The sequence below is a fragment of the Zootoca vivipara genome, chromosome 6 (assembly GCF_963506605.1).
Source record: "Zootoca vivipara chromosome 6, rZooViv1.1, whole genome shotgun sequence".
NCBI lineage: Eukaryota > Metazoa > Chordata > Lepidosauria > Squamata > Lacertidae > Zootoca > Zootoca vivipara.
Window position 1 is genome coordinate 25554233 of NC_083281.1, and position 231720 is coordinate 25785952.

Here is a 231720-nt window from a genome sequence, read left to right on the forward strand (position 1 = left end):
GTCCCTGCTCCTGCGAACCTAGCAGTTAGAAAGCACATCAAAGTGCAAGTAGATAATAGATACCGTTCCGGCGGGAAGGTAAACGGCATTTCCGTGTGCTGCTCTGGTTTGCCAGAAGCAGCTTTGTCATGCTGGCCACATGACCTAAAAGCTGTACACCGGCTCCCTCGGCCAGTAAAGTGAGATGAGTGCCGCAACTCCAGAGTCGTCCGTGACTGGACCTAATGGTCAGGGGTCCCTTTACCTTTAAAGACTGCATTGTGCCTACGATACGACTCGTTTCTGGTTTATTTAATTTTTACTTCCCCCTAGCCTTTTGTCTTTTCCAGCTACATGCATAAACATACACTATCTTTAACTGCATTGTTGGCACGATTCCTATTAAAAGGTGTGTTCTCCTTTTGTAATCAGTGCTTTATTTCTAGAAAAATAGGGGCAGGTACTCACCATGAAGTTGTAACAGCAAATATCACACTTTTTAACAACAGCAAAATGAGGTGCCGGTATTGCGTACCTTTGAGTACCCCTGGAGAGAGAGAGAGAGAGAGAGAGAAGGAAATAAGCACTGATTATAGTCCCGCTGGGTTTTTTTCTTTTAAAAAACAACAACTGCAAAACAAAGCAGACAAAAATGATGCCAGCGATGACTCAGAAATTGCAGGATATGGAGAGGACAAAATGAATGAAGGAGAAATATCTTGCCCTGCCTTCTTTGGAAGAAAAGTGAGAGGTGGGGAGAGAGTAATAAAACCTTCTCTCCACCTGTCAATGTGTATTTGAATGCTTTGCGACGGTGCAGCCTGTGTGACGAGACCAATGGCCCTTCCACCGCCTGCCGCCCGGCACAAAGCAAGCTGCTAAATCCTCTGGCCCTAAGAATGAGACCGTTGCCTCCTCTATAAATAAATAGCCGCTCACTGTCGAACCTGCTGGCTGTGCGATGTCATGGTGCCAGTGCCATTGCAAGATCCGCAGAGAGGAGCTTTCTTTGTTGGAAAGGTGTGAGGAGGATGAGTCAGTGCGAGAAATCGCACGGCAACAGTGACATCAGCTGGCCGGAAAGGGACAGGGATGACACTGTCCAAGGATAAAAGCAGCACAAATGACGCAGCCTAAGCAAACCTGGATATTTATTTCTTTTGGAAGCAGGTCATGGGTCCATCTATTAGAACCGGCAGCAACTTTCTAGGGACTCAGGCAGAGTCGTCTCCCATCACTAGGATGGCTAGGATCACTGGGGCTCACCCATGAGACAGGCTGAGGCAGCCACCTCGGGCTGCAGAACCCCAGGACACAGCACAGCCCCCTCCAACATTTCTCCAAGGAAAATAGGGATATCCTATATAATAATAATAATAATAATAATAATAATAATAATAATAATAATAATACCCTGCTTATCTGACTGGGTTGTCCCAGCCACTCTGAGCAGCTTCAAACATATATAAAGGTAAAGGTAATGGGACCCCTGACCATTAGGTCCAGTCGTGACCGACTCTGGGGTCAAACACACACACACACACACACACACACACACACACACAACATATATAGAAACAAAAAAAATTAAACATGTAAAAAGTTCCTTATTCAGGGCTTCCTTCAGGTGTCTTCTAAAGGTTGTCTAGTTACTTATCTCCCTGGTTCGGGGGGGGGGGTCGCATAACTCCATACCCTCCACCATTTCTCCAATCAAAACAGGGGCGTCCTTAAGGAAAAGTGGGACATTCCAGGGTCAAATCAGAAACCGGGATGGCTTCTGTAAATCCAAGACCGCCCTTGGAAAATAGGGACACTTGAATGGTTGGCACCCAACCAAGGTTGGACTTGGATGGTGGACACCCAACAGGCCCTGCCACCTCTGCCAATGGTGCAGAAGTTCCCAGCAAGAACTCTCAAGATCTCACTGAAATCTCAAGAGGGCTTGTGCACTTGCAGGTTCTTGACAGAGCCCCCAGCCGCTGTTTTGCGGGTGCCGCCGAAACACAAGTAAGGGAGACTTTGGTGGCAGGGCAATGAAACAGGGCGGGCCACTTCAGTGCTCTACCATTTACTAGGGACCTTCCATGTCTCTGTTATGGATGTGTGGTCATTTTTTCCAGAGGCTCTCTCTGCGGTGCTTCAGGAGAACACAAGGGGTCATTGCACTGCAAAGGGAAAGGTGTCTGTGTGAATGCTCGTTGCCCAGAACTTCATTCAAGCCAGGGCTGTTTCACAGGGTTACCAGCTGCACACAGGGACGCAGCAAATGTATAGCTTACATTCTTAAACCTGCGGCACTTCAGATGCTCCCTCTCTGTGAACTCAGGGGCATCCAAGGGAATGTTGGGAGAGTCAGGACAGATACAATACTTTTTCATGCAGCACATTGTTGAACTATGGAACTCCCTCCCACTGGAAGCAGTGGTGGCCACCAATTAGGATGGCTTGAAAAGAAAATTCATGGAGGGAAAAAGCTACCAGTGGCTACTAACCTTGATGGCTATGCTCTGCCTCCACGGTTGGAGTCAGAAATGCTTCTGAATACCAGTTCCTGGAAACCACAAAAGGGGAATAGTTTCTTGCACTCGGGTTCTTCTTGCGAGTTTCCCACAGGCATCTGGTTGGCCTTGGTGAGAACAGGATGCTGACCTAGGTGGGCCACTGGGTGCAACTGGGACAGAAGTATTGCCCTTAGCTAGGACTAAGACTGACAGACTGTTGTTGCCACAACACCAGAGCTCCATTTGCCTTTAATAGCCTAGCCTACAGGATGTCAGAGAATTTTAATGGAAATGGGAGCAGAAATTGCTGAAGTCTACTTATCAGCCCTATGTCCGGAATGGCAATCAATCTTCTGACTGCGACTGGCATTTGCTGCTGTTGCTTCCAGTCCGAAATTGATACTTAATAGATTGCATCCTTTCCCGATCACATTGTGTTTCCTTTATATGGAAATGCATGGGGGGAAATAATGCAACAACAACATATGTTACGTGATTATGTCACAGTGGACTGCAAAATGAATAGGGTAGCTTTTGAGCAAAAGATGAACTGCAGTGGAACGGAAGTGGCACAGCATGCAAAGAACACAGAGCAGACAAAAAAACAATACACCCCTACTTACAAGTGGCAAGAGTTTTACCAGTGGATAGGAAGAGGTGTGGGGAAGAAAGTTAAACCACATCACCTGTAGTCGGCACTCGGTAGGCAAGCTGCTTGCTTGCACAGCGAAAACATTTGCAAACTCCTATTTTAGACATGCATATAAAATATTTAACAAACGTAAGGTGTAACGGCAACTCTTGGAGAGCACCAGTAAAACATTTAATCCACTTTTCTTGCCGAGAGTTGGTAATAAAATGATGGCACCTTCAATTGCACCAGCTTTTCAAGTGAATAACTTGTATGTTCAAAGCATTTATCTCTTCCTGCAGCCCTGGGTGCTACAACCCGAGATCTTTTTGCAGCAGGATGTGCTTAATTAAGAGCAAGCTGAAAGTCTATACCTACTTACCTGGGGATCAGGGAGTGTTTGATTTGGTTCACATTTAAAGGTGAATCTATCTCATTTGCACTTCCTGAAACAATATTTCCTGAAAGAAAGCCTTCCTTTGATATTCACACTTCTCTGAATTTTGCAATGCAGTTCTCCAGCCAAGTGATATGTGCCAAAAGTGTGCCTAGCGCTGCATATATTGGGGAGAATAACATACAGAAATGCCTTAGATTAAGGAAAATATAAATATCAGAGCAGACATATATCGGATTGCACGCTAACAGTGCAAACCCGTTCTTCTTTGCTCAGAAGTTAAGTCTCCCTGTGCTTACTCCCAGGTAATTGTGTTGAGTGTTGCTGCCTTAGGCTTAGGGTTGCCAGACTCAATAGTGGACAGGACTTCTGTGCCTTTAATTGCCCTGCTCTCTTTTGAGTCTGGAAACCTTAAAGAGAAACCAGCAGACCCTTTGTTTAATTTCCAAGCAAAGGGTCTGCTGGTTTCTCTTTAAGGTTTCCAGACTCAAAAGAGAGCAGGGCAATTAAAGGCACAGAAGTCCTGTCCTCTATTGAGTCTGGCAACCCTACTTAGGCTTCAGTCCTAAGTACACTTCCCTGGGAGGAAGCCTCATTGTACACAGCAAAGCTTCCTTCAGAACAAACATGCACGGGATTGTCCTGCACAGAAGCCCCTTCACTCCATTTTAAGAACGTCACAAACTGCAGATTGGCTTCTCTCTCCACACTATCATACCCATTTTCACACTTCATTGATGCAAGGCCAGGAGGCCCCAGCAGGTGGCACTATTCACCAGCCTATGATGCCTTGAGCTCAGCTGTAGTGGCTGCTGCCAGATCTCTCTCTCTCTCTCTCTCTCTCTCTCTCTCTCTCTCTCTCTCTCTCTCTCTCTCTCTCTCTCTGTGTGCCTCAAGCATGTCTGCCAATGCATGAATCTTTCATACAGAGAGCATGTGGGAGAACATTCTGTAGCAGGGGTCAGGAATTGCCTGGGGATCTGTGCTCCAGACACAAAGCATGCTTCAGGGCTTGACTTCTGTCTAGGTATTTATTTATGTTAAGGCCAGGGACACTTAACTGCATTTTTCTGCTAATGTGCGTTCAGTTTGCTGAACCAGTTTGGTACGTCGGCACTCAGCCATTCCCTGAAACATGGAAAGTGCTAATGGACAAGAGTGCCTCTGGTCATCTGCAAAGTGTGATTCTGTAATCACAAATGGCCTGTGCATCTGCTTATTATTATTACTATTAGTTTAATAGTTTAATAGTTTTTAACTGTTCCTGTGCTTTTAACAGTGGCTTGACACACAGAAGCCCACCTACTGTACTGAAGAATCTCCTAGGATGGAAAGGCAACCGTCTAATCAGACCCAAGTGCCCCTATTTTCCAGGGACGTCCCTGATTTAGAGAAGCCATCCTAGTTTCTGATTTGATCTCGGAATGTCCCACTTTTCCTTAGGACGTCCCTATTTTCATTGGAGAAATGTTGGAGGTTATGGCGTTATCTGACCCCCCAACCATCCTGTATGTTGTTGTTGTTTAGTCGTTTAGTCATGTCCGACTCTTCGTGACCCCATGGACCAGAGCACGCCAGGCACTCCTGTCTTCCACTGCCTCCCGCAGGTTGGTCAAACTCATGTTCGTAGCTTCGAGAACACTGTCCAACCATCTCATCCTCTGTCATCCCCTTCTCCTAGTGCCCTCAATCTTTCCCAACATCAGGGTCTTTTCCAGGGAGTCTTCTCTTCTCATGAGGTGGCCAAAGTATTGGAGCCTCAGCTTCATGATCTGTCTTTCCAGTGAGCACTCAGGGCTGATCCTGTATAGGGAAGTTTTATTTAATGTTTGATGTTTTATTATGTTTTTATATATGTTGGAAGCTGCCCAGAGTAGCTGGGGCAACCCAGTAAGATGTGTTGGGTATAAACAGTAAAATTATCATTATGGAATGGGGCGTCCCTATTTTTACCAGAGAAATGTTGGAGGGTATGTGTAATGGGTTTCTGCTAGTTGGAAGGAGACCTCTTGTTGAGGTGTGGACCTTATCAGGTACCCAACATTGCCAACTTCAGCATCAGCCTGGGTCTTAGTTCTGGCCCTACGGCGGCCTGCAGAGGGGTGAGGGGGTGGGTGGGTGAGGAGCTGCTGCACCTGCTCAAAGAGCCGCCTGTATAGCTGTCGCTCACTGATTCTCCAATGAAAGTTTCAACTTCCTCCATTGAAGATCAAAGGGGGAATTTGTTTGGCTTGTGCATTCTTGGCATTGAGCAATCGGAACAGATGAGAGATTCTGCTGGTTTACCGACCGCTTCGCTGCCCAGCAGTCTCCCTGCCTGAACTGACAGAGCTGGTCTCAGAGGCTGTGTTGAGGGCTGCTGGTTCAAATCCCTACTCGGCTATGAAGCTCACTTGGGTGGGTAACCTTGGGCCAACCTCTGCCTCTCAACCTAACCTACCTCGCAGGGTTGTTGTGTGGATTAAATGAGGAGATGAAAAACCATGCATGCTACCTTGAGTTTCTTGGAAGAACAGGTGGGATATGTTCCAAAAACACATGAATGAACTTCTGGCTCCATTTCCATGTGTGTGTGTGTGTGTGTATGTGTCTGCACAGATATCCATACACATTTTTTTCATGCATTTATCCCGATGTACACAACTTTTCAAAGTCTATGCATTTTTCTGCAAGCGGCAGAGATTTCTGTATGTTATTTTGCAGCCACTTTTTACCAGTATACATATTTTATATGTCCTTTGGTCGAAGAACTGCATTACGCAAGTGGGATAAGTGGAAATTTCCTAGTAGAGCTGCATTTAGGTTTCATCTGTTGTTTTGGGGGAAGTGTGAATTTTCTAACGAATGCCTCTTCCATCCCTTAGTCTCAGGTGATGTGAGAGACAGTCCCCAAACTACCTCTGCACCATTGCCTCCAAATCCAGACTCTGCCTCTGAATTTCTCCTGCTTCTGCGTTTCAGAGAGCCTGGCACCCAGCTACCAGACGTCTTCCACTCCTATTCTTCCGTTCCCCAGTGATTTCTTCCTTCTTGTCACTCCAGGGGGAATGCCCTCTCTCTGGGGAGAAGGGAGAACAGTTTTATCCGACGGCCACTATAGTTCTCAGGGTGGTTCTTTTCTCTCCCTTTTTTTATTTGATCACTTATTCATGAAGGCATTAAAGCTGATGTACGACTCGCTCGGGATCCCCTCCTCCATTCCCCAAACAAAATCAAAAGCGCGTCACTGGCAAATTTATTAGCCCTCTGTGAAGTCCCCAGAACTAGCCTCCGGGGAGCCGTAGTCGCAGCGTGCATTTGACTGCCTCCTAACACAATAGTAAACGGGAAAATCTGTATTGGCCTGCTTTTTCCGCAGAGACAGACAACCAAAGGGGTGAATTTTAAGATCTGACGATACCAAACAATGCAGCACTCCTTTATAATATAGCAGCACCCAGCCACCAGCTCAATGACTGGTTTTAAACAGACAGAAGTACTGTTTTGGGGGGACAGGGGGTGGGCAGGTGTGTATGCCTCCTTGGTCCTGAATGGGGTAAGTGTACCCCTGAAGGACCAGGTGCGCAGCCTGGGAGTCATTTTGGATTCACAGCTGTCCATGGAGGCGCAAGTCAATTCTATGTCCAGGGCAGCTGTCTACCAGCTCCATCTGATACGCAGGCTGAGACCCTACCTGCTTGCAGACTGTCTCGCCGGAGTGGTGCATGCTCTGGTTATCTCCCGCTTGGACTACTGCAATGCGCTCTACGTGGGGCTACCTTTGAAAGTGACCTGGAAACTGCAACTAATCCAGAATGCAGCAGCTAGACTGGTGACTGGTGGGAGTGGCCACCGAGACCATATAACACTGGTCTTGAAAGATCTACATTGGCTCCGGGTATGTTTCCGAGCACACTTCAAAATGTTGGTCCTGACTTTTAAAGCCCTAAACGGCCTCAGCCCAGTATACCTGAAGGAGCGTCTCCACCCAGACACCAAGGTCTAGATCCGAGGGCCTTCTGGCGGTTCCCTCACTGCAAGAAGTGAGGTAACAGGGAACCAGGCAGAGGGCCTTCTCAGTAGTGGCCCTGTGGAACGCCCTCCTATCAGATGTCAAGGAAATAAACAACTATCTGACTTTAAGAAGACATCTGAAGGCAGCCCTAGGGGAGTTTTTAATGTTTGATGTTTTATCGTGTTTTTAATGTTCTGTTGGGAGCCGCCCAGAGTGGCTGGGGAGACCAGGCCAGATGGGTGGGGTATAAGTAATAAATTGTTGTTGTTGTTGTTAACTTTTTGCCTCCAGTTGGTTGCCAATTTGGCTGCCTTTCCCTGCTGGGTGGCCAATCTTGTGACACGGGTGTTGCAAGTGACACTAGCAGTGAGCATCTGTGCCACACCTGGACTGTGCAAATGAGCCTATAAGCTTGGAAACACAGGTGGGGAACCTTTTTTTTTTCACCCTGAGGGCCACATTCTGTTCTAGGCAAACTTCTGGGGGCTGTATGACAGTTGTGGGCGAGGCCAGAAACAAAAGTGGGCACAATAATGCTAATTTTACTTTAGTACAGTAGGCTTGCTTCTGTGTGCACCTTCTACTCCGCTCCAACAAGAAAGAGGCATTATCAGAGTTCAATAGTATTCTAGCTTCAGGCTTGGATCCAAGGTGGATCCACACACAGGAAAATCACACTATAAAGACGTCATAAATAAAATCGTTATAACAAAAGAAAAAGAAAAACGCTGTGAAAATTTACATAGAAAAGTTTTGTGCTCTACAGCACCATCTGGTGCTGCATGTTTATAACTCAGTTAAAACACTGTTTTTTGACTAATATAGCTGAGTCCCCAATGTGGCACTAAGTGACCATCCCTTCAGTACAAGGACTTACCCATGCTTTGATGACGTTTCCTGCTTGGCAGGGGGTTGGACTGGATGGCCCTTGTGGTCTCTTCCAACTCTATGATTCTACCCTTGTGCAACAGTCTCTGTTGACCTTCTGCCCAAGGAAAACAGACTCTGGGTAAGAGCTGGAACCACTGTTAGCCCTCACCGCTCAGAGACTGGGGTTTTGTGCAACATCAGTTTCAAAGGCACATCACTGGAGAACAACAACAACAACAACAACAACAACAACAACATCAACAACAATTTATTATTTGTACCCCGCCCATCCGGCTGGGTCTCCCCAGCCACTCTGGGCGGCTTCCAGCAAAGATTAAAATACAATAAAATGTCACAGATTAAAAACTTCCTTAAATAATAGCAATTCTGCCCCAGCCAGCCAGCCACTTCTGCTCTCTGCCTCCTTCTGCATGGTGAGTATCACTCCTTTGGAAGGCTTTTGAAAATGCCAGACATCCCTTGCAAAGACAGGGAGGATGATTAACAGGCCTCTTTCTTGTTGGAGCAGAGTAGAAGGTGCACACCCCCCCTCTGCTTTTCCAACCAGGTAATGAGTGCCTGACAGTGCTCTTCTTCAGCGGTGCCCACTAAAACTGGTAGGGCAAAAAGCAGGGAGCCCAGCCGTAGGTGGCGCCAGAGTCAATGACAGCAAAATTCCTGTTTTGTCCCATATCCTCCTCTCGGCCGGCATCTACAAGAGCAACACCAAGAGGAAGGAAGAGGAAGGTGACAGGCAGGGTCAACCCTCCCCCCCCCAGACTGGTTGCAAGTAGGAAGGCAGGCAGTTGGGGGCTGTGTGAGAACAGAATGAGGTTGGTGGGGCACTGCCCCGTCTGCCCCAAATGTGGACCAGCCTCCACTGATCCTCTCTCCTTCCTGCCAACCCATCAGCCAGCCTCTCTTTATTTCCCAACCTTCGACACCAATTTCACAGCAAGCTGGTTCCATCATTCCCAGACTTTCTGTGCCTGTTAATCATCCCTCTTCCACGTCAACCCCCAGCCCACCAAAAAGGCAGGAAAACCCCCCTCTCTGCTTCTTGTCTCAGTCCAGGCTGCCTTGATCACTAGGGAGACACCTAAAGCCGGTCTGCTTGTCTTCGCTATCTGCGTTTGCTAACTTTTATCAGTCTGTATCTGTTTTATCCATTGCTAGCAATCTGCAGGGCTATCATTTAGGTAGAAAAGATAAGAGCGGGGGAGTGCTGGATTAGACATGATTAGATTAGAATAGCTTCATTAGATTGAGAGACTTAGATGAGTAAAGATAGATAGACCGACTGACAAACAGACAGATGGACAGGCAGGCAGACCTTGAGGCTGTTGAACTGAAATGATGGGCTGCCAATCTCACACAATTCTTAATCTGGCGTATGGAGCAAACACCAACCGACTTAGGGTGGCCATGTGTCTTATTTTACAGAGGACAGTCCTCTGTTTGAATACATCTTCTGTCTGAAGGACTTCCTGGTCCAAGTCTGGTTTACAGATGGTGGATGGAACCCTAAGAAGTGGGTGCTGTTGTGAGTAAAGCAACAAGGCTTGCAATACATTACTTGAACCAGTTGGAGGTGATAAAGAGAAAGGCAACCTGTTCCTCCTACTCACTGGTTCCTTCTCTTCTTCCTGATAAAGTGGGATGCAGGTGGCGCTGTGGTCTAAACCACTGAGCCTCTTGGGCTTGCCTATCAAACGGTCAGCTGTTTGAATCCCCTTGACGGGATGAGCTCCTATTGCTCTGTCCGAGCTCCTGCCAACCTAGCAGTTTGAAAGTATGCCAGGGCACGTAGATGGATAGATACCACTGCAGCAGGAAGGAAAATGGCATTTCCATGTTCTCTGGCACTCTCATGGTGTCCCATTGTGCCAGAAGTGGTTTAGTCACGCTGGCCATATGACCTGGAAAGCTATCTGTGGACAAACGTCGGCTCCCTCAGCATGAAAAGCGAGATGAGCGCCGCAACCCCATAGTTGCCTTGGACTGGACTTAACCATCCAGGGGTCCTTTACCTTTACCTCCTGATAGAGGAGGTCGCTTCCTTTTAGGCTTTGCGTCCTGCTTTTTCATCAAGTTAGTTAGCTCAAGCCGGTTAAGGACCGAGTAACTGTGCGGCCGTGTTAACCCCTTGACACCATTTCTGGCCGCATATTAAGCCTGTGCTCAGAACGGCTTTGTTTGCCATGAGTCAAAGGAACAAGTTTTATTTACCCTTTCAACCAGCAGTCTTCCAAGACTCTTTCTTTCAGCACACTGCTGCAATGCATTTGCCAAACTCCATCAAAACCAACCCCTATGCAGCAGATCGATAAGACATGCAAGCCACCTAGGCAATGTGTTCCCATGATGGTGAGATGCATTATATTTCAATTGAAATGATAGAACTCCTTCCTAAATTTGCATCTACAGTGGTGCCTCGCAAGACGAATTTAATTCGTTCCGCGAGTCAATTTGTTTTGCGAAAAATTCATCTTGCGAATAGCGCTTTCCCATAGGAATGCATTGAAATTTCTTTTTTTGCCCATAGGAATACATTAATTAAATTTCAATGCATTCTTATGGGAAACCGTGATTCGCAAGATGAATTTTTTGCAAAATGAATTCGTCTTGCGAATCACCATCAGATTGCAAGACACATTCGTCTTGCAAAAAATTCATCTTGTAGGGCATTCGTCTTGCCACTGTACAGGTATACAGATGTGTTAATGTGAAAAAGCTGGTGTGATGCCCTCCAGATGTTCTTGCAGCACAACTTCCACCATCCCTTGCCAGCATGGCTAATGGCCATGGATGATGGGGCTTCTAGATCAACAACATCTGGACCGGGGCTTCCAGAAACACTCGAACCAAGGCTGTTATTTGAGACATTGCACTCAAGAGCTGAATCTCTGGATTCCCCAGACTCAGGCAGGTCAGGAATGAGAATATGGCATAATCTAGTTTACTGGCTTCTTAGATATCAATAATGGGTATTCCTGAAGAACGTGGTTTTACAGGGGCTGTAGCTCAGCAGTGGAGTGCCTGCTTTGCATTCAGAAAGTCTCTGGTTTAATCCCCAACATATCCAAGTAGGGTTGGGAATATCTACTAGACTAGAGAGTCACTATTAGTCATTGCAGACATTAATGAACTAGATGGTCCAATGGTTTTCCTTAGCTTCCTGTGTTCCTACCTGCTAGACCAGTAAAGCACTGGTATATTGGCAACCCTGCTGGAAAGAATACGGCATTATGTCTATGGAATATTCTCCTTTGAGACCTAGAGTTGACCATGCTGATTTTCTGATTCCCCTCTTTATCTCTGTGATTCCTGGGTTCATAAATCAGCCCACCAAAGCTCCATCAGTATGGGCACAGCAAGTTGATACAGCATGTCTGGAGTGAGGGTTGGAACGAAGGCAGACTCTAGAGAAAAGGTTCTCCATGGATCAGAAGAAGGTTCCAGAAAGCAGTAGGCTAGCATTGGCAAGCATTCCATTGGGTGTCTCCAACCTCTCAGCATTTTGCAGGTGGGATTCAAGCACGTTGCATAACTTTGGTTTTGCAGAACTGAAGTGGCTCAAACCCACTTGATTCACACACACACACACACACAAATGCACAACTTTTTGCTGTTTGGAAAGTGATGGGGAAATGCACTGAAAAGTGCGGGATGGGTGGATGATTAACTGGAAGACGTGTGGACACCCAGTAAAGCAAATCAGAGTGGGTGCAGGATGAATGCTGGTAGTCATAGTACCGCCCGGCAAACAAATCACAACAAAGGCTCAATAAAGACTGATCGTAGCCTAACCACCACATAAGGTTTGAGCAAGGAAATTGAGGTAGATGCTGAGTGAACAGGTTCATGGAATCATGGAATTGGAGAGTTGGAAGGGCCACCAAGGGTCATCTAGTCCAACCCCCTGCAACGCAGGAATCTCAGCTAGAGCATCCATGACAGATGGCCATCCAACCTCTGCTTAAAAACCTCCAAGGTTGTTTGGAGGAACTTAACCAAAACATCCTTTCTCTCCCCCTCCTCCGTAGCAAGAGTCAGCAGCGCAAAGACATGCACCTCTCTCTAACCACTAGACCTCACTCTCCTTCTAGAAAGCCAGGGATCTCAATTCGCATCTCTTCTCCCCCTGCTGCTGCTGCCAGCCCCCCCCCCCCGTGTGCAAGCACTTAACCACTAGACCTCACTTCTCACTTGCCAATTAAATTCTCCCGCTGCTGTGTGCATTATTGGTTCTAAATTTTTATTTTCCTTTGGAAATTGCCCTGTAATCTGCTTTGTAATCGCCACGGTGCTAATTATGCAAATGGAATGCAAATGAGGCACTAATCATTGTGAGGTTATGGGGGAATGGCAAAGCGTTTAAGGGCTGGGGAAGGGGGCATAGAGAAGCGACAGCCTGCGGCGGCGGCGGGGAGAAAGGGACGTCGGAGGCCTTGGGCACGCAAGGGTTATGGAGGGATACTCGAGAGAGCAGAACAGGCAGAGCAAGGAGAAAATGTTATATAGACTCGCTCACCCTTCTGCTCCACAACCAACTGACCCCCTAAGAAATATCACAGGCAATAAAATTGACCTTGAAACAGGAATGCTTTCCCCCTTTTTGGTATGTGTGTATAAAAGGCACGTCCAGGGCTAGTCCTAAGTCTTTGGGTGGGCCTGTAAACAGAGAAGTGGCGATGAGGCCTGAGGGGGGGGCAGGGAATAATTGTCGAGCAGGCAGAGCGTAAATACAGGTAGCCTAATGCGTTCAAAGTCGTTTAATTACTTCTCAGCGAGCTATTGGATGGAAGGCCGCATGATCGCTTTCCCTTAGATTTTTCCTCCTTATAGCTGGCAATCGAAAGGACTAAAAGGCTTACTTTAAAGAAACGGAGGCTGAGCGTTCAGGCAGTGAGGGAGTGAGATACCCCCGAGGGAGCCGGGAATTCACAGCCTCCCCTTTTTGCATCTTCACCACCGTATTTGAGGGGGCCACTCCCCACCCCCCACCCCAGTGGCTCCCTCTCCTTCAAATCTGCAGCCCACTTTCCTTTCCAAGTTGTGCATGCTATTTTAAATTGTTTATAGGTCACCTTAACCTCAGGGATAGCTGGGGCAGAAGTGTTTAAAATAACTTTCAATTTAAAACAAAAAAGCAAAACACACTCTCACACACATGCACCATTATACTATGAGAGGGAAATTGGATCCAGACAGCAGATCCTGATCTCCTCCACTGCAGTGGATCACACTGGATTGGTGGATGAGGCTTGCATTCAGAAGGGATCAATCCCTGATATTGCCAGTGAAAAGAACCAGGTAGGTGATGGGTGGTGGGGTAAATCTTTTGCCTGACACACCCTGGAGAGTGGCTACCAGTCAGAGCAGGCAACACAGCCAAGGCAGTAGTTGCCAGTGTGCCTCAGTCCTGATGTATGAACAAGGACAGGGGAGAGATTTCGTTCAGTTGACATGTAAAGGCAAATTTACATAATTTCTACTTCCCAAAGCAACATATGAACCAAAGAACTTTGAAATTCACAAATTTTTGAATATTGCAATGCGGTTCGCCAGCCAAATAATGTTTACAAACACATGTACATTGAGGAGAAGTGTGTACAAAAAATGCATATGTTCATTAAAGGCAAGGTGAAAGAATGCATTATAGTGGGGGAAGGGACTGCTTTTCAGAAATGTGTGTGTGAGGCGAGGCAGAATTGCATACAAGATGCTGATGAATTTTCATGAGGACTAAAAAAAAAAAAAAGGCATACGGATGTCTAAATGTGGATAACTAAACTTAAGTTGCCTACCCAGACATGCTGGCATGGTCTTTAATCTGGTTTAAATTTAATCTGGTTTAATTAATTTTTAACTGCTTTTAAAACTGATGGCCACCGGTCCCATTACCTCCTGGCAAATAGAAGGGGAAGAAATGGAGGCAGTGAGAGATTTTACTTTCTTGGGTTCCATGATCACTGCAGATGGTGACAGCAGCCACGAAATTAAAAGGTGCCTGTTTCTTGGGAGAAAAGCGATGACAAACCTAGACAGCATCTTAAAAAACAGAGACATCACCTTGCCTACAAAGGTCCGTATTGTTAAAGCTATGGTTTTCCCAGTAGTGATGTATGGAAGTGAGAGCTGGACTATAAAGAAGGCTGATCGCCAAAGAATTGATGCTTTTGAATTATGGTGCTGGAGGAAACTCTTCAGAGTCCCATGGACTGCAAGAAGATCAAACCTATCCATTCTGAAGGAAATCAGCCCTGAGTGCTCACTGGAAGGACAGATCCTGAAGCTGAGGCTCCAATACTTTGGCCACCTCATGAGAAGAGAAGACTCCCTGGAAAAGACCCTGATGTTGGGAAAGATGGAGGGCACAAGGAGAAAGGGACGACAGAGGATGAGATGGTTGGACAGTGTTCTCGAAGCTACGAACATGAGTTTGACCAAACTGCGGGAGGCAGTGGAAGACAGGAGTGCCTGGCGTGCTATGGTCCATGGGGTCACGAAGAGTCGGACATGACTAAACTACTAAACAACAACAACAACAAAACTGATAATTTCATGGTTCTATTTCCCACCCGACCCCATAAACAGCTTTGACGTGGTTGTTTTTGTTTCTTGTTTTAAAACCAATCATGTAGCATGGAGATTTTATGAAATCAATAAAAAGTACAATAGACAAACTCTGGAACATGGGGAAGATGAAGAGTGCCTCTGAGCATGCACAAAACGCACCCCCACTCTGAAAAACAAGCAGACCAACTTAACCCCAGAACCATAGCCAAGGGGGTGCACGTGCCTGTCTGCAGAACACGTGGTTTACAGGCAAGCCTCTGGTGTGCCCCAGAGGCACTCAGCACCTTAGAACCAAAAGCTTGGCAGCCAGTCTGTGTCTTCATCTACAGTTTCCAGGAAACACTATTGACAACAAAAGGTTTCTTCCCCGCTCCATCACTCAGTCATTGCTGGGAAGTCTCCCACAGCTGTCTGCAAGTTATCCCAGCTGCTATGGTCCAGGCAGAAGCAAAGGAGGGATGATGGAGGCAGGAAGGCGGCTGCAGAAGAGCCATTAGCACCATCACACCACCCTCATTAGTTCCACTCTCTCCCCTCCCGAGTTCTGTCTTTCCTTGGGTGCCAGACAGGAAAATTTAGTTGGGGGCCAAGTTGGCAGCAAAGCAGTAAACCAGCAGAGGTGGGCCGTCCCAGGGGCCCTCCACCCCCCAAACTCTCTCAAAACACTTTCTTTTGCATAGAAAGGAACAGCAGAGCAGCCTTTTCTCTGCTGTGCTGATTTTCTACGGATTCTTCTTCTTCTTTGGCGATCACTCGTAGCCTAGTAAGATTGTTTTCCATGAACATGGGTCCGTAAGTGGCTGCGGAGGCCAACCTGTGGATTTGCGGAGGACAATCTGTGGACGTATCTGTTTCAACAAATCTGGGCAACATTCCCAAAAACTGCAATGGGGGAGGGGGCTGACAAGCTTTTTTTTTTTGCACTGGGTACCTTGCTACGCCTCTGCTTCCATAAACACAGTTTTAACAGTGAGTCGGTAAGTGACTTTGGAGGCCAATTCTGGATCCACATGTCCTTCCACATAGGTTTCCAGACAGGAGTTGATCATGAGGGTTTGCCAAATGTGCCTTCCTCTTAGCTCATGACACCTTTGGTAAAGGCTGTTCTCCAATTGGAGCACTCGCAAGAACGTAAGGCCATTGGTCCTTCTCTTTGGGGTCTATAGGAGGTTGAGTCCAGGCAAGTGAGAGGCATTATCAGAGTTCAAGGACACATGCCGGCCAGACAAAAAACATTCAGAGTGCGGGGGAAGGGCCAGTGTGTCCTGGGGAGAATTTTGGGGGCCACAAAGAGAGTTCTAGAGGGCCACCTTTTGGACGTCAGGCCTGAGGTTCTACCTTCTTGAGCTACGGTATAGTCATGTCTGAAATATTGTAAGTGCGTTGCAAGGCAGCGTATGAAATTTTCCCAAGGAGAGAATTAATAGTTCTGCTTCTCTTTACCACCACCCCCTCTCTGTTACACCCACACACCATGGGATAATTGCACCATAAGAAAAAAAGCTCTTGTCTGCATTCATAGCCATCTTTTCAAGTGAAATGGCTCCAGGTATCTCTGAAAGCCAATTAATTAGTTGACAAATGAGTGCCTAATCCAATTAAGATCCATTTTCCAGGGTGTAATGAAAAGGGTTTCAACACAGGAAAAGGTAGCAGCGGAGTTAATTTTTTAAATGGTCAATTTGGCCTCCGAACAGGAAAAATAATCATAACATCTTAAAAGTGTTTGTACAGAAATCGGTCACCGACCACTGAGAAGCATCTGCCTCCAAAAGGGATGAGGTGGAGGCCTGGTATTTCAGCAATCCTTCGTATATGAAAAAACATGTGGCAGGTGCTTAACAGCGCCATTTCAGGGCAGATAAAATCTGTTTCATGCGTTTTTGCTGCGGCTACATCCACCAGCATCACCCAGAAGAAAAATGTTGAATATGAAGTAGAGTAGATGGGGCCGGCCCTACCATGGGACAGAATAAGATGCTGCTTCAAGCTGCAAGTGACGAAGGGTTGCTTCGTGAGCCTCAAGGACCTGCACTGCACCCCTGAGGTAGTCTGCTGCTGTTGGGTGCTGAGGAGGACTCTCTTGGATTTCATGTATTCAATGTAAGGTCACCTCTGCACCATAGGTTTAAAGCTCTATGGCACCCATATCTTCCAACATTTCTCCGATAAAAATAGGAACGTCCGATTCCATAGTAATAATAATAATTTTATTATTTATACACCACCCGGTAAACATCAAAGAACATCCCTAGACAGTGCTGCCTTCAGATATCCTCTAAAGGTTGTATCGTTACTTATTTCCTTGGCTCAGGGGTCACATAACTCTGTGCCCTACAACATTCTCCCAAATAATCCTGGGAACTGTAGTTTGCTAAGGGTGTTGAGAGTTGTTAGGAGACCCCTGTTCCCGTCATAGAACTACAATTTCACAGCATTCTCTAGGAAAATGAATTGAACTGTAGTTCTGTGTGGAAATTAGGGACCTCTTAACAGCTCTCACCACCCTTAACCAGCAACAGTTCCCAGAATTCTTTGGGGGAAGCCATGACTGTTTAAAGTGGTGTCATACTGCTTTAAATGTTTAGTGCACAGCAACACAAGAAAGCTGGCAGAAGTCCCGGGGTATGGTCAGAGGGACCGCTGTGGGGGTTTACCCCCACCCCCACCCCACCTAAGTAAACTACCTTGGGACACATGAGGGAAGAAAGGTAGCATATAAAGGTGAGAGAATACCTAATTTAAAATGTGTTTTTAGTGGCTTTACCTATGCTAGCAGATGCTGCTTTTCCATTTGAGAACCTTTTTTGGAGGGGAGGAGACTTTGTTTCAAACTAAACTGTAGCATGAAGGGCGATTGGGTGGTTACTAGAAAAATAACTGCCAGAACTCACTACAAACGCTTCCCTCGTTCTCTTATAATGGCAATGGCACCCACCTGAGAGGTGCTGGAACTGAGTTCCAGCGAGTTCCAGCTGAAAAAAGCCCCAGTGCTAGGAAGGGGAGAGTTTTGGCACACCTGTGACTCCAACTACCATTTCTCTAGTTTTGCAAACATAGGTGCCAACTCCCTGGGGTCCTGGGTGCCTGAACACCCACAAAAGTCCCCATGAGGGGGCCGGGCACCCACGAATTTTGGTGCCATGGCCATGCACAGTGCATGGCACCCACGGCCCTGGGCACCCACAGTCCCAGGGCCAAGCAAACTCCTGTTTGTGAAAATACAGTGGTACCTTGACATCCGAACGGCTCGACTTCCGAAGGTTTCGACTTCCGAAGTTGACAAACCCAGAAGTCTTTTCGCCGTGTGCGCGGTCGGCACATGTGCAGAAGCACAAACTTGCGCTTCGCGCATGCGCAAAACGGGCACTTCGACAACCGAAGACTTCAACTTCTGAAGAGCGCCGCAGAACGGATCACCTTCATAAGTTGAGGTACCACTGTACTAATACTAATACTACGGTAATTTATTATTTATACCCCACCCATCTGGCTGGGTTTCCCCAGCCACTCTAGGCAGCTTCCAACAAAAGATGAATGTGCCAACAGGCCTAAAAGGTCGACAACTGCTGTTTGACTGGCCTTACCTCTCTTCACATATGCCAGCCCAGCCCAGCCCAGGGTTGTTGAACAATCGATCCCACTTCACAGAGAACTCCGGGAACTGCAACTCTGGGTGAACAGGGGGTCTCCTAACAACTTTAACAAACTACGATTCCCAGGGTTCTTTGGGGGGAAGCCGTGGTATCGTAGTGCTTTTAATGCACAGTGTGGCAAAACTGCAGGCATGGGAAACCTTCACCTCATAGTGGTGGGATGTGCCACTCCTTGCCCAAAGGCATATTTTCTTCTTTTCTTTTAACTCCTCAGCAAAGGCAAGTGGGCAGCTGGGCTCCCAGGGCCACTGTTGCGCGTGGCTCGTTGCAAACTGAGATTGCCAGCACCAAGGCGGAAGGGGGGAGCCGACGCCGCTTCCATTTACTTTGCAAGCGATGACACCGTGCAGAAAAAAAGAGAGCCATTTCTTCTCTCTTTAAAAGGTCTATGTAAAAGAAAAGGAAGCGCAAACATTTCCTCTTCCCGGGGATATTTGTGGTTTCACTTTGTGGCGTGATAACGGCAGCAGCTCAGCTGCCAGCGCACCTTGCGGTTTAAGTAAGGAAGCCTGTTTGTTGAGCATTCAGCCTGATTTACTTGTTCAGAACTTGTGCGATAGTGAGTCTTACGGGAACTGAGCATTCATTCCTCAGATTCGTGGATACATGAGCACCCATCCCGCACCCCAGGGCCGGCTCTACGTAGACCCCCGGTGGCGCAGGGCACCATGGCGCCGGCCCGCCAGGAGGGCGCCGCAAGCTGTGCCCACCCGGTCCACTGGTTTGACAACCGCACTGTGCTTGCCCGCCCGCTAGGCGCCGCGCAGCAGCGCCTGCCCACCCACCGCGCTGGAAAACAGGGCAGGGGGGCGCCGGAGGGATCCGTCGCTCCACGGTGCCGGGGGCGCTTAAGACAGCCCTGCCGCACCCATCCTGATTTGCTCACGGGGTGTTTTCACATCTTTCCATTCATCATTTGTTCATCACACATTCCCTCCCCCCTTTATTATTAAAGCACATTTATTCAAAAGTTACCATGCAGCTTTGTCTACTGCCATAATATCACAGAATGATCCCTCCAGTCATCTACCCCTCATCACTGTCATGTTGGCACGCTAAATATCCTCAGTAGGAACCCAACTACTGATCTAGTTTACTTATATATCCCTTCCACAGGCACCTCTGCAATGAGGATGGCATTAAAAGAACCTGTTCCTCTTCAATGAAAGAGGGGGAAAAGGAGACCAAATTGTGCCAAAGGTATTTTTTTTTGAGATGCCTTTGATTAGTTGCTGGTGGTATGTGAGGCGTTCTGATAGAGCAGCACTCCAGATGTTATTAACCCAAACCTCAGTTGGTATTTTATATGTTTCCTCTCATTGTTTTTTTTTAAAAAAACAATTCATTTCCCTTGTCACGTTCCTCACTGCAAAAAGTCTGGGTTGGTTGGTTTGTTTTTAAGTGGAATTATTTTGCTAGGGTTCCAGAGTGCTTTCATTCCCTTTAATTACACAAACCTGAAGTTCTGAACATAAGAGAAGTTGTTCTAGATCAGGGTTCTGGGTCAGAAAAGCAATAGAAATAGCTTGTGTGCATGCACACTGGCCTCCTCTGACCCGGAACTGAGCTGGAAAGGATGCTTGCGCATGTGCACAAGCTATTTCCTGCGCTTTTCCGATCCGGAAGTGGGTAGCTGCGCTGCACTGCGCTGGTAAGAGCAGGCGGCAGCAGCAGCGGGCGGCGGGGGTTACCGCAGGCCGCATAAATGAGCCTCGTGGGCTGCATCCTGCCCGCGGGCCGTAGTTTTGGGAAGCCTGCTCCAAAGAAAAGCACAGTAGCTCTTCAGTTATATGGGAGAACAAAGGACCAGAAGAATAGCCTGCGGGATCAGTCCAATGGTCCATTCTGTGCTCATCCTGTTCTCGCAGAGACCAGCCAGATGCCTGTGGGAAGCCTTCTAGCAGGGCCCAAGCACAGGAGCTCTCCAGCGGTTTCCAGCAATTGGTATTCAAAAAGCTTTTAAAGCAGGGATTTGATGACCTTCTGTCATGGATGCCTTAGCTGAGATTCCTGCATTGCAGGGGGTTGGACTAGATGACCCTGGGGATCCCTTCCAGCTTTACAAGTCTGTGATTACTGTCCCCAACAATGAAGCCAGAGTAGAGCTAGTAGCATAGCTGTCAAGTTCTCCCTTTTTAAAAGGGAAATTCCCTTATGCTGATTAGGCTTCCGCGCGAGAAAAGGGAAAACGCGACAGCTATGGCTAGTAGCCATTGACAGCCCTGTCATCCATGAATTTATATAATGTTCGTTTAAAGTTATCCACGCTTTCTGACATGTTTGAATTTCTTCTGTGAGATACTGGTATTCTGGAGGTACCCTGAATTCTTTCTTTCTTCTTAAAGAAGAGATACCATTGCTGGCCATTTTATTCCACAGTAAAAAAAGTCCTCCTCCCTCCACCACCTGAAAGGAATCATGATGTGTAACTTATTTATTTTTAACTTAATTAATTAATTAAATAAATTTAATTTAATTTTTATTTTAATTTTTGAACATGTGGGATGGCAATAATTTGATGGTTAATGAATGGGGGTACCGGAAGAGAAAATGATTTTGCAGCAGGAACTGGATCATCTGGGTGGGAAATTAATTAGAGGTAATGAAGGAAAATTAATTGAACTGTTCTGAGTGATCAGGGCTGGGTGCAAATTAATTGAAAAATTTATTGGGGTATTTGATTTTGGATATGGCGTGAATTGGCTTGCCTTCCATGAAGTTCTAGTAATTATTTTTAAACCTCCATATAAATTAACATATGCAAATGTATGCAGATTTGTGCAAATAGGGCTGGGTCACAGGTAGCATGGTACTATGGTGTACTCCTTAGTTGTTGGGGAATGTGGAAAATCACCATTTTAAGGTTGGGTGCTGTGCTAGCCAGCAATCAAGAGTGTCTTTTCACCCAGTCCATAGTCTACTTCAGGGTAGGATGCTGATCATAGGGACAGGGGTGAGGGAAGAGTCACATGATCACCCCTGAGCCACATGGATACCTAGCAGCATGGGCTTGCGGAAGTACTGTTTTGGGGGGACAGGAAGCAGGCAGGTGTGGAGGACTCCCTGGTCCTGAATGGGGTAACTGTGCCCCTGAAGGACTAGGTGCTCAGCCTGGGAGTCATTTTGGACTCACAGCTGTCCATGGAGGTGCAGGTCAATTCTGTGTCCAGGGCAGCTGTCTACCAGCTCCATCAGATAATCAGGCTGAGACCCTACCTGCCTGCAGACTGTCTCGCCAGAGTGGTGCATGCTCTGGTTATCTCCCGCTTGGACTACTGCAATGTGCTCTACGTGGGGCTACCTTTGAAGTTGACCTGGAAACTACAATTAATCCAGACTGCAGCAGCCAGACTGGTGACTGGGAGTGGCTGCCGAGACCACATAACACTGGTCCTGAAAGACATACATTGGCTCCCAGTACGTTTCTGAGCACAATTCAAAGTGTTGGTGCTGACCTTTTAAGCCCTAAATGGTATTGGCAAAGTATACCTGAAGGAGTGCCTCCACCCCCATTGTTCAGCCCGGACACTGAGATCCAGCGCCGAGGGCCTTCTGGCGGTTCCCTCACTGCAAAAAGTGAGGTTACAGGGAACCAGGCAGAGGGTCTTCTCGGTAGTGGTGCCCAACCTGTGGAAAGCCCTCACAACAGAGGTCAAGAAAAGAAACAACTATCTGGATTTAGAAGACATCAGGGAAGTTTTTAATGTTTGATGTTTGATCGTGTTTTTAATTCTGTTGCGAGCTGCCCAGAGTGGCTGGGAGAACCAAGCCAGATGGGCGGAGTATAAATAAAAAAATATTATTGCAGTATTATTATTGCATCATGGGACAACAGTAACCCCATGTATGTGTAAGAAACTGGGGGTGGCGGCATTGCGATGGGGGGCAGCTTCTACCTTACAAATATCTCTTCCCTACGAGCTGCTTTTGATGCTGCTAAAGCATTGCTTTCCCACAATTAGCCAGAAATGGAATTAAAATGATGGTTCCACACTGCACTTAACGTATCGTTATATTTTCTAGTAATGCTCATCCTCTGGCCATGATCCTACTGAAACCTTTCCGCAGAAGTACTTTCTGTTTAAGCAAATGTCCTCATCATCTTTAATTGCAACCTCCCTGCAGCACCTGCCTTTAATTGTTTCCTGTTCATCGTGGCCAGGGGTCCCTAGCCAAACTTTAATTTACTTATCTCTTGCTCCCTTTGAGGGGGGAGGGTGGGAATTTAGCTACTTGTCTCCTCCCATTTTTCTTTTCTGTAGTTGCAAAATAGCCCCATTTCTCGATTTGAAAAAGGTGGAGTGGGAATGAATGAGAGCAATCGCTTAATAACACTGTCCTAATCACCACCACAATGGAGAGGAGAAAACGAGAATTAACAGTCAGTTAAGGGATTATTTCACTAGTAATCACTTACTTGTGCTGAACAGGAAGAAATTAAAGGCAGACTCCAATAGAAGAAAGCTTCTCATTTAATGCGCCGAAGCATCGAAAAGCAGCGATTTGCTAGTCCACATTAAACAGAAAAGCACGGAGTCTGAAAAGAGAGAGGTGAAGAAAGACTGAAATGCAATGGGCTGGTAATGATGCCTGGGTTCTTTGTAAAAGGCGAGTTCAAAAAAGGATGGGTGTTGCAAACGAGTGTGGAAGTAACTCAAGTGACAAGGTTTCCACCAAGAAATCCTCAGATGCTCAGTGGGGTTTTGAGATCTGCACCTACTCGCTGCCAATGAACATTCAGTTTTCACCATTTAAGCCTGTACTGCGGATATACATGTCTTTGCCCTTGCCCTTTGACCTTTGCTGTACTGCTTACACAGACATGTAAAGCTGGCATGTATTTTAAGGTGCAAGTTTATTTTATAATGCGTGTACTGCTGGTTTTATTTCTATTTTTAGTTTGCTTTTTGGAGCCAATTTGCTTTGAACTTCTGGCTTAATTTTTAATGCATATTTTGTGAAGTATACAGATTCCATTGACCATAAACAAACAAACACAGATTGGCCAGTTAGGGCCCCAGGAATGATTCTTGAATGTATGTCTGCCTTTCAATGGTTTATGTGTGTTTGGTGCTGGAAAGGTTGGTGCAGTCATGGGCATATGGAATTGGTAAATAATAATAATAATAATAATAATAATAATAATAATAATAATAAGTTGTTGTTGTAGTAGTAGTAGTAGTTTACCACCCTTCCTCCAAAGATCTTAGGGTGGTTCATAAGATAAAAATACAACAAAAAAGCACAAAAGAAATAAATAAACAAAAACAAAATAAAGCAATAACCCCCTCTCCCATAAAATTTTAGAAGGATTGGGAAAGTAGGGGTGCCCTTGAAAGCTAAGAGGTCATACCAATCAGGAAGCTAGAGAAGAACCTTAACATCTCTCCAGAAAGAAAGAAAGAAAGAAAGAAAGAAAGAAAGAAAGAAAGAAAGAAAGAAAGAAAGAAAGAAAGGAAGGAAGGAAGGAAGGAAGGAAGGAAGGAAGGAAGGAAGGAAGGAAGGAAGGAAAGAAGGAAGGAAGGAAGGAAGGCACTTCTGACTCCACCTAGAATGCAACCAAATCCTGTGCCGTGCTAAACTACATGATGTTATTTATGCACTCAGATGGATTGAGGCAAAGAGAAAACCACAATTTAAAAAGCATTTAGTAGGTGAAACATATGGGATGTCATTTGTGCACACAATGAAGTCACAAATGACGTCATAATCGGTGTTGCCTTAATCGAGAGGAGTAAACTGCAACTTAGCAGGCACTTTGCAGGTGAAATGTAAGCGATATCACTTCTCCGCAAAGTGATGCTGCTTATCCACACTTATCCATCACTTAAGTGACTGGCACCTGTCCACACAGAGGGAAGGACTAAACTACAACTTATCAGGCACTTAGAAAAGGGCATGTAAGTGACATGACCTATCCACACTTATCCATCACACAGAGGGAAGGAATAATCCACAACTTAACAGGCATTTAGCCCTCAGCTTTTGAGACCGCTGAGCTCCTTGCCAGGAAAGGCCTCACCATCCAAAGATCTCCCTGACTTACCTCTGCTAAAGGCAGTTGGGAGAGCATGAGACTCTTAATGTCAGGGTTGCGGGTTTAAGTCCCACGTTGGGCAAAAGATTCCTGCACTGCAGGAGGTTGGACTTTTTTTTAGTTGAATATAAGAACAACATATAATCAAATACAAGCAATTAAATACAGTTTTCCCCTAACCCCCCCCCCCTAAAAAAAAACAGCCCCAACCACGTCCAGGTAATTACAATTGTAATATAATCAAATAAAAAATTATTTCTACAGTTGCTGGTTTAAAAAATATCATTCCACATGCTCTATGTGTCTTAGGTGGTTTAAATGCATGTTCTTTCTTTGATACATATGTAATAAAGGAGGACCACGTTATGTAAAAGTTATGTAGTTTTTCACGTTGTTTTCTTTCACGTACCCTTTCTGTTCAATTTTCCATTAAAATTAATTCCCAGACATAAGCATACCAAACTTCATATAGGTTCACGTTTAATGTCCTCCAGTGTCTAGCAACAGCCAAATGTGCTGCAGTTATAAGATGTACAATTAAGTCTTTGTCTCTAAGATTTTATGCTTCATCTGCAAATATAGAAAGCAGTGCTATTTTGGGATCTAAATAGATTGACTGAGATGTAATTTGTTCCATTTCCTGAAATATTTTTAACCAGAAGTTTTTTAATCAATGGGCATTTCCACCACATGTGTATAAATTTTCCTTCATTCCCACAATTTCTCCAACATTGCAAATAAATATTTTTGTCTATTTTGCTTAGCAATGTGGGGTGCAAATACCACCTGAGGGTTAGCTTTAAGGTGTTTTCTCTTATTCGGGCAGAAATAGCTCAAAAGGGGACTTTTTGCCACAATGCCACATTCCTTCCTACAAACCATCATCAATCCCTTCTCCCAAGTCTCTTTCCCATCTAGTCTTCAACATGGTTGAGAAATTTACAATCGCTTTATAGATAAAAGCAATTAGACCTTTACCTCTAGGGTCTGTGGTATATACAGTAAAATATTTTCAAATGCAGTTAGTGATTTCGTCTCTTGTTTGCAGATTTCTGTGCTACTTATAAAATGGATGACTTGATGGATTACCATCCAATTGTGGGAAAAGTTTTGAACCATTTATTGTAGTATTAATCCAGACAATGGGGTGTTTTCTTTGTAAAAGTGTTTAAGCGAAAACAGGCCTACATTTTCCCATTTTTCAAAGAGGAATGTTCTGTCTCTATTGTAGAAAGTAGGGTGAAATGCCAATGGTATTACAGGAGAAGGCTTAGACGCCATCCGTGGGAACCATTTCTTCCAAACTTTTAGATTAGATAATAAAAAGGGGCTTTCTATCTCAATAAATGTTTTTTATTATTAATTTGCCAAAATGGGACCCTTCTTATTGAATTCTGTTCATTTGGGGTTTCCATATTTAGCCAAGGTATTTGTTGAGATCCTTGAATTACCAGAAAAAAAATGTTATGTACTATAGATGGGCTGCTGCATAGTACCACATGATATTAGGTACTGCCATGTCACCTCCTTTGGCTGGTTGATATAACGCTTCATATGGTAACCTTAGCCTTTTATTCTGGTGTATAAATTTTAGAAGCATGATTTGCCAATTTTGTATTTTTTTGTCTTCTGTGACTATTGGTAAGACTCTAAAGAAACAGAGGAGGCAAAGCAGCACCATCCTATTTATAGTGGAGATTCGGCCCAACCATGACAGCAAACCCTTGTGATCCCTTCCAAAGAGGAGCAGGGCTGGTATAAAAGGTGACACCCTTACCTACAGCAGGGATTGGCTGGTGGGACTTGCCCAACACATTACGCTGCCTGAAACAAAGCCTTAAATTGCCACCGCTTTAAGAAGTCCAGCTGAATCGATCAGACATAAGATCCTGCCATCATCTACCGTCTTCATCATGGTGCCCTCCCTCCTGAAGTCGGTTCCTTCTCCCCGATGCACAGCAGACCCAGGTCTGGGTAGGAGGTGCAAAAACAGCCTGCTCCTCCACCTTGAGGCAGTAGAAAGCCAAGTGTGGCTCAGTGGTTAGAGTGCTGGAGGAGGGAGGTTAGAGTGCTAGAGGAGGGAGGGCACCATCTGGGAGAGCAGGGTTCAAATACTTCAAACGCTTAGCGGTACTGAACAGGAAGCAGTTGCCGCCCTCACTATAGGTTCCCCACTCCTCCCTGTCAACCCTGTTCCAGGAGCCAGGTCTTCCTAAGGGGTCTCCTGGTGTTCTTAAAAGCCAGGGTTGAACAGATGCCAAGTCATCAAAAGGCCTTGTGGCAAGTTCCATTAACTACGATTCTTTCCTTTAGCTCAAGGGCACTGTTGTTCTGGCAAAAAGAGCAGCTATTGATTAGGAGGGGAGGAGATGGAGGCGAAGAATTTACAATCTGGCATCTCCTTGCAGCTTTCGTGTGTTTTCAGCGGGGTGGCACAGATTCTCACTCTGCCTGCAAGGACGTGTGTCCAGAGGGGTCCAGAGCCTGGATTCTGGCACGATATTCGCAGAGCGCCCTTTGCAGCAAGGATGCTTGTTGCCACACTTGCGCACCACAATTTCTCCCAAGCACAGAACATGGTGCAGGTATTGGGTGCGGAATCTCAGCTTGCGTTTCAGAAAGGTAAAATGAAAAGGCATCCTTGTGGGTGCAAAATGAGGCAAAGAGGCTGGCTTAGAAAGCGGGTGAAACAATTGTTTGTTGTTGTTTAGTAGTTTAGTCATGTCCGACTCTTCGTGACCCCATGGACCAGAGTACGCCAGGCACTCCTGTCTTCCACAGCCTGCCGCAGTTTGGTCAGACTCATGTTGGTACCTTCGAGAATGCTGTCCAACCATCTCATCCTCTGTCGTCCCCTTCTCCTTATGCCCTCAATCTTTCCCAACATCAGGGTCTTTTCCAGGAAGTCTTCTCTTCTCATGAGGTGGCCAAAGTATTGGAGCCTCAGCTTCAGGATCTGTCCTGAAGTGAAACAACCCCTATCCCAAATGCCCTTCTGCTCTTCTAGTGAGGCGGATGCCAGTAGTCTTTTGCTTGGCTCGAGTAAACAAAGCTGTTTATCTTTGTGGGGGTGATCCAGAGGGTTTTTTAATATTCTAGTTGGACACTCCCTCTGAACACAGAGGCTGTGCTCTTAGATGCTAATAGCCACTGGGAAAGACTGCTCTGTCTTGCATTTGCCTTTGATGCTTTTTAAAAAAGTAATCTAAGCTAGTGATCCTGGCTACATATGATATCAATTCGTCTTGTGTTGAATCAGCCCATCGGTCAGTCTGGCTCAGTACCACCTAATCTGATGGGCAGTGGCTCTGCAAAATCTCCGGCAGAGGTCTTCCCAGGCCTTTTATGCAGAGATACGAGAGACTGAACCCGGGGCCTATTTCAGACCCTCCAAGTGTCCCTATTTTCCAGTCCCGGATTTACAGAAGCCATCCAAGTTTCTGACTTGATTCCAGAATTTCCTGCTTTTCCTTAGGCCATCCCTATTTTCATCGGAGAAATGTTGGAGGGTATGGCCAGGTGTCCCTGTTTTCATTGGAAAACTGCCACCTGAAGGCAGCCTTGTATAGAGAAGGTTTTTTTTTTAAGTTTAATGTTTTATTATGTTTTTATATATGTTGGAAGCCACCCAGAGTGACTGGGGCAACATAGTGATATTATTATTATTATTATTATTATTATTATTATTATTATTATTAAGGATTTTCATCAGAGAACTGTTGAAGGCTATGCTATTTATGTGAGGGATATACTTTATGTCAGAGATACAGTCCTCTTTCCATTCTGTGTCAGTTTCAAACGTGTTCACTCATATGTCTATCACATCCCTTTTCCTGCATTTTATTTTTTTAAATAAACCACATTCACACAAAAACTGTATTTCCCCTCTAATCTATATTTTCTAACCATTTCCCTTTTAAAACACACACTTTTGTATGCCTTCCTATGCACTTCCCCTGAAAATACACAACTTTTCTGCAAAACGTGTGGTTTGCTCCTCATTTTATGAACCAGAAAGTGCATCGCCGAGAGCCCCTGATGGTTAACTCGGTTCTGATCTCACAAACTGCGAACTAAAATACGGATTGAAATAAATTCTCCTCCATCTCTCCCCCCCCTCCGGCATCCTTTTACGAGGGCTCAGGGGGGCTGCTCCCCTTCCAGAGCTACTGATGGTCCCCAGGAGACCTGGCTCAGAAGATCCCTGCTGTGACCATTAGAGAACGCTGCCTTTCCACGGATCAGAGAGCCCCCTTTCATGCTCTCTGCGATCTTTTTTAAAGCCCAGAATAAGTTATAGTTTAATGACGCTTCTATTCTGTGCTTTGCTTAACGGCGGGGAAAGGAACATGTCTCTTTGGAGCGGTGATGGATCATCCAATTTAGACCCAACAAAATGAAGTGTGAGTGAAGCCAACTGACAAACTAGTGGGGAATTAATTTCCATCAGGGTTAACTAGTGGAGCGCTGCAGCAAGGATATGTCTGAAAGGTGGGGGGGGAGGGGACATGCGAGAAGATCACGCAGTGCAGATTAGTTACCCCTTAACACCCTTTAAGCAGCTTGTCACGCTCCCAGCCGGGATGGGAAATATAGGGTGAATTCCCTTCCCCGCCCCCACCCCCTTTTCAATTTGCGTTCTTATGGTGATTCTCATCTACATTAGCGGTTATGTGGATTGAAGCAGAGGATGGTAGTTATTCCAGGTTAATTAACTTATAGAGTGCTACGGGTATGATCTTACATATGTATGGCTAAGGGTTGTTTATATATTTTAATGGGAATTTGCACGGGGGAAGCTCAATTGCCTTTCCTGCTGTTGCTGGTTCCTGTAATGGGATTGCGCGTGGGCTAGGGAGAATGGCTCCCGATATTTACCAGGACTGTCACCGGCTTTGTCAATTGATCCTATTAACTGATATAATTGAAACACCTCGATTAAGCTTGCAGACAGACATCCGCACTGGAGCAAAAGCAACGGTTCTGAAACGACCGTGCCTTTGTTTTTCGATGCAGGCAGATGTCACAGCACACAGAGACTGCGGCTTGGCAGGAGAGCACATGATTTGCATGAAGAAGGCCCCAGGTTCATTCGCTGGCGTCTCCAGGTAGGGTTGGGAATGACAGACACTCCAACATTTCTCTCATGAAAACAGGGATGTCCTGAGGGGAAGTGGAACCTTCCGGGATCAAGTCAGAAACCAGGACGGCTTCTGTAAATCTGGGACTGTCCCTGGAAAACGGACACTTGGAGGGTCTGGATGTAGCCCTCAGCTGCGGCTTCCCCTGTAGAGCAGCCCCACTGATATAAAACAGGCTGGTGCTATTATTATTATTAAGCATATTGCCCACCTTTCCACAGTCAAGTCACATGAAGGGTTACAGCAATTTAAAACACAGAATTAAAAAGAGTTTAAACAGGTACCGGTATTCCTGCGTATGAGACTACTTTTTAACCCAGGAAAATCTTCTCAAAAGTTGGGGGTCGTCTTATACGCCAGGTCGTATTTCTTATTACTGTATACCGGTAGCAGCCACAGGAATAGGATGGGTCCTGCAAACACACGTCTCAGGTGTCAGACGCCAGGGTAAATAGGTGCATTTTCAGCCCCGGAGAGACACAAGAGGTCATTAGCTGACATTGACCGGGAGCAGCTTCTCAGGGAATCAGATAGCAGTCCCTTCAAGCCTCCCTATTTATCAGGGACAATCTTGGATTTACAGAAGCCATTCCAGTTTCTGATTTGATCCTAGAATGTCAGGGCTTCCCCCAAAGAATTCTGGGAACTGTTGCTTGTTAAGGGCGGTGAGCGCTGTTAAGAGGACCCTAATTCCCTCACAGAACTACAATTCCTGATTGGACTAACAATCAATTCCTTTTCCTAGAGAACTCTGGGAATTTGTAGTTCTATTGATGGGAACAGGGATTTCCTAACAATTCTCAACACGCTTAACAAACTACAGCTCTCGGGATTGTTTGGGAGAAGTTGAAGTGGTATCACAGACCCTCCAAGTGCTCCTATTTTCCAGGGACAGTCCCAGATTTACAGAAGTCATTCCAGCTTTTTATTTAATATGGAATGTCCCACTTTTCCTTGGGACGTCCCTATTTTCAGTGGAGAAATGTTGGAGGGTATGGAGTTATGTGCCCCCCCCCAAGCCAAGGAAATAAGTAGCTATACAACCTTTAGAAGACATCTGAAGGCAACCCTGTGTTTATGTTTATATATTATATTATATATTATATTATTATGTACACACACACACACACACACACACACACACACACACGTTGGAGTCCGCCCAGGGTGACTGGGGCAACCCAGTCAGATGGTTGGGATATAAATAATAAAAATTTTATTATAATATAATAGGATGTCCATATTTTCATTGGGGAAATGTTGGAGGGTATGATCGATGTTAGGAGAGGGGGACCTGTTGAATCCCAGCCTTGGCATTCAAGGGCAGCAGTTCTACCACAAAAAAGTGGCGGTAAAACTCAGCCCACATGACAAAATGCAGAAGCAGAATATAAAGCAGTTCAGGGAGCACGGCTGGGCAGGGTGAGGGAAGAGAAAGAAAAAGAGCAGATTTGCTCTGGGGATCCTGAGAGCTCTTACTTTGCTTTTGGAAAAGGATCACGTACCCCCCTTCCCCTCGCACCCCCTTCATTTTGTTGCTGTAACTCCAGGCTGGCACCAAATTGGTTATATATGCCTAGCTTTGCTTCTGGCCTCGGTTCCAGTGGCAGCTGAACAGCATCTCCCTCCCTCCGCCCCATTTCCTTATCATCAGAAGCCACAAGCCTTGGATGCTGGCCAGAACCCTCCCCTTTGCCCCTCTGTCCTCGTCCTTCCCAGCAGGAGAGGGGAGCTGGCTGGCACAGAAAGCCGAACTTGAAAAGCTGGCAGCCACTAATCCTGACCTCGACATGCCTTGACGACCACGTCGCTTTCTAAAGTGGTATCTCCCCATCGCCTTATTCACATGCACACACAAAACACACCCTTCCCCCATTCCACCCCCACCCTGACTTTTTATTTGAATCTTTGCAAGTTCAGAACCTTAAATCCATATAAAGAGGATGCACGTGCGCACGTGCGCACACACACACATGCCCAAAGACCCAGTTTCCCCAGAAAGGGAAGAGGTGAATCATAGAGCTGGAAGGGACCCCAGGGTCTTCTTGTCCTACCTCCCTGCAATGCAAGAATCCTGCCCACAGCCATCCCTGAGTGGGCTCGAACCCCCAACCTTCTGGTTAACAGCAAGGCACAATGACCCATTGCGCCACAGGAGGGAGAAGTAGAATGCAGCATGTCGGAACCTGAGTTAAAATGTTAAAAAGCATAGGCTTGGGAGAGACCATTTGGATCTCTAGATTAATGATGGGAGAATCTGACATTTTCAGCTTCTCATATTTGCAGCCTGCAGTTCAGTTCTCTTGCATTTCCACATCATAAGTCAAGAGTCCTCATGGAAATTTGTAAGCATTTTAGGGCAGATTTCTCTTACTACATGCATTTTAAAATGCAATTCTGCCTACCAAACACAGCTTTGCGACGTGTCCCCCACCCCGCCCTGCCACCGTTATAAAGCATTTCCTGATATAATGCATTTTTATATAGGACTAGCTGGCCCTGCACGTGTTGCTGTGCGTTAGTCTGTGAAATGGAGGGTAATAGTCCCCCTTCAGATTCCCTGAGCCTCAGAGTCCCCAAGTCGAGGCGAGATACTGGGGAGAGGGCAGGTTTCATCCCTGTGTCTCCCCCCACCCTGTTCTGACCCATTACGTATCCCTGCCCTCTATTCGGACACCCCATCCTCCCCAGGCAGGCCCCTACCTCCACTTGGCCTAGTCTGGAAAGCAGCCTAGTCTGCTAAACCGAGGTGAGATACTGTGGAGAGGGCAGGTTTCATCCCTGTGTCTCCCCCCACACTGTTCTGACCCATTACGTATCCCTGCTTCCTATTCGCCCCCCCCCGCATCCCCTCCAGGCAGGCCCCTACCTCCACTTGGCAATGTTGGTTATTTGGTGGGGGCTAGGGGGTCTGATAATGGCCGCCTTGGTGGTTTCAGTTGCTTGGTTGATGATGTCATTTGGTTTGTGGGTGTGGCTTAGATTTCACAGGAAGGGAGGGGGTGGAGGAGGGTTTTACACCACTTGAGGGCGCTGTTTGACTTGGTGGAAAACCAGGTCTATACCTGCCCAGGTGTGTGATTTGAGGGATTTTTGTCCCCAACAACACTCGGGGAGTGGTCTGGATCGTTGTGTCAAAATTTCAGGACGATCGGTCAAGCAGTTACGGAAAACGCAGTTTCACTATTTTTACATTTTTATATATATATAGATGGATGAGGGAAAGTTAAACAGTGGAACAGCCTAGTTAAACAGTGGAACTCACTCCCACAAGAAGCAGTGATGACCTCCGACCTGGATAGTGTTAAAAGGGGCTTAAACAAATGAATGGAGAATAAGACCATCAGTGCCTTTTGGCAATGAAGAGTCTTTGCTTTTTTGCTCAACAGGATTCATATACTGTTTTAGCATCCAGACCTCTAAAGTGTTAACGTTAAAAATAATATATACATTATAACGACAAATAAAACCAGACTTAAAAGAAAAGTTAGCCTAAAGTTTTGTTGTCGGGCACCAAAAATAATATAGGAAAAAGTCCATTATCAATGGGCAGGGAGTTCCAAAGTTTAGGGGCTGCCATCCTGAAGGATTGATTCCTTCCAAGTATGGAACAGGCAGTATGTGCCGCTGGCAAAAGTGTCAGTTCTGCTGATCAAAGTGGTTGAGTGGGCATGTATAGGGAAAGGCGATCCTTCAGCTAAATTGATTCCAAGCTGTTACATGCTACCTCCAAGATCAGAGGTAATTTTTCGGGCAGGCAACTGGGAATAGAGCCTTTTCTGCTACTGTGCCTAGTTTGCTCACTTTGTTCTTCTTACTTTGGTTTGATGACAGCTGGAATGGATTTTAATGCTACATGTTTTCTTTCATGATTGTGTATTGGCATGCTTTTATTTCATCTGTTGCTCAGTGCTTTTTAAGAATGCTCTTTTTGTTAATGAAATAAGTGGAAAGGCGACGTACAGGTTTGAAATAAACAAATAAATAAGGAACAGGACAGGTTTTCGGCTCGCTGCAACTTTCCTGCTTAATGGCTGTTTTTTTAACGTACCGGTATTTTTAATCTTTTGTTGGAAGCTGTCCAGAGTGGCTGGGGAAACCCAGCCAGATGGGGCCGGGTATTATTATTATTATTATTATTATTATTATTATTATTATTATTATTATTATTATTATTTCCGCCCAAATGCAGCTCCCTTGACTTCCCCCCAAAGAAAATCACAGCAGCATTTCAGTTATATAGGAGAAACTAAGCCTGGGGGCTGCCGCTGTGGTGGGAGGTGTGTTGTTCAGAAGCCCACTCCATCTTTTCCTAACAGTTCTAAGCAGCGTTGGCTGGTGAATTTGGGCAAACGAGCTGCAGCTCTACCATTTTTAGTCTGCCTTCCTCCTTACTAGTTGCTGGAGGCCGCTGAAGGGCCTTGATTGCGCAGGGCAGGGCTCCCCACCCCCCAGGCAGGACTCAGTTCCAGCACTTCTCAGGTAAGCGCCAATGCCTTTTCTTTTACTAGAAAAATAACACTGCTGCAGGGTACTAAATTAAGTCAATATGCATGAGATGGGCAGAACCAGCAATGTACATGAGTATAAATCAGACCCTCCAAGTGTCCCTATTTTCCAGGATTGTCCCTGATTTAGAGAAGCCATCCTGGTTTCTGATTTGATCCTGGAATGTCCCGCTTTTCCTTAGGATGTCCCTATTTTCACTGGAGAAATGTGAAAATGAGGTAATCCTGTATAGGAAAGTGGAGGTTTTTTTTAATGTTTTATCACACACACACACACACAGTGGTGGGACGTGGGTGGCGCTGTGAGTTAAACCACAGAGCCTTGGGCTTGTCGATGAGAAGGTCGGCAGTTCAAATCCCCGCAATGGCATGAGCTCCCGTTGCTCGGTCCCAGCACCTGCCAACCTAGCAGTTCAAAAGCACGTCAAAGTGCAAGAAGATAAATAGGTACCGCTACAGCGGGAAGGTAAACGGCGTTTACGTGTGCTGCTCTTATTCACCAGAAGCAGCTTTGTCATGCTGGCCACATGACCTGGAAGCTGTACGCTGGCTCCCTCGGCCAATAATGTGAGATGAGCGCCGCAACCCCAGAGTCGGTCACGGCTGGACCTAATGGTCAGGAGTCCCTTTACCTTTACCTTTATGTACAGTGGTACCTCGGGTTACAAACACTTTGGGTTGCAGACTCCACTAATCCAGAAGTAGTACCTCGGGTTAAGAACTCAGGATGAGAACAGAAATCGTGCGGCGGCAGCAGCAGGAGGCCCCATTAGCTAAAATGGTACCTCAGGTTAAGAACAGTTTCAGGTTAAGAACGGACCTCCGGAACAAATTAAGTTAATAACCAGGGGTACCACTGTGTGTTGGAAGCTGCTCAGAGTGCTGGGGCAACCCAACAAGATGTGTGGGATATAAATAGTAAAATTATCATTATGGAAGGGGATGTCCCTATTTTCATCGGAGAGATGTTGGTAAGTATGATAAATGCCCAAGCAAGACTCGGATGTTGAGAGAATAGGGTGGAATTTTGGAAATTTCCCTTTGTTGTGAGAGGTCCTGTCCCATCTCCTTTGTTAGGCACATTTGCTGGTTGATTGCCCAGCATGGTCAGTTGCCCAGCATGGTCAGTTGGTTCATCAAGGTGTTATTATGAGATGGTTGCCTCACAGATGTGGAACCTCCCTGTTGCAGTTCTGTCGCCATCAGAGCTTGGAGAAGGTGACCTCCCCAGCAAAGGGAAGGAAGGGGGGGGCAGGTGTAAAACGTAAGGTGGGTGAGAGTGAGAACGGATTGGATAAAGCAACAGGTGGAGAAAGAGTTGGGAGAAAGAGGAATGGGGAAGAAATTTGGTTAGGTTCGTATTTTTATGTGAAATTAATTTGCAACAATCCAGAAAGGGAAACAGCTGTCCTGCAGACATTTGTACTTATCTGAATTTTGTGCTGCTCTGCGTCAACTATTACTTCCCTTGATCAGGACACTATACAGTACTTCTATTGATGCAGCCAAGACTAGCATTCGATTTTGTTTGTTGCTGCATCACTCTGCTGACTCATGCAATGTTTGTGGTCCACTAAGGCCCCTATTATCCTTTTCACATGCACTACTGGTAAGCTGGGTGTCTCTCATCTTGTATTTGTGCAGCTGGGTCTTCCTGATTACCGGGTTTTCAAAGCCTGAATTAATGTCGGGGAGGGAGGAGGATTCCCGAAAGGCGGCACTTTGCCCTGGATCTTAGGCAAGTCAATCGAAAAATTGCGGGTTTTGTATTTTTGTTAAAAAAAAAATAAAGTTCTACAACTTCAGGGTTTGTCTAAAAAAAAGCTGAACAACTTTGGGATATCCTGGCTTTTACTTTTTGAAATATTGCAGCCCTACCGGGTGTGGAAACCTGCTGAACTGAATTTAATATTGTAAAAATGAGACCCTGAGAGAAACTGAAATTGATGACGTATCCCGTCCCCTCCCCCCCCCCCTGGATCATCCCTGTGAGTGGCCCCACTATGTCCCGATCCATGAACTATCCCATCCCCTCCTCGCCCCACCCCAGCTCATCCCTGTGATCCCCCACCCTGTCCCGATCCATGACATATCCTGCCCCCTCCTCCCCCCAACCCCCACCCAGGTGAGTCCCCACTTCCATTCAGCCTAGCCTCTAAAGGCAAGCCGAGGTGCTGTGGAGAGAGAAAGTTTTCTAGCTGCAGTACCAGTGTGGCTGCCGCTAGAGGGCAATGTTTTGTAACCTGGTTCTTTTCCCAGCATGCTCGACAGGGTCTCCTGGCTGACTTTTTAGGTCCTAAAAATGGGGTTTTAGCTTGCGCAGATGTGACATTTGTATACCCCATGTAGCTAGGAACACTTGCATAGTGCATTTGACGTTGTGTCCAAATTTCATCGCTATCGCTCAAGCGGTTGTGGCGAAAAGTGGAAACCAATGGACACGGCCAGTTTACATTACATTGATGGGAGATGGAGCCCAACAACATCTGAAGAGCCACAGATTCCCTATCCCTGCTTTAAACAGATATTACAAAGACACTATCGGCGTTCAGTGCTTTCAACCAAAGAAACTAAGCTCACCAATTCTGGGTAGCTCTAGCTATTATCTATCATCTGTCTGTCTGTCTGTCTGTCTGTCTGTCTGTCTGTCTATCTATCTATCTATCTATCTATCTATCTATCTATCTATCTATCTAGGGGTTGGCAATGTAGTGCCCTCCAGCTGTTGTGGACCACAACTCCCATCATCCACAGCCAATGATAAGGGATTATGGGAGTTGCAATCCTCATCATCTGGAGAACATCACTTGGGCTACCCATGTTCAATATATCTGGAAGGTTTGAGGCAGGGTAGAGTGATCGCATCAATGGGCCTGGCGAAGGGGCAGCTGAGGACATGTGGTAAGCCCAGCACAATGCCACTTAAAGACCTCCCATTCCCCCATTATTAAATTAAACCAAGTATGGAAAAACATAGTTGTTGCTTTTTAATTGGGGAGGGAGGCAAGAGAAGGAACTTGCCCCAAAGAGGTGAAGCCGACAATCTCCCCTGTTAGCCAGGGGGGACAATGTGGGGGGGACTTGGTAGCAAATGAAGTTAAATACCCTATTGTCACGGGGAAATTAACACATTATAAATCACCCCGACAGGCGCTGGTTAAGGACAATTTTCTTCCTGTCAGGTCTCCTGGTGCATGATGTATTGGACAATATTTCCCAGGCTGCGCAGAGAGGTTTAGGCCTGAGGTGTTGCCATAACAACATAATTTTGGTCAGAGGTTTTATCTATATTGCTCCCCTCTCAATATGAATATAATAGAAATATTTGGGGTTAGGTTGAACCTTGAAGAGACAAAGATTCAGCTCAATGGAAACGGTGGCTGGGGCGGGGGAGCGGAACCACCACCCTGACGTGGGGAGGGCGCAGGTCACAAGCAATCGCTGGCTTGGAGGTTAATACAGTTGTGACTCTGCGTTACGGCTGCCTCCCCCCTATCATCGTGGCTTGCCCTTTGTGTCAGCCTGTGAATCCCTGACACTCTTCTCTTTCTCCTTCTCCTTCTCCATCTCCTCCTCCTCCCACAGCCCTTTGGGTGTGCAAGCGCCCCTTGTCATATTTGCCCCATTCACCTTTGTAGCAGCACATCAACTTGACATGAGTCAGCAGTGTGATGCAGCAGCTAAAAAAGCCAATGCAATTCTGGGCTGCATCAAAAGGAGTAGAGCATCTAGATCAAGGGAAGTAATAGTACCACTGTATTCCACTCTGGTCAGACCTCACTTGGAATACTGTACTGTGTCCAGTTCTGGGCACCACAGTTCAAGAAGGATACAGACAAGCTGGAACGTGTCCAGAGGAGGGCAACCAAAATGGTCAAAGGCCTGGAAACAATGCCTTATGAGGAACGACTTAGGGAGCTGGGTATGTTTAACCTGGAGAAGAGAAGGTTAAGGGGTGATATGATAGCCATGTTCAAATATATAAAAGGATGTCATATAGAGGAGGGAGAAAGGTTGTTTTCTGCTGCTCCAGAGAAGCGGACACGGAGCAATGGATTCAAACTACAAGAAAGAAGATTCCACCTAAACATTAGGAAGAACTTCCTGACAGTAAGAGCTGTTCGACAGTGGAATTTGCTGCCAAGGAGTGTGGTGGAGTCTCCTTCTTTGGAGGTCTTTAAGTGGAGGCTTGACAGCCATCTGTCAGGAATGCTTTGATGGAGTTTCCTGCTTGGCAGGGGGTTGGACTGGATGGCCCTTGTGGTCTCTTCCAATTCTATGATTCTATGATCAACATGGCTTGGCGTTGCCATTACCGTTCCACAAAGTGAAGTGACTAGATGAGGAAGAGGGGCTGTGCTTTAAAGCAGCAAACTTCCTGCCTGCCCACCAGGGATCCAAGTTGGCCCTCAAGGCCATTTCCCCCAAACCATGCTCACCCACCCTTCAGCCGACATCACTCTTGGCATCACGAGGGATGGCCTAAATGCTCCATTGTTGCATGCTGATGTTCCCAGCAAAGAAGCACAACCAAAGTGAGTAGGATTTAACCCCCACTCATCAGCTGACAGTGTGTGTGTGTGTGTGTGTGTGTGTGTGTGTTAAAATCCTGCTCCACAAGGCAGCTTTCCATGCAAACCCTTTCCTGATTCATGAAGGCCCGTGTATTTTGGATCCTCTGCTAAAACAGAAGTTCTTTCCACATTGGGCAGGGGAACTTTTTGAGCCCTAGTAATAATGCATATTATTATTATTATTATTATTATTATTATTTACTTGGCTCTGGGCAGCTTCCAAACAGGATATTAAAAACACAATAAAACATCAAACATTAAAAACTTCCCTAAACAGGGCTGCCTTCAGATGTCTTCTAAAAGTCAGAGAGTTGTTTATTTCCTTGACATCTGATGGGAGGGCTTTCCACAGGGCAGGCGCCACTACCGAGAAGGCCCTCTGCCTGGTTCCCTGTAACCTCACTTCTTGCAGTGAGGGAACCTTGTGGGTAGCCCTTCTGGGGGCTGGATCTAGTGGTGGGTGGGGCCAGAGATAATACCTGGGCATGGGCAAAGCATACATGGGTGAAGCTATAAATATGACTCTTTGCACAGTTGACTCGGTTCCAGCCAGGTTAAGGGTTTCTAAACACACACACACACACACACACACACACCCCTCCATCTTCCATCCTGGACAGCAAAAGGCATCATCACAGCTGAAACGGACAGATTCCACCCAAGCAAAAACACTTGAGAAGGGAGAGAATTGCATTTTGTTTGTGTCAAATGCATTATCAGACTTTAAAATCTTTACATATAAATCCCAGCTTTTAAATCTGTTATACGTTTCTCTTTCAACTTTGACATCCCGCCATTCCTTCCATGCTGTTCTTGATCCCAACCCATCTGCATGCTGCATTCTAACAAACATTTCACCGAATACATTTTCTTCTACGTCAAACATTATCATTTTTCTTCCACTGCTCCTGTTTCAAAAACTGCTTGTGATTTCATCGGATTACGATATTTCTTCAGATCTTCAAAAATAGAGGGGGGGCGCCTTCCATTCTATCATGAATGGTCCGCTGTGTTGGTTTCTTATTTTTGTTCTTAGTTTCTGTATGAGAAGGGAAATAATTGCACATACAGAAGTAAGGAAGGAGCAGGTATACCCAAAGCAACCGCTTTGCTCTCCTCTTCCAATCCTGCCACTTGCACTCTGCACCTCAGCATCTGACCGCGTGTGACAGGAGTTTGTATATCTAAAAGCTGTGTTTATTAACTCCAGATAATTTTCTGCTAATATTAGCTTGCAAGCTCCATAATAACTTCTTCATCACCACATCGTAAACCTCTGACCTTCTCCTGCAGCATCTTCCAAGCAATAAAAACACACACACGCCAATAAATACTTAGCACTGGGAATGGACTGACCAGCTATTACAAACAGCAGGAGGAGAAGTGCCCGAGTGGTCGTATTTCTGCAGGGTCGTTACAACCGATTCTATTTGAGTGGTCCTTCTGCAGTAACTACTCTGCTTCTGTTTTGTCCTCAGACTATCATCACTCCCGGTCATGTTAGTTCACCTGAAGGATGTAGAATCTGTTGGCTAACAAGGCAGGGGCTTTCAAATCTACATGCTTCCGGAGACTGCTTTTCCTGCAATAACATCTCTTGAGGACAGCCCTGAGCAACCACAGCTACTTGAAAAGGATTGTGGGCATATTCTAGACGCTTCTTCATTCCGAGGGCCGCATTCCCTTCTGATCAAACTCCTGGGGGCCACATGGTGGGCTATCACGGGCAGAGGAACCAACCCCCATGACAGGTTGCCAGGAATGAATAAGACAAGGAAAAGTCCTTACCATCTGCTTTTTATTCAATATTTACAGAGAGAGCTTGTGAATGCAGCCTCTTGGAATAATGGTGTTGTCCTGAGTAAATCTCCAATCCCCTTCTCTCATTTGTCAACAGCACCCTACGGTTGCTGCTTAGGGCCACCTGTCTCTGAGATCTTTGCTCTCCTACTTTCAAGGCTCTCTGGGTTCTGGGAGATGGTGGGTCTGGAATGCTTTCTAGTGATAACATGTAAGCCGAGTGCTCCGGCTCTGTCTCCTCCTCTCCCATTATTTCCCAACTTTCCCCTTCATCTTACTCTGAGCTGTGACCTTCCTCAAACCTTCCTGTTGTAATTCTGAACTGTCTTATTCTCCTCTGGAAGGCTCAGTCTCCACCATTCCTTTTGCCCAGTCCCTGACATGGGCAGGGCTAGCAGCAAAAGTGTGCGGAGCAACAAATTCAAATCATTGTACAACAGGCTAGTTTCTGTGCATACCGTTTCCTATTCTCCATTCAGACAACCAAGAGTCATCCTAGGACCTACATTTTTAGGGCCCTGAAGCTTGAACTGTTATGGGGACCCCTTCGCAACCAGCAACGAGGTCTGGTTAACCACAGTTATCTTCTTCAATGGGGTTGTTTACAACAACCTTGACCACATCTGTGCTACTGACTCTCAAACTTCGAGATTGCTGAAATGTATACGGCCGCCGGAACTAGCTGACCCTTGGAGTCCCTTCCAACTCTACAATTCTATAATTCTATGATTCAGATGCAAAGGTGGATGAAACTCATGGAAGTTTAGGAGTTTAAAAAACAAAACAAAAACCTGCATCTCCTTAAATTCCCCCTTAAATGCAATTCAGTCCTACCTTCCTTTGCACCTGGTTATCCTACACCAGAGGCATCTGCATTTTGAACCAGGTGAAAAGCAAATTAGTGTTGTTGTTTTTTTAAAAAAAAAGGAAAGAAAGAAAATGAATTGTTATCCTTCCAAGTGGCCGTTAGGGACACAGATGGAGAGGGGTATAAGGAAAGGGGAGGATTCTACAAAGGTGATCGATTTGGGTGGAGGTATATCAATTATGGAACCTGTTTGCTAAACGTCCGTTAATTAGAATTGAGGACGTCGATGGGGATTACGGCCTTGAATAAATACCCCAACCAAACATATGGCTTTGTTAGACTTAATAGGACAATTACTGCAAGTTCGATACAAATTAATAATTTATCCTTGAAATTATTTTTCCTCCAAGGTTTAAGTAATGTTGCAATCGGATCCATGCATTGATATTGATGGGCTGAAGGAGCATTTGCTCAGGACCAGAGGGAGGGAGGGAGGGAGGGAGGGAGGGAGGAGGGGCAAACAGGCACAGAATTAGTTATGGTGCGGTGGGGAGCAAAGAAAGTGTGAGGCTGGAGGAACACCAGGGATCAGTTTGTGGTTCAGCCCTGGACTCACTGTGCGAGGAGGAACTGGCTTCTCTTTGCCCTGGGTTAGAATGGGACTGCGTGAGCATTCAGGGGCAGAGGAAGGGGGGCGGTGGGGGCAGTTCAACCTGGGTGTCATAACTGAGGGGGGTGACATTCGTCACGCTGCCTGCCCACGACTCCCAAGCCTACCCCGAGCTTTCGTGGGAAGGGGCAGAGCTGCGCCGCTTTGCTGGCGGCCTTCCCCCTTCATTTTGACAGCTCAGGGGAGGCTTTGGAGTCACGGGCAGGCGGCGCACTGTTGCCCCCCACTTCCAGTCTGCTGCTTGGGGGTGGGGGGAAGCCTCCCTTGAGCTGTCAAAAGGAAGAGGGAAAGGAGGAAGGCTGCTGGCAAAGCGGCGCAGCTCCCCCCGCCTAGGAAGCAACACCACCCCTCTGGGATGCTCGCCCCACCCCCATGGCCCTGCCCCCAGGTGCACAGCATGTGCACTGCTCCGGGTGCTGGGGCATCTAGCTCTGCCTCTGTGTGCATTATCAGTTTAAAATGATAAGTGAAGTTGTGTGTCCCCTCTGCCTTGAGCTGCATTTCGAATCACATTTGCAGCTCCTTGTTCACATCAGCATTATTTACTAAATTTATATCCCGGTCTTCCAAAGGAGCCCAGGGTGGCAAACAACACACAATGAAATGGAATCAGAAAAATGATTCCAATACAGAGATGCAGGCTAGGAAAGAGCTCAACAGAAAAGGCTTGTTGGGAGAGGAAATTCTTCATAGAATCGTAGAGTTGGAGGGGACCATGCAGGATGGCTGGCTCAATCCCCTGCAATGCAGGAATATTTTGCCCTGTTTAGGGAAGTTTTTAATGTTTGATGTTTTATCATGTTTTTAATATTTTGTTGGGAGTTGCCCAGAATGGCTGGGGGAACCCAGCCAGATGGGTTAATAACAATACAGTAATAATAATAATAATAATAATAATAATAATAATAATAATAATAATAATAGTTGTTGTTGTTGTTTTCTGTTTTCAGTGTTGCCAACTACCCTGCGATCTTTGATGAAGGTTCGTAGGCACTTGTTTTAGTCTATTCTATTGTAGTTTTAACGTTCCATACGTTTTAAATTACGGTTGGACCTTTTTTAAAGTGATAATTTTATGGTTTCCTCTTTCCTGTAAACAGCTTTCAGGCTTTCTACAATCAAGGCTGCTGTTCAGCAGGTGAAGCTGACTCCTGGCCCATGACAGAGGCTCTTCTTAAATTCTTAAGAGCAAAAGCAAGAGAGGGCCATTGCCGTCATTGCTGCCTGCAGCCTTTCCAGAGGCATGTGCTTGATCAGTGTGGGAACCAAACGGTGGATTTGACGGACCCTTGGCCTGAGCCAGCAGGCCTCTTCGTATGTTCTAATGCTTGTAGACGGAACAGGCAGATCTCAGATTTGTGATAGTCAGAGGGAAAGGGGATGAGGAGAGGTGATGAGCTGTGTGCATGGCTCTAATACCCAGGATAACGACTCTCCATATTTCACCTTGGAAGTCTCCGTTTTGAGTGGGAGCAGTTCTCCTGCGGACGAGGCGGCATGAAGGATTCCTCCTGCAGCCTGTGGGTTGGCAAGTGGGAGGGAAGCATGAAAATCAATGAGAATATCAGTGCCTGTGGTTTGAGAGACAGAGAACTAGACCGCAGCAGAGATGCATCAATTTTGACAGGCACCATTCTCCCCCCCCCGCCCCTTTCCCCCTTCTTTCATGCACCAGCGGGAAGTGAGTCAAAGGGCTCCATTGTATGTTCGATATGGGCTGGGCCTACAACAGTGACTCACAAAACCCTGTCCTCTCGATTCTAGCTATTCCTTATCCATTTTTAGACTAACCCACAGGGATGAGACACGACTAGAGGGGGAGTCTGGCCTGTGAGTCTAATCTGGCCCACCGGACCCCCCAAATTTGGAGATGAATATAAAGGTATCCCCTCCAACATTTCTCCAATGAAAATAAGGATGTCCTATGGAAAAGCGGGACGTTCTGGGATCAAATCAGAAACTGGGATGGCTTCTGCAAATCCAGGACTTTCCCTGGATAATAGGGACACTTGGACGGTCTGCTATCTTAAACTACCATCTTACCTCAAGAAGATCGTTTATGACAGGGGCAGAGAGCCTCCAGTCTAATATGACTCACTTGGCTGTAAATCTGGCCCCCAGCACTCTCCCTAGAGCAGGCACCCCCAAACTTTGGCCCTCCAGATGTTTTGGACTACAATTCCCATCTTCCCCAACCACTGGTCCTCTTAGCTAGGGATCATGGGAGTTGTAGGCCAAAACATCTGGAGGGCTGAAGTTTGGGGGTGCCTGCCCTAGAGCATGGAAAGCCATCGCCCTCCTTACTTCACTGAGCTCCCTACTCACCAGGATAGAGGGGAAACGTGTCCCATCGCCATTCCTCAGCTGATCAGTGTGGATCACCTGAGAAGGGGCTGGTCTTCATTCATACTGCAGCACACTGGGAGAACATTGTGAGTGTAACTTCAACAGCTGCACTCGTCCTTTATTTCCACACTCTAAGAAAGTTAGAGTCGCAGCTAATTATTTGCAAGCAATTCAAGGTTTAGGAGAGCTTCCCAGATTCTCCAGTGCTTTTTTTTTTTGGACTGTGAAATTTTCAGTTGAAACTTCAAATTTGAATACTGGAGGTGAACAAACACCTCATAATTTGAAATGCAACTGTTTTAAGAGTAAGGCACTGGTGGACCTTGGTACCTCAAATTTCAGTGGTGTCGTGTGTGTGCCCTTGGACTTCATAGTTGCGGAGTCTTGCTGTAGCACCCCGAAGCTCCACACCCGGCGTGACCGATCTGGTCATGTTCCCCTAGATCTACCTTTGAGTAAGGTTACATTTGCCTCTTAACAAGCCGCTCGTTCCAAGCTCTTGGCTGAGCTGCCATGGTGTCACAAAGGGCAGTCAGCAATAGGATATTGATAAACAGGAAGGTTAAGCAACTTGCTGAGAAACAGTTTTATTGAGGGCAAGGCACTGGCAGGATGGTCTGTGTGCTATAGATGGACCTTTAAAGCCCCAAACAGCCTCGGCCCAGTATATCTGAAGGAGCATCTCCACCCCCATTGTCCATCCCAGACACTGAGGTCCAGCTCAGTGTTTCTGTGTGCTATAGAAGTGTGCATGCACACGAAAGCTCATACCAAAATAAAAACTTAGTTGGTCTTTAAGGTGCTACTGAAGGAATTTTTTTATTTTGCTATAGATGGAGTTTGGGATGTTGGTGTGCTGTGAAGCTGCAGTGATACCATCCATCTTTGATCCTACAATTGACAAGTAGGTGATGGTGCCACCACTAGGGGCTGCCCAGCTGGTGTTGGCCCATCACCATAATAATAATTTATTATTTATACCCCCCCCCAAAAAATGGCTGGGTTTCCCCAGCCACTCTGGGCAGTTCCCAACAGAATATTAAAGAAATGATAAAACACAAAAATTTAAAAAACTTCCCTAAAGAGGGCTGCCTTCAGATTTCTTCTAGAAGTCAGATAGTTGCTTGTTTCTTTGACATCTAATGGGAGGGCGTTCCATAGAGCGGGCACCACTACCAAGAAGGCCCTCTGCCTGGTTCCCTGTAACTTCACTTCTCGCAGTGAGGGAATTGCCAGAAGGCCCTCTGAGCTGGACCTCAGTGTCTGGGATGGACAATGGGGGTGGAGATGCTCCTTCAGATATACTGGGCCGAGGCTGTTTGGGGCTTTAAAGGTCAGCACCAACACTCTGAATTGTGCTCCGAAACGTACTGGGAAACCATGGCAGGGCCTTTTCATTGGTAGTCCCCTGGTTGTGGAATGCCCTCCTTAGTGAGGTGCACTTGTCTCCATTGTTAATTTTCAAGGACAAATTTGAAAACATTCCTGCTCGCCCAGGCATTTTAAAAGCTGTCACATAGAGGATGGAACAAGCTTGTTTTCTCCTGCTCCCAAGGGTAGGACTCGACCCAATGAATTCAAGTTACAAGAAAGGAGATTCTGCCTAAACATTGAGAAGAACTTGCTGACAGTAAGAGCTATTTGACAGTGGAATAAACTCCTGTGAGCGGTGGTGGAGGTTTTGAAGCAGAGGTTGGATGGCCACCTGCCATGGATGCTTTAGCTGAGACTCCAGCATTGCAGGGGGTTGGACTAGATGGCCCTTGGGTTCCCTTCCAACTCTACGATTTATAACTTAATTTGGAATTCTGGCATCAGTTGCCCTATTGAACTCCCCCATTAAATCCACAGATGGGCCAGGTATTAGCATCAATAATCTTGGCACAGCTATGAGGAGTGAACACTGTAAACAGGGGCTTCCCCACACCTTTATCTTCTCTGTTCGGCTCGAGGAAGGTGCTGCAAAGCGGGCCTCCCTGGTTCAGAAGTTCTCTGTGCATGGGCCGCTCAGTTCTTTCAAGGACATGAAGGTAACACTGATGGCTTCCCATTGATCTGAGAGCTGCACTGGCTGCGTCAATATGGCCCAAGTAACCTAGAAACCACTTGGGAATCGACCAGACAGTAAACTGGCCAATTGATTTCCTATGGCAGCCAGACGCGCACACACATACGCGGGCAGAGATGGAGGGAACGACTGGCACAAGGTCTAACGCAGGTGGGAATAAGCACTCCAGTTACACAAATTCCTGGGGGCTGTGCTAAAGGGTTGGGAGAAGGGGGAACTTCCATCCTCTAGTTCAACTTTGAGAAGGTCCAACCTGCGCTCAGCAGACCTCAACCTCCAACCAGTGGAGGCGAAATGGTCCTGGGTAGGGACCATGACTTAATTTGCCAGAGTGATATGGTCATGGATGGACCTTCCTTGTTTTAGCACAGTGGTGGGGAATCTGTTTTCCCCCACAAGCCAGATCCTTGCAGTGATTTTCATCCTGATCTGTCCTAATCACACACACACACACACATACACAGTGCTGTTTCCATTCTGCTGCAGTTTGCCTTTTTGTGTTTGGTGAGGGGAACTATGCTATTTTTCTTGCCGTCTGCGGCGGTGGAGTTTTTACATAATCTAATTACATTATTAACAGCGTTATTCCTACATTAGTCCACACTGTTTGCTTCAGTGCAGAGGGAACACAATGCAAATTGGGAGAAAGCAATTGATGACGAATCATATGCATAAGAGATCAACATGACGGACATTGTGTGGAAGAGTTCGAGCCTTTTTTGGATGATTTGAAAAAATATCATAATCAAATGAAATCACGGGCAGGATTTGAAATTTGACCAACGGAAAGAAATGTTAATATATGAAACAGAGGAATATATATTAAATGAAATGTGATGTAATAAAGGTAAAGGGACCCCTGACCATTAGGTCCAGTCGTGACCAACTCTGGGGTTGCAGCGCTCATCTCGCGTTATTGGCCGAGGGAGTTGGCATACAGCTTCCAGGTCGTGTGGCCAGCATGACAAAGCCGCTTCTGGTGAACCAGAGCAACGCACAGAAACGCCGTTTACCTTCCTGCTTGGAGCGGTACCTATTTATCTACTTGCACTTTGACATGCTTTCAAACTGCTAGGTTGGCAGGAGCTGGGATGGGAGCTCACCCCGTCACGGGGATTCGAACCGCTGACCTTCTGATCAGCAAGCCCTAAGCTCTGTGGTTTAACCCACAGCGCCACCCGCATCCCCTATGTGATGTAATAGAGAAATATTTATTAGGTGAAATGTGCAGTATACAAAATCGATGGGTATAAAACAGCATGGAAAGGAAGGTGGGAAGTCAAATTATAAGAGAAATGCATAACAAATTTGAAGTTTGAAATTAATTGGTTAAAGTTATGAAGATCTAATAAAAATCTTAATAAATAGAATCATTTGCAGTCTGAAGAACAACAGCAATCAACAGTCCTATTCACTGGAAGGATTTCTGTTCCAGGCCTGGGACGAAATTCTGCTCCCATTTCTCTTTCCGTTCCAATTCTCTGACTGCCCTTTTCTCCCAAATTGGGGACATAGGAAACTGAAACTGATACTGAGTCAGAATGCTGGTCCACCTTGTTGAGATTTGGGTGTTGTTTTGGGGTCCCAAGAATGCGTATCAGGAGGAAGCAGGCCTTCTAAGCGCAACTGTCCTTTATTACTGCAAAACAAAAACGGGAAACAAAAGTGCACTCTGGTGCTCTGCAATGTGCAAACTGCAGGAACTCAAGAGGCCCCAAAAGCATTAACCTGAAACACAATGCCCCCTGGCATACATTAAACCAGGGAAAGCCAAAGGCAGCTGGTCTCACAGCAGAGGTGAGCCCTGCTTTCCCTCTGCTCTGCAGCCTGACAGAATTGACACTGCCAGGTAGCAGTTGGGGAGGACCCCCCAAAACAGCATCCCCTTCCTAAATATGCTCTCCTGACACCTTTGCCATTACAGTTGTACATTGGTAGTCAAACAACTTGGAACCCAAACACTAAAAACCTGGAAGTAAGTGTTCCAGTTTACAAACTTTTTTTGGAAGCTGACTATGCTTCATTTTGAGTTTTATGCTTCTGATTTGAGTGCCACTCTTCCATTTTAAGTGTTACACTGAAGTCTATCTGTTTTTGCTATTTATTTTTTGTTTTTGTTTTGTTTTTGTGGCTCGTGTGTGTGTGTTGTGTGTGTGGAACTCAGTTCAGCGATTGATTGATTGATTGATTGTGTGACTGCAGTTCGTTGTTTATTGCTTTCATTTTATGGATCAATGGTCTCGTTAGATAGTAAAATTCATGTTAAATTGCTGTTTTAGGGGTTGTTTTAAAAAGTCTGGAATGGATTAATCTATTTTGCATTACTTTCTATGGGAAAGCGCACCTTGGTTTTGGAACACTTTGGTTTTGGAAAGAACTTCCAGAACGGATTAAGTATGAGAACCAAGGTACCACTGTATCTTTTATATACTAGAAAAAGTCCATCCGGTTCTCCTTGGCTTTTAATGGTTGCATGGTATGCTACCGTAAGAATCAATCCTAGAAAGAAGCGGCAAAGTCACAAAGGAAAGAGCATCTCTGAGCATACCTATACCTTCCAAATGCCCCAGGAAAAATGAGACATCCCATTTTTCTCATGAAATCTCAGGGGCCATCTTAGGCGCCATGCTCTCATGCACTCTCACACTGCATTTTCCGTTTGGGGCACTGTGCAAGATCTTGCCCCCCAAAAGCACTTTTTTGGGGGGTGGAGAGTGAGGCACAGATCTCACAAGTCACCTGGGAGCGCATCCCAGAACACACGCGTCCTGGTTTTGCATCAGAAATAGTTGGAAGACATGCATACCCAGACTATATTTCTGTTTTCATGGAGGTCACACCTGCAGTGAAAGAGCTGGACCTCTTAAGGTAGAAGGGAAGAGCCTTGGCTCAGTGATAGAGCAGCTACTTTTCATGCAGAAGGTCCCCGATTCAATTCCCAGCAGTGCCAAATAGGACAGGAAACAGCTCCTAACTGGAATCCTGGAGAGTTGCTGTCAGTTGCATCTCCTAGTACAGAACAGGGCCGTCTTAACCATAGGCACCGGGGGTGCAGGGCACCTGGGTGCCAGGCTCTCAGGGGCGCCAGGCTGAGAGTCCGCAGCCCGAGAGTTGGAGTCTGGGGAAGAGCCCGCCCATTGGTCGGAGCGGTGTGGCGGTTTCTTCTGCTGTGGGTGGCTCTGTGCCGCGAGTTTGGGGGCAAGTGAGCCAGCAAGGTGCTGAGGAGGCTGGCCGGCTCCACCTTCCTGCATGCCTGGGATTGGCGTAGGGCTGTGGGGAGGCCCATCCAGCATATGCTGCTTACACCACAAAGTGCCCGGCTTCACTCAGTCGCCAACGCTGGGCTCCTTATGTTTCCTGTTTTCTTTTCCTGAGCAGAGATAAGTGTGGTGTCAGCTCCCTAAAAAGGTCTACAACTCTGGGGATCCTGGGGGGAAGGGGCGATAGGCGGATCTTTGCACCCTTGCACCACATATGCTTAAGACGGCCCTGGTACAGAAAGTATTGATCTGATGTGTAGAGATATTTTCTATTCTACTTAGTTCAGGAGGGTACTGGAAGCTTCTCTTTGTGAAAGAAACAAGCAGAAGGTTCATGATGTTTGGGTTATCTCTTCAGAGAAGCTGAGTACAGCTGGCTGAAACTGGTTCTGTTATCTCTTTCTGTCAAGGTCGTGCTGACTTTAATAGTAGGGCCAGAAGGAGCCTGGGTCTCGCACTTTCTCTTTCTGTCTCTCTTTCTTTCCGGTGTGGTGTTCCGTATATAGTGTTAAGGTTTTAGTCTTATTATAAGTTTGTTAAGTTTAAGTTAAGTCTGCTGCAACTGGATTTCTTATGGACAGTGCCGATCCTGAATGTATTGGATTTGTGACCATTATGCTCATTTGTCTTCAGCAGCAGTAAAGCTCTGCTGGATGAAATGCCTCTGGTCTATTTTGGGGGGAATCCTGCAACATGTTTAAGTTTTTACTCTGCTATCAAAACTCTGGATCAAAACTGAGTAGAATTTCAATGGCAGTTGCTGCCAATCAGTGCAGACAACACTGAGGTAGATGGACCAAGGGGTCTAACTCAGGGCAAGGCAGCTTCCTGTGGCCCTATGACTTCTGCACAGATCTCAGGGCTTATCTACACTTACCTTTTGGCCCTCGGTTTCTAGACATAGGCCTGCGCTTTAAAGCTCCATATCCGAACACTTTTTCCCTGCCCCAGAGTGTGGATAAGCCCTTAGTTTTGGTGCAGTTAAAGAAGAAGAAGTTAAAGGCATGTGGTGGGCTGCAGGAGTGGGCTGGAGAATAAATAAACATTGACTTAACCTGTGCAGCTATTACCGTTTATCCTAATTCTTCATCCCCTTTGATCCCATCCACCCACCTTCCTCTCTGCTAGCCTTTAGACGGATCAAGCTAATTGATAGCACTTAATCTTACACATTAATGTGTTTAAAATGATCCTTCTAATCTAACCCTGTTAATCTCTTCATCTGTTTAATCTAGTTAAACCATTAAATTCCAATCCTTAATCTGTGCACTGGAAGATTTTGGTCTCTCCTCTCTTTTTCCTACCTGCCAGCACCATTAAACTGTGGAATTGATCAGGGCAGAAGCTCTGGACCGAGGCCTCAAGAGATGCAAATGGAGGAGAAACTCAGCTCGGTTCACCCTTTGATGGAAACTCACCGAATCTGCATTCCCTGAAACCATCCTCAAAGCAAAATGCATCTATCCTATGAAATTTGCACCTCTCTGAATTTTGCAATATATACTTTCTCACCCAGATAACGTTTACAAAGATGCATATATTATGGGATGGAATGCATTTTTAAAATAATAATAATACATGTTTTAGTGAAAGTAACCATACAAAAACAACATTCAATTAGGAGAAATTGGTTTGCACAAAAATGTGTATTAGGAGGAATGTGCACGAGCATGCTGATGAATTTTTATGAGGTATTTTTTCTTTTTTCACACACACAAAAAATGCAAACTCATGCAGAAATGTGCTGAACTGAATTTGAGATTGGAAAAATGGGAAACTGAAAGGCACACCCCAAAAAATGACAGATGCGGGCATCCTTACCTGAAAACTACATTTCTACTTTGGAGGACCAGCAGTTACCCTAGGCTCAAGATCAGATAGAAATGGCAAAATCAAAGAATCTGGTTTGTTGTGCTTTCTCGGTGAAAACCATATGGATGTTTTCAAAATAAAAAATGAGAATAATTGCCAAGCCAAAAAGCCAAAACCAAGATAAAAAGCCTCTTCCTCCCCCAACTGAGCAGGCTGGCTCCTCCCGGCGTCCCACGAGCATCATCGGGCCCCCAATCTTCTGCTCAAGCTGGTGCCTCTGCCTCTGCCCCCACCCAAACCCACCTCTGTAAGTTTTTGTGTTCCTGTCAAAGGCGGTTTGTGTGTTTACAATTGTGCTCACTTTATTTTGGACTTCAAAGTCTACCGCCATGAGATAAAACAACTTAAAATGTTGTGGGGGGTGTGGGATTAAGGGATGGGTCTGGTGGGAATAGGAGGAGCTGTCTCTCTTAGCACCAGCTTCCAAGTTTCACCTTTATTCCAACACACACACACACACACACACACACACACACACACACACACACACAGAGCTTCTTTTTCACTTTCCCGTCCCCCCTCCTTTTTACCGTCAGTATCTCTCCTCTTCCCATCTGGGCCGACTGAGTATGAGATGGCTTCTTTGTACCTGTTAACCATCTTGGGCTCACCATCCATGACGCCACTTAAGACCTTCATTACTATGTGTGGCACGAGTTTAATGAAGTGGTTGAGCTCTTGTACTGCATAATGAGGAGGACTCGGCGAGGCTCATTATATTCCCCCCTTTTTTGCAGATTCTGTTTCTATACTCCAGAATTCAAAGAAACAATAATCAGAAACTCCCCTTCAAAATAGTATTATTAATAATAATAAATAAGGGGGAGGGGGGAGCGCTCTCTCTTCTTTTGAAACTATAACCCTGATTACAAATCTTGTTGAAAGCTTTTTGCCCCTGTTGAATCGTGTTGGAAATGAGGTTTAGAAAACCTACCTCAGGGGGCAGGGAGGGAGGGGCAGTCATTTTAAATCCACACATGAAACCCAGTGATATCTTTGATGATGCTTTTAAGCTTGTCTCTTCTCTTAGTTTTTCCTCGAAGGCGCCCTTCTAATCATTCTAAAGCAGTGTGTTTAGAATCGCATAAGAACATAAGAATAGCTTGGTCACATTAGACCAAAGGACTGTTGCCAGGATGTTGAAACTTAGGCCATCGAGGCACTGCGGGGCGACAGCTTCCACTATCATCCCTGATCCAGCTGGGCTTTTCTTACGGTCTAATGCATCTCACCCTCAAAGTTTGTGGGTTGACCTGTGACCATTGCACTTGTTGGCAATGCATATGTTCAACACCACCCTTCCTCCTAGAATCATAGAATTGGAAGGGACCAACTCTAGTCCAATCTTCTGCAATGCAGGAATCGCAACTAAAGCATCCATGACAGATGGCCCTCCAACTTCTGCTTAAAAACCTCCATGGAAGGAGAACCCACCACCTTCTGAGGGGTTCTGTTTCACTGCTGAACAGCTCGTACTGTCAGAAAGTTCTTCCCGATGTTTAAAATTACTATCAGCAGTGTTAAGGCAAAACACAGCTTCTTCATAGTGTTGTACTATTGTGGGTGGTGCCGTGGTCTAAACCACTGAGCCTCTTGGGCTTGCCAATCAGAAGGTCGGTGGTTTGAATCCCCACGATGGAGTGAGCTCATGCTGCTCTGTCCCAAGTCCTGCCAACCTAGCAGTTCGAAATCACACCAGTGCAAGTAGATAAATAGGTACTGCTGTGGCGGGAAGGTAAACGGCATTTCTGTGCAATGTGGTTTCCATCAGGGTGTCCTTTTGCAGCAGAAGCAGTTTAGTCATGCTGGCCACATGGTCCAGAAAGCTGTCTGTTGTGGACAAACGCCGGCTCCCTTGACCTGAAAGCAAGATGAGTGCCCCAACCCCATAGTTGCCTTTGAATGGACTTAACCATCCAGGGGTCCTTTACCTTTACCTGTACTATTGGACAGGGCAATGGGGTATATAACCCCAAGGGCTGTCTGAACTAACATTTCCATATGGTTATGATTTCATCTTCCTTACCAAATATGAAGAGAGAAATGCACTTCCTTCCTTCCTTCCTTCCTTCCTTCCTTCCTTCCTTCCTTCCTTCCTTCCTTCCTTCCTTCCTTCCTCTCCTCCCTCCCTCCCTCCCTCCCTCCCTCCCTCCCTCCCTCCCTCCTTTTGAAGAGAGCTATGGTGCTTCTATCCCCTTCATGGATCAATGCCTTGTCGCGGCGAAGGGGCTTGAATAACTCAGAGAAGCTATGAGCTATGCCATGCAGGGCCACCCAAGATGGACAGGTCATAGTGGAGAGTTTTGACTAAACGTGATCCACCTGGAGAAGGAACTGGCAAGCCACTCCAGTATCCCTGCCAAGAAAACTCCATGGACAAAGACAACAGGCATATAAAAGTTATGACGCTGGAAGATGAGCCCCTCAGGTCGGAAGGCGTCCAACATGCTACTGAGGAAGAGCGGAGGACAAGTACAAGTAGATTCAGAGCTGATGAAGCGGCTGGGCCAAAGCCGAAAGGACGCTCAGTTGCGGACATGCCTGGAAGGGAAAGGAAAGTCCGATGCTGTAAAGAAAAATATTGCATAGGAACCTGGAATGTAAGAACCATGAGTGGAGGTAAGCTGGATGTGGTCAAAAATGAGATGACAAGAATAAATATAGACATCCTGGGCATCAGTGAACTAAAATGGAAGGGAATGGGCGAATTCAGTTCGGGTGACTATCGTATCTACTACTGTGGGCAGGAATCCTGTAGTAGAAATGGAGTGGCCCTCATAGTCAACAAAAGAGTGGCAAAAGCTGTAATGGGATGCAATCTCAAAAATGACAGAATGATCTCGATACGAATCCAAGGCAGACCTTTTAACATCACAGTAATCCAAGTTTATGCACCAACTACCGGAGCTGAAGAAAGTGAAATTGACCACTTCTATGAAGACCTACAACACCTTCTAGAAATGACACCAAAGAAGGATGTTCTTCTCATTACAGGGGATTGGAATGCTAAAGTAGGGAATCAAGAGATAAAAGGAACAACTGGCAAGTTTGGCCTTGGAGTTCAAAATGAAGCAGGGCAAAGGCTAATAGAGTTCTGTCAAGAGAACAAGCTGGTCATCACAAACACTCTCTTCCAACAACACAAGAGACGACTCTACACATGGATATCACCAAATGGGCAGCATCGAAATCAGATTGATTATATTCTCTGCAGCCAAAGATGGAGAAGCTCTATACAATCAGCAAAAACAAGACCTGGAGCTGACTGTAACTCAGATCATCAGCTTCTTATAGCAAAATTCCAGCTTAAACTGAAGAAAGTAGGAAAAACCACTGGGCCAGTAAGATACAATCTGAATCAAATCCCTTATGAATACACAGTGGAAGTGAGGAACAGGTTTAAGGATTTAGATTTGGTGGACAGAGTGCCTGAAGAACTATGGATGGAGGCTCGTAACATTATACAACAGGAGGCAGCAACGAAAACCATCCCAAGGAAAAGGAAATGCAAGAAAGCAAAATGGCTGTCCAACGAGGCCTTACAAATAGCGGAGGAGAGGAGGCAAGCAAAATGCAAGGGAGATAGGGAAAGATACAGGAAACTGAATGCAGATTTCCAAAAAACAGCAAGGAGAGACAAGAGGGTCTTCTTAAATGAGCAATGCAAAAAAATAGAGGAAAACAATAGAATGGGGAAAACCAGAGATCTGTTCAAGAAAATTGGAGATATGAAAGGAACATTTCGTACAAAGATTACCATAATCAAGGACAAAAGTGGTAAGGACCTAACAGAAGCAGAAGACATCAAGAAGAGGTGGCAAGAATACACAGAGGAATTATACCAGAAAGACATGGAGGTTTCGTACACCCCAGGTAGTGTGGTTGCTGACCTTGAGCCAGACATCTTGGAGAGTGAAGTCAAATGGGCCTTAGAAAGCACTGCTAATAACAAGGCCAGTGGAAGTGATGATATTCCAGCTGAACTATTTAAAATTTTAAAAGATGATGCTGTTAAGGTGCTACACCCAATATGCCAGCAAGTTTGGAAAACTCAGCAATGGCCAGAGGATTGGAGAAGATCAGTCTACATCCCAATTCCAAAGAAGGGCAGTGCCAAAGAATGCTCCAACTACCGCACAATTGCGCTCATTTCACACGCTAGCAAGGTTATGCTTAAAATTCTACAAGGCAGGCTTAGGCAGTATGTGGACCGAGAACTCCCAGAAGTGCAAGCTGGATTTCGAAAGGGCAGAGGAACCAGAGACCAAATAGCAAACATGCGCTGGATTATGGAGAAAGCTAGAGAGTTCCAGAAAAACGTCTACTTCTGCTTCATTGACTATGCAAAAGCCTTTGACTGTGTCGACCACAGCAAACTATGGCAAGTTCTTAAAGAAATGGGAGTGCCTGATCACCTCATCTGTCTCCTGAGAAATCTCTATGTGGGACAAGAAGCTACAGTTAGAACTGGATATGGAACAACTGATTGGTTCAAAATTGGGAAAGGAGTACGACAAGGTTGTATATTGTCTCCCTGCTTATTTAACTTATATGCAGAATTCATCATGCGAAAGGCTGGACTAGATGAATCCCAAGCCGGAATTAAGATTGCCGGAAGAAATATCAACAACCTCAGATATGCAGATGACACAACCTTGATGGCAGAAAGCGAGGAGGAATTAAAGAACCTTTTAATGAGGGTGAAAGAGGAGAGCGCAAAATATGGTCTGAAGCTCAACATCAAAAAAACCAAGATCATGGCCACTGGTCCCATCACCTCCTGGCAAATAGAAGGGGAAGAAATGGAGGCAGTGAGAGATTTTACCTTCTTGGGCTCCTTGATCACTGCAGATGGTGACAGCAGTCACGAAATTAAAAGACGCCTGCTTCTTGGGAGAAAAGCAATGACAAACCTAGACAGCATCTTAAAAAGCAGAGACATCACCTTGCCGACAAAGGTCCGTATAGTTAAAGCTATGGTTTTTCCAGTAGTGATGTATGGAAGTGAGAGCTGGACCATAAAGAAGGCTGATCGCCGAAGAATTGATGCTTTTGAATTATGGTGCTGGAGGAGACTCTTGAGAGTCCCATGGACTGCAAGAAGATCAAACCTATCCATTCTTAAGGAAATCAGCCCTGAGTGCTCCCTGGAAGGACAGATCGTGAAGCTGAGGCTCCAATACTTTGGCCACCTCATGAGAAGAGAAGAATCCTTGGAAAAGACCCTGATGTTGGGAAAGATTGAGGGCACTAGGAGAAGGGGACGTCAGAGGACAAGATGGTTGGACAGTATTCTCGAAGCTACCAACATGAGTTTGACCAAACTGCGGGAGGCAGTGCAAGACAGGAGTGCCTGGCGTGCTATGGTCCATGGGGTCACGAAGAGTCGGACACGACTAAACGACTAAACAACAACAACAATGGTGCTTCTATAGAGCATCTTCATTGTTCTCCCACTTGGCTACTGCTATGCCAGCTATGGCCATATTGGGATAGAGATCGCTTGGCCACTGTAGTCCATGCATTGGTGACATTGAGCCTGAATGACTGCAATGCGCTCTATGCCCTTGGGCCTGGCCCAGAAGCTGCAGCTGGTGCACAACACAGTGGCTAGGCTGCTGATGGGGGCAGGTGGCCGACAGCAGGAAACACCTCCGTTAGCTGGTCCATGTTCAATTATCTTGTGTTGATATGCGAAGCCCTGATCATCTTGGGCATTGGGAGACCTTAATAACCTCTTGAGTCCTTAAGCTCCATCACTCTGAGGATTATCATTTGTTGCTCCAAGTGTTACAGAGACTCAACCAACCTCAACTAGAAGGTGGTCTCATGCGGTGGAGCACTCATCCAGCAGAGATTCAACAGGCATCCTCCGTTGTCACTTTCAGATGCCTCTTGAAGATGTTTTTGTGCTGATGGACCTTTGTAAATGGCTTGATTTTTGATTAGCCAGTTGCCTTGACAATTATTTGTATTTATTTGTTTTCAAAACGATGTCTTATGTTTTAGCGGCATGCCCCACCATGATATTTCAAGATGAGGTGGTATAGAAATATTCCAATAGATAGACAGACAGATACAGTAGATAACAGTGCAAAGGCACTCTGGACATGCTTGTTAGCATGTTGCCCTTAGCCAGACCACCTTCTCTCTCTCTTTTTCTTTTTACTTGCTTAAGTGAAGAATCTAAGAAGCACAGAGGAGTAAGGCCAAAAATCATGATTACACAGCTCTCTGATAAGACATTTCCTAGGGCTGCCATACATCCTAGGGCATCCATACATTTCGAAGGCAGAATTGATGTCCGAGTGTGTGGGTGTGGGAATTTCCGAAAGGCAGCACTTTGTTCTGGATCTTAGGCAAGTCAATTGTAAAAACACCGGTTTTTTGCTCAACAACTTTGGGGTTTGTCTTAGCTTTCAGGGGGCTCTGGTTTTTACTTTTTGAAATATGGCAACCCTACATTTCCCCCTACCCCCTCAGTTGCTTGTGATAGTGCACTGAGTCGGCCAGCCGCCCCATTCACTCCAAGAAATCACCCACGTCAGCGGCACAATGAGGAAGGCATACTGACAGCAGGAAGAATCCTTATTTGTTTGTTTGTTTGAGAGCATCAAATGCCATCAGTTTGGGGTGTGCTGGCAGCAGGTGGGGTAAGTAGATCACATGGTCCAACCAGAGATGGGATACAGGATGTGATGCTTTTGTGTTTATATGTGGGAGGGGGGATCAGCCAGGACTTCTGCGGTCTCTTCCTGGAGTGTTGCTATGGATTTTCTCCTGTGGTACAATGGACTTAATGAATCCCTAATTAAATGTCTGCCGCAACCGCCACTAGTATTTACCATTTGTTTAGCAAATAAATGGCATGGGAGCAACAGGGTCCCCTACCCAGAGGGCAGTGCTGTATGGCAGGGGCAGCCAATGCCAAATGCAATCCTGGTTTGTCTGCCATGCTATAGCCTTCCCCCAACCAGGTGGTGTCCTGATGTTATTGGACTACAACGGCCATCAACCCTGACCATTGGGCACGCGGGCAGGCAGGCAGCTGCTGGCGGGATCTGGGGTCCTTGCGCAGTCTGCATAATATGACAGCCACTGTTGCCTGTTGGACGTCTACAGCAAATGGCTAGCAAGCCATACCAATGAGGTTGCCAGCCGCCACTTTCATTTTCACGCTCCCATGCCTCTAACAGGAAGCTGGCAGAAATCAATTTAGCAGGGGATGCTTTTTCCCATCACTTTATCTCCCCAAGGGACCACACATTCTGCACTTAGAAAGTCTCAGGTTCAATCCTTGGCATCACCAGTTAGAAGAATCAGGTGACATGTGAAAGACCTCACTTTGAGACCCTGGAGAATATCCGTGGATATTTCAAGAATCGTAAGTGGGGAGAGAACTTCGATTGCACTTAGGTATTGCTTGCAAGCTTCCCATACTAAGCATTTGGTCATTGTGGCTGCCTACATGCCATACATTGAAAGCACATGACTCCCCCCCAAAGAATCCTGGGAACTGTAGTTTGTTAAGGGTGCTGAAAGTCATTAGGAGGCCCCTATTTGTCTGCCAGATCTACAATTCTCAGGGTGGTTTGACAGGCAATCCCTCTTCATGGGGGAACTCTGGGAATTCGAGCTCTGTGAGACAAATCTTTTTTTTAAAGCATTCAAAAACAGCCAAAATATTATAAAAACAGAAATAAAAGCATTCATAATAATAATAATAATAATAATAATAATAATAATAATATATTATTTATACCCTGCCCATCTGGCTGGGTTTTCCCAGCCACTCTGGGTGGCTTCCAACCAAATATTAAAAACAGTACAGCATCAAACATTAAAAACTTCCCTAAACAGGGCCGCCTTCAGTTGTCTTCTAAAAGTAAAATAGTTACTTATTGCCTTGACATCTGCTGGGAGGGCGTTCCACAGGGCGGATGCCACTACCGAGAAGGCCCTCTGTCTGGTTCCCTGCAACTTGGCTTCTTGCAACGAGGGAACCGCCAGAAGGCCCTCGGTGCTGGACCTCAGTGTCCGGGCAGAATGATGGAGGTGGAGACACTCCTTCAGGTATACAGGACCGAGGCCATTTAGGGCTTTAAAGGTCAGTACCAACACTTTGAATTGTGCTCGGAAACGTACTGGGAGCCAGTGTAGATCTCTCAGGACCAGTGTTATGTGGTCCCGGCGGCCACTCCCAGTCACCAGTCTAGCTGCCGCATTCTGGATTAATTGCAGTTTCCGGGTCATCTTCAAAGGTAGCCCGACGTAGAGTGCTTTACAGTAGCCCAAGCGGGAGATAACCAGAGCATGCACCACTCTAGCGAGACAGTCTGCGGGCAGGTAGGGTCTCAGCCTTCAGGGGCACAGTTACCCCATTCAAGACCAGGGAGTCCTCCACACCTGCCCGCCTCCTGTCCCCCAAAAACAGTACTTCTGTCTTGTCAGGATTCAACCTCAATCTGTTAGCCGCCATCCATCCTCCAACCGCCTCCAGGCACTCACTCAGGACCTTCACCACCTTCACTGGTTCTGATTTAAAAGATAGGTAGAGCTGGGTGTCATCTGCATACTGAGGCTCCCAGAGACTTCATATAGATATTAAAAAGCATGGGGGGAAAGGCAGTGACCATTAAAAACATTATTTTATCCAGTGAATTTGGGGTTGCAAGGAGCAATATTCTTCAGCCATCAAATTTCTGAGTAAACAGGGACTTTTTTTAAAATAAAAAACCCCTCCTGTATGTTAATGATGAAGACAGTCATGCATTCTGCAAATGGGGGGCTACCACTGAAATGACCATGTGGCAGGCTCAGTGCCAGCCGGACAGCTGTCCGAATGTTAAGAGTCACATCCATTGCTCCACCCACTTTTGCTTCTAGTCACACCCACTTTAATCTCTGCCCTACATACCACTGGCACATGTGCCCAAAAAAGTTATGCATGCAGAGAAAGCAGGCTGGAAAAAGTTACTGTCCAAGTTACTACTCCTCAGCCTCCCACCTGCAACAAGAGTACAATACAGACCTACCTCGCAGAGTTGTTGCAAGCCAGGTTGCAAGAAGGGCTGTGGCGCAGTGGCGGAGCACCTGCTTCACATGCAGAAGGTCCCAGGTTCAATTCCTGGCATTTCCAGCCAGGACTAGGAGAGACCCCTTGCCTGAATCCCTGGAGAGAAGCTGTGTAGTCATTAATGAGTTACATGAAACAATGGTCAGTCGGTCTGTTAGGGATTCCTTAGTTACAATTTCTATTCTACAGTTCTATGATTCTGTGACTGACTATAAGGCAGTGTCCTGTATTCCTGAGGAAACAGTGAGTTGCTTTGACCCTCAAAAGCACTGTACAGTGATGCCAAGTCTTAACAATAACATTCCTCTCCTTTCTGCCAGCAGAGCCAGTGGGAGAGGCCGCTTCAGGCTCATCTTCCCGGTAGCATGGGGGGTGCAAACCTTCAGGTCACACCGAGCCCAGCTTCAAGGTCGTTCTTGCAGGGTGTCACTCCTGCCAAGGGATCAGGAAGGGCCAAGCCACCAGAGCTGGAGGTGGCTTTGCTGCTGATCAAGTATTGCCACTGTCTATTTCTGCGTTAATATCTCTGGATCTCGTGTTCCATTGTGTTTTTAGCTCGTCAGCCACTTTGAAGGCCCTTGGGTGGCGAGGCAGCCTCAAAAACATTAATATAAACAAATAATATATAAACAGCAGAGGCGACAAATTTGGCAAGACAGCGGCTGAGTTATTTCCTAAGAAGTCAACAGTTAAATTGAAATTAGGATGTGCGGGCGGGCGGTCAGGGGTGGGCAGGAGCTGGGGGAAAGAACAGAGATATGTGAATTCCAGATTGCTCCAGCGGGTAAATGATACAATTTAGCCAAAAGGCATTTATTATAGCGAGGAATAGGGAAGAGGTTTGGTGCCAAGCAAGGGAACTCGGTGGGGGCAGAGGGGGCAGGGGAGTGAGAGAAAAGTGCAGTCCAATCTTGCATGATTCCAAAGAACCCTGCGTTAAAAATAAACCCATCCATCCAGCAGATTCTGCCATCTGCACATGTGGTGTGCACACACAGAGATCTGGAACGTGGTTGTGCCAGTTATGCTGCTTTGAGCAGAAGACTCCTCACTGTAGGGCTAGTCTCCTTCGCTACAACCCCCATGGCTATGTGCCAGAGATCAGCATTAGTAGACAGCATTCATTCATGGTGCTGGCCGCTTGGATCTGTTCATGCACGTATCTGCCAAACCAATTGTCAAGGGCAGTGTTCTTGCGGAGCTGCAGGAAAAACAGAATGTAGCACTAGGCACAACTCAACTGCCTGCAAATCCCAGATCTCTCCTTCTCTCTCTTCAGAAGGCAAGCTTCTAGCCCTCATTGGCACAGGATAACCTCCTCCTCCTCCTCTCTTCTCTTTGGCGATTACTCATAGCTGAGTAAGATTATCTTCTATGAACACAGTCTTAACAGTGCGCCCATAAATTACTGTGGAGGCTAACTCTGGATCTACACGTCCTTCCACAGTGCGGACATAGGTTTCCAGGTGGGAGTTGATCACGGCGAGGATTTGCCAAACTTCATGGTGTGCTGGTGGTGTCTGCTGAAATCTTAGGGAGGTGGAAAGTGCCCTTAAGAACATAAGGAGAGCCTGCAGGGCCAGGCCAGTGGGTCACCTCCTCCTGCATCCTGTTCTCACACTGGCCACCCAGATGCATGTGGGTAGCCCTTAAGTGGGACCCGAGCACAAGAGCCCTCTCCCCTCCTGTGGTTTCCAGCAACTGGTGATTCAGAAGCATTACTGCTTCCAGCCGTGGAGGCAGAGCACAACCATTCTTGGCTATTCTGGCTGGTATATCTTCTTCCTAGCTTTTCAGCAGGCATAACTGTTACGTGAAACAGGAGACATGATGCAACTTTGGAGAGCAAATAATCAGTTGTAAGTTGTAGAAATTAGCTTTCCTTGATGCAAGATTCGGGTTGTCAGAGTGCAGATTTATTTTCTTTTTAAAGTGAAGAATATACACCGTCTTCGCCTTATTGCCCAGCAGTTTACAGCGTGCGTACAGAGGGTAGGGGAGGCTTTCAGTTCTTCCTGCATCAAGGCTGGGCTGAATGGTTGGCACCAGAGATGGGTGTTTCTGAGACCCAGGATCCGAGAAATCAGTTGATGGATTTAGATCTGAAGCCAGGAGCTTTGGTAGGAGAGGGCAATGGGCTTGTAGACCAGGCAAGAGCAAATACCGGTAGTGAGATTTCAAGGCTTACTCCCATCATGGCTAATCAGGACTCCCCCCCCCCTCCACCTGCAATTTATGCTGTGGAAAGGCCCTTAACTAATGATGAGAAGCCTTTTCTAAACCTGGGCTGCTAGTTTGCTGGCAGCTGAGTTCTTGCAAGGGCTGCTTAGCTCAGGGTTTGCCACCAAAACAGAGTAAGGAAAAGAGCAATAGCCCAAGAGCTTTAGCCCAGGTAGAGAGCTCGGCGCCACTAAACCTTTTCTTTCTGCCATTAAAGGTGAGAACAACGAGCCAGCGGCATATCTCGGAACATGCTTTCTCTCCTCGCCGTCTCGGCGGTCCTGCCGTCTCTTTCTGACTCTCTCAGATGCTGCATGCCAGACCAATGGGCCCACCTAACCTGGTCCTCCTGCCTTTGCCCCAATAGATCAGACCAATGGCCCCCATCTAGCCTCGAAGCGTGAAATTCGATTACCACGTCCCTATCATTAGCCTCATTGCTATAGCAACAGATGTTATTAGCAGTCATAAAATTCCCCAACCCCTTTATTAAATCTAACTGCGGAATTTGACTCCTTGACCCGCTGCGTCTGCTGCAGCTGTTTGGTGATTAGCGTATGGGGGATTGGAAGCTTCATCTCTGGGGCCTTTTTTTCAGCATGCGGAAAGGATGCCAAGTGGGGGCAGGATTCCTGGATGCCTACCAGCTCCAGAAGTGAGCTGGGATTTAGCAGAGGTGGGGTAGGGTAGTACTTGTCACTCGGAGTTAGTGCCTGTCTCTTTAAAGACCCCACAGCAATAAAGATGGAGCACACACCACAACAATGTACAAAGAGGATGAGGCCAATCTCCCATTTAGCCAAGTATCCTTTTAACACACTGGCCAACCAGATGCCTGTGGGCAGTGCTTGCTTTTCAGCCGGACCATGCTAGAGCGCAGTTCTGGTATCTCTCAGGTGGGCAACATTGTGGGCCGGCACCCCCTCCTGTCCACATCATCATCATCATCAAGTTTATACACCACCCTATACCCAGAGGTCTCAGGGCAGTTCACAGAAAAGATCACAACATACAGAATAAAAGCAACTCAATAACACGCCCCTCCCAGAAAAGAGCCACATTTTAAAAGGGTAAAGGTAAAGGGACCCCTGACCATTAGGTCCAGTCGTGACCAACTCTGGGCTTGCGGCGCTCATCTCGCTTTATTGGCCGAGGGAGCCGGGCATACAGCTTCCAGGTCATGTGGCCAGCATGACAAAGCCACTTCTGGTGAACCAGAGCAGTGCACGGAAACGCTGTTTACCTTCCCACCACAGCGGTACCGATTTATCTACTTGCACTTTGACGTGCTTTCGAACTGCTAGGTTGGCAGGAGCAGGGACCGAGCAATGGGAGCTCACCCCGTCGCAGGGATTCGAACTGCCAACCTTCTGATCGGCAAGCCCTAGGCTCTGTGGTTTAACAGAGGCGGGGGCGCATTTATTTGACCTGCACCAAACAAGCTAGGGAGACAGCTTGCTGTGGTTTTTAGCAGCTCCACAGGCGGTGAATGCAGCTGCTGTCAAACACGCATCTGTTCAGGGCTGCCCCGAGATGCCTGGTAATTTACTGTAACAATTTCGTGTTGCGTTCCAGCACCTATTTTTCTTGAGGGGGACGACACTGCCTGTGGGTAACCCTCAAGGAGGACCAGAGCACAAGAGCTCTACACCCTCCAGTGTTTTCCTGCAACTGACATTCAGAAGCATCACTCCAGCCGTGGAGGTAGGACACAGGCATTGTAGGTGGTAGTCTTTGGCAGCCTCCATGAATTTAGCCAGTCCTCTCTCTCTCTCTCTCTCTCTCTCTCTCTCTCTCTCTCTCTCTCTCTCTCTCTCTCTCTCTCTCTCTCTCTCTCTCCAGTATTCTTCTTGAATTTTATAATGAGACAAACACGTAAAAACTAAGGGCTTATCCACACTTACTCGAAGTGACGTTTGCTCCTACTAAGTACTAAAGAGTGGATTTTTGCAGGGAAAGGTCAGGGGCAGGGGAGCCAACTCAGGTCCCAGGTTATGGGTGTCCAGTGCATGTGACATCACATGTGGTGTGACATCATGACATCACACGTCTCCCCCGGCCTTGGAACCTGACTTCCAGTGGCACCAGAAGTCAGGTTCCGAGACCTCATGAGACCTCAGAAAGCATCTCTGAGGCCATACAAGGCCTCAGAGATGCTGTCCCTGGTCTCGAGAGACCTTGGAAGTTGTGTTGGCCCTGTGGTATGGGTGGTGCCAAGCACCCACAACATTTTTTGTGGGTGCTGAGGCACCCAAGGTCCCCTAAAATAATGCACACTCAGACATGGAACATTTAAGTGCAACCCTCTGCCTGGAAAGAGTGGGGCAAATGTTAAGTGTGTCTAAACCAAATAAAGAAATTCCTTCCAGTAGCACCTTAGAGACCAACTAACTTTGTCATTGGTATGAGCTTTCGTGTGCATGCACACTTCTTTAGATACATTGAAGCAGAAGTCACCAGACCCTTATATATAGTGAGATGGTGGGGAGGGGTATTACTCAGAAGGGTGGTGGGAATGGGTGTTTGGCTGATAGGTGTGGTAAACCTGTTGATGACTGTTAATGACTGCAATAGGTCTTACAGGAAAAAGCAAGCAGTGAGATGGCTAAAAATAGCTTTATCATGTACATAATGAGATAAGAATCCAATGTCTCTATTCAGACCAGGTCTCTCCAGGGCCGTCTTAAGCGCCCCTGGCGCCATGGAGCGACGGATGCCTCCGGCGCCCCCCCGCCCCATTTCCCAGCACGGTGGGCGGGTGCTGCATGGCGCCGCGGCGGGCGGGCAGGCACAGCGCAGTTGTCAAACCAGCGGACCGGGCGGGCGCAGCTCGCGGCGCCCTCCTGGCGGGTCGGCGCCGTGGTGCCCTGCGGCACCGGGGGTCTACCTAGAGCCGGCCCTGGGTCTCTCCATGGTTTAAAGTTCGGTTTTAAGTTGCAATTCAGCAACTTCTCTTTCCAGTCTATTTCTGAAATTCTTTTGTAATAAGACAGCTACTTTGAGATCTTGTATAGAATGTCCTGGGAGACTGAAGTGTTCTCCTACTGGTTTCTCTGTTTTGTGATTCCTGATGTCAGATTTACATATGCCTAGCCCCTAAAGGAAAGGAAATCAAGTCTGGCATGGGATGTTACATTCACAAGTAGAAATGATAAAGCCGGTTATATTTGCAATAAGGGTAAGTCCTCTTTTGAAACCACTGGTGGCCACCACTTCCTCCTGGAGAAGGATGTTCCACAGTTTATGTGCCATGTCCTAAATAGTCAAACATGTCACCACCCTCTCCTGCTATCAGGGCTGGGCAGAATGGCAAAACAGGGTTCCTGAGTAGTCATGCCCAGGGCTTATTGATTATTTAACTCTTCCCATTTTTATCCCATCTTTCAAAGCTTAGGGCAGCATACATGGCTCCCCTCCAAAACAGGGTTTATCCATACAACAACCCTTTGTGATAGGCTAGGAAGATAGTGATTACAGCTTCACAGTTGAGTGTGGAATTGAACTGAGTCTCCCAGGTCCTACTCTAGCCCTAGGCTCTCTAGCCTAACCACTACACCACACTGTCCCCCCCCCAATTTTAGTTAGTTTACCAATGGCTGATCTGTCCCTAGGGTTGCTACTTTTTATACTAACCTTGCTCCTATGCCTTTAACAGCACCCGAAGAAACATATAGAATCATAGAATTGTAGAGTTGGAAGGGACCACCAGGGTCATCCAGTCCAGCCCCCTGCAAAGAAGGAATCATTTGCCCTTGGGGCTGAAACACATGAACCTGAGATTGAGAATCTCATGCTCTACTACTGAGCATGAGTGGTTTTTTCCACCACCTCTCCAAGCCAGGAGTGGGGGAAACATTATTACCTCTATATCTTACCTCAGGCAAGTTGCTGTAGAAGACTAAAAAACAAGGCTAATAATAATAATACTTATCAATAATGAGAATAATTAATAAAGGGGAAACACACTTGGCTCTGGTCCAACCCCCTGCATGGCAGGAATATGCAGCTGTCCCATATGGGGATCTAACCTGAGACCTTGGCATCATCAGCACCATTCTTGAACTAACTGAGCTACATTATCTGTTTTGGGGTGGGGGCAATCATGTGACACTGACAAGCAGTGCAATGGGAACTGTCTCAGTGCTAAAACCTGTGGACATCCCATGAAGCTGAACACTGGAAAACTCAGGACACAGCTAAATGGTTTATTGATTACATTTTTATTAGAGATGGGTGCAACTCTCTGCTTCCATTTAGAAAAAAAAAAGGTTTGAAGGATTAGGAATTCCCATGCTGGTTTTCCAAACATTTTGAATCTATATTTTTGTTTTGTGTTTTACACATTTATTATTTGGTTTTTCAAATTAATTTTTTACAGAGATATATCAAACATAAATAATAAAAACAAGATTCTTCGGAATCTCCTGGACTTCCATCCTCCCCTTTGTGGGTCCTATTATTAATCATTTCCTCCTGCATCTTTTATGATACAGTACTTCAAATCCTTTGCCTATTCCATTGTGTCCAGAATTCAACCTTAAACTACAAGTGATATTCCAATCCTACTAATTACAATGGTCTTTAAGATAAGGTTTAAATTCTTCCCATTCCTTATTAAAATCTTCCTGATTTCTGACTCTTCCGGTCATTTTAGCATAGTCCATTAACTCTATCTGCCATTCTTCTCTGCTAGGGACTTTATCTTCTTTCCATCTCTGGGCCAGTAACATCTGCAGGAAAGCTAAATGAAAGTTCTCCTTCGTGCAGCACAAAGTCAAATTATGGAACTTGCTTCCCCAGGAGGCAGAGTTGGCCACCAGCTTGGGTGGCTTTAAAAGATAATTAGACAAATTCATGGAGAAGAGGGCAATTGGTGGCAACGATGGCTTGGCTCGACCTCCATAGTTGTGGCTTCCCAATTCCAATTGCTGGAAACCACGAGAGGGGAGAGGGCTCTGGGGCTCACGTTCTGCTCCCTGGTTTCCCAAAGGCACCTTGGAGAAGAGGATACTAGACCAAAGGAGCCATTGGCTTCATCCAGCAGGTGATTCTTATGTTCCTTTTAAAGGAATGCTCAAAGGGAAGGTGAGGGAGGGAGGAGGAGGAGGAGAAAGCTCAGACTTGGCTAAAAGAAGAACTCAAATAGGGCCTTGGGACAGGAGGGCTTTTGGTAGAAAAGGATGTGGGTAGCTGAACATAAGTATTACATCCAGCCAGCTCTTGACAGTTGATAGCTGAATGTGTGAGCCGGCTTGAGTGAGAAGCAATGCCTTTGAGGTGACACCGAGTAGGATGAAAATTCTAGCTGTGATGCTTGATCTGTGATGTCTTTTACACATGCACCGAGTCATCCCTTGATACTGCGTCCTCACTCGATTCTGCAGCTGTCGAGCGATGCTCCTAGGATTGGCAACTTTGCAACCAGCTGCTGTAGTTTGTTAAAGGTGATGGGATATGTAGCTCCATGACGGGGACGACGACAACAACTACTACAATTCCCAAGAATCTTTGGAGGGAAATGTCGTGTCTTAGGTGTGCATCAAATGCCTTCCATATGCATTGGTGTAGTTTTGCTTTCAGGGCTTCACATTTCCCTTCTTAAATTCAGTTCTTCATATTTCTGAATCAATTTTTTAAAAGTCTCTATGAAAATTCATCAGCATTTTCATGTGCCTTTCTCTAAATTGGTGCCTGAGTTTTGATTTTCCTCTTCCCTTTCCCCTTGTGTGCTGGATTTATTTTAAGATTGCAAGTCTTTGGACAAAGATGGTCTTTATATTGACTGTATGTAAGCCGCTCCGGGAGCCGTTTTGGCAGAAGAGCCGGGTACAAACGCTCTAAATAATTAAACTTGATGAGAATAATGACTGGGTAAGCATGCCTAGATTCGCATTGCATGCCTTATAACAATAATGTCGTGCAGATCTAATATGTCAATGAGAAATGTGGAGGATTCTGAGACGGAAGGATCTCCTAGGCGAAATGTTCCCTTTCCAAGACTAAACTTCCTGATCCCTGGGCTCAGATTAACTTCTGAGTTCAGGTGAAGCCTGGTTGCCAACTGATTTTCTGCCAGGGCTCCTGTGCCACTACTGTACCACAGGCAGAAACCCACCCATTCATTTTGCACCCCTGCCACTTTCTTCCAAAGAACTAAAGTAATGTGTACTGATTCTCTTCCCACTTTATCTTCACACAACCCTGTGAGGTGGGTTGGGGAGAAAGGCTATTACTAGCACAAAGCCACACAGTGAGCCTCATGGCTGAGTGGGGGATTCAAACTGAGGCCTCCCCTGTCTGACCCCATCCACCAGGACTTTAGCAAGTGAAGCATTCCTCCTCTCCCATAGCTGCTAAGATTGATTTATATTTCTTTGTTGCATTTCTATTCCACCTTTATCTCCAAGGAGCTCATTCCCCTCCTCATTTAATCTAAACAACAACCCTGTGAGGTAAGTTATGCTGAGAGGCAATGAGTGGCCCAACGTCACACCCATTCATGTGTCTGAATGGGGATTTGAACCCTGGTTTCCCATGTCCTAGTCCAATGCTCTAACCACTGCGCTTCCCTAGTGTGTGGGGGGGGGGAGTTGGCAGTGCCGCTAAAAGAACAGGAAGCACAAAATGGGCATCGTGAACACTGTAGATAGATGGACTGAATGAAGCGTAAAGATGAGAGGGGGGGGAGCTCTCCCCGCCACACTCTTTCCAACCCAGCTCCCTGGGAATCGCTCATATTAATGATCCTCTCCCTATCCCAGAAGCTGAGTGGTTCGTAGCTAATGGTGTAAAGAGGAGCAATTAAACCCCTGGTAATTAGCATCCATCACTAGCTCACCAACATCAGCATTTCTGGAACGGTGATATTGTACCGAGAGTCTCCGGCCCACTAGGGGGCGCCCTCATTACAAGCACTGCTGACCCTGTCTCCAGTGGCCTGCAGCGTTGAACTGGGAGGTCAAGGCTGCCTCTCGTCCTTAAGGAGGAGGGGGGAGGGTTGTATATGGGGGAATAGACTTGACTCTGCCCCAGTTTGGATTGTGAGCCTGCACTTGTGGCTTTCGCAGCAGACAGGCACATGCAAGTTCAGCAGGGCAAAGCGTTTACCAGTCTGGAAGGGGGCAGAGGAGGGAAAGCTTCACCTGGTAAATTTCTGGGCAGCAGAAATCTAAAGACAGGGAGTGGAGGGTTCCCCGCTCCCTCTATTTTAAGGTAGCAATCTCAAATAATCTTTGTTTGTGCCTCTGGGCTCGTGTTCCCTCCTCCCCTGGCCTGTTTCCATTGCCTCTCTGACAGCCTAGGTGGTTGCTCAGGGGCAGAGATCGCCCTGTTTAGGGAAGCTTTTAATGTTTAATAAATTATTGTATTTTAATTCTTCTGTTGGAAGCCGCCCAGAGTGGCTGGGAAATAAATAAATAAATAAATAAATATGTTGTTGTTGTTGTTGTTGTTGTTGTTGTTGTTGTTGTTGTTGTTTGCACCAAGGGTGGCTAACCTGTGGCCCTCTGGGTGCTGCTAAACTACAACTCCCATCATCCCTGAGCATTGGTGATGCTGCCTGGGTCTGATGGGAGCTGGCGCCCAATGACACCTGGAGGGCCACAATTTCCACATCCCTGCTTTGGGAGGCAGCAGTGGAGCACAGGAAAGATTTCCCCAAGAGTTTGTGTGTTATTCCTTGCTTCCAGGATTGCAACCCCACAGTTGGGGTTTCCATTTGGGAGAGGACCATGCTTATGTGTTTATGCATTTGAATGATGTTGTATGCCCTTCAGTGTTATTATACCCATATTGGAGAAGAAGAGGGTGGTGATTTAATAAATTTGTATCTCAACCTTCCCCAAAAGGAGCCCAAAGGATCTCCCTCTCTCTCTCTCTCTCTCTCTCTGTGTGTGTGTGTGTGTGTGTGTGTGTGTGTGTGTGTGTGAGAGAGAGAGAGAGAGAGAGAGAGAGAGAGAGAGAGAGAATAGAATAGAATCATATAATTGTGGAGCTGAAAGGATCCCCAGGAGTTATCTAGTCCAACCCCCTGCAATGCAGGAATGTCAACTGAAGCATCCATGGCAGATGGCCACCCAACCTCTGCTTTAAGGCCTCCAAGGAAGGAGAGTCCACAACCTCCTAAGCATAGGTGCCAATTCCCTGTGGCCCTGGGTGCCCCAGCACCCACAAGATTCCCAATGAAGAGACTGGGCACTCACAAATTTCAGTGCCAGGGCCATGCACACTGCATGGCACCCACAGTCACTGGTCCAAGTTCGCACTCCTGCTCAATTCCACTGTCAAACAGCTCTTACTGTCAAAAAAGTTTTTCCTGATGTTTAATCTCCTTTCTTGCAACTTGAAGCCATTGGTTTGAGTCCTACCCTCCAGAGGAGGAGAAAACAAACTTGTTCCCTCTTCCATGTGACAGCCCTTGAGATATTTGAATATGGCTATCATAGCTCCTCTTTTGGAGAGAGAGAGAGAGAGAGAGAGAGAGAGAGAGAGAGAGAGAGAGAGAGAGAGAGAGAGAATCCCTGAATATTTATCATCTAAAACACGGGTCCCAATCCTGGCCTGCCAGGGGGTCCAAGTTGACCCGCAGAGCTGTTTCCCTCCAAACCACACCCACCTGCCCATCAGCTGATGCCACTGCATGATGCCAATGGATGGGCAGGATTCAATCCTGCTAGGGTCTGCTTTGCCAGCGTGTTCCCCGAGGCCCCCAGGATTGCACACCCAACTCAACAGCTGGTTGAGTGGAGGGTTCAATCCTGCTGGGCGCTGCTTTTCTGGGATGATCCCTGTGGAAGACCCCACTCACCTCCATGGGCCAGCTTTGACAGGTGGGCAAGACTGCCAACTATCAGTTACCTGATGCCATTGTGACATGTTATGATTTAAAGGTGGGTGACTAGTAGGGGTGAAGAGGGATAAGGATCTATGTCCCTGCCTCTCCCCCCCTCCAAAAAAGTTCCCCAGCCCTTGTCTAAAAGACCTGACATAGAAGTCAGGGAGAGGGGGGGAATAAGGGGAAGGGAAGAAGAGAAAAAGTTCTAGGGTGGGATACATATATTCTATGGCTACACATCACTGTTTACAAACATGTTGACATATCATTAAAATGGCATCTTAAAAAGACAATGAAAACAACGACAAATTATTACACTGCAGAAGTGGGGCAGTGTACATACATTCTAGAAAACATGTTTTCAGAGTATTAAAATAGCACTTAAAACCATAATGGAAGCAGGAACAGGAATTATTACATTGCAGAAGGGGGGGGGGACAACCTGACCTAAAGTCAGTGAAATTAACCCTTTCCCTGCTGCACCGTTTTCCTGGTTAAAATCCCCACCCGCAAGCTTCTCCAGTGGGCAATACATAAGCAACTGGGAGTCTGACCATAGCTGCCAAGTTTTCCCTTTTCTCGCGAGAAAGCCTATTCAGCATAAGGGAAAATCCCTTAAAAAAGGGGATAACTTGGCAGCTATGAGTCTGACTGTCTCTCCACCTAGCCCAGCCTTGGCAACTGCCAACGCTGCTTCCTGGTCTTTGGCACCCAGAGCATGTTACACTTGTGGAGACTCCCCTTTTCCACATCTTGCTGCCTTAAAGCCCCCCCCCCCAAAAAAACACCTGTGGCTCTGTTCACACTTCTGTTTACTGTGTTCTTCAGTGCTGGCTTTTTAATCCTCATTCACAGGATGTTATCCAAAATGCATATGCGTCCTGCACTACATTACTGCTTGATGCCTCGCTTGTTTCTCAAACTGGCTTCACACTGACTGGAGTCCTTAAGCTGCCCCCAATTCACCTCTAACCAAAGTGTGAACATCTTTGCACAGGGCAAAGGCAACCTCGCCTTGCCAACACCCACTAGTGAGTGCACAAACAGAAATGAATTCGACAGTAATGAAGCCGTGCTGATGTGAACTACTGTGGGTGGGGCAGAGTTGTGGCATGAACTGGAAATAACTTCACTGTCCTCTAAGGGGGTGATGTGAATGCACCCTGTGTTCATTTCCTCTTCACATTTCTGCCACAATCTTCCTCTAAGACTGTGGGGTGAGAAACTTGTGACTCTCCAGTCATACCTGGACTATAGTTCCCATGAGCCCCAGGCAGCATGGCCAATAAGAACACAAGAAGAGCCTGCTGGATCAGGCCAAGGTCTCATCTAGTCCAGGATCCTGTTCTCACACTGGCCAGCCAGAAGCTTGTGGGGAGCCTTCAAACAAGACCTGTGCACAAGAGATCTCTCTTCTGCAGTTTCCAGCTACTGGTGTTCAGAAGCATTGCTGGGTCTGACCCTGGAGAGAGACCACAGCCATTGTAGCTGGTAATCCTGGCTAGTGGCCACTGAAGGCCTTATCATCCATGAATTTGTCCAATCCTCTTTTAAAGCCATCCCTGCCTCCTGCGAAATCGAGTTCCATAGTTTAATAATATGCTGAATGAAGAGGTGTCTTCTTTTGTCTGCCCCAAAACTTCCAACATTCATCTTCATTGGATGTCTGTGAGTTCTAGAATTATGAGATGGGAAGGAAAACTTATTTTGATCCACTTTCTCCATGCCAGGCAAAAATTCTATGGGTGGATCTACACACAGGGGGAAACCCCCCACTATAAATAAGTCAGAAATTAAAACGTTAAATTAAACAAAGGGGGGGGGAACGCTATGGGAAATCACTTAGATTTTTTTTTTTGCTCTCTGATGTCATCTGGTGTTGCATGTTTATAATGCATTCAAAACACTGTTTCTTGACTAAGTCCTATGTTCGTATGGACAGGGCTGATGGCAGCTGTCATCCAATGACCATAGCTGTCAAGTCTTCCCTTTTCTCGCAAGGAAACCTATTCAGCATAAGGGAATTTCCCTTAAAAAAGGGAGAACTTGACAGCTATGCCAATGACACCTGGGGGGCCTAAGGTAAGCAGCCCTTAGTCTAAGTCAAAGGTTTTCAACCTTTTTGAGTCCACGACTCCATTGACCAACTACATTCTTTCTGTGACATCCCTGTGGGACTCAGGAGCCCAGTTATGTCACCCCTTGCTTGCAGAGCCAGCACCCTCTCACCATTTTTGGAACACCCTCCCTTGTGGAGTGTTCCCTCAGCCTCCTCTCCTCTCCCCTCTCCTTGAGAGTCCTCTGGGCAGCCACAGCTGCTGCCCCTGGTCTTTGAGCTGCCCCCCCCACCCCAAAGAGAGATGCCTCCTCACACTGCCCCACGGGGCCTGGGAAGCACCCCGTCCTGCCCCAGAGGCACCATTCACCTGGGGAGCTTTTAGCCAGGGCTGCTGCAACAAACAGCTGTGCAAGCCTTTGGGGGGCGGAGACACAAGAGGGCATCAGAGGAAGGAGCAAAGGAAAGAGGGACAGGGGCCAATATTGCCCGGGTCACCCCTGTCCAGTGCGCTAACCACTACATATCACTGCCTTTCTAGCACAGAGTCTAGGTAAGGTGCAAAAAGATGAGGAAAACATCTTGGATCTATGGGGTTGGCTAACTTAGCTGAAGGTGATCCAGGACTGCAGGGACTCAGGAAGGGGAAGCCTGCAGGGCCAAGAGGTTGTCGCGCTTGGAAAGTGCTGAGGACAGCTTTGAGGCAAGCCGTGGGGCGGAGGAAGTGGTGGAAAGACTTGGGGGGGGGGGTTAACTAGAGACAGTCGTGAGAGAGCTGAGAAATGGGCTACAAGAGTTAATTCCCTTCCTCCGTTCCATCCCCAGGAGGTACCCACAGAAGATGCTCCTCTATGGGGGAAGCCGGAGGAAGGGGGCTGGGTGAGGGAGGGAAGAGGGGGCTTGACAGCCTAGCCGGGATCTCTCTGGGTTTCCCTGGCTCTGTGTGCGGGGGGGGGGGGTTGCTCTCTTTCCTCCCCACTCTCCTCATCCCCAGCATTGCTGCAGTAACAAAGAGCCCCTCATAAATCAGCCCCCCCCACCTTCCTCGGCCCGTCCCACCAGCCTCCTTTCCCTCCCTCCCATTGGCGGCCCCCCTCCCTCCTAATTTGCATGCCCGGCCCCTTTCCCAGCCACCCGGACTCCGGATTGGCCCTGCCAGGCGCGTCCCTCATCTCTGCCCAGCTGTCTGTCAGAATTCTCACCCCCTTCAGTAGCTCCCTCTCTCTCCCCTCCTCCTCCTCCTCCTCCCTCCTCTCTTCCCTCCACAATACACCCCCCCTCTCATGAGATGCAGCAAGGCTGGCGGTGGGTTGAATGCGAGAGCCAGCCTGTATCTCTCTCCATCGCTGCCTGTGTCTCGCTCTCCTCCTCCTCTTCTGCCTCCTCCTCCTCCTCCGGCAGCTGCTGCAGCATCGCCCCCCAGCCGGCACCCAGGACCAGCCAGAGACATGCACTGCGCACTCCTGGTCACGCTCCTCTACAGGATGGGGATGCTGTTCCTCTATCAAGGTGCTGCATTCCGGCTGCGCGGGGTGGCGGTGGCGGGGTGTGCGTGGTGGTGCTGGTGGTGGTTTGCGGGGGGCTGGGCTGGGAGAGCAGGAGTGCGCGGACGGAATACCCAATGCGTACCTGTGTGCGCGCCACGGGGAGACACGGCTGTGTGGCGTGCCACGGCGGTAGCGCAGTTGCACCGATGCGCTGGGAGCGTCTCTGTAGCACAGTTGCGCTGTGCTCTGTCCCTGGGTCTGCAGACCAACCGAGCGCCACAGATGTGTGTGGCTGTGCGCACGATTGGGGTCTTTTTTTGGGGGGGGCGGCGCATTTCGCCGAGGTACCTTGGAGTTGTCCCAAGTATAAGCGTGGGGTTCCCCACCCCCAACCGCGTTGCAAATATCCGTGCGGCCCCTTAGGGATACGTCGTTCTTGGTCGCAGATGCATGCCACGGAAACCCAGTTCTCTCTCGCCACCCCCACCCCTCCCAATGAGGTGTCACAACAACTGCATGTGTGCTTTGTGAATGCACAATTTTGGCACCTCCTTTCCAACATCCGGCTCACTCTCTCCGCCGGACCGTTCGGTCTGCGTATCTGGATGCTTACTGTACATTTCCTGCCACGGATAGCTAACGTCGGAGATGCCGGTCGTTAATTAAGTGCGCCGCTTGCCTCTTTGCACGACTTGTTTGCCACGGGGTAGTTGTGGGCAGAGAGGGAGCAAGCCGCCTAAAGATCTGCAAAGGGTTCTGGCGGGTGGAGGGAAGAGAGGGGTTCCTGGGCGCAGGGTGCAGATCTGGGGAGAAACAGGAGGGGATTTGTGTGTTCCTAATATGTTGGAGAGATGACCATACAGGAGAGAGATGGAGAGGGATGGAGACACCCTGGTCTATGAATGAACGGCTTGTATGGATGCTAATCACCAGATGGATACATTTGTGTGGGAATAAACAAAGAGCAAAAGGGGGACTTGTGTAATGCGTGTGTGAGAGAGGGAGGGAGAGGGAGATGGGATTGGGGAAAGGAAGAGAAGTGATGATGATAGGTGATGGTGATGCTGATGATGACCAGAATATTTATAGAGGCATAGATGAACCCAGAGGATAGATGTTGGGATGGACGCTGTGGAAGGTAAGAGATGCAGAGAGAGAGAGAGAGAGAGAGACCATGCCATGGTGCTCACTTTGGGACAGTGAGACTGCAACACTATGTACAGCACTTACTTGGGAATGGGTCCCATTGAACTCAGGGGGACTCCTTTCCAAGTAAACATGCAGAGGATCTGTCTGCTTGGGTTTCGATGCTTGGTTCTCATCCTTGGCCTGCTGTCTCCCTTTGCCGCCCTTCCAAAGCCCATCGCTCCATCACCTGGTGAGAATTTGATGCCACCGATCCTGGCCTTGTGTGGAGACCTAATCTTGTCATTGGGTGGTGGTGGTAAGGTGGACAGGCATCATTGCAACGGCTTGACCAATGGTCCTGATCTCAGCGCAGGTGCCAACATTGGCATTTTGGTGCGGTTGCTGGCACTGACCATGGGGTGGTTAGGTGAGGAGTTGTATGAGTGGTTGCTTGGAGCTGTGGCACTGCAGGTCAGGTTAATGCCAAGCTAGTGCTTTGGAACATTGTGGATGGCTTTATCATTTAAAATGGGATTGTGAAAACCCTGATGGGTCTGCCCAAAGGTCTACCTACTCCAGTGTTTCCAGTCATGACAGGAAAGCCATCTCCCAGATTTCCCCTGTACCTGGCATGCAGAGACACACAATCCCTGAAAGAGGAGGTCCCACATTCTATCCTGGGAAGCTGTCCTGGGTATCCGCCATCAACAGATCTATCTTTCATGAATTTGCCTAATCCATCTAAAGCTAGCGGACATCATCATCATATCCTGTGGTCGTGAATGCCATAAATTAATTATATGTTACTTCTCTCTCATCTCTCCTGAATGTACTGCCAAAGAATTTAACTGAGTACTCCTGAGCCTTCAAACCTTATGAGAAAGAAAGAGGAAAGTGGGGAGGGAAGGAGAAGAACTTCCTCACCCCCCCCCCAATTTGCAGAGGTTGGTGTGACAGGAAACACTAGTATTAATGGTAGTAAAATCAAATCAAATCACAAGGGTCATTTGGGTTATCATGACATCTGCATCCCCTTGTTGGCAATGAGGTTCTGGTGTGGGTATTGTTCAGCTGGTGGAATTGGAAGACATCTGGTCAGCATGAACAACCCAGAGTCCCAAACTACCTTAGAGACCATCAAATCTGTAGCTTCATGACCTTCTGTGGACCACTGCCTATGTACCCAATAATGAGTTTGTTCATATTCTGGTGCTGAAGGCCTCTTCTGTTATTTTTGCTACAGCAAACTAACCCGGCTACCTTTCTGTGGGCTCTGAATAAGTAGTTGGATCAGCCTTTTACGGAAAGGCCTTTTCCATAAGTTCAACACACTCTCTGTCTCTGCCTGTCTGCCTGCCTGCCTGCCTGCCTTAAAAAGTAGTGCCCATGCTCAAACCATGGGTCGGGTCTGTGGACAGCAGGTGCTCTGATTCTGGCCTATTTTGAGAGCAGCGTTCTCACTGGCTGCCGGGGTGATATTCATTTCCAGCCAGCCACTGTTGGTTGGTGCCACACAGTGGTGGCATCATCAGAATGAGCAGTTTCATTGGCAGAGCCTGATGAAGCTCAGAGGTTCGGGTATCTGGGGTTTGCGCCAGCGTGGCTGGTAGGATTGGGATCTATGTGATGGGGGCAGGATGATGGAAGGCAGTTCAGTGGGCCCATCCAGCCCAACAGGACTACTTGCTGTGACCGCAGAGGACACTTGAGGTTCCAGGAGCTGTCCCCCTCCTCCCCAAACCCATCTACTGTACCTAAAACCCTTTACAATTTAGGTGAGCAAGACCGTAGCTTAATGGTAGAACAGATGCTTTGAATGGGGTAAAATTCTTCGACATTTCCACTTAAGAGGATCAGGTATTGTGGCATTGTGGAAGCCCACTTCTACCCAAGATCCTAGAGGGCTGCTGGTGGTCAGAGTGGACAATATTGGGCTAGATGGGCAAACAGATGGCCGTGGTATGGGACCTGTGTTCCTATGAGTTCCTATAACTGAAAATATAAGACTGAACTGCAAGCATCTCATGCAAGCAAAGTGTGGCCCTATCACTTGAATTCCTGATCCATGCCAGATTCTAAATCTTTTCTGCCCAGTTTCAACATCATTCTGCAATAATGTTTTCTTAAAAAAAAAAACCTTGCAGGAAAAGGCATTTTTGTGCACCTTCAAAGGTAAAATACATATTTTGCACACATTCCATTCTAAAAAGATGTATGTCTGCATGTTTCTGTATATGTTTCATTCTAAAATAAGCAATCCCCCCTCCCAGATTTGGAACTAAAATATGCATCTAATGCACATGCTTATGTGCATGTGAGGGGTTTTATTTTAGATGAGAACCGTCTCACAAAATGCGGAAGTGTGAAAGCCAAAGAGCAACTCCACGCCAATCTGTGTATCAGACTGGGAAGTGAAAGTGTAAATCAGGCTGATTGGCTTTAAGGTGTGGTGGCTTGTGGACCCCCCTGCCAACACCCCCATCCTGCCCTGCTGCCAATGGTGGGGAAATGGTTCAGTTGTCCCCGCGCAGGGAGCTTGTCTGCTTCTCCCACTTCGAACGTTAATCTGAGGCATGTAACGTCAGGCTCAGGACACATAAAGTACAACTCCTTGAAATTTCTGCTTATTTGCATGCATGATTGACATCTACTCCCCGCTGATATGATTGGGATTACTTTGTTCAGCAGTATTGGCAGTGGCGTGGAAGGCTGCAGAGGTATTTCTGTTGTATGGCTGGGAGTGTCAGGATGAGGTTGTCTGAGTTTGTGCTACTTGCACTGGCTGTTACTGACCATGTGCCTACTGGCTTTGATTATAGGAACGCTGTGATTTTATAGACAGTTGGAAGGGACCCCGAGAGCCATCTAGTCCAACCCCCCGCAATGCAGGAATTTCAACTGAAGCATCCATGACAGGTGGCCATCCAAGCTCTGCTTAAAAATCTTCATGGAAGGAGAGCTCGCCACCTCCACTGTCGAAAAGCTCTTAATGTCAGAAAGTTCTTTCTGATGTTTAGTCAGATCTCCTTTCTTGCAACCTGAAGCCGTTGGTTTGGGCCCCAACCTCCAGAGCAGGAGAAAACAAGCATGCTCCATGTTACAGCCCATGAGATACTTGAAGATGGTTATCATATCTCTTGTCAGTCTCCTTTTCCAGGCCAAACATGCCCAACTCCCTCAACCGTTCCTCATGAAGCTTGGTTTCCAGACCCTTGATCATCTTGGTTGCCCTCCTCTGCATACATTCCAGCTTCTAATTCTTCTTCTTTTTTTGTGGGGTTGGAGGGGCTGCAACTCAGTGCCTCTGCTTTGAGTATAGAAGTTCCCTGGCTCAATCCCTGGAGGCATCTCCAAGCTGTGCTGGGGAAACTCAGGAAAGCTGCTGCCAGTGAGTGTGCACAATACTGGCCTAGATGGACCATTAGTCTGACTTGTCTAAAAGCTAATGAGCAAGACATGAAAGCTACCTGGTACTCAGAGGTAGGCTATCACTGGACCTGAAGGTTCCATTCAGCTGCTGTGGCTAATAGTCTGTCAATAGCCCAACCTCCGTGAATTTGTCGAAAAGGTCAGGTTTGCATCTTCTCCAAAAGTTCAGGAAATAAGAAAAAGCATATCTGTGCACACCCCTGGGCAAGACCGAAGCCCCATGTAGCCTAGCATCCTGTTTCCCACACTAGCCAGTCAAATGCCTTTTGGAACTCTGTGAGGTAAGTTAGGCTGAAAGACTGTGACTCACCCAAGGTCAGCAAGTGAGCAACATGGTGGAGTGGGGATTTGAACTCTGGTCTCCCAGGCCCTAGTCTTATGCTCTAACCACAACACAATTCTGGCTTGTCTCCAGCACTTGGCATGGAGACATACACTATCACACACCATACATTCACATGGCTTCCTGCAAAGATTGCTGGGAACTGTACCTTCTCATACAGCTACAATTCCCAGCACCCGGAACAAACTATGGTTCCTGGGATTCTTGGGCAAGTCACGTGCTTTAAAAGTATGCTGTGTGTGCAGTCGCTGAACTTGCTAATAGGTCCAAGAATCATAGAGTTGCTCAGTTAAGAGGAACTGGGTGGCTTTAAAAGAGGATTCGTGGAAGAAATAATGCTTCTGAATACCAGTTGCTGGAAGCCACAGGAGGGGAGAACGTTCTCGTGTTCAGGTCCTGATTGCAGGTTTACCATAAGCATCTGGTTGGCCACCGTGGGAAGAGGATGCTGGACTAGATGGGCCATGGGCCTGATCCAGCAGGTTCTTCTTGTGTTCTTATGAATCCAGAGCTAGACCACCCTAAACAGATGGCTGCCCAGCTTCTGCCTGAAGACTTCCAGTGAGGGAGAGCTCATCCACTGCCCTAGGTAATTGGTTCCTTTATCAAAGAGATCGTACCATCAATAAGTTTCTGCTAATGTTCAGCTGCTATCTGCCCTCCTGCAGCTTAAGTCAGTTTGGTCTTTTCTTGCCTGCCTTGGGAGTGCAAAAGCAAACCAGCCTTGTTGGAAGGATGCTACTGTGCTGCTCCTCAGTTGTCTCTTACACAGGCTAAACATACCTGGTAGGTCTACCTTAGGTGACCAAGGAAAGGCAAAAGCAGAGGAACACAGGCTTTAAGCTTTCCAGGCAGGCCTCTACCATTCCATGTGCGTATTTTTGCTTGAGGGCCCTTCCAAGCTGCCCTAGCCATCTGCCTGAATCTAAGAGAATGAGGGAGATGGAAGCACATTTATTTCACTTGCACCAGAACCAGGGGCGACCCCTAAAACTAGCTAGGAAGAAAGCTTGCCATAGTTTTAAACACCTCCATGGGTGGTGAACGCAGTTGCTGGCAAACTGGCATCTGTTCAGGGTTCTCAGAGTCACCTGGTGACTTATTGTAACAACTTTGTGGTGAGTTGAGGCACCTATTTTTCTTGGGGGGAAAGCACTGAGTTAAACCATTGATCCATATAGCTCAGTGCTGTCAGCACCAACTGGCAGCAGCTCTCCATGGTTTCTCCATGAGTCTCTTCCAGTGCCACACAGAGATGCCGAGGATTGAACCTGGGAGCTTCTGCAAGCAAAGCATGTGCTCTGCCACTGAGCCACAGCACTTCCCCACATCTACAGATCTATCCAGAGTGGCATTTTGTTGGCTGCATCTCAGCTGCCTGGCCCAAGACCATGTGCTGCCTCGTTGCAAATGCACCATTGCCCCAAGTCAAGGTGCATGCTATACAAGGCCAACTGGGTTATTTTGTCACCTAAGGCATAGAATAAGCATCTCTCCAGTGCTCTGGCAATGGAAATGCAGTAACCAGCAATTTGCTGCCCTTTCATGACATTCAAGATCAAACCGCCTGAGGTGGGTGCCTCATACTGCCTAATGGCAGAGCCAGCCTTCTGCATGCAAAGGAGAAGCTGGGCCAAAACAAAACCTTTCTGACTCCCATGAAGCTTGAGAAAAGTAATTGCCAGTTGATCCCCTCTAAATTTATCCAACTTCTCTGTGATCACAAGGGTCTTTCCGCTCAAATCGCCATTCCGGGGAGACTGCCCCATAATTTTACACCTCTTAATATTAACTGCCTTCTGATTTCCAGTCTAAATCTGTTAATGTCCAATTTGTACCTGTCGGTTTTGATGGCACGGGCTGCCAGCTACTTGCAGAGTTTCCACAACAGTGGCACTAAACCATACTGTACATACCGAGTGGTCAGACACTGAAGATTGCTTTGATCCTGATTGTTGAGTACATGGCAGAGATGCCACACCATTGGCCTTGCTATAGGTTAGATATGGTTGGCACTCTCAACTTTGTCAATGGCAGAATAGTCGGTTGTGATTTCTCCGAGTTAGCTTCGGTGGAAGTGGCACCTGGAAAACCTGTGCCTAGTAGTGAGGTTGACATGATTTACCTGAGTGCATGTGCTATCATGGCATCCATCAGAAAGAACCCTACTGTGTCCCAGACCAAAGGCCCATCTAGTCCAACACCCTGATCTCATGGTGGCCAATGGGGAGCCCACAAGCAGGAGCTGGCCAGCAACTGGCTGTTGCCTCCGACACCGTCCGACAGTGAAGGTAGAATATAGCCAACATGGCTAGTAACCATTGGTAGCCTGATCTTGCTATCTAAAAGCCATTCGGGGAATGGTCCCTCTCAGTAGGTTGTGGACTCTCCTTCCTTGGAGGCTTTTAAGCCATCTGCCATGCTTTAGTTGAGATTGGGGTCCCTTCCAACTCTACGATTCTATGATTCTGTGATGCTAGGTTGGTGGCTATCGCTACCTCTTGCAGCAGTGAGTTCCATAGTTTTGCTCTACTTGAAGAAATGCATTCCTTTGTCCATCCTGCATATTCTAACATTCAGCTTCATTGGATGTGCCTGACTTCCAGAATTGTGGTGTGTGTGTGTGTGTGTGTGTGTGTGTGTGTGTGTGTGTGTCTCACAATTTTTAAAATATTTCCCTTTGTAAAATAAAATAATAAAATAAAAGGGGGAGTGGGTAAAGATCTTGAGTTATGGGGAGATTGTTCCCTCCCTCTCCCTTGCAGAAGCATTCAAAACTGGAGCCTCAACCTTTGGTTTGAAGTGGCACGGTCCACTCACTGCTCCTTACCTTGGGATTGCACCATCTCATTCTGCTGCATGTGTCAGCCTTAGTCAGCACCAGGCAAAGGTGTTGTTTGCTGATTGGCTAGCTGCAGGCTCTGGTGATGTCCAGATTTTGTGCCAGGAGCTGATCATCAGCGAACAGTTATGTTCTTAGTACATCAAGGATGGTGATCTCAGGTTCAGGGACCAAATGTATCTCTTTCAGGCTTCTTTTCCTGGCACTTGGGACATTCTCCAGGCTAGCCCTGCCTCTTCTTCCAGTACAGTGGTACCTCTGGTTACGAACTTAATTTGTTCCAGAGGTGCGTTCTTAACCTGAAACTGTTCTTAGCCTGAGGTACCACTTTTGCTAACGGGGCCTCCCACTGCCGCTGTGCTGCCGCTGCACAATTTCTGTTCTCATCCTGAGGTAAAGTTCTTAACCCGAGGTACTACGGTACTTCTGAGTTAGCGGAGTCTGTAACCCGAAGCGTTTGTAACCCGAGGTACCACTGTATTTGTGAACCAGCCTGTGATCCTTGGATGAAAGGCAGTATTTAATAATAATAATAATAATAATAATAATAATAATAATAATAATAATACTTTGCTTGGCTGAAATGTATCAAACTGTAATAACACCTATTGCCTGAATGGAGAGAGAAACCTCTGACTTTTGCATGCTTGGACTGTCACCTATTGGCCAGCCTTCAGAAAGCTGCCCAATAAGAAATGTGGCCCTCGGGTGGAAAAGGGTTTTCCGCTCCTGGCTTATGTGATGATGGCTAACTTTGCATCTACACTGTACCTTTAAAGCAGCAGCATACTACTTTAAAGAGTCATGGCTTTCCGTGAAGAATCCTGGGAATTGTAGTGTGTATAAAGGGTGCTAAGGGTTGTTAGGGGAGCCCTCACAGAGCAGTGGTTCCCCAGCACCCTTAACAACTGCAGGTCCCAGGCAGGAGTGCCAACTTGGTCCTGCAACTGTGGGTGCAGTCTGTAGACTTGTGCAAAGTGCATATTTTCTTTTATTTCTGTATTACGGTAGCTGGCTTTGGGCCATCGCAATATCCTGCTGCAAAGAAACGGTTAAAAAAAGAAACAGGTAGGCAGGGAGACAAACTCATGGCTGGGATAAAAAGCAGCAGACAGGTTTATACGTCCGTCGGCGCAATTTGGATCATCGAGTGGAACAAATGTTCCTCCTTGCAATTAATCGGATTTACTTCTGCAAATTTCAGTCTAATTCTGGCTGCACAAATGCCAAAATTGGTCATCCTTTGTGTGACGTTTGCCTCAAAATCCACCAAGTAGTAGGACTTAATTCTGAGAGAGGGATCCTAGACCACTAACTGATGTAAAAAGTCAGCTAAGGGTCGCACTTCTCAGTTCCTTGGGGGAAAGGACATTGCAGGAGAAAGTAAAGATAACTTCTCTCTCCTCAGAACTACATAGCCCTAACAAGGGTTGTGAGTGCTCCAAAATAAATTTTAAAGAATTAAACCTGCCCCATATAATTAGTAAAATATAGTCCTGCACCCAGGTATACAAACTTTGCACAAAGAGAAACTGAATTCTGGGGCTTGTCTAAATTATGCAAATTGAGCAATGTTGCCTGATTTCTCTTCTATTGCATAATTAATTTTGTGGTCTTTACTTAAAATGTTCCATCATTTATTCTGGTTTGACTCATTACAGGGAAGGACATTTTGCTATTCAGGAATTTTGCTTCCCTTCCACGACCACTGAGAAACCGTTTTCACTCACCTCTCTGGCACCTGAGATTTCAGCAGGTATTGCCCACACTCTTTCAAGCACATCTTGGAAGTTTTTTTTAAAAAGAAAACTTGCTGTCTTAGAAATGAGAGCAAGAAGTGTCAGAAAAACCCAGATTTCTCCAGCCATTTTGTGCGTCTCCCCCCACCCCACCCCGGGCACATGATAGTTGCATGCACACAAATCTATGCATGGCTAGCCGTCCACCCTGTAGGGCTGCAATATTTAGGGTGCAATGCTAAGCGCAATTGAGAACCTAAAAACATAAAAGATGTCCTGCTGGATCAGACCAATGGCTCATCTAGTTCAGCATCCTGTTTGCACATTGGCCAGACACATGACTGAGGGAAAACCCTCAAGCACAAGAGCATTGCCCCCCCCCATGTTTTCTAGCACAGAAACATTACTGCCTCCAACTGTGGAAGCACAGCAGGAATTTGTCCTTAACCAGGGAGGAATTTCTCCTTACTAGCTTGTCGTTGGCATCTGTCTGACTCCAGAGGCAACCGAGTGTGCCTCTGGGGGTGAAGTCAAGCTGCTGGAGAATCACAGCGCCTGCCGTGGCTGCAGAGGCTGGTAACTCATAACTGCTGCCTCCTGCATTGTTTTACTGCGTTGGCAGCACTGAAGTGACCTCACTGGGGTACAAGCCTGTGTGCTGGTCCTGTCCTGCTCAGATGACAAGACCCTCTTGACCTCACCGATGGGTCCAAAGGAAAGCAGAGCAATATGTTTGGCACCAGCTTGGCTGCAGGAGTTGCCAGGAGGAGGAGGAGTACAAGGCGACATCCAACCGTCTTAGGGACTCCAATCTGGGTTTGTGTAGGGTTTACTCCTTAGCCTTTTCTTCTCCTGCGGATGTCCCACGGGTGCAGATTTTTCCTTGGGATTTCTTCCCAAAGGCATTTTCACAAATGACTATTGCCTCAAGGCAGCAGAGCTTTAGCACCAGTGTTTCCCTTCTCCTAGATGGGCTGCCTTCCCAGGTTGACAAGTCCCATCTGTCCCTTACTTCCCTCTATAGCACATGCAGTAACTGCCTTCTTGACCATTGGACCCACTATTAGTCTCATTCGCTCAGTCCACCAGAGCCTGTCGTCGCATGCAGGGGAAGTCCCTAACTCCCTGAGGGTTTGAGACCCATTGGCTACCCTCACAGTAGGGCAGGACCGGGGAACCTGTGGGCCTCTAGATGTTTCTGGGCCACAGGTCCCTCATCCCTGCCCATTGGCTACATTGACTGTGGCTGATGAGAGTTGGAGTCTAGTAACTTTTGGAGGGACTCGCGTCCCCCACTGCTGCAGTAGGAGTTATTTCCAAGTATATATGCACAGCATTGATTATTCAGTTGGATTTTTTAAAAGCTTTCTGATCAATTAAAAAGGAACCCCAACTTAAAGGGGGACAGTTTATTTTATTTTATGGAAAAGTAAATGTAAGTACTCAATTCCACTAGTTTACGTAAGTATTTTTAAATGGGAATCAGGCAGCTTCATTGTAAATAAGGCTATCAATAACTACTAATCATGGCGATTGGGTGCAGAATCAGAGGCAGCATGCAACTGCTTACTATGTCCTAGGAGATTTCACACCCTGGTGAGGGGTCTCCCAGATGGCATCTAATGGGCCACTGTGGAAAGAGGATTCTGGGCCTCAATAGTCATTTAGGATGATTGAGCGGGCGATTCTTAAATCCATGGTTGGATTGTTCCTTCTTAGTGAGGTCTACCTCCTATCTTCTGACACAGGAGGGAGTGTCTTCTCTGAGATGACACAGGCATGCATAATCTAAAAACAAAGAAAGAGTGCCCCTCCCCCTGTGTTGTATTCATATGCAAATGTATGCAGATTTAATCAGTTGATCAATCAACTAAAACTCACAGTTAATTGATTTAAGATTTCCTTAGCAGAGAGAGGGCTTTAACAGTTAAGACTCAGGCTGTGTATATTGTTTAAAGCACATTTAAAACACCCCCCCCAAAAAAAGAATCATGGGAACTGTAGTTCAGCTCTCACAAGTCCACCTTTCCAGCAGCCTTAAACCATTGTTCCCATTATTCTTTTTCAATGTGTGTGTGTGTGTGTGTGTGTGTGTGTGTGTGTGCTTTAAATGTATACTGTGTACACAGCTTTGGTAAAACAACTCTCAGTTGTCATTGAAGGCATTGATTGAAATCAGAGGCTGCCTTTGCTATTATTGTTGGGAGCGTCCTTTATTAATAATGCAAGTGGGTGGGCACTGGCCTGGACATCATTTGCAATGCTGATGTAGATTCTCGATTATCAGCACTAATGGAGAACAGCCCCAAAGATTCCAAAGAACTTGTGCAACTAGTTTGGCACACCCAAGAGAGATTTGGAGATTTGCCACATGGCAAGGGAATCCCAAATCAATTTGTGAAATGGTACTGACGGGGAGTGGGGACTGCTTTTCAAAGGAGGGGGAAAATCCCACTGGATGTACCCGAGCCCTCAGGCATGCCTGAAGTACATCTCTGGATCCCCGCCACAACATTCTTGCTGGTGTTGTTATAGTTACAGCTAGAAATGATTTGGTTGTGAGGCTGCAACAAAAGCTGGATTTTGGATTTCAAAGAAACTTTTACCTAAGCTCCCAGTAAAATTCCATTACTTCCTCAAACTGCTCCATGTTCCGGAACATGTTGACGATGCCGAACAATGAATTTCTTTGTGTGTGTCTTTTAATTGAACCATTATTAATCCACATTTGTTCCAACGTTAAGAGCCGCCTTGCTGAATCAAACCAAAGCTCTATCTAGGCCAGTCCTTGGTTTCCACTGATGGGTCATCTCAAATTATCTTCTACTCCAAGTAGACTCATTGAAATTAATGGATCTGAGTTAGTCATGTCCATTGACTTTAGTAGGATTTCTTTGAGTAGCACTAGCATTGTATACCACCCCAAGTGACCAAGCAGATTCCAGTAACACTTTCTGCTGAAACAGCAGAGTTTGGAATTGGGACCAGCTCAGGGTGAACGTGCTGAAGGCAGAGTTTCAATGAATTCCCTGTGCTACCAAATCCGATGAAGTTCCTGTTTGGGCATCCTTGGTGACCTCAGGACCAGATAGCTGAAAGTCAGCAACCACAAGCACCCTCCCTATTCCTGCTGTTCTTGCATGAGTTTAGAATATTTTCCCAATCCTGGCTGGTACTTTCAGTTTGCTGTTGGCAAAGGGGTTAGTGTAGCCAGCAACTATGGCATATGTCAAATTCGAACGGATGTAGATCACCAGGCCGTGATTGCCATAATGGTCTTCTACATCTATGCTTCCATGGGCACCTATAGTGGCTGCCCACACTGCCAACCATGCCAACACTGCCAACAGTTTAGATCTGAGATGTTGTCGGACTCAAAATCCCATTAGCCCCAGCCAGCATGGCCAAGGGCCAAGGGAAGATAGGAGCTGTAGTCCGCATGTTCCCCATCTGTGCCACTCAGCTTCTTAGGGGTAGGTTTGCGGTTGATTATTTGCGGCTATTTATTTAGCAGTTTCACATCCTGCTTTTCAACTGCAGGCCTCTAATGCAGCTTGCAGCATTTATGGACATCAAATGGATACACCAAGAACCACACACTTAAAATGAAAACGGAGCATAAACATGTTGTTCCCTGCAGGGCAATTGGTGTCCAATGGCCCCATGGTGGGAGAGGAGACAGTGCAGGTGGAAAAGAACTATGGATCTACTGCTGTTGGCAGTACCCTCTAGTGAGGGTAGGAGTACTTTGACTTGCCTTTTCCATAAGCAGAAGCATCTTCCTGGATGGTGGAGCCCCTACCATCCAGCAAGTGGTAGAGCATCTGCTTTGCACTCAGAAGGTCCAAAGCTCAATCCCCAGCATCTCCAGGTAGGGCTGGGAGAGACCCCTGCCAAAATTGATGGAGAGCAGCTGCCAATAAGTGGAGGCAATATTGAGTTAGATGGGGCTGTGGTCTGTATAAGGCAGCTTCCTACGGTATGTCCCTATGGGTCAGACCAAAGGTCTACCTCAGTGTTTCCCAAACCTGGGTCTCCAGCTTTCTTTGGACTACAACTCCCATCATCCCTAGCTAGCAGGACCAGTGGTCAGGGATGGTGGGAGTTGTAGTCCAAAAGCAGCTGCAGACCCAAGTTTGGGAAACACTGGTCTGTCTAATCAAGCATCCTGCTTCCCACAGTGGCCAAACAAGTGTCTCCAGGAAACTCACCTAAGACAAGCCTGCTCGATCATGCCAGTGGCCCATCTAATCCAGCAGCCTGTTCTGACAATGGCCAACCAAAAGCCAATGGCAAGCTGGCTGTCAGTACAGCAGCACTCTGTGATGCTTCTGACAATGGAGGTGGAGCATAGTCATCATGGCTAGTAACCATTGATAGCCTTGTCCTCCATGAATTTAAGAGCAGCTCATGAAGGCAATAGTCCTTGCTCAAAGTTGCTCTTCAGCAACTGGCATCCGGTGGCACCCAACTGCCTGAGACCTGGAGGTTCCAAATAGCGATAATGACAAATACCCATTTTAGCACCTCCTCTTTCAATCCCGTCTAAGCTGGTGGCCATCACATCTTCTGACTGTACTGTCTTCCCTTCCACTTTGGGATTTTAGACAGGACTTCCTTCCAGCCCTGCCTGGAGATGCCAGGGACCTTCTGCATGCAAAGCAGAAGCTCTAGTACTGAGGTGCAGTCCTTCTGCCCTCGTTGGAGCCAGCTGGAAGAGGAAGCAGAGGCATTTCTGCCCCTGCATCCTCCTGCCCTCTATCCAGAAGGCTTTCTGCAGGGTCACAGGCGCCAAACAAAACCATGGGCCGGATGCTGCCTGCGGGCTGCCAGTTGGCTACCCCTCATCCAAGCCACCCCTGCCAATGTCACAGAAAGTGTGAAAGCAGCGTTTCCAGGACAAAGTCATTTCTTTACCAGGCCCCCTTTGCCAGTACAAATGCTAAACTGGTGGATTGAGGCTCTCATGTTATCAGTTCTGCAGACTCAAGCGGTAAAGGTTTTCTGGGTTGAGCTGCTTCAGCCAGTGAAGAAGTGTTGCTGCATGTTTGTTTTGGTACTCCTGCATGAAAGAGGGGGGGGGGAAGTACTGTGTGCAGGAAAAATGACCTGCACATAATTTTTCTCCTAAACAGTCTGTTTCCCACCCCCTGCATCAGGCAGATGCTTCATTCCTCATTGGGGGGACATGGAAATAGCGCCAAGCAAACAAATGAAAACCTGACAACAACCCACCTAGACGGAACCCACCTAGACGGAGCCCGAAGTGGCACCGTCTGGGAGAAGCTATGCTACCCGGATCCTGCCGAATGTATAAACTGCTCTTAAACCTGTCAGGGAAGCGTAGCAAGGTGCTAGTGTATCCTTGAAATGGTTCGCAGCTGTACTGTGTAGCAGGAAACCTTCAAGGAACATGACAAGACAGACAAGGGTGCAGAAACCTCTACAGGAAACATTTGGCCGTCCTCCAGCCCGCCCTGTAGCAGAAGCTCATTCACTTTCCCAGATAGACTCCTCAGGGGGCCTCTGTGTGACAAGGAACAAGCCGGATCTGCATATGAATTGCAAGGAGACAATAAAGGTCACATCGAAAGGCCTCTCCCCTCCCTCCCCACGTGCTCCGTGTCAAAAATCAAAACCCAGATTCTGTAACTGAGTAGCCCAGTTTCTGTGATCTGAAATAACCCGTGCAAACAAGCCGAGTGACACCCGCTTACTTGGGTTTGTGGGCTTCAGCTCCTTCTCTGATTCAAGCTCTGTGCAATGTGTGAAAGTGGGAGGGAAGGTGGGGAAGTGCACTGAGATATTTCTCAATGACCATGAGATCTAGAACCTTACTTCTTGGATCAGATCAAAGCAGAGAGCCTTTTGAAGGTGCAAACCTGTAAAGAACACAGCTTTCAGCCTACCCAGGTTTGCGTGTGCCCCTCACTAAAAAATGCTGTGCACAAAATAAGTTAAGATTCACGAGAATCATTCAAATTAAACATTTTTTGCATGCGCTTTGTTCATTATGCATACTTTATTCTGCTTGCACTGGTCACGGCAAGGCCTAAAATGTTTTGAAGGGCCTTGAAACCTTGACCCCTTGACAGAAAATCAAGGTTTCCAAGATTTCATGCAAGTGTTTTTTTACTGGGACATCCTGGATTGACAGAAGCCTCCCTGGTTTCTAAGCCCAATCCTGGACATCCTATTTAGGCTCCTGTGCTCTGGCCGCAACAGAGCATGGGACCCAAAGATGGGTGTTTTTGTTTTGTTTTTTTGGTTCTGTGCTGTGGTGGAAGTCAGTTGGCTCACACCAGAGCGCAGGAACAAATAACGGAAGGAAAACGTACATTGACCTCATGCGTCACCACCCCTCCCCTTCCTTTTGCCATGGCACTTCTGGAAGTACATCTACAGTGCAGGAGGAGGAAGAGAAAGCGGGTCTGGTCCGTGTGGTATCTCCAGACCCTGTGCAGGCTGGGCCAACCTCCTGCTAGGCCATACCAGGCATTTCCCAAGGCTGCAGAGCAGGACTTGGAAGACAGCAGACCAAGGTAGGAGAGGGGGATGAGGCGAGCGAAAGGGTTGTAGCGGTGAGTGGGTGGGCAGGGAGGGGGCAAGCGACTGGGTCACGGGGTCAGGGGGTGCTCTGAATTAGCCTCCCAAAATGTTGCGGGGTATGCATTTTCTTGACATCTGGAAACCTGAATGCTCAAAAAAAGAGAGCTGAGAAATGAAGGATAACGAAGCCCAAGGTATGCCCTTGAATTCCATGGTTGCACCAAGGATAGTCAATGTGGACTATCTCCAACCTCCACATGTTGTTGGACTCCATCAGCCCCAGCCAGCTTGGCTAATTGTCAGGGATGATGGGAATTGTGGCCCAGATTTAGTGGAGTGTGACTGGTTCAGTTGCACTGAGCTCGCGGGCGCCACAGGGGACGCCAAACCTATTCTTTAGAATGTGGTGTGAGAGGCGAGGGGGTGTCGAATTTTAGCATCACAAAGGGTGCTAATGACATTTGAGACCCCACATTTCGCCACTGCCCCTGGGCTACAGAATACATGCAGGTCTAGTCATGTATTGCACAGTGGCTGGCCCTGGGTCTTGTAAGGCCCAACCCTTCTGGGCTTGAGATCATGCAGCACATAGTTAAACTATGGAACTCTCTTCCACAGGAAATAGTAATGGCCACCAACTTGGATGGCTTTAGAAGAAGACCCTGATGGACTGCAATTCTCATCATCCTTGCCCACTGGTCATAGTGACTAGGGCTGATGGGAGTTGGAGTCTAACAGTGAGAATCTAGAGGACCACCAGTTTCCTTATTCCTGCCCTAAGAAGCCTCTAAGCCCCAAACAGCCAAGCTTCTCACCTGATCAGTGGCGGTGCATCCTTTGCTGGTGCCCAGGGCATGCTTGCACATATGCACGCACCAGGCAAGACTGGTGGCAGGGCACAATACCCATTGTGCCAGCCCAGCCCTCACCATCACCAGATGGACGTGGGGCACGGAGGGTTCACAGAGCTGTGCTGCACCACCTGCCTGCCCGCCCATGCAGGGAGGAGCCTGGCCAGCCAGCATGGCCCTTGGCAGGTGCATCCCTCCAAGGTTGTTCAGGTGAGGGTGCTGGGGTCATGACAGCAAGGCAAGGCTGGGCTGTGGGGTCCAGAGACCCCTGGCGGCAGGCAGGGCAGGTGCCTGGTTTGGCCCCCGCTCCCAAATCATGCACTCAGGGATACCGTCCCCCTGGCCACCCATGCTATGCCCCTGCACCTAGCTAAGCTCTCACCCTCTGTGGTGCTTGATGGAAGCTCCAGAGAGCTGTCAAGGACCCAGATTTAAGGCAGGGCAGCTCTGGGAATGGGCGTGAGAGGCATCTGCCTTGATCGGATATGTTATAAAGACTGAGCAGGGCTAGCATTCAGCAGAGCGATGCCGCGTCTGCTTTGTCAAAAGGGAAGGTTGCAGTGGCAGGCTATGATTTGTACCTGTTGTCTTATACCGGGAGAGCCGAGGCTTAGACGCTGCTGCTAAACCTCATCCCCTCCACCTTCCCCCAGGGGCGGGGGAAACACCCACAGCCGAGAAAAATCTGAGAAGCAGGGGCTGGACACCTTTTTCTGAAGGACAAGAGAACCACCGCTCTTGCGATCTGGCAGCTCGGGGAAGGGAACCGATGTCATCATCATTTCTGCAAAGGGACGGGGAGGAAGTGACAGGTTAGGTTGCCAGCGACAGCCGCGAGGAGATCAGAGGAAAGGTCGTCCAGAAAGGATCCTTGAAGGGTGTCTTGCAGACTGTAAATGAAGCGAAGAGCCAGATGGGGAAACAAGCTGACGGGGCGGTTGAGGGTTTACCTGGCCAAGAACAGCGCAGGACAAAAGGAGCCGTGCTAAGCCTCCAAAGCCTTTGTCCGGCTCCTTCCAAGCTGCAGTCCAGGGAATTCCTTGGAAGCCTGTCTGCCTGTCTGAAAAGAGAAGATCAGTCATAACGGCTCAGCTTCCCTGGAAGGCAGAAGGGCTGCTCATGACTCCAGGTGTTTGCTAAATGTGCAAAGAGGAGGGTGATAGGCTGCGCCCTCTGGGCCCCCTCCAACCAGGGTTGGCTGTGGGTTTGCAGGGGCCTGGGGCCCCTTGTGACCTGTTTCATTGGTGCCCCTTCCCAGTTTGATGGAGGGCCCTATCCCTTTTCTTCTTGTATATCTCTCCACAAACTGCAGGGGTGGACCAGTTGGTCCAGCTGGCCAAGGAGAACATAGAAAGTTGCCTTATAATGAGTCAGACTATTGGTCCCTCTAACTCAGTATCATTCGGTGACAGTGGCTCTCTCCAGGGTTTCAGACAGGGAAGATTCCCAGCCTTTTCTGGGGAACCCTTCAGAGCAGATTTGGGGAGGGAACGAGGCAAGCACAGTGGGAGGAGAGCAGGCAAGGTGCTCTTACTCAAGTGGAAGTCCTTGTGCCCCTGGGACACAGTAGCTGCAGAAACACACACACACACACACACACACACACGGCTGCACAGGTGTGAAAGTGTGTAGGCAATGCCTGACAAAATCCCAGCAGCCAGAATCAGGGTTCATTCCAGGAGACTTTAAGCCTCAAGGGTCCAAAGTGTGACTGTTTAAAAAGTAAAAACTGAGATTTGCAGCGGGGTCGAGATTTAAGCACTTGGCAATGCTCTTTGCTTTTCTAACAGCAAACAGGCTATATTATGCAATGCAAAGTGAACCAATTTCATTTGAAAAATTTACACTGGTTGCGGAATTCTGCTTTTCCAGGCACAGAAACTGGGCTACTTTGCCGCATCACTCAAACTGAGAATCTGTCTATACAATTGGAAAAATTACGTTTTAATGGGTTTCTGGGCCTGCGTTATATATTGGCTGAATGTTGAAAACTGCATGAATGAACACTCTTGTGCTGCAGCCATTTTCACAGGATGGGAGATATTGATGCAAGAAGAACATTCAAGCGTGCAAACCACCTTCAGTCAGAAACAGTGCGGTCCCAGAAACAGTGTACCCATCTGAGTGTAGACTGGCCATATGGTGGACAATATACAATTTTAAATTCCAAAAGTCCTCCCACCAACTCTTCCTGAACTCTAAAAACATACAAGTCCACATGTGGTTGACTATTTCTTGTGAATATTAACTCTGTGTGACACGCAGAGAGATTAGTCAACTTTCAAATGAAAATCAGCAGAGGTTGATTTAGAACCTGCATACCCTCCAACATTTCTCTGATGAAAATAGGGATGTCTATTATTATTATTATTATTATTATTATTATTATTATTATTATTACCGTATTATACCCCATCCATCTGACTGGATTGCCCCAGCTACTCTGGGTGGCTTCCAACTTATATAAAAACACAATGAAACAGTAAACACTTAAAAAAAAACACCCTTCCCATACAGGGCTGCCTTCAGATGTCTTCTAAAGATTGTATAGTTACTTATCTCCTTGGCTTGGCGGGTTGCATAACTCCATACCCTCCAACATTTCTCTGATGAAAATAGGAACATCCTTAGGAAAAGCAGGACATTCCGGAATCAAATCAGAAAGTGGAATGGCTTCTGTAAATCCGGGAAAATAGGGACATGTGGAGGGTCTGTGATACCACTTTAACTTCTCCCAAAGAATCCCGGGAACTGTAATTTGTTAAACATGTTGAGAGTTGTTAGGAGATCCCTGTTCCCGTCATAGAACTACAATTTCCCAGAGTTTTCTAGGAAAAGGAATTGATTGTTGGCCCACTCAGGAATTGTAGTTCTGTGAGTTTTCCTTACAGCTCTCACCACCCTTAACAAGCAACAGTTCCCAGAATTCTTTGGGGGGAGCCATGGCATTCTGGGATCAAATCAGAAACTGGAATGCCTTCTGTAAATCCGCGACTGTCCCTGGAAAATAGGGAAACTTGGAGGGTCTGAACATGTGTGCACCTGGGACAGGGTGCATGGCTTTCTTCCTGTGAACTGATGGCACACCCAGACCTCCCCTTGAAAGATCGGAGGTGTGCAAACATACCTAGATCCCCTCCCAATGCTAACCCCAGTCTCCCTCACATCCGTGCCAATGCTAGAAATCCACTTCTAAAAGACCCCTGCTATGCTAGTCAGGCTGACCCAGCCCCTCAGCCTCATCTTTCCCTGCCAGTCTGCAGAATTTTCAAACAGGCATCGCCTTGCCTGTAGGCTGGAGACGGAAGCAGCACGGTTGCATCCATGTTAGGAGTTTTCCAGGAAGGGCTGCTGCCTCCTCTGTCAGCCTTTTTATGTCTCCTTGGAGAGACTCACCTCCTGCTCCGAGTGCCACGCTGATAAAAGAAGCAGCCAATCAGCCCTAGATAACAAGAAGCGCCTGCCAAAACCGGGCCGTCAAACTTTGTGCGAGTGTCAGGGCTCTTGCGAGAGTTTGTATTTAGTTATGTTTGTTTGCAGAAAAAGAAAAAAAGCGAGTGAGAGAGGGAAAAAAAATCTGCCTATTTATATCACACCGGAATCTTGTGGCGGAGGAATATTTTATGCGTTGGAGGAATGGAGACATAATCAGGATAAACATCAGCAGCTGGGCGCATTCCCTCTCTGCAATAAGCAATACAAATAAACAAAAGCAGCAGAGAAATTTGCAGCGGTGGTGGCTCTAGGGGTGGTGGTGGTTTTTTTTGGGGGGGGTGTCTTTGCACATGATGTAGTTTTCTTTCACCTAGAAGAGGTGGAGAAAGCAAAACTCCCCTTGGTTTCTGATGCGCTTGGCTCCTTCAAATAGAGAGCTGCCCTCTTCAAAGCAGGACACAAGGACACCCTAATGCAGGTGCGGGGAACCCTTGGCCCGCCAGATCTTTGCTGAACTACAACTCCCATCATCCCTGGGCATCGGCCATCCTTGCTGGGGCTGATGAGTGCTGTAGTTCAGCAACATCTGGAGGACCAAGGGTCCCCCCCCCATTTGCCCTAATGCTAAGCCACCATACCAGGTGAGTGGCTTGGGAGGAGCTTGGATGCAGAGATGTTTTGGAGCCTGCAGGTGTGTTGTGTGCCTTCTACCTCTCAGTAAGGATGGACAAATGTGTCCATTTTCTCCAAAATAGAATACCTTTTTGTAAGTTATTTTCACACACACAAACACATTTCCATGCAGCTTCTCCTGCAACATATGCATTTCTGCACACAGTCTTTGTACGGAGAACTGCCTCATGAAATTCCAAAACCTGCCAATTCCAAAGGACACTTGCATTTCTTTCCACCTAATGTTGCAGGAAGTACAAATTGGGCAGCTTCGCATTACAATCAAACCTCCCTGAATCCCTCCCATCCCTCTCTGTTCAGTGTGCAGATGGCGCCCTCTGTGGGACTGGCATCATTGATCAAGTGCTGGCTGCTTCATACATACATACATGTGAGCTGGGGGGCTCCTCTTCCTTCATGCTCTGGTTCCCCAGGCTACTTTCTATGGGCTGTTACACCTGTCTCCTGTTTGTTTCTTTATCCCCTGCCTCTTAAGGCAAGCCTTTGCTTGTATCAGTGAGCGAGGCGTACCTGGTCACCATTACCAAGGCCATACTCTGACCTGTTGTTAAGAGGCTTTCTTTGTGGTGTGGTTAATCATGCTACATTTCCTCCCCTTTGCCCAGAGCAGGTCAGTGGAGCCCACAGGCTGGAATGTCCTGCTTGACATCTCTTAGGTTCAGAGCAGCCTGGAGGCACAAGAGAACCAGGGTAGTGTAGTGGTTAGAGTGGTGCACACTCTAGTTATCTCCTGCTTGGACTACTGCAATGCGCTCTATGTGGGGCTACCTTTGAAGGTGACCCAGAAACTGCAACTAATCCAGAATGCGGCAGCTAGACTGGTGACTGGGAGCGGCCGCTGAGACCATATAACACTGGTCCTGAAAGACCTGCATCGGCTCCCAGTACGTTTCCGAGCACAATTCAAAGTGTTGGTGCTGACCTTTAAAGCCCTAAACTGCCTTGGCCCAGTATACCTGAAGGAGCATCTCCACCCCCATCGTCCAGCCCAGACACTGAGATCCAGCTCTGAGGGCCTTCTGGCGGTTCCCTCCCTGCGATAAGTGAGGTTACAGGGAACCAGGCAGAGGGCCTTCTCAGTAGTGGCACCTGCCCTGTGGAACGCCCTCCCATCAGAAGTCAAGGAAATAAACAACTACGGTACCTGACTTTTAGAAGACATCCGAAGGCAGCCCTGTTTAGGGAAGTTTTTAATATTTGATGTTTGATCGTGTTTTTAATATTCTGTTGGGAGCCGCCCAGAGTGGCTGGGGAAACCCAGCCAGATGGGTGGGGTATAAATAAATTATTATTATTATTATTATTATTATTATTATTATTATTATTATTAAATGGACCATGACCTGGAAGACCAGGGTTCAAATCCCTACTTGGCCATGAAGCTCAGTGGCTGACCTTGGGCCAGTGACTGCCTCTCAACCTAACCTACCTCACAGGGTTGTTCTGGGGATTAAATGAGGAGGGGGAGAACCCTGTACACTACCTTGAGCTCCTTGGAGGAAATGATGGGTTGTAAATAGGATGTATGGTGTGTTAGGGGACAGGTAGTACCTCCAACGGGGGACATGTCCTGCTCCTTCTGGGGTAGTTTGTCCAGCTTTGGTCCCCACCCTGCAGTCAGCTCTCATCTATGGCTCCTAGAAACTTAGCATGTTTCAGTGGCCACACCCCAGGAAATGGCTTTGACTGGCCGGCTAAACCAGGTGAGGGTAGCCGATGGGTCTCAAACCCTCAGTGAGTTAGGGACTCCACCTATATGTGAAGACAGGCACCAGTGGATTAACTGGACAAGACCAATAGTGGGTCCAACGGTCAAGAAGGCATTTTCTGCAGGTGCTGAAGAGGGAATTGAGGGGCAGATTGGGCTCAGCAACCTGGGAATGTAGCCCATCAAGGAGGAGGAAAAGTCTGATCCTAGCCTCCCACTGCTTTGTGGGATATCTTCCGGAGAAGAAAATACTAAGGAATAAATGCTACTCATATCCGAAGTGGAGTCCCTAAGACGCTTGTATGTTGCCTTGTACACCTGCTTCTGGCAACTCCAGCAGCCAAGCTGGTGCCAAACATATTGCTCTGCTTTCCTTTGGACCACATCGGTGAGGTCAAGTGTGGGGGTCTTGTCGTCTGGGCAGCCCAGGACCTCCATGCACACTGCCCAGGCTTGTGCCCCGGAGAAGTCACTTCAGTGCTGCAAATGCAGTGGTTTGGCTTCACCAGTGGAGGCGCACTCCATTGTCTCTTGAGGCAGACAGATGTCAACAACAATAAAAGCAGCAAATAAAATTAGTAAGTCCTGATGACAGCTAGAGCATCGTTTTTGTGTCTTTTCAGCTAGTTCACCCCCTTTATGCCAGGAATGGGGAACCTGTGGCCCTCCAGCTGTTGTTGGACTCTTGCTAGCATGGATAATGGTCCAGGATGATGGGTGTTGTAGTCCAAAAGTATCTGGTAGCATAGCTTACAGACCAGCAGTATATAGTATTTGAAGTCCACCAGCACATGTGAGGTCGCAGCTTCCCCATCCCTGCTTTGCTCACTCTCCAACTTCACCTTCATTGACCCAAGAGTTTCTTGGACTACTTCCACATCATCTTATCCTGCATCTCTGCTGCTGTCAGACTCTTGGGTCTCTTACAACTCCCTCGCCTCATTTGGCAGTCGTTGACCTTTCCCACCATCTCTGTCTCAGCCCGTCTTGTCGTTTGCAAATCCCACAGAGAAACAACCATGTCACACTTTGCTGTTGTTGTTGTTCTGTACAGCAGCTAGCACACCCGGGGACAGCTTGATTGCTCGTCTCCTACCCATCCTCCAAAGCTCTTGGGTGGTATAGCCCTTCCCGGACTGTAGAGAAAAGGTAAGAGGTGACATGATAATAAATTTGTAAAATTATGTGTGGTATGGAGACGGTGAATAGAGAAAAGGATTTGTCCCGCTTTCCTAACACAAGAACTCAGGGGCATCCATGAGTGTTGGAAGATGAGTGTTGGAAGATTCAGGACCAATAAAAGAAAGTATTTCTTCACGCAGTGCATAGTTAAACTTTGGAACTCCCTGCCTCAGGAGGCACTGATGGTCACCAACTTGAATAGCTTTAGGATAAGACTATCTACTGTCACCTTCCCTGGCGATGCTCTGCTTCTGAATACCAGTTGCTGGAAACTGCAAGAGGGAGGCGTGCTTGCAGGCTTCCCAGAGGCATCTGGCTGGCCGCTGTGAGAACAGGATGCTGGACTAGATGGGCCAATGGCCGGATCCAGCAGGCTCTTTTTATGTGCTTATGTATGGCTTCATAATGTGGGTAGGGAAATCACATGCACGTCTGCCCTCCCACAACAACAGCTCATTTCAAGTGGAAAGCTATCTGGATTAGACGCTGGATAGAAATAGGATACATAATTTCACCCTTCTAAGATTAGGCGGAGACTGACTCATCCTAGGCTACCCAGCCAGGGAGCTTGATGGCAGCTGAGGCAGGCTTGCAAACAAGGAAAGATTTGAGAAAGGGGATTTGAGATCTGTCTGCAGTTTGGAGCAGGGATGCTGTCCCATGCTTATGGGTACTTAATGTGGTGGGGTCACTTGCAGAATTCACAGACTTTCTAGGCAAAGTGAGGATGGGGAGTAAGAATTTTGCACCAAGTCCAGAAATTCCTCTTGCCAGCCTTGCTGTTAAATGATTACTGCTCTTGATATTTACAGAGTAGAAAACACAGGTCAAAATGCGTGTTAATTGTGGTTTGCTTCTGATGGTGCTCCAAACTATGAATTCGCTGCCGTACTCTCAAGTGGTTTCCTGTTATGGTGTTAAGCCACGATGTCCCAAACGAAGCTATGGTTTGTGCTTTCCTTCTGGAGCAGGACTGGAAACCCAGTCCAAACCATGGTTTCCGATTTCCACTTTGGGAGAAACTAACCATAGTTAAACCATGAATGGCAAACAATGGTCAAGGCTATGTAGGAAACAGGAAGGGGAGTGCGGAAACCGTGCTCAACTCTGCAGCTCATTGGTGATGATGCAGAACATGGTTTGGAGGATGAGCTGAACTGAGACACTGTCTGAAATTGGAAGGAGAAGGCCTGAAAGTGCAGTGTTACCTGCAGTGCTTTGCGCTCTCTCTCTCTCTCTCTCTCTCTCTCTCTCTCTCTCTCTCTCTCTCTCTCTCTCTCTGTGTGTGTGTGTGTGTGTGTGTGTGGTTTTGTCTTCCTCTGCATGCAGAACTCTCTCCTTCTGATTCACTCTGTGATTCATACAAGAGGAGGCATAAAATGCTATTCATTTAATTAGAGCTAAAGATTTCAGGCCTCGTTTGTTCCCCAGAAGCATCAGAACATGTCACAGCTTTGGACGTTCCTCCTGCCACCTGACATTGACAGAGTGGGGGAGATGTTTGGGGAAATCAATGATGCTCAGAGCATTGGCACCAAGAAACTCAGTTTCTCTGCTCTAAGGTCTGAGTGAAAAAGGTGGGGTTGTTATGCAGGAACCCTGGGTCCAAATCACACATCAGAGAGGCCTTGCGGTTCAAGATTTGGCCCATCCACACTGGTATGACATCAGCACTTAGAGCAATTGGATTTAGACCATGGAGACCTGGGTTTAACAACTTGTTGTTTAGTCGTTTAGTCATGTCCGACTCTTCGTGACCCCATGGACCAGAGCACACCAGGCACTCCTGTCTTCCACTGTCTCCCACAGTTTGGTCAAACTCATGTTCGTAGCTTTGAGAACACTGTCCAACCATATCATCCTCTGTTGTCCCCTTCTCCTTGTGCCCTCAATCTTTCCCAACATCAGGGTCTTTTCCAGGGAGTCTTCTCTCCTCATGAGTGGCCAAAGTATTGGAGCCTCAGCTTCAGGTTCTGTCCTTCCAGTGAGCACTCAGGGCTGATTTCCTTCAGAATGGATAGGTTTGATCTTCTTGCAGTCCATGGGACTCTCAAGAGTCTCCTCCAGCACCATAATTCAAAAGCATCAATTCTTAACTACTTATTCAACTACAAAGCTTACTGAGCAATCTTGGACTGTGTTCTACCTCACAGGACTGTTGTGGGAAGTAGAAGTGGCAAGAGACACATCGAGGGACTCTTTGGAGGAAATATGGGGGATAAAAAATTCATAAAGGAGTAAATTGACATTTTTATGTCACGCTGAAGAGATCAGACCTGTTTGCTTCAAACAACATGGTCTGTGCAAGCAATTTAAAACTATTTTTTAAATAAAAAAACCCAACAAACCAAATAGAAATAGCTAATCTGTTGTTTTCCCTAGTACTATCCATTCTTTCTTTCCAGGATGCTTGCCATGTTTGATGTAACGTGCAAGTCTAAAATGCAACCATTCCATTGCATCCTCATTCCATGCCATCACAACTCATGATCATTCTCTCGTTTTTATTCTAAGGAAGGTGCTGCAAAAATAGCACATCAGAACAAATCAAAGCCTCGGCCTGAGCTCTTGTCTGCATCTGAAACAGAAAAGACAGCTTCCATCAAGGCTGTGCCTCAGCTTTTCATCCCTTTGTATCCCCAATGGTGAGGTTAAGCTCAGAAACCAGGATGGCAAGCCGTCCTGTAACAGGCTTAAGACCTACCAAGCTGAGCATGGCCTGTCAGCTAAATAAGGCTGCCTGCTCCTGAAATCAGACATTCTGGTACCTAGGTAGGGCTTGGGGTGGAGCCCTGTAGAGTTTGGCAGGCCTGGAAGGCGAGGCTTGCGGTCTATGGTGGGCTTGGCTCCTAATCACACTTCTCTGAATTTTGCCTTGCAGTTCTCTGGCTGAGTAATGTATACCAAAATGCACACCTTAGTGAAAATAGCAAGCATGAGGAGAAGGATGGATAGCCTCCATTTCCTGCCTTGCCCTTTCAGACTGGGCAGCCCTGCAAATGGGCCCAGAGGGAGAGGGCAAGTGTGTGGACAGCTGCTGCGAAAAGGAGGCAAGCCAGTGGAAGGCATGGTCTAGCTCAAGTGCTGCTCCAGACCTGAACATGACACTGCCTTCGTACAACTACTGTGGTTCTCAGTGCTGAGAATGTCTGATTTAGCTATATGATTGAACATGCTTTGTGTCTCAGAAGATCCTGTGTCCATGTGTACTGTTTCAGGGAGAGTCATCACTCTGCATATTCCACAGTAACACACAAGCTGGTCTGCCAGCTCCAGACATTCTTTGGCTGGGATACCCTAGGTGCTGCAGTCTACACTGTGATAGCATCCCAGTTGGATTACTGTAATGGGCTGTATGTGGGACTTCTCTTGAAGACTCTTCAGAAGCTGTGGCTGGTACAGAATGTTGCTTCCTATGTGTTGTCTGGGGCAGTGAGATGGGATCATAGTACAGTGGAACCTTAGTTCCCAAACTTAATCCGTTCCGGGATCATAGCTGCCAAATTATCCCTTTTTTAAAGGGATTTTCCATTATGCTGAATAGGCTTCCTCGCGAGAAAAGGGAAAACTTGGCAGCTATGTCCGGGATTCTGTTCAATTCCCAAAACAGTTTGGGAACCAAGGCACAGCTTCTGATTGGCTGCAGCAGCTTCCTGCAGCCAATCAGAAGCTGCGGAAGCTGCACTGGGTGTTCTGCTTCCAAAGAATGTTAAGAAACCAGAACAATTACTTCCAGTTTTCGTTCGTTTGGGAGTCAGAATGTTCGGCTCCCAAGGCATTCAGGAGCCGAGGTTCCACTGTATACTAGGCAAAGTTGTTCAGCTTCTTTATTTTTTGCCTAAGTTTTTGAGTTTTTGAGCTATTCTTAAGGAAAGTTAAGGATGCTATTTCCAATGGACTAATCCCGGATATGTCTGGGAAATCCTGGATGTATTGCAGTCCTAGTACAAGGCTTTAAATAGCTCAAAGGAATGCCTTCCCCAATACCAGCCAACCTAGGCTTTATGATCTGTGGGAGAGGCCTTACTGAAGCCCTTAGTGAGTGTGGCCAGTGGGACTATCACATGCCACAGGGCCTTCTGGGTGGTGGCACCCCACTTACGGAATAATATCCTTGTAAAGTTCTAGATGCCAGATTGAAACATACATATTTCTGCAGGCCTTCGGAATGCAGAGGAATCAGTTTACCTGCATAATTTTTCACTGACTGTTATATTGTATATATACATGATTTTGAATTGTGCTCTTAATGTTGTTTTAAGTGCTATTGATAATTGTTAGCCACCCTGGACTCTTCATGAGAAGGCTGAGATACAGGAGAAACAAACAAATCATGAGCCCATGAGAAAAAGCAGAATAAAATTCTGAAAATACCAGTTTTGTTGTAGTTGTTTTCTCTCTCCCCCCCCCTCAACCAAGTTTCTGGCCCTCAGGGTTTTGTCTGGAAAGACAGAAGGTACAGAAAAAATCAAAGGCCAGACAGTTTGCAATCTAATTTACTATTTCTGAATATCTTCTCTCTCTCTCTGCCCCAACGGTGCCGTGTGATCCACAATTATTTTGTTACGTTTTTTAATGAATGTATGGTAATGAGACCAACGTTTTGTATATCAGATATTGTTGATGAACATTGTTTATTCATCTGTTGGTGGTAATTGTTCCTCTGTTTATTTATAACAGTTCATTAGAGCTATCCAATATAAGACCTGGTTGGAGGGGGGGGGAGGCAGGATAGCAACCTTCCAGCCCGTCTGACTGAACAGGCAGAAGTACCACAGGGAATGGAGAAAAGGGCCAGGAAAGGCACAACCCAGATATGACAGTCCTGGCTTACATTTCCCTACATGTTTTGGCATGCTGCGATGCCAGCCTTTCGTTTTCCATTTGAGCACCTCCGTCTGAAAAGGAGATGGGTTTGTTTCGAAAACTTGCATCGTGTTTCGTTCTGCCCTGCATTGATCACATGCCGTTTACATTCTGTTTCCGTTCGTCTTCCGCCCAAATCTATGCTATCCATCTCATTACCCGATGTGGCAAAATTATGCGAGTTACATTGATGTTGCTCCATTTCACCCCATTCATTTCAGCGCAAAGGAAACACAATGCAAACAGGCGGAAGGGGAATCAATTGCGTATGAGTTGCAGACCAAAAGCCACAGCCTCAACAAATGCCACTTATATTTGCTGGATTGGTTTCCATTCAAGGCATGGGACGAATAAGCGAACATCAGCAATTTCTGCTCCCATTTCTTTGTCGGAATTCTCCGACATCCCTATTGGCAGGTAGGAACATATGAGAAGTTGTATTCTGCTGGGTGTGGATGTGTGTGTCGGATCTCATAGCTCTCTTTCTCCTCTTTTGATCGGCAGCAGCTTGCCAGAATCCCAGACGGGTCTTTGTCAGCCCTGGCTATCTGTGAGATCCCTTTAAAAAACCAAACAAAAAGACCCGGTGATGCCCTTATCTATGCAAAAGAAGAAGAGGATGCCTTGTATACTGAGGCAGACCACACCTGGATCTAACCCAGTCTATATTAGGTTCATTATAGTCTAAGGTAAAGGTAAATAAACCCTGGACAGTTAAGTCCAGTCAAAGGCGACTATGGGGTGCAGTGCTCATCTCGCTATTATTCTGGCCAGCAACTGTTTTCTGTGGCTGGGTTGCCACGCAGCTGTGATGATACCAATCCAAGCCACTAAATTTCTGTGTTGTCCATAATGGGGGGTTGGGGGAAAAACCCAGGTAAGCTACAAATTCTGACAGAGCCCATCCCAGCATGGCCCAAAGGTCATGGACTGTAGGCGGTAGAATCTAACAACATGTCCCCCGCTCTGGTCTACCTTATTGAAAGAATGCTAAGCTGTTGCCATTCTACTACCAGGCCAAGTTCAGGAACAAAGGAAGCTGTCTTATACTGTCAGACCATTGGGCTATCATTTAGGATGCGAGTGGCGCTGCAGTCTAAACCACTGTGCCTCTTGGGCTTGCTAATCAGAAGGTTGGCGGTTCAAATCCCCACGACGGGGTGAGCTCCCATTGCTCTGTCCCAGCTCCTGCCAACCTAGCAGCTCAAAAGCACGCCAGTGCAAGTAGATAAATAGGTACCGCTGTGGCAGGAAGGTAAATGGCATTTCCGTGCACTCTGGTTTCTGTCACGGTGTTCTGTTGTGCCAGAAGCAGTTTAGTCATGCTGGCCACATGACGCGGAAAGCTGTCTGTCGACAAACACCGACTCCCTCAGCCTGAAAGTGAGATGAGCGCCCAACCCCAGTCGCCTTTGATTGAACTTAACTGTCCAGGGGTCCTTTAGCATTACCTTTTACCTATACCCAGGAGGTCACCGTGGTCTGTGGGAGAGCTTCTCCTCCAAGCACTAAAGAGTTCAGAAGCCCACTCTGCACTAATTTGGAACAGGGCTTTCAGTGTGGCTGCCCCTATTATGTAGAACAGCGTGCCTTTCAAGATTCGAGAGGCGCCCGCTATCTGCACATTCCAGAAACAGTTGAAGACATTCTGAGCTGAGCCTTTCCCAGCTGGATGAATGGATAGATCTCTGTGTGTCTACTTGGTATTGTCTTCCAATGTGTGGTGCAGATGGGGCCGAAGCAGTGGGCTTGTGCAACGAAAGGACTTCTTCAGTTGATAACTCTGCCGAATGAGAGCTCTGATTTGAAATGAATCAAGGAATAGGGCTAAAGATGTTGGCCGTGTTTAAAATTAGTTGCAGATCAGGGTTCTCTACCCACCTCCGAGTCTGGCCACTGTTCTGTCCCTGCATCCACCTCTCCCCATCTGATATCATATCATATAATCATCGACTCCCCGCTTTCGCATTATTTATCCGCTCTGATATTCAGACCATACCCTAGGGGTTTGAAACGGATCCAGTTCTCCAATCTCTTCCGAAAGCAATGCAAGGCCTTCAGGTCTGAGCAAGTAATCCTTTGGAGGCTGGCTTTAAAAATAATTTTTAAAACATTTAAGTGTTTCGGTTATGCTTTCCTAATGGCTTCCCCACTGAGGTACTAAAACACAGCAGGATAGAATCAAAACACACACACCCATGCTATATTATTCATCCATCCGGTCTCATAAAGGGAGATTTCCGCATGGGCATTGGAGAAACATGTGATCTTACCACAGCAACCCTGCGGGCTATATTCAACTACTCAAAGTAAGATTGCTTGAACAAGTACCTCAATTAGAGTGAAGGTCTGTCTAATCGAGCATTTTTTGATTGCTTACAGTGGCCAACCAGAGGCCTTTACAAAGTCCCCTAAGCAAGGCATGCCACCGTTGGCTGTCACCCATTATTTATTGCTAGCATTTGACATCTGACGGTATACTGCAACTAAAGATGGAAGTTCAATTTAGCTGTCAGGGCAAATAACCTTCAACAGACCTGCTACCCTCCCCTGTGAATTTGCTGAATCACCTTTTCAAGCCACCTAAGCTAGTAGACACCTCGTGTCTTCCTCTCGTCCATCAAAAATTTCCCTTCTGTCTTCTGTTTGCTAATCATATACAGTACTCACACATTATCTCTTCCCCCCCCCCACCCTCTTGTTGGTATCCCTCCTCATATGATGTATCTATTCACCCACCTCCAGATTATCTGCCTATCTGATCCAGGACTGGGTGAATTGTTCACTACGGAGCCCCATGTTGGGATCATTTCCTGAGATGGAGTGTCACCATCAATTTGCATATCATTAACATACATTGCCTAGCAAGGTTATGCTTAAAATTAATATGCTTAGGCAGTATGTGGACCGAGAACTCCCAGAAGTGCAAGCTGGATTTCGAAAGGGCAGAGGAACCAGAGACCAAATAGCAAACATGCACTGGATTATGGAGAAAGCTAGAGAGTTCCAGAAAAACGTCTACTTCTGCTTCATTGACTATGCAAAAGCCTTTGACTGTGTCGACCACAGCAAACTTTGGCAAGTTCTTAAAGAAATGGGAGTGCCTGATCACCTCATCTGTCTCCTGAGAAATCTCTATGTGGGACAAGAAGCCACAGTTAGAACTGGATATGGAACAACTGATTGGTTCAAAATTGGGAAAGGAGTACGACAAGGTTGTATATTGTCTCCCTGCTTATTTAACTTATATGCAGAATTCATCATGCGAAAGGCTGGACTAGATGAATCCCAAGCCGGAATTAAGATTGCCGGAAGAAATATCAACAACCTCAGATATGCAGATGACACAACCTTGATGGCAGAAAGCGAGGAGGAATTAAAGAACCTTTTAATGAGGGTGAAAGAGGAGAGCGCAAAATATGGTCTGAAGCTCAACATCAAAAAAACCAAGATCATGGCCACTGGTCCCATCACCTCCTGGCAAATAGAAGGGGAAGAAATGGAGGCAGTGAGAGATTTTACTTTCTTGGGCTCCTTGATCACTGCAGATGGTGACAGCAGTCACGAAATTAAAAGACGCCTGCTTCTTGGGAGAAAAGCAATGACAAACCTAGACAGCATCTTAAAAAGCAGAGACATCACCTTGCCGACAAAGGTCCGTATAGTTAAAGCTATGGTTTTCCCAGTAGTGATGTATGGAAGTGAGAGCTGGACCATCAAGAAGGCTGATCGCCGAAGAATTGATGCTTTTGAATTATGGTGCTGGAGGAGACTCTTGAGAGTCCCATGGACTGCAAGAAGATCAAACCTATCCATTCTTAAGGAAATCAGCCCTGAGTGCTCCCTGGAAGGACAGATCGTGAAGCTGAGGCTCCAATACTTTGGCCACCTCATGAGAAGAGAAGAATCCTTGGAAAAGACCCTGATGTTGGGAAAGATTGAGGGCACTAGGAGAAGGGGACGACAGAGGACAAGATGGTTGGACAGTGTTCTCGAAGCTACGAACATGAGTTTGACCAAACTGCGGGAGGCAGTGCAAGACAGGAGTGCTTGGCGTGCTATGGTCCATGGGGTCACGAAGAGTCGGACACGACTAAACGACTAAACAACAACAACATACATTGCATATTTTTCTTATGAATGGAGCAGATGCCAAAGTATAGCTGGGTGAGCAGGTTCCACTTGTTCTACAAGATTCCCCGTTCTGAAATGGGTGCCCTCAAGTGTGAAAAACCTGTGTCAGCCCTTGAAATGCCTTGATGTGTAGACCTTGAAAGCAAAATAGTTGAAAAGCAAAGCAACGGGGCTTTTCTTTCTTTCCTTCCTTCCTTCCTTCCTTCCTTCCTTCCTTCCTTCCTTCCTTCCTTCCTTCCTTCCTTCCTTCCTTCCTTCCTTCCTTCCTTCCTTCCTTCCTTCCTCCTCACTGCATACTTCACCTTTTCTGATTCATATGGGTGCTTGTCACTCTAAGCGGCTCACAACAAAATATTAAAAACACAATAAAACACCAGCCATTAAAAGCTTCCTTGAACATGGCTGCCTTCAGATGTCTTCATAGTTATTCTGCCATGTTTCATCCTCCCAGCAACCCTGTAGGGATAGTTTGATCTTACAGAGGTTGATGGGCTCAAGGCTGCTCCACTGAGCTTCGTGGCTGACTGCTGATTTGAGCCATTACCTGGGCTTCCCCAGTCCCACTCTGACGCTCTAAGGACCACAACACAGAGTGGATAATTCTTGATGCAATGAGCTAGACACATCTGATACTGAGAACATAGGATGTTTCCCCATGGCAAGCCATACCCTTCTTCCATTTAGCTTGGCGTTGTCTACAATTACCAGTATTTGTTCTCCAAAGTTTCAGTCAGGAGTTATTCCCAACACTAGCAGGAGATGCTGCAGATTAAACTCGAGACATTTTGCTGCTCGGCCACTGACGTCCTTCTCTGCCCCCTCAAATGCATACATTTTCTGTGCTCATCTTGCACCTTCGCCAATAAACCACATGACTCCAAAGGTACTATAAGCAACCAGCAGTAATTTCCACATTTAAAGTACGAGTAGGCCCCATTGGACTTACCTCCAACCAGGAATGTGGAAATCTGTCAATTTTAGTTTCTCTAGCGGCAGCTAGACTGGTGACTGGGAGTGGCCGCCAAGACCATATAACACCAGTCCTGAAAGACCTACATTGGCTCCCGGTATGTTTCCGAGCACAATTCAAAGTGTAGGTGCTGACCTTTAAAGCTCTAAATGGCCTCGGTCCAGTATACCTGAAGGAGCGTCTCCACCCCCATCATTTGGCCCGGACACTAAGGTCTAGCTCTGAGGGCCTTCTGGCGGTTCCCTCGCTACGAGACGCCAAGTTACAGGGAACCAGGCAGAGGGCCTTCTCAGTAGTGGCGCCCGCCCTGTGGAACAGCCTCCCATCAGATGTCAAGGAAATAAACAACTATCTGAATTTTAGAAGACATCTGAAGGCGGCTCTGTTTAGGGAGGTTTTTAATGTATGATGTTTTATTGTATTTTTAATATTTTGTTGGAAGCCACCCAGAGTGGCTGGGGAGACCAGGCCAGATGGGTGGGGTATAAGTAATAAGTTGTTGTTGTTGTTGTTGTTGTTGTTGTTGTTGTTGTTGTTGTTGTTGTTGTCTCTCAGGTTCTCTTTTTTGCAGTCCTAAGTTCCATTCTCTAGTCATCTAGTCCAACCCTGTTCAATGCAGGAATCTTTTGCCCAATGTAAGACTTGAACCCATGACCCCGATCTTTTTTTTAAAAAAAGTCCACCTGAAAATTCACTAGCATTTCTAGTGAAGTCATAAGTTCATGAAGAAAACACATAGTCGAAACTATATGTATCTTTTGTGATCATTGATATCTTCATTGGATTAATAGAAATGATTATGACTACTTGTTGTACCTATATAAAAAAACGAACAATAAAGCATTAAAAAAAGCAAAAAAGAAAAGAAAAAAGAAAATTCACTAGCATTTCTGCACAGATTTCTCCCAATGTACACATTTGCAAAGCAGTTTGTGTATGTCATTTACACCAGTATTTGGATTTTTATGAACGATTTCCCACAATAGATGCATTTTTGACCCATTGCTTGGCTGGAGAATGCTTCAGCAATGCAAAATCCAGAGAAGTGCAAATTCCAAAGGATGGCTGTGTTTCGAATTCTCGTATTGTATTGTTTAGGTGGGTTGACCTCTAACGGTGAACTGAATGGAATTTCTCCCCACCCCTACTCCCAAGTAAGCAGGTGTAAGACTGTGTTCTGCATTCCCAGGAATCTCCATCGCAGGCTGATCCTGTAGAGGTTCCCACAGCCTTCACAATTGCTTGGGGAAAGGGGATCTGCCAAACCAAATTTCCTTCCCCTCTAAGATAAGACTCAGAGATGAGTGATTTTCACATTGTGTGCGCGCATGCGCACATGCGTATGTGTACATTTCCACCTCAGCTTTTGGACATCTTCCCTAGTCCAGCTCGCTTAAAAACCAGCCAACTTGCATTGCTATCTCTGGAAAGCGCAGGCCCTTCATCTCAGCAGCCCCCAGCCTCTCTGCCTCCCTCCCTCCCTCCCCCTTGTATTGATTCTCCTGCAGTCTGTTAAGGAATCCTGACTCTGCACTAACCTACTAAGCCAGCTCCGACATCCCTGAGGCTCGTGTTAAGATGGGTTTTCTTTTTTTCCCCTTTTTGGTCTGTCGTGCATTTAGACAGCAGCTCATCTCTGCAACTGAGCAACCCAGCATTGTGGAAGCCTCTGCGTATCTAAGGTGGAACAATAGGCTGCCTGTTCTGGGCAGTATTGGGTTGCGTCAGGATAACCTCCTTGATAATGCCACCCCTGCATAGCATGCCCTCCAACATTCACTCCCCCCCCCCACAACTGACCCTCCCAACCTCTCACACACAGAGAGCATTTCCTATCAGATGATGGGTGAGTGCTGCCCGGCTGTACCAATGGGACACAACACACATGCCCTCCACCGTCCCGAGAAAACCCCTTAACTCTGATTTTATTTTATTATTTGGGTGGCACTGTGGTGTAAACCACTGAGTCTTGGGCTTGACGATCGGAAGGTCAGCGGTTCGAATCCCCGTGACAGGATGAGCTCCCATTGTTCGGTCCCAGCTCCTGCCAACCTAGCAGTCCGAAAGCACATCTAAGTGCAAGTCGATAAATAGGTACCATTCCAGCGGGAAGATAAACGGCGTTTCTGTGTGCTGCTCTGGTTTTGCCAGAAGCGGCTTATCTGCGGACAAACGTTGGCTCCCTCGGCCAGCAAAGCAAGATGAGTGCCGCAACCCCAGAGTCATTTGAGACTAGACTTAACTGTCAGGGGTCCTTTACCTTTTTAGATTTACACACAATAAGATTATTATCATTATTATTATTAAATGCATGGTGTGAATGAGGCCATAAGCTAACCATAATAGAATCCTTGGGTAAGGAAATCAGGGCGACTGCTGAATACACTGCTTGTCCAGAGGAGCTCACCATTCCCAATGTTAGCAGAAGAGCATGTCCCCCTTTTTCTGAATGTATTCTCCCACCCCCCACACTTTTGGGGAGCTGACATGGCAAGTGTCATCAGCAGCGACTGTGCTTCCAACTTGTCCACCATTTTGTCTTGTCCATAGTGGTAGCGTTATTCAGGCAAAGTTCTGTAGCAGAGCCTTCCCTTTTCTGAAGTATGTGATAATTCATCAGGGAGGAAGAATGTCTTTTGAGGGGGGGGGATAGTTGAGGTAGCCACATCTGTAAATCTCTGTCCCTTTGCCAGTTCATCAGGCACCAGCGGTGGCATCTTCCTGGAATCAGGTCAAGTCTTTTTCTTTCTTTTTTTTTTTAAAAAAAACAATCTCCATGGCTTTAAACGGAGTGATCTGTGTCCTCGCTGCCTTTATCTGCTGCTTTTATCTAATCTTAGTGGATCTATTTGATTTAAATTGGTGTGGGGTTTTTTAACAGTTCCCTGCTGCCATCTTCCTTTCTAATCTGTGCATGTTCCTTGTTTTAAATTGGGCAAGGGTTGTTTTTGTAAACTCTCTCTGTGTGTGTGTACACCTGTGTATGTATGTATATATATATATATATATATAGAGAGAGAGAGAGAGAGAGAGAGAGAGAGAGAGAGAGAGATTGTGGTGTGTGTGTGTGTGTGTGTGTGTGTGTGTGTGTGTGTGTGTGTATGGATCACCACCCTGCTTTTCTATATAAATTAACCGAGCAATGTCATTGGGGGGAAAAAATCAAAGCAACCATGATGCAAAAGCAAAGCAATAATACATTTAAAATGCATGTTTTGAAAAATGCACCCAAGCCGAATACTGACATAAAAAAACAACAGTGCCAGGGCTGCACTCCTGTGCCGATTTATTCAGAAACTAATCCCAGCATATCCGGTGGGGCTTACTGCCATATAAGTATGTTTAAGATTACAGCCTTAGATGCAGTTAGGCCCCACCTGTACTATAACAGTCATTCCCCCAAAGCACTATGGGGGCTATAGTTTGTTAGGGGCGCTGAGAGTTACCAGGAGGCCCCCTATTCTACTCACAAAACCACAATTTGCAAAGGTTAGTCCCTCTTCCCAGGGAACTCTGGGAATTGTTGTTCTATGAGGGGAACAGCGGGTTTCCTAATAATTCCCAGCACCCTTAACAAACTGCAATTATCAGGATTCTTTGGGGAAAAGGTATACAGGTGAAACTCGGAAAATTAGAATAGCGTCGAAAAGTGGATTTATTTCAGTAACGCAACTTAAAAGGTGAAACCAAAATATGAGATAGATGCATGACATGCAAAGCAAGATATGTCAAGCCTTTATTTGTTCTAATTGTAATTACAGTATTTGTCGTTAGGCAGGTCAATTATAAATGGAATGGAATTAATGAAATGTAATAGCTGTGTTTATTTTTGTATTATTGTAACTATTTGTTTTATAACTGTGGAATTTCCAAAAGAAAGCATTTGTAAAAATTAAAAGAAAAAAGAAAAAATAATAAGTTGCATTACTGAAATAAAGGCACTTTTCGACGATATTCTAGTTTCCCGAGTTTCACCTGTATATGACTGTTCAAAGTGGTACAATACTTCTTTAAATGTATCATGCAGATAGGGCCTTATGTACTCTTACCTGGAAGTATGCTCCACTGAACGCTCTGGGAATATAAATAAATAGGTTAATAACAACAGCGGCAGCAAAATACTCTGTTGAATTGCCATGGCACCAGAGGCCCTCTGAAAGAAGAGGATCTCTTGACCTTCCACTGGTTAAACCCCGAAGGAAGAAAGCCAAAAAAAAAACCTCCATGGGGAAAGTCTCCAGAGCTTGGGGGCAAGCAGTGAAAAGGCCCTCTTCACGTGCATAGCTGTGTGCTCCACTTCAGAGAGTGCGAAGAGCACAGAGCAGCGCCTCTGATGAGGATGACCTAAACCTTCGAGCAGCCTCACGTTGGTGGAAGTAGTCCTTCAAGTACTCTGGGCCCAGGCAGTTTCGGCTGGCTTTAAAGGTCACTGCCGACACTTTAAATTGAATTAAAACAAACAAACACCCAGGGAATTGGGAAACGAGAAGCCAAGGTGCATACTAAGGGGAGGGAAGAGAGGGTTGAGGTACCCCTGTGCCTGTATGTATGAGCTATGTGGGAAGAAGGGGCTGATAGTGCAAGCCTATGTTTACTCAGAAGTGTTGGGTGAAGACTGGGGAGGACAGGGTTCAAATCCCCACCTGGCCCTGAAGCTCACAGGGTGACCTTGGGCCAAACACTGGCTCTCAGCCTAACCCACCTCATACGGTTGTCATGAGGATAAACCATCCGTTCTACCTGGAGCTCCTTGGAGGAATAGTGTAATATAAATGCAGGAACATTGATCGATCAATCAGTCAATAGATAGAGGACTTTTTTCAGCCAGAACTCAGTTCTGGCACCTCTCAAGTGGGTGCCACTGCCATTCTAAGAGAACAAGGGAGGTGTTCATGGTGAGTTGTTGCGCCTCTTTTTCTAGAAAAATTGCACTGAATAGATAATGATAGAGATAGATAGATAGATAGATAGATAGATAGATAGATAGATAGATAGATAGATAGATATAGATATTACTGTAAGATATGGTCACATATGATTGTAGTATGAGGCTGCATATGTTTAAAGTATCTGCAGACCCTCCAAGTGTCCTTATTTTCCAAGGACAGTCCCAGATTTACAGAAGCTGCTCAGTTTCTGATTTGATCCCAGAATGTCCCACTTTTCCTTAGAACATACCTACAGTATTTTCATCAGAGAAATACTGGAGGGTAAGCAGTTATGTGACCCCCCTGAGCCAAGGATAAAACCTTTGGAAGGCATTGTAAGGCAGCCCTATATTGGGAAGTTTTATTTTTAAAATGTTTAATGTTTCATCATGTTTTTATACAGGTGAAACTCAGAAAATTAGAATATCGTTGAAAAGTGCATTTATTTCAGTAATGCAACTTATTATTTTTTATTTTTATTTTTATTTTTACGAATGCTTTCTTTTGGAAATTCCACAGTAATAAAACAAATAGTTACAATAATACAAAAATAAACAAAAATAAACTTCGCTATTACATTCCATTAATTACATTCCATTTATAATTGTCCCGCCTAACGACAAATAATTACAATTACAACAAATAAAGGCTTGACATATCTTGCTTTGCATGTCATGCATCTATCTCATATATTTGTTTCACCTTTTAAGTTGCGTTACTGAAACAAATGCACTTTTCGACGCTATTCTAATTTTCCGAGTTTCACCTGTATATGTCGAAAGCCACCCAGAGCGGCTGGGGCAACCCAATCACATGGGCAGGGTATAAATAATAAAATTCTTTTTGTTGTTGAATAGGACACCCGTATTTTCATGGGAGAAATGTTGGAGGGTATGCATATGCCCCCTTCAGAAATAATACTGGGAACTAGTTTCTAACAGGTAGGCGGACATGATAAGAGAAGACAAGGCTTAATGAGAAGTCTGTTACGGCTGTAGATCAGAAATGGGAGCCTGTGGCCTTCCAAATAATGTCATAGCTGCCAAGTTTTCCCTTTTCTCGCGAGGAAGCCTATTCAGCATAAGGGAAAATCCCTTTAAAAAAGGGATAACTTGGCAGCTATGAATAATGTCAGAATCCAGCTTATGTTCAGACCCAGCTAGTCTCCGGCCAGTGGTCAAAGATGATGGGAGTTGTAGTCCAACAACATTTGGAGGGCCATAGGCTCCCCATTCCTCTTGTAGGCAGGTAACTGTTCCATAAAGTTGCCCTCTGCTGCAGTTTCTCAGGAGAACAGGATGCTCTTCCCTGGTAGCCTTTGCTCAGCTGCAGCTCCCCACCTGTTGGCTGGCTCCCTAGAGAGAGAACTACTGTTCCTCCCTGCTCTCCTCCTCCCTGAGGCAGGACAGATGGAAAACTCTTGACACTTCCATGGAGCAGCCACGGAACGAGGTCAAAGGAACGCCTTGCCTGTGACACACAGAACGCAGCCCAATTTATAACCATACAGACTTTTGGAGTGCCGAAACCATCTGGGCACTGCAGGGCTTTTCAGGGTCTTTGATTTGTTATTGCGGCCTCCTTTGCCCCGGGTCAGGACAAGGCCGGTTGGTTATTGTTCCGTGTCTTGGTACTGCAGCGCGGCGACTCGAAGGTCTTGGCTGGTTATTTCGCAGGGCAGGGGGGGTCTTGTGTTCCTGCCTGCTCTGCCCACAAAGCTGACACAGGTTCTCCTGGGAGCATTGATTTGTTGTTGCGAGGAATTATTTACACTGGACGGCATTTGCAGAGTCCCTCGGCTCCAACTGTCTCGCCTCTCTCCATCTATCACGCGGCAACCTCCCCTGCCTGTCCGTCAGCCTGTGACTCTTCTGGATCCATGCTAAGTGATTCCTCTCCCTTCCTCTCTTCCCACCTGCCTAGGGGTACCACCACCCCACTCCTATCTTGTTATTCACACCTACCTTGGGCCTCCTTATGTATCTCCCCACCACCACCACCAGCGATTCGACCCCAGGCAGCTGCTATTTCAGTTTCCCACAATGCACTGGAGCAACATTTCATTTGGGTCCATTGTGGGAAATCCAAATGGCAGTTGCTCAGCACTGATAGAAAGAACACGGCCACCAGGTGAGCTTGCTGCTGGTGGGTGGGGGACTGGTGTAAGAGGAGGGTTTTATGCTGAGCATGTCCACGCACACAGCTCCTACACAATCCTGGAACTGGCTCTGATCTCAGAGGCAAAAATAGGGACATGCTTGTAATGTCTCGATTCTCCCGTCAAAAACTACTTCCTGAGCTGCCTCCTCCACTTATTGGATTGGATTTTCTGAAAATCTTTATTTCAGGCTTATCAACGTGCTTTTCTCTCTCCCCTATTTCCAGTCTTGTTTCTTATCTTAATCTTGACAAGAAGCAAGCTCATTTCCCCCTGGTTGGTCTAAAAATATGAGCGATTCTTGCATATCCTATGCATTCTTATACACATTGTTACATGCAATAAAGTATGTGATATTTTATGCACTGTCATATGTATGGTATTACACACCTATTATTATTACACGTCTGCAGTCTATGTTTCCTAAAGTAGCCAGCACATAAACGTACTGTATAGCACATTTGCAAAGCTAAGCAGGGTCTGGATGAGGGACTGCATGTTGAGATCCCCGCATTGTAGGGGGTTGGACTAGATGACCCTCAGAGCTCCTCCCAACTCTACAGCTCTATGATTCTATATGCCTACAACAATACACATAGAATCATAACTGGTAGGGTAAACCGCTGGCATCCTTCTGTCTCAAGAGACCATGGAAGGTGCGGTGCCTCCAGGGGTGAAGTCAAACCGTTGGACAATCACAGAACCTGCTTTGGCTTCAGGAACCTCAACTTAACTGTATAAAACATAGCTGTATCTAAAACTGTATATAATTATTGTAGCCATCCATGCAGAAGCAGCTCAGACATATAAGTTGGGGCTTGATGTGAGAGATGTGGGTGAAGCTCAGCTGGGTCAGAACTGCCAAATTCCATGTATAAATACGTTTGAAAAGGATTCCTCCTCCACCCCAGCCCACCTATTACAGATTGCTGAAGGTTCTACCTCTGTCCACTGTGGTCAAATTCTTTGCAATAGCAAATCCTTCACTGATTTAAAAACCAGAAAGGTGTTTGTACTTGTTCAGTTTTTACATTTATACCCCACATTTTATATCTTCCAAGGAACTCGTGCTCGCGTACATTGTTCTCCTCCTCTGCATTTTACCATCGCAACAATCCTGCGAGGTGGATCATTCAGAACACAACTCTGCAGCTGTAATGTGTGGCATTGCAGGCTGTGGTCTTGCTGAATGTGAGCACACAGATGGACACTGCAGATTGTAAGAGCCACCTACTCTCCCCAACTCTTAGATTTTGCTTCTAGAGGCTTTGGAAAGGGGAGCTGAGCCCTGAAAAACAACAACTTGCCCAACTCATCCCAAATGAAAAATAAAAAAAATTCCTTCCAGTAGCACCTTAGAGACCAACTAAGTTTGCCATAGGTATGAGCTTTCGTGTGCATGCACACTTCTTCAGATACACTGAAACAGAAGTCACCAGACTCTTATGTACAGTAAGAGGGTGGGGAGGGGTATTACTCAGAAGGGTGGTGGGAATGGGTGATTGGCTGATAGGAGTGGTGAACCTGTAGATGACTGTTAATGACTGCAATTGGTCTTGCAGGGAAAAGCAAGGGATGAGATGGCTAAAGAAAGTTTTATCATGTATAATGAGATAAGAATCCAATGTCTTTATTCAGACCAGGTCTCTCCATGGTTTTAAGCTTGGTAATGAGTTGCAATTCAGCAACTTCTCTTTCCAGTCTGTTTCTGAAGTTTTTCTGTAATAAGACAGCTACTTTGAGATCTTGTACAGAATGTCCTGGGAGATTGAAGTGTTCTTCTACTGGTTTCTCTGTCTTGTGATTCCTGATGTCAGATTTATGTCCATTTATCCTTTGGCGTAGGGTTTGGCCTGTTTGTCCAATATAGAGAGCTGAAGGGCACTGATGGCATACACAATGTTAGAAGAGGAGCAATTAAATAGTCCTGAGGTGGTATGTTTGATGTTGTTGGGGCCAGTAATGGTGTTGTCCAGGTGTATGTGGCAGCAAAGTTGGCATCTGGGTGCCCAACAGGCAGAAAGAGGGCCTGCCTGACTTGCCCTCAGGGTGGCCAAAGCTCAGAAATGGAGGTTTCATTTTGCAAATGGACTACTCAGATCGTGCTCTTGGCTTCCACACGTTCTGTTGGTTTCCATGCACAATCCTGGGTATTTGTTGTGTTCTGCTGTTTGCTAGCCACTTCCTCGCATGGCATGTACCTGTGATGCCCGTGAATTCTTGCCGCTCTCCTCAGTCACTCCTCACCCTGCCCTCCACTATCATTTTCCATTCTGGGCATGTGCACAGCTATTTCTGGACTGAGCACCTGTGCATTAAAGGGGGGGGGAGAAGAAAGGGTGTAATAGCAAATGTTACCTGCCATCATTTACCATGTCTAATATTTTACAATTGTCTGATGTTTTACAATTTGTGATATATGTTGTAACCCACACAGAGTGGCTGGGGAAACTCAGCCAGAGGGGCAGGGTATGAATAATAAAATTGTTGTTGTTGTTGTTGTTGTTGTTGTTGTTGTTGTTGTTGTTGTTGTGTTTTGCAAGAGTTAGAATGGAGACCAGTGCTTTGGGTGGCAGCAGGGAATTGCAGACCCCACCTCTGAGCCTGGGCTTCAGAGCTGGTAGAGTCCCGCAAGCTGGGAAACAAGCAGTTTCTTGGCTCAGACCCCACCTTTAGGTTAGGGATGGATGAATTTCAGTTTCTCTCAGTTCCTTACATTTCCAAAGTACGGCTCTCCACATTCCCGGATCAGCGTTTTAGTGCACATCTCCCCATCTCTGCCTACTTTACAGTGTTGTTGTAAGGACTGCCAAGCCGACATGTGCAAAAGTGCTTCAGAGGCTGGTGTGCTATTTGAGGGGCTTTATTTCTTTATTTAAAAGGCTCGGAAAAGCCTCCCTCTCCAAAGCAGAAGGTGGCTTGCAGCAACATTCTCCGGCCATAAAAAGACAATAACAACAAACAAACTCTCCTCAATTTTAAAAACAGCAATGCAAGAACCAGAAAATTTCGGCAATGCTCATATAAAGCCTTATAAAGCCGCAAATTAAAAAGCTTAACAGCCAAAAGCTTCGTTCTTCTCTCCCCCAAAAGGCAGGTTTTACATTTTGTGCAAAAAAGATGGCAAGGAGAAATGATTCTAGGTCCTCTTAGGGACATTTTACCCCTCAGCCTTGGAGGTATGTCTGGAAATACTCTGATCCTCATAGCAAGAATGGGGAGAGAGGGAGAGGGATAGAGCTCAACCCACAGATTTCAGACAGGGACAGGTAGGGTGGTCAGTTAGGCATTGCCCCCAAATTGGATTTACATCACAAAAAGGGCCCAGATTTGCATGAGATATGTATATGGTAGCTTAAGACATATAGGTGTGAATTTCAAAATGACTAGTATAATTTAAATGGAACAATAATTAGGGACTTAAGATGGTATCACTTTCCATTCTACTTGGTATTTGCCGCCTGCAGCACGGGTTCCATTCCGCTGCAGTTAGTCTTCCAACAGAAATGTTATCCATCTTGGTGTTCGCTGTGGCAAAATTACACAACTTACGGAATTTGCATAATTACATTAGGAGTTATGTAAGCTACATTGTCGTTGCATTATTCCACCCCATTTGTTTCAATGTAAAGGATATGCAGTGCAAATGTTGGGTAGGGGTGAAACCTAATCAGTTGTGTGTGGGCTGTGGACTGAAAGCTAAAACACTAGAAAATACTGATCGTGTTTGCTGGATTGATTTCTGTTCGGGGCACAGGACGAGTAAGTGGATGCTGGCAGTTTCTGCTCCTGTTTCTGTTTTGGTCAAAACTCTTTGACATCCCTAACTTTAATACACCTCACCATAGTGAGGAAGATACCAAGTGATTGGTGTGTCTACTCAATCTGCTGTCCAGGGTCCTGATCTCCCCTTTTATGGTTCCTTATCTTTATACCCTCCTGCCAACGTACCGTAGCAGTTCAAAAACATGTCAAAGTGCAAGTAGATAAATAGGTACAGCTGTGGTGGGAAGGTGAACAGCGTTTCCGTGCGCTGCTCTGGTTTTGCCAGAAGCGGCTCAGTCATGCTGGCCACATGACCCGGAAAAACTGTCTGCGGAGAAACGCCAGCTCCCTCGGCCTGCAAAGCAAGATGAGAGCCGCAACCCCAGAGCTGTTCGTGACTGGACTTAACTGTCAGGGGTCCTTTACCTTTACATTTAAACCAGGTTTGAATTAGACAGCCCTCCAATAAAGGACCACTTTGAACAGAGGACTACCCTCTGGCATCCTTTTAAAATAGAGGATAGTCCTGTGTTGAGTAGAACACAAGACCAACCTAGTGATAATCCTGCATAAATGTACTCAGTATGTATAGATTTTTGGCAACAGGCATTGATTGGCCAAAGCATGTTCAGATGTATATTCCTGTTGTGCTTTTCAAGTGTTGTGAATTATTACTAATCAGATGTAGGGCCAAAGAAGACATGTGTCGTGGGAAGTCTGTGACTGGATCCCCAAAGCATTATGGTCTTTGCTTTAGAAGCAGCCTCCAGAACAACAACAACAATTTTATTATTAGTACCCTGTCCATCTGACTGAGTTGCCTCAGCCACTCTGGGCAGCTTCCAGCACATACAGAAGCATAATAAAACATCAAACATTTAAAAGTTCCCTATACAGGGCTGCCTTCAGATGTCTTCTAAAGGTTGTATAGTTGCCTATCTTGACATCTGATGGAAGGGCATTCCACAGGGTGGGTGACACTACCAAGAAGACCCTCTCTGGTTCCCTGTAACCTCACTTTTCACAGTGAGGGAACCACCAGAAGGCCCTCGGAGCTTGATCTCGGAGCTATTAGGAGGGACGATTTTGAATGGAACTGCAGCACCATTGTGGGATAACACTTTTTCTCCACTTCGTTTTTCCTGGCTTAAATCCATCCCTTTGTTTCATGGCTAATGGGGGAGAGAGAGGGGGGGGAGGAAGGTATATTCATTGAGGACATAATAAAAATCAGGTTTGCTTGAATAGGCAAAAGAAATTAACAGCACAATCCTATGCATATTGTCTTGGAAGAAAGTCCCATTAAGTTGCATGAGGCTTTTTCCTAAGTAAGTTTGCACAGAGTTGCAAGGTATCTCTAGGCTTTTCTTTCACTTGAGCCGACATAAGGGAAAGTGTGCAAGCAGGATTCTGCCCAGTGGCTCACGAAAAAAGTAAATTAAATAAAAAGAAAGAAACCTTTAAACATATCAGGCTGTCTGTACTGACGTTCTGTCTGCTCTACAATTCCTTCCCACAACCTGAGGCTGCTTCTTGCCTCCAAACACCCTGCCTGCAGCTCTTGGAAATAGCAGCTTTGATGGGGAGATTTCAATCAGGAAAATACTGCAGGGAGAAAGGGTTAAAAAACAACAACACCCCCTTCAAAGCCCTCCACAGTGTAGTGTGGCCACTTACATGCCCCCCCCCCAAAGACAATGAAACATATTTGCATGAAATATGTATGTGCTAGTGTTTGTGTGTGTGTGTGTGTGTAGCTGCACTGAGAGCTTGGGGAACCCCCCCCCCATTTTACTTCCCCACAATTCCACATCGCTCAGGGGATTTGAGGGAAATTAAAATGGCAGCTCCTGCTGGTGAAAAGGCAAAGGAGGGCCTGGGTGTGTGTGTCAGAGGTGGCCTCCTCTGGGGCACGGAAGTGTGCTGACTCTGGGACTGTGTAGTTGTTTTGTTTTATTCCCTGCCCTTCACCCCAAGGTCTCAGGGTGGGTCGCTGCAATTTGAAATGCAGCAGCTGAAAACAGCTGAAAACAAATTGTAATCACAATAATAGGGTTGGGGCCTTAAAATGTACCTCTCTTGTGTCAAAGGCCAGGATAAGAGGTGCATCTTCAGCACACAATGAAAAATGTATAGTGAAAGTGCCAGACAGACCACAGGGGTAGGCTGCACTTCCATATAATTTTATTCCATTGCATTGATTTAAGTTTTAAATTGTGGTTTGTCTGTGTTCTGTTTTATTCTCTCTCTCTCTCTCTCTCTCTCTCTCTCTCTCTCTCTCTCTCTCTCTGCATGCTTTTTGAGCTACCCAGAGAACTTTGGTTATAAGAGAGCTATATAAATGTAGGAAAGAAGATAAATAAATGCAAAATGTAATAAGGACTGAAGCTGAGTCAAGCCGTTACCCCTGGAAACTGGCAAAACAAGGAACCTCAAGAAGCCATTCCCCACCCCGAATTGTGTCTAGCTGTGGCCATGAATGACTTTGCTTTGCTTTGGTTCTCTCTGCGCTTTAAGTGTGTAGCAGTGAAGCCTGTCCGTCTTCTCTTTGAGCCACTGTTCTGTTTGTCCCCCTGCTGCCTAGGCCCTGACCTCCTTTTCCAAACAGGCAGAGAAAGATCTTCCCCGAGACGTGGTGTAATCCCATCTCCGAGACGCTGAGCGTGAAGACTCTCTTGAATTCTGGCCTGATGTACAGGCGTTTTTCGCTTCTCGGTGTGTGTGCCTGTGTGCATATGCGCATGCAAGTATGTAACTCTGTGCTTCAGAGAGGGAAAGTTTGTTCAAGTATTGTGGTTGTATGGAGGTCCAGCAAAATTTAGGATGCGGGTGGTGCTGTGGTCTAAACCACTGAGCCTCTTGGGGTTGCCGATCAGAAGGTTGGCCGTTCGAATCCGCACAACGGGGTAAGCTCCTATTGCTCTGCCCCAGCTCCTGCCTACCTAGCAGTTTGAAAGCACGCCAGAGCAAGTAGATAAATAGGTACCGCTGTGGCAGGAAGGTAAACAGCATTTCTGTGCACTCTGGTTTCCATCACAGTGTTCCGTTGCGCTAGAACCGGTTTAGTTATGCTGGCCACATGACCTGGAAAGCTGTCTGTGGACGAACGCCAGCTCCCTCAGCCTGAAAGCAAGATGAGCGGCACAACCCCATAGTCACCTTGACTGGACTTAACCATCTGAAGGTCCTTTACCTTGACCTTTTTACCAGCATAAATGCACAGCATTCTTGGGACACCGCTGAGGCCATCAAACATGGCCAGGACTCACCACTCGTCTTCCCTTTACCTATAAACTCTTTCCCACTCAGCACTTACAGTTGAGTTTGGAAGCCGCCATTTTAGTCTTTGGCAATGGCCTTGGTGTAGCCTCACTGTGGAGCATTGTGGGAAATACAGGGTGATGACTTTAAAAGAGGCCCTGTGGATACAGAGTACACATGTTCCACGGGGCATCTTTTAATAGACTCACCCTGTATAAACGGTGGCTCCAACACCCAACCATCCATTGCTCATTAGCACCTGGTTCCTTCTTGTCACCAGTGTATGAGGGGTCCCACCACAAATAGAATTTTAGGTCCCTTCAAAAATGGTGAGTAGCAACTGCTACCTGAGGAGATATGTTAATAATAATAATAATAATAATAATAATAATAATAATAATAAATAATAATTTTACTCTTTATACCCCACCCATCTGGCTGGGTTTCCCCAGCCACTCTGGGTGGCTCCCAACAGTGGGCTCAAAACAGAATAAAACTTCAAACATTAAAAACTTCCCTAAACAGAGCTGCCTTCAGATGTCTTTTAAAAGTCTAATAGTTGTTTATTGCCTTGACATCTGATGGGAGGGTGTTCCACAGGGCGGGTGCCACCACCGAGAAGGCCCTCTGCCTGGTTCCCTGTAATCTCACTTCTCGCAGGGAGGGAACCTCCAGAAGGCCCTCGGAGCTGCACCTCAGTGTCTGGGCTGAACGATGGGGGTGGAGACGCTCCTTTAGGTAAAATGGGCCAAGGCCATTTAGGGCCTGTGACACAGGAGCAGGGGGCCAACTCCAGGGGGCTGAGCATCCCCCCCAATAGAGGGGTAGTCTCCCAATGTTCCCTATCCTCAGGGGGCGGAGGAGGCCGAACACAGAGCCAAGCCATGGAAGACTGCCAAGCATAAGAGAGGAGGAGCCACCGGCCACTGCATCCGTCCCCATCCCCAGGCTCCTCCCGAAACGTCACGCATGGCAGGTGCAACCCAACCCCCCTCAATCTTTGGTGCAAGTTGGTACCTCTGCACAGGAGGTCTCTTGTAAGACAGTGGGTGATATCCAATATTAGTCACACTCAGAATAGAGCTACAGTGGTGCCTCGCTTAACGAATGCCCTGCTTAACAAAATTTCCGCTTAACGAAAGGATTTTTCGAGCAGAGGTTGCCTTGCTAGACGAATGCGTTTTACGAAAAATTCGTCTAGCGAGTCGCGGTTTCCCATAGGAATGCATTGAAATTCAATTAATGTGTTCCTATGGGCAAAAAAAAAAATTCACAAAAAAATTCAATGCATTCCTATGGGATTAGCTAGACGAATTTTTCGCTATAAGAAAAGACCCGTGGAACGAATTTATTTCGTCTAGCGAGGCACCACTGTACTTACATCAAAGTAAGTTCATCCATTTCAGTGCATATACTACTAGCACAAATCAGGCCCCATGTGCACTATGCATTTAACGCAGTAGCAAACCATTTCAAACAGTCATGGCTTCACACACCCCAAAACCCTGGGAACTGGTGCTGGGAATCGGAGCTCTGTTTGGGGGCCTCTTAACAACTCTCAATATAGCTCTTTTCAGGTGTTCAGCATTGTGCCGACAGGATCCACTCCTGGCCCACAACATAACATGTGAGCTTAAGCCAAATTATACCACTGGTCCATCTAACTCAGCACTGGCAATGCATTGCCAGGATTTTATGCGGGAGTCTTTTCCAACATGATCCACAGACACCAGGAACTGAACCTGGGAATATTTATCTGAAATTCCTGCATTGCAAGGTGTTGCAGCTAGATGATCCTTGTGGTCCCTTCCCGATCTTCAATTCTAGGATCTATGTGTTCCACCACTGAGCTTTGGACTGGTGGAAATGCCCCCCTTTACAATGCACAGAGTTTCTGCAACAGACGCAAACTTCCTGGAAGTAGAAAGTTTGAAAAACTGCTGGACTGCATTAGTCAGGGCCTTTCGGCGGAGACATTTCTCAGGAGAATTTCTCTTCCAGGCTTGTTTGGCTTTAAAGAAACGTTGCAGTTAAGTGCCAGGTAGCAAACGGAGAACTGCATAGTGCTCACATTTTCGATGGGGAGAGAACTGGTGTGAAGAGAATGAGCTGTGGAGAGGGGCCAGCCCTACCATTAGGCAGAGTGAGGATGCTAGCCATTTCCTCCTAGCCATTTCTCTTGAGTCCCTCTTGGGCAGAAGGACAAAGCTGTGTTGCCATGCAGCCTCCCTAAGGCCCCTCAGCTAGCCTGTTGCCCTCAGGTGTAGTGGAGATAGGGCTGGGAGAGAAAATGAATTCCATTTGCATTTAAAGGTAAACCCACCAAACTTTGTGTTTTCCAAAACAATTTACAAACTAAAACACAGCCCTTTGCGCTTCTCTAAATTTTGCAGTACAGTTCGTCCAACCAAGTCACAAGTACAAAAATAGCTCCCATGATCCTTTGGGGGAAGCCATGTGCTTTAAATGTGCTTCAAATGTATGGTGTCAATATGATCATAGTGAAATTTAGCTGTGCTTCAAAAGTGAATGCTAGTAAACTATTAGGCATTTCACTCCTCCGCTGCTACTGTTGCGCTGCAAGGAAGCAAGCCATGGGTTGGCTTAATGTTATGAATGAGCCCAGGCCCGTGATTCATTTCTTCGAAACAAACCATGAGCTATAAGCCAAGGACATGGTTATAACTTGTGATTTGCTTGGAGGGAAAAAGCCAACAGCCTAGGTTTGGATGTAACACTGAACTAAAGCAAGGTGCTTGAATTTCAGCAGCGTGCTTGAGTGTGCTGGGTTCTCGCCTTGAAACCACAGGTTTCATTTTAAACTATGGTTTAAAATGAACATGAAACTATGGTTTAATATGTTGTGCTAACAATGCCCTTGTGCTTATCTTTCATACACACACTTCTATGGATTCATGTACAGTATACACATTTGTGGATAACCAGGAGAGGGAGGATTTATTTAATTTATTCCGATTGCAGAATCACAGAGTCCTTTCCACAGGATTTGCTGGGGGCAATAAGCATGTCCTGACATCAGATCAAAGGATGTGAGAGTGTGTTGGCTTCTGCATTTTAAAGTGTAATTTGGGGATGGCTTTATGCTGAGAACGGTGGTGGTGGTGGTGGGGCTTGATTATGTCTGTGAAAGAGAGAGGCTGAGTACAGCTCTCTGTGTGTATATACATTGGGGAATCTCCCTCCCTCCTTCCCCCTCCCTTGCCGACACTGCAGCCCTGGCTGCTTTCTTATCCCCAGCTCTAATCCATCCCCTCACCCCCTCCATGCTTCCATCTCTCCCTTCTGCTGCTTCTGCATTTTCCACCTGGCTGCTCCCTCCTCTTTTTTCTGCATCTCAGCTGGGTGAGTAAACGCGTTGCAGTGTCCCTCCTAGGCAGATGTTCCCCCAGCTGCCCCAGAGCTGGCTGCATCTCTGCACCCACTACAAAAAAGGGAGCAATGGCTGATGCAGGTGCTCCGATAATAACTGCAGAGGCAGCCTGGAATCTCTCTCATTCGAAGTCTGTTCTCTGTTCTCTAGGGCACGTCCCCAAAAACTGGCTTTTGGGAAGTTGATAAGGGAGAGAGATCAGAGGGATTGTAAGCATTAACGAAACTAATCCCCAAAAGGGTATCCTGTTGTAGTGAAGGCAACTAAATTGGTGGTTCAAATGTAACACCAAACCAAGGTTTGTTGTGATGTCCAAACCGACTCCATCTGATAAACCATGGTTTCTGAACAGATGTCAAATCAGGTTCCAAAACCATGTTTTGAAGCTGCTTACCACTGAATGCGGGATGCGGGTGGCGCTGTGGGTTAAACTACTGAGCCTAGGGCTTGCCGATCAGAAGCTCGGCGGTTCAAATCTGCACAACGGGGTGAGCTCCCGTTGCTCGGTCCCAGCTCCTGCCAACCTAGCAGTTCAAAAGCACGTCAAAGTGCAAGTAGATAAATAGGGACTGCTACAGCGGGAAGGTAAATAGCGTTTCCATGTGCTGCTCTGGTTCGCCAGAAGCGGCTTTGTCATGCTGGCCACATGGCCTGGAAGCTGTACGCCCGGCTCCCTCAGCCAATAGCGCGAGATGAGCGCCGCAACCCCAGGGTCGGTCACGACTGGACCTAATGGTCAGGGGTCCCTTTACCTTTACTTTACCTCTGAACCAGCATACCATGGTTTGTAGCATCACTGCATCCTCAGATGCCTCTGTTCAAGTTAGCACCTAAGTATTTTCAGAAAAGATCTGGGGTGGGGGTAAGGAAAACTGCAAAACCATGGTTTGCCTTTATTAGCTTACAGTGCTGTTGCTGGATACTTAAAGCAGTGGCCCATGACCATGGATGAGGCACTATACCTCTGAATGCCATGTCCTAAGGCAGGATATCTCTGTATACCTTGCCAAGGCACACCCCCAAAAATCACCCCAGAGTGTGTTTCTGTCCACCATACCACTGTGGTGGACTAAACGGACCTTCATTATGATCTAATAGGGCTCTTCTTACAGTATATAGTTTTGGAACACAAATCATCATTTGGATTCTAAACTATTGCTAGCGCAAAACATGGTTTGGCATTGCAACTGAACCAACCCAGAGTCCTGTGGATGTTTTAAGGTTAACAACAAATGTTTTGGGACATCTACATATCCAGGGTCTGAAGCTGGCCATGGGGTTACACTACAGAGGAGCGGTTTCCACTCTGCTGTGGATAAAAGTGGATCTCCTTCAATACCCATAAGGAGTGTGACTGATCAGCAGGGTGGCCTGGTGAAAGAGAACACAGGGGCTCCTGCGCCTTTAATAGTTGTGCAAAAGGGGGGATTTCAGCAGGCACATGCCAACTATTCACCTTAGAGGCTGCTTGGGGAGGCAAATATCTTGGTGCTATCCTATTAACCACAGCTGGAAGTAAACAGCTGAACACAGCTAAGGCAGTAAATCCAGCGACCTACAGTCCAGCGACCTACATAGAACACAATAACCACTTTTTCCCTACATCTGCTTCTGTTGCCCTAATCCTTGGCCTTTGCTCATGCTTGTTGGGGCTGCTGGGGGTTTGGAATCCAACGGCCCTCAGAGGGCCACAGGTTCTCAGTCTTTTCAAGGCAAGCTAACTCCTTGTTTGTACTCCACGCTTTCTTCATCTCAGCAGTTTAACTTAGTGGGAAGTGTGTGTTTGTGTTTCCTATTAAGCGATTGAGAATTCGGGATCCATGTGGATCTACTGCAATTCCTTCAGAAGATCTGCCCGTAGATCCCAGCACGCTCTGTGCCCAACCCCTCCCCATATATCCATCGGTATAGAAAGCTCTGGCTGTGTGGTACGTAGTCTGCGAGGGCTCTTTCACCCATGCAAATTGTCTTGCGATGATTCATCACAGCAAATCATCGTCTGAGGAATCATCGCAGGCGTTGAAGATAGAATTGCCAAGTTGAAACATGCAGAATTTCCCTTTCCCTCTCAATCTACCAATGAATGCCTACCCCTGCTCATTTCCTCCCAATTTTATTTTTTTTAAAAATTCCCTGCCCCTTCTCCCTATCTCTTCTACACTGCACCTGCTTGCCGCAGAAGGAGGGATCAGGAATGGGGTGGGGGTGGGCAAAAAGCGGGAGAGTGAAAAACAAGTAGGAGAAACCTCAGCAGCTCAGTCCCCTGAATCATCACCCGGCAGGAGTTAAATGTGCAGAGAGAATCACTGGGTTATAATCTGGCAGCCCTGAGGGATGAGTGTGCTTGCATGAATTCTCCTCTCAACCTGTGTCCATGTTAGAGGAGCTCCCTCTATTTCTAATCTTCAGAGATGCGTGCTGTTGCTTTTGTATCCAAAACTGCACCATCCATGGCTGGTGAATCTGTCCATTTCGGTTTCTATCTGTTTAGATTCCTTTTTTCCTGTTTTATCTTCAGTTCTCCACATTTCCACATCCATTTGCAATTATTATTATTTTTAAACTAAGTCCTCATGAAAATTCATCAGTGAAGTTTTCCTATTGTACGCATGCCTGCGTGCAATTTAGTCTTACATTTTTTGCAAAACGATTCCCCTAATATAACACACCTTTGTATGTTACTTTTGCTAATATACACATTGCAAAGTGCACAGTTTACTTGGATGTCTGCGATTTGCTACACATTAGTTGCCTGCAGAACTGCATTGCAGAATTCGGAGAAGTGAGAATTTCAAAAAGACGACTGTGTTTCAGTACGCTTAATATTTCGGAAGGTGCTAATTAGGCAGGTTTGCCTTTAAATATAAGCTATTTTGGATTTCTCCTCTCTCCCTAATTCACCAACAAGAGGGATGTAACAGCCAATAGTAGGAGAGCATAGAGATTTGCATAATACCTCCCCCCCAAAAAAAATTATCCGACTTTTAGAAGACATCTGAAGGCAGCCCTGGTTAGGGAAGTTTTTAATGTTTGAAGTTTTATTCTGTTTTTGATGTTCTGTTGAAAGCTGCCCAGAGTGGCTGGGGAAACCCAGCCAGATGGGCAGGGTAGAAATAATATATTATTATTATTATTTAGAAAAAAAAATAAGAAGTCTTAAAAGGGGAGGACAAAAGCAGCCAATAAAGACTGAGCATTCTCAGAGGCCACCAGAGAAGCATAGAATAGAACCATAGAATTTTAGAGTTGGGAGGGACCATGAGGGTCATCTAGTCCAACCCCCTGCAATTTAGGGATATTTTTGCCCAACATAGGATTTGAACCCATGACCCTGGGATTAAGAGTCTCAAACTTTTACCGACTGAGCTGTTTGAAGTGGGGGTGGGGAATACCTTACTGTTGTTTTGATGTGGGGGGGGGGAGATGAGAAACGGAGCAGCTAGAATCCTAAACAGCAGTACTGCACACTGCAATAATTTGTTGCAGAGTACCTCCGGTGCCTCTGAATGCTGTTTTGTGTGTGTGTGTGTGTACATGGGGATGGGAGGCAGTCCACTACCTTCAGGATCTGGTGGTAACTTTCTGAGTGGATCTGTCCGGCTACTGTGTGATGCAGGATGCTGCCGCCTTTGGGGGCCTGTTGTTCGATCTATCAAGTCTGTCCTTATGTTCCCTGTCCCTCTGTCTGTTCCCTGCTTTCTAGTTTGGAATGTAAGCTCCTTGGGAGCAGGGACCTGTTCTTCATGTAGTTCTATAAGATGCCGTGTACAGCGATAGAGCACCAGAAAGGGCCTTTAAATTCCCAGCTGGTGCGAAAACTGTGCTCCTTCCCTGTCTCAGACAAAGGAACTTAGGTGTCTCTTGCAAGTTAAATACAAAACCGCCATGTAGTGAATCAGACTCTTGTTCCGTCTAGTTTCGTTTAGTCCTCTCTGGCAGACAGCTCTTAGGCAGAGTGGAGATGTCTTTGCTACCCAGCCTAGAGATGCCTAGGACTGAACCTGGAATGTTCACTAATCTTGCAGAACAGGTGGTTTACCACAAATATTTGTATCTCCCTCTGACCCCCTCCAACATTTATTTTTCCGATTGCTTATCAGTGTTCCTTATAGGGATGGTTCAATTTTTGTTTCTCTCCTTTTCTCATTTCCCAGTGTTCAGTTCTCTGCATTCCAACATCAAATTATTATTATTGTTTATAAAAATTTCATCCTGAAAATGACCAGCGTCTTAGTGCAAATTTCTCCCGATTGCACATTTTTGTATGCAATTTCCAATAATAATAATAATAATAATAATAATAATAATAATAATAATAATAATGTCACTTTATACAAAAATAAAAAGGTATCAAAGTGACTTAGCAAGATCATACAGTTTTGTATGTTATTTTCAACAATATATGACCTTATTTGCATATTTTTACCTTTCTGTATGTATTACTCAGCCGGAGAACTGCACTGCAAAATTCGGACGCGTGTCAATTTTGAAGGATGGGTGTGTTTCGGTTTGCACATTGTTTTGGAAAGTGCACATTAGAGGAGTTCACCTTTAAATGTGAAAGGAATTGAATCCACCCCCACCCCGACTTCTTTAGTCTAGTGTTTGTTTTGCCTCCTAGTTACTTTTGGGAACTCCTATGCCTTACTGCAGAGGGTAGTCACTGGGGAAGTTAGAGATGAACGAGTGTGATGGATAGGGTATAGCATATCTCCTGAGCAGAATGTCAGCTTTCTGAATACATCTTCAAACCCCTTCCATTATTGCTGGACTGGTAGGGTGTGTGTGTGTGTGTGTCCAGGGGGAGAGGCGGGTGGTGATTGCTATTCAGGTTCCTACTGCATTGTGTCTCGGCGAGAATCGAGCAGATCCTTCCTTCTGCTGCCCCTCGCAGTGCACAGGGATTAACTGCAGCTGTCTTCCACTGCAATGGCCCCCCACCACAGCATCAGGAGGTGGGCAGGTGAAGTGAACCGGGAAATAGCGCCAAGGCGGTTCTGCCGCAGACTCAGTCTCCACGTTTATCAGATCAGCTCCCTCGGAAAATGCCAGCTTAGGGGAGGAGGGGGGTCACATTTAGATTCCTGATTCCCTGTACGTCAAACAAAGGAACAAGGAAACAATAGGACATATGGTTATTACAAGGGTGGCCAAATGCTACAGCTTCCAATATCTATCTATCTATCTATCTATCTATCTATCTATCTATCTATCTATCTATCTATCTAATCTAATCTATCAGCTACTCCCAGCTTCCTCTTCTTCCCCTTGCCTCTCCATCATCTCATACAAAACCTTTGAAAAGAGGGACAATTCATCCCTTGGTAATGTTTGCACACAAAATAACCCCGGATTTATTAAGGAAAGAAACTCTGGGATGAGAACCAGACTTAGATTGCCTGGCACTGGGAAGGAAGTGCACCCTAGTGGTTGGAATAAGAGAGTGTGGCTGGTGGGAAGGGGCTTCTAATGCTGTGGGGCTGGATTGGAGCTGGCAAAGCACCTGCCGGAGGCAAGATGCCCTCTCCTCCCCCCTTTTTTAATCCCAAAGCCCCTGGCTTCCTACACCGTCAACCTGGTCTCCATTGTAATCTGTGCCTGGAGCGAGCTTGGATTTCCCATCCGGCAGATGTGCGGCAGTTCGGGGTGACCTTCTTCCCTAGGGGATGCCGCAGGCTGTAAAAGCACTTTTCCTCCCAGTTTCTAATCACTTGGTGGCTGGGATCAGGAGATGGAAAATCCTTGAGTAATTACAGTGGCAGGAGGTTGGGTTCCCTCCTCCTTCCCACCCCCACCTTTTTTCCTTTTTTTTTTGTTGCTGCCGTCCATCAGTTCTTCGCAGGCTGCTTTGCTAGCATAGAGCAGTGGGTCAGCGGTGGTGTTGTATAGTTTTGTGGGCAGAGGTCCCGGGCTTCTTTTAGAAAGAGGAGATCGAGGGAAACATGCATTCGTTTCAGATTTAGACAGACTGTAAAGGCTGTAAACTATGCAGCTAGGAGGCAGCAATGGTCACCAACTCGAATGGCTTGAAAAGAGGATTAGACAAATTCATGGAGGATATTGATGTCAGTGGCTGTTCTGCCTCCATGATCAGAGGCAGTAATGCTTCTGAATCCCAGTTCCTAGAAATTGTAGGAAGGGAAAGATGTCTTGTGTTCAGGTCCTGCTTCCAGGTTCTCCATAAGCACCTGGGTGCCCACTCAGGCATTGCCCTGACCCATCAGATTCTATGAGGCTCCATCATACTCTGTAAGGCAACAGCCATGACACTTTGTGCCCTTCCCTGAGCCATCAGGTTCTGCAGGGATTCATCCAGATCTTGCCAGGCCCTCATCCTTGCTTGAATATACCTGTATACCTGAAGGAGCGTCTCCACCCCCATCGTTCTGCCCGGAGAGTGAGGTCCAGCGCCAAGGGCTTTCTGGCGGTTCCCTCACTGCGAAAAGTGAAGTTACAGGGAATGAGGCAGAGGGCCTTCTCAGTAGTGGCACCCGCCCTGTGGAACACCCTCCCATCAGATGTCAAATAAATAAACAACTACTGTATCTGACTTTTAGAAAACATCTGAAGGCAGCCCTGTTTAGGGAAGTTTTTAATGTTTAAAGTTTTATTCATCATATTTATATGCCACCTATTCACGACGTTGCCTAGATTTATTCTGAGGACGTAATGAAGGGGGAATGATGCTGGCTGTCATGGAAGCCTTAGAGGGCACATCAGTGTGAAAGCTAAGTAAGAACTTTATTCTCTTGTACAAGAGCAGAACAGAGAAAGGGAAACACTTAACTCCATCCGGGTTCAGCTAAGTCCAGCGCCACCTAGTGACTAAGCTTTATAATCACACTGTCCATACAAAATAAAAAAAATTCCTTCAGTAGCACCTTAAAGACCAACTAAGTTTATATTTTGGTATGAGCTTTCGTGTGCATGCGCACTTCTTCAGATACACATATCTGAAGGAATGTGTATCTGAATGTGTATCTGAAGAAGTGTGCATGCACACGAAAGCTCATACCAAAATATAAACTTAGTTGGTCTTTAAGGTGCTACGGAAGGAATTTTTTTATTTTGCTTCGACTCAGACCAACACGGCTACCTACCTGTAACTGTCCATACAGTTATTTATTTAATATTTACAATATATCAGAGGAATGCAGCTTTAAATCAACACTGTTGAAATGTTTGGTAGCGCATTTGTCACTGATTTGCAAATATCTCAGAATCTTCCAAATGATTTGATGGGTGCAAGCAACAATTTGAGTGCATCACTTTCTGGAAACAATTGAAGACATGTGTTTGTTTGGGCAAGGTTTTGCAGCTGAATGAAAAAATATCTCTGCCTTAGGTGTTCGTTTTGCATTGTTTTAAAGATTTTTAGTTGCTTGTACTGTTTTAAACACATCATTTTTAGCTGTTTTTTTTAAAAAATGATATATTTGTAAATAGCCTTGAGACGCATGCAAAATACACTTGATTCCTTAATATTAATAAATCATAGCCAGGGATTTCAACTGAGTGAGAAGCCTTCAAGAGTAGAGGAGTCTCCGCACATCAGACCTTTGCCCTCAGATGCATGGGTGGCACTAAACTGTAGCAGTGACACACTAGAAAGTGTGGGCCTGGGCACTGTGGCCTTGCTTCTCCTTGCATGTTTGCTTACATGCAAGGACATTGAACACCTGAAAAGGACTTCGTTCACTCTTACAAAGTGGCTGTGGCCGTAGAAGACAGGCAGGGAACCCGTGGCTTTCCTGATATTGTTGGACTCCCATCAGCCCTGACCACATCTACCAAGTTTGTTCGATATGATATGATGTGATTATGTTATGATATGATATGATATGATATCGCTGTTTCATTTATTCCTTATACAGTAACTGGAGTCTGCCATGTCTTTTCTCCATCAAATTTGATATAAACTCTCTCCCAGTTCTAAACGTGATAGTTCTTGTGCTAAATTGTACCAATTATAGAAATGTTCATAACTTCTGTTACCCTGGTAATCTGAAGAGGCAACTTGTTCCAGGTCACGCTGTGTTGGAATGAGATTCTTCTCTAGAAGTGGAAAGGGGTCCTTCTTCTGATTTGCCTTTCCTTTAGCTGTTCTGCTGGGATACTTCCAGTAGCTGTCAGTGATGCTGACCTGTAGCTTAACATAGCGGTATATCATTATTCTGTCTCAAGATTTACAGCCTGTCCTGCTTTCGCTGTCTCGCCATTTGCTTGAGGGTAGTGAGGGCTAGTGGTAATGTGACAAAAGTTATAAGACGTCCTCAGTGATGGATGCTGCAGACATGAATTGAGTTCCATTGCCGGTCACAAGTTCATCTGGAATGCCAAACAAACAAAGGTGCATTCTCCAGTTGTGCAACAACAGCAGCAGCAGTTAATGTCGGGCAAGGGCAGTATCTCAATATATCTTGAATATAGTCCACAGCAACCAAATAGTGTTGACCTTCTAATTCGCACAGGTCAGCTGCTAGTCTTTTCCATGGTCTGTTGGGTAAGGGACTGATGATTAAAGGTTCCTTCTGTTGCACTGATCTATTTCTTTCGCAGTAGCCACATGATCTATTCTTTACATCACTTTCAACCCTCGGCCACAACAGTGTCTGCTTCACCGGCGCATGGCATTTGTGTCCTTTGTGGATAAGGTTTAGGATATCTTTCCACATAACAATATGGTTTCCTTTTGCTCTCAGGCCTTCTGATTCATTCAGTTGTCCACGATAAGCAAAGTTACCTCTGAAGCATTATTGAGCAAGTTAGCAAGTCTGATATATGTATCTGGATGTCTGTGAGTAACTGCTGGAATCTGATGAAGCCCACTTCCAGATGTTGCTAGAGAAATACGCACAACGTGAACATAAACTTTAACACCCTCCTCTAACATTTAAGTGTGTGCTTGCATTGTGGGGATTTGTGATAAAAGTGTCTGCTGTGAACAGCCCATCCCAACCCCCGGAAAATACTTGCCTACTGGGTTGAATTTCATCCTTTGTTAAAAAAGATGTTAGCACTGCAGTGTTACTCTTCAACATCAACTTCGCTGGACTGGTCATGTTGTGCGGATGCCTGATGATCGTCTTCCAAAGCAACTACTCTATTCCAAACTTAAAAATGGAAAGCGTAATGCTGGCAGTCAACAAAAGAGATTTAAAGACTGACTCAAGGCAAATAATAATAATAAAAAGTAGTATAAACACTGACAACTGGGAAACACTGGCCTGCGAGCGCTCCAATTGGAGAACAGCCTTTACCAAAGGTGTCATGGGCTTTGAAGACACTCGAACTCAGGATGCAAGGGAGAAACATGCTAGGAGGAAGGAATGCTTGGCAAATCCACACCATGATCAACTCCCGCCCGGGAACCAATGTCCCCACTGTGGAAGGACGTGTGGATCCAGAATTGGCCTCCACAGTCACTTACGGACTCATTGTTAAAACCGTCTTTATGGAAGACAAACTTACTGGGCTACAAGTGATCGCCCAAAGAAGAAGAAGAACCCTTTCCAAATCTTTTCTTTCCACCTTAGGCCACAAAATGTTTACGGCAACCCGGCAACCCTCCTATGCCTGGTGCCCTCTGGAAGAAGAAGAAGAAGAAGAAGAAGAAGAAGAAGAAGAAGAAGAAGAAGAAGAAGAAGAAGAAGAAGAAGAAGAAGAAGAAGAGGAAGAAGAGTTTGGATTTGATATCCTGCTTTATCACTACCCGAAGGAGTCTCAAAGTGGCTAACATTCTCCTTTCCCTTCCTCCCCCACAACAAACACTCTGTGAGGTGAGTGGGGCTGAGAGACTTCAGAGAAGTGTGACTAGCCCAAGGTCACCCAGCAGCTGCATGTGGAGGAGTAGAGACGCGAACCTGGTTCCCCAGATTATGAGTCTACCACTCTTAACCATTACACCACACTGGCGGAGAGTTTAGTGGCAGAAGCATCAGATTGTCTCTGCTGCTACACCTGGACCACATTGTGCTCCCCATGCCTCTTTTCTCTCCCTCTACTTTATTCTTATTCTTGTTTTGTTGTATTGGACGGACAAAATCATCTATTTTGCATTGATCTGCTGTGCTTTTTCTTGTTAAGCTTTCATTTTTTAAAAAAAGTTCATAGTTAAAACAAGAATAAATAAAGCATGGCAGAATATTAGCTGCTGGTTATGGATGTACAGGGTTTCTTTCTTTTTTGTTGGGTTTTATAAACAAGAACAGTGTTATACAAACAAGTATACCAAGTTTTCTCATGTCATTTGTATATCACAAAAATAGCATAATAAATGTGGGGAAAATATCTATAACATGTTTCATTATTAGTGGTCAATGTGTAAGTTCTTGGTTCGTGAATTGGTTCAAACAATTAGGAAGAAGAAGAAAAAGGAAAAAAAGGAAAAAGAGAATAAAAAGAGGGGAGAAAGGGAGTGGGAGTGGCGAGTGGGGTGGGGTGGGGTGGGGTGGGGTGGGGTAGGGTGGGGTGGTTATGCTTTTATTATTCTGCTTAGTCTGTTTTTCTTCTCCTTTGGTAGAAGTAGAAAAACAACTGGCACCAATGCAGTTGTCATTTAGTCCATGGCTATTTGCTTGAGTGGTGACTTTTGTGGGCTTGTTGAAATAATAATAATAATAATAATAATAATAATAATAATAATAATAATAATAATAATTTTATTATTTATACCTCGCCCATCTGGCTGGGTTTCCCCAGCCACTCTGGGCGGCTTCCAACAAAATATTAAATATTTAAATACAAAATATTTAAATACCTTGGTCTGTTAAACAACATTAAAAGCTTCCCTAAACATCACATCCTTTAATCTGTTATGATTTGGTTTCCCCAAACCAGGATATGGCGGTTTCAGTATTAGTAGTTGTGCTTCTGTTGAGATGTCTAGGAATTTAGCATTCCTAGAAAGCATCTCAGTTCTGTAATGTTAGTTTGCATTTTCAGCTCGCTGGGGGCATTAGCCTCCTCTGGTCATGGCTCCCCCCCCCCCAATGTTGTGTAATTATTAGTCCCAAGAGCCATATTTCACTTTGACCCTCCCCTCCAAAATAAATAAATAAATCTCTGTTTAGCTTGAGTCCTGCTTCAAAGATCCGATTCAAGATGATGCCCAGCATTGTGTCATAATCTTCCATTGATATGCTGTGGATTAGGACATCGTTCATGAAGAAAATATCTTTTTTCATGTCTCTGAGGAGTTCTGTCATCTTCCTTTGAAAAGTCCCAGCAGCGCTTGTGATCCCAAATGGCAAACATTGAAAGCAGAAGTTCCCAAAGGGCTTGATTCCTGTAGTCAGTTTTGAACTCTACAGTAGGCCAGTTATTTGCTAGAGACCACTTGAGAGACATCTAATATGGAAAATACTTTTGACTTCTGCCACTTTCAAGAGAAGCCCCCCTAGTGCCTTCATTAGACTTCATTAGACTTTTACAGAACTGCACAGATCTGTATTTTCACATTATTCTTGATGATATGGACAACAGAATCATGAAAGCTCGGGCGGTAGAGCATGCGACTCTTAATCTAATGGTTGTGGGTTCAGGTCCCACATTGGGTGAAAGACTCCTGCATTTCAGGGGGCTGGACTAGATGATTTTGGTGGTCCTTTCCAACTCTGCAATTCTATTACAGTCATACCTCGGTTTAAGTACGCCTCGGTTTGAGTATTTTCAGTTTAAGTACTCCGCAGACCCGTCTGGAACGGATTAATCCACTTTCCATTACTATCGATGGGAAAGTTCGCTTCAGGTTAAGTACGCTTCAGGTTAAGTACAGACTTCCGGAACCAATTGTGTTTGTAAACCGAGGTACCACTGTATTCTAACTGTTGCACACCACATGGTAGACTTGGTGACTGCCTTCCTTATCCCATGTTCTTCCATCCTCTTCAACTCCATTTCCACCTTGTGAAGTAATGGAAGAGTAAAGTCACTAGGCTAGCCGTGTGCCCAACTTAACAGAGGGCAGCCCTCTATTTGAAGGGCTGCCTGTTGCAAGTACAGTAGTACCTTGACTTACGAATGATTCGACAACTGAATTTTTCAACTTACGAATGGGGGTAATGGCCGCGCGCCTACAAATGTCTCGACATCCGGGGAAAAACCGCGGCGGTTTTAGATAGGGATTTATTGACTTACGAATTTTTAGATAGGGTTGCTTCGACTTACGATTTTTTTCCGTTTTCAATGCATTCCTACGGGAAATTGCGTTTCCAACGACGTTTTTCGACTTACAAATTTTTCGACTTATGAAGGTGCCTTCGGAACGGATTAAATTCATAAGTTGCGGCACCACTGTAGGGTTTAAAGATAAATAATCATTTAAAAGCATAGCAAAGGCACTGGAATGCCTCATTAACAGGCTCTGGCCAGAAGACTGAGTCTGGCCAGTGCTGGATTTACTTACTGGCTGAGTGGGTTGTAGCCCAGGGCCCCATAATTCGGGGGGTGGGGGGCTCACCCAATTGCAATAAAAAAACAGGCAGATTTTACTGTCTAGTCCCAGTTGCTTAGTAACATTAAACATGTGACGTATGAGTCGATGACTGTAAACCAGTTACACAAGTGCGTACTTACTGTTGAGTGAAGTTCGTGGAGACTTTAAAGCTACTCAGAATCAAATGATAAAGTCAGCCGTGAAGCAATTCAAGTCTTCAGATCATTGTCTGTCATTACAGTGTGTGCTCTGAGAACAAGTGGGGATTCTTTTATATCATTGTGAATCCCAATAATATTTAATTTCGGCTTTTTTGTGAAAATAATAACGAGTAAGCGACATGAAAGTGGTGCTGGTAAACTAAAGTGATGGAAATAACAGATGGAAACACTCAAACGTTCAAAGACAACTCACGTTTCAGATTGTTCCCGTGTTCCATGGTTACAAGCTGTACTGGCAAAAGATCATTTTATAGGCTAAATAATTATCTCTACGGTAAAGAATGTCCCGAGATTGGTTTGTCCAATCCAAGCATTCTCTGCATAGAAAATGATAAACTGTGACTTACTGATTTTAATGACATAACTGATAAGTTTGCATCCAGAGGAGCTTGAAAGAAACAGTTCTGACTTTGTATATAGTGCAATGTTACAACATAGCTGTGATTCCCCTGTGCACGTTCTGTGTGAATGCCTTCATTAATTCCATACTTTACTTTTGTAAACTTATTAAAGGTTATAAAACAGTGCTATTTTCTAGAAAAAGAGATGCCAGAACTCACCAAGAACACCTCCCTTGTTCTCTTATAATGGCAACGGCACCCACCTGAGAGATAAAGCCCTGGTTATAACTTTATAAACAATCTTTTTATCAATGCTAAAATTTGAGCAAAGTTCTACTTTCATCAAGTAGATAAAGAAGAGAAAGAGGTTTTGTTTCTCATGATGCGATGCTATTAAGGTTGGGCCTCCCAAGCTCTCCAAGCCCAAGGCCTCCAGTTGTTTTGATCCGCACCCGGGTCAGGCACACATAGAGATTCAGGAGGAATCTGCTGAACTTGGACCTCAAAGCAGACTCACCTGATTTATTCATAAACAGGATTGGATCATGAGTCATCTTTGGAATCTCCAATGCTGTGGATCGCTTTACAAATTACGTATGTGAATGTATTTGTTTATTGCATTTATGCCACACCTTTTTCTCAAGTCAAGGCGATGTACATGGTTCTCCCCCTCCTCATTTAATCCCAACAACAACAACCCTGTGAGGTAGGTTAGGCTGAGAGGCTGTAGCTGGCCCACGATAACCCACTGAGCTTCATGGCTAATGGGGATTTGAACCCTAGCTTCCCAGGTCCTAGTCCAATACTCTAACCACTATACCACCACCAGGACTAAAGTGGCTGGGTCCTCGCTTGGTATTGTTCAGAGTTTACTTCTGCACCTTCTGCACTTCCTTCCTGCCCCAAAGACCCTCAAGGTGGTTCACAAAGGGCAGTGCACACATGCAAAATTCAAGGTGCGGGAAATGCAATTCACAAAAAACGCCAAAACCTTAAGAATGGTGGCCGGGGGCGGGGGGGGGGAGGCGAGGCTAAAAGTGAAATTTATTCATGCTTCTTTGCAAAGGGTAGTGCCTGCAAAAAATGTCAAGTAGAGCAGAAGTAAATCCTTAGGGAACAGGTCCTCCTTATAATGTCAGCAGGCAGGGAGCTGGGACAGAGCAGGCAGAAATCTTTGCCCCTTGATGGTCTGGCACAGCCTCTTCTCCGCACCGATGCCTCCCTGGCAGCAGGGAGTGGGGTGGGGTAGGGCTTCCCTCTTGATGGTCCAGCTACCCTCTTGTCCTTATATGTCTCCCCACACACACCAAAAAAAGATCAGTCAGCTTGGAGGAGCCAACGTATGGGGCTCCTTGCTGCCAGGCAGATTGCACTGGGAGCAGCATGACTTGATGGCGATGTCATTGCTCTCAGGGGCAACGTACGGTATATGAAAACAACACATGGGGGAATGAAAGAAAAAAACACCTGGGTGAGTTGTTGCCACAGGGGGACTTGCTGTATTTCAGTACAAAGCACACAGCAGCTGGGGGTCCACAAATGATAGCCACTCCAGGTAGCTAGAATATCTTCTTCTTTTTTAATGTAAAGGGAACCAGCCTGCACTGCCGACCTCAGACCGCCACTGCTTTTATCTTCCTTTTTGTTTCTTATCTATCTATCTATCTATCATCATCTATCTTTTTTTCCTCTTTGTGTTTTCCTTGCATATTTTAAAGGATTTCCCCCTTAAAAAAAAAAAGCTGCATGGAAACAGAACGAGGCAGACGAAGCTGTGATGGGTGTGACTTTAAAAGTCCCGTCCTTACTTGCACATAGGCCACCTGATCACAGGTCTTCCCCACTAATGAGTCCCCCCCCCCATATAACATATACCGCACACCGCTTAATTGGGACACACACACACACACACACAGATTAAAAGGTTTTCAAAACAGATAAAACAATAAGATTCTCAAGCAGAAGAATTAACGACAATAATGGAAGACTTTCTTTTTTCTTTTCTTTTTTTTAAAAAATATTTATTTGGTTTTTCAACTTAAATTTTTACAGAGATATATCAAACATAAATAATAAAAACAAGATTCCAAGGAATCTCCTGGACTTCCATCCTCCCCTTTGTGGATCCTATTATTAATCAATTCCTCCTGCATCTTTTATGATAATCCAAACCGTTTACCTCTTCCAATATATCCAGAATTAACCTTATACTACAAGTAATATTCCAATCCTACTAATGATTTTAACTGTTTGCAAGGGTCTTTAAGGCAGGTTATAATTTTCCCCCATTCCTTATTAAAATTGTGCTCTTCCTGATTTCTGACTCTCCTGGTCATTTTAGCCATTTCAGCATAGTCCATTAGCTTCATCTGCCATTTTCCTCTGGTGGGAACTTTTATCTTCTTTCCATCTCTGGGCCAGTAACATCCGTGCAGCCGTGGTCGCATACATAAATAGAAAAGACTATATAATGGAAGATTTTCAGAAAGTTAAAATAAGAATATGCTAAAAAGCAGATTGAAAACTCCTATCAGCTTTCTAAATATCGGGGTAGGCGTGTCTAACCAAAAATATTTTGAGCGGGCGCTGAACACAGTACAGTGAAGGCAACTGCCTGATATCAAGAGGCATGGAGTTCCAAAGTGTAGATGCTGCCACGTTAAAGCATTGAGCTTTTACAAATGTGGAACTGGTGTAAGTCACTACCATAAAGCAGTGTGTTCAACACACAAGCCTGGTAGACCTTCATCTTGCTATTGCTCGTTAGCATCACATTCTCCCATACCCTTTGGGAGAAGCAAGCGATTGCCATGGAGAAGTACCTTTTCAATGCTGAGACACAGAGTGCTGGCAACATCCTGATCCAGAATGCTGGCCTTTGTCAGGCTGATCGTAAAGCCAAACTCATGCAGGCTTGGGCAAAACAGTTGATGAGACTCTTGAGAGCTTCCATGTGCAGAAGGCAGCGACCCCAACAGCAGATGGCACCAGAGCCAGTGACAGCTGGAGGCAAGTCATCCGAGTTCTGTCCTAATCTTCCTCCCTGAATTCTCAAAATGCAACACTGAGATTAAGGAAGCTCTCCTCTTTCCATATGAACCTACCCAGACCCTGAGATCATCTTCGGAGGCCCTCCTTTGTGTGCCACCTCCTTGAGAGGTCCAGAGGGTGGCAACACGAGAATGGGCCTTCTCTGCAGTGGCTCCCCGTCTGTGGAATGCTCTCCCCAGGGAAATTCACCTGGCGCCTTCATTATACACCTTTAGGCGCCAGGCAAAAGCGTTCCTTTTTAACCAGGCCTTTGGTTGATCTTAATGGGACGTGGGTGGCGCTGTGGGTTAAACCACAGAGCCTAGGGCTTGCCGATCAGAAGGTCGGTGGTTCGAATCCCCGCGACGGGGTGAGCTCCCGTTGCTCGGTCCCAGCTCCTTCCGACCTAGCAGTTCGAAAGCACGTCAAAGTGCAAGTAGATAAATAGGTACTGCTACAGCGGGAAGGTAAACGGCGTTCCCGTGTGCTGCTCTGGTTTGCCAGAAGCGGCTCAGTCATGCTGGCCACATGACCTGGAAGCTATACGCCGGCTCCCTCGGCCAATAACGTGAGATGAGTGCCGCAACCGCAGAGTCGGTCACGACTGGACCTAATGGTCAGGGGTCCCTTTACCTTTACCTTTTTGGTTGATCTTATTGAAATCCCACACCCTTTTAGAATGTGGCTTTTGGGGGGGGGTGTTATTGGGTTTTTGTTCTTATTAGGATTTTATATATTGTGATCTTTTCTGTGCAGCTCCCTGAGACCTCCAGGTATAGGGTGGTATATAAATTCAGTAAATAAATAAATAAATAAATAAATAAATAAATAAATAAATAAATAAGAGAAAACTGACCACAAGGGCCACCTCCTGGACTGGATGCAAGTAAGAAGGCATTTAGGTGGCGGTGGGTTGAGGGCAGATTGAGGTTGGAGGGGCAGTGCCCCAGTCACCCAAAAGGACCACTGCACAATTCCTTTTGAAGACATCTGAAGGCAGCCCTGTATAGGGAAGGTTTTTTTTTTAAAAAAAAATGTTTAGTGGTTTATTATGTTTTTATGTATGTTAGAACTTGCCCAGAGTGGCTGGGGCAACCTAATCAGATGGGCAGGTTATTATTATTATTGTTGTTGTTGTTGTTGTTGTTATTATTATTATTATTATTATTATTATTATTATTACAGTGGAACCTCATGTTACATACCATCCTCCTTGCGAATGCTTTGGGTTACAAGCTCTGCTAACCCGGAAGTAGATGCCCCTTGTTGCGAACATTGCCCAGGGATGCAAGTGGAAGTCGCGTGCCAGCAGCGCGGCAGTAGCGGGAGGAGCCATTAGCGAAAGCACACCTCATGTTGTGAGTGGTTTTGGCTTAAGAACAGACCTCTGGAATGAATTAAGTTTGTAACCAGAGGTACCACTGTATTATTATTATTATTATTATTATTATTATTATTATTAGGTGCAATGGGTACCAAACATGGCCAAAACAGCCTCACTTACTATCCACTTGGCAAAAATAAGGGATTTTTAAAGATATCGCTGGCTGCTATGCCCATAGCATGAAGGATTGAATTTACCTGCAGTATTCTTTCCTCTTTGTGAAGCTTTGTGTCCAGATAAAAGCAAGCAAATATTTCTTTCCAGGTAGTGCTGCTGGATGATTAAAGCTGAACGCTTGTCTGTGCAGGTGACGGTGCAATTTTCTGTCTTGTTAGGAATTTGTGGTTTTCAAGCTCAACTCCTGACAGCGCATTTGTGGAAGGCTTAGGCAAGATGCCATCTGGGCAAGATTTTGTATTAGCCCATAAACAAGAACAGAAGAGGAACCTCCTGATCCAGTACCGGTAGCACCCAGTGATTATTACACTATACCACATCTACACACAGACCTACCTCAAAGGGCTTTTGTGAGGCCTCTTCTGAAAAGTTATGCTTTGTATCAAAATGGGGACGTAGGAAGTGGCTGTGGGGCTGCATGCATCCCAGACGTTAGTCTCCCTGAGCTCATCTGTGGTTGGTAGTGAGGATTCTGAAGTTTCCTACAGACCTGTCTCGCACACCCTTCCCAGGGCACTCTTATCATTGTTCAAAACTCCCATTGTTCTAGGTGCCTTTTGTGACAGGGAATTTCATTAGCGCGGGCAGTTTCTGAGCTCTGGGCGCAGTACTGAGCCTAAGATTTCAGATAAAAACTGCAGGGTGGAAGGAAAGGAGGGCCTTTTTCTGCCTCCCCACTTCCAGCTACGCTCTGAAGACTGGAGAAGAGACCCTCTTAATGTGGGGTGTGAAACATAGAGCAGTCAAATACAACATTCCTAGAGTGGACATGTTTAGACATGAAGAGGGATGTTTGTCCAGCCAGTAGATAAACTTCCTGTTTCCTCCTGTGCTGGGACAAACTTCCTCTACATGTGACCAGAGGTGGGCGTGACTTTACCTGTGCAGGTAACAAAAGCACAGGACTGGCCACCACACCTCTCTCTTCTCCATTTTGCTTTCACCGAAGAAGCATCAGCCTGAGATGTTACTCTGCTAAATTGTAGAACTTGTTAACACAAGTTGGGAAGGATATAATTAAACAATACAGGGGTGTAGGAAGATAGGGGCGGTGGGGGTGGGCTTCCCCAAGCGGCTGGCTCCAAGGGGCGCCATCACAGGCACCTGCCCCACCCCCAAAACACATGCCCTGCCCCCTGGAATGCATGTCATGCCCCTCCAGGAGGCGCACCACACCCCCGGAACGTGTGGCACAGTCCTCCGGGAGGCGCGCCCCACCCCGGGATGCGCCCCACGGCCCTGGAACATGCGCCCCGCCTACAGAACGGGCGTCAGCCCCGTCCCCGCCCCCAGTGCCAGAGCATGAAGCTCTGCCACTGAAACAATATATCCTCTCCTGCCTCCCTGAACATTCCCACACTTAAGAATATTAGGGGGGTGGGCAGGGGAAGGACTAGACCATGTGAAAATATTTCACAATATTTTCGCTGCAATTCATTCTTTTTCAGCTTTGTATTCTTGTTATTAAAAATGTGCACCTAGACATTCCGTTGTTGCACCCATAATGTAGGTTTAAGGTGCCATTCAGCTCCTTGCTTTCATATCTCAGTTTCTAACACAGACTCTTATGGCATTTCAGAGACTTAGGTGCTTTTTATGCAGGTTATGATAAACATGATAGGCTGGGGAAGGTGCTTATCAAGATGCTGGTTATGTTGGATGTATTGCAATCGATACCTCAATGGGAAGTTCTTTTCTGTTTGGTCATTAGAAGACAGTCCATCCAAGGTGTCGTATAGGCAACCTGTCTCACATTCTTTGATGCAGGGGTGGGGGAACTCATTACCACGGGCCAAATTTTGCCCAGCATGGATCCCAGTTTTGCTCAGGAAGCCATTTCCCCCCAAACCATGACCATTTGCTGCACACTGGACATCGTTTGGGACATCAAATGTGGGGCAGGTCAAGATCCACAGGGAACTCTACCATGGGGGATATCGAACCTGCTGGGTTGGCTGAATTGCCAACATGAATTTAGTCATGCAGCCGATTCCTGCAGAAACCAGGTCTGAAGTCACTGCCCATCACTGGTGGGCAGTGGCTTTCAGCCTGCTGATCGGCGCCACTTCAAAGCGCCACACAGGGCTCTTTGAAGTCCCAGTGATCATCACCTGCCATCATGGTGACATCAGATGCATGGCAGGCAGGTGGCCCTGTGTTGATGTGTGTGTTTCTGGGACTTGCTCAACTTCTACTTTGTTTTTCACCTCCTCCTCCAAACCCTGGCTTTCAAGATTAAAAAAAGGTAAAGGGACCCCTGACCATTAGGTCCAGTCGTGACCGACTCTGGGGTTGCGCGCTCATCTCGCATTACTGGCCGAGGGAGCCGGCGTATAGCTTCCAGGTCATGTGGCCAGCATGACAAAGCCGCTTCTGGCAAACCAGAGCAGCACATGGAAACACCGTTTACCTTCCCGCTGTAGCGGTTCCTATTTATCTACTTGCATTTTTGACGTGCTTTCGAACTGCTAGGTTGGCAGGAGCTGGGACCAAGCAACGGGAGCTCACCCCGTCACAGGGATTCGAACCGCCGACCTTCTGATCAGCAAGCCCTAGGCTCAGTGGTTTAACCACAGTGCCACCTGGGTCCCTTAGGCTTTCAAGATTAGAACACTCCAAAATGAAGCGGTGAAGCATGCAGTGGTGCCTGGTGCCTGCTAGATCTGGTAGGGAGCAAAGCAGGGAGGCTAACAGTAGATGACGCTAGAGCCAGTGGCAGGAAGAGCTAATTCATGCTTGTTTCATCTCCATCCTCCTCCCTTTTCAGTTCTATAAAGGTAAAACGGAGACGGAGGAGAAGGAAGCTGACAGGCAGGGCCAGCCCTGGGCTATTTAGAAGCAAAAAGGCATCCAAGTGGGGGCTGGCCAAGGGCAAACTGTGGAGCAGTGCCCCATTCACTGTAATGGAGCAGCCTCTATCGGAAGCAGGTCTCGATCTAGGGAGTGGTGCTGTCTGCCTTTTTCTCTCTGTGTGTGTTTGGTTTAACTGCTGCCTCAGTGACAGCATGAGGCTGAACACGGCTGGCAAGCCCACCTCGCTCTCTCGCCACTCCCACCCCAGTGGCCTTTTCACAATCAATAAGCTCTTGGAGAGCCACTTTCTTATTAAAATCCAGACATCTCCCTGGCTCACTTCTTTTGCCTCTGTGATGATGAAGGGATGTGGTCACAGCAGACAGAGACAGCTAACCGTGAGCCCCGGGCCCAAGGAGAGACAGACTGGATTAGGTCAGCGGAGGTAGAGAGAGACAGGTGGATAAAAATTAGACAGGAAAGGAGAAGAGAGACCCAGAAAAGATGAGGTCTGGCACTGAGCTAGAAGGAGCCCTTGAGATACTGTTTAAGGCATACATTCCAAATGTGCCAAATTTATCAGGGGTGGCGTTGCTCTTGTTTCATGGCAAATTGCTGTCTTGTATATATTTTTTGCCTGTTGGGGATGTCTTATGGAAATGTTATTAATAATAGTTACTGGAGTTGTCACTCTTTTGGCTTCAGACCCCCCTCCCCAGTCTATAGCAGTCAAGATGGGGCGGCGCATCTTATCTGTAGTATGAACACCTGCAACCCCATGTGCTTGGACAATGAAAGCTGCATGTTACCTTATCTGTGTAACCACGCAGTTCAGGTTCGCTTGCTTGCTCATTTTGGGTGTTTTTGCACAAACTGCCACTGCTGTGTCAGAGATCCAGGTCGCAACCCTTACATGGAGGGCAGGGGGACTGTACACCTTTCCCACTCATCGTGGTCCTGATCCGTGCTTTCCTTCTAGGGGGAAAAAGGTGCTGGTACTGCGTACCCTTGAGTATCCCCCAGGGGGAAAAAGCACTGGTTTTGAGTAGTTTGTGCTGCTTGAGCAATTTGGATCGGAGGGAGAGCTCTGAAAGTTTTTTCACTTTTTGCAAATGGCAGGCATGGGGGCCTGTTCACATTGGGCCCATCACAGTGGCCAAAGGGTTAATGTCCCTCATCAGAACTGGATCAGGCCAATGGCCCATGTAGTCCAGCATCCTGTTCGCATGGGGAAAACCTTAAGCAGGAACTTAGCATAAGAGAACTCTCCCCCTCCTGTGGTTTCCAACAACTGGTATTCAGAAGCCTCACTGTCTCTGACTTTGGCTTGTATCTATAGGGACTGAGATCCCTTTGCCCCCTCCTCAATAAAATATTTGAGGGGATCAGCCTCCCTCCCCCCAAGCTGATAAGCATTGCCATTCAAATAGTGTGTGTGTGCCATGCCTTTTGGTCGATTATGCAGGGCAGGGCTTACCTGCCCCCCTTCCCATTTTTTTTTCCAAGTTAGCACCCCTGTTTTCTCCCCAGTTCATCAGGATCAGTCTTTCTGCTGTGGTAAGGACATGGAGAGTCCACTTGTATTGTGCTTTTGTAAGGTTCCATGTGCTGGGGTATATAATTCAAAAGGATATTTTGCTCTGCAAATGTAAGGTCGTTCCGTACAGTTCTGTTGATAGTTTCGGTTACCTTCGGCCAAAAATCTTTCAATATAGGAAAATGAAAAAACATATGTTTTACAGAAGCATTATCCCTATTGCATCTCCAACAGTTAGATACCTTAGATAGCCCTTTTTAAAACAAACATAATGGGGTCCAATATATTCTAAATGCGGCGCCTTTCTACGATTGGATTGAAGAGTTATATAAACTCGCAACATATGAACAACTTGAATATAAATGCAGACTTGCCACGGACAAATTCAATGGTATTTGGAATCCCTTCTTACAAATACCGTAGTAGGTTAAGATCTGGTGAAGTACAATAACAACCTTGTAAAGTATACAGTTTTGGTTTCCCCCCCTTCTACATGGGTTCTGTTTCTCCTTTTCTTTCTCTCTCTTTTATTTACGTCTCACCATGTTTAGTGCACATATAATTATGTACTTTTTGAACTTTCAATACAGATGTGTTTTTTTTTTAAGTATTAGCAGCCCTGTTTGCATCACCAACACTTCATCCATTCACCCTACTAGGATCCTTAATGCAGAATGCTTCCCCACCCAGACACACACATTTTGGAGGTGAGGAACCCTGCGCATAAAAGCACATCTACACATTTATTGCTGTTGTTATGCAAGATATGCATTTTCATTTCGTTTCATCTGCATACATGTATAGCAATGGTAAAATTGCACAAAGGCGATGTACAGTTAAAAAGAAATACCGTGAAATTACAGTGCAAAACCAAACAGCAGCCAATAGGCCAGTCCAGACATAAAGGGCTGTATCCAATGCTACTCAGAGTAAATCCATTGAAGGTAATATGAACAACTGAGGTTCATGCATTCCAATGGATCTGTTTTGAGTTTGATTCTGTTGGCTACAATCTGTTGTTAATAAATGAAACCAGCTGGTACTAATGGCCTGCAAAAGCCTGAGAACATTTTGCAGTGCCGTTCTCAAGACAAGTAACGTGTACAAAAATGCATGTACTAGGGTAAAGTGTGCACATAAATGCATTTTATGTGTAAAAACAACATACAAAGAATGCATTATATTTGGGGAAAGTGTGTTGCAAAAAATGTGGGTATTAGGCAAAATTGTGTCTATGAAGAGAGATTGTCCCATAAATGTTGATGGATGATGAACATCCATCTGTTGATGAACAGAACAAAATATGAAAATATGGAGAACAGAACTTAAAACTGGAAAAATGAGAACCATGGAAATTTAGGCTGATAGAGTCACCAATTCCCACTCCTGCCCTTTCTGTTCTCACTTTTTTTTAAAAAAAAACCTTAATTCTTTTTTTACCTTGCTTACAAAGCAGCTGGGTGTGCTGCGGATTACAATGCCTATGAGACCTCAGCCACCCACCAGCTTAATTTGCCCAGAGGCACTTTGTACATTTATGCATATTTGTGTCATGGGCCTGTGCCCTAAATCCTTGAAGTAGCTTGCAACTCCCCTGGAAGATGGAGTTGCATACACTGGGGGTTGGCAGAGTCTTTGCACTGTGTTCCTTGGGGTGAGAAGAGGGTTTTATATGCATGCCTGCAGTCCCTATTTTCATGGGTCCCCATGGGTCCCCAATTGTGCAAAAACAGCCTACATTAGAGGAGATGCATCACCACAAACGAGGGCACAGAGTGAGATGAAATTTGCATGAGCTGATTTCCACATATAGATGCAAATTTTAAAATGATGGCTGTCATTGAAATAGAAATACAACACATGCCACCATAGTGGGGAGACTGTGAGCAGGGGACCTGTTCTGTCTGCTGTGCAAACGCTCAGTGCTGATGGGCAACTTCAAGGCCCCTCCTGATCTCCCTCCTTAGGCTTCTATTTTTTTCTTGAAGCTGGGCTTTTATTAGACAGCTTTCCAACAGAGGATTCTCACCTAAAAGTCATTCAAAAGAGATGACCGTCTTCTGCAAAGTAGGACGCATGGCCACCTTGGCCTACGTGCAGACAAGTTGGATGTGACGTGCTGTGTTCACACAATCAAAGCACGGAGGTCAGGGCAGCAGCAGAGGAAGCCACTCGGGTGCCTATGGTGGCGCGCCCAAGGGCAGGGCGTACCGTCCATAGGGGCGGGGTGCACAGCAGGTCCTCTGGAGTCTGCATGCCACCTCCCACTCAGCCGCCCTACAGCTGGGGGGAAGGCAGCGGGTGGACCTTTTGGGCAGAGCGGAGCCTGCCTGCGTCTCTCCCAGGAGAGACGCATGGCTCAGGTGCTCTGCAGGCCCCGTGGTAAGTGCCGCCCAGCATTTTGTCACCCCCTTCAGTGGTGACACCTGGAGCGGACCGCCCCCACCGCCCCCCTGCCACCGCCACTGGGTCAGGGACAGAGAATCGAGTCTGACCCCCTGACCCCCCAGCACATTCACTTAACCTGCTTTCTGAAGGTCTGAAACAGATTAAGCTGATCTGATTGGAGGCAAAGGGAATGCCAAAAAGTGCAGGAACAGGGCAGATTAAGAGAAGAAAACTATATGATGGAAACATGCATATTATCTTATTCCTGGACATTGCGCCTCCAGGGTGGCAAGGTCTTCCAAACATTGGATGAGACACCAAATGAATACGCTGCCCCAGACACCACTGAACAGATGTCATCTGTGAGTAGCTCATTAGAGCTTCCTGCCTATTTGTCTCTTCTCCCAGCCTCCTTTGATTTCTAAGACTCTCCAGCTGGAGACTTGGAGCTTCCTACCAGTCCCCCCCCCCTTAAAAAAGATTTATTTATTAAACAAATTTATAGCCTGCTTCATGGCACTGAAGGGTAAAAATGGAATAAGCACAGAAACACAAGCTGTAAGAACAATAAAGATCTATTTAAGACTCTAAAAAAAAAAAGAACATCCATACAAACGCTAAAAATAATGAAAGCATTTCTTCAAAGCTTTTGGAAATGGCTAAGTTTGCACTTTGGGGGAAGTGTTCCTAAACCAAATAAAGAAGTCTTCAGGAGGCACCTAAGCACCTGTCTGGTTTCGGCCTCGACTCAGTTGCTGAGCTGGATCTGAGCTGGCGCCTAGAGAAGGAGGGCAGTGACACACTCTGCCCAGGTGAAGAGTGATTGATGGCACATCAGAGGGGTCAAGAGTTAATTGAGTAATTGGGGAATGCCAGCCATTTATTGGCAGAGATTGATTGCAGGGGCAGATTGAGAGAGGAGGAGGTGAATTCTGCGGGCTGCGGGGATGGGAGGCGTGGGGAAGACGAGTTGAAAAGGAAAGGAAGAGGAACAAAAGCTTCCATGCCCGGATAACGGTGTCCGGTGTGATTCTCTCTTTTGAAGCTAAGCAAGCTGGGAGGTGCGGTTGCCAACTCATCTGGGAGAACAAACACCTGGCCTGCTCCTGTGCCTTTTATAGGAGCTGGAGCTGCAAATTGGCAGGTGGGGCTTTTCACAGTCCAGAGATAAGCGCAATCACCTGCAATTGGCTGCACGCCAAGCTGATGATAAAGGCATGGGAGCGGAAGGAAAAGTTGACAATCCTGTAAGTCCCATGCATGCTCCCCCCGGGGTCCTTTGGGGAGCTGGGGGGAACAAAAACAGAGAATCGGTAAAATATGAAACAGGCTTAACATAACGAGAGGCATGCTGGATGAGACCCAAAAGCCCACCTCATCCAGCATCTTGATCTCACAGAGGCCAGCCTGATGCCTATGAGAGGCCCTCGACAGCACACCTCCCCACTTGAAACTCCCAGCAGCTAGTATACAGAGGCGCAGTGCTTTTTTTCTGGGGGGGGGCACATACCTGTAAACATTTTGTGAATCTAAGTTTGGCCTCATCGAGGGGCAGTATTTCAATTTGAGTAGGAAAATGAGAGTACCCCTAAACATTTTTTTAGAGGAAAAAAAAGCACTAGTCTTGATGGCTAGTAGCTATTTAGCAGCTTGCTATTTAGGCGACTATTTCAGACCACATGTGATTTTTCCTTCTTCCTGGCCAGCTTACTGATTCAACATTCAGAATGGTGATAGTTAACCAATTAAATTTAATAAATTATCATGCCAAAGACACCAGCTCCTTTACAAGAGAGGAAGAAAGATGAGGGTAGCCCGTCTCTGCCCATGAGATGACTGTAGTTCAAAGATCTAGGGCTCCTCCCAATGACCTGTTTATCGAGCATTGCTCCTTACTTGCTTGCACGAAACTTCTGTAGTAGTTAGACCATGGCCACATCAGAATGATGTCGGCGGTTGCCCATCAGCCTGCTCCACCCCGTTGAACCACCATTCTGCCCCCTTCCAGGGCCCAAAGTGGTGTCGGCAGTCATGCATCAATTGGATGCGCACATTGCATGTGCTGCCGGTATGTCCAAGAGTGAGCCATTAAATGTACCCCATGAAAGGGACCCCCATAAAACTATAGCCCAGTTTTAAAGGTCTTTTGAACCCAGTCATCTCCTTGCCGCATTTCTCCCTGCCCTGTCCCCCCCCCCAACACACTGCTCAGACAGTGGCAACTTTCCTCCTTTGCCCCTTCTATGCTACCCCTCCCCTGCTGTCACTTGAGGCATGACAGACTTGATCAGCGGCCCCACATCTGAAATGGCGCCCATGATCTGAAACGGAGTGAGCATTCCTTATGCTGGTGCAGCGCATGAAGGATAAGAGACGGCCGTGATAAGACTGTTAAATGCTAATCAACACAGAAGACTGGCACAGAGGGGAGAGCTGGAGAGGGCAGCTTCTCTCCCCTATATTGTGCCTTCTGGGGAGAAGCAGCACTTGTCAAAATTCTCCTTCCTGGTGCACCAGGGTTAGTTTGTTCCATAGGGTGTTTTTTTTTATTAGTGTAAAGTCAAAAGGACACACAGGAAAGGACACCATCCAGGTTACAACACACAGGAGCAGCATAGAGGTTGTGTTTTTTAATATAAAAAAAGAGACTCGGAGCAAGATAATTTAGAAAAATAAAAGCGGAAAAGCACATCATAAAAGCCATATTTCATGACTTGGTGGGGGAAGAGAGTTTTGCATAACTGAGTTAGACACATAATAAATAAAATCCCACCAAATGGTATACAAATGTTCTGGGTCTTCCTTACCCTTAGAAACATATACAGTAGTTGGTGAGTTATTTTCTCTGCAATAGCCAGACGTCTTGTTTTGCCTGCAGAAAGCTTATGCAGAGGTTCTGTTGCTTCCAGATGACCTCTTGATAAAGGACTCATCCTGATTTGTTTGAAGGGAGATTAGTCAATGCCAGCTGTTTATTGAGCATTCATTCCAATTTGTGTTTTTTTTGGGGGGGGTAGAGGATGCTGTGTCTCAGATGAAGGGGAGCCTCTTTCACACACCTTTCCTTGTCTAACTGCTGCACAACAGCCCTGCAGTGTTACCAGTGAGCCTCACTCTCTGGTAGCTGCTTCTACCACCCCCCTTTCTTGGTCACCTACAGCCCCAGAAACAAAGGGGAAGGGGGAAGTAGGGATCTACAATTAATGGTTAAATCCTGGGACTCCAAACTAGTATGCCCCCTGCCTGCTCCCTTGCAATTTACGCAGAGTGTAAAGCCAGCTCTCCAACCCTTCTTCCCCCTGAAAATAGGGCAAATCTCTGGCTTTACTGACTCTCGTATTGAACTTCCAATGGTGTGGAACCCAAGGCTATTGAGACATGCAGGAATTCCCAAATCCTGAGACTGGTGGACACGCACAAACTCCACTAGCCTAATTATGAAACTGTTATATAGGTTTCTGTCCTGAAATGTTTTTTTTTTGGGGGGGGGGACCATCCTAATAGCAGCATCATGTATCACCATCCCAACAGCATCATTATGACAAATCATCCTGAATGCACAATAAAAAAAGATTTCTGTAGGCAGTGACGAGGAGTGAGGCAACAGAGCAATATATCCCATTGGCCATGTGCTCTCCCTTGGGGTAGTTTAGACCCAGGAGATGAGGAGGCGAATTGTCAGCGGTGACAGTAAGGAGGCAGTGGGGACCACTCCACACATCTTGCCTGCCGGTCCTCCAAACCCAGGAACGGGTGCTGCCTTGGGGCAGACCCATCTCATGGCAAAGCCTTGGAAAGAAGCATGCGGTAGGAACATAGCAGCAGCCTCAAAACTTCTCCACTGCGGTGGTTGCGGGAGAGGAATTGACTGAGCCTCCAGATTGGATTTTTGCATTTGAAATTGCGCTCTTCATTTGAGGCCTAGGCCCGGCCTCCTGTCTCAGTTTCCCTGGCAATGGGTGGATCGGGGAAGGCTCTGAGTGGGGATTTTGTGTAAAAAAGAGATGAGAGGGAAGAAGAAGCTCCTGAGGCCGTGCCAGGAGATTTCAGTTCCTTTAAATTTCTTTGTAGGATTATGGAGGTTTTAAGGAGGAGGGATGGTCTTAAAGGGGGGATTAGACAGGCTTAAGCAATTGGTGTGTGTGTGTGTGTGTGTGTGTGTGTGTGTGTGAGAGAGAGAGAGAGAGAGAGAGAGAGAGAGAGAGAGAGAGAGAGAGAGAGAGAGAGAGGTCCTGTGTATCAATATTTCAAAAATATTGAAATCAGTCCCACTCCGTCGCCTTAAATGTCGCGTGGATGAGTAACTGTGTGTGCAATATCACTGGTTATTTTATTTTAGGGTTGAGCACCAGATCGGGCTGAATCCAGAACAAAATTGGGACAGTTTGGGTGGATCTGGGCTCTGAGACAGCCCTGGGTTGCCCTGAGTTGGGTAGCCCCACTAGGAGTCATCCGGGACCGTCCCAAAGGCAACATGGTCAGACATCGAGGGGGAAGATGGAGAGGCAGGCAGGCAAGGTTTAAGGAATAGTTGTTTGCACAAGGGATTTCAAACAGTCCCACACTGTGCTTTGACTGCATGTATCTGTACCCAGCAGGGGCGCGTATTCACACAGCCAAACTGAACAGGATTGAACCCTCCACTCACCAGCTCATGCAGTACCTGCTTCTTCCCCTTTCCACTCCTGACTGTGTTTAGTATGGTTTTCCCAGTAGTGATGTATGGAAATGAGAGCTGGACCATAAAGAAGGCTGATCACTGAAGAATTGATGCTTTTGAATTATGGTGCTGGAGGAGAATCTTCGGAGTCCCATGGACTGCAAGAAGATCAAACCTATCCATTCTGAAGGAAATCAGCCCTGAGTGCTCACTGGAAGGACAGATCCTGAAGCTGAAGCTCCAATACTTTGGCCACCTCATGAGAAGAGAAGACTCCCTAGAAAAGACCCTGATGTTGGGAAAGATTGAGGACACAAGGAGAAGGGGATGGCAGAGGACAAGATGGTTGGATAGTGTTCTCAAAGCTACCAACATGAGTTTGACCAAACTGCGGGAGACAGTGGAAGACAGGAGTGCCTGGCGTGCTCTGGTCCATGGGGTCACGAAGAGTTGGACACAGCTAAACGACTAAACAACAACAAAACCCACAAAAATAAACATTAGGATTGCTTCCCATAATCTATTTGATTCAGGTCAGATCAGGATCCGATGTAGACCTGGATTGGGTTGGGGGTCATGCACAGCCTCCTTTATCATTACTGTATTATATAGCTTCATCAGTGTGCAAGGCACATTTACAGTGCAACAAGATAGGTTTGTGCTCCTAGGAGTCTACAGTTTGGATGCAGGCAGTGGGATGGTGCTGCAAAGCAATGGAAGGGGAAGGATAAACAAGGGATGAATTACAGGGAAATGCGTTACATATAGTTATGGGCAGAAAAGGTGGAGTTAGGCCAGGAGAGAGAGCGCTTTAGAGGCAAGGAGGGCTGACTAGGCAGAATGGGGCGGTTGCCTCTTAGGGATAGAGCAGAAACTGAAATTGAATGAGATCCTAACTTTATTCACACTTTCTGAACCAATATGCAAACAAAAACTTAGTTGTCCTTTGAAATTCGCACTTTTCTGAAATTTGCGGCGCAATTTTCCAATGAAGAAATGTGTACAAAATTAAATAAAAGGGTGCATAAATGTGCATGTATCAGTGAAAATGACATACACAAATGCATGACATTAGAAGAAACTGATTGGTGAAATGTAAATATTAGTCAAAGCCACATATAATGAAAGTGCTCAGCAGGAGAAATTCACATTAAAATGCCAGTAAATTTTCATGACGATCTAAAAATAATAATCACAGATTGCTGCAGAAATGTGGAGACCTGAATTTAAGTTCAGAAAATGCAGGCTAGGTTTTTTAGGTGCTGACATGAGCAGGAGTCTGGGCTGCTGCTACTGGAGAGCAGGGAAGGTGCTAAAAGTGTGAGGCTTGAATTTTTGCTACAGCAGAGAGGGTCAGCTTTATATTCTGTCTTCGTGTCAGCCCAAAGATTCATTTTGTTCTGATGCAATGACTGTCTTTCCAGTTCCTAACACCAGAGAAGTGATAGCAGAATGGAACACCCATTTGGATTTCCCCAGGAAGGGGCCGTAACGCTGCAACTGTCACAGTGTCTTGGGCCAGCCCTGAAGATTAGGATGGGACATTTGTGCTGGATGTAGAAGGGAGATGGATAGGGAGTGCTGAAACCTGAAATGTGGTCTAGGTGAGATGAATGAAATTTGACGCTAGATTTCTGGATGGAGGGGAGGGGAGGGAAGCGAGAGGGAAGAAGCTTGCAGCAGGCAAGGTAGCATGACGATGATGATGATGATGATGATGAAACAATGATATAATGTACCTAATATTGCACTGGGGAGATGAGCAGAGCTGGAGCTGATGAAGGGTTGCAGATCTGCATGTCACACATGGCAGCAAACAGGATAGAGAATGAACTGATGCATCAAGTGAATCTCTCTCCCCTCCCCGAGTTTTCTTCCAAAAGCTTCATCGAAACAGGCAGGAGCTGTGGAAGAGTAATGGGAGGGGAAGAAAAGTGATCAGCCATCAGGCATCTTACCTGTCCGTTTTGAGACTTCTGCTTTCGGCTCTACCTTGTTGTTGAATAACCCCCTAAGCTGGTGTTTTTGCACCAGAAAGGTGGGGTGGAAATGTTTTGATAAATTAAAGCTAAATTTGGAAATCCAGTGGTTTAATGACATTTCGATCAGTTGCCCTTATCTGCCAGGCTCTGCCCCATGTTAAAAAGTTAAACTAGTTCCACCCCATAGTGGCCAAACCCTCCCCCGTGTGTCTCTACCCACTGAATGGGTGTTTTTAAAATCATAGGTTGGTGGTCTTAGGAGGGATAGCCGACTTGGGCTTTCTGCCCCAGCCACCAAAATATCTTGCGTTATCCCTGCTATGTAGTCTGGCTCGTAGGCTGCATAGAAATGCTTTATTTCTGTGTATAAGTTTAAGCTGCTGCCCCTTTCACAGCTGCATGCCTGCCCATGTACAGAGTGCAGAGAGGCAAATCTTGCAGGACCACTTCTGGCCACTTCGTTCAGAGCAGTTGTTCTTCACACAGAGAAGCTCTGCATAGAAAGAGTATTAAATATACGGTAAAGAGTAAAGAATGCATGATTGCCTATTTCCCTGCAAATAAAAGCTGTTGAACAGAGGGAAATCCAGCAGAAGCAGCTTTTCCCAGTAAGGAGATGCAATGATGGAGGGAGATGTACCGGTAGCAGCTAAATTTTTGCCTGTTTTGCAGCTGGCAAACTCTGGACAGAACATCTGCCTGCCAGGGGGAGGGGAATGCAGTGACTTTTTTTCACATATCCACCACATGTGTCTCCTGCATTGTCTTCCATGTGTCGTACGGTCTAGGTTTAATCACATACTTGAAAATTAAGTTTCTAGTCCTCGTTGTTGCAGAGAAAAAAGTTGAAGTTGTAATGGACAAACAATGAATATATGCTAGAAGGTGAAGGGGCAAGGGGCAAGAGCTCGTATTCCTTGTCCTTCCGCTCCTTCTACCGAGTTCATTCAATCCATCAAGGGCTTTTCTGTTCTCAGGAGGTTGCTGATGCAACTACTAGGCCATGTTTTCCCCCCTTGCTTCAGGTAACCTTTTCATCACTGACTTGTTAGCTGAGTTCTTCCTGTGAATCTGCCATATCTGTTGTGAAGCATTCTGGGAAATGTCTGAGGGCAAATAGCCAGTTCGCCAGATCTACCTGGCAGCCCTGCTAGGAAGGAATCGTGACAAAGTACCACAGCAAAGTGTCTGTTTTCCACGCCACAGGTTCAATCCCCTGGGTAGGGCTGGGGGTATCTCCTGTCTGAAACTCCAGAAAGCTGCTGCCAATCAGTGTAGACAATACTAAGCTAGAGGGACCAGTAGTCTGACTTGGTATAGGCAGCTTCCCATTTTCCCTTGTCCCTCCATGTGCTGTGAAAGCACGCCTTAAATCAGGGGCGATGAACCTGTGACCTTCAGCTCTGACCATTAGCCAATCTAGCTGGGGCTGATGGGCACTGGAGTCAAACATCTGGAGGGCTGCAGTCTCCTCAGCCTGAGGCCTGGCCAACCCTCCCTCAAGCTTCACATGGCAGGAAGCATCCACTAATGTAGCTGGCAAGCATTCTCCCTCTCTGTGTGTGAAGTATGGCCACCATTACTGACGTTTTCTGCCATTGTCCCCCTGTGAGCTTTGGAGGAAATTGAGGGTTTTCCCAGAAGGCAACTGAGGAAAGAAAAAAACAACAACTTTAGCCCGCACTCTCCTTTCCCTCCCTGCGACTTAAAGCAAAGCCTCCCAGGCCTGACTTCTCAGCACTACCACATCACCCTCTTCCCGCTGCCTCTCAAATTCACCTCACTCCAATTTACATAATTCCCAGGCACCATTAATCATTCTAATTAGCCGGAGCCAGTGAAGTGAATGCCGGAGAGGAGCAGCGTTAAGGGGGTGGCGGCGAATGGAGGGGGGGAGAGGCTTAACAGCTTGGGGGGGGAGAAAATGGGGGCTCCTCAAACTGCCCTATGCCCTCCCTAAGCCTGTTTCTGTATCTGCAGCCGGTTCAAAATGTGGCTGCCGAAGTTCTGACCAAGTCCTCTGCAGCATGACGTGAGATCTCAATTGTTCCAGCTGCATTTGGATATCGGTCTCTTCCTTGGTTTAACGGAAGTGTTTGGTTACTGCTTTTGAAGCCCTAAATCAGGCGTAGCCAATGTGGACGCCTCCAGCTTCCATCAGCACCAGCCAGTACTGCTAATGGTCAGGGATGATGGGAGTTTTAGTCCATCGACATCTCCAGAGTCACAGCTTCCTTACCCACAACTTATGCCTGAGCTGTGGAGTAGCAGCTGGAGGTTGTTAGAGGAGAAGCTTGGCTCATGAGTTTAATGGGAACCTGTCTGATTCACACTTACAATATATGAACTGAAGTATCTTCCAAAATTTGCACTCCTCTGAATTTTGGGATTCAGTCATCCAACCAAGGACAAAAATCAGGAGGCATCCTCAGGTATTCTGAGCAATGGGCATGACTAAAGGAGTTTTCCTAGAGCAGCCTCCCCCAACCTGGTGCTCTCCAGTTGCTTTGGACCTCATCTCCCATCAGCCCCTGCCAGCATGGCCTGTGGTCAGGGATGATGGGAATTGAAGTCCAGTGATGTCTGGAGGGGATCACATGCAAGGAGCCTGCCATAAACTTTCATGGATATCCTAGACTAGCCTCTTCATTTGGACTGTAGTGCTGCATTCTGAATTGAACACACTCAACTCTTTTACTGCAGAGGAGAAAACAACAGTTGCAGGGCTTTTTCCAGGTTGTAACGTGGGAATAAAGACAGTCGTTGTGGTCTAGGTGTTCGAATGCCAGGCTAGGACCAGAAAGGCCAGTGATTAAATCTCCGCTGTAGCTTCTACCCTGTGCACACTTACTGGGGAGTTAGCCCCATTGAACTATTCAGTGGCATTCAGTTCTGAGTAAACATTTATTAGCATGCACTGTGAGACATGAAGTTAAGTGGCTAACCTTGGGCCAATCACTCGTTCTTAACCTAGCCTACCTAACAGGCTTGTTGTGATGCTGGGAGACTCTGCACATGGCTCTGAGTGCAGTGAAAGAAGGCTAGGCTAGGCTAAAAAGTAAGGGGATATATTATGGGATAGGGAAAGGGTTGCTCGCCCCCTAGTCCAGTGACTATAACAGGAGCTTGTTCTGCAGAAAAACGTACAGGCAATAATTTTATCTCGATGCTAGTCCCAAGCAGGGTCATGGGTTCGAGCCCCATGTGGTCATCTGTCATGGATGCATTAGCTGAGATTCCTGCATTGCAGGGGGTTGGACTAGACAACCCTTGGGGTCCCTTCCAACTCTACAATTCTATGCTTCTGTGATCCTTTATATATGAGTGGGCTTGGACCAGTCCATGCATCGCCACATCCTAAGAGATGCACAGAATGAAACCAGCCCAGGAGCATGACATGGCCTATATGCTTCCTCCTCCTTAGTCTCAGTGAGGATGGGGAGGAAACAATAATTAGTTGGCTCTGCTTGTCATTGGCTGTCGCCCCCCACCTACCATTGGGACTGCCTCTGTCTACTTTTGAGCACCCCACCTTCTGCTCTGCCGATCTCAATGGGCACTAGCACCACCCATGCTACAAGCACCTGCCTGTTGCTCTATGGCAGTGGTCCTCAGCCCACTGAGGATCAATGGGTCCGTACCGGTCCGTGGATCAATTGGTACCGGGCCGCCCAAGGAACATTTAAATACAATTAAATTAAAATTATTAAATCAAAACAATCTAAATAAAATATAAACAATCAACATCCCCCCCTCAGCGGGCCGTGGTAAAATTATCAAACGTTGACTGGTCCGCGGCAATAAAAAGGTTGGGGAGCACTGCTCTATGGCACACCTTTGTCTTGCCGATACGATTGCTATCCGTGGTCCTGAAACCCTCCTTGCCAAGAACCCTGAGATTAGTGCCTCGGCTTAGCTTGGGTCATCACCTATTTTTGGTGGTGAGCATCCCTAGAAGGGTCGCTAGTGTCTCCTTTGAATTAAGAGCCACTTCCCAACCCTTGTTTGTTTGTTTGTTTGTTTTTTGAGGGGGAGTCAGGAGTGGGGCTATGCTGTGCTGAACTGGGTCAACATTTAGTGTGCTGAAGTCACTGTGGCCCTGCTGTGTTATTGGTAAGGGAGATGGGACTGAGGAGTGCTTTGTCTGGCTTAATAAACCTCTCTCATTTCCAACACCTGTGTAGAGCCTGAATTTGGTATTCAGCAGGGCTCTCTCTACACAGGCCTACTGCAGGGTTTCATGTGAGTTTATTCCTTGGGAACATGCCTTTGTCATTCCACTTTAAATATATAATATACAGTATACCTCCAGGACATTTTAGGTGGGTTTTTAGTTTAGTTTTTTTAAAAAAAAAGTATGTCAAATGCAGAGTTGAGGTAGGTGATTCTGCTGCTGAAAGGTTTCTTTTCTTTAAAAAGAACAGTAAGAAATCAAAACATGGAACAAAAGAAATGCATTTCGTTCTATAATGAATACTTGCATTATAAGGCGTTCATGATTGTTTTATATTTGTAAGTCATTCCAGGACCCATGTGATGGTGGGTAATCTATGAAGTTTATAAATAAAATAAAATCTTCCAAGGAAAAATGAGGGTACAGCATGGAAGTTGGCCCTGTATGGGGGGAAATGCACCCTTAACCCATTATGCATAAATATAACACGAGAGTTTTTCCATAGCTAACACCCCCACTGCCCATAACCTAGGGTGAAGAGCCAAGTGCACGCCACTGGTTTGACCAAGGCAGATGTGCTCTGTCAGATAAACATGTTCAGGACAGAGTTTCTTCCCCTTCTGCTTCAAAAGAACTCCCTGGCTTCTCTTAAAGGCTATAGGCTGCAGGTGAGATTCTGTGGTGACTGGTGAGTACTAGTGATGGTGCCGCAGTCTGCAATTGCCTGGTTCAGTATATGAACTTCTTCCACTCACGATGCTCATGTGCATTCTAGACTGAGGAAATGTACACACAACACTAGTGGTTCCCAGCTGGTGGCCCACAGACCACAGGGGCTCCGCGTAACCCACCCAGGGAGGCGGTGGCACCATTCACATAACAAGAACTACCATAGATACATCAAAATTTTCCAAAAGTAAGGGTCCCATGGCTTGGCTTTTGAAAAACAGGGGGTCTGCAGTACTTTGCTAATTGGAAACCACTGCATTAAACCACTGAAATACATTGAGAGCACCATACCCTGCCTCAAGAAATTCTGAGCACTATAGTTTGCTATGAGTTTGCTATGAGTTGTTGGGAATTCTCTCTCTCTCTGTCTGTCTGTCTGTCTGTCTGTGTGTGTGTGTGTGTCTACATCACCCAGAATTCTCTGAGGGGAAAAATGGGCTTTGAAATATTGAAAAGAAGCAATTAATTACACAATATTTGCAGACTAAAAAAAATAGTGGTAGCAAATAGCACTTGTATTCACTTGCATGATTTCCTCATGTTGCAGGAATTTCCACTCCTGGCTGCATTCCTGAAGGTATTCTTCTCTAGATGTGACCTGCGTCAGAACTTCCTAAATCTACTTTTAGTATCTGGATGTATCTTGTCAATGCATCCCCAGCTTAGACACCACCACATTCCCAAGCATTGTTTTTCCAGCTCAGTAACCAGCCTCTGCTCATCCATATGGAGAGCCCCAACCTTGCATTCCCCCTCTCCTTGGTTAATTTCTTCCATGTCCCATTGGCACACATGGCTGCCTGTCAATATAATCATTTCTACCTGATAGAGTCAGGAAGGTCATACCTGGGGAAACAGGGACTCGTTCCTCACAGTGCCAGGCTCTTTTCCGCCAGTCCTTGGCAGGGCCCTCTCCTTATCTCACCCCTGTCAACCTCCATACTGAGCAAATGCACTTTGTCTGGAGACCCCTGGATCCCAAATACAGCATGACAGATTTTAACATCCCATTACACATTATGTCCTCCCTTTTAGATGTGGCGCTTGCCAAGGCAGAGGTGCACACTCTCGGTTTCAAATGAATGCCAATTCTGACTTGTGCAAACTGAGTCAGAATAACCTGTAACAATTAACGGACCTAAGTTAGTCATGCCCACCCCCACCCCCCGATTTCGATGGGCATTGTGGTACAATACTTCATGCTTTGTTTCAAATGGAGGAGGACTGCCATTAGATAAAAAGGCAACAAGGGCCGGTCCTCCCATGAGGCAAGGTGGGATGGCCGCCTCAGGTGGCTGCATCTACAGGGGCAGTCGATGCAGCCTCCAAGGCTTGCCTCTCCAACTGCCACAGTAGCAGCAACAGCTGAAATGCACTCCTTGGAGGCTGAATCTACCACCTCCTCAGCAACTCTACCATGCTATCTCTGCCCCAGAGCTCCAACCCTTCTGTCTTTCCACTGCCCAAAGAGTTTGATGCTACTGTGGAAAATCCCCAAACCAGTCTGGTCAGAATGTTGACTGTTGTGGGTGGAAGGAGATTAGCTACCAATTAGTTTCAGGGCCCAATTCAGAGTGCTGGTTTTGACCTAAAAAGCCTTAAATGGCTCAGGACCGCAATACCTCAAGGACCGCCTCTTTCCATATGAACCTACCCGGACCCTGAGATCATCTTCCGAGGCCCTTCTCCGTGTGCCTCCTCCTCGAGAGGTCCGGAGAGTGGCAACAAAAGAACAGGCCTTCTCTGCAGTGGCTCTCCCCTTCTGTGGAATGTTCTCCCCAGGGAAGTTCACCTGGCACCTTCATTATACACCTTTAGGCGCCAGGCAAAAAGTTCCTTTTTAACCAGGCCTTTGGTTGATCTGATTTACATCCTATGCCCTTTGAAAATGTCCGGGTGGTGGTGGTGGTGGTGGTATTGAGTTGTTTTGTTGTTGTTGTTGTTGTTTTATGTATAGTGGTGCCTCGCTTAACGAATGCCCTGCTTAACGAAATTTCAGCTTAACGAAAGGATTTTTCGAGCGGAGGTTGCCTCGCTAGACGAATTCGTTTTATGAAAAAATTGTCTAGCGATTCGCGGTTTCCAATAGGAATGCATTGAAATTCAATTAATGCGTTCCTATGGGCAAAAAAAAATTTCAAAAAAAAATTCAATGCATTCCTATGGGATTCGCTAGATGAATTTTTCGTTATAAGAAAAGACCCGTGGAACGAATTAAATTCGTCTAGCGAGGCACCACTGTATTTTGTGGTTTTATATCTTGATTTTATTCTGTGAACCGCCCTGAGACCCCCGGGTATAAGGCGGTATATAAATTCAATAAATAATAATAATATTTTTTTATTTTTTAAAAAAGCAGTAGGCAGAATGCAATGGACCACTGCTGGCCAGCTGGACTCTTGAATAGGAGCAATCCGCACTGCAAGACTTGTTGCAAGCTCCACTTGCAAATAACAATAAACAGACCATGAGCAGGGAAGTCGTAGTCACTGCCAGTTAGACCTCATACAGTGTATTTGACATGGCAACGTGGTCACATACGTCTCCATGCTGGGCGTGGTGTCCTTGTTTTGCTTATTCTGTCTTTCTTTCAGCCCATGGCAGCTAAATTAACCCCGTGCCCTGTTTTGGAATACAAGCATTTGACCCCTCCGGCTCGGAAATGGCCCCAATAACACTGCCGCCTTGCCCTGCCCCGCCACTTTCCAAATCTAGCCCTTCAGGGACCAGGCTGGCACCATCCCTCATCCAAACCAGCTCCTTGAATCGTGCTCGAAAGTCAGTCAGTGCAGACAGGGGAGTCCTTAGGCACCACCTCATATTGCAATAAAAACACTGCTTAACTCATTTTGTCGCTCCTTAATCTCTGGGACCAACACGGCAACAGCTGTCTATATCCCATTACTATGAAAGATACCGGAACTTCGCACCTGAAAATGGGGCATTTGCAACACGAAGATGAAGGGAAGCAAAATTAACTGTGATGCTTGCTTCTTGGGTGAGGGCAAGGAACAGAATATCATTCCCCGAGGATTTTTTTTCATCCATATTAACTTTCTGCTCTGCTTTAATATGTAACGTCACCCTCTATATACCAGGGAACGAGTGACTTTTCAGTATTGTCTGATGGAGAGAGTGTGTGTGTTCTGTTTAAGAGGATAGCTTGCATGTTTTTTTTCCACCAATGGAAATCAGATATCAGAGAGTCAGTGCAGTGTAGCAATTAATAGTTCTTGTACAAGGACCTGGGAGACAAGGTTTTGAATCTCCACTTGGTCATGAAGCCCACTGAGTGGCCTTGGGCCAGTCATGGTCCCTCAGGTTGTCCTACTTTACAGGGTTGTTGTGAAGATAGAATGAGGAGTCAGAGATGCCACATTGAGCTCCTTGGAGGGAAGGAGGGATGTAATAATAATAAATAGGAAATAAAATCCAGAGGCATATAATTAACTACTTGGCTTTTAAATCCTATTCTACGCCTGCTCCAAAAAACAACAACCCTGCTAAGGTGGGATAAAATATGAAAGTGAGGCAGCAAGGAGTTGGAAGAGTATTTAAACCTAATGCTTAGAATCATAGAATTGGAGAGTTGGAAGGGGCCCTGAGAGTCATCTAGTCCAACCCCCTGCAATGCAGGAATCTCAGCGAAAGCATCCATGGCAGATGGCCATCCAACCTCTGCTTTAAAAAACCTCCAAGGAAGGAAAGTATAAGCACAAGAGTTGTTGTTGTTGTTTTATTGCACATCATCTATTTTAACCTCCGTACCAGACACTCCCGTAGAGCTCCAGTCAGAGTAATTGATCGTTATTATTACTTTATACAGGGCCTCCCTACACTTGGTGGCATCTGGGGGTGATTTTTTTATTATTAAAAATGGGAATCAGGAGTATTAGAACAATGAACCTCTGATGTGATCTTGCAATGCTGCTTTTTGTCTTTATATTGGGGCAGTCCAATCTTTATTGAGTGGGGGTGCGACACCACAAAACATAGGATGCTACCATATACTGAGTTACAGCAGACCCTTGGTCCACATAGCTCAATATTGTCTACAGGAGGGGTCACCAATGGGTGCCTGCAGGAGCAGATGTGCCCCCAGCTCTCCCCAGTGCTGAATCAGGCTTGAAAAATGCATCCTGTTGTAGCCAACAGCCATGGCTCTGCCTCTGAGTTACAACCTGGTGGAGTTCACAATGCCACCTTTTCTTCCTGAGCTACCAAGTTTTATAAAAAACATGAATGGCATGGAGACAGGGCTGGATTTAGGTTTGATGAGGCCCTAAGCTACTGAAGATAGTGGAGCTCTTTATATGTCCAGCTGTCCTTTGCCAACAACAAACTGTTGCTGTTTTTTGTGTTGAGTATATGCTATATGGTAATTTAGGGAAGCAGGTGGCGCTGTGGTCTAAACCACTGAGCCTAGGGCATGCCGATCGGAAGGTCGGTGGTTCGAATCCCTGCGACGGGGTGAGCTCCCGTTGCTCGGCCCCAGGTCCTGCCAACCTAGCAATTCGAAAGGACATCAAAGTGCAAGTAGATAAATAGGTACCGCTCCGATGGGAAGAGAAACGGCATTTGCGTGTGCTGCTCTGGTTTCACCAGAAGCGGCTTAGTCATGCTGGTCACATGACCCGGAAAAAACTGTCTGCGGACAAACATCAGCTCCCTCAGCCAGTAAAGCGAGATGAGCGCCACAACCCCCAAGTCATTTGTAACTGGACTTAACTGTCAGGGGTCCTTTACCTTTACCTTTGTATGGTAATTTATGGACCTAATATGTATCTAAACTCATTTGTACATGCAGAATGTAGGCACCCTATATATAGAAATGAGCAAACCAGTGATATTTTAGGCTAGCAGGCAGGGCCCATTACTTACATCATAGAATCATAGAGTTGAAAGAGACCACAAGGGCCATCCAGTCCAACCCCCTGCCAAGCAGGAAACACCATCAAAGCATTCTTGACATATGGCTGTCAAGCCTCTGCTTAAAGACCACCAAAGAAGGAGACTCCACCACACTCCTTGGTAGCAAATTCCACTGCCGAACAGCTCTTACTGTCAGGAAGTTCTTCCAAATGATCAGGTGGAATCTTCTTTCTTGTAGTTTGAATCCATTGCTCCGTGTCCGCTTCTCTGGAGCAGCAGAAAACAACCTTTCTCCCTCCTCCATATGACATCCTTTCATATATTTGAACATGGCTATCATATCACCCCTTAACCTTCTCTTCTCCAGGCTAAACATACCCAGCTCCCTAAGCCGTTCCTCATAAGGCTGTGGTGCCCAGAACTGGACACAGTACTCCAGGTGAGGTCTGACCAGAGCAGAATACAGTGGTACTATTACTTCCCTTGATCTAGATGCTATACTCCTATTGATGCAGCCCAGAATTGCATTGGCTTTTTTAGCTGCTGCATCACACTGTTGACTCATGTCAAGTTTGTGGTCTACCAAGACTCCTAGATCCTTTTCACATGTACTGCTCTCAAGCCAGGTGTCTCCCATCCTGTATTTGTGCATTTCAATTTTTTTGCCCAAGTGTAGTACTTTCTCCTTGTTAAAATTCATCTTGTTTGTTTTGGCTCAGTTGTCTAATCTGTTAAGGTCATTTTGAAGTGTGATCCTGTCCTCTGGGGTATTAGCCACCCCTCCCAATTTGGTGTCATCTGCAAACTTGCTCAGGATGCCCTCAAGCCCATCATCCAAGTCATTGATAAAGATGTTGAATAAGACTGGGCCCAAGACAGAACCCTGTGGCACCCCACTAGTCACTACTCTCCAGGATGAGGAAGAGCCATTGATAAGCACCCTTTGGGTTCGGTCAGTCAGCCAGTTACAAATCCACTGAATGGTAGCATTGTCTAGCCCGCATTTTACCAGCTTCTTTGCAAGAATATCATGGGGCACCTTGTCAAAGGCCTTGCTGAAATCATAAGAGCCTACACAACACACACACACACCCTGTTGCTGAATGTAGGTTTTATTTTTTATTTTTTGGAAATTTACATCCAATTTCTTTCTTCCTTTTAAAAAAATTGGGGGCCCAGGAGAGTGGGTCCCTAAGCTATAGCTTGTTTAGTTTATACGTAAATCTGGCACTGTATGGAGACAATCCAGAAATCTAGTTACAGGTAGTTACAGTAACTAAATCTAGTAACTAAATCTGTAACTAAAATCTGTAACTAGATTTACTGTAACTAGATTTACTGTAGTTGAAACAAAATAAACAAATTCCTTCCAGTAGCACCTTAGAGATCAACTAAGTTTGTCATTGTTATAAGCTTCCGTGTGCATGCACACTCTGGATGCACAACCCAGAGAGTTTTCTCCTCCCCCTCTCTCATGTCAGAATTTGCCATAGTGTTATGTACTGAGCTGAATCCTAGAACAATAGGATTCAGAATCAGCGGGAGCTACCCAATCCAACTCCAGGTGGAAGTGAATCCGCAACCTGATTGGCCTGCTGGAGCAGCCAATCAGGCGGCTGGCATAAGTGAATCTGCTACCTGATTGGCCTGTAGGAGCAGCCAATCAGGCTGCAGGCAAAAGTCAATCCACAATATAATTGGCCCACAGGTGTAGCCCTGAAGTAGCCAATCACGCAAGGCCCATTGTGTAAATAATGTATATAAGCAGATGGTTTTGGGAAAAGAGCCATTCGTCTTCTCTTCTCCTCCTTGATGACTATGAGCTGAATAAAGAGCATGAAATTCACTCTTGACTCCGAGTATATTTCACTGGCGACGAGGATGGGATCCTGCTGAGCTGACCGCCACCACGCACTGCACCGCAGCACCGCCACCTGCTGCACCGCTGCATCGCACCGTGCATCTAGGCTTCAGCTCCAGGACCCAAGGAACCCAGAATGGCAACCGACAGCAGCTTCTCGCCATTCAAACCAGCATCAGGAGACTGGGAAGGGTACGCCGCCCGTTTCAACTTCCTCCTGCAAGCGAAAGAAGTCACCAACGATGCCATGAAGAGGGCGACATTCTTCAGCGTCTGTGGAGAGGAGACGTTTGAAATCGCCCGGGCTCTCCTTGCACCTAGAGATGTCGCTACCGTCTCTTACAAAACAATAATGGAACGGCTGAAGGAGCACTTCTCACCACAGCCCTCGGTGGTAGCTTGCCGAAATGCCTTCTACGCAAAACGGCAAGCCCCGGGGGAAACCATAACTGGGTTTGTGACCTCCCTCCGCCAAGCCGCCCGGTTATGCAACTTCTCAGAATTGGAGAACATGCTTCGTGACCGCCTCGTCGGTGGCCTGAGGGACGGGATGTTGCAACGACGCCTCTACGCCAAAAAAGACCTCACGTTCCAGATTGCTCTGGAGGAAGCCCTGGCAACCGAAGCCGCCGAGAGGTCAACGCAAGAGGCACGACCGGCCCCGCCATCCCAACCGAGGGTCTACCACGAAGACCTCACCGACGAATCCGAATCTGACAGGGAGGAAGTACACCGAGTACAGCGGCGCACTCAAGCAGCACACACACCACAGCAGCCTCGACGAGAAGGAGGGAACTGTGCAAGCTGCGGGGAGAACCACGAGAGGAGGACCTGTCGTTTCCGCAACGCAGAGTGCAGGCAGTGCAGAAAATTGGGACACATCGCCCGGGTGTGTCGGGCTCGACTCACCAGTCGACAAGCATCAGATGACCGACCCAGGAGCCCCAGGTCACACGGCACCATGCACCAAGGCAACTCGACGGAGATCACGGACTACCAGGTATTCCAGTTGCCCCATCCCAGCACAGAGAAAATTTATATAGAGGTACAGATAGAGGGAGCCCCATGCCGCATGGAGCTGGACACGGGTTCAACTCTATCCATAATCTCGGCCCGAACATTAAGGGAACTGTGCCCTAATGGGGGTCCCAAACTAAGGCTGGCCCCATTCACCCTCCGGGACTTCCAGAAATGTAAGGTCCCTACAATGGGGGTGGGGACCTTCAGGGTGCAATATCGAGGGCGAAAGCAACAATTGGACTTGCTGGTAGTTAAGGGCCCCTACGTTAGCTTACTGGGACTGGCATGGTTTGGACCTCTGGGGCTAGCCGTTACCGGGGTGAACCGCACTAGCTTACAAGTGGACGTGGACGCCATATGCAAAGAGTTTCCAGGGGTTTTCGATGGGGCATTGGGACGATATACAGGACCCCCCATTGCCCTACAGCTAGACCCCGCTGTACGACCCATCAGGCACAAGGCCCGCCGGGTCCCGTTCGCCCTGAAACCCCGCATAGACGAGGAATTGGACCGGCTCGTGGAGCAAGGAGTGCTGGAGCCGGTGCCCAACGCCCCCTGGGAAACTCCAATTGTCACACCCGTCAAGCCTAACGGTTCGGTCCGCATCTGTGCAGACTACAAATGCACCATAAACAAGGCTCTCACGGCCCATGCATACCCAGTGCCAGTGGTCAGCCATGTCCTCGCCACCCTGGCTGGGTCAAAAATCTTTGGCAAACTGGACTTGGCCCAAGCGTATCAACAGTTGCCTGTGGACGAAGCCACAGCAGAGGCTCAGACGATTGTGACGCACAGAGGGGCATTCAGAGTAAAGCGGCTGCAATTTGGCGTTAGCGTGGCACCAGGCATATTCCAGAATCTAATGGACTCTCTCCTTAAAGGGATTCCTGGTGTCACCCCCTTCTTCGATGATGTACTGATCACCGGGCCCACACCAGAGGAATTTGAGGACCGCCTCCGCTCCGTCCTGCACCGTTTCCAGACGGCGGGCCTCAAGGTGAAGCGGGAAAAGTGTTTACTGGGAGTGCCGCAGGTGGACTTTCTGGGATTTAAGGTGGACGCAGAAGGGGTCCATCCAACCGGTGACAAGGTACGGGCCATTTGTGAGGCCCCAGCGCCCAAGAGCAAGCCCGAACTTCAGTCATTCTTGGGACTATTGAACTTTTACCATGCCTTCCTTCCCCATAAGGCAGCGGTAGCGGAGCCCCTACACAGACTCCTAGATAAAAGGGCCCCTTGGGTGTGGGGCCAGCGACAAAGGGCCGCATTCCAGGCAGTCAAGGACTTGCTCGTCTCGAACTCGGTCTTAGCACACTTCGACGAGAGGCTGCCAGTGGTGCTGGCATGCGACGCCTCTCCCTATGGCATCGGCGCTGTCCTGGGACACCAACTCCCGGATGGAAGAGAGATGCCGGTGGCATACTTCTCCCAGACGCTTGCTGCAGCCGAACGAAACTACTCACAGATTGACAAGGAGGGTCTGGCAATCGTGAAGGGCGTAAAAAAATTCCATGATTTCTCGTACGGGCGGCCCTTTACCATAGTGACTGACCACAAGCCGTTGCTTGGCCTGTTTGCCCCTGAGAAGCAGACCCCCCAAGTGTTGTCTCCACGTGTCCTCAGGTGGTCAATTTTCCTTGCCGGCTACCAGTATGCACTAATCCACCGCCCTGGGAAGGCGATGGGCCACGCAGACGCCCTCAGCAGGCTACCACTACCAGAAACAGGCCCCGACCCAGCGCCTGCGCAAGAGGTTATGACCCTGGAGCTGCTTCCCGACCGACCCATTCAGGCACAAGAAGTTGCGCACCATTCCACAAAAGATAGGGTCATCTCCCGGGTCCTGGACTGGGTGTGGCGAGGATGGCCCAGCAGCAGCCCCGGGCCAGAATTCGCTGGCTACACAAACCGCAAACATGAACTGTCGGCCCACAAGGGGTGCCTGTTATGGGGAAGCAGGGTTGTTGTTCCCCAGCCCCTCCGCAAAAGGGTCCTCACAGCCCTACACGAGACACACCCAGGGGTAGTGAGGATGAAGGCCCTTGCCAGGAGTTATGTGTGGTGGCCGGGGATTGACAGAGAGATAGAGGCCTGGGTCCAACACTGCCAGACCTGCCAAGAATCCCGCCCGGATCCCCCAAGGGCCCCAGTCCAGCCCTGGGAGTCCGCCCAACATCCATGGTCACGCTTGCACGTGGACTTCGCTGGCCCCTTCCAGGGAAAAACATTCTTCATAGTGGTGGATTCCTACACCAAATGGCTGGAGGTCGCACTGGTACCATCCACTTCTACGGCGGCAGCCATCCGGGTACTACGTAAGCTGTTTGCGACCCACGGGCTCCCTGACACCCTCGTCTCGGACAATGGAACCGCATTCACGTCAGAGGAGTTCCAGACCTTCACAGCGCAGAACGCCATCCGCCACATCCGCTCAGCACCATTCCACCCTGCCACCAATGGCCAAGCGGAGCGCATGGTGCGGACCACCAAGGACAGCCTCCGCCGCATGACACAAGGGGACTGGGAATACCGCCTTGCCGCATTTCTTCTAGCACAGCACAGCACCCCAAGCACAACGACGGGCCGGAGCCCAGCTGAATTACTAATGGGCCGGCGCCTTGCAACTAGACTGGACCGACTTCACCCCGACAGAGCTCAGGATGAGGTAGTGGTGGGGAAAGGCAGGAACCCCCGGACATTTGTGGCCCAGGACCCAGTGTATGCAAAGAATTTTGGGGCAGGCCCAGCATGGGTACCCGCCACAGTCACCAAGGTGACCGGTCCCGTGTCGTACGAGGTACTAACGGAAGGGGGGCAATGTTGGCGCCGCCACTGCGACCAGATACGGCGACGATTCCCAGGAGGAACCCGGGAGGAGAGCGGGACAGAGGGGTCCCAAGGGGACAGCAGGGCAGTGAGGCCTGTAGAGCGAGAGGGGTGGGCAGAGGAAGCAGAAGCAGTAGGCACAGAGGGGCGCCCCGAGGCTGGAAGGACACCGGAACCAGAGCTACAACCTAGTGGTTCAGTGGCGCCAGACCAGACAGCCCCGGCACAGCCAGCAGCCTCGGAACACGAGCCAGAACCAGAACCCCTGACCAAGGAACACCCCAGGCCACAACGCACACGGAGGCGGCCAGCAGACCTTGGGGACTACGAATGCAACTTCCCGGGCAGGACTGGAACTTAGAGGGGAGGGGTGTTATGTACTGAGCTGAATCCTAGAACAATAGGATTCAGAATCAGCGGGAGCTACCCAATCCAACTCCAGGTGGAAGTGAATCCGCAACCTGATTGGCCTGCTGGAGCAGCCAATCAGGCGGCTGGCATAAGTGAATCTGCTACCTGATTGGCCTGTAGGAGCAGCCAATCAGGCTGCAGGCAAAAGTCAATCCACAATATAATTGGCCCACAGGTGTAGCCCTGAAGTAGCCAATCACGCAAGGCCCATTGTGTAAATAATGTATATAAGCAGATGGTTTTGGGAAAAGAGCCATTCGTCTTCTCTTCTCCTCCTTGATGACTATGAGCTGAATAAAGAGCATGAAATTCACTCTTGACTCCGAGTATATTTCACATAGCCTGATGAAATGAATAGGATTAGGCCAGGCAAAATAAAGAACTTCTTTTGACCATGCTTCATTTCCCCTGTAGATGGGTGATGCGATGCTGAGGGATGAACATGCCTCTGTGAATAAGCCCAAGGTAAGGCAATGTGGCGACCCCCATAGGTGTTCTTGGATGCCAACTCTTATGATCCCCAGTATGGGGAGAATGAGAGCTGCACTCCACAACATCTGCAAGGTCCCACGTTGACTGCCCCTCCATTTGTCTTTGATGTTAAAAGAAAAGAACTCTGCTCATGCTCAGGGGCTAGCCCTTTCTCCAGACAGCCTGTTGGCACCAGGTAACGGGGTCAATGAGTGTGTGTGCCTGCGCACAGATTTCTGGTGAGGCATGATGTGTCCTAGGCGCTTCCAGGCCCTGACAATGGTGCTAAGCGCTTGCATTAAGCAAACGCCCTGGTCCAGGAGGGACTGCTGGCTTAGCAGCATCTGCTGTGACCCTCAAGCTGTCTGAGTGCCACGGTGCCAGTTGCTGGATATTGACAGTCGCCACTCGTAGCCAGAGCGAGAACATGAAGTAAACACGATGTCACATCCAAGAGAGAGCCGCCAATTAGATACCTGCCCACTGCAATCTGTCATAGAGGAGGGCTATCTGGGATGGAGAGAGATGGGGAGCTGGGCCAAAGGGAAACCTGGAGCACACAGCCTCCGCCCTCTGAGGAACATTGATAGGATTGGTGGGGCACAAGCTGGCACAAGCTGTGTAGGAATGGAGAGGGGCTTGGTTGTGGCGGGGAGGAAAAGAGAGAAAGGACAGCCGGAGGCTTGCGAGGCATTGCTGAGGAGAGCTAGCGGGGTTTGTGCGGGCTGTGATTGATCTCTGTCCATGTCTCTTTCTTCCCTCGTCACCTTCTCCCTGGTTCTGCATGCAAAGCAACCGTCTGCCTCTCCGACTCGTGTCCAGCTCCATTCGTCAACCAGACAGAATCTTAATCAACTACTTCACCGGAGGGGCCCAGGCAAGCGTCTGCTCTCTCTCTCTCACACACACACACAGAGAAAGAGAGATACACACAATACATTGCTGATCTGTGGACAGATTTAAGAATCGGCAAGGTCAGGCAGGCTGCCTTACCTGGTCTGAGTTCCACAGGCACACAAACACACAAGCAAAATTAGATCACACCCTCCTAATCTGGATTAAGAAACTGGAAATATATCTATATAGATATCTATATAGATATCTATATCTCTCTCTGTGTGTGTGTGTGTTCCATGAATGACACTGTGCCTAAATGGAGCCCCCCCCCTCCATTTCCCTGAGGAAAAATAAAGCACAGAACTTGGGGGTGCTATTGCACCCAAAGGCAAACCCTACCCTCCACCCCAAATCTGAGTTGTCTGACCTACACTTACAGGGTTCCCACCATGTGGGGGTTTATGCAACTCCTGTGTGCCGAGCTCTCAAAAATGCACTGCATGTTGGGAGCATGCATAGCCAGCCTGAGTCCTTGGTATATGCAGATTCTCTCTTTACTACACCGGTCCATCACAACAGCGAGTGTTTTTGCTGGTATTTCCTGAACAGCTGTTAGTCCTTGATATTTGAAGCCTGTGGACAAAAAGATAGCTATGACAGTATGTAACAGGTAGCCCATGACTGATGGCAATTTTTTTGCAGGCCAATATAGGGCAAGGACAATTTGCTTGAAAATCCCTTCCCCCCCCCTCTCTCTCTCACACACACACACTTTTTAGTAGCTCTAGTGAAGAAGTGCCATTAACCATAAATAGGACAAAAAAGGTGAAATCTCATGCATAGGGCAGAGGATAGGGGTCTGACTCTGTCCAGACCCCTCCACCTCTTTCCCTGGCTCCAATCTTTGCAGCAGATGCCCCCAAATGCTGGTGATACCATTGAGTGACCTGCGCTGTGCTAGGCAGTGGAAGGAAATCACTTGGAGGACATAAATAAATAAATCCATAATAAAAATGATGCTGGTCGGGTCCCCTGTTGCGTAGCTGCTGACTAAGCTTTGACCCTCGGATCTCTCCCAGATGCTGATGCCTGTCAATCACAACCTGGACCCCAGTTATGATGGAATACGGGCAGGGTGGGTGTAGCAACTGGGTATCTCAGACAGGAGCAATGCCTCAATGCTCTGAGGCCAGGGCTGAGCTTCAGGCCTTGTTTTCAGTGCCCGACGCTTAGGATGTGTAAAATGTCACAGGGCTGGTTGATTTCTAGTTTCCCATGGAAGGGGAGCAGCTGCAACTTCTATAGGGAACCTGAAGCCAGCAGAGCGCTTCCCACTCTAGCTACAGCACCGGAGTGGTATAAAATTGTCATTGTCTCGGGAAGTCAAGAAAAGAGAAGCCTTCCAAAAGGGAAGGTTCCATAGCTTTGTAGCAGAGCAGGCAAGTGGGAGCCGCAACAAACTGTTGCAGCATGGAGTGCTCCTTTCTGGGTTCCCCCAGTTTGCTAGCCCCGCCTTCTTTCGAGGCCGTCCGAATAAGAGGATGTGGCTTTCTGAGCCTTGGCATACACCTCCCCCTCTACCGGTATCTGGATGCTTCTAGATGACCTGCTTATTGAACATGCACCCTGGTCTTTTTATCTAGGGAGATTAAACAATGTTAGCTATTCAATGGGCATTCGGCCTGATTTGTTTGCAGGGGTGCAACATTCCCAGTCGCATTCCCAATGTATTTTCCCATCCCTTTCCATGTTGCAAAAAATGTCTGATCTTCTGGAGAAGCAGTTATGCTGTGCAAGAGCTCCCAACTAGCCTCTAACTGTGCAACCTGAATTTGCTGGTATGTGGTTGAACCCCACCCCAAAATAGCGGCCGCCTGGAAGCTCACTCCCTCTCTTTTCAGTCTCTCTGTGGGTTTTCACCTTAATTATTCATCCCTTTGAGCAGCAGGGCAGGGAGATAATTTTAGACTCTGGGCCATAGTTCCTAGGCTACTTTAGACTGGGATGTGTATTGACTTCAGTTACTTCGGCATGTGAGAAGCTAAGCCTTGCTCTGTTTGTTTAGTGTGCATTTGTGTGTTCTCCTGCTCATTCTGTTGACTTCTGCCCCAAATTCTTGCCCTGATGACAGCACCGCCTCCTGATGGCAACAGTCAACATATCAAGTGATAAATTGCCGTGGGCGAGCCAGCCCTTGGAAATGACAAATGGTGCAGTTTATCTCTACTACTGCTGCCCAACCTTTGCATGTTTTGAAATCCTGGGCTTGCTTTCAAATCGCAAGCTCATGATGACAAACAATCTGAGTCTGGGCATCCCTGGGGACCATTGTGCTTCAACAACAACACCTCCAGCCCCCTCAAATAGAGTCAAGCCAGGCACCTGACTCATGGCATTCCTAACTCTGCAGCAGCAGATCTGAACCTGTTAATGACCAGGTTGCACATCATAACATTCAGGATCTACAGACTTGGACCCTTTCTCCAGCTATTGTCAGCCCAGCCTCTAAGCCTCCTGACCTTAGATCACTGGGAAAGAGAGAGAGAGTCGGTGGATTTTTGACAGGGAAAGAAAACTGAGGCACATTTGATGAGGCATCCCCGTTGATGAGCCCTCAGGCAATCTAGGCTATTTATGCACATGCACCTTCCACCCCAATTCAGAAGAGAAGGGAGGCTTGTACCATGAGTCAGATTGTTTCACAAATGTTCTCTTAACAGCCCCGATAGGAGCTGGCACTCCAGTATCCTTGTTGGTGTGCCATATAGTCAGTCAGTGGTTGCCTCACAGGCTGGAAACCAGGGTGCCCGGGTTCTGTTTCCAGCACAGGTGGAATCCCACAAGTCAGAGCCAGGTGAAGGTGGCTAGGAAATCCAGCAGTCACTCTATCTAAATGGAACCTCAATGTTCAGAGGCAGAGTATGCCTTCAAAGACAAGTTGCTGGGAATTGCAGGTGGGCAGAGTGCTGCTGTGCTCTGTTTTCTGTCTCTGTTCCTTTTGTTTTAGGGAAGCACAATGTTTGGAGAAAGGGGATCTTATGAGTCAAGACCAGATGGACTTCTTCTTCTGACACTTGTCTTCATATTTGTGTGTTTGTGTGTTTGGGGAAGGAATCGTCAAGGTTGTTGTCCCTTTAAGCAGAGGCAACATTGGCAGTGTGGATAAGGGATGCAATGCTTGCATCTCCTGGCAGGTAAAGAAGAAATCACACCGTGCACTTCAACACACTTAAGTGCTGTTCAGTCAATGATACCTCAAAGAGAACTACAGCAATACTAATGAGTCATTAATACCCCAAGGAGATGTAAATGAATGGGAAAGAAGATTTACAGTTAGTTTACACAAAAAGCAGATCATGTGGCAATGCTATTCCTAGCCTGTCCCACTTCAAACTGCAGGTGAGGGGCTTGCATGGTGTGTGTGTGTGTGTGTGTGTGTGTGTGTGTGTGTGTGAGAGAGAGAGAGAGAGAGAGAGAGAGAGAGAGAGAGAGAGAGAGAGAGAGAGGAGCGTGTGCGCAATACAACCATTGCAGTGCTGAAGGGGGGGAAAGAGAGCCAAGAAAAGTTCCTTTAACTGTGGGTGCTATACTGTAGGGCAGGCATAGGCAAACTCCGTCCCTCCAGATGTTTGGGACTACAACTCCCATCATCCCTAGCTAACAGGACCAGTGGTCAGGGATGATGGGAGTTGGAGTCCCAAACATCTGGAGAGCTGGAGTTTGCCTATGTCTGCTGTAGGCAATGGTTTGGGAGAATCAGAAGGGCTGCATGCTCTGTTCCTCGTCAGTGCTGACTCCAGGGTTGTGACTGTGAGGTTGCCATGTGAATATCCCTAGAAAGTAAACAAGGTGCAGTGTTGCTTTCTACTATTGTACCCCAAAATAGAGTGGCAAGCTCAGAGGGCGGATGGGGGAGACATTCAATTGCTTTCACATTTGCTTTCACTTCACAAAAATTTGTGTATTAGTAGAAATGTGTACTAAAATGCTGGTGAATTTTCATGGGAACTTAAAAAAAAAACAATACCACAAACTGATGTGGAAATGTGGAGAGCCAAATTTAAGATTTGAAAAAAACAAGAAACCGAGAGAATTGGAAACTGATATAGTCTACCATTCCTAATTCAGAGCAGCTCAATATATTGACAGCCGAGTGATATCTAATCATAAATCATTTTGTGAACATCAACCTTTGTTGATGCAAGACTGCGTCACTTCTAGGCTATACAGAACTCTTCTTCAGGCAGAATTCTTACAGGATGATAAGAATGGGGAAGCTCAGAAAACTTTCCTGTTTCTTCTACATCGACAAGAGGTTTCGGCCTTATAACAACTTTAAAAGCTCTACTCCTAAACGAGGTGTTGCTTGTTTTGCCATCCCTGGATCACTCTGCATGGCAATTCCTCGGCCGCACTCTAACAGCAACTTCTCTCTGTGTCTTTCACTGTGCAGGACTGCTGGTTCGGGGTGCTGATTTTAACCAGCCAGCTGACAATTACACAGTTTGTCAAGGGGACAATGCAACACTAAGGTGAGTTTCTCCCTCTGACCGAGGAGTGTGGGTTTGTACAGTATATATATATATATGTGGGTGGCTGAGAGTGTGTCCCTGCTGGATGATATGATGAGCCCTCCCCATTAATTTATTACCATGGACTAGACAAAAGCCTTCCGCAATCTAGTGGTCTTCAGAGGTTTTGGACTGCCACTGCCATCCAACCTAGCCAGTAGAGTCCTGCTAGCTAATGCTAATGGGATTTATAGTCCAAAACCTCTTCAGGTTGAGGAAAGCTGCTGTAGTTTCTCAAGGTGTAGGGACTCATAGCTTCCTCCTGTTCTAAACTTACTAGAACTTTCATGTCAGCCCCCGCTCAACGCCACACCTCTGCGTTTGGGAATAGGGAGCCTGTGGCTTTCCAGATGTTGTTGTACTAGAGCTCCCATCCTTTTTGAACACTGGCCACGCTAGCTGGAGCTGATGGGAACATAGGGAGTCAGACCCATTGGCCCACCTAGCTTCGCGTTCCCTACACTGCAGTGCCCATTGCTGCTGGTAGGGCATAAGGCAAGGAGGCTAACAGCAGGTGGCGCCAGAGCGAATGGCAGGCAGAGCCAACTAATCCCACTTTTGACCCCATCCTCCTCCCTGCTGGAGGAGACAACACAGAAACTAAGGAGGAAGAAGCTGACAGGCAACACCACTCCATAGACTATAAGAAGGCAGACAAGTGAGGGCTAATTGGGGCAGACTGAGGTCGGTGGGGCAGTGCCCCAGTTGCCCTCATGGTTTCATCTTCACTGCTACACTGACTGGCTCTCCAGGTTTCCAGGTGGGGGACATTCTCAGCAATACCTGGAGATGCCAGGGATTGAAGCTGGGACCCTCTGCAGGTGCTCTCCCAACTGAGCTGTGGCCTTTCCGCCCAACCCAGGGGATTTGGAGCCCAGCAAGATTTGTGGGGTCAGCCACCTGTTGCCCACATGTTGGCTTTCTTTATTAAATTGCCCTGAGGTAAAAGGAGAAATGAGAATTAGCAAATGTAAGCACCTAGCGGGCCACCGTACACAGGTCTTGTGCTGGGCCTGCTGGGCCCAGGGACCACCAACCATCACAGACCTCCCATGTAAGGAAAGAGTAGATCCTTCCAAGCAAAACAAAATAGAAGCACACTCTTTGGCAATGCAGCCATCTTTCATCTACAGTCTTTGCGCCAGCAGAGAGCGGGAACTTTCCCTGACCCTGTTCTCCCATTTCCCCTTCTGTTAATGTCTGAACCCAGAGCAGGTTTCGTCCCGCAGTTCAATCATTTAGCTCTCCCTGCCTATTAAAGTTTCATCGCAACATCTTGACAGTATTTAAATAAAATATGCCCTGCCTCCCCCCCCCAACGGCACAACGCACAATTACCTTCTCATAACGCGTTAATAGCAGCTGGCGGTGACTTTCGGGATGGCTAATAACTCTGTCAAATGCGGCATAAATTCACCAGGCCTTGGTGTGAATACTTCTGCATTGTTCCGAAGCAAGAGGACATAGGGAAGCTGCCTTATACTGGGTCAGTTCAAGAGACTGCCAAAAGCAATGTTGTCTGTAACTGGCTGGCAGCAGCTCTCCAGAGTTCTCCCAGCCCTAACATTGGGGACTGAACTTGGGACCTGCACACAGAACAGATGCTCTGCCACTGAGCAACAACCCTTCCCAGTAGGCCCCCATAGGAGAGCCTTCCCTGTATTCTGGGGGAATTCCATTATCCCCACATCGAGATCATACCCCTCAGCCATAGCTGCCAGGTACCCCGTTTTCCCCAGGAAACCCCTGTATTTTCTTACCATTTCCCGCAGGTGTCCCGAATGGCAAAATACCCCGTTTTCCCCCGGATTACGGAGCGCCTGCCGGCGGCCATGTTCTTCTGGTGCTGCGCCGGCACCGGAAGTCACTTCTACGCACTTCTGGACATGTGATGCGTAGAAGCGACTTCTGATGCTGCTGTGCCCATTTCCAAAATGTCCGCAGCGCCAGAAGTCACTTCTGTGCATGTCTGGAAGTGCAATGCGGACATTTTGGAAATGGGCACAGCGGCATTGGAAGTCGCTTTTACGCATGTCTGGAAGTGTGTAGAAGTGACTTCCGGTGCCGTGGCGCTGCTGATCCTGGATTTTTCAATCCGGAACTTGGCACCTATACCCTCAACTGTCCTATTTAAATCTGAACATCCCATTTTGGGGGGATGGGCGTGCGCTCATGGGACAGCACAGCACCAAAAATGTGCAGGAGAGCACACCTTGCATCGTTCAACCATATCAGTAGTGCAGAATTATGTGAAATTCTGCATTCCAAAATTAAGTGCAGTTATACAAAAATATGTGAGGGGGCTTGGTGCCAGGGTTACCGTATTGTTTTAACTGCCCTTGCTTTTACAGCAACCTAGTACGTAGAAGGGACGTGGGTGGGCCTAGGGCTTGCCAATCAGAAGGTCGGCAGTTCGAATCCCCGCGACGGGGTGAGCTCCCATTGCTCGGTCCCAGCTCCTGCCAACCTAGCAGTTTGAAAGCACGTCAAAGTGCAAATAGATAAACAGGTACCGCTCCGGTGGGAAGGTAAACGGCGTTTCTGTGTGCTGCTCTGGTTCACCAGAAGCGGCTTTGTCATGCTCATGCTAGCCACATGACCTGGAAGCTGTACGCCGACTCTCTCGGCCAATAACGCAAGATGAGCGCCGCAACCCCAGAGTTGTCCATGACTGGACCTAATAGTCAGGGTTCCCTTTACCTTTTAGTACGTAGAAAGGAAGCCAGAGAAGCTTCTCACACCCCACATCACAAAGAGATGCATTGAGATCTCCTTTCTCCCTCTCTGAGCAAGGACTGACAGCAAGCCTGGGTTTTTAAAACTGCATTGTCCACTCTGCACATGCTTAGGGGAGGAGTGATGTTTAGTTGCGTATGTGAGATGCTATGGGCTGCAGCCAGATAGACTAGAACTCATGCTGTCCTAGAGCACAAGAGCTGTAGTAGAGGAGGGAAAACACTCTGCACATGCTCGGGGACAGCCATTAGCGCATCTCACAGGTTGTTTGGAACACATGCCCACCTGACTTTCGACAAGAGAACAACTGCTGCTCTCAGCAACCGCTGGCTGCCAGAGATTATCGTCTTTTCATGGGGGAAGCAGCCACCAAGCCAAGCTTTCGTGTGGCTGCATTATAGCATTGCGTCTGGCCCTATGATGACCTCTTGTTCCCAGCACAAAGGACCTCTGCTTGTTTCTTGCTCGTTGCTCTTTCTCATCTTTGGTGTTCCATGTACTAATGGGTCTCAGTGGGGCAGACTCGGTGCCAGTTCCAGATGTGGCCGTTATTTCTTGCGCTCTCCGGGTGGTTTTTGTATTATGATCTGACCAATTAGCCCTCGAAACATAGGGAGCTGCCTTATCTTGTGTCAGACCACTGGCCCCATCTAGCACAGCATTGTCCAGCACTGACTAGCAGCAGCTCTGTAAGGTATCAGGCAGGGTTCTCTCCCAGCCCTACCTGGAGATGCCAGGGATTGAATCTGAAACCTTTTGCTTGCAAGGCACATGCTCTACCAGTGAGCTACAGCCTTTCCCAAGTACTTTAGCAATTCATGTTTCGGGCTGAACATTTTGGTTTGGGCTGGGTGTTCATCAGTATGCGGATGACACCCAGCTCTACCTCTCTTTCAAATCGGAACCAGTGAAGGTGGTGAAGGTCCTGTGTGAGTGTCTGGAGGCGGTTGGAGGATGGATGGCAGCTAACAGATCAAGGTTGAATCCTGACAAGACAGAAGTACTGTTTTGGGGGGACAGGGAGCAGGCAGGTATGGAGGACTCCCTGGTCCTGAATGGGACAATTGTCCCCCTGAAGCTGCACAGCCTGGGAGTCATTTTGGACTCACAGCTGTCCATGGAGGCGCAGGTCAGTTCTGTGTCCAGGGTAACTGTCTACCAGCTCCAACTGGTACGCAGGCTGAGACCCTACCTGCCCGCAGACTGTCTTGCCAGAGTGGTGCATGCTCTAGTTACCTCCCTCTTGGACTACTGCAATGCGCTCTACGTGGGGCTACCTTTGAAGGTGACCCGGAAACTACAAATAATCCAGAATGAGGCAGCTAGTCTGGTGACTGGGAGTGGCCGCCGAGACCACATAACACCGGTCTTGAAAGACCTACATTGGCTCCCAGTACCTTTCCGAGCACAATTCAAAGTGTTGGTGCTGACCTTTAAAGCCCTAAACGGCCTTGACCCAGTATACCTGAAGGAAGAGTTTGGATTTGATATCCCGCTTTATCACTACCCGAAGGAGTCTCAAAGCGGCTAACAATCTCCTTCCCCCCCCCACAACAGACACCCTGTGAGGTGGGTGGGGCTGAGAGACTTCAAAGAAGTGTGACTAGCCCAAGGTCACCCAGCAGCTGCATGTAGAGGAGCGAAGACCCAAACCCAGTCCCCCAAATTACGAGTCTACCACTCTTAACCACTTCTCCAGCTGACCGCAGTGACTTTCTCCTGAAGATGCGAGGGAGGTAATCCAGAATGCGGCAGCTAGACTGGCGACTGGGAGTGGCCGCCGAGACCACATAACACCGGTCCTGAAAGACCTGCATTGGCTCCCAGTACGTTTCCAAGCACAATTCAAAGTGTTGGTGCTAACCTTTAAAGCCCTAAATGGCCTCGGTCCAGTATAGCTGAAGGAGCGTCTCCACCCCCATCATCCAGCCCGGACACTGAGGTACAGCACCAAGGGCCTTCTGGCAGTTCCCTCGTTGTGAGAAGCCAAGTTACAGGGAACCAGGAGGAGGGCCTGCTCAGTAGGCCCGCCCTGTGGAATGCCCTCCCATCAGATGTCAAGGAAATGAACAACTATCTGACTTTTAGAAGACACCTGAAGGCAGCCCTGTCTAGGGAAGTTTTTAATGTCTGATGTTTTATTGTATTTTTAATATTTTGTTGGAAGCTGCTAAGAGTGGCTGGGGAAACCCAACCAGATGGGCAGGGTATAAATAATAAATTGTTGTTGTTGTTATCATCATCATCATCATCATCATTGGTTTGGTATCACAATCATTGGTTTGGTATCACATCATTGGTTTGGTACCCACGAGCACAATAGGATCTCACTGGTATGGATAGGCTTGCACTTCTCATTGCCACTCCTTCTTGCAGGCATCTCATCACTGACTGCTGGCTCAGGCAAGACATCTATAGCTTACAACCCCATAGTGGCTAATGTGGTCCTCTAAGCATTCTTGGGACTCCAGCTCCCACCAGATCCAGCACCAGGGTGTCCCATTCTGCTGAAGCTGCCACCCCCCCCAATCTGGAAATGCCCAGACTGGACATGTCAGGAGCAGTTACATGCCTTTAAAAACATTTAGACGAGGAGCAAGGGCTCTGTTTTAAAATCACAAGAGCGATGCACATTAGGAGTGCAGAACCCTCCCCTCCTTTATGCTTATTTCCCCAAAATTGAGCTCAATCAGAGCTGAGCGCTAATATACCTTAAGGCAATTGACCTTGACAGGGAGAAAAGGGGAACATGATAGAAGTGTATGAAATTATGCCTGGTGTGAAATAGGGATGGATGTGTCTGTTAATTTTGGTTTCTCGTTTTTCCCATGTTGGGCTCAGTTTGTCACATTTCTGCAGCCATTTGTGAGTTGTTGGTTTAACAAAGGAAGCCTCGTGAAAAATTGTCAATGTTTCAGTGCAAATTTCTACCAATGTACACACATTTTTGTATGAAGCTTTGATGAATAATCACATTATGCAAGAAACAGTCCCCTATATAACAGGTGTGTGTGTCGAGAAAGGGGGGGAAGGGAGGGTTGACAGCTATGGTGTGTGTGTGTGTGTGTGTGTGTGTGTTTACTAACATACATTTTTCCTGCATATTTTCACCAATACATGCTCTCTCTTTTTGGCACATTGGATGGAGAACCACACTGAAGGAGTATGAATGACTGGTTTGTGTGCTAGTTCAAAAAGTGAGAGTTTGGTAGTTTCTCATTCCAATGCAAAGAAAATCCAATTTCTCCCCCATCACTAATGTGAAGCAAGTCCCACCCCCCCACCCCTGTGTGTGTGTGTGTGTGTGTGTGTGAGAGAGAGAGAGAGGGGGGGAGAGAGAGAGGGGGGGGTCACCAATCTAGATGGCTTTAAAAGAGGATTAGACAAACATATTCTCCAACTGCCCCCAAAATGCCGGTACTGTCACAAAAACCCTTAAGCCATCACGGCTTCTCACTTGATCACGCCGAGCCCTGAATTCCCAAGGGACCTTCCCTTCAGTGCAGTATTTCAATGTGTTACTGGAAGTTCAGATCCATGTGTCCCACTAACACATTTCTTAGATCTAGGCCTCCCGCTCCATTTCCCCAACTCAATATGGCGTCACTTCCTGGTTGTTGTTTTTTTAAATGAAAACAAGATCCAGGTCATGAATGCCCCTAAGAAAGTCTTTCACCATTTCCCTGTTTCTCAGTCGGTCAGTCTCCCATAAAGAAAGGTGGGTTGGGGAGTGAAGAGGGTGGGGCTTGTCCACAATGCCACTGCCATGGCCGAGAGGGATGCCAAGGGGTGCTGAAGAGTGGTGGTTACAGATGCTTGGCCCTGGTTTGCTTTGCTTGGCCGCTGCATCTGTGTCCCTGCTCTGGCCTCTGAGAAGGAGGAGGGGCAGAGGCAGGTTGTGGAAGGATGGCAAACTCCTGTCACCACCTGGCACTAAGGTGGTGGAACTGTGAGAGAAAGTGGATGCGCTGGAGGTGGAGATGGGCACATGACAGAGCCATCTAGAGCAAGAGAAGCCCAGGACAGCACCCCCATTTTTATCTGATGAATGATGGAGGGTACGGACAAATTAATGGAGGTGAGGGCTATCAATAGCTACCAGCCACGATGGCTACTCTCTGGCTTCACAGCTGAAGGCAACAAAGCTTCTGAATACCAGTTGCTGGAAGCCACGGGAGGTCAGAGTCCTCCCGTGCTCAAATCCTGCTTGCTGGTTTCCCATGGGTATCTAGTCGGCCGCTGTGAGTACAGGATTATTGGGACTAATAGGAGAGGAAATAGCAAAGGGAGATCAGAGACTACTTATGTATTCTACAACTGCGGCGAGGACTTTCTTAGCCCAAAAATGGAAATTACAGGAGATACCGACGATTGAGAAGTGGCAGACGAAAATGATGGACTATGCAGAACTGGCAAAGTTGACCTGCAGGATCCGAAACCAGGGAGAGACAAAGTTCCAGAAGGAATGGAGTAAATTCATTGACTATATGGAGAAAAACTGTAGAGGTTTAAGGACACTTGCGGGGCTGAAATAAATCCGACGAACTTAATCTATTCATGTTTGTAAAAAGGAACTGTGAGATAAGAGTGAGAAATAAAGCCAAATGACGGGAGGGAGGGAATTCACAACTCGGCCGAGCGAAATGAACTGAGATGAGCGAATATAAGATGGAATGTAATTATTATTTTTGTTGTTTTTTGTTTTTTTGGAAAATTTAATAAAAAATTATTTTTTTAAAAAAGAGAGAACAGGATGCTAGCCTAGATGGGCCCCAGGGCCTGACCCGGCCAAGTTCGTCTTTTGTTCTCCTCCTGCTTGTTTTAAAATTTAAATTGCTTTGTTCACTCAATAGACATCAAAGCAACCAGGATGCTCTTTGAGGGAACGTGGGTCTACAACATGGGGCGGGAGAGCCCCCCTCCCCATATACCCTCTCTGCCACTATGCATCCAGCCCCCTCCGCACACGCCCAGCTGGAAGTTGTGAGTCAGCATGCGGAGATCGTCTCTCTGCCGTTCTCCCCCTTCCTCCTCCCCCTCCTCCCCCCACCCGCCAGCCCCCCACTCCAAACAGCCTGCAGTGTGCCGGGTTCCCACCAGCCTGAATCAGCAGAGGCTTTGACCTACTTCCCAAGACTTCTCCCTCCTGCTCTCTCTCTGCAGAATAGAAGGGGGAGGAGGTGGAAAGGAGCCCTTGCTCACTCGCTGGCTGGCTGGATGACTTGCTTGGCAGGAATACTAAGCGAGCTGCAGTACAGAGCCTACATCTTTTGTTAGCTCCCAGGGGCAGGTTACACACACACACACCCCATCCAGTACCCTGTCTCCATGGAGGAATTTTGGCAAAGCTGGCTGGAGCAGAGATCCACCTAGTCCAGCGTTCTCTCTTTCCCACAATGGCCATGGAAACGATGATTTCTATGCTGCCTCCTTTCCTTGGATGTTGAGATATACTGCAGCTCCGCATGGAGGTTTTAAGATCCTGACTCGTGGCTGCTGGTATGCCTGTCGTCTACCACCACCTTTTTAAAAGATGATGCAACAAGACAAGCTCACAGAGGATAACAGCCTTCAGTGGCAACTAGGCATGGAGCCTGTGTAATATATTCCCTGCTGCATCAGAAGCAGAAGGCAACACTGAGTACTGTGTGCTGGAGAGAGCATTTGAGCTCATGCCCTGCTATTAGGGTGCTGGTTTGCCACTGTGGGATTAGGATGTTGGATCAGATGGAGCTTTTGTCTGATCCAGCAAGGCACTTTTTGTGGTTTTAAGCCTCTCTCCCCTAGCTGCCATCACGATACTTATTGTGTCGGGGACTGGACTTAGGAGGAATTGTGGGGGCGCCAGTAGGAGGACATTATAGATTCAGAACAGTGGTTTACAGAAGGGCATAGTTCAGAGGCTGCAGAGGGGAGAAGCTGGGGAATATTGGAAGATGAACAGCAGGAAGAAGCAGCACCAGGGGAGAGACAACTGACAGACTCAGTGTCTTTGGAAAGCATTCCTGACCTTCCCGCTCAGGACCCAGCATGCACTGAGGGTAGTAGAACAAAGATCTCAGAGGCAGAAAGCTCATATTAGCCGACACAGGGGTGATGTAGAATAGGAGAGATTGGGGGGGGGGGACTTTACTCAGAGCAACACCATTATTTAGGGAAGACTGCATTCCTTCATCTCTCTCTGTGAATATTAATAAATTATGTGGTAAGAACTTTTATTGTTTTTCTGTTTCTTGGCTGCTACCGTGAGAGGGATTGGATCCCCAAAGCCTGACACATTGCAGCAGTGAGTTCCACCCGTTAATCCCACCTTCTGAAAAGAAGGAACCACTTCCTTTTAGCCAGTCCCGGAGCTAATGCCCATCGGACATGTTGGGTGATCCCAATTTCTGTTACAATAGCTTTCTGCCATTCTGTATATTTTTTACGTGGTCCTACCTCCCAACGGCTGGCCGGGGGAAAGGGTTAAGCAGCCCCTACCCACCACCCACCAACCAATATTTCGCTTTCCTTAAAGCTTTTTTTAAAAAAAATCAGGAAAAATAACCAGGTATATTGTAGATTTGGCCCTTGCTGTCCCAGGAATCTGACCTTCCCCCAGACACTTTCACCAGGTATTATGCAGCAAAATGCCACTAGCAGATATCTCTGCTCTGGGTCCATGGGAGAATGTGAGGGGCAGGGCAGGGTGTGTGGAGGAATAGCATCTATATAAAATATCAGGGTCAGCTGCAAATTCAAGGGGGAAACACAAAGCCCTTCCCCTCCCCAACCCAGCTTTTCCCCAGTTATCTTTGGAAGACTTGTCCAATCTGTGCCTGACAGCTGTCAGGGACCAAGAAACGGGATTACTTAGCGCCCACTCGCCTTGAAGGCGAGAGAAAAAGCACTCCGATAATTAAATCTTGAGGCCGGGAGCCACAGGGCCGGGGGGGGGGTGCAGAGAGAGAGAGAGAGTGAGAGAGGAGAAATGAAGTGGCAGGAATAGTAGTGAGATGCCAAGGGGGTGGGCGGGCAGATGCCAAGGCCTCGGAGAGGGTGGCTGCACTGAGAACACCCCAAGCCCATTTGGAAGGCAAGGGCTGCTTTTGAACATGCCCGCGCAGGATTTAAATTCAGCAGCTGAGTTTATCAAGTCTGGGATATTTTAATGTTTTTTCCCCTCTCTCCCCCCTCTCCCCAACACTCATTATTTTTGTAAATCCACAGTTTGGAAGGTGTTCAAGTTTTTAGGGCTTGATAAAGAGAGAGAGAGAGAGAGAGAGAGAGAGAGAGAGAGCTGTAATAACATGGGCTTTTGGACTTCAAAGGGCTTGGGAGAGAGAGAGAGAGAACGAGAGAGCGCCAAAGGCCTCGGCAATCTGTGAGGAAAACTCAGGAGTACTTTCGTTCTCTCCTCCCTCCCTGCCACACTTCTCCCTCACATTACAAGGCTGCGTAATAAATTCTGCTCAGCTGTGTGCTACAGAGGTGGAACTGGGTCCGGCTTTCCCTTGGATTATAAACCGAGCGATATACAGAGCAGGATATTGCTCAGGTGCTGAGGTCCCTGTTCTCTCAAGGCCCCAAGATGGCGGCTGTTGCCTGGACTGGGGTCCTGGAGGCAACCTAGGCCTTGAGATTATGGGTGCTCCCTTGCCACGGCCTGAGTGCATAAATGCCAATGTGGGCGCTTGTGCTGTGTATCTGTCCCTCTTAGAGGTTGTGCGAAGGCTGGGATTGGAAGGAAGTGGGATTCGATTCAGTTTGCACTTTCTGAAACGGTACACGAACTGAAGCACAGCCCATCCTTTGAAACTCTCCAAATTTTGAAGCCAAGTTCCCTAGCCAAGTAATACATGTCTGAAATTACATGTATATCAGGGTAGAACATGCCTGGATAATAATAATAATAATAATAATAATAATAATAATAATAATAATAATAATAATAATAATAATATATTAATTGTACCCCGCCCATCTGGCTGGGTTTCTCCAGCCACCCTGGGCTGCTTCCAACAGAACATTAAAATACAATAATCTATTAAACATTAAAAGCGTCCCTAAACAGGGCTGCCTTCAGATGTCTTCTAAAAGTCTGGTAGTTGTTTTTCTCTTTGACATCTAGTGAGAGGGCATTCCACAGGGTGAGTGCCACTACCAAGAAGGCCCTCTGTCTGGTTCCCTGTAACTTGGCTTCTCGCAGCGAGGGAACCGCCAGAAAGCCGTCGGCACTGGACCTCAGTGCAGAACGATGGAGGCAGAACGATGGGGGTGGAGATGCTCCTTCAGGTATACTGGACCGAGGCCGTTTAGGGCTTTAAAGGTCAGCAGTAACATTTTGAATTGTGCTCGGAAATGTATTTAGTGGGAAGCATCACGCAGAATGACAGGGGATTTGTTTTAAGCTGTTTTTAATTGCGTATTTTACATTGCTGTAACCCGCTCTGGGACCGTTCTTTTGAAGGGGTGTGTGATAATATAACAGCAACAGCTTTGCAAAAATGTGCAAATTGCATACAAATGTGTAACACTGGGAGAAATTCACACTAAAACATTTATGAATTTTCATGAGAACTTTTTTTGTTTTTTTTTTTAAATAAATAGGAAACTGATGTGGGAATGTAGAGAATCGGAAACTTTAAAAAAGAAAACACTGAGAGGAAACTGAATTGAGAAACTCTCTCGTTCCTACCTTTACCTTACGGACCTTCCTCGCCATAACCATCCAGAATATTTGAAGATTCGGAATAGACAAAATATTTCTTCACACGGCACATAGTTAGACTTTGGAATTCGCTCTGTTGAAAACTAGGGATGGCCACTAATTTGAATAGTTTTAAAAGAGGATTGGAGAAGTTCATGGGGGGTTAGAATATCAGTGGATATCAGAAGTTCATTGGGGGGGGAGGCGTAAGGATAGCAGTGGTGTTCCCATAGGCTCCTGGTTGGCCGCTGTGAGAACAGGATGCTGACTAGCTGCATCTTTGACCTGATCCAGATGTTCTTATGTCCATTGCAGCATCCCTCAGAATCCGATATAGGAGCCTGCCCTGCCCTGCCCCTCCTCCTGCTGTTGCCCCGTTTTCACCCCATCGTTCTGCCGCTTACCTTTGCTGCTTAATTCCTCTCCCTTCTCTGCAGCTGCTACATAGACCAGCAGGTGACGCGTGTGGCGTGGTTGAACCGCTCCAACATCCTGTACGCCGGCAATGACAAGTGGTCCATCGACTCACGGGTGCAGCTGCTGACCAACAGCCCCTCAGAGTTCAGCATCATGATCACCCATGTGGACGTGTATGACGAAGGGCTCTACACTTGCTCCTTCCAGACACAAGACAAGCCTCACACCTCGCAGGTGTACCTCATTGTGCACGGTATTGCTATTATTATTATTACTACTACTACTACTACTACTACATGGGACGCTGGTGGCACTGTGGGTTAAACCACAGAGCTTAGGGCTTGCTGATCAGAAGGTCAGTGGTTTGAATCCCCGCGACAGAGTGAGCTCCCGCTGCTCGGTCCCAGCTCCTGCCAACCTAGCAGTTCGAAAGCATGTCAAAGTGCAAATAGATAAATAGGTACCGCTCGAAGCAGGAAGGTAAACTGCGTTTCCATGCACTGCTCTGGTTCTCCAGAAGCAGCTTAGTCATGCTGGCCACATGACCCGGAAGCTGTATGCTGGCTCCCTCGGCCAATAATGCGAGATGAGCGCCGCAACCCAAGAGTCGGTCACGACTGGACCTAATGGTCAGGAGTCCCTTTACCTTTACTTTACTACTACTACTATTGTTACTAGTATAATTTCATACCCACCCTCCACCAGCAGCAGCCCCAGAGTGGGTTAAAACAATTCAGAATTCAAAATCCTTTCCTGACGGCACCAGGTGTTTCTCCAGCAGCATTTCTCCAAATTGCCTAACTAGCAAAGGCGCAAAAGTCCTGCCATCCTTTGCACCTGATTGCGTAGGTATAGCTCCCCAGAACTCTCCCATCCATCTCAGAGGAGAGCTGCACTTTGGCTCTAGACAACTTGGAATCTCTCTCCAGCTGTCAAAACCAAACAGAGACTCCTCTCCTCCGCTGGTTCCCAGCCGCCTGCGGGATTTCTGCAGCATTGGCAAAAGCCACAACTGCAATACTATCCCACCCCATAATTACACCCAGCCCCCCCCCTTTTCCCACGGTTGCTGGAGCTGGGAAGCCAGTACAATAGGAGCTGATTGGACCCCGGTCCGGAACGAGGCGCCTGGGCGTCAGGAAACAGCTGTTCCCAACTCCTCCATCATTCGCCGTCGCCTACGTCACCCCAACCTATCAGGGCAGACAATGGGGATCATTAGGCCCAGTCAGGAAAAAAGCAATTTCTTTCTCGGGGGCTCTTCCGCTGGGGCAGAGAAAGCAGCTATTGGGAATTAACCCCGAAAGCACTAGCCTGGGGATTTGCTGAAGAGGCACTCAAAATGCAGCTGTTTCTGGGGTGGGACAGCTATTTATAACAAAAAAGACAAGCAAAATGCCTGACATCATGATAAGAAGACCAGTATGTATTGCAAGGACCCCTGGAGAAGTGGAGGGGGGTGCAATGCTCCGTTGCTGACCCCGTGCCCAGAGTGACATTGCATTTTCTCCCATGGAATCCCCATCTGCTGTACCCTGGCCACTAAATGTTAGTGATGTTGGGTGGGAAAAGAATATGTGTCCCTCAATGTAGTCCCAAGTGTAGGGCTTCACATTGGTGTTAATGGCAACTCCACACTTCCGTGGAATAAATTAAAGGGAGACAGCTGGGGGCATCATCAAGTCAGATATGAAGATTCAAAAATCAAACCTTCATTTCTCTGCATGCTGGCACCGTCCAATGGGACTGGTAGGGTGGAAGGCAGGGAGCCCAACAGTAGATGGCACCAGAGCCTGCTATTTCCAGTTATGTCCCCATCCTCCTCCCTCCTGAGTTCTACATGGGCTACACTGTAGGAGCAGGAGGAGGAAGCTGACAGCCAAGGCCACGCCTGGGACCAAGTGGAGGTAATAAGGCAAGCAGATGCAGGCTAGCTAAGAGCAGACTGGGGTTGGATGGGTGGTGTCCCACAATCACAATGGACTAGCCTCCACTGTCTCTCTGTCTGTGTAGGCCCATCCTAGATACTTACCATAGCTGCCAAGTTTTTCCTTTTCTCGCGAGGAAGCCTATTCAGCATAAGGGAAAATCCCTTTAAAAAAGGGATAACTTGGCAGCTATGATACTTACTCTTGCTCACTCCAGGGCATGACAGAACATTGAACGTAATCAGTGTCAGCTCTAGGTTTTATGGGTGCCTCTATGCAAGTTGCCTTCAGCGGATGAGTCTTTCAACAGCGTTCCTGCTGCCCATTTGCTTGCCCTCTTCCTCTGGACCCAATCTGCAGGAGAAAGGGCAAGACGAGCCAAGGGTATCTACAGCTCCTCATTGCACTTGCCAAAACTCATGGGGGTTGTAGAGGCCAAGTGAAAAAACAGTCCCAGCAAAGAAGGAAGGGTCAAGGATTCTTATAAACAGCAGAGGCAGACTTTGGGCAGTGCAACCGGTTCCTACACACAGGGTCCAGGGGGCAAGAGGGTGTCTTAGACTCCTGCCTCCTTCCCAAAGCCTACTTAAGGCTTTCCCAGCTTTGGGAAGTAGACAGGAGGGCTCTGAGACCCTACCACAGCCTCACACCTCCTTTCCAAAGCCCAGCACCTCTCTCACCTGGCTTTGGGAAGGTGGCACAAGAGCTGGGGAGGGGGCCAACTCATAGCTGCCAAGTTATTCCTTTTTTTAAGGGATTTTCCCTAATGCTGAATAGGCTTCCTCGCGAGAAAAGGGAAAACTTGGCAGCTATGGGCCAACTTTTGGCTTTTGCCATATTACCAAGGTCCTCCCTTGCCCCCTACTGGAAGTTGAGGCCAACTGGTACCCAATGATGCTGATACCTGGCACTATCACTGAATGTAATATGCAAGAAGAGAATTTGAAAATAAGCCTGTAAATGGTTACTAGCCATGCTGGCTATGTTCTGCTCCTGGGCTTCTCATAGGCCTCTAGTTGGCCACTGTGAGAACTGAATGTTGGCTTTGGTGGGCTTTGGCTTCTTCTTATGCTCTTAAGTAAAGTTGTCAAGTGACCAGAGCGTAGCTTTGCAGTCAAACAAAATCATTTGTTAATTGCTGCAGGGCAGCTGGCTGTTCAAAACCTCAGAGGCACTGTCATTAGGGTTGTGTCAAGGACAACAGTGCCCCCTAGTGTTGGGAGGCCAGAGGCGCCTTGATGTTCACTGCCTCTCTCCTCCAAACTCTGCAGTCCCTGCTCGGATCGTGAACATTTCATCAGCAGTGACCGTGAATGAGGGAAGCAACGTGAATCTGCTCTGCCTAGCAGTGGGGAAGCCAGAGCCGACGGTAACTTGGCGGCAGTTGAAAGGTAAGGGAGGCTGGAGAGGGGAGGAAGGCTGAGGGTATCCCCTTTGTCCTCTGTTCTGGCAGAAGCTTGCTCACCCCTCTGAGCAACTGGTTTCCTCTGCAAATGAATTAAGGCAGGAAGAAGGAAACCTTTTTATAGCTTAGAACCATATGAAGCCACCCAGACCCTGAAATCACCACCTGAGGTCCTTCTGTGCCTCCTCCATGGGAGCTTCAGAGAGTGGCAACATGAGAAAGGGCCTTTTCTGCAGTGGCTCCCCATTTGTGAAATGCTCTCCCAGGGAGGCTCGCCTAGCACCTTCACTGTTCTAGGTGCCAAGTGAAAACTTTCCTCTTCAACCAGGCTTTTGGCTGATTAGCATTGTATGCCCCTTTAAATGTGTCCTTTAAATGTGTGTATGTTTTTTGGGGGGTATGGGTTTTCTTTGTTCCGGTTATTGTTTTTATTATGTCTTTAGTGTTTCCATTTTGTATTTTTATGCCTTGAGATCCACGGATGAAGGGTGGCATGCAAATCTAATGAATAAAATAAATAAAATCAGAGCTGACGATTGCCTACATCTCAAAGCAGGTTTCGACCCAAATAAATCTCATATCCATGTACATCTGTTAAGCAGGTGAAAGTTGGTACTGGGTACAGAAATTAGAACCTCCTCTTTCTTTCTTTTTTACAATAAGTAAACAAACAAAGTTTCCACTCCTTAAAATTGCAGAATGGGCTTGAAAGAGTATCTTCAATGGCTAGTGAAATTCCAGAATTGTGGCAGAAAAGATATTGCAGTGGCAGAGAGTGAGAATCTAATCCCCTGCTAAACATAGCCCCCCTCGCTCCTCCCCATGACTTGTACAAGGCAGTGCTTAATTATTCCAGCTTCAGAATACAGCTTTTCTTCTTTTTCTTGGCGCAGAGCTTTGATTTGTTTATCAGCACGCCCAGCTCCACCTCATAGGCAAAGCTGCTCCCTGTGTATGTGTGCTGCTTTAGCACACATAGCTTGTGGGGTGTGTGGGATTTTCACACTTACAATATTGCGATTTTTAAGATTTGATTTTGAGTTTTGTCGAGTTGCCTAAAATGTGTTTGAGGAGTGAGGAGAATCAAGCAGCAATTAAATCTTGCTGGGAAACCTAAGATACAGACTCACAGGAAGATGGAATAAATCCTCACCTGGTTTTGATGAAAGAGCAGTATCATGAGCTGCACAGGGGTGACAAACCGCTCTAAACCATAGCCCGTGCCTAGTGTCCCCCCAGGCTTTTAAACTTTTAAAAAAGACTTTCAATACTTTAAAGCTGATATTGATTCCTATTTTAGTCTCTAATTTGGTAGGGCTTCAGGTATTTTATCTGTACCCTTATAGAGGGGTGTGTTTGTTTGTTTGTTTGTTTGTTTGTTTGTTTGTTTGTGTAAGTGTGTGTTACTTAATCTGATTTGACATTTTATTGCATTTAATTCATGTTGTGCATTGCCTAGAGGACTAGTTGAACAGCTGGCTAATAAATGTAAATAATAAATAAATAAAACATCTTTCAAAGGCATTCCCAAGCATCTCTACAAAGGCAGAAAGATGAAAATAAAATCAGGGACAAATGGGAACACTGATTTCCCCAGGGACACAGTTCCCAGAAAATAGGCGGCAGACCTTGGAAACACAAATGGCGGCAGGATCTCAGCATTCTTGGATAGAACCCGAGATAGCTGCCTACCTGCCCTCCTGCTTGCTTGTCTCTCTAGGGTTGGCCACATTAGGCAGTTCAGAAGCTGCCATATTGATGTCCCCGCAAAACCCTGGTGAGGTCCTACATTGGGGCTTTATACGAGTGGTGTTGTGGTCTAAACCACTGAGCCTCAGAAGGTTGGTGGTTCAAATCCCTGCAACGGGGCGAGCTCCCATTGCTCTGTCCCAGCTCCTGCCAACCTAGCAGTTCGAAAGCATGTCAGTGCAAGTAGGTAAATAGGTACCACTGCAGTGGGAAGGTAATTGGTGTTTCTGTGCTCTCTGGCTTCTGTCACAGTGCTCCGTTGCACCAGAAGCGATTTAATCATGCTGGCCACATGACCCAGAAAGCTGTCTGTGGACAAACGCTGGCTCCCTTGGCCTCAAAGCGAGATGAGCGCCGCAAACCCCATAGTTGCCTTTGACTGGACTTAACCGTCCAGGGGTCCTTTACCTTCACCTCACCTACATTGTGGCCGTATGAGAATGTCAAAATGGTCTTGCTGTTCGCCGCTGGAGCCTGCTGTAACCCCAACCGGGGTTGAGTTGTGGGGTGCTGGTGTCAGACGGGTGCACGCTGGTGGGAACTCTGAAGGTCCCCTCCTTCCTGGTGCCAGCCTTGCCACGAAAACAGGGGTGGTTGGAGCTCATCCATTTACCAAGCCCCCGGGAGACATGCCGTCCCTAATTGCTGGGATGTGTTTGGGCTTGGTGCGTCGCAGATTGTGTAAGCTTGTTTCCCCCCACCCCACATACACACTTTTAACCCAGAACCCCCTACGCTGTTGTCACAGCCCCGGTGCGAGGCAGCCCCTGCGTGTCCGAGGTGTGGATAACAGTGTTGTTGTCATATGTGTTTTCTTGTGTGTAAGTCTGTGTTTGTGTCTGTCTCCCTACTGCTGGCCCTGACCCCCTCCCCGCCACCCCCCTCCTCCCTCCCCAACAGATGGGTTCACCAGTGAAGGGGAGTACCTGGAAATCACGGAAATCAACAGGCAGCAGGCTGGGGAGTACGAGTGCATCACAGTCAACGGAGTCTCCACACCTGATAGCAAGCGGGTCCTCATCACTGTCAACTGTAAGTGCTCCCCATATTTGCCTCCTAGTTCTGTCCCCTTCAGCCAGATCAGGGGTTGCAATGTCTGGGGCGTGGAGCTTCAGCTATAAAGTTAGAGATGGACGGATCTGTCTATTTCCGTTTTCTAAGTTTCCTCCCCCTCCCCCCCCAATTCAATCTTATCATAACATTCGACCCTGAGGGACATCTAGTCCAACCCCCCACAATGCAGGAATCTCAACATGCAGTCCCACATCCAATCTGAAACCATACCAGACCTTGCTTAGCTTTGCAAATATGCTATCATTTTTATTGCTGTTTAAATTTAATCCTCTACATTTTTGCAGCAATTTGTGGTTTTATTTGTTTAAAACCCTCACAAACATTCATCAGAATTTTTAATGCAGATTTCTAATGCAAAACTTTTCATATAAATTTTTTCCCCTTCATATGCATTTTTTTACAAAGTTATTTTCCCCAATATAATACATTTTTGCATATTATTTTCACAATTATATGCATTTATATGCACGCTTTACTCTCGTGCATACGTGCTGGAATAATTTTGCAATGGAGCATATGGGGAGTTTTATGGGAAGGGTTTCCCCTTTACTCTTGTGCATCTTGTTTAGTTGGAGAACTGCATCACAAAATTTGGGAAAGTGTGAATTTCAAAGGCTTGCTGTGTTTTGGTTTGAGAAGTGGGTCTTAGGTGACTTCTCAGTGAAATTCAAACAGAATTGAATTTCTCCTCCATCCCTAGCTGAGACCCAGCCCTCAACTGGGAATCAGAAATGCAGGAATTACTCCAAGGGTGAGCATGGAGCTGCTAGTGTTTTCTCTGCCTCCCACTTCCCAAATCTTCTCCCCAGCTTTCAATCACAGGGTATTAACATCTTATGTACCATTGGACTGACCTTTGCTCCCTTAATAATGGTCTTTTCTACTCCTCCCCTGGCTAAACTACACATTACCTACGAGATTCTTGACTGGATCTCTCGTAAGAGAGCCTTGCTGGATCTACACTGATTTGTAAAAACACTATTAAAGGCTATTTTAAAAACATGTTATATGGCTCTCAATGAAATTTCCCAATGGTGACGGATTCCTGCTATGTGCAGCACCCCCTGGTGTCACATTTTAATAACACATTTATAACACATTCAGCTGCTGGGGGTTCCAAATTAGAAGTGGCCCTGGAAGAAGGATGCTTAACCCTTTCCCACCCTATCTTGTCCCTAATATAAATCACCTCCAAGCTTCTGTTAGCCCTGAACTGGGAAGGGGATGGAGGAGTTTAAGTATCCTCTTCCTTCTGAGACATCACTGGCCAATTCTCACAACCTATTTGGTAACATGAGTGCTCAGGGCTGGTTTACACACATGGCATAATGAAGTAATAGGGAGATGTGAGTTGTTAGGTTGGGCTATAGCCAGTGTGTTGTAGTGGTTAAGAGCAGTAGACTCGTAATCTGGTGAACCGGGTTCGCGTCTCCGCTCCTCCACATGCAGCTGCTGGGTGACCTTGGGCTAGTCACACTTCTCTGAAGTCTCTCAGCCTCACTCACCTCACAGAGTGTTTGTTGTGGGGGAGGAAGGGAAAGGAGATTGTTAGCCACTTTGAGACTCCTTCGGGTAGTGATAAAGCGGGATATCAAATCCAAAACTCCTCCTTCAGGCTGCTGGCAGGGAGGCCTGTTTTTAAACGGTGGGGGGAAAGATGGCATTTAAGATGTGCAGAGCCCAGATTCTCAAAGGCTTTATAAATATTGACCAGGCTCTTGGGTCGATGGCTTGAAAGGCTAAAGAAAGTTGGGGCAAGTTCTGGGGCACTGGAGTCAAAGGCTTAGGATCACCACTTCCTCTCCCCCCTCCCTCTCCCTCTCTCTCAGCAGAGGTCTTTATGATACTAGGTGAAAAGGCACATATTATGCAGTTGGCATGGTTCCCCCTCACCTTCCCTTCCCTTAAATCTGGGATAGTGGGAGAAGCAGCAAAAGGGCATGAAGAGGAGAGGTGTTTTTTTTTCTTCCTCCCTCCTATCACTCCTTTGCACAGGCAAACATTGTGCCATGGTGTAGGGGATTATGGGAGGTGTGCTTCTTCCAAAGACATCTTCTTTTGGAGGATGGTGCCAGATGCCAGGGGAAGGTCTGTTGTTCATTGGTAGAGCATCTGCTCTGCTTTCAGAAGGTCCCAGGTTCAATCCCTGCATCTCCGGGTAAGAAAGCCTGGAGACCTTCTGTCAGTTAGTGTTGGCAGTACTGAACCATGTGGACAAATGATCTGACTCAGTACAAGGCAACTTCCTATAATGTTATGATAGGGCAGCAGGGAATTCTTCTCTGGCTCAGATTGTTATGCAAGCCAGAGAAGAACTTTTGGAACTTGTACAGCTTTACGCTCCCCTGTTGTGTTCCCCCCAAGCCTGACTTGGGCCGCGTCCATACCATACATTTACAGCGATATGATACCACTTTCAACTGCATGGCTTCCCCCAGAGGATTCTGGGAATTGTACTTTGTTAAGAGCGCTGAGGGTTGTCAGGAGGCCTCTGTTCTTCTCACAGAGCTACAATTCCAAGGGTGCTTTAACAATCGATCCCTGTTCACAGTGAACTCTGGCAGGGTCATAGGCAGTGAGGGGCAATAGGGGTGCTCCGCCCCGGGCTCCACTATGGGGGGGCAACACCCTCTCCCCACCTCCACCGATGCCCCACTACGCAGCGGAGCCGCCGGCAAACATCCCCAGCACTGCGCGGGGATGAAGCCGCTGCAGCTGCGAGCGGAGGATCCCGGGCGGCAGCATCCCTGCACAGCGCTGAGGTCTGGCGGTGGGTCCACCGCGCAGCACGCATGCACAGAGCCGGCGTGCACAGTGCATGTGCCACACGCTTTCTGTGCATGTGTCGTGTGTGGCAATGTGACACATGCACACTGCGTGGGTCAATGCTGCCCCGGTGCTGCCCCGGGACGTGGAAAGTCTTTGTCCGCCACTGACTCTGGGCATTGCAGCTCTGGGAGGGGAACAGCGGCTTCTTAAGAACCTTCCTCCTTAACAAACTACACTTCCCAGAATTCTTTGGGGAAGCATCTCTACCAGAAGGTTGGCAACTGGAGACCATCTGTGGAGGAACAGCTAAGACACCACATATCATGACTAATATATGCCTCCCACATCAACTGTTGTCTCTTCCCAGACCCTCCAACCATCACAGATATAAAGGACTCACGCATCCCGATGGGAAAGAATGCACTTCTGCGCTGTGAGGCCATGGCTGTGCCACCTGCGGAATTCCAGTGGTTCAAAGACGACAAACAGTAAGTCATTCTTCTGCCCATTTCTTGGCCGTGGCCAGAGATCCATAACATTGATATCCTTCCAATACATTTGGGAGGGGGAATCGCAGCTTAGTGGCTTTGCAATACGGAGATACTAGGCTCAGTCAGTTGCATCTCCAAGTTGAAAGGATCAGTTAGCAGGGGAGGGGAAAGACCGCTGCCTCAGACCCTGCAGAGCTCCTGCTAGGGGTCCAAATAGCCTGACCTGGCATAAGCAGCTTTCTGTGTTCCTTAAGGACCTATTGACACAAGCCATTTCTTCTCCCCAGGGCAAAATTGGTGTGGTCTACCCACGTGGTGGAATGTGGTGATAATGTGGACCGAACTACTGCAGGTGTAGGGGGGGTGCGTTTGAATGCTCCTCCGTGTACAATGACAAAAAGACCCTTTAAAATACTTGGAGTAAAAAAAAGACCTAGGCACAGCGGGAAGAAAGGTTCTAATTTTGGCCTGCTCCCTTTATATGCTAGTTTTCTACTTGCAGGGATGTCCCCCCCCACTTTTTGGCAGCATTAAAACATGATGCCCCCCTCCTGCCATCTGAAGTGCTACAGTCATTCTGTAAACTTAGTATTGGTTGTGCTGCAGGCACAGTCCAAGCCATTGTGAATGGGGAGGGAATTCTCAGCAACCATCAGTGCCCTGCAGTTCCCTGGATTCTCTGTGGGAACCAATATCTTGCAAGATAAGACCGAGATAGGCTTGCATCAGAGGTGCATCCCAATTCTCCAATCAGGGCTGGCTGCTGAGCTTGATCTTGTTTCCATCTGGCAAGACAGTCGTTACTCTCCAGCAGCCTTTCTCAAACTTGAGTCCCCATATGGCGTTGGACTACAACTCCCATCACCCCTAGCTACCAGGACCAGCGGTAAGGTCCCAAGTTTGAGAATGTCTGCTCTGCAGTCATCTTTTTCTTTGCCCTCCTCCAATCTCACCTGTTTAAGCAAATAAACAAAAAGGAAAAGGAATTCCTGGGACTGGCACTCGAAAGTCAGTGGGGCAGCAGCACAGGCAATGATTGTGGAAGGCCTCAAGTTCAAACCCTGTGAAAAGGATCAAGGTGGCAGGTGATGGTGACGACCCTTCTCTGCCTGGGATCCTGGGGAGTCGTGGCCAATCAGAGCTCTGAGATAGGCAAGCGGATCACCTGACCTAGTAGAAGGCAGCTTCTCTTCTCCCCCTCCCACCATGTAACTTCGCTGTGTGTCTCATTAGTTAGACAGCGCCGCATGCTTTAACCTTCCAAATGGCAATCTTATTAAACAAACCCACGGCGCGTACTCATGGTCGCTTAACGCAGATTAATTTGTAACTCTCCAAGCAGAACACGGCCCATCAGTCACGTATAGTCCCCCGTCCCCCAGGGGGCTTGATAAACCGTGTGGTGTGGTTGCTTGCCTGGGATTGGGGGGGAAAGAGAGGGGAGCGGTTGTCAAGTTCCCTGGCAGGCCCTGGCATGTGATGAGTGGGTTGTGTTCACCTGGTACAGGTGGGAAATGGCAATTTGTATAGGTCTGTAGCAGGGATAGCCAATGCTGTACAGCCCGTGCTGTTCTGCAACAACTCTCGTCACCCTTGACTATTGGGATGAGGGAGAGATTCGATTTAGTTCACGTTTAAAGGGGAACCCATCAAATTTGCCCTTCCTGAAACAAAAGAGCAAACCAAAATATGGAAATTCACGCTTTCCCGAATTTTGCAATGCAGTTCTGCAGTCAAGCGATGGGAACAAAGGTTAGGGGCGTATGCACATTTTGCACAGGGGTTCCATTCCTGGGGGGCCTGGGTTGGCAGAGTGTGCATAAGCCCACTCCACTCTGTTCTGCCTCTGTTCCGCCCTCTTCTGGGCTTTGGGCAGGAGGTGTGGGGGTTCTGGCCAGTCCTAGAGCCCTCTCACCTCTTCTTAAATATGGGAAAGTGTTAACTAGGTTCTAGGAAGGAGGAGGAGGGCACTAGGACCCTGTCAGAGTTCTTATGCCTCCTTCCCAAAACCCAGTGCCTTGCTTGCCAGTCTTTGAGATAGCATCCCATCCCCCCCGCCGCCGCCACCAGCTCAGCACCCAGTGCATGTGCAGCCCTTGCACAGCCTTAAATTTGCCCCTGGATTTTGCTCTTTTCCATGCATGCATTCATTTCTCAACTTGGTAGGAAGGAGTAAGTGCTGTGGGGAGAAAAAGGCTCCTGAAGGAAGAGGCTGAGGTGGGGAGGAGGGAATTTCTGCACTTAGCTGAACAGCTGAGGCCTCTCTTTCGGGAGCCGAGTTCCGGTTCTGCAGGGATTGACACCTGACAAGATGATTTGCAATTATCTCCCGATCAGCCTTCCAGTTGTTTCCCTCCAGTGTTCCCACGCTAGCTTGGTGATAACAGTTCATGGTTCAAACCTCTTGCGTCTCAGGGGAGCTGTTTGTGGTTAGAACTGCTCAGCGAAAAGAAACCATGACTTTTTATCTTACTTTATTAGGAAACAATGACAGAGCTGTGGGCACACTGAACATCAGATGCAAAAAGTCAGGGCGGAGGGCAGGAGGAAGCCACCCAGGCACACAAGGACATTAAAAAAAAGAACAACCCAGTGATTTGATAGCTGTCAATAAAAGTAATGTGGGGTTTATACAATAAAATTGTTAGAAGCCATAAAATTCTGAAGTTCTGGTTGATGAACAAGCAACTGGGGTTTAATTTGAGCTGGGGCTAAGGGCCAAATTGCAAATTCCATGTCCAGAATCTCCCAATATTTTTGTTTTTACTTACAAAGCAGTGACAGCGGGCTCTAAATTTGATCAGAGTGGTAGCATCGGAAGGGGAGGCAGTGTTTAACCTGAAAGACTGCCGCACGGGTGAAGGCAAAGGAGTGTTCTCTGCCGCCCCCAAAGGACAGAGTATTTGTTTGGTTGAACATTAAGAGAAACCTCATGACTTTTAAGAGCAGCTTAATAATAGAACCCCATTTCCTAGAGGGGTAGTGGTTTCTCCTTCACTGGAGGTCTGTGAGTAGAAGTGAGACAACCATTTGTGAAGAATGCTCATTTTCATTGAGGTGGAGGCTATCAATGGCAACCACCAGGTTGGTTGGCGGTGGCAATGTTGCTAGAAGCCATAGGATGAGTGAGGGGTCTTGTGCTCAGGTCTGGCTTCTGGTTGGCCACTGCAAAGACAGGACACATCACTAGATGGGCCATTGGCCTGATGTGTCGGGCTCTTCTCATGTTTTTATTTTTGCTCTGGAACTCACGCAACAAGCAGGAGATTGAACTAGATGGTGTAAATTTCGGCCATGGTGAGATGAATCATATAGATCTCTGTGGAAGCTGAACTGTAGGGGAACGGAAGCAGCGCTGGTTGAGAGAAACCAAGGAAGGGCAGAAATTGCCTCCTTCTCCCATCCCTTCTTGTAACCAATTGAGCCAATAACCAGCACACTGCAGACCAAATAAAACTCCTGCTCTTTCTGGCTGCTCAGGAGTGCAAAAGCAGGGACAACGGTCAAGCAAGGGGAGGAAAAAAAGATAATAACATGGTTGCTGAGCTGCATTCGATTTGGTGAGTCACAGGTTTTGCAGCTGTTCAAACCGAGCCAGGCTAGATGACTTCATAGATTTAAAACTCAGGGGTGAGGGGAGGGAAAATAGCCTGGATAATAGGAGAGACTGTATGTGGAATACTTTGCCTGGTAGGAGGGCTGGCATGGGATATACCATCCTTGCTGCCACAGTTAATAAAGAAGAAGCTTCCCTCTCAGGAGTGGCAAGCAACAATACGCATGTGTGCATGTGCATGCGCATACACACACAGACAGACAGACAGACACCACCGTATCAGAGAAAAGGAGGCAGGTGAATCCAGATCTACTGCCGCTGTGGGGGTTGTGGTCCAACAGATGATGGATCGCCTGTCTGACAGGCCAGAGCAGAGATAAACAGCCACTGGGACTGTGGGAAGGTAGCATAGAGAGGTGTGGAAACTGCAAAGGGAGCCCTTGGACTGCATCGGCCGATTCAGCCTCCCCGCCTCCTGTAGCTTTTGATTTCAGGGGGTGCCTTTGAAACACCCCCTGTCCAAATGCCTCCCAGGATTCAAGGGCTTCCAAAACACCTAGCCTCCTTTCCAGAGCACCTCCAACGATGCATGAACAAGCTGCCCCTTTGCAATTTCTTGACTTGGTTCGGACTGATACCTATGTGCGGTTTGCCAGAAAAGTGTCCCCTTTTGGCATCTCCCCTGCCCACTTCCTCTGTCCCCGCTTCTAATCCTCCTCGCAAGTTACCAGCGGCTTGGGTGAAACCATGGTGCAGGGAAAGGGATCTAGCAAAACAAATGCACAACAGGGTAAAGACCCCCTTTTTGTGCACAGGGATTTTGACTGCACACGGACGTGCCTGGGCATGTGGGCAGCTTCCAAGGGTTGCAGTGGTGGTGGTGGTGGGAGGTGCGAACTAATAAACAAGGGCCATCACTGGAAACTTATATCTCTTTAACAAAGGGCTAACTCTCATGCAAAAAGAAGCCAGGAAGTAGAATGCTGATGATGGGCAAATCAGGGACAGGGCATGAGATCAGTTGCAAGCTGGTATTTTCTATAATTCCCCGTATTCTCAGAGCACAATGCTTTAACAATGTTACCCGCCCATGCTCTCCTCCCACTCCCTTTTCCTAGCAGAGTAATTGGCGGTGTGGATGGACTGCAGATCCAGAATGAGCGCACTCGTTCCATGCTGCTCTTCAGCAACGTCACTGCTCGTCATTATGGGAACTACACCTGCTTGGCTTCCAACAACTTAGGCTCCTTCAATGTCAGCTTACGGCTTATCAGTGAGTCTCTCTTCTCCTCTTCCTGCTACCACCTCCCCCATCCCTGGTGGAGGTTGGGTCTTAACCTTGCCTGGGCCTACTAGGAAGGGGCCTTCTCCTCCCAATGGTTCTGCTAAATCAACTTTCAGAATATTTTGCCTGCCACTACTTGCACCCTCAGTTTTTGCTCCTAGAGCCACTGGACTGGCCGGGCATATGAGAAGTAGTGTGGGTGGGAGAGATATTTGATCCACTTTGCATCAGAAGGTGAAAACTAGAACTTCCCAGAACAATGTGCAGCCTCTTGCAAAGTACACCTATCTCTGAATTTTGCAACGCAGCTCTCCAAGCAAGTAAGGCATGCAAAACTGCACGCACTAGTAATGTGTGCATTTAAAAAACATGCATCGGTTAATGACAATAGCATACACAAAAAGCATAATATTAGGGGGAATTGCTTTGTAAACGTGTTAATCAGACAAAATTGCATAAAAATGTGTTTATTGGGAGAAAGGTGTAAAGGTAAAGGAGGAATGCACACTATAATGGTGGTGAATTTTAAATAATAATAATAATAATAATAATAATAATAATAATAATAATGTTTTATTATTTGTACCCGCTCATCTGACTGGGTTGCCCCAGCCAACTTGGGTGGCTTCCAACAAATACTGTATAAAATCACAATAAAACATCAAACATTAAAAGCTTTCCCATACAGGGCTGCCTTCAGATGTCCTCTAAAAGTCAGATAGTTGTCTATTTCCTTGACATCTGATGGGAGGGTGTTTCACAGAGGGGAAGTCACTACTGAGAAGGCCCTCTGCCTGCTTCACTGTAACATCACTTAGCTTCGCAGTGAGGGAACTACCAGAAGGCCCTCGGAGCTGGAGCAAACAGTGGGGATGGAGACGCTCCTTCAGGTATACAGGGCCAAAGCTGTTTATGGCTTTAAAGGTCAACACCAACACTTGAATTGTGCTCAGAAAAGTACTGGGAGCCAATGTAGATCCTTTAGGACCAGAGTTATATGATCCCGGTGGCTGCTCCTAGTCACCAGTCTAGCTGCCGCATTCTGGATTAGTTGTAGTTTCTGAGTCACCTTCAAAGGTAGCCCCATGAAGAGCACATTGCCGTACTCCAAGCAGGAGATAACCAATTTTAAGAAAAAATATATTTGCAAAGTGATGTACAATTGTGGAGAATAGAACTTCTAAGACTGGAAAAAATGAGACACTGAGGGAACTCAAAATTGACACGTTTGCCTAATCCTAGTAGAGATGGCCAATTTTATTGCTAACACTCCAGTTAAAACAAATCCCCCCCCCTTCTCCTCCTCTCCTCCTCTTAGGACCAGGTTCTCTGGACAACATGGCAGTCTCCAGAATGGAATCTCCCCTCTTCCTGGGCCTGCTGTCATCCGCCTTTGTGACTCTGCTGTTTAAGGTTTAGGGCGGCTGGGGAAAGGAAGCAGAAACACGGAAGGAAACAGGTGAAAGGGAATGAATCCAAGAGAGGGAGAGAAAGAGAGAGAAGGGGAGGCATCTCTACTTTCTGGAAAAGATGAAGAGAGAGAGAGAGAAATGAAATTTATCAAGAACCCCATCACTGTGAGGGATAGAAGAAAACAAAACGAAACGGAAAAAAATATGCATTTGTTTCTACAGCCATTTATCTTCACACTCCATCTCAGACACTCCCAGTTGAACTTGTTATTTAACACAAACGAAAAGACACAGGGCTCTATAGGGTTGACTGCAGACATTGCTCACCCCACCCCTCACCTCTGCGACTTAAATGGAACAGCAACATTTTCCTCCTTGGGCTGATGGGACCTTTCGTCCTTCGAATGCACAGACCCCGGAATACAGATTTCACAAAGGGTTTTGTTCTTTCTGTTATTTTAACCTCCCTTTTTCCCCTTTGGTTCCTTCTTTCGCTGTTGTTTGGGAGAAAGGATTTCAGCAGCTGACAACATTTAGGAGCTTGCCTTTTAATTATTATTATTTACAAGCTGGGCTGTGAACCTCCATAGGCGGTGGAATTCCTTCTGCCCCCTTCCAGATTCATTCAGACAGATTTGCAGGCCATTTTTTTTATTTTATTTTTGCAGCCTGGGGCCAGGAAAACTATCAGCAATATTTGGAAGGCTGCTGAGCTCAGCCTAGGCAGGAAGGAGGTCTCCTTTGGGGCATTGCGAGAGAGGCTGACATCATATAAATGCACTCCACGAACGCTGTCTGAGGACCAGCACCGAGAACCGAACCCGCAGCCCTTAGACACGACGGCATGCCAGAGTCTTTGGAAGGTCATTGAGCCAAGTCTGCTAAGTTTTTTGAGGCATGGAATTTCCACCCTTTAAAATGCAGGGGTAAGAATGACTTCTCCTGACAATGTTGATTGCCAGGTAACATTATGTGATCTATAGAGAGAAATCAGGAAGAGGGAATGAGTGGTTTAATTCTTTGTTTGGCCCAGGGATTTTCCTGCTTTTGACAGTGATTGGGTTGGGTTTTTTTTTTCATTCATTGGGGGTGGGGTGTATATTTCCGCTAGAAAAATCATTGCTTGGAACATCTGACAGCTCTCTAAAATCAATGGTGTTCTTTTTCTGTACTTTTCACAAAATCTTTTCTCGGCAATTTCCCTTGAGCTAAGGACTCCCATCCCCCTCTCTACCTTTACACACACATACACATATGCACAAACCCACAACAGTATATCTCCTCTGTATCTTTGTTGAACAAAAGCACCATGCCACTTGAATTCTTCCTTATTTATGTCTTTATTCTATTTTCCTTCCTCTTTTCTTCTTTGCTCTTCCTAGTTCTCAAGTCATTATTGCTGATTGTATCTCGGGACCCCCCAGCCCTGACTTCAAAGGCTCCCTTTCAGATGGAATTATAATCAGGGTTTTGTGTATTCAGCACTTCTGCACATGCACCACACACAAAAAAAGTCCAACGTTTGGGATAGAATTCAGCATTCGGATATGTCATAATTTTTTTTTTAAAAAAAGTTTCTAGTCCTTTTGTAAAGATAAGCTCGAGAATGTGTGGAAAATACCACACATTCTTTGTGGATATGATGAGGCCTAGTTAATCATAGATCCAGCCCTGCATTTGACGATTTGCCTGGTCACTTGCAGAAACCAGGAGCTGCATCAAGGTCCATGCTGCATAGGAAGGAACCTCCCCCCCCCCCCGCAACCTTGCAGCCAGAATGGAAATGCAAGCAGGCTGGTAGAGTGGAGCTTATTCATCCTTCCGCAGCCTATTTATTAGAAGTCTCAGTAAAGGCAGTGATGCGGATAGGTACAGTCGTACCTTGGAAGCCGAACAGCTTAGTTCCCGAACGTTTTGGCTCCCGAACATTGCAAACCCGGAAGTGACTGTTCCGGTTTGTGAATGTCCGGCGGGGCTTCTGCAGCTTCCAATTGGCTGCAGGAGCTTCCTGCAGCCAGTTCAGAAGCCGCACTTCTGGAACAGATTCCGTTCGACTTCCAAGGTACGACTGTAATTTGGACTTTGGGGTCCTCTCTTTAGATAGCAGTGTCTATTGCTTCACATTGCAATCTGCAGGCCCTTCTGAGACTGGGACTCCCTCATTCTGCCATGCCGTGGGGCCTTAGACACTTGCCCTGAAGTCCTGTCTTGATGGAGCCGCTGCTATGAGGCTAATAATACCTATTGTTTTCATGCTGGCCACAGAGGAGATTCTCCACTTCAGTGGCCAACACAGAAACGCAAGAAACTGGCCCCTGAGCCGGATAGCAAATCCCTCCTGCCGGCTAGTAGTTTTTGTAGACTTATTTGCAAAGCCATGTGGGTGATCCTTCCCTGCAGATATATCCCCCATCCCCAGTACAATTGGAGGTAGTTTGAAAGAGAGGTTTCTGCTTGTGAGGTGTGAACTCGCCCCACTTTTGCTTCTGGTAAACAGGTTTAGCAGGTTTTTGCATGGTTTGGGCATCAAACTAAATATCGTGGGAGATGCTGAGAACTGAAGAAATGCCACATGTGATGCTGATAAGAGGCAAGTTTATAAGGAAAGCCCAACCCATTACAGCTGGCATTTAGTCGACACAAAATTGCATCTCCTTCTAGCATGCCACACGCCCATAAAGGGGCTGCGTTTCCAAATGTGTCAGGAGGAAGTCAACAGAAACACTGGTGATCACTGGTCAGATTACATCTGCACCTTATTGGCCTTGCTTCTGGCATCTTTCCAGTTATCGGTCTGGCTCCCTGTTTTGTTTGTAGCTGCTGATGCCACTACAGAAGGAGGAAGAGGAGATGAAGGGTTGCTGTTTATCTCCTATAACGTCTATGTAGTCCAACCCTCAAAACTTTTAAGATGTGCTTTGACTAGGTTAATAATAATAATAATAATAATAATAATGCATTTACAGTCAGCAATGGTAATGTAGCCTCTCAATCCACTTAAATGAAACTGCCTGTTTGTAAGATATATTGTGCAAATGCATGCAGATGTGTTCAGTTTCCACTGTCCTACACAATTTGCTAGACCTCAGCATTTCTTGACACAGAATGTAGGTTGGCAGAATAATGTTAAAGGTAAAGGTACCCCTGACCGTTAGGTCCAGTCACAAACTACTCTGGGGTTGCAGTGCTCATCTCGCTCTATAGGCCAAGGGAGCCGGCGTTTGTCTGCAGACAGCTTCCGGGTCATGACTAAGCTGCTTCTGGCGAACCAGAGCAGTGCACAGAAACACCGTTTACCTTCCCGCCGGAGCGGTACCTATTTATCTACTTACACTTTGTGCTTTCGAACTGCTAGGTTAGCAGGAGCAGGGACCGAGCAATGGGAGCTCACTCTGTCGCAGGGATTCGAACTGCTGACCTTCCGATCGGCAAGCCCAAGGCTCAGTGTTTTAGATCACAGTGCCACCCGTGTCCCTTTAGAATAATGTTAGTTTCTTTTTAAACATGGAGTATCTACAGTCCTATGCAGCTGTGTACATGCCATGATTCTGCAGGAGTACAGAAAACTCTGAATGTGGTAGGGGTTGATTTAAGTTTTCTGGGAATCCCAGCTTTCTTTCTTTTGGGTGGGGGGAGAGCAAGTTCTTAGCTGTTATAGTTATGGCTGTATGCTTACAAAACATTTTGTGCTATGCCTGCTGAATCTCTGAAGCCAAAGAGGTGGCTGAACAAGATCCCAAGTGGTCTTAGCTCCTTGTCCCTCTACTTGAGTGGCAGAAGAATGATTATGTAAAAATAGGGTTTTGTTTCTAGATTGCAGAACTGGGCTTTTCTTGGTGCAGAATTTATATTATCTTGCTGCAGAATTTTTCATTTGGCAGACAGTACACAGAACCCTGGTTATAATTGAGAATCCAGGGCATGCACTCACAAGCATCGCAACCACCGAACCAAGGCAGATTGGTGGGACCTTTTATTCATTTCCAGAAGGAAGGCGCTCTAGTTCTCCCTTGTTAGGTTCTACTCTGGTATCGTGTCAGAGGCATCTCCTCCTGAGTAGCATTTCCTTGTCCCTCCTACATTCTCAAGGTTATAATTGTAGCTGGAGGTGTTCCTGATGGTCAGCAGAGGTGGGAGAGCCCATGTCAGGACAGGGATGGGAAACCTTTGACACTCCATGTGTTCTTGGACTCCAGCTCCCATCAGCCTCAGCCAACATGGTTGATGGGAGTTGCAGTCTTAACAAGTATGGGTTCCCCCGCCCTACAGGAGCAGATATGGGGAGGGGGGATCGATGATGATCAAATTGTGCCTCCAGCTGAAAGGAGGAAGTGTGGCCCTCTGATTGCCTATGGTGATCAAGACTCACTTGTGCTTGCTTGTGCTAACATCTGATTGCTGTACATGCAGAAGTGGGGAGTGTGAGAGAGGCATCTGTAATGTAGGTGAGCATGCTGGCCAAGCCAACACAGGGTTTCCATTCACATTAAAAACCCTGGTTGAAGCGGGAGTCTTGCTGGGCTTGCAGAACTTAACAGCTGAGTACCAACGATAACTTCTCAGAGAGCTGGAGGCGATCTTGTGGAGCTTTCTCGCCTTCAATGCATGGGGTTTTGTTTGGTCTTTGTGGCCTGCTGTGGCCTCTAGCCCAAATGTTCCTTGAAAGTTACACAGTGCTTCAAACAGTAGCAGAGGAAAGCCAAAAGGAGCTCCAGTCAAGGCACCCAGGATTGTATGAGCTGTATGTGTGTTTTGGTGAGACAGTCCCAGACAGTGTAGTGCCCCTGTTAAATTATGGTTGACGCACTTCTATTAAAAAAAATGTACATGAGAGAACAGGTACATCTCCATGCAAGCAGGAAACATGGAGAGTTTCCCCTTAGGAATGAAATTGACTGGACCAGGAAATACTTATTTGTTCTAGTCAATTTCAGCACTCTTATTACCTGCTATGAGATAAGGCTGCTATTTTAAGCATGCTTACTGGGGAGTAAGTCCCACTGGGCTTCATGAAGCTTTCTTCCGAGTAAACATGTATAAGATTGTACAGCATGGGGAGGGCCCTTAATTAGAAAGCAGGGGAACGGAATGAGCAGACCTTCTACCCTGGGCAGTAAATCCCCTTCTGCTTCCATTATCTGTGTGTACTTACATAAGAGATAAGAGGGGAAGTTCTCCCATTCGGCCAGAGAAACAACCGTCTGTACACAGTCCAGATTTCACTTACCCTTGTTGTCTTCTGTCTGTATTCTGTCTTCAGGTCTGAGTCATCACATCTGTTCTCCCTTGTGCCCAGGGTTAAGGAGAGGGCTTCCAGGCAGATTTGAACCCTTCCATATTTTTTTTTATAAATTAAGCACTGCTGCAGATGGAGGTCAAGAGCAGTAGGGTAATGAAGGGGGCAGCTAGGCTTCTGATGTGCTCTGAAACTGGCTGTTTTCCCCTGGAAGAAGTCAGAATTTGGCCAAGGGATTTGACCTGCAATGCCTCTCTTGCTAGGCAGTTCTGCAGCTCCCGTTCATTTCAATCTATACAGGAAACTTTCTCAGTAGGGGTGGGGAAGAAACGTGATTCGGTTCTCATTGAAAGGCGAACATACCTACCCTCACCTTTTGGAACCATACGTGAACAAAAACACAACCATCCTTCAAAATGGGCATTTCTCCAGATTCTGCAATGCAGGATGTTGCCCAAAACATCAGGAGGGCACCAGGTTGACGGAAGGTGCTGTAGGCAGTTGGACTGTCGTTCCCTAGGAAATAAACCTACTGCCGAATCAATGCAGGTCCCAGTCCTGAATGGATTTGGGCAAGCATTTTGCTCTCATTTCTAGGGGTTGTCCTGTTTTACATTAACAGTTGCATGACACAGGCAGAAACAGGACAGGCGCAGCTTCACTTGTTGGATGCCTGCCTGCCTCCCTGGAAGCATCTTTATTCTGCCAGGACATCAGTCCACCTATCCCAGTTGCAAACTCTACTCAAACTCTTCTCCAGATGGCCTATATTATTGAGTATTCCTCCATATTTGCTTGTATGGAGACTACATCTTCTCACTCATCAATCATTTCTCCCACACATTTTTAGTGCATTGCCTGATCACTTGACTAACTACAAAAGAACAATTTTTTAAAAAGTGGTTTTGCTGCGCCAGAGTGTTTTAATTTAATTGCAACTTTAATTGTGCAATCTTAAATGTGTGGCATGCGACAGAATCCCTCCTGCAAAACACTGGTGACACGGAGGTGATCAGGGTCTTCTTTAGCCCTGCTACAAGAAATCTTTAACTGGGGGCAACATGCAAGGCAGGATGGCCTTCCATGTCAAATCTCATTAATCTCACACAGGAGCCCTGCCCTTTAAAATACGGCAACCCTATTCATTTCTCCAAGAGGCACTGACTGCTCTGGTCTGAGCAAATGACATGCCTAGCCTATAACTCTATGTCTTTCCTTACTTTACATTAGGTGTGATGAACCTGTGGCCTTTCAGATGTTGCTGGACTCCAGCTCTCATCAGTCCCAGACAGCATGGATGGGGACCAGGGATGATGGGAGTTGTAGTCCAGAAACATCTGTAGGATGACAGGTTTCCCAACCTTGCTGCCTATGCAGACAGCAGGCACTTGATTTATATATCAGGCAACCTGGCAGCTATTATCGGAGCCCCATAAACTACAAATGGAAGGATTTATGCAAGCTCAGCTACTCTGAAGTCAGCTGTGTTAAGTGCAAAGCATTAGTCTTGGTTTGTGAATCGTGGCCATGGATAGTAATTGCTGAACTGTTTGTTTGCATCTCTCACAGGAGGCCAAAATGTGTTCTGGTTTTGTTTAATGCATCTGGTGGTAAGGAATATATAACACAGGAAGTAGCCCCTTGGTGACTCCCTGAATCCATAATCATCTTCTGGAATATTCTCATTGCTGAGCACATGCCTAGGAGCTCACTTGGGGCAAGTTTAACTTTACACCATCGGTTTTGTTTGTTTGTTTACAGCAAAATCTCATCACAAGATGAGGCATTGCTATAATTTCCCATGTTTGCTTGATCTCATAAATGTGCCCACACCCCTCTAAAAAAACAACAACAACAACTGCAAAAGGGAGAAACAAGCACAGGTTTCCCTTTGTGAAAACTTGACCGTACTTAAAAGAAAGAAACATATCACAGCATAGGTAAGCCAAAAATGTACAGGGAAATCACCCATAGGGCTGATGATGATGATGATGATGATGATTATTATTATTATTATTTACACAATATACTGTACTATGAGAGACTTGGAGATTCGGTGGTGTTCATGTGAGTGAATGTTGGCATTGCAGGACAGAAAGCACAAGAGAGCTCCTTTAAAAAAAAAAGACAGACAGACAGACAGAGTGCACATTCCAATTTTCAAGTGGAAACCACAAAGAAAATGTTGCAGCAGGGAGCTCCACTTTCACTTCCTTCCAGCTGTAGGGGCCTATTTCCTCCCCAAAGCCAATCAGCATCGCATGTCCACTGAGTATCTCCCTCTTGTGGGTGAGTGGGTGCCTATTTGGTTACAAGATGCGATTGCGCTCACAGCCTGAAAAGTATGATAAGAGGTGACTAACCTGCAGCTGGGTTGCCAAAAGCAGTGGGACTTCACACCTGGACAAGAGGAAGAAGACTCATGGGCAAGGCTGTGGCATAGAGCCAGGCTGAAATCCCCTCTCCTGCACCACATTGTGCTCAGTGAACCAAACCATAGTGAGGAATACATGAAACGCCTTAGGCCAGTTGTAGGGAACCTTTGCTCCCTCCCTGATGCTGCTGAACTTCAACACCCATCAGCCCCAGCAAGCATGGCCACTGGCCAGGGATGATGGGAGTTTTAGTTCAGCAACACCTGGAGGGCCAAAGGTTCCCGTGCCTTACACCCGATTGAACCATCGGTCCATCCAGTTTAGGATTGACTGGCAGCAGATCTCCATGGTCTCAGAAACTGTTCCCTGCCACCTGCCGCCTGGAGATATTGTTGGCTGAACTTTCTGCAGACAAAGATCATGCTCTGCCATTGGGCAACGGGCCCGGCATTCCTCTGTATTTCAGGGAAACCTCTAGCCATCCGAATGTTGCTGACTACAGCTCCCATTGCCTCTGCTCAGTGGCCATGCCAGAGAGTGCTGATGGGAACTGAAGTCCAGCAAAAGGGCTGCAGGTTCTCCATCCCAGTTATAGATTTGTATCACTTCCTCGTGAGCATGAAGAAAGGGAGGCCAGGAGGAAACAGCAATAGGCAGATTGCCATCTTCAGAAAACAAAAGAATCCAATCATGTTTGCTTTAGCTCTTTAGCCCAGGTGAGGTGAGATGTGTGACCTTTGTAGCCAACCTGGACCTTTGAAATGATGAGCTGGGTAAGCCTCAGAGACATCATTAGGCTTAGGAAGTCAGGGCAAGAAATTTGCTCCCCAGTCTGTGAACCTGTGAAATCAGAATACTTGGATCAAAGGACTGCTTAGCACTTCTAGATAAATTGCTTGTGTTTTTTTTTGCAATCTCACTTTAGAGGGGATGGTGCGCTCGCATTTTCCAGTGCAGACTTTTTTTTAATTTAATATATAAAAGGACCCACCGAAGCCAATTTCTTTCTTCACTGTGCCACTCCTATTTTACACAGTGCCATCCATCTACGTGGCATTTTGCAGCGTAAGCAAAAGGACAGCTCTCTGCCCCCCAGGAGTTTGCAATCAAACGTTTTGACAGCACAGATAGGGCAGAGGGAGGAGAGTCGCAAAGCTGTCAAAGGCACACAGCTTCTGTTGGAATGGCAGCCCTGCTCTTGGGAGAAAAGCTCTTAAACCAAGTTTCCACCATCAGCAAGTGGCCAGGCATCAATGACTGCATCTTGCCCAGAAAATATAACATGCAGGTTCAGCATTCGCACCCAGCACCCTCAGGCAGATGCCAGGCCCCCAGTTCTCTTGCAGGGTCCACCAGTACTAACCCCTGCCCCAAGCTGCCGTGCTGGGCAGCTGGGGGATACAAGCTGCCATTTTTAATGTCCCGCAATGCCACCGAGCTGTGTCACATCAGAGGCACTGCAGAAAATCTTAGCCGCCTGTTGCTGTTGCCTACACTGTGAAGAGGGAAAGCTTATAAGCAAACCAGCCAAACCAAGTTACGCTTGTTAACTTCACTGCTGCCACCAAGTGGATATTTTTATGTTGTTTTTTTTACTGGTTTCCCCCACTAAACAACCATTTAACCTTCTGGACTTTGGGCAGCCCAACCTACACCCTATGTCGGATAGAGTGGTACGGCACTTAGGATGGGATTGAATAACAAGGCCTCATGCCCATCCCCCCCCCGCCAAAAAAACAACCCTTTTACTTAAGTTTTTAGTAAGGCAATGAATTGAACTGAGAAGGAAACCCAGTTTTACAGTTTGAGTAGTTGCTCCTAAGCTGGGGGGATCGGAGACAGAGAGAGAACAGAGATAGATATATCCAGCTAAGTATACTACAGACTGTTTCCCTAATCAAGCCGAAACTTAACAATTTGCATCTCTCAGTTTCGTGAGCATCATAACATTCCTGCTGGATCAAGACAATGGCCCATGTATCCCTGCATCCGGTTCGCACTGTGACCCAACCAGATGCTTATGAGCAACCTGCAAGGAGGACTCTCCCCACCTGCGATTCCCAACCATTTTGGGGTCCTTTGTGTTCCTCTCTAGCCTCCATCCTGCCGCAGTGCCCAACACTTTCCAGAGTTCCAGTTCTCTTAAAGTATTTCAACCCTTCCTCTCTTGCAGCTCGTCGACTCCATTTCTCCAAATTTCTGACTCCACAAACTTCCAGCTACCCCATTCCCCAGCTCGACTTACATGCAGTATTTTTCACTACTCCTCCCAACCTACAGAGGGCCATAGCTCAGTGGTAGAACATCTATGTTGGATGCTGAAGGCCTAGTTCAATCCCAGGCATCTCCAGATACCCTGAAACCCTGAAGAAGCAGTGTGACTTGGTGTAGACAACAGTGAACTAGAGGCAAGAGTGGTCTGACTTGGCTGTGGTCCAATGTACCTACCAATCAGGAGAGTCAATCTTCACTGGCAGGTTCCTGGGATGAGCTTCTTGCGCAAAACGTCCTGAGGAAAACAGCTACCCCACTTGAATCTTTAAACGTCCTATGAATAGCTTCCTGTGAATTTTTGACCCTCCTATGCAGGATAGCCTTTAAAACAAAAAGCAACTGTTTTGCAACCCTGAATTTTACAGCCAAAATCCCAACACAAAGTGGCTTAAAGTCGTGTTCCTTTGCAGTGAGTGTTTCCCATTGTATGGGGAATACCTTAAATCAGTTGCTCCCCCAGGAAGAGCAGGAAGTTCCCATAGCCTTGCCTTGTTCCTTACAAATACATTTACAAATACATCTGATGAAGTGGCCTTCAATCTGCGAAAGCTTATGCCATAATAAATACACCTGTTAGTATTTAAGGTGCCACGGGGCTCTGTTGTTTTTCCTGCAACGGACTAGAACAGCTACCTTCTGGAAAATCTATATATGGATTTGCACCAGGTTTTCATCCAATTATTCTACTCGTTTTCAAAATAATGTATGGGTGTTCCTTTAGCAGAATCAAAAATAATCATAATAAAATTCACCTTGTAATTCCCATGCTGGTGCAATAACAAAATTTCAATCAAATAAATTTCCTGGTGTAAATGCAATGTTTCTGGACTCCCTCAGGAGGCTGTGAACTTCCCTTTCATTGGAGGTTTTTAAGCAGAGGTTGGATGGTCATCTGTCTTGGGTGCTTTCGTTACAGTTCCTGCATTGCAGGGGGTTGGACTAGATGACCCTTGGGGGTCCCTTCCAACTCTATGATTCTACCATTTGCTTCATTACATGCTCCTAGAAAAACCATGAAAGGCACACTCAGAGCCAATACCGCTTCCTGGGTTGTCTATTCTGTTTAGTGAAGATTCTAGAGCAGCTTCTGGCTTGGGTGAAATCTTTTGCCCTGAACTAGCAATCTGGTCCCAATCCTTGGGCATAAACTTGAGTGTGTCGCTGTTCAGACATGACAGAGGAGCAAGAGGTACAGCTGGGTAGCAGCAGGCAACTGCTAATCTCACAGGCCCCCAAGGGACCTGACAAAACAACAGTGGCTTATCAGAACCACGAAGTCACTATGCTTTAGACACCAGACAGGAAGAGAGGGAAGCAGAGCTGTGTCATGGTAGAGATTGGGAAGAAATCCAATTCATTTTGCATTTAAAGGTTAACCTACATAATTCGTGACCTAAAACGCAGCCATCTTTCAGCATTCACATTTCTCTGAATGTTGCAACATGTACAAAAATGCATATGCTGGGGTAAAGTGTACGCAAAAATGTGCGCATTATTTTGTTGTTGTTGTTGTTTAGTCGTGTCCGCCTCTTCGTGACCCCATGGACCAGAACACGCCAGGCACTCCTGTCTTCCACTGCCTCCCGCAGTTTGGTCAAACTCGTGTTGGTGGCTTCGAGAACACTGTCCAGCCATCTCGTCCTCTGTTGTCCCCTTCTCCTTGTGCCCTCAGTCTTTCCCAACATCAGGGTCTTTTCCAGGGAGTCTTCTCTTCTCATGAGGTGGCCAAAGTATTGCAGCTTCAGCTTCAGGATCTGTCCTTCCAGTGAGCACTCAGGGCTGATTTCCTTCAGAATGGATAGGTTTGGGACTCTGAAGAGTTTCCTCCAGCACCATAATTCAAAAGCATCAATTCTTCGGCGATCAGCCTTCTTTATAGTCCAGCTCTCACTTCCATACATCACTACTGGGAAAACCATAGCTTTAACTATACGGACCTTTGTAGGCAAGGTGATGTCTCTGCATTTTAAGATGCTGTCTAGGTTTGTCATTGCTTTTCTCCCAAGAAACAGGCGTCTTTTAATTTCGTGACTGCTGTCACCATCTGCAGTGATCAAGGAGCCCAAGAAAGTAAAATCTCTCACTGCCTCCATTTCTTCCCCTTCTATTTGCCAGGAGGTGATGGGACCAGTGGCCATGATCTTAGTTTAAAAACAAACAAACACGCAAAACTGTATTACATTAGAGAAATTTGCATTGCAAAACTATATGGAAGACCAAAACTGCACGCCAGGATATGTCCATATGTAGAAATTTGCACTAAAATAACGAGGGCTTTAAAAATAAATTTTAAAAATGCAAACTGATGTGGAAATGCAAAGTTCTGGATTTAAAGCAATGGAAGTTGACAGATTCCCTCATACCTAGTGAAGTAAGTGACCTCCCAAAAATCCAAAAAGGCCACCAAGGCAATCGTCTGCAGTACTAAGGAAGAAGACTGGCCACTCAACAAGCAAGGATGGGAAATGTGTGCAGAGGCTCATAGAATGTGTCCAACAAGCAAGGATGGGAAATGTGTGCAGAGGCTCATAGAAGCCAAACCTTTGGCCTTTTTTTGTATAGAGAAGGTCTAGGAGGTAGCAGCAATTTAGTGGGAAGGTATGTACATCGCCTTCTGCACAGAAATGCAGATATCTCTGCAGCCCATGGATCCTCTTCCTGGATCCTTAGAACTGCTACCTGGGGGAGACTCATGAATCACAGGACTTCTTAACTGGCTATGTAACACAATTTGCTATTGGCCGTAAAAGGAGACTTCGCAGACACAGAGCAGAGTTGCTACCATGGTGCTGGGAGGCACAGAGGAACCCGGGCTAGGAGTGCCCGGGTGGGGAGGAAGGTCAGGGTCCACTGAATTCCCCCCCCCACTTGTCTTTCCTCCAAGGAGCATGCATGGATCCCGATCCTCACAAGAACCCTGCGAGGTAGGGCAGGCTGAGGAAGTATTTGCCCAATAAGCTTTCGCAGCCAAGCGGGCTGTCACCCGCTATCCAGGTGTGATGTACTATCCAGGACACCAGACTGACTTTTGACAGAGAGACATGAGACTAAAATGGAGAGGACTGGGGGATGAGCAGCAGCGGCACTAAAAATATCGGATTAATTATCCCAGCTTCCTCCTCCCCTGCCAGCCTAGAAAAGAACAAGCTGGCCTACTTACGAGCAAAGTTTAGGTCTATGAAACAGGGCCAGTGCTGACAGTCGATTCCCTTTCTTTCTTTCTTTCTTTCTTTCTTTCTTTCTTTCTTTCTTTCTTTCCTTCTCCTTCTCCTTCTCCCTCTCCCTCTCCCTCTCCCTCCCTCCCTCCTTCCCTCCACCCTTCTGTGTCTCTCTGCTTCTCTCCCACTAACCTCCACTTCGGGTTTGCCTTCCCCTGGCAGGAAAATAACTTTCCACAGTTTGCTGTCATGCTTGAGGGATGTGAGAGAAGATTGGCCAGCATCTCTCCGTCCTGCAGGTCGCTCTGCCACTCACAGGGACTCAGCTGTGGGGTGGGAAAGAAACAAGGGCAGCAGCGGAGGACTGTGTTGCCATCTCACAGCAACTGTGGCCCCCAGTGGTGCCTGGTGCTGAGTGGGACATGTGGGGCACCAAGCAGGGAGACCAGATGTTGGCAGGGACAGAACTGATCCCAAAGCAGAGCTGCCCCCTTACCGGTTGTAAACAAGAAGGCAGGCAGGTGTGGGTTGGCTAACGGCATAGGGAGGTTGGTTGGGCGGCACCCCATTTGCCCTCATGGATCTGCCTCCGCTGACTGGTAGCAAGGCTATGTAGCTTCACGAGAAAGAACACCTACCACCACTTACAGGCCAAACGCTGCGATACCACTTTAAACAGTTGTGGCTTCCCCCAAAGAATTCTGGGAGCTGTGGTTTGTTAAGGTACTGAAGGTGGTTGGGAGCCCACCCCTGTCCCCTCCCAGAGCTACAATTCCCAGAGTTCCCTGGGACTGATCATGAAACTACTCTGAGAATTGTAGGGGGGGAGGGGGTGGCATCTGCGAACAACTCTCAGCACCCTGAACAAGCCCAGAATCCTTTGGGGGAAGCCGTGACTGCTTACAGTGGTATCACAGTGCTTAGATTGTGCAGTGTGAATGTGGCCTGGCTGAGCTCACCCTCCAAGCAATGCTGTCAGCTACAATCTCAGGGGCTGCCCCACAGCTCTAGAACTCCTTTCCCTTGAGGATGGGGACCTTGCCCCTGGACAGGCACAAACACTTGTCACTAGATGGCCACAGCGTCAAGCGAGGAGGACTTTCATGTTGGCAAGTGCCTCAGTATCACACAGCTCCAGCATCACACAGAGGAACACTGGCACCCCCTCAAAGCGCATTGCTTTTCAGTAGCGTCAGTTCACACATAGAGCTGCAAATGAGAAAACGAGGGGAGGCCCAGGGAGGTGCAAGGAACCAGCCCCTAGAGACTCTCCAGAGACTCCTCATCTTTCAGCATGGGGCTGGGATTCAGGGGAGTCGGGGGGGGGGCGTGTTGACGCAGCAGAGGATCAGGCATTTTAGATATATGCAATGTTCGCAGCTGTCTAATTGGATCTGAATTTGAATTTTTAACAGGATTTTATATTGGTTTTTAATCTGTTGCTGCCCACTCTGAGCCCTTGGGAGAAGGCTGGCTGAGCAGTCGAACATACATAATGTAAACAAATGTCCCCACCCCCACCCCCACTCTGTGTGTGTGTGTGTGTGTGTGTGTGTGTGTGTGTGTGAGAGAGAGAGAGAGAGAGAGAGAGAGAGAGAGAGAGAGAGAGAGAGAGAGAGAGAGATCTGTGCAATAAATAAATAGCCGAATTTGAACCATGCAAACCCAGCTCTCGGTGCCAATGGCAGGGAGTCCCAAGATTTCTTGGTCTAGAAGGGTGGATCAGCTACTGTTAGTAAAAGTAACGACACGTGGTAATCTTTCGCACTCAAAAGTAATAATATATCCCCTCCCCACCCTGTTCCCTGTAATACTGGAGGTCACTGACAGAGGTCAGAGGTCATGGATGGAACAGACAGGCTCTGTGACCTCACTGACTGTTAAATCTGCCAGTGTCCCTGGAGTAACACCCCTAACTATTTTACTATTATTATCGTAGCAAGTAGATGTAAAGCTGACAATGTTTACATGAGTTTATGATCCTGCTTTGCACATGCACTTCTTGTTCAGCCATACTGGAGATGACTTTTTTTAATTAAAAAATGCATCATCTGCAACCTTGTGCAATTAACCGGCAGAAGCATATAGCCATGTGTGAAAAGTGAGCACCTGGAATAAGTTCATGTTCAGACCAACCATACGTCGAGCAGTTCAGGATCAAGTAATGAACATGCATGTCTCTGTTTGTGCATATGCCACATCCGGCTAAGCAAAAGGACAATTTGTAAGCCATTAGTAAGTCGTGTGTAAAGCATGAGTAGGCCACGCGCCAGTCATGAGGAAGCCATGCGCCGTTCACGAGTGCATCATACGCAATTAGTGTCAAGCATGAGAAACCAGTGAGTAAAGCAGGTGTTAAACCATGAGTAAAGCATGTGTTAACTGTGTTTGACATGTAACTTCCTGAACAATGTGCCAATTGAAGTCTCTTCCAGGGGGGGAAAGTATCATATCTATGTCACGTGCTAAGCATGTGAATAGCAGGTGCGAACTACTCCTAAGCATATGTATAAACCATGTGTCAACCCATGTGTACACCATGTGTAAGTCACATGAAAATCCACATGTAATACATGTCAGTGCTAATTAAAACATACACACACGAGCCAGTACTTGTGGATGGTGTAATTGGGACTAAGTTTATTATGATTCTCCATATTTATGCCTTGTTGTACCGGGACAGGATACCTTGGCTGGTATCTTAAATCAATAATAATAATTTAGTTGACTGGTGTTAATAAATTGGAAATTCCCAGTCTATCTGCAAAGGGCAAGAACACTTGCAAAGGTGTGGAGTGTGCAAATACCATGTAAACTTCTAACGCCCATGTAAACAAAGGATTGTTGGAAACTGTTGCAAATCATGTATAAACTATATGTAAGCAAGGCATATCTTTGTGTAAAGCACTTGTAAACGCTGTGTAAAGTGCATGCCGATGAAGTGCAAACTCATTATAAAGCATATGCAAAACTCATTGTAAAGCACAGGCAGAGCAAGGTGTGAACTCCATGTAAATCATGTGGTTGGGGGGGGGAGCAATTTAGGTACTCTGCAAAAAGCATGCTTCAGCAGAGTGCAGGTATTTTCCAAAAACTCACACCATGTAAAGTATGTGCAAAAAAAAATGCAAAAAAAGGTTGTAAATGATTTGTGGAGCACATGTAAGCCAGATGTAAAATAGTTGTAAAGTATGTGTGTGGTGGGGAGCTCAATCTCTTTGCAAACTGGGTGTAAACCATTCATCAAGCATGTGAAAACAGTCAGAGTGTAAACTCTCTGGAAAGCGTGTGAAAAGCTGTGGTTGGCAGGGAGTAAAAAAACACTGGGCATAGCATGTGAGAGAATATGCCGATGATATTGGAATAATAAGATACGAACAGTGCTGCAAACTCCATGCCAAGTACCGGTATACGTGAACAGGGGTGCAATCCTCAGACCAAGGGTATGTCAGCTAGGAGCAAATCAATTTTGCCAACTGAAAATCTATTATGGGGAGGGACCTGCAGGCTTTACACAGACTTTACACCTTGTCTGCACGTGTGATTACTTGTGCTAGCCACTACTTAATATGCACCATGTCCATATTGTAAAACTTGAGGGGGGGTGTGTGTTTTTTTTTCTCCCCGTCAAGGGATAAGCGTGAGTGATTTCTGATGGAGTGGGTTGTTCCATGCTGAGGTCCGTGCACGATTCAGCAATGCAGAGGTGAGTTTTTTTGGAGGGAGTAGTTTTCCAGATTGCTGTCAGAGAAGAGATCTTGTTTAGGGGCTCTTTTAGGTACTCTCAGCAAAAGAGTCAGTGTTTAAAACAGTAGGACAGAGCAGTTGCCCTAGACATCTCCTCCTACCCAGAGTCGGTTTGCTGATTTCATTCCTGTGCATTTAATGGCTGTGTGTTCAGGCAAGAGTCTAACAGGTGCAGCTTTCCACTGCTTGGAGGCAAGAAAAATCAGCAGTTTCTCTGCCTACAATACAAACTGTTTAAAAGACAGGAGTGCTACCAGAGAGAGAGGTGATAGCGGCAACACACAGGAGTGTGTCTAGGCAATGGTGAGTTGATCGGGCCACATGGCAGCCCATGCCAGTCCACTCAAGTAACCTGAACCTGGCAGACAATTGGAATTGGAGAGCGAGCTGGACTTACTGCTGAGCAGAAGTAAGGAAAAGGAGTGGAGGAACCTTCCAGGGCTGCTCTTCTGCATCAACCAAACCTGCAAGTGAGGCTATTCAAAGCACATCGCCTGCTTGATGTCAAAAGCACAAGAGGCCTACCTCCCACCCCCCAAATTGTGGATCCTTAATGGGAGAGAGGGGCCCCTCATAAGGCAGGATAAGGAGAGCAAAGATCTCTGGGAAGTAGAAAAATGAAGGACTGAGTAAGTAAAGGGGAGGTAGGAAAGAGGAATGCAACTTTTCTAATAAACCAATGGGTGGTAGAAGGCACCACAGAATGGAACACCAGGCCCCAAAGCAGGGATTGTGGCCCTCCAGACCTCTCTGCCTGGCCTTCAAAACTCTCCCTTTGCCTCACCTCCACCTTGGACATGCCCTCTCTCCCACCTGCCTGGAATGGGTCCTTGAACTCCAGTTTGCCCTGGCAGAGGGAGGTGTGGATGTGGTTAGAAACGAATCTGCTGTCCCTAAGTGAAATTTGCATTCTGCTCCTCTCTCCTGGGCCGTGTCCAGAAAGTGGTGTTGGGGGATGAGTGCTCAGACACCTGGGCTCTCACTTGTGGGGTGCCTCAGGGCTCTGTCCTCTCCCCCACGCTTTTAAATATCTATATGCAGCCGCTGGGAGAGATCATCAGGGGGTTTGGGCTGGGTGTTCATCAGTATGCGGATGACACGCAGCTCTACCTCTCTTTTAAATCAGAACCAGTGAAGGCAGTGAAGGTCCTGTGTGAGTGTCTCAAGGCCCTTGGAGGATGGATGGCAGCTAACAGATTGAGGTTGAATCCTGACAAGACAGAAGTGCTGTTTTGGGGGGACAGGGGGTGGGCAGGTGTGGGGGACTCCCTGGTCCTGAATGGTGTAAGTGTGCCTCTGAAGGACCAGGTGTGCAGCCTGGGAGTCATTTTGGACTCACAGCTGTCCATGGAGGCGCAGGTTAATTCTGTGTCCAGGGCGGCTCCATCTGCCCGCGGACTGTCTTGCCAGAGTGGTGCATGCTCTAGTTATCTCCCGCTTGGATTACTGCAATGCACTCTACGTGGGGCTACCTTTGAAGGTTACCCGGAAACTGCAATTAATCCAGAATGCGGCAGCTAGACTAGTGACTGGGAGTGGCCGCCAGGACCACATAACACCGATCCTGAAAGATCTACATTGGCTCCAAGTATGTTTCCGAGCACAATTCAAAGTGTTGGTGCTGACCTTTAAAGCCCTAAACGGCCTTGGCCCAGTATACCTGAAGGAAGAGTTTGGATTTGATATCCCGCTTTATCACTACCCGAAGGAGTCTCAAAGCGGCTAACAATCTCCTTCCCCCCCCCCCCACAACAGACACCCTGTGAGGTGGGTGGGGCTGAGAGACTTCAAAGAAGTGTGACTAGCCCAAGGTCACCCAGCAGCTGCATGTAGAGGAGCGAAGACCCAAACCCAGTCCCCCAAATTACGAGTCTACCACTTTTAACCACTACACCACACTGGCTCCACCCCCATCATTCAGCCCAGACACTGAGATCCAGCACCGAGGGCCTTCTGGCGGTTCCCTCATTGCGAGAAGTGAGGTTACAGGGAACCAGACAGAGGGCCTTCTCAGTAGTGGTGCCCGCCCTGTGGAATGCCCTTTCATCAGATGTCAAGGAAATAAGCAGCTATCCTATTTTTAAAAGGGAGGTTTTTAATATTTAATGCTGTTTTGTTTTTAACACTTGATTGGGAACTGCCCAGAGTGGCTGGGGAAACTCAGCCAGATATGCAGGGTGTAAATAAATAAATAAATAATTATTAGTATTAGTATTATTAGTATTAGTATTATTAGCTCCACCCACTTTAGCCCCTGGCCCCGCCCACCACTGGCATGAGGCCTCCCCCAGAGAGTTCTCCAGAAGGGACTGCAGTCTGGGAAGGCTGAGGAAGGCTGTCTTGCCTCAACCAGGTTGGGCTGTAGTTTCTTTCCCAGCAACCTGGCCATTCCAGCTGATCACCAAAAGTTCTCTTTTGCCTACTGGCAGCTTGTAAGACCCAGGACCGCCCTCCTGTGCTAGAGACACCAGAGAGAATGATGTAAGCAGAGCAGAGCGAAGGTAGCAAAAGAGAGGGCAGAACAGCGGGGCCAAAAGTGTGCAAGCAGGAATGGGGATGCAGGATCAGAAGGGGCAGAAAGAGGGGGTGAAGATCTGAGCAGGGAGCAGTGGCAGGGAGACGTTGTTGCATTATCATGTAGAACTCACAGCTGCAAGACTCGGTGCAATGGCGTCTGCTGGATTTAAATCAGTGGTGGCTGGTGCCTCTTAGGGCTGGTAGGGCAGAAGGCAAGGAGGTTAACAGTAGGTGGCGCCAGAACCAATGAGAGGCAGAAACAACTCATTCTAATTTTGCCTCCACCCTCCTCTCTGCTGTTACACAAGGGACAACACCCCCTAGACTGATTCTGAGTATGAAGGCAAGCAGATGCAGACTGGCTGGGGACAGAATGAAGATGCTGGGGGCAGTGGTCCCTCCCCATTCACTCCAATGGACCGGCCGCCACTGACTTTACAGCAGGATTTGGAAGGTTCAGGGAGGAGGAGCCAAAGTCATTTAAAGGAAAACCTCCATGTTCAGTAGCAATAGACCCCGGATCACCCGAGGCAACTGGTAGCTGGCTCTTGCCACCCCCATGGCCTCCTTGAAGGCACCTGGTGGATGGCTGCAGCTGCAAGGGCAGAAAGTGGTGGAGAAGATCCCGGCCTGATTCTGCAAAGTGTGTTTCAATTCAGAGATGTGGAAGGGGGGGGAGGGGGGGAGCCAACAACTGAACCTGGAGCAGAGAAGGAGCAAGTGTGCAGGACGGCCGACCTCGGAGCAAGCCAGCTGGGGCTACCCACTCCATCAATGGTCCCATGCTCTGTTAACTGTCGCAGAGGTTAGGGGGTGGGGCAGGAGGGCAGCTGGGAAGGGGAGGGGCATGTTGGTGGATGCTGTACCTCAACATTTAAAAATGATGAAAATATTGTATAAAAAAAAAACTTTATTGCAAGCAAAACAAACCACCTTGTCTTCCATCTCATGCGGCCCGTCGAGGGCCACACCCATCGTAGGGGCGTCGTGCCAATCCCGTGGAGGTGGGATTCGAACCCGCCTCCGGCAAAAGGGGCTCGAATCCACCTCCGAGAGGGGTGGGCTTTGCGGCCAAATTCCTGATCCCTTGGGTTATTTTTTAAATTTATTTATTATTTTTTGCCAAATCCATGAGGAAAAGAGAAAAAAATTAAAGTACTAAAAAAAAAAATCTTTCTTTTTCCAATAAAATCAAATAAAACCATGAAAGAGAGCTGTGTGTTCATATGTCCAAAAAATCATGAGCTACGTTAGGAAGAGGGCTGAGTAAAGCAGGCGATGCCAACAGGTTTCGGAGTTGGTTCGATGGCACCAAATAGGCTTCCCGTCTCATACAAAGAGGAAATGTAACTAACATTTTTGCATAGCATCTCTCTTGCAAACACCAGCATTTCCTCACCCCCTCCACCCCCTTCCGTAGCTGGTGGAACCCTAAGAAATCCCTGGTTGCCTTGCCTCCTTTTTCTTCCAGCCAGGGCTGGGAAGCCTACCTTTGTGCCATACAGACATACAGAGATGAAGAGGTGCCCATCAATGTGTATATTAGTGAAACTGACATACGGAAACCTGTTACGCTAAGGAAAATTGCTTTGCAAAAATGTTTACATTAGGAGACATCTGCACCAAAACGCTACTAATGAATTTTCATGAGGAGTTAACTTCACTGATGTTGGAACCGGGTGTCTTACATACTGACCTGTGTCTGACTCCAGCCCTGAAAGCGGTGCATGGGAAGTCTTCAAAATATCCAAACACACACACACACACACACAGAGAGAGAGAGAGAGAGAGAGAGAGAGAGAGAGAGAGAGAGAGAGAGAGAGAGAGAGAGAGAGAGAGCCATTAAAGATTCCCAGACATTCCTAACTTGGCTCCGTGCTTGGTCTAAGTGCAGAAATGGGGGAAACCTGTGGCCGTGTGGATGCCAATTCCCACCAGGCCAAGCCAGCGCAGTCAGTTACATCCAGTGAAGCTGACTGTTGGAAGAGTCAGGGCAGTTAAAAGAAAGTGCTTCTATTCAAGCAGCACATAGTTAAACTATGGAACTCGCTGCCACAGGAGAAAGTGATGGCAGCCAACTTGGATGGCTTTAAAAGAGGATCGGACAAGTTCATGAAGGAGAAGGCTTTCAGTGGCTACCAGCCATGATGCTCTGCCTCCGCAGTCAGAGGCAAAAATTCTTCTAAATACCAGTTGCTGGAAGCCACAGGGTGGGAGAATGTTCTTGCAGTCAGGTCCTGCTAACAGGGATGTCCAGTTAATGGGGATGATGGGAGTTGGGGTCCAACAACACCAATAAAGCAGGCAGGAGAGAAAATGACACAAGATGACACAGCTCCTAAGGTAACTTACAGTAGATTGGACCATTATTTTCTCCTCAAACTGCTATGAATCTCTTCAAGCCAGGGATGGATGGATGAATGAATTTCGTTTTAAGCTTCTGCCAAGACCCGCATAATTGCACGATGATGGAATGGTATCACTTATCATGTGCAGAAAGGATCATTGCATTTTACACCAAAGATGGAAATTACACACAGGAGAGGGGGCCTTTTTTCTTTTTCTTTTTTTAAAAAAATAGCATACCATTATGCCTAATGCTGATGAGAGGGCCACCCTGGGAGTAACCAGTAAGTCAGATCCATTCTGCCAGTGGGCCGTTCTTGCACCTTCCAGGGAATCTAGGAAGAAGTGGTGTGAGCAACTTATTTCTCACAGGCAGAAAAATATACAGTGGTACCTCTACTTACGAATTTAATGTGTTCCGAACACACATTTGTAAGTCGAAAAAAAATGTAAGTCGCATCCCATAGGAATGCATTGGGAGAAAAAAAATCGTAAGTAGAAGCAACCCTATCTAAAAATTCGTAAGTAGAAAAAATCTTATCTGAACAGCATCCAAGATGGCGGACGGAGCTCCATTCGTAAGTAGAAACATTCGTAAGTAGAGTTATTCGTAAGTAGAGGTACCACTGTATAGCAAATACCGGTACAATACCTGATTGTCTGGTGCAGCCTAGTAACCCCTTATCCAGAACTGTCCTTGGGCAAGTGTCCATCACTTCCTTTCCTTTCCCCTCCTCATTCCTTTTTTCCTTTTGTGCTGTGTCTATTAGATTGTGAGCCAACAGTCAAGGAATATCTTATTTTTAAGATTATTTATAGTGCTTAGAAAGTTTTAGATGATGGATGAATGGATGGATGGATGATTGATTGATTGATTGATTGATGATAGATAGATAGATAGATAGATAGATAGATGTTGTGAAATAATACTCCACATATCACAGCCTATTTCACTGTACTCATCAAGTGAAAGAGAGGGTGGTAGTTACTCTGGATATATTAGTCTGCAGTGTGATGTTTGCATCTTGCATTGGAATGACAACTATGCTGTCCCATATATATATATATATATATATATATATATATATATATATATATATACACACACACACACACACACACACAGAGAGAGAGAGAGAGAGAGAGAGAGAGAGAGAGAGAGAGAGAGAGAGAGAGAGAGAGAGAGAGAAGCTTTCAAGGCTGTTATTGTAACTTCAGCATGGTACATAAAGAGTTGGAGAGGGAGGAAGAACTGCCTTAGGGAGGGGGAGGAAAAGAGAGGAAAGGCTGCCCTGAAGCAGCATCAAAAGAACCACAAGACGATTTCTGTCTTCTCTCCATCAGCTCAGCTTGTCCCCTGTCAGTTTTGCTCAACAGCTGGTGCTTTCCTTTGCATGCCCAGGGCTGATGCTCTGGGGAGGGCACAGCAGTCAGGCAGAAGGGGAGGGTGTGAATAGGATGGCAGGGTGTGGACAAGGAGGCAAGGGAAGCAATTGCAGGAAGCCCGCTGTCAGATCCCATCCTGTCAAGTCTGGCTGGCTCTTGGCCTTCTTGCTTTGGCTGTCAGGACCCTGGACAGCTCCCTCCTGCCTGAAGTTGTGCATCAAGCACAGCAGCTGCCTCTCGACCAGGGACACAGCTGGCTGTGAGGCTTCCAGGCTGGCTCTGTGGGTGGGATTCATTCAGGGCTTCGGGAATGCTATCCGTTGTATCTGGAATGGGAGGCGTCAGAGTTGGGCTATTCTTGACCTAAGTACCCAGTTATTTAGGGTGTCAGTGTTGTCCTGATTTCCTGGGGCAGGAGGGATGGACTTTAGAAGTTGCTGTGAGAAGCTGCTGGAGGATATCTAAAGGTGGCCACAAACACATGGACATAGGGCGGCAAAGGGTGGAAGAGATGGTGTGAGGGAGGAAGCTGACTTAAACTGAGTTAGACATCTAGCACAGTATATCTGCACCAGCCTCCTTCAGCCTTGAGCCACTGGGGCAGGAGAGGCTTAACAGGATCCACCATCAACTGAACAAAAGCTGGAGCAGCAGGGTGCAGTCTTGTCACCTAGGACCAGGTGCTGCCTTTACAGATGGGAGAAGACCCACCTGTCCTGAGGGATCACACAATGCCAGTATCCCCACAAGGTGAGAGAGTCTTGCAAGCACCATGCCTCACCTGCACAGACTCGGCGAGGGGGTGAGGAAATGTCTTGGAACGTCTCCATTGCTTCCAGTTCTGAACTTCTTGCCTGAACTCCTGCTTTGCGACTCCCGTGTCTGTTGCTAAGTCTGGATCATTATTTGCCTGAATTACGATCTCTTTCTATCTTCCAAGTAAAGACCTCTGTCTGTGTGGGTTGGGTGGGTGTCAGGACAGGCCCTTCCCCAAGGTGTCAACATGAGCTATGCCATGCAAGAAATTAATGTTGGTATATATTTTATCATCAGAACTTCTTAGATTAGTAGATGAGTATCAGCCTCCTTCCCACTACTCACCCCCACCACCACCACCACCACCAAAGAAAGAAAGAAGAATTGGTCAAAGATAATATATTTGCATTAGCTGATAATTTGCATTGGGCAAAATAATTCCAAAAAACTGATTTCTCGTGGCGGTGCGATCGTTACAAATTGATCCTCACCTGCAAAGTTATTTAAGAAAAATCTTCCCCCAGATTAGGTTTCCAAACGATGCCTTCAGCATTCTTACACAGAAATTATGGGAAAGCTTCACAAAGTGAACATCTTTTGCATTTCTGGACAAAATGAAGTAGAAGACTTGCTGCATTATTTATTTCACTGCCCGCTATATAGACAGCTGAGAGAGAGATTTATTTATGATCTTACAACCCAATTATCAGACTTTGCAGAGACCCAGAGGATTTGCTCTCTTCCTGTGGGCACAGCCTTCTCTGTAGCAGAACCAGCTTCGCGCTCCGGGACCAAACAGGATTGAACTCCAGGTTCATCAGCTGATGTGCAGGCTTCACTTCTGCTTCCCAGTTGCAGGGTCCGGCTGTGTAGGGCAAGTGGGAGTGGTTTGGATGAAATGTCCCTGTGGGTCAAATGAGGCCAGGTGGGCCAAATTCGGGGTTCCCCAGCC

The 231720-nt window shown here is 46.9% G+C and overlaps 1 protein-coding gene across 2 annotated transcripts; it reads left to right on the plus strand.

Annotated features, from left to right (window-relative positions):
- Positions 1 to 75211: 75211 nt before the first annotated feature.
- Positions 75212 to 207550, plus strand: IGLON5 (IgLON family member 5). Of its 2 annotated transcripts, none has more exons than XM_060275669.1 (8): positions 75212 to 75391; positions 179345 to 179423; positions 191325 to 191557; positions 194504 to 194623; positions 197287 to 197418; positions 200597 to 200717; positions 205395 to 205549; positions 206880 to 207550. In XM_060275669.1, exons 1-8 carry the CDS (start codon positions 75331 to 75333, stop codon positions 206978 to 206980), a joined length of 1002 nt encoding a protein of 333 aa, XP_060131652.1. In that variant the 5' UTR covers positions 75212 to 75330; the 3' UTR covers positions 206981 to 207550. The 2 variants fall into 2 exon arrangements, with proteins under 2 accessions (XP_060131652.1, XP_034976872.2); XM_035120981.2 differs by having other exon boundaries at positions 205398 to 205549.
- Positions 207551 to 231720: the final 24170 nt, after the last annotated feature.

Bases quoted from the DNA above. Each gene is read 5' to 3' on its own strand.
- IGLON5 (XM_060275669.1), top strand. From the start codon at position 75,331: ATGCACTGCGCACTCCTGGTCACGCTCCTCTACAGGATGGGGATGCTG. The intron at 194,624-197,286 runs GTAAGGGAGGCT...CCTCCCCAACAG, and splicing joins AACTTGGCGGCAGTTGAAAG to ATGGGTTCACCAGTGAAGGG. The intron at 205,550-206,879 runs GTGAGTCTCTCT...TCCTCCTCTTAG, and splicing joins TGTCAGCTTACGGCTTATCA to GACCAGGTTCTCTGGACAAC.